Source organism: Eretmochelys imbricata, chromosome 4 (genome assembly GCF_965152235.1).
Source record: "Eretmochelys imbricata isolate rEreImb1 chromosome 4, rEreImb1.hap1, whole genome shotgun sequence".
Taxonomy (NCBI): domain Eukaryota; kingdom Metazoa; phylum Chordata; order Testudines; family Cheloniidae; genus Eretmochelys; species Eretmochelys imbricata.
The window spans coordinates 91,886,243-92,174,600 of NC_135575.1; the positions used below are offsets into that span (position 1 = coordinate 91,886,243).

At 41.4% G+C, this 288,358-nt stretch overlaps 3 protein-coding genes and 1 long non-coding RNA gene across 9 annotated transcripts; 1 reads left to right on the forward strand and 3 right to left on the reverse strand.

Moving 5' to 3' along the window:
• Window positions 1-18,965: 18,965 nt before the first annotated feature.
• Window positions 18,966-124,047, reverse strand: CEP135 (centrosomal protein 135). 3 transcript variants are annotated; one of them, XM_077815608.1, is made up of 26 exons: window positions 123,896-124,047; window positions 115,823-115,987; window positions 113,142-113,332; window positions 109,965-110,132; window positions 93,293-93,434; window positions 91,595-91,679; window positions 86,207-86,335; window positions 83,157-83,372; window positions 82,201-82,266; window positions 80,080-80,230; window positions 79,220-79,413; window positions 77,392-77,535; window positions 75,172-75,315; window positions 61,829-61,906; window positions 61,538-61,689; window positions 55,374-55,489; window positions 55,143-55,297; window positions 54,651-54,706; window positions 44,442-44,610; window positions 42,088-42,198; window positions 35,822-36,007; window positions 32,913-33,122; window positions 31,832-32,034; window positions 29,274-29,378; window positions 26,052-26,198; window positions 18,966-20,473 (listed from the first exon to the last, which is right to left on the reverse strand). In XM_077815608.1, the coding sequence occupies exons 2-26, from the start codon at window positions 115,933-115,935 to the stop codon at window positions 20,452-20,454; spliced, it is 3,453 nt and encodes a 1,150-aa protein (XP_077671734.1). In that variant the 5' UTR covers window positions 115,936-115,987; window positions 123,896-124,047; the 3' UTR covers window positions 18,966-20,451. The 3 variants fall into 3 exon arrangements, with proteins under 3 accessions (XP_077671734.1, XP_077671731.1, XP_077671732.1); XM_077815605.1 differs by having other exon boundaries at window positions 29,274-29,441; XM_077815606.1 differs by lacking the exon at window positions 123,896-124,047 and adding an exon at window positions 119,991-120,011 and having other exon boundaries at window positions 29,274-29,441.
• A 93-nt stretch (window positions 124,048-124,140) lies between these two features.
• On the forward strand, window positions 124,141-129,220 carry LOC144264162 (uncharacterized). The gene is made up of 2 exons (XR_013345963.1): window positions 124,141-124,940; window positions 126,271-129,220. It is a non-coding gene; the product is annotated as an uncharacterized LOC144264162 (long non-coding RNA).
• A 121-nt stretch (window positions 129,221-129,341) lies between these two features.
• On the reverse strand, window positions 129,342-187,368 carry EXOC1 (exocyst complex component 1). 4 transcript variants are annotated; one of them, XM_077815611.1, is made up of 19 exons: window positions 187,230-187,368; window positions 178,840-178,973; window positions 177,443-177,573; window positions 174,457-174,616; window positions 171,493-171,680; window positions 169,772-169,999; window positions 169,472-169,604; window positions 169,186-169,295; window positions 168,060-168,113; window positions 161,370-161,519; window positions 158,229-158,334; window positions 151,173-151,336; window positions 146,809-146,916; window positions 143,791-143,867; window positions 142,916-143,144; window positions 140,785-140,968; window positions 132,358-132,557; window positions 131,062-131,256; window positions 129,342-130,037 (listed from the first exon to the last, which is right to left on the reverse strand). In XM_077815611.1, exons 2-19 carry the CDS (start codon window positions 178,961-178,963, stop codon window positions 129,885-129,887), a joined length of 2,694 nt encoding a protein of 897 aa, XP_077671737.1. In that variant the 5' UTR covers window positions 178,964-178,973; window positions 187,230-187,368; the 3' UTR covers window positions 129,342-129,884. The 4 variants fall into 4 exon arrangements, with proteins under 4 accessions (XP_077671737.1, XP_077671738.1, XP_077671735.1 ...); XM_077815612.1 differs by lacking the exon at window positions 187,230-187,368 and adding an exon at window positions 186,789-187,134; XM_077815609.1 differs by lacking the exon at window positions 187,230-187,368 and adding an exon at window positions 186,686-186,705.
• Window positions 187,369-209,522: 22,154 nt separating this feature from the next.
• Window positions 209,523-222,890, reverse strand: EXOC1L (exocyst complex component 1 like). Its single transcript, XM_077814634.1, has 3 exons — window positions 222,770-222,890; window positions 217,057-217,187; window positions 209,523-209,786 (listed from the first exon to the last, which is right to left on the reverse strand). Exons 1-3 carry the CDS (start codon window positions 222,888-222,890, stop codon window positions 209,523-209,525), a joined length of 516 nt encoding a protein of 171 aa, XP_077670760.1.
• Window positions 222,891-288,358: the final 65,468 nt, after the last annotated feature.

Genomic DNA, 288,358 nt, shown 5'->3' on the forward strand with positions numbered 1-288,358 from the left:
TGTGTTTCCCAGATTAACAGGATTTAGGTGACAAGGTCATGACAGATACAGAGGCAGTAGTGGGAGTGACCCATGTAGTGGAAGACACAATGAAGATGACTGGATGTGGAAGCTGTGGTCTGTATATGATCCTGAAGGGGCTACCTGGTAAGTGTTTTTGTCTGCATGCAATGCCGTCTAATAGAGCTGGTGGAGGAAAAGATCCAAGGATTGGAGATGCAGGTGGAAAGTCTGGCTGAGTTTAGAAGGGGGTTTGAGCAGATTATGGAGCAAAGACATGAGGCAGCTGAAGGGAAAAGCTCAGACTTGCAGACAGAAGCAGGACTGAAGAATTCTGAGGGGAGACTGCTGGGTGAGGAAAGTGGACAGTGTAAGCATGTCACTAAGAGAACCAGGCAGAGGAAAAGACGGGCTAGTGAAGGAGAAATAGAGCTCAAGAATAGGTTTGCAGAGTTGGAAAATGAAGAAGGGGCTCAGCAGGTGGTCACTGAAGGTGTAAGGGCGAGGAAGAAGAGAAGAGCAGCTAGTCCTATAGGAAAAGGGGAAGAGTCAATGGAGACTACACCAAATACGAGTCCCAGGATACAGGATGGGTTGAAGAGGATTACAAGGGAGAATAGGAATAGAACGAACCTGCAGCCAGAGGGAACAGGGGATAGACTGGAGAATAGCACTGTCACCAGGAAAAGGCAGGTCTACGTGATCAGGGACTTTTTACTGAGAAGAACAAACAGGCCTGAAACCAGAGCTGATCCAGAGAATAGAAGGGTGTGCTGTCTTCCAGGTGCTAAGATACGGGATGTACACTTGAGGTTGAAAAGGATCCTAAAGGGAGAGGGAAAGAATCCCCAAATTATCCTTCATGTGGGTACAAATAATACCGGTAGATTCTCACTGGAACATATCAAGGGAGACTATGCTAGGCTGGGGAAGACGCTTAAGGAAAACAAGGCTCAGGTAATCTTTAGTGGGATTCTGCCTGTTCCTAGAGAAGGGCAACAAAGGTGTGACAAGATCATGACTATCAGTAGATGGCTTAGGCAGTGGTGCTATAAGGAGGGCTTTGGGATGTATGGCCACTGGGAGGCGTTCATGGACAGAGGACAGTTCTCTTGGGATGGACTTCATCTGAGTAGGGAAGGAAATAGACTTCTAGGATGGAGGCTGGCACAACTGATTAAGAGAGCTTTAAACTAGGAATTTGGGGGAGATGGTTGGGAGATGTCCAGGTAATCTCCACACCGGATTTTAGCATTGAGAGGGAAGAAAACAAAGTAAGAATGGACATAAGGAGGAAGGGCAGTGTGGATACCAGTCTAATAGGTCCTATTGGCTGTAGAATGACCGTGCCTAATTGGGTACTGTCAAAGTTTGACTCAGACTCACAATTTATCAGACCACTCTGTTTTATTAGCAAAGCTGCTCTGCTAATACATTTAGAAGTGAGCCCCCCGAGTGGGGCTTGTGTCTTTTAATTTATACAGTTTTTTGGAGAACAAGTTACAGCGAAGTTACAGACAAAAGAAGAAAGATTTTAGTCACCACCCTTCGAGATCCCTGAGACCAGTCACGTATCTTCAATTACCTGCCACTCTTAACAATCTCCTTTAACAGCTTCTAGTTAACTTAACTAATTGCCCTTCACACCTTCCATTCTGATGCCTGCTTCTTAGACGTGCTGGCTCTATCTTAATTGCTTCTCCATTCAAAAGCTAACTGTCCCTAGGTGCACTCCCTCAGATACTTTGTAACATGTTTTGGCATGCCCTCTCATATACAATGTATCCAGCATGTCCCCTTATACAACGTTATACTTATACAATGTTATACTTCCACAGTACAGAATGTGAGTGAGGCCAAAAAGCAAAAATTAAGATGGTTGTACACCAATGCGAGAAGCCTAGCTAACAAAATGGAGGAACTAGAGCTACTGGTGCAGGAAGTGAAACCAGATATTATAGGGATAACGGAAACATGGTGGAATAGTAGTCATGACTGGACTACAGGTATTTAAGGGTATGTGCTATTTAGGAAAGACAGAAATAAAGGTAAAGATGGTGGAGTAGCATTGTATACCAGTGATGAGGTAGAATGTAAAGAAATAGGAAGCGATGGAATGGATAAGACAGAGTCCGTCTGGGCAAAAATCACATTGGGGAAGAAAACTCTTAGAGCCTCCCCTGTGATAGTGCTTGGGGTGTGCTATAGACCGCCGGGATCTAATTTGGATATGGATAGAGCCCTGGTTAATGTTTTTAATGAAGTAAGTACTAATGGAAACTGCATGATCATGGGAGACTTTAACTTCCCAGATATAGACTGGAGGAAGAGTGCTAGTAATAATAGGGCTTGGATTTTCCTAGATGCGATAGCTGATGGATTCCTTCATCAAGTAGTTGCTGAACCGAATAGAGGGGATGCCATTTTAGATTTGGTTTTGGTGAGTAGTGAGGACCTCATAGAAGAAATGATTGTAGGGGACAATCTTGGCTCAAGTGATCATGAGCTAATTCAGTTCAAACTGAACGGAAGGACAAACAAAAATAAATCTGGGACTAGGGTTTTTGATTTCAAAAGGGCTGACTTTAAAAAATTAAGGAAATTAGTTAGGGAAGTGGATTGGACTGAAGAACGTATGGATCTAAAGGCAGAGGAGGCCTGGGATTACTTTAAGTCAAAGCTGCAGAAGCTATTGGAAGCCTGCACCCCAAGAAAGGGGAAAAAATTCATAGGCAAGAGTTGTAGACCAAGCTGTATGAGCAAGCATCTCAGAGAGGTGATTAAGAAAAAGCAGAAAGCATACAGGGAGTGGAAGATGGGAGGGATCAGCAAGGAAAGCTACCTTATTGAGGTCAGAACATGTAGGGATAAAGTGAGGCAGACTAAAAGTCAAGTAGAGTTGGACCTTGCAAAGGGAATTAAAACCAATAGTAAAAGATTCTACAGCCATATAAATAAGAAGAAAACAAAGAAAGAAGAAGTGGGACCGCTAAACACTGAGGATGAAGTGGAGGTCAAGGATAATCTAGGCATGGCCCAATATCTAAAAAAATACTTTGCCTCAGCCTTTAATAAGGCTAATAAGGATCTAAGGGATAATGGTAGCATGACAAATGGGAATGAGGATATGGAGGTAGATCTTACCATATCTGAGGTAGAAGCGAAACTCGAACAGCTTAATGGGATTAAATTTGGGGGCCCAGATAATCTTCATCCAAGAATATTAAAGGAATTGGCACATGAAATTGCAAGCCCATTAGCAAGAATTTTTAATGAATCTGTAAACTCAGGGGTTGTACCGTATGATTGGAGAATTGCTAATATAGTTCTTATTTTTAAGAAAGGAAAAAAAGTGATCCGGGTAACTACAGGCCTGTTAGTTTGACATCTGTATTATGCAAGGTCTTGGAAAAAAATTTGAAGGAAAAAGTAGTTAAGGACTTTGAGGTCAGTGGTAAACGGGACAAAATACAACATGGTTTAACAAAAGGTAGACCATGCCAAACCAACTTGATCTCCTTCTTTGAGAAAGTAACAGATTTTTTAGACAAAGGAAATGCAGTGGATCTGATTTACCTAGATTTCAGTAAGGCGTTTGATATTGTGCCACATGGGGAATTATTAGTTAAATTGGAAAAGATGGGGATCAATATGAAAATTGAAAGGTGGATAAAGAATTGGTTAACAGGGAGACTATAGCGGGTCATACTGAAAGGTGAACTGTCAGGCTGGAGGGAGGTTACCAGTGGAGTTCCTCAGGGATCGGTTTTGGGACCAATCTTATTTAAACTTTTTATTACTGACCTCAGCACAAAAAGTGGGAGTGTGCTAATAAAGTTTGCAGATGATACAAAGCTGGGAGATATTGCCAGTTTAGAGAGAGACCGGGATATCATACAGGGAGATCTGGATGACCTTGTAAACTGGAGTAATAGTAATAGAATGAAATTTAATAGGGAGAAATGTAAGGTCATGCATTTAGGGATTAATAACAAGAATTTTAGCTATAAGCTGGGGACGCATCAATTAGAAGTAACGGTGGAGGAGAAGGACCTTGGGGTATTGGTTGATCACAGGATGACTCTGAGCCACCAATGTGATATGGCCGTGAAAAAAGCTAATGCGGTCTTGGGATGCATTAGGCGAGATATTTCCAGTAGAGATAAGGAGGTGTTAGTACCATTATACAAGACACTGGTGAGACCTCACCTGGAATACTGTGTGCAGTTCTGGTCTCCCATGTTTAAGAAGGATGAATTCAAACTGGAACAGGTACAGAGAAGGGTTACTAGGATGGTCCAAGGAATGGAAAACCTGTCTTATGGAAGGAGACTCAAGGAGCTTGGCTTGTTTAGCCTAACCAAAAGAAGGTTGAGGGGAGATATGATTGCTCTCTCTAAATATATCAGAGGGATAAATACCGGAGCGGGTGAGGAATTATTTAAGCTCAGTACCAATGTGGACACAAGAACAAATGGATATAAACTGGTCATCGGGAAGTTTAGACTTGAAATTAGATGACGGTTTCTAACCATCAGAGGAGTGAAGTTTTGGAATAGCCTTCCAAAGGAAGCAGTGGGGGCAAAAGACCTATCTGGCTTTAAGGTTAAACTCAATAAGTTTATGGAGGAGATGGTATGATTTTGGCAATTAACTGATCTTTAAATATTCATAGTAAATAGGCCCAGTGGCCTGATGGGATGTTAGATGGGGTGGGATCTGAGTTACTACAGAGAATTCTTTCCTGAGTATCTGGCTGGTGAACCTTGCCCATATGCTCAGAGTTTAGCTGATTGCCATATTTGGGGTCAGGAAGGAATTTTCCTCCCGGGCAGATTGGAAGAGGCCCTGGAGATTTTTTGCCTTCCTCTGTAGCATGGGGCACGGGTTACTTGCTGGAGGATTCTCTGCACCTTGAAGTCTTTAAACCATGATTTGAGGACTTCAATGGCTCAGACATAGGTGGGAAGTTTATCGCAGGACTAGGTGGGTGAGATTCAGTGGCCTGCATTGTGCAGGAGTTCAGACTAGATGATCATAGTGGTCCCTTCTGACCTTAATATCTATGAATCTATGAAAGAAAGGCAGAATAGGAGCTCTTTAATTAACTGAAAATCAAAAAGGAATCCTACAAAAAGTGGAAATGCAGACACACGGACACATTTGCAAAGGATGATTACAGAAGAATAGCATAAGCACGTGGGAATAATATCAAAAAAGCTATGGAAAATGAGTTAGATCTAGCAAGGGGCATAAAAGACAATAAGAGCTTTTTTAATACATTAGGAGCAAGAGAAAGACAAAGGAAAGTGTAGGTCTTATATTTAGAGGTGAAGGAGAGCCAATAACAGATTAACATCAAAAAGGTTGAGGTGTTTAACGCCTATTTTGCTTCACTCGTCACTAAAATGGTAAATTGTGACCAGATACTCCACACATTTAATATTAACAACAAGAGAAAAGAACACAAGCCAAAAACAGGGAAAGAACAGGTTAAAGAATATTTAGAAGAGTTGGATGTATTCAAGTCTGATGGATTTCTCCTAGGATACTTAAGGAACTACCTGAAGCAATCTCAGAAGCATTAGCAATTATCTTAGAGAACTAATGGAGGAGGGGTGAAGTCCCAGATGATTGAAGAAGGGCAAACATAGCCCCTATCTTTAAAAGGGGGAACAAAGAGGACCCAGGGAATTATAGACCTGTCGGCCTAACTTTGATACCCACAAAGATACTGGAACAAATTATTAAAAATTTGTAAGCACCTAGAGGATAATAGGGTTATAAGGAGTAGCCAACATGGATTTGTCAAGAACAAATCACTCCAAATCAACCTAATTTGCTTCTTTGAAAGGGTTACTGGCCTAGTAAATAGTGGGGAAGCAGCAGACATGATATCTTGATTTTAGTAAAATTCTGACACAGTTCCACATGACATTCTCATAAGCAAACTTGGCAGAGGTATATCTAGTGGGGTTCTGCAGAGGTATATCCTGGGTCCGATACTATTTTATATTTTCATTAATGACTTGGATAATGGCATGGAGAATATGCTTATAAAATCTGCAGATGTCACCAAGCTGGGAGGGGTTGCAAGCACCTGGGAGGACAGGATCAGAATTCAAAACCTTGACAAATTGAAAAATTGGTCTGGAATCAACAAGATGAAATTAAAGAAAGACAAATGCAAAGTACTAAAAACTTAGGAAGGAAAAAAATCAAATGCACTACTACAAAATGGGGAATAACTGGCTAGGCAGTAGTACTGCTGAAAACGTCGGGGTTATAGCAGATCACAAACTGAATACGAGTCAACAATGTGATGCAGTTACAAAAAAGGTGAATATCATTCTGGAGTGTATTAACAGGAATCTCCGATGTAAGACATGGAAGTTAATTGTCTCAGTCTACTCAGCGCTTGTGAGGCCTCAGCTGGAATACTCCTCCAGTTCTGGGTGCCACACTTTAAGAAAGATGTGGATAATTTCTTCTGGTCTCTCTCCAATTTAACAAAAATGATAGGAGGTTTAGAAAACCTGACCTCTGAGGAAAAGTTAAAAAAAACTTGATGTTTAGTCTTGAGAAAAGAAGACAGAGGGGACCTGATAACAGTTCTCATATGTTAAGCCTGTTATAAAGAAAATGGTAATCAATTGTTCTCCATGACTACTGAAGGTAGGACCAGTAGTCATGGACTTAACCTGCAGCAAGGGAGATTTAGGTTAGGTAGTAGGATAACTATAAGGATAGTTAACCACTAGACTAAGGTTTACTATGTCCTACCTCAGAGCAGGAGGTTGGACTATATGACTTCTTGAGGTCCCTTCCAACCCTACATTTCTCTGGTTTGATGACAAATGCAAAAGTGTCATAGGCTTCTTGACACAGAGAGGTGGATTTTGCTCCCTTTTGTTTGTTTATATAAAATATATCTGTGGTAACAAGTCACAATTTGAATAGTTAGTTCTTTTAGAAATGGGAGGAAAACTATGCATGCCCAATAACTAGCTCTTAGCTCTAAGACGTTTATATGAAGTTGTGTTTCCTGAGAAGTCCACCTACCTTGTGTCTGAAGGTTGTCCAAATGGGCTCCCCAAACAAATCTTCCACCAACATCTTTGAAGGCAATAGTGGAGACAATGGTACTTTCCTTGCAGACTTTCAGAGAATCTTTCCACCAATTAAATGACAGGATTTCTGGGGGAACATGCACTGACATCCACATAATGCCTGCTGGGCTGATATAGACTTCAACCACCCTTGCATGCAAAAAAAAATGAAGTCTGGCAATATTGAGTTACATATATGCAGAAGGCCATGTGTCCTATGAATCTGAGACAAGTCCTTTTCAGTGTCTTGGGATGAACTTGCTGGTGGGATGAATGGGTCCAGTATAGTCTGTCATTTTTGTGGCAGACAGGTCATTGACATCTTGCAGTCTAAAACTACTCCTATAAAATCTATTCTTTGAGTTAGAGGTTAGTATTGATTTTTCTTTATTTTTAGACCTAAGGAGGTAAAAAGTTAGAGTCCATTGAATGGAGCTTGTTACTTGTTGATGCAACTTTCCATGAATGAGCCAGTTATCCAGGTATGGATAAACCTGGACTTTTTGTTTCCTGAGGTAAACTGCCTCTACCACTAGGCATTTTATGAATACCCTTTGTGCTGTTGATAGGCTGAATGGTAGCGCCCTGTACTAGTCGTGGGAATTCCTCACTTAATCCCCACTCCTTTTCTGGGATGTGGGCAAGATGAATCTTTATATGGAAATAAGCATCTTGGAGGTGAAGAGCTATATACCCGTCATGTGGATCTAGGGCTGGAATCATCGCAGCCAGAATCCATCCTGAACTTGAGCTTGCCAATAAAGGTGTTCAGCTGTTTCCTGGAAGTTATAAAGCTTGGTGGTAAAAAAAAAGCTTAAAGCTTAGCCTTCCGTCGCCATGAGGCTCCGCCCCACTCTGTGGCCCCATCCTCTGCTCCTCCTCTACCTCCCCCAACACTCCTCCCCCTGAACCCATCAGAGGCCAGAAGCCAGAGCATTGCGCAGCACTGGCTGTTCCCAGGCAGTAAGTGCTGCCTGTCTGGGGGTACCCGGCTCCAGGGCTGGCAAATCCTTGGCAGAGCTTGGAGAGCAGCGACCGCAGGGGGCAGGGCCCAGGAGCCTGGGCTGGAGTGGGTCAGTCTGGGCCACTCTGGGGAGCCCCAGACTCTCCATCTACCCTGGGTGGCATGCCCCAGTGAGTAGGGACATGGGCCAGGGGCTGCTTTCAGACACCCCTGCCCCCTGCTGGGGCTTATTTCTCCGCTGCTGCTGGAGAAGGAGGACTATAAATTGTCCTTAGACTCTGTCCCCAGAAGCTCCTGATTGGTCTCTTCTGCACTGGAGTCATGGCTCTTTGGGGTAGGGCAGGGACCTGCTGTGCCAATCTGACACTGAGCCTGGTGCACTAGCAGTGTAAGCATTGGCCAGCTAGCCACAGGCAGGGCATAATTCCCCAGCTGTAGCGCCTGTAATTTTATGTTGGAGTCACAACTCCTGGGGTGGGGTAGGGTAGGGACCTAACATGCTGGTCTGACTCTGAGCTCTGTACCCTGTGGTGTGAGGGTTGCTGGCTAGCAACAGGCAGAGCATAATTCAACCTTTGAAGAGACGGTAAGTGCTGCCTCAGGGCAGGTCTACACTAGGGGGTTAAGTTAACCTAAATTACGCAACTCTGTCTACGTGAATAATGTAGATGGAATCAATGTAGCTTAGGTGACTTATTGCGGTGTCTACACCGCATTGGGTCGATGGGAGAAACTCTCCTGTCGACTTACTTTAAGCTTCTCATTCTGGTGGCGTACCAGAATTGATGGGAGAGCGATCTGCAGTCAATTTAGCGGGTCTTCACTAGACCCACTAAATTGATCCCCGGTGGATCAATCGCCGCAGTGTCGATCCACAGTAAGTGCAGACATACCCTCAGGGAACACTGCTTACAGTTATGCAGGGGGGTTTCCACAACAGCTCTGCCATATCTGAATGGGGGCAGAGGAGTCCAGCAGGGAGATACTGCAGCAGCAGATCCAGGTGGTTGAAACCACTCTCTGCCAGATGAGGAGGATTATAAATAGCAACCTAAAATTAAAGGTTTTTAAACAAAATTGTTGCGAGAAATTGAACCAACTTTTTCCACTATTGGAGGCGGAAAATCTGGTAGCCTGAGCTCAAAGGTGGACCCTTCCCCTGGAGCCTCCAGCAACAACATTGGATAGTCTCCAAATTCTACAGGTGGGGAGCATTAGACCATGAGTAATGAATGGAGAGAGAAACTGTGCAACAGAGTAAGGCACTGGCCCCCTTTCTTTTTGGAAATCAGAAAGTAATCAGAGTTAAACTCTTACCCCCTGTGTTCTTTTAATGCTTCTTCCATGATCCAAGATTTAGAAGTGATTGCACCTCCCCATGTAACTCACTCTTGTGTGAGAGATCCCTGAAAAGGGATAGGGAAGATGAGGGTTTGGGGGCTGGGAAAGGTCTGTAACTTAATGAAATGTCTACAGCTGCCAGGATGCACTGGTCCACAGTGATAGTGTTCTAGACCCCACAAAGATGAAATAAATGAATCCCAAATGGAGGGAATATAACAGGAAGATCCAACAGAATTTGTATGCTACTCCTCGCTGAGTCAAATCTGCTCCATTAATGAGCAGACTTGGTATTGGACGTGGATGACTTTCCTCTGTGGAAATTTTGGCACTTTCTAGGGGGTTCAGGTTACCTGTCAGGTATAAAAAGATTGCCTCTGCAGTTGAGTCTTAAAGTCCTTCTGCTTTGGTGTCTGAGCATATACCCCTAAGGATCTAAATGTGGCATGTGAGTCCTTCAGAAAGAATAAGACCTCAGTTATTTTAACATTGAAAAGTTTACATTCCTCAAATTGAAGATCCTCAGTTCTTAAGGGATCCCTGCTGACAAACCATAAGGATCTCCGCAGAGCAAGGGAGGCAGCCATATATCTGAAAGCTGTATTTACAGCATCAAGGGCTACTTGGAGGGATTTAATCACCACAAGTTGACCTTTGTCAATCAGTGATTTTAACTCCTTCTTGGTTTACAAATTTAGATAAGGAGTCCCAGTTCAAATAATCATACATTGCCAGCAGGACCTGGTAATTGGCAACTCATTTGGAAACTTGATGCACAATAATTTTTCCAAACACATTAACTTTTTGTCTCTTGCCTTTTAGTGTCCCATTTTGCTGGCTTTGTTTCAACCCTCATTCACATCATTGACAATTAATGACCCCAGTGGTGACTGTCATATAAAATTGCTGGGAGTTCTGGGAAAGCACTTAGGAGTGATGGTCTTCTCTCTTTGATGCTGGTGCCAGAGAAGCAGGCACCTGCCAGAGCAATTTAGCTGGCTCTAAAAGCCCTTTGTTGGTCATTGCAAGACATTCTAGTACTGAAGTGTGCAGGATGTCCAGGAGCTTGTGTGATGTGCAGAATGTCCTGGACCACCTCAGCTGGAATCTCCAACATGTCATCCATTCTGCTTAACAAGTCCACGAATGTCTTGTTTGCCTCATTGGGTATAGGACTGACCTCTGCAAGTTTACTTCGTGGTAAAACTAAAGTGCCTTAATTTCACTGAGTTTTTAATCTTGTGATAGCTCACATGCTACCTGAAGAGGGACATACTCTCCAGAAGGAATGTTTTCAGATGAGACTCCCTAGATCTTTGTGTCTCCGTAATGTGGCTTTTGCCCAGACACATCTGGTGTGCTCATCATGGAAAGGCATTATCACCTCCATGAAAGGCAATTTTTAAAGCCTGGAGATTCATGTTCAGTCATAAAAAGAAAAGGAGTACTAGTGGCACCTTAGAGACTAACCAATTTATTTGAGCATAAGCTTTCATGAGTTACAGCTCACTCCCGAAAGCTTATGCTCAAATAAATTAGTCAGTCTCTAAGGTGCCACTAGTACTCCTTATCTTTTTGCGACTACAGCCGAACACGGCTGCTACCCTGAAACACGTTCAGTCATAATGACTAATCCTGGGGCAAACTCTCAGGCAAACCGAACAATTTTCTCCCTTTAAGGGAGAAAGGAAACAATCAAAAAACCTCTAACAACACTAATGACTAAATATTAAGTACCTAACTATTTACATCACAAAAAATAGGCCACACAGTGAGTGGAGATCAGGCATTGCATGACTTGTAGCCGCAGACAGTGACAAGGAAGTGAGAGGTGGTTAGGGTCATCTTATCCGTTTTCCCCTCCAGTGGAGGTGTGAGAACACTCAGGGCACAGGTGCGGCCCCCAACAGACACTGCTGGCCAAAGGAATCTGAACTCAAGTGTATTGGGTATATGTGCACCAGCAGTGGAATAGATATGGACAAGCACTGAAAGATAAACTATTAATTGTTAAGCTATTCCAGAGTGTAGACCATATGTTCCGAGAAGTGGTTTTATGGAGGACCTCCTCCCATCTCTGACCTCATAAAACCTCTATGGCAACTACAACAGTTACTTACATGGAAAAGAAAAAATAATTTATTTCTACCTATTTTAATGTTATTGAGCAGTTAGAGAAGAAGCCGCCAGCACTATGATCAGCCAGCTCTCTGCAAACCACCATAAAGCCTGTGGACAAGAGGTTGCAACTTAAAATGAAACTAACTAGCTGAATAAGAGTGGTACGAGTTAAATATCGCAGACTGGAAAGAGTGGTCAGCAGTGCTAGGAGTGTGCTGATTTGAAATGGGTTGCAGGCCTCAATACAATTTCTAAAAGGTGAGCCGGGTTGCTGAGAGGTGAACATTTTTAGTACTACATGGGGGAAACACACTGATTCCATTACTTGCCAACCTCCTCCTGGGGTAGAACAAAAAATCAGTGGTACTGCAAGAAGCAGGCAGTGCTCTTCTCCTCTCCCCTCCCCTCAACAACCTAACAGCATTGTCACAGGAGGAGATGGGGGAGAAGGGAGCAGAAAGAGCCCAGCAAAGAGCAGCTATGTTCCCTGCTCCCACTTCCCTTCCTTAAGCAACATGGTTTCTTTGCTCTTCCCCCTCCCTACAACACCCAACTGCGTGGGAGAAAGTGACCCCACTGCAGCCTCTCTCCCACCCCATGCTCCAAGACCTGGGAGAAGAAACCCAGGAGCGGCAGGCATAGCATAGGGGCACAACAGATGTGGAGACGCAGCAGACAGAACTGTTTTGGTGGTTAGCATCAGTGACCAGACAGATACAGGGGTGACAAGACTTTAAGACCCATTAAGTGTTGCTGGTCAGGATCCAGAAAAGTCTTAGTGCTGCTTTACTTTTTATCTATATGCTTCTGTGTAGAGGTTAGATACTGCAGGTTTTCTTGGCTTTTATTAACTTATCACTTAATGAGGGGAGCATTTCTCAGTTTAGGAGGGTCTGAGAAAATTAAAGTTTCAAAATACTTTCTAAAATCCTTTGTTTAAAAGGGCACTGACTTTAGATTAATCATCTAAAATGTCACCGAAGCCAAGAAAGAAGGGAAGGTCAAAACAGCTTAAAGTTTTTAAAAAAATTTACTGTTGATATGTTTAACCCACCAATCCAGACTGATAGCGTTACTGTCTCCCCAGCATCAGCCATCTAGAAAGCAGACTCTTTGTGCTCTCCAGATTTCTCACATCTCTGGCAATCCACTCTAAAAAACACAGAGAGGAAACAATCAAAATAAGTATCCTTTTGCTTTATTTTCTGGAGTCATCAATAGAATCATAGAATACTAGGATTGGAAGAGACCTCAGGAAGTCATCTAGTCCAATCCCCTGCTCAAAGCAGAGCCAACACCAACTAAATCATCCCAGCCAGAGCTTTGTCAAGCTGGGCCTTAAAAACCTCTAAGGATGGAGATTCCACCACCTCCCTAGGTAACCCATTCCAGTGCTTCACCACCATCCTGGTGAAATACTTTTTCTTAATATCCAACCTAGACCTCTCCCACTCCAATAGAGAAGCTAGGGGAAAAAATACCATAAGTCAGGATGAAAGTATTTTGGGTGTCATCCGTCCAGACAGGACTCCACTTAGCTGTCCTGTCCCGATTCTCAACTTACCAGGATAGGAAACTAGAAACCTGTCAAAAAGCTGGGGTGTTCCAGTTTCCTATTCCCCCGCAACTTGGCAAGGTGCAATAAGAAAACAACTCTTCAGGATAGCTGACACTCCAGCAAAGAACAAAACAACCACTACAGTATCCCTGATTGGCTGTAGGTTTGTTTTCAAAGTAGTAGGCCCTTAGAATCAAACATTAAGCAATCAAAATAGTTTACACACATCGTCACACTGAAGTAACTTAAACCTCTCAATTTTTTTCCTGTTTTATACTTACTGAACTAAATTAGAAATTGTTTTAGCTGTGTTGGTCCCAGGTTATGAGAGAGACAAGGTGGGTGAGGTAATATCTGCTATTGGATCTTCTGTTGGTGAAAGAGACAAGCTTTCGCGCTACACAAAGCTCTTCTTCAGGTCTGGGAAAGGTACTCAGAAGCCTGGTCTATACTAGAAAAATAGGCTGGCTTAACTATGTCACTCTGGGGTGTGAAAAATCCATACCCCTGAGTGATGTAGTTAAGCTGTCCTAACTCCCCCTGCAGACAGCACTAGGCCAACAGAAGAATTCTTCCATTGACCTAGTTACTGCCTCCCAGAGAGGTGGATTACCTATGCTAATGAGAGAACCTCTCCTTGTCAGCATAGGTAACGTCTATACTTCAAACGCTACCGTGACACAGCTGCAGCTATTTCAAGTGTAGGCAAGCCCAGAGCATCACAGCTAAATACAAGGTGGAACAGATTGTTTAGCATCGGCACTTATTCTGTGACCATTAAAGGTGAAGTATCCTATTAACAATCATAGGACAAAAATAGGTTAGTGGGTTACAGAGAAGAGGTGATGCGCCGGGGGAGGGGACTGGAGGTTCATGTCCCCCTCCAGATTTGCTCCTTGGCTTGTACTGAGCATGCTCACATGGACTGAGCATGCTCAGTAACACTGCTGAAGCCAGCTGTCCTCACTTGCTCCCCTACTATCTGCAGGCACAGGTAGTCTCTGTTACAGTCTGTTGTTGTAAGCATAAATCCAGTGTGTTTATTAAGACCATGATTGTTAGTGTCTAGCAAAGTTATGAATTTAAGCCCAAAGGTTAGTCTTTGAAGATCTTGTGCATGTTTCCTTTAGGGATGAGGACAGAGGTCATATATGGAGTGATTGTTTTGTGAAAAGTGTTCATCCATGGGTGATATGGCGTTTTTGTCTTATTTTTGTTTGAGTTCATTTGAGAGCATAGCGATTGTCTGGTTTCACCCACACATTTAATGCACTGGATGAGATATTCTACATGTTGTGATAGGCATGTGTAGGACACAGGGGTCTTGAAAGGAGGTATTGATCATCATTGCAGTGGAAATATATATGCAGGTTTTGCATCTGTTGTTCTGGCAGGGTCTGGTGTCACTATAATGGTGTGTCCCGATCTGAGGGGAGCTTGCTTCTGATGATGAGGTTGGAGGGGCTGGGAGGTTGTTAGAAGGCCAGAAGAGTTTTGTGTAAGTTTCTCTCTCAACAGAAGTTAGTCCAAAAAAAGATATTACCTCACATACCTTTTCTCTATAAATTAGAAATTGATATTTTAAATCAGGGGTGGGCAAACTTTTTGGCCCAAGGGCCACATCTGGGTGGGGAAATTGCAGCAGTCATGAATGTAGGGCTGGGGCAGAGGGTTGGTGTGTGGGAAGGGGTGCGGTGTGCAGGAAGGGGTTCAGGGCAAAGGGGTTGGGGGGGAAGGGGCTCAGGGCAGGGGGTTGAGTTGCAGGAGGGGTATGGGGTGCGGCAGGTGGCTCAGGGCAGGGGGTTGGAGTGCAGAAGGTGGCTCAGGGCAGGGGGTTGGAGTGCAGAAGGGGTGCGACAGGTGGCTCAGGTGCAGGAGGGGAGCAGGGTGCGGCAGGAGGTTGGGGTGCAGGCAGGGTGTGGTAGGGGACTCAGGGCAGGGAGTTGGGGTACATGAGGAGTAGGGGGTGCAGCAGGAGTGTGGGGGGGCTCAGGGCAGGCGGTTGAGGTGCGGGCTCCAGCCCTGTGCTGCTTATCTGGAGCGGCTTCTGGAAGCAGCCAGCACCACGTCCCCGTGGCCCCTGAGGGAGGAGGAGCAGAGGGCTCCGCGCACTGCCCTTGCCTGTGGGTACCTCCCACAAAGTTCCCATTATCCGTGGTTCCCCGTTCCCGGCCAATGGGAGCTGCGGGGCAGGGGGCGGTGCCCTCTGCCTCCCTCCCCCAGGGGCTGCAGGGATGTGGTGCCAGCTACTTCTGGGAGTGGCGCGGGCAGTAGTTCACCGAGCTGTTTTAAATCATGAAATGGTATAATTGTTACCTTTGTTTGTACAGCTTACCATAAAACATTCCAAACAAAGGTTTCAGAGTAACAGCCGTGTTAGTCTGTATTCGCAAAAAGAAAAGGAGTACTTGTGGCACCTTAGAGACTAACCAATTTATTCGAGCATGAGCTTTCGTGAGCTACAGCTCACTTCATCAGATACATCAGATACATACCGTGGAAACACGAAAGCTCATGCTCCAATAAATTGGTTAGTCTCTAAGGTGCCACAAGTACTCCTTTTCTTATTCCAAACAAAGTTGTAACAGATGGGAAAAGAACAAAGCTGTAGTCTAGTTTTCAATGATATTTTAAATTCACAAAGCTAGATGGTACAAACTGAACTATTTCAGTATACTGGAGTATTGATATTTTTGGAATGGCAACTGGTAGGTGATCACATATAATAGCATTCAGCTATGTAGAATTAAGAGTTATCTGCAAATAGTGAAATTAGCAAACAATTAACATATTTGTTGAGTTATCTAAATTAAAGATTTCATTATGTAAATATTTACATCTAGCTTTGCAGTTTCTTTTGCCAAGTGAAGAACAGTATCTTCCAAAGAATGGAACACTTGGGCCTAGTCTACACTACAAAGTTAGGTCAATGCAAGGCAGCTTACGTCAACCTAATTATGTCAATGACTACACGACAATGTTTCTGACCTACTCAGTCAACTTAAGTGCTATGCCTCTTGCAGAGGTCAAGTTAAGTCGACATAGGTTGATGCAGTGGCAGTACGGACACTGCGTTACTTAACGTCTACTTTAGTGGCTCTGGTCACTGTTTTGAACTCCGCTGCCCAGTGGCCAAGTACACAGGAATACGCCCCTCCTCTTTTAAAGGCCTGCACATTTTTGAAATTCCATTTCCTATTTGCTCAGTGTGGAGAGTTCACCTAGCTCCTGCCCAGCTAAGCATGCTGGCTACACGCTCCAAATGCACTCCTACCTGCAGTGCACAGGAGGTGGTGGAACTCCTGGTTCTGTGGGGAGAAGAGGTACAGGCAAAACTCCGATCCAGCCATAGAAATATGGACATCTATGAGCAGATCGCTTGAGGCATGAAGGAGAAGGGCTACAAGAGGGACCTGCAACAGTGCTGTGTGAAAGTGAAGGAGCTGCAGCAGGCATACCAAAAGGCAAGGAAGGCAAACAATTACTCCTGGTGTGGTGCAGCAGATATGCTGCTTTTACAGGGAGCTGTTTACAAGAGGTAGTGAAATAACCCGTGGAAGTAGTGTGGCTATCTGCTTCTCATTGCCCAGCACAGTTAGGCAGAGGGGGCTCTGAAAAACATATGTGCACTGAGATATCCTGTGAATCCTCCATAGAGATCTCAAGGAAGCTTTCCTGTAAGTATGTTGCTGAAGGTTTTTGGGAAGGCCTGCCTTATTTCTTCTGCCACAGTAGGACATTTTCCCATGCCACTCAGCAATTAATTGGGTAGGCATCATTGCAGCACACAGGCTAGCAGCATATGGACACGGTCTGTAGCTGAACACGTGTAGCAGCTGTTCCCTTTCCGCTTTCATTACCCTCAGGTATGAGATATCAGCTAAAGTCATCACTGCCTGTGGGAGACGGTGCTAGTATTCAGTTCAATTGCCTGATCTGCAAACACTAGTGCCCGTGTGCCCCCCACACCCCTTGTGCCAGCTCTCTGCCTTCTTCCTTCCAGGGCTGGGACTGCCACCATGGTCTATGAATACCTGGCTGAAATTAAAATGTATGGCTTTAAACTGGGGTGGATTAAAGGGAGTGATTTCCATATGCTTGGAGTATGCACTCACAATAGCACCTTTATGCATTGTATCTTTTGCAGCTGCAAATGTGGCCTTCACCTCCACACCAGCAGAGAGGCTGAGCCAGATGAGGAGGAGAAGAAAGGGAATGCAGGATGACATGTTTCTAGAGATCATGCAAGCCTCTGGAGCGGCAGACACTGAGCAGAGGTAATGGAGGATCACTCTCTGATGAAATGGGCAGGGACACTGAAGACAGGAGAAAAGCTTAGGAGAAGGAGCATGATGCACAGCAGATGATGGTACGCATATTCTTCAGATGCGCTATCTATTGCCCCACCGCAGTTCAGGAACCCCACTGCAGCAAAACCATCCACTATCTCCAGCACACTGCCCAACTCCAAATTGATTCCTGACTGACTAGTAGCAGTCAGGCATTAAAAGCTTCCACACAGCGATCACAACTTGCTTCTCCACTGTCAGGGCAGGTCTCATTTGGGTGTTGCTGTGCAGGAGGGCTGGGACGAGTTCCGCACACAGTTCCAGGAAAGAAGTGGCCTTGTGCATCCAAAAGTTCTGCAGCCACTGCTTGTCACCCCATACCTGCATAATGATGCGAACCCCCATCAGTGCTTGTTTCTCGAGACCAGACCAGGGCTCAGTCATGTTCAGTTGCTCTGTGACTGCCAACAGCAACTGGGAATTGTTTTATTCCACGGCTTCCAGCAAGGCTACTTGAAAGGAATTGTCACATTCTGTGCGGCAGCTCCAGAAATACTGCAGGATCAGGCACATTGTGTTCGCAACGCTCATATACACAGCTTGTATACACTACTGCTTAAGTCGATGTAACTTGCATCACTCTGAGGTGTGAAAAAGCCATCCCCCATGAGTGATGTGAGTTACATTGACTTAAAGCAGTGTCTATAATTACACGACGGAGAAAACTGTATCATGGGACATTCATGCCATTTTCCCAGTCACCGCTGCGTGAATGTTTTTCCCCCTTGCAGCATTGCAAAGCCTACCCAAAACACCCTGCGCTAGATGGCGATGAGTTGCACAGTGGGCTAGCTACTCATGGTGCACTGTTCTCTGCATTGATGCAAGCACTGGTAGTGAGAATGCATAACACTGACACAAGGAGCATAAGTTGGTTGTGTACGTCCACACTAATTACTGTGGCAGCTGACATAACTTAGATTGACTTAATTTTGTAGTGTAAACATACTCTTGCTCTTTTCACTTAGTATTTTATTATTGAAAAAGTTTGACAGTAAAAAGAATATAAATTAAAAGATTTAAAAGCTACTGTGGAGACTATCCAAAGCAGAAACAAAAATTGAATAATGTAAGAACGTACTTTATATAGGTACTGTGAACCTCATCATGCAACACTGATGTCAATGAAAGCTTTGCCGTTAACTTCATTTGGATAGTATCAATCCCTATAGTATTTCTCTTCACCCCATAATGGACAAACCAACAATTCCCTTCACCCCATAATGGACAAACCAACAATCCGTTAAAAATAGAATTGTACTCGTCTTGTATAAGCAATTCGCTTCCATGCCCCCAGAGGTTGGAACTATCCTATTTAAAATATTTACAAGTAATTCTGAATGTGTGTTTTATGTTGCCACTTTCAGTCCTTACAATCTAGTCTCTACATAGATATGATTGTCTAAACTGACACAATATGCCACCCTCATACAAGAATAAAGCTTATATATGGAAGCAACAATATATTTAAGTTAATTACAATGTTTCTATTGAGACCATATTTCCAGATAAAATATATTTTTATTAAGTCACAGTCTTAACAATCTTATTGCAAAATACTGTTGATGGGAGACCAAGTGTAGCAAAGTTCAAAGTTTAATTCTTCCATGTCATTTTATATGTTCTTTATGCCTTATTGGTGTCCATAATGGAATCTGGGAAGTACAGGATTTTCTTCAAAGTTATATGAATGGAATGCTGTAAATCAGTCAGCAGGGATGCATTATAACAGTATAGGTTTCCCCTTTCTAATTTTATACATAACACCAATAAATACTTGTCACATTATCTTTTGAATTACTAGATACTATTAAGCACTATTCAAATTAAACATTTTGAAGGACAACCAAGATGAATCCAAATATACAGTTATCTGACATAGATCAGCTTTAATATGTTATAAAAAATGAATGTAGCAGAGTACATAACCTACTTTGACCTAAACTTTTAATAATTGTCTGTCACATTTATCAGAGTTTTCTTAAAGAGATTAATCCTCACTACACTTACCTAGTAGCTCTGTATCCTAATAAGGCCCTGTGTCACATCTCTTTAAAAACTTGAACTCAACTGTATGAACGATTCCAGATTTTGTTCTAATCTTTTAAAAAAAAAAATTAAAAAAAAATTGAAAAATATCTCCAGATTTAGTTTGGAAATAAGTAAAATAGAACTATTGTGTAATATTTAGTACATTATAATACAGTACAAGTTTAAAATCTCTTATTTCCATTACTTTTCATTAACATTGGCAAAATAAGTTTTAAAAGTATAAATGGTATTCCAGAAGACTAGACTATTTTTATTAGAAATGACATATAAAGTAAATTTATAAAATACAATTATTGATTTGACACTGCTCTTTGTTAAGAAGAAAATTCTACAGTGAGGATAATAATACATTCTGAAAATGAACTGACATTCTGCAAGAAATGGGGTGTATAAAAGCAGTGACATGTAAACAGAAAACACTTGTAAAAAAATCCAAAAACACATGGAAATCCACCAGAAGCATAACAAATATACTGTGCATCAACAAATCTTTAAAAAAGTCCAAACCTGTTTTTGTTCAATATTCGCTCATGCTGTAGTATGTACATATTTCTGAAACCTTATCTGATTTAAGCAAATTTAAATAAGCAGAGAAATCAGAAGTTGTTAAATCAGTTATTCTTACTCAGCTTCCTTCTTTTGTACCATAAATTTATATAGCTATTATACTAGCTTTGCAAAACTGCCATGCAACTTTGTTATAATGCATAAATTTTGTGCATTGACTGGCAATGAAAAGCACCCATAAAAAAAACACCTTGTCAACCCCAGATAAATGGGAGAATAGAATTTTCAAGTCTGATTGTATGACACGAACACACACAAATTCACAAGTTATCACTGATTTGAAGCGAAGTCAGAGGCAGAATTCATGTCAACCTTCATAATTTTCAAAAGTCCTTGAAACAAGTTAATCCTTCTATTACTGGTTTAGTTTTAAGACTATCCCAGGTATGGTTATTCCTTGAAGCTCACATTTCTGGTTGGGGGGAGGAAGAAGAAATTTTAAAAATATAAACATCTGCTTACAGTATTTTTATCAATTCAACCAAGGGTAAAATATATAATAATATTACCTTCTTCATAGTTTATTCCTAAATTACTAGAATCAGCCCATGATATCACCCACAGAATTTATTTTAATATATATTTTATTCTTGACACATTCGCACAAGCACTGGACAAAAGTAAAATGTAAGCCAAGGACAAGTAGAAAGTTATTAGGTTAGACTAAATGGCTTATAAAAAGGGGAAAAATTCCCAGTGCACAGTATAAAACAACACAATTGACAAAACATACTTCCACCGTGGAAAGCTGCAAGGAAGGGATAAATAAGAAGTAAAAGTGATCAGAGAGAGAAAGTGAAAAGTTCATGGGCAGGTCTGATTGCCAAGAAACAATTATGCATTGGACTCAGAGCTGCGATCGGACAAATCTTAAATTTGTGTATGAAATCAGAAATTTCAAGAGTATTTGGATTCAAGCAAAGTCCATGGAAAAAGTACAAATATGAAATGGTATCTCTTCTGTGAACTTTGTGCAATTTCGGGATTCTTGGTTCCTCTCTGATCTAATTAGACAAGTCAGCTGTGGTAGCATACCTGGTTACTAAATACTTTTTGAAAATAAACAGAGCTCAACTCACAATCCTTTCATTTTGACTTTTCACTGAGATGCAACATGTAGCGGCGGGAGAGGTGGGTCACACAAACCTGTAACCAGGTTTGTACCATTGACAGGTCATATCTAAAACAACAATGCTTTGTAAAAATGTAGAGACATATATGAGTGTCCTGCAAATCTCCTGGACAGTAAAAGATGATAGGCTAGCTACAGATTCTGATCTGCCTATGATAGGCTGTGCCTTATCATGACATTGAACGTTCAGACCTTGGCAATCAGAAATGGAAAAGTCCCCAAGATGCATCTTGGGAAGCTGGCAGTTTGTGCTTGAATCTTTCAAAAAAATCAAGGTTTTTTCTGCTTAGTAGCTTGGGCCTTGGCTTCCTGAGACCTCTGCTAATACAGAGGCCCAACACCTTCCAGGTATCCTTCAAACCAACCTAAAATAAAGAACATCATCTTGGCCTGTCCCTTACCTCTCTTGTGGAAGGTAGAGGGTTGGATAATGGATCTCAAGAAACAGAATGTGACCACACTCCTTTTTGCCTTAATGAGATTGTCCTCTGCCCAAATCCCCATTTAGCAAACTTTCAATCAGCTAAACTACCTACTGAAAGCCAAAAATCTCAGGCAGATATCTATGGGTATCAAGTGCATCGGAGGATTTCCACACTCGAAGCTAGGCCATTTCCAATCCCTGATAGACTGAATTCCGTACAAATTTGCAAGGGGAGAGAACTGATAAACTGGTATGACTTTTTCCAAAACTCATACTAGTATTTACCTATGTATCTATGCTATCTACCTTAGTATAAGATTCCTATAACAGTGTATGTGTTGTTAACAGGTAGCTCCGAGTATGGGTTGTTGCTCTTCATTCTTAGAACATCCCAGTGTTAGAATCGTGATTCAGAGGTGCTGAACTATTAGGCTTGTCCTTGACCATCAATAATGTTACCATCAAGTGCTAATGTAAAAGGTAGAAGTAGTCAGTGGCACTCTTTAGCAGCGTGTGCTTGCATTTTGCCACCTTACACATGGCTAGAGTGGTATATGGATGGATTGGATGGGTATGATTTCTGGCTGGGAGCCCATAGTGGTTTTCTGCATGAGTTGGATGACCCTAGCCTCTCTACAAAAATTAGGAGCGTGGCTACTCTGAGGTAGAGACGAAGGACTGAAGGCTGTCTTCTTCAGTACCCCAAATGTCGTGACATAAGAAATTCCTCCAGCTTTCAGGTTATCAACCTGACAAATCATTCTCAACTTTCCATGCAGTAGTTTCAGGTTACTAGATGAGATGATCTGTGTATCAAATGTGGAGCAGCTGTCAACCCTGGTCTTTGTGAGGCCATTAATGCTGAGAATATCAGAGGAAGGTGTGGTGAAGAGAGTGTTTAAGTGAGGTTTACTATAATCTCAGAGTAGCCTCTGTGCTTGGACAATATCTACAGCTGACTGGGCAAGATGCAGGGCATATGTCACCAAAGCTGAAGAAAGGAAACAAATTGATTAGACTGCACAAATACTCAAGCTCCGGCCAGTACAGGACACTGTGGATATGTTTACATAGCAACCAGACACCCGAGGCTGGCCCATGGCAGCCAACTTGGGCTCACAGGGCTCTTTCATTGTTGCGTAGACTTCTGTATTCGGCTGCATCCTGAGCTCTGGGACCCTCTCTCACCTTCCAGGGGACCAGAGCTCAGGCTGCAGCCTGAGCCTGGAAGTATACATAGCAATGAAACAACCCCGCAGCCTGAGTCCTGTGACCCTGAGTCAGCTGGCACTGGCCAGCCATGGGCTTTTCTTAGCTGTGTAGACATACCCTATACAGTAACTCCTCGCTTAATGTTGTAGTTATGTTCCTGTAGTTACATCCCATTCCTCAGACGTTCTTGTTAAACCCTGGATTTATGCTGGAAAATGGCCCACCTTGATTATCATACACATTGTAAGGAGAGTGATCACTTTAGATAAGCTATTACCAACAGGAGAGTGGGGTGGGGGAAGAGAAAACCTTTTGAAGTGATAAACACCCATTTTTTCATGGTCTGTGTGTATAAAAATATCCTCACTGCATTTTCCACTTTTATGCATCCGATGAAGTGAGCTGTAGCTCACGAAAGCTTATGCTCAAATAAATTGGTTAGTCTCTAAGGTGCCACAAGTACTCCTTTTCTTGTTCCTGAAAAATGCGACTTTAAGCGAAACAATGTTAAATGAATCCAATTTCCCCATAAGAATTAATGTAAAGGGGGCGAGGGGATTAGGTTCCAGGGAAATTTTTTTCACCAGACAAAAGACTATATTTTATATATATATACACATACTCACACACACAGACAGTACAAGTTTTAAACAAACAATTTAATAGTGGTACATAGCGATGATGATTGTGAAGCTTGGTTGAGGTGGTGAAGTCAGAGGGTGGGATATTTCCTAGGGAATGCCTTACTGCTAAATGATGAACTAGCAATCAGCTGAGCCCTCAAGGGTTAACCCATTGTTGTTAATGTAGCCTCACACTCTACAAGGCAGCACGAATGGAGGGAGGGGAGACAGCATGGCAGACAGAGACAGAGACGCACACCGGTGTCAGAGAGAGAGAGAGAGAGAAAGAGAGATGCGCATTGCTCCTTTATGTACGCTGACCCCACTCTAAGTACGCTGCCTTTTTAAGTAGATCAAGCTGAGACGGCAGCTGCTGCCAGGAAGGTCTCTCTGTCTTGAGCCCTATCATGTGTCCCCCCTGCTCTATGGAAGATGGGGTAAGCGGGGTGTGGGAGCAGGGGGACACCCTGACATTAGCCCCCTTCTCTCCCGCCCTCCGCGCAGCAAGCAGGAGGCTCCAGGGAGCAGCTCCACGTCAGAGGGCAGGAGCAGCACATGGCAGTGGGGGGAGGGACAGCTGAACTGCCAGCAACTGATAGCTTGCTAGGCGGCTGCCGGACAGGGAACTTAGGGGAACGGGGAGCTGATAGGGGGCTGCCGGTCCACCCTGGTTCCAAGCCCCCACCAGCTAGCTCCAAGGGGCTGCTCTTCCTGCAAGCAGTGGACAAAGCAGGAGGCTGCCAAACGATGTAGTGTCCATCTTTAAAAAAGGGAAGAAGGAGGATCCTGGGAACTACAGGCCAGTCAGCCTCACCTCAGTCCCTGGAAAAGTCATGGAGCAGGTCCTCAAGGAATCAATTCTGAAGCACTTAGAGGAGAGGAAAGTGATCAGGAACAGTCAGCATGGATTCACCAAGGGCAAGTCATGCCTGACTAATCTAATTGCCTTCTATGACAAGATAACTGGTTCTGTGGATGAAGGGAAAGCAGTGGACGTGTTGTTCCTTGACTTTAGCAAAGCTTTTGACACTGTCTCCCACAGTATTCTTGCCAGCAAGTTAAAGAAGTATGGGCTGGATGAATGGACTATAAGGTGGATAGAAAGCTGGCTAGATTGTCGGACTCAACGGCTGGTGATCAATGGCTCCATGTCTAGTTGGCAGCCGGTATCAAGTGGAGTGCCCCAAGGGTCGGTCCTGGGGCTGGTTTTGTTCAATATCTTCATAAATGATCTGGAGGATGGTGTGGATTGCACCCTCAGCAAGTTTGCAGATGACACTAAACTGGGAGGACAGGTAGATACGCTGGAGGGCAGGGATAGGATACAGAGGAACCTAGACAAATTGGAGGACTGGGCCAAAAGAAATCTGATGAGGTTCAACAAGGACAAGTGCAGAGTCCTGCACTTAGGACGGAAGAATCCCATGCACCGCTACAGACTAGGGACTGAATGGCTCGGCAGCAGTTCTGCAGAAAAGGACCTAGGGGTTACAGTGGATGAGAAGCTGGATATGAGTCAACAGTGTGCCCTTGTTGCCAAGAAGGCCAATGGTATTTTGGGATGTATAAGTAGGGGCATTGCCAGCAGATAGAGGGACGTGATCGTTCCCCTCTATTCGACACTGGTGAGGCCTCATCTGGAGTACTGTATCCAGTTTTGGGCCCCACACTACAAGAAGGATGTGGAAAAATTGGAAAGAGTCCAGTGAAGGGCAACAAAAATGATTAGGGGACTGGAACACATGAGTTATGAGGAGAGGCTGAGGCAACTGGGGATGTTTAGTCTACGGAAGAGAAGAACGAGGGGGGATTTGATAGCTACTTTCAACTACCTGAAAGGGGGTTCCAAAGAGGATGGCTCTAGACTGTTCTCAGTGGTAGCAGATGACAGAACAAGGGGGAGATTTAGGTTGGATATTAGGAAAAACTTTTTCACTAGGAGGGTGTGAAACACTGGAATGCATACCTAGGGAGGTGGTGAAATCTCCTTCCTTAGAAGTTTTTAAGGTCAGGCTTGACAAAGCCCTGGCTGGGATGATTTAATTGGGGATCGGTCCTGCTTTGAGCAGGGGGTTGGACTAGATGATCTCCTGAGGTCCCTTCCAACCATGATATTCTATGATTCTATGATGTTATAAGGGAGCATTGTGAAACTTTAAAAGAGCATGTTCCCTAATTGATCAGCAACGTAAGAACGAAACAATGTTAACCGGGAAGACTTTAAGTGAGGAGTTACTGTATCAGCTCAGCGGCACAGACATGCCCCAGCTCCCCCTTACTGGTGAAGAGGTTTAATGGTTTTAGAATTTTAAATCTATGGATGTATATGGCAGTCCTGTTCTATAAGCAAAATCCCAGGAGCAGGAATCCATTGTAATACTTTGCTTTTGGAGAATAACTAGCATTTTATGTTTTCAGTCAATACTATTTATTTTGTTTAAAACACTATAAGAGTGTAACTATCATTTGAGTGTTTAAATATTTCATATGCACCAAAACATAAAATGCTGATTTCCTGCCCCCCATTTCAATCTAAAAACAGCTGTATTTAATTCTTCTGTGAACACTTAATCTTGACAAAAATCAACAAATTACTTACTTTTCTGCTGCTGCTCGATCGGTTGTTCTTACAATTGCATGCTCTGGAGAATGGGAAGGAGATCTCATTGTTGAACTAAGTGGAGATGAGGTATGTACAGAAGATGTGGACAGACCATGTCGACGCATTTCCTGAATTGCGCGCTCTCTACCAAGTAGACAATAATTTTATTAAACACTAATTTGTATGCACTTTTATCTTTATTACCACTATTAGCATTCATATTCCACCACATCATAATATTTCTCTGTAGAAATTATTAGACGATAAAAGAAAATGAAAGGTGATAATTTAATTGGATATCATATACACATTTTAAATAAAAATGTCTCAATTATATTTAAGGGACACAGTTCACTTTTTAAAATTAATTGTTACTTTTAACACTTAAGGATATGATAAAAGGTTAGAAAAAAATTCTCTACTTTTTCAGTTTGTTTACTTTGTGAATTTGACAACACTTCGTGTAGTCAGTCTTGTTCTTCTGTAAACTCCGTATATTTGTTTTTTGTATGGGTCTCCCATACCTCAAGAGGTGAGGAAAAAATTACTTTAAAATGCGACTGTAAATCCACTGGATCTACCAGGAGTTTCAGAACTAGGTATAAAGAACAGGAGTACTTGGTGCACCTTAGAGACTAACACATTTATTTGAGCATAAGCTTTCGTGGGCTACAGGCCACTTCATTGGATGCATAGAATGGAACATATAGTAAGAAGATAAATATACACAGAGAGAGAGAGAGAGAACGAACATGAAAAGGTGGAGTAAGAGGCTAATTAATTAAGATGAGCTATTGTCAGCAGGAGAAAAAATTTTTGTAGCGATAATCAAGATGGCCCATTTAGACAGTTGACAAGAGGGTATGAGGATACTTAACATGGGGAAATAGATTCAATATGTGTAATGACCCAGCCACTCCCAGTCTCTTTCAAACCCAAGTTAATGGTATCTAGTTTGCATATTAATTCAAGCTGAGGAATTTCTCGTTGGAGTCTGTTTTTGAAGCTTTTCTATTCCAAAATTGCCACCTTTAAATCTGTTACTGAGTAGCCAGAGAGGTTGAAATGTACTCCTACCAGTGTTTGAATGTTATGATTCCTGATGTCAGATTTGTTTCTATTTATTCTTTTGCATAGAGACTGTCCAGTTTGGCCAATGTACATGGCAGAGGGGCATTGCTGGCACATGATGCCATATATCACATTGGTAGATGTGCAGGTGAACGAGCTGCTGATGATGTGGCTAATGTGATTAGTTCCTATGATGGTGTCACTTGAATAAATATGTGGACAGAGTTGTCATCGGGCTTTGTTGCAAGGATAGGTTCCTGGGTTAGTGTTTTTGTTGTGTGGTGTTTGGTTGCTGGAGAGTATTTGCTTCAGGTTGGGGGGCTGTCTGTAAGCGAGGACTGGTCTGTCTCCCAAGATCTGTGAGAGTGAGGGATCATTTTTCAGGATAGGTTGTAAATCTTTGATGATGCGCTGGAGAGGTTTTAGTTGGGGGCTGAAGGTGACAGCTAGTGGCGTTCGGCTACTTTCTTTGTTGGGCCTGTCCTGTAGTAGGTGACTTCTGGGTACTCTTCTGGCTCTGTCAATCTGTTTTTTCACTTCAGCAGGTGGATATTGTAGTTTTAAGAATGCTTGATAGAGATCTTGTAGGTGTTTGTGTCTCTGTCTGAGTGATTGGAGCAAATGTGGTTGTATCTTAGAGCTTGGCTATAGACAATGGATTGTGTAGTGTCTCCTGGATGGAAGCTGGAGGCGTGTAGGTAAGAACTAGGTATGGTACCTGAAACTACTTGTAACATTAAAAAAACCCAAACACCCCATCCCCCAACTTTGTAGTTGAGAATGTTCTTTTAGACCTCAGACGGCACTGAAGAGGATAGAAATTGACATCACTTGCGCCAATATCCAAGCTGCAACCATGGTGTGGGAATATAGGCCTACATTGGACCTGGGTGTATTATGATTTTAAATTGAGTTTTGGTGTTAGAACAGGTTAGGCCCAAAGCATGTGACCAAAAAGAATAAGATCATGAGACAGGGATTGTGTTAAACTTGTAGCAACTGTTAAAATATTAGCATGATCTTATTTAAGGTTTGGGTTGTGGTAACAGAAATAAAGAAAGTACAGCTAATTCAGAGGTTTTCAAACTGGGGGGCATGCTCCCTTGGGAGGAAGGCACGGAATGTATTCTGGGGGAGCGTGAGAAGCTTTAGGAAAAAAACAAAAAAACAACTTACTGTGCACATTTTACCCACATCAATGAATAACTAGCACAGCTGATTCCTCCAGACATACCAGGTCCCAGGATGGCACTGTGCCTTTTGACGGATTTCTGTTAAACTTGCATGGCATTATACAAAATTGTTGCCCTCTGTACGTTAATCCGTTTGCTACAACGCAAGTGTGCACATTTAATTGTAAGCATCAAGCACAATTGCAGTTTTGCTTTTGCTGTTATTACAATGGATTGTTGGCTCTGTTTCAATCAATGCCTTGCTGTTTTTAATATTTAGTGAGAGTTGCATGTTGATTTTTTTAAAAATTAGCATATGCACTTGTGTGGCAGGCGGGCGAGGGGCATGTAAACTACTACAGACACAAATAAGAGAACCACTGAGCTAACTGGATACCAGATGCAGGTAACTGTTGATTTGTTTACTTTATTACAAAGAAATGCTTAGTGAGTAGTTAGGGACAAAATGAGGTAAGAAAACCTTGATAAAAGAGGTCCAGCCATTACTCTTGTCTTGACAGGGGCAGACAACAGGGCTCAGCCTTATGCTGTTTCATTTGGCTTTAGCTAAGATCTGATACCCAGCAATAACATCACTTGTTTGTTACAGTATATACAAAAGCAAGGTTTTCTTGGGGTTCTTTGTCAGAGTTTTCACGGGAATCAAAACATGATGGGAAGGTGTTTCCTGGGCTTGATCCAATTGTAAGAATTTTGGCCAATGCTTTATAACTATATTGTTGCTAGGATATAAAATATGAGGGTATATATTCTTGTATTGGTATTCTGAATGTAATCAACACCAAGAGGTCTTTGGACTAACAAGGGAATGCTTGTGTGAAAACTGAGTTATGGTAAACCTTGACAAAATTATTAGGAAAGCTATTTTCAAAACACACGGTATTGCATTAGCAGCTACCTTAATGATGGGAAAGGAGGATCACCCCACTGAAACAAAAACAACACAGGTGCTTACCGTTCAAATCGTTCAGTTGTCAGTTGCCTTTTTAAAACATCATAGTCCGTCTGCAGCTGTGCAACTTTACTTCGAAGCATGGAAACTTCTCTATTATGACTGGTTCTAAAAATATCATGAGAAGTAACAAAGAATTTTCTTAAATTGTTGCACGCTTTCAGCTGGTATCTTAGAGGAATTAGGAAAAACAGAAATGAACAAGGCAAACCAAAAAATGAAGTAAGAGGAGTTGTTACTTCAAATAGCTCAAAATAACAGAGTGAGAATCAGAAGTGTTGGGAAGAATTGAATAAATACAATGACAATTTACTGGATGAAGCTAACCTGGGAAAGACAAAAGTGTGAACTTGGAAGTCCTTCAATAAATTCATACTACAGTGCATCATATTCCTTTATAGATAAAAAAATACAGTAGAACCTCAGAGTTACGAATGCCTCTGAGGTGGTTTCTAACTTTGAAATGTTTGTAACTCTGAACATAATGTTATAGTTGTTCTTTCAAAAGTTTACAACTGAACATTGACTTAATACAGCTTTGAAGCTTTACTATGCAGAAGAAAAATGCTTCTTTCTTTTTTTTTTAAGTAGTTATGTTAGGGCTGTCAAGTGATTAACAACATGATTAATCGTGATTAATTTTTTTAAACAATAGAATACCATTTTTTAAAAATATTTTTTGATGTTTTCTACATTTTCAAATATATTAATTTAAATTACAACATAGAATACAAAGTGAACAGTGCTCACTTTATATTTATTTTGTTACAAATATTTGCACTGTAAAAAACAAAAGAATTGTATTTTTCAATTCACCTCATACAAGTACTGTAGTGCCATCTCTTTATCATGAAATTTGAATTTACACATGTAGAATTATGTACAAAAAAACCTGCACTGAAAAATAAAAATGTAAAATTTTAGAGCATGCAAGTCCACTCAGTCCTACTTCTTGTTCAGCCAATCGCTCAGACAAATAAGATTGGTAACAATTTGCAGGAGATAATGATGCCCTCTTCTTGTTTACAACATCACCTAAAAGTGAGAACAGGTGTTCTCATGGCACTGTTTTAGCCGGTGTTGCAAAATATTTACGTGCCAGATGCCCTAAAGATTCAAACGTCCCTTCATGCTTCAAACACCATTCCAGGGGACATGCATCCATGCTGATGACAGATTCTGCTCAATAACAATCCAAAGTAGTGCGGACCAACGCATGTTCATTTTCATTATCTGAGTCAGATGCCACCAGCAGGTTGATATTCTTTTTTGGTGGTTCAGGTTCTGTAGTTTCCGTATCAGAGTATTGCTCTTTTAAGACTTCTGAAAGCAAGCTCCACAGCTCGTCCCTCTCAGATTTTGGAAGGCACTTCAGATTTTAAACCTTGGGTCGAGTGCTATAGCTATCTTTAGAAATCTCACATTGGTACCTTCTTTGCATTTTGTCAAATCTGTAGTGAAAGTGTTCTTAAAATGAATGACAAGTGCTGGGTCATCATCCGAGACTGCTATAAAAGGAAATATATGGCAGAATTCGGGTAAAACAGAGCAGGGGACATACAATTCTGCCCCAAGGAGTTCAGTCAGAAATTTAATTAATGCTTATTTTTTAACAAGCGTTATCAGCATGAAAGCATGTCCTCTGGAATGGTGGCCGAAGCATGAAGGGGCATACGAATGTTTAGCATATCTGGTATGTAAATACCTTGCAATGCCGGCTACAAAAGTGCCATGCAAATGCCTCTTCTCACTTTCTGATTGCACTGTAAATAAGAAGAGGGCAGCATTATCTCCCTTAAATGTAAACAAACTTGTTTGTGTTAGTGATTGGCTGAACAAGAAGTAGGACTGAGTGGACTTGTAGGCTCTAAAGTTTTACATTGTTTTGTTTTTGAGTGCGGTCATGTAACAACAACAAAAATCTATATTTGTAAGTTGCACTTTCACAACAAAAAGACTGCACTACAGTACTTGTATGAGGTGAATTGAAAAATACCATTTCTTTTGTTTGTGATTTTTACAGTGCAAATATTTGTAAGCAAAAATAATATACACTTTGATTTCATTTATAACACAGAATACAATATATATGAAAATGTAGAAAAACATCCAAATATTTAATAAAATTTCAATTGGTATTCTATTATTTAACAGTGCAATTAAAACTGCGATTAATCGCGATTAATTTTTTTGAGTTAATTGCATGAGTTAACTGTGATTAATCGATAGCCCTAGTATTTTTCCCTAACTTCATTTCCTGAAACAGATAAACCTAATCTGACTGAGAAAGTTTCTTTCCTGTAGCTGAAATGCTTCTTATAATAGTAACTGAGAGGATGGAAGCCCACGTCAAGAGTCCTTGAGAGTTTGGGGCTCTTATGGAAGATTTGAACACACAAACAATGATTCTCTCAGAAACAATCTTTTGACCAAGCGTGGGGGGTTTGATTATGTAAATAAGTTGTTTTATACAGTTTAAAGATTTTTCACAATCAAAATACAAATAAAATAAAAAATGAAAAAATATTGGAAGAAATGTAGTTGTCTGTTTTAGAACTTACAGTTTGCTCTCTGCAAGTGTTAGTTTGTCTTTAAGTAATTGAATTTCTGAATCTTTCTCATGGGATTTTAAATGATTCTGAAACTCTTTGTCTCTGCTAGTAGCCAGCAGCGTTTCAAGATTCTGAATAGTAAGTCGTTCGCTGGACAATTGCTTTTTTAAAAGCTCTGCTTCAGACTTTATATCTTCTAATTCAGCCAGAACCTATGGTATAAAACAATTACTACAGTAAATTTGTTACTAGCCTTACATTTAATGTTCACTATTTATGTAGTATTTTACAAACAGATACACACAGATACGTGTGTGTACAGTTCTCACATTCTCTCTGAAAAAGACTAATTTACAGTTTATAAAATTTTTTTAACAGACAAGAAATTATATTAAAATGGGAGTTAAAATTAAAAATACATATCAATTTTAATGTAAGGGTTTAGAAAAAACACATTACAGGAATGTTTTCATAATCCCTAAAATAAGCCTTAGAAACCCAGGAAATTCAGAATTAAGATTAAATGTATAAGAAATCTAAATGGTTAAGATGGAAACATTCAGTTAAGGCACCCAAACATTCTTGTGCCTTGTAGTGACAATACAAAAAGGAATAAATCTGGACCCACAAACATTAAAATGCCTTAACCATAATGGTATGTTCAACACATGATTATTTTAAACTTAATCTTAACTCTGCTAGTGTCACCATTTTTAACCTGAGGGGTTTTTATTTGTCATGTAACTTCAGAATTAGATACATTATATTAATTATTAAAATTAGTCACTTTAATAGACATAAAAACAAACCATCATGATCTAAATAAAATGTTAATACTCAGTAGAAAATTTAAAGATTGTACAATATATCAAGAATTAGTGGACTAACAGGCATCTGTTTGTTATATGCGTGCGTGCGTGCGCACACACACACTTATTTCCTATTCTAAAGGAGCCCCAGTGAAGCATATGTGCATGTCAGAAATGATTACTAGTAAGGGGGGGAAAAAAGAATTAGAGCTCCCCCAAGTAAGGAAATCAAATTGTGTATCTGTGCTATAACAAGAGCTATATTAGTCGTTGCTTCTTACCCTTTCATAATCCAGGTTTTTGGATGTTAGCTGGCGTGAAAAATGTTCTTTGCTAGACTCAAGTTTCATGCACAGTTCCCTCACAGAAGCCAGGTCAGCTAATACAGAAGACTTTTCTTCTTGTTCGTATTTGAGATCCTCTTCCAATCTGGACATATTTTTTGTAATTGAAGAGAGCTGAGATTCATATGCTTGGTGTGCACTGATATGCTAAATGAAAACAGACAACAGTTAAGAGGTCATGATTTTTTTTCCCCAGTGTTAAAAGTTGCATGACAAAGTTACATACATTTAAGTATCTTTTCCCTGAGCTCTAAACTGAACTTTAGACTACCTTACTTTTTTTTTTTCTTCTAAATCATGGTTTAAAAAAACCAACAACCCTAAAAACCAGGTTTCTCAGAAACTTTTGCAACCATTTGAAGGACTACACAGATATTAAACAAAATGCAGAAGTAGACTATATTGGTGTTTCAGAAGAAAATGAAAACTTAAAAATTGAAGACTGAACTCCATCTGTTACTCAAGTGCCAATCTTGAACTTATCACTCTTGTCAATGAATTAAGAATGTCAGACAGAAACGAGGCCTGTCTCTGCTTGGCTGTTAAAATGTTTTTGATCTTCAGAAAGACTGTTTCTTCAAATATGAAATCCTCATTTGATATAACTGGAATAATCTAATATGCTGTTATAAGAATCAAATGTTTGAACTAATACTTAACTCTGAAAAATATCACAAGAACATTTTGTCCCATGTAGTGAAATGGAATTATTGGAAGATATAGTGGCAATATTTATTCACATCTACTGAGATCATGCAATATCTAGCTCCTCCATCTTGAAGTCTTCATATAAGCTCTACCAAACAGTTCCTCCACAGGAATGTAAACCTGCTCTACTTAACAACAGTTACTCCAAAGGGCAAGATTTTTCACTATGCCATGCAGACATTAATGGCAGAGTTCTACCAGTTACCCATAGAACTCCAAAAACGCAAGGGAGTTTCCTGGGAATAACTGAGGGTAGAATTTTTGCTGAAGGAAAAATTGCTCTGCAGTTCCTTTACTGTTTTTCCTTTCGACTATTTATAGAAGTCCAGGCACCAGAGCTACAAGTATTTTATGGCTTAGCTGTGGCTGGCCCTAAGCTCTGTGTAAGGTGCAGCAATCTGTAGTGCTTTCCAAGGAGTAGACCAGTAAGTACAGTAACTCCTCACTTAACGTCCTAGTTATGTTCTTGAAAAACGCAACTTTAAGCGAAACAATGTTAAGCAAATCCAATTTCCCCAAAAGAATTAATGTAAATAGTGCGGGTTAGGTTCCAGGGAATTTTTTTCTGCCAGACAAAAGACATTATATACATATACAGTATAAGTTTTAAATAATTTTAAACAAACAATTGAATACTGTACTTACCAATGATGATTGTGAAGCTTGGTTGAGGCAGGGACATAGTGGGGTTGTGGCATGGGGGCTTGCTGTGCTCCGCCTGCTGGGCATTCCAGCCACGGAGCACTGGGCTGGCGGAGGGGGGGAGCCAAACAACATTATAAGGGAATGTTGCAAGACTTTAAAGGAGTATGTTCTCTAATAGGTCAGCGACCTAATAACGGAACAACATTAACTGGGACGACTTTAAGTGAGGAGTTACTGTCAGTGGTGACTAAGTGCCACAGTCTGCCTTTCCTATTCCAGAGGGGTGCAGATGTACCCTGGGCCAGAGTTATACCTGTTGCAGCAAATGCCCTCAGGCATACCAGCACAGCTGCACTGGCTGGTACATTAGGTGACTGGAGCCAAGGTTTCACCCATTCCCAAACCTTCCCATCCATATACACTGGGTAGGTGGGGAGAGTGGTGTGAGTAACCTCAGAAAAAGAACAGAGGAAATAAAATGCTACAGACATTTCACCATCAACTAATCACAATTAACCATCAAGGATCTTTCAAATACTTCAAAAAATAGATACACATTGTAGTCTTACTGTTCTTAGTATTGTAGATTTAATAGAATAATCTTGTACATTTGTTTTCTAAAGAACTATGTTTTCTGCTTCCAAAATTGCTGTTCCTATTCAGCCATATCCTGTTGCTGTTTACATGCAAGTATACTTCAGTGCTCTATTTCATATGAAATAGAGGTTGTCCATGCTGCCTTACAACTGCTCAGCTACAAAATCAAACTCTGATTCAGAGGACAAAGGTATTGCCTCATTCAAAACCTCAATCTATTCACTAGATTCCACATCAACTCCAGTCCCTAACCACAACACAAAAACTTCTTCAACTTCTCTGATTTATGCAAAATAAATGGTAATTTCAGACAGGGTCCATTGAGTATGTTCAGAGATTTAAGTAACAATAGTATAGCATTACAGTGTGCTAATACTGGTTTGCATTTCTCTGCAGCATCTTGCACAAAGGGGGCATTGATCTTTGACTTTGGCTACTAGGTACTACTAAGATATCAACACCACCACCACTACTGCCTCTATGATTATCACATGGAGCCTTTCAGTCAAGGAACTCAATGCACTTTGAACAAATAATTAATCACGCCCTTGTGAAATACTGCAGGCAAATATCACACCTATTTTATGGACAGGTAACCTAAAAGGCTCTTACATACAGGCAAACAATCTTTTTTCCCCCCTAACAACTGAAAATCTATCGCTGTGGCATCAGCAGTGAGTTAAGCAGAATAAAAATGATACTACTCTAGCCAGAACTGCAGTTACCATTTCAAATATTCTGTGTCTGCCTTCAAAACATTCAAGGATAGAAGTTAATTTCCATGCAAGCATAGAAAATGTTCCTTATCTTTTATTTAAAAACAAACAAAAAAAGCAATTAAGTATCAACTGTTTTCCTTGATAGGATTCAATTTTATTGGGAGTATTGGTTATTACCTCTTGAATTTCTTTTTCTAAAAGTTCCACTCTCTCTCGAAGATGTCTTCTATCGGTATCTACAGAGAGGAGTTCAAGACGTATTGAGCTGCTTTCTCCCTCAGCTTGATGGGCCTTGACTTCCCAGTCCTCAGCTTGGCTGTGGAGTGTTCGGAACTTCTCTAACAAATCTTGATTTTCTTGTTCCTAGTTGAAATAAAATTAATCACTCTATAATAAACTGTGTGTCACCACAACAAGTGCCTTGTATCTTCCGGTCATTTAACATTCTTTGTGTCTGGAAGTCGCTTCTGTTACACTACTTCGGAGGAAGGGAGTGGCCTTCGCCATATCCCTAACCCTGTAGGCGTTCATCTTTCTCTCTCCCTGGACAGAGTACATAGCTTTATTCCTTTTGCAAGTGCCAAGCAGCAAATGTATCCCAGATCCAGCAGCCCAACTCAGTTTATATTAGAAGTGGGATTTTTAAGCAATTAACAGAATAGACACTTGTTTGATGATACAAACCTGTCAAGGACACCACAAAAATACATTAACAGTATTTTTTACCTCATATTTTACCTCTTAAGGTAGGAATTTCTTGCCATTCTCAATATCAGAGCTATGTCGCTATTATCATTTCTACCAAAGCTGCAGTGTATCTGGCAAGATATCCCTAAAAGACCATCAGCACGGCCTATTAGCTCATTTTATTAGCTCTTCTAGCTTTAAAGTTTTCAGTCACTACAATAAATACTCAAATTTGGATTACTTTATCCTTCTCTCAGTACTCTGTTCTTTTTTTTTTCATCTAAGGGTGCTATCAAAAAGGATCATATTTCTTTCCAATCACCAAGGTCTCTAACAACTTCTTCCTAGCTACATCTCTGGGTTTGTATCCATATTTTTTCTTTGACCTTTCAGCTACTTCAACTACATCCTGCTTATTAAAATTTTATCCTCCCTTGCTTTTCATGACTCTGTTCTCTCCTGATTCCACTCCTACCTCTCTAATCATTCCTTTGGCATTTCTTTCAGCAGATACTCTTCTCTTCTCTCGATGGAAGTTCTATAGAGCTCCATCTTTGGAGCTTCTTCCATTACACTTTCTTGATACTACTATTTTGTATTACAACAGTGCCTAAAGGTTCCAGTCAGGACTGAGGCCCCCTTGTGGTAGGCACAGTACAAGTATATATTTCACATAAAAAATCCCTACTTTTAACAATATTCTTAAGGTTTCAAAGTCCAACATCCAAAAGTCAGGAAATGCTAGAATTAAGGTTGCCTGTGCAACCTTATTCAGCAGCCTTGTGTGTATGCATTTGACATAAAACAGCCTCTGACTATATAATCGCATACAGTTTTTTTCTCCATAGGAAACCTGCCTCATTCAATCCACAAAATGGATGGTGCTTAGTGAGCAGCTATTCAACATTTTGTTTTATCCAGATTGGTCAATACACTCATGCCTTGTTTATTAGGCACTATTTGAAAACTATTATGAAGACAGGATTATTAATTTCTCCTCAGGCATTTCTATGGCACTTATTACTAGAGTATCTAAATACTTGGCAAAATTAATTTATTTTCACAACATACCTGTGAGATAACGGGGTGGTATAATCCATTTTACAGATGGGGAGCTGAATAACAGAGATTAAGTTCAAAAGTGTCCAGTAATTTTGGGTGCCCAATTTGAGATGACTGGGACCTGATTTTTCAGAGAATTTAGTATTATATAGAACTTTGTGTTCAAAGCACAGCGCCTATTGGTTTCAGTTGCAGCTGTGAGTGCTCAGCATTTCTGCTTTTGAGTGCTTGACTAACGTGGTTTCTTTAATTTAGGGTGTTGTGACAGTCTGTACCCTATGTTCACCCTTTTACAAGACCATGTTAAATTTTGTACAAAGCATATTGTGTAAGGTATCATTTGAAAACTCATTATTTGCTGTATTGTCCTTGTAAAATGTGTGCGGCAGGATAGTGAGTTTGTGTGTGTGGTTTTTGGAGGGGGGTGAGGGGGTGAGAGAACCTGGATTTGTGCAGGAAATGGCCACCTTGATTATCATGCACATTGTGAAGAGAGTTGTCACTTTGGATGGGCTATTACCAGCAGGAGAGAGTGAGTTTGTGGGGGAGGGGGGGCGGAGGGTGAGAAAACCTGGATTTGTGCTGGAAATGGCCCAACTTGATGATCACTTTAGATAAGCTATTACCAGCAGGACAGTGGGGTGGGAGGAGGTATTGTTTCATGATCTCTGTGTGTATATAATGTCTGCTGCAGTTTCCACGGTATGCATCTGATGAAGTGAGCTGTAGCTCATGAAAGCTCATGCTCAAATAAATTGGTTAATCTCTAAGGTGCCACAAGTACTCCTTTTCTTTTTGCGGCAACACTGTATGTAAAGATATGAGACTCCATTGTATAATATTATCAAGACATGTTCAAACATGTTCTGGTGGGCAGTCACAACAAAGTTCCACAGAGAAAAAGGCTAGCCAATGCCCTGAGCTAGGTGTCAACGAGATCAAATTTTGACCACCACCTGAATAAGTGGCCAATCTTCAGCAGGAGAGTGGATGTGGGCAAAAGATCTACATTTTGACAAAGAAGCAGCTTAAGGTTCCTGGCAACACCAAATTTCTGTCTTCTGACTATCAGCAAGAGATTATTCTTGTGCAAGAGAAAGGGTTATGAGGGGAGAGGACGGATGCCCCAAATCTTCTCTCCCTTTCTCTCTATCAACAGCATCAACAACACTTGAAGAAAAGATGCCGCACTGGATCGGGGGGAGATCCTGACTGAAGGATTCAGACAGAAAAACTGTTGGAACTTGTATTTCCTTGTAATCAATTCTGACTTATATGCCTCATTACTCGTAGTGACTTAAAAATCTATCTTTCTATAGCTGATACATTTGTTTTATTGTTTTATCTAAACTAAAGTATTGGATTCAAATGTTTGAGAGACTCCATTTGGGATAACAAGATTTGTACATAACATTTTCTATTAATAAATGACAGGCTTTGTATGAGCTTGTATTGTCCAGGAGGGCTCTGGGCAGTACAAGATGCACATTTCTGGGGGAAAGTACAGGAATAGATCTCACTTTTCCCTGTTTGTTGAAGTAAAGGACCATCGTCATATTTTCCAACATTATGAGGACATAGTAACACTGGATAAATGGGAGAAAGGCTTTGAAAGTGTCTTGGACTGCCTGTAATCCCAGAACACTGATGTGCATCCTGGCCTCTCAGGGTGTCCAAGTGCCCTGTGCTGTGTGGCAATCCATGTGGGTTCTCCATCCTAAGAGGGAAGCATCTATAAGATTGTCCTGTATGGTGAAGGGGAAAAGGAAACGAATACCCAAAAATACTTGGTGGCAATTTTCCCACCATAGTACAGATGATGTTAGTTTGTAGAAACTGTTACCATGGTGTTCACAGACTCTCTGCTTGTTGAGTACGCTTGAAGTCATGCTTGCAGGCAACAAAGGTGGAGTCTGGCGAATGGCACGATGTAAGTTCATGAAGTCATATGTTCCAGGTGAGAGAGAAATTCTGATTGGTGTTCAAGGGTTGTTCATGACCTGATCTATGAAATCGTTCCCTGCTTGGAATCTGTTCATCAGCAGATAAGCCCTTACCATGACTGAATTTATGGATGCTCTGATGAAGTCTATAGTTTGTTCTGGAGTGAAAGCAGAACCAGGTTTATGCTGACCCGTAGGGAAGACAGGAACTGAAGCATTGAAGAAGTTGACTCATAGGCTTCTTGACTTATATGGGCAATGAGAAGCCAGTCATTGAGATTGGGAAAATGGTGAAACCACACCTGACATGGGCTGCTACTACCATAAAGACTTGGTAAAGACCCTGGAGTGGTTGCAAGGCCAAAAGGGAGCACTCTGTATTGAAAGCAATTAGGGCCTACTATGAATCTGAGAAAATGTCTCTGAGCGGGGTGAGCATACACATGAAAGTATGTGGCCTTCACATCAAAAGCTGTAAATTAAGTTCCTTTTCTAGGTATGGAATTATAGATGCTAGTGTGAACATGCAAAATTTCAGTTTGCGAATAGAGTGGTTGAGATGGCGGAAATCGAGAATGGGTCTCCAGCCACCGTTTTTTGTTATTGGTGTGTTCTTTTTTTTTTTTTTTTTTGAGTATTAGAAGGAATGATGAGTAAAACCGCTTTCCTTGGTGCTGAAGAGGTACCTGATCTATTGCTCCTTACCGTAGGAGGGATTCAACTTTCTGTTTGAGAATCTCCTCATGAGAATGGCCCATGAAATGGGCAAAGATAGGAGTTTTGGAGGGGATAGGTAAGTAAGTTTGATCGCATAACCAGAATGGATGATGTCTATTACCCACTTGTCTGCTATTATTTCACTCCAGTTGTGGGAAAACAGTGCCATTAAGAAAGGTCAAAGAGTGGTCATGGAGTCCCCCAATAGTATGGGGTACAATTGGTTCCGAGATAGGTGCTGAGGTGGAGGTTGGTTCCATACAGATCCTAGTTTCTTGTCTAAGAAGGTATCTTTCAGAGAAGGAGACACAGGTTCTTCTGGTGGTTCAGTGTCTCCTGAGAAAGAAAAGACCAATTCTGTGTCTACTGGCAGTAAAGTTATGTTGGAAGTAAACAATGGTTGGAAGATGCAAAGGGAGACAGACTCCTTCCATAACTTGCATATACTGGTGGAGTCAGGACCTGATAGAAATGGTCCTGAGAATCAGAGAGAGCAAAAATGTCATCACGTATAGAGTAAGTCTCCACTCTCCCAGGAATGCGAGGGGTCCTGTTCACTCAAACTGATGGACCTGGAGCAGTTTGTGCCATTGTTTGGTGAAGCAGTGCCGGTACCATTAGTGGCTGAGGTTCCTGATGGTTGCCTTTTGCTGGTACCATTGGTTCCTGGTGTTTAAGTTTAGTTGCTATTGGAGGTACTGTTGCCACTGTAGTGTGGTCTGGTACAGACAGAGCTCTGGATTTGTGAGCTTTCTTGTGACAACCCTGAGACTTAGGATATTCCAAGTCCTTTTGGGCTAAGCAAGAAGACTTACTTGACTTAGGGAGGCTCTATCTGACTTCTTTGAAATGGGCTCAGAGGAGGATTTGCTCCAGTGTTTAAGAGAATGCTCCTTGTCTTCCCAACAAGACCCTAACAAGTGATCTGTGGAAGTAGATTCCCTCACTCCTAAGTCAGGCCAATATACAGGAGACGGTCCCCTGACTGGAGCCTCATGGCCAACTGCAGCCTCATGGCTTTCTCCATAAGGTGCTTCCTAAGATGAAGTTCCCACCTCTTTGGGGGAAGAGCAGCAGATTCTGCACTTTGCCATGATGTGAGCATCCCATAGGCTGTACGGGCAGTGTTGATCATTTCTACTGACCAAGAAGGAGTGCAGGAAAGTAGTATAGATTTTGAAGCCCAGAGTTCTGGGCATAGTCCAGTACTGGTAATGAGATATGGGGAGGGAGAGTTCCCCAGGATGGGGAATATAACTAACTAATAAACTTAGCTAAATACTATAGAGTAAAACTCTAAACCATTTACAGACTGAAGAATAAAGAGGGAAAGAGAAAGTTCTGGACAGTGGAGGATCCAACCTAAGCCAAGCAGTGATAAGAAGGAATGGGAGAGGCAATTGGTCTGTTCCATCCATTATCTCCTTGGCTGGAGGCATGAGGAGAGCAAGGGCACATGTGCAGACTAATGGACCCTGCTTTCAAAAATTCTCTGACTCCGGGCCATGGAGAGCACACATACCCACCGTGGAATACACAGAGACCACCACTCGAGGAACATCACTGTATTTTGATTCTAATAATTTCCGAAGCAGAATTTTTTTACTTTGCAAATTTGGAAATATTTTTTCATTGATTTGTGTGTACAGTGAAAATGACATTTAGAGATAAAAATCTAATCCTTCCAAGCCTGATTAAAAATGATCATTAGATCTTGCTTTGTTGCTCATAGCAAGGAAGTAATGCTAGAAATATATCACTATCTATGCTGTAAAACATCCAACCAACCAAACGTGAGGATGCTTCTCCTCACCATTGCTGACAATGTAACTATTATCAATGAAGTCTGCCAGACTGTCTTAAAGCCTGTAATCTAACAGGGTTTTCCATACATACATTACTAGTTTTAAAATAAACTGAAACATTTACATCTACAAATATTAATTTTATTATAGGCTAATTAAAACATGTCATAATTGAAACAACTTTTATTAAAAACACACAAATGCCAATTTACAGACTTTATTTCCTCACCTTCGAAGCCATTAAGCTTTCAAATCTGGAGACTTCAGTTATGTAATTATGAACTCTAGTCTTCATTTCTTCTTTTTCACGTACTGCTTCTTCTAGTTCAGTAGTGACTGTCTAAAGAGATTACATGAAAACTGAATAGTTTATTAAAATAAAATATACTAAAGTACGCATGCCTGTCAAGTGCCCTATATTTTTCTTTATTCTGCTCTGGAGTTGTTCATTCAGTAAATCCGATCTCCATACACCACCCTGTTAAATTCTACATTGATCAGGACATGGAGGTGAATAAACAACAGAGAATGGATTTTAATTGGCAGGCCACAACTTTATTTAACAAAACACTTGGGAAATGGTGTTATGTCCCCGTTTTCACATACCACTTATTTCACTGGATTCAACTTGGAAGAGTTTAAACAGGCAAGGGCGGAGGGGATAAGAGCCAACCAGCTAGCCCATTCTTACATCCCCAGCCAATCGAAAGGCAGTTTGCCCCTGGGGGAGAAGGAGGACAGCCCCCACCCTGTGAACATCCATTAAAGTTCTTTCAAGATCCCTCCCCTTTTGACTATAGGGGAGTGGCATTTTCCCTACTTTCTCAGTTGAGTAATCTGAAGCAGAGAGGGAGGAGTGACCTAAGCAACAGACTCTTATTGTTACTTTCACAAGGTCTCCATTTACACAGTTTTCAAATTAATGCTCATGACTCAAAAATCAGAAGATTAACAAAGTGACTGAAACTTAGACTGAACCACAACCAGAAAGAATTTTTTTGTGAAGCGTCTAAATTAGCATTTGTTATTGTGCTGGTTAATTCAAACTAACTAGGAATCAATTAACTGGAGTTACAACACAACCAAAAGCTTTAGTCAGATAATTTGAGTTCTATTAATATATCCTATGACCCAATGTTTTGCAAGTTAAAAAAAAACAAAAACAAAAATTTGTTTAGAACTTTTTTTTATACTTCAGTAATCCATATCCAGATTTATTTTACAATTAAAAATAATGTTTTTCTTAATGGAGAATGAAGCATTCACAAGGTTTAAAAAAATTCTTAATGGTTTTGAAAAGAACTTTTTGAGCAAACTCAAACACTATGCCATAGAATCATAGAATATCAGGGTTGGAAGGAACCTCAGGAGATCATGTAGTCCAACCCCCTGCTCAAAGCAGGACCAATCCCCAATTTTTGCCCCAGATCCCTAAATGGCCCCCTCAAGGATTGAACTCACAACCCTGGGTTTAGCAGGCCAATGCTCAAACCACTGAGCTAACCCTCCCCCCATCTTTCTTACTGATTTAATTATGACCATCATATTTATGCTTGATGCCTGATGCTTGAACCCCAGGATGCACAAAATTTGAAAGACACTGATGCACCAAAAGGTCAGTCAAACCTGATGAGTTCCTTAAACTGTCTCCATTTTACATGAAGACAGGTGGATTAACATTCTTCTTTAATTCACAAGACCACCTTCTGAAGTGTAATTATTACATGGCATGTCTTAAAAGCCAATGGTGCATTAAGAAAATAAGCATATTCTCAAAGTGTTAGAAGTTAATTCAGTGTGGGTCCTCTGATGGACACAATCAGTCCAACAAGATGGGTTTTCATCTACAGTGCATTTGAAGAGGTACAAGTAACAAATAAAAACTTAAATTTCAGCCTAAAAATACATTTTCAAAGAGTTAGGATTGCCTGAGACAGAAAGAGTTTAGAATGGAAAGTCCATCTCTATTTTAACTATAATGTTTCACGTATGACAATGGTGTAATAAAATAATAATAATGTGCATACTGAAAGCTCACTGCTATACATGTTGGCCTTTTTCTACACACATTGAAGGACACTGCCATGTGATAAGGGGTTTATTCCTATCAAAGGTGTGGGGAAAATTATGAATGTAAATGCCACACATGTCAATGGGAGAACAAACCTTTTGGTACTTGAGAGGAGAATATAAGAATTGAATGCATTTTGATTCCACAGGTGACCAAATAAATGAACAAGTTCTTAAATTTGCAGATATTTAAATTCAGCCTAAATATGTTCATTTCAACTCAACTGTTCTTAATATTCTAGTATTAACAAGAATGCAGAACAGCAAAATATTCAAAATGCATAATAGACTATAGCAGTTTTGGATTTAGTAATACATGCAGACAAAATACAAGTAATCTCTGATGCAGAGATGGTATTATCCCAATGCCCCCTCCCCTAAACACACACTAAAAAAGTGAATGGGGGGCCGGGGGGGGGGCAGGGCTTGAGCTGCTCGGGGCCCTAAGCAATTGCTTACGCCTAACACCAGCTCTGCTTTGGTGTACTTCATTATCAGGCACTACTTTCATACCTGGTTTTCTCTGGTCATTATCGCTAGATCATCTTGTAATCTTCTGTTTTCCTTCAGAGCCATTTCCTTCACTCTTCCTGTTTCTGCAAGCTCTACCTGAGATGCATCAAGCTGGCGACGGAGACTAGCTATCTCCCGATCTCTGTTACTCAGCGCCTCCTTTAGTTGGCTATCAAATGGGTGATTTTGAAAACCTTAAATAAAATTTCCCTTCTTGCATTATAGCATATACTGCTTCAAAATGTTAGATAAGCTCTGAATATACAAAAGCTTTAGGAGCAACTTACTAATTTATTTATTGTTCGGAAGGTAACTATCAACCAGTGATATTCAGACCTCAGTAGTTCAAGAGCCAAATTAGCAATCAACATTACACAAAAGAGCCATGGTAGTGTGAATTTATTGTTTCATTTACTACTTATATATAATATAAAATAATATATTATTCTCACAGCAAAATCACTGACCAAATATTCTACAATTGGTTTATAACATAGTAAAAGGTTTCAGAGTAGCAGCCATGTTAGTCTGTATCCGCAAAAAGAACAGCAGTACTTGTGGCACCTTAGAGACTAACAAATTTATTAGAGCATAAGCTTTCGTGAGCTACAGCTCACTTCATCGGATGCATAGAATGGATTCCATTCTAAAAAATTTGTTAGTCTCTAACATAGTAAAAGCATCTTGACTGGTTAATAATTAACTCGCACAGTGTTTTAATATCATGTGCTGCAAAGAGCCATAGGAGACACATTAAAGAGCCACCTGTGGCTCCCAAACCTCAGTCTGAGTATCACTGTTATAAACAAATTACCACTACATGGATCTTGTGCCCCCATGTGTGATGGATTAAAATTTGCATAGCTCAGAGTAAATTGTTGAACTGCCTACCAGCATAAAGTGCTTAACTGCTTGTTGTGGCTTGGGCAAGTCATCACTGAAGCATGTAGAACTGTTGACGATTGGGCGAAATGTAATTAAAACTGGTGGGTGTAACTGCCGTCCTTCATGTAAGATGGCTGTAAGTAGATCTGGACAGGAATTTTCTAACAGTTTTTCCACTGGAAAATACTGATTCATCTACCCAAAACTTCTCCTTTGAAAGGGGTGGTTTCAACAAAAAAAAAACTTCTGTCAAGAAGGGTTCTCAGGACCAGGATGGAATTCCTGCTCAAAACCAGAGAAAGAGAGAGACTTCCACATGGTCCTCACCTAGGCTGCTGGTGGCATAAGCTAAGAAGATGCAAGTCATTGAATTAGGCACGATGGGGACTTGAACCTAGGTTTCCCACATCCCACTTGAGTGTCCTAATAATTCTCCTGTGAGTCTCTCTCTCTCTCTCCTGTTGGAGTGGTTCAACTTTGTATAAATAATTAAATATTTATTGGGTTAGAAAAAGAAAGATTGACTATAGTCCAGTGATCCGGGCACTTATCTGGTATGTGGGAGACGCAGGTTAAAGTCCCTGGTCCAATGAATATTTATTTATTTATACAAAGTGGAATGGCTCAACAGAAGAGACAGACTCATCTGGAACAGCCAATAATCTGGTAGTTAGGGCACTCACCTGAGATATGGAAGACCTAAGTTCAAGTCCCTGCTCTGCCTGGTTCTCCCATGTCTCTACATCCCAGGTGAGTGACAAAATCACCAAACTATGGGGGACAAAGAGGGGAAATGGATTTCAATTTTTTTTGAAAGGTCAGTTTCATCCCACTATGGAATAGGAAATTTTTCAAAATTGCTGAACTTCTTAGGAAAATTGTTTCCTATTCAGCAATAGCACAAGAAACAGTTAAGTTCCTTTGTAAAACAATAACAGCTTCCATCCCAAACACAGGCATGGCACTGCCCAAAACAAAGGCATACTTAAGGGCATTCAGGAATTTAAATTAAGTGAGTGGAGGGGGCTAGGCTGGGTATTGTTTCTAATAGAGGTTATGTGCATGTATGCGAGAGAGAAGCGGAGAATTGCTCCAATCCCTCAGACAGAAACAAACACCTATAGGATCTCTATCAAGCATTCTTAAAACTACAGTACCCATCTGGTGAAGTTAAGAAACAGACTGACAGAGCCAGAAGGGTACCCAGAACTCACCTACTACAAGACAGGCCCCACAAAGAAAATAACAGAACGCCACTAGCTGTCAACTTCAGCCCCCAACTAAAACCTCTCCAGTGCATCATCAAGGATCTACAACCTATCCTAAAGGATGATTCCCTTACTCTCACAGATCTTGGGAGACAGGCCAGTCCTCGCTTACAGACAGCCGCCCAACCTCAAGCAAATACTCACCAGCAACTACACACCACACAACAAAAACACTAACTCAGGAACCAAACCCTGCAACAAACCCCGGTGCCAACTCTGTTCACATATCTATTCAAGGGACACCATCATAGGACCTAACCACATCAGCCACACTATCAGGGGCTTGTTCATCTGCACATCTACAAATGTGATATATGCCATCATGTGCCAGCAATGCCCCTCTGCGATGTACATTGGCCAAACCAGACAGTCTCTATGCAAAAGAATAAATGGACACAAATCTGACTTCAGGAATTGTAACATTAAAAAACCAGTTGGAGAACACTTCAACCTCCCTGGTCACTCAATAACAGACTTAAAAGTGGCAATTCTTCAACAAAAAAACTTCAGAAACAGACTCCAAAGTGAAACTGCAGAACTGGAATTAATTTGCAAACTGGACACCATCAAATTAGGCCTGAATAAAGACTGGGAGTGGATGGGTCATTACAAAAACTAATTTTACCATAATAATTTCCTCCTACTGTTACTCACACCTTCTTGTCAACTGTTTGAAATGGGTTACCCTCATTAGCACTACAAAAGTGATTTTTCCTGCCTTGGTATTCTACTGTTAATTGAATTGTCTCATTAGACTGACCCCCCACTTGATGGGCAACTCCCATCTTTACATGTACTATGTATATATATACACCTGCTACTGTATTTTCCAAATAAATTTGTTAGTCTCTAAGGTGCCACAAGGACTCCTCGTTGTTTTCAAAGAAACAGAGAAAAAGCAGGAAGCCAGACACAGCCTGAACAAGCACTGACAGCATAGCTGAAAAAAACCTAGAGAAAGCTTTTGGGCTGAGCGCTGGCTGAAAGGGGCCTGGAGCAGTGAGAAAAAAACCACACTAATCTTTTCTAACTGCTGTTCTTCTCGATGCACTCCACATGTCCATTTCACTCTTGGTGTGAGTGTGTCTTGCACACCATTGTTGGAAAGGTTTCCCTCAGTGTTACCCGTTGGGGCAGCTCAAGTGCCCTCTATTACCGCACACCACTATGTGCTGATATAAAAGGCCCAGCTGCCTCAGAGCTCTCTCAGAACCTTCTTGCCAAGTGGGTTGTGGAATAGATATGTGCAACACATCTCAAAGGAGAATAGTCACAAAAGGTCAGTAAACGTTTTTTATTTTGAGTGATTGCACATGTGCATTCCATTCTTGGTGACTCACAAACTGTAATGTAGGAGGAAGGATCAGAGTTCATGTACACAGACTGGAGTGCAACTCATCCAAATTTAGCATTTTCTCTGGCATACTGAATAATGGAATAACGGGATGCAAAGTCGTGAACTGCCGCTCTACAAATGCCGTTCTACAAATGTCCTGGATAGGGACTTGCACAAGGAACACAGTTGAGGCTGCTTACGATTTTGTGGAATGTGCCAATAGTTTGGCAGCCAGGATTACCTGCCAGATCGTAACAAACATGAATGCATGAAGTTATCCAAAATGAAAGTCTCTGGAAAGAGACTGGGAGACTCTTCATTCTGTTTGGTATGACAACGAACAGTTGGGTTGACAAACAAAACTGTTTACTCCTGTCTATGTGGAATGCCAACGTTCTTCTAACATCTCAGGTGTGCAGATGATGTTTCTCTCTATTTTCATGAGATTTTGGGTAAAACATAGGTAAGAAAATTTTCTGATTAATATGAAAATTAGATATCACTTTAAGGACGTAAACAGGATTGTATAAGGCAGTTTGGATGTCAGAGCATCCTGGAAACTGGAATCCCCTCCGCATCCCATCAAAACACCTGTTTAGCATCCCCTGGGGATGTCATGGAGAAAGCATTAATGCAGAAGCAGAAGGAGGGGGAGGTCTACGTATATAACCCCAATTCTTCTTTCTCTGCAGGTCCTGCCAAGGAGCAGCAGCAGAGTAATGGTGGGTCTGCTGTGGGAAGAAGTGCTTTCTGGGTGGGGCTGGAGCATAGAACCCCAGACACTTTAGAGTTGCCCTAAAGTCTTTCAAGCCCTGGAGCTTAGGGTCAGTTTTCCCCAAAAACAGCAAGGATCCTTCAAAGTCTGTTGGACCTCCTATGTAAGCCTTAAGGTTTGCAGCCATGAGCTCTTGCACGTACCCACTGCACAAGCCATGGATCTAGCCGCAAAGTCCACAGCATCCAACACAGCCTGCAGTGAAAATCTAGCTACAGATTTCCCCTCCTCAACTAACGAGAACTCTTGCCTAGTGTCCTCTGGCAGCATGTCTCTAACCTTTAAAATGGAGTCCCAAACATTAAAATCATATTGACCCAATAGCGCTTGCTGGTTGGCAATCCTGAGTTGCAATCTCTCAGTTAAATAAACTTTTCTACCAAATAAATCTTTCTTTTTTTTTTGGCATCATTTGATTTGGGGGTCGCCCTTTGTTGTCCTTGCCATTCCCTTTCACTTGTCGCAGACACCACCAGAGCCCAGAGGAATGAGAATATAAGTATTCAGACCCCTGGGAAGGCACATCGTACTTACATTCGGCCCTTCTTGAGGTAGGGGTAAGGGATAAAGGGATCTGCCAGAGAGCCTTAATAGGGTCCATAATTGCCTCGTTAATAGGTAAGGCCACTCTCGAAGGCCCTGCTCTGGCCAAAATATCAACCAGGCAGTGTGAGGATTCTTTAACCTCCTCCATCTGGATCCCCAGGCTTAAGGCCACCCTCTTTAACAACTCTTGGGGGGATCTTATAGTCATCTGGAGGAGGCCCTCTGAGAAGATTACAGGAAAGCAGGAAGAGGCGGACAGCCCAGGCTGAGGCTACTCTTCCTCCACTAGTTTTCCAGCAAGGTCCTCGTGAACCACCTCTTGCTGCTCAGTACCAGGCTCAGGAACAGGCAATAACTGGTGAGTAACTTGCCCCATGCCTCTCCGAGGACACAGAACACGAATGTCTCACGTATTACCTAGAAACTGGGGGAAACTGAACAGATTCCAATAAGGCCAGTGGACTGGTGGTGGGTAATGAATCTGAATACGAGCTTCCATTAAACACTTGAGTAGTTTGAGTGTGGGTCGCTCATGGGCATTGGCCTAGCGCAAGAGAAGCCAGGCTTGAAGCCGAGTGACCAAGGCATTTCTCAGAACCAAGTAACAGAAAAAAAAAACATCTGTGTTCTAAAAAGAACACTTATGTTATCTACACTATTAACTAAGCAATAACGCTTTAAATCTAGAAAACTAACTATGATTCATTTACAATGAACACACAGATCACTTGCTAAGACAAGACAAGCAATTCTAATGATCATCATGGGCGATAAGAAGGAACTAAAGGAGCTTGGGGGGCGGCTGGGCGCTTTATACCAGTGCACAGTGATGTGCAGCAGCAGACGGTGCTCAAGCTGCCCCGATAGGTACCACTAAGGGAAAAATTTTCAATGACTGAACAGGGAGTACGCACACCAAAAATGGAATACACATGTGCAAATCACTGAAAGAAGCTAAAATAAACTGTCTCCTGTTTGAGTCCTTCTGGGTTCAGGGAAACAGGACTTTGTACATTCTTTGTAAATAAAAAGAATTGCATCAAATTTACCTGACTCCATCATCAATTCCTCCTCCTAATGATAGCCACCTGCAGGACGGTGGACTTCAGCTAAGTGCTCAGGTCACAAGGGGCACCAGGGTTTTCAAATGACGAGTTGCTGCCTCTTTCCAGTTCTTTTTAAAAAATTACACACACGCAGACTGGAAATAAGGTGTAATTTTTTTAAGTGGTGAGAGTAATTAATGATTGGAACTATATATGGAATCATGGTGGATTCTCCATCACTAACAATATTTTAATCGAGGTTTGATGTTTTCCTAAAAAGATATACTCTAGGAAGTATTTTTGGGAAATTCTATGGCCTCTGTTATACAGGAGGTCAGACTAGATGACCATAATGGACTCTTCAGGCTTTGGTATCTATGAGAAAACACACACACAAATCTGAAGATCACAGTGATTGATAATCTGGTAAGCATATATACCCTACCGTCAAGGAACAGGAATTACTCTTATGTATTTGTATTCTGATAGTGGCTACAATAAGTTAGCTACTGCCCACACAGAGGAAGACAATTCCTCTTCCAAACAACTCTCAATCTAAAAAGGCCACAATCAAAGAGTGAAGGACAGGGACAAAACCCACAATAGAAATATACATTATATATTTCTATTGTAACCTATATATACACCTACATAAGCACATACATACATACACATACATATATATATATAGCTTTTCTCCACAGATGTTTCATATACCAATGCACCAGAACTCCAGTTAAGCTGACCTTCAAATAAAAAGTTTAACCTTTAAAAAAAAATGTCAGCAGTTAACTGAAGAAATGTCTGAAAGGTGACAACTAAAAAAGGATCAGCTGAAGCCTATATCAGAAAAAGAAACAAAGAAGGTAGTTTACTTGTCTTTGGAACTCATCTGTAGGGACCTCTTGATGCCAACTGGCAGAGTGCATAGGGGGCTCATAGGGTTTTACAGTGATTCCCTGGGTCAGATGTATGCACAATAATTCACCAAAGGGAGGCATGTAAGATTTCTAGCAAGAGCCAGTAGCCCACTGGTTGACATAATCATCGTGAAATGTGTGTGCGGATAATATTTGAGTTATGTATCTATACAGAAAATTATGGTCTTAAGGCCTTGGAGTTAAGGGAGATCACTAGGAAGTGACATACCTTGGAAAAGTTCCTTTCAGGCAGGAGATAGCAGACACCTATCGCCCTGTCTGGTCATTTGCGTATTTTATGCCTCAGAGTTATGCCTATTTGTGTACTGAGCCACAGGCTAAATCTACAAGACAGGAAGTCTACAAGATGACACAAACAGCAGGGGGTGTCCTGTTTATGAATAAAACAACAGATGGGACTGGTATATCTTCAGGGTGTGGGGAAAGGGCAAAGAAACACACTGAAATCCTTCACCAAGCAGGTAAGCTGACAGTGCATCTGTCTGATGAAAGAAGAGTCATAGCCTAACCTGTCTGTAAAGCGTTGTAGAGTTTGGCTCACCCAAAATCCTTGCAAGACATAAAAGTATCTAGTGAATTAAGTTTAGGATCTAGAATGCATGTTATGATTCTATTTTATATGTAAACAATTGTTTCCAATACTACTACTTGCTATTACTTGAATCTCTATGCTCTGTTAATTAAACTTATACTTGATTTCATTATAAACATACATAAATTCTGTGCGTTAAGCCGAGTGGTGATCTGAGGTAGAACTGGTAACCTGGGGACTACTGTTTCTTTGGAAGCAGCAAATCTGTGAATACTGCAAGTGTCCCATGGATCGGGGTGAGACACTCCAGGATGACACTCAGAGGACTCAAGGATAGGGTATGTCAATCGCTAACCTAGAGGGTGACAGTGGGGCCAGCAAGGCCTAGAGGGGAATGTTTGTGTTGCAAATGGCTGGAGGAGCTGGGGAGCTAACTCATGACAGGCACAAACAAAGCTTCCTCACACTAAAGACAGATGATTGAGAGGTGCCTCACAACCCTGGGAGCCCCCAGGAATTGTCAGACATATATGCCCTGCTGATTGGGGGAGAGTTGCATGGTTTAAAACAGATCTGTAAAACACTAAGGCACTAGATTCAAAATGGTAATCTCTATGCTATTATATTTTGGAGAAAAACATTTTCTATCTGCATTATTACCAGTTTTATAACATATAAGAGCTATTTTGACATTATTTGAGAAGAACAGACTCAGCAAGAGATTTCCTTAAATATGAGAAGATAACAAAGAAGTGAAGAAAAACACAAGGCAATAAATTCTATTAAAGGTTTCTGACAAACAAAGATTGGCAGCCTTTTAATATTTATTTGGACTTCTATTTTCCAGAGGAGGTTATGAATTGTTAGTGAATTGTTAGTGAATTAGACATAATGATGTAATTACAATAGTTCAATATGATTTACATTGTTCCATATTGTTTTATAGTTTTCAATACTTTATATATTTTATCACAATTGCTTGTGGATTTTGTGGACATTAGTTTAAATATGTAAAACTTTACGGACAACAGAAATAAAGAACGAATTTTGAAAATAATAAATTAAATAGCTCAGTAATTTGATTTGTATGAAATGGGGAACATATAGAGGTATTTGCATACATTAGTAATGATTGTTTATTTAAAAGCACTCTAAAGCTTAGGCATCCAGTAAGGTGCCTAAATTATTTTGCAAGTGTTCCATGTATGCTTAAATAGATGGTCATATCCTCAGGTCTCCCTACTAACTATCTGCTTCCATCTAAGCACACTGTACTCTGCATTCTATCAACTAGATGTGCAGTTGTTATGCTCTAATGCTGCAGTTTTACCTTAAAAAGTGACTTTGTAAAAATGGCCTGATGGCTATCTTGAGTAGTTTTAGATAAAGAGAACGTTTCTAACTGATAGCCCCACAAACCCACCCAGTAGGAGTTCAAACCCAATATAATGAAGATAAAAGTCAAAACAAAACTGAGTTAAGTTATGCTCTCTTTATGGAGTACAGGTTTGTGAAGGTTCAAGTAGAACACAGGAGTTTGTTCAGTGCAACAGATCAACCATACGACTAAACATGAGAAGTTTTATTTATGAAGTAGTAAATACAGTGAATGGGGAATAACAGTTTAAGCTGGATCATTCCTCTCCTATGTATCTTCCGTGGCCTAATGGCTGGCAGACTGATCACTCAAGTGCTAATAAGGCCAACATTATCAGTAAACAACAACAACATTTGATATTTCTATCAGATATGGGCCTGAACTGACCCACAGATCAAAATATACTTGATCTATGGGGAAGTTCAGATCTGGTACCAAACTTTGGTACCTCTATAAAGGAACAAACCAAAACCTACATCCAAACATCCCTGTGATTTGGGAAAATCTGGCTCTGGATCCAAGCTTTATGGTTCAGGACCATCACTAATTTCTACAGTAACTTCCATCCAAAAGGATCCCAAATCACTTTACAAACTGTAGATACAGAAATCATTCATCCAACATTGAAATGCAGTCACTACTGGGATAGAACAGATCAACTGTTTAACAGCACACAACACTACATAGCAATTCTATACCAGTAGTAAGGAGGGATATTCAATTTAACTAAAACTGTACAAGTAATTTAGGAAGGCAGAATTAATTACGTCACCAATAATGGAGAGTCTGCAGGCCAAATTATGCCCCCTCGTGATATCTGAACAACACTTACAACTAAGGGGGAATATAGAACAGCACAACCCCATGTTTACAAAGTCACTGTAACTTAGGGCTTGTCTACACTACCACACAGGGTTGATCTAAGATACGCAACTTCAGCTACGTGAAGAGCGTAGTTGAAGTCAACGTACTTAGATCTACTAACCACGGTGTCTTCACTGTGGTAAGTCGACCCCTGACGCTCTCCAGTTGACTCCGCTTGCGCTTCTCATTCTGGTGGAGTACCGGAATCAACGGGAGCGCTCAGCGATAGATTTATCGCGTCTATACTAGACGCGATAAATCGACCCCCGCTGGATCGATCGCTGTCTGCCGATCCAGCGGGTATTGTAGACAAGCCCTTAGAAGTGCAAGTTAAGTGCTACTTATAGAAAAATTAAATGCACAGAAGTTTAATTACCCAGATAAACAATTGCTATTGCCACTTTTAATCCTCACCATCCACTAGCACCACATCTACAGTATTTGAGGGGAAGTGTCTTCTGCAACGAGATATATTTTTTCCACAATGTAAATCATACTGCCCTGTTTGATAACATATATAATTAAGTATATGTCACCAAAAATACAATAAGAGCCTGGCTGCTAGTGCTTTTATTCTGAAGACGACATTGATCTTAGGAAAATAAAACCAACAGAAAATCATCTCAGTGATTACTTACTTTACGGAAGACTCCAGTTCTGACAGAGTTAGTCTGAAATTAGCAATTGTTTTTTCCTATGAAATAAATATGAAATTTATATTACATATTATGCTGCAAAATACCCAGAATAATTCAAACTGGGCATAATTTACTTTAAAGTAGCATTTATAAAAGCTTTAATTTACTATTCAGCAATAGGTAACTGGGTTTTTTAAATGTTCAAATTTCCAAACTTCTTACAATAAAAATGAAACTTAGGACTAATTTGAAGTTTGTAGAAGAAGGATATCTAGCAGTTAAGATAAATGACTGGGAGTCAGTAGATGCAGGTTCTATCACTGGTAGTGCAAGAGCTTAGGTGCCACTTAAATCTTTAAACACAGGGCCTAAGCAATACAAAGGCCTTCTGCATCAGAACAAAATCTTGCCCTAATTTTTGTGTACCGCTGTGAGATCCTCAGATGGAAGTTACTAATCAAGTGCAATACACTAAGTAGTTAGTGTACATACCTTGTTAGCTAAGTTGTCATCTAAACATGCAATTCTTTCTGTCTTTTCATCTACAGTTTCCTGAAGACTGTCCTTTTCCTTATCCAGGACACTAATGGTACTTCTGAGCACATTCACGGTCTCATCCTGTGAAGAGCTCTTATGGTTTAACCTATCTGTAAGAGAAGAAATGGGTGTTTTTGTTGGTTTAAATATAGAAAATCAATGCAAAAAAGAAAATGAAGTGATTACCTATTTTCTCCTCTAGCTTTGCAATTTCCTCTTGAGCTGATTGAAGTTCATCCTTTTTAAGAGAGGATTGGTGCTGAAGATCTTCAAGGGACCGCTGTAGTTGTTCATTTAATAGCCTGAGAAATCAACAGTCAGTGGAAAACACAAGACTTTAATCTTTCAGATACATTCTTTGATCAAACTATCAAAGAATTAGAGAAACTGAAAGGATTATCTAAGAGCATCGCTTTGTGGGATTGTTTTGATCAGCCAAAGTTATTTTCATCATCTTAATAAACCAGAACAAATGCAAATAATAAAACCAAAATGCCAGTTTTGCAAGAGGAAAAAAATAAGTGGCCTGATTTTGAAAGTAGTGCAGCAACTAGAAATCCCACTGACGTCAACAGGAGCTTTTCTTTATTAAAAAAAAAAATAAGTCTATAGTATTTGTTTTGTAGAAAGACATTGCTGTAAGCCAACATTGAGCAGAACAAAATCTTGATTGATGCAGTAATAACTGACACATTTAAATTTGTACTATAGGTTGAAAGATTTACAATATCCGTATTGATCTTACCCTCTCCATAAAAAGCAGTTATACCATTTTAAGTTATAATTATGCGGAATTTATTAAACAAGAATTTTTCACCTCAATGAGGACTTCTCTCACTGTTTTATCTACAAGCACATTTTACTTTCTGAAGATTTTCAAGAAAATTATCTACCAGTACAGGCATTCTCAAAACTTTACCAGTTTAACAGTGACCTGTATACACATCCCTCTCTGTTTGTACCAAGCAACTCTATGCAACTACAGCAGTTGCTTAGATAGAAAACTAGTACTGGGGAAGTATTTAGTGATTTTTAACCATTCTGCTTGTGGCACAATCCTGGAGGGTGGCTCCTGTGTCAAGCAGGAGATATCCTCTTCATTTTCATCTGTTTTTAATGGCATCCAGTCTCCTCTTTGCAATGAGGAGCCACAGATATCTGGAGGAGAAACTGAAAACAAGGCGGTGGGGTCAGCTGTCTGAACCACCACTAAATGCGCTAGGGACCAGTTTCCAAATGGTCATGTTAGTAATACGTCACAGAAGCAAGGTACTGACTTTATAGTTAAAAGCTAGATCGAGTGTTCTATTGTAAGTCTTATTTTCATACACTCCTCTGACCTTTTGATCTGAGTGAGCAATTTGTTTAAAATTTCTCTGCGTAATTCTACATGGAATTTTTTCCCCAGATAATTTCATTTAAAAAAAAGATTACATATTTGTTCAGCAACTGTTGTTCTTCAAGATGTGTTGCATTCCGCTTCAGGTGCCTGCATGCCCAGGAACTGGAGCCAGAAAACTTTTTCCCATAGCAGTACTGGTTAAGGCAGCACATGCACCCTCCACATGCTCATGCTGTTAGCCCAGTGTATAAAGGAGTGGAGATGCCTTGATCCCCACTCAGTTCCTCCACACCAGAAGCCAGTGCTTGCTGTGACTCCAGTGTAGGGGGAAGATGGGAGGAGTATGGAATGGACAAATGCAACACATCTTGAAGAACACAGCAAACAGGTATGTAACCATTTTTTCTTTGAGTGCTTGCACATTTCCATTCCACTTTAGGTGACACACAAACAGTCCCAGATGGAGCAGGGAATCAGAGTTTACCTCAACAAAGACTGCAGCACCACTCTCCCAAATATAGCATCATCCCTCAAGGCCTGGGAGAAAGCATAATGAGCAGTGAGCATACGAACAGATGACAAGTGGCAGCCCTGCAAACACCACTCATGGAAACATAACTCAGGAAAGCAGCTGAATGTGCCTGAGCTTAGAGAGTGCACTAAAGCTCTTTGAGGTAATTAAATGTTGGCAATCTCATAGCACAGACAAATTCAGGAGGAGATCTAGGAAAAGATATTCTGAAATAATGGTTTTTCTTTTCATCCTATCAGCAAAGGATATGAATAACTGAAGAGATGTCCTAAACTCTTTAGTCCCATCCAGGTAGAAAGCCAAAGCCCTGCGAATGTCCAAAGTATAGAGATTTTTCTTATTTTTGTGTGAGGTTTCAGAAAAAATAGTTGGCAAGTATTATAGTCTGATTCAAATAAACATCTGAAACCACTTTAGTGAGAAATTTGGGATGTGGATACAAACCAACTTTGTCCTAGTAAGATACCGTATAACGAGGGTCAGCCTGAAGTTCTGCAACTCTTCCGGTTGAAGTAATAGCTACCAGGAATGCCACCTTCATCCAGAGATGAGACAATGAGCGTGTAGCTATAGGTTTGAAAGAGGGTTCCATTAAAACAGAGAGAACCAAATTTAGATCCCAGGGTGGAGCTGGGTCCCTAACAGGTGGGAAAAGCCTGTTCAAACCCTTCAAAAACCTAATAGTCACAGGGCTGGAGAACAGATCTCCCATCTGTAGAAGAGTGAAATGCAGAGATAACAGTCAGACAAACCCTGAGGGAACTGACTGAGACACTTTTTTCCTGTAAGTGAAGAAGGTAATCCAGAATACACTGAATAGGAGCCAGTGATGGAGAGGTATCTTTCTGCTGGGAACACACAAAAAACCTCTTTTATTCCATGAGATAAGTGTATCAGGTGGAAGGCTTTCTGCTGTTCAGACAAATGCTCTCCACTGCAGCAGAACAGATAAAATACACCTCATTGCTTGGGTGCTCCATTATTGACTCCACAGGAGGCTAAGAGAGTTGGGATACAGAGCCTGGCCTTGTAAAATTATGTCCAGAACCCGGGGAATGGTAATGGGATCTCAAATGGAGAGCTTCAACGTGTCCGAGAACCAGTGCTGAAAAAGCCAGGCTACCGTGATCAAAATTAGAACAGCATGATCTTGTCTGAGTTGGCCCAAGACTCTCAGCAGCATAGGGATTGGGGAAAGCATAAATAAGTTTTCCCTTCTAGGAGACCACAAAGGTGTCCAAAATGGACCCTGGGCTGAGACTTGTCCTTGAATAAAACTAGTGACACTTCCTGTTCAGTCAAGTGTTGAACAGGTCCATTTCTGGTATACCAAAAAAATTGACTTTGCTAAATTGGGTCTGAGGGACCATTCATGATCTCCGCTGAATGACCTGCTGAGATGGTCTGCTGGAAAGTTCTGAGATCCAGGAAGATGAGATGCTTTGAGGGTAATCTTGTTCTCGATGCAAAGGGACAGAGCTTCAGTATTTCTTGCCAAAGGGATTTCCCTGTTTGTTGAGGTAAACCATTGCAACAATGTTGTATGTGAGCACTTGTATAGAACAGCCTGCAATATGGGCAGGAACACTTGACAGGCCAGACAAATAACTCAGAGCTACCTGACGTTGATCTGTAGAAAGAGATCCTGATCAGTCTACAGACCTTGTGTCTGAAAGCTCCCTAGATGTGCTCCCCAACTGAGGAACGAAACATCTGTGACTAAGGTCACACAAGGCAGAATTGGAGCAAATGGAACTCCACTACATACACTGGCAGGGTCCATTCACCAGTCCAGGCAAGACAGAATAGTTGCAGGAACAGTTGAGTCTGCATTTTGAGTAGATGATGAGAGACACACTTCAACAACTTCTGCAGGACTCTGAGGTGAATTGTGCATGTATTATACGCAAGCTGCCATGTGACCTAGAAGTTTCAGGCAGTTCCCTTCTATTGTACAAAGATATAACTTTAATTCTTTGCAAATGTTGAATATTGCTTGAAATTTGGCCTGAGGCAAATAAGCTCTTCCTGATGTCAAGTCAAGAAGAACTCTTATAAATTCAATTCTCTGTATACGGAGAAGAACTGATTTGTCTTTGTTGATCATCAGGCCAAACAAACAAAATAGGGATCAGATCTTCTCGATGGCTTCCTTCACTTGCTGTCTGGAATGACCTAAGACCAACCAATCATCCAGATATGGACAGACCTGGATTTTTGTCTTCCTGTGATGTGCCGCCCCTACCGACTGCACTTTGTGAAGACTCAGGGGGCTGATAATAGACCAAAAGAACGGAGCATAAACTGATAATGCACACTTGCTACTACAAACCTTAAGGACATTTGGTGACTGTGATGAATGACCATGTGGAAATAGGCACCCTTTAACCCAGGGGCAGTGAACCAATAGTTGAGTTTGGGAATAGATAACAAAAGATAGGGTAAACATATGAAACTTTATCTTTCTTATGTACTTTTTGAGATTTGGCAGTCTAAAATAAGTCTGAGGCCTCGCTTTGACTTGGGGATGAGAAAATGAGAGCTTTATAAGTAGGTTGAGAACATTTTACATCATTAATATTTTCATCATTTAAGAAAAGATTTAAGAAAACAAAGATGTTTTTGTAACTTGCAATTTTTCTGCACACATAATAAAGTAGAAAGTTTAACATACTGAGAAAATACAGCCTAATTCAGCACAAGGTGTGGGATGCAAAAGTAATATTTAAATAAACATAAGCTATAACAGGCCCCAAAGAGTCTATTCCTGAGCTTCAGCTGTCTATGTCTCTCCGACTCCCATTCCATCTTCTGGATCCTCCTCCAAATATCCCAACTGCCCTGCCTTCCACATAACATCTTCATTCCCTCCCACATGCCCCGACTACTCCCACAAAGACCATTGCCCAACACACCACATTTTCCTCTTCCACAAAATATCCCCCTTTGCAACATTTAACCTACCCCAGGCCCCTCCTCCCAAGAAAATATCCCAGTTCCACAATTCTACTCAAAACAAGCTCCAGCTCCCCAGTAGTCTCCTTCTGTGCCCGCTGATATACTCCTATTCCCCTCATGGTCCCACATTAACACTTTGTCTACCCCCCACAACCTCTAAGCCCTCCTGTTATTCCAACACAACCTCCAGACACTCAAAGGGAGCTCCCATCCCAGACAAGCCTAAATAGCTCACCATGCTCCTGCTAGCCTCAATAGGCTTAAGGATAGCATGAGGGGACATGAGAAGACTCTGCTCCTGAGCTCCAGATGGCCACAGCTCTAGTATCAGAGGGGTAGCTGTGTTATTCTGTATCCACAAAAACAACAAGGAGTCCGGTGGCACCTTAAAAACTAACAGATTTATTTGGGCATAAGTTTTCGTGGGTAAAAACCCCCACTTCTTACAGGTCTAGTGCTGCTCTCCCAATGCTCAACAACATCCCAGCTGCCTCAGCTTGTCTGGGCTCTGCTCCAATGGTAGCAACATTGAAAGCACTACTGCAAACAGGGCCCGAGGCAGTTAGAGTATTGACTTATCTTATACTCCAGCTAAATCAGTAGTACCTATGGTGGGAGTATGAGTGTAGTCAAAACAATGACATGAGGGAAATTTTAGAACAATAAGCCTAGTCATTTGTCAATATAGACTGGCTCTCTGTGAGATTAGTAAGTAAGGCCAAATTTGTCAAAACTGCATACATAAAATTAGATTTCAGTGAAATCTAAAGAGTTACACCAGTCTGAAAGTGGCATAATCCAGGCCCAATGTTCCAGTCTGTGAGGGCTTTCATCTCCACCCTAAGGAAATGCATGTGCAGCATCTGTTAGAAACTTCATTTTCCTCCATGATCATACCTAGGGAACACAGTTGTTGGGAAAAAATGAAATAATTCTGAGGGCAGGAAAATTTTAAGAGATCAACCCTGACTACTGCCTTGTTTATAGACTTGAGATTGGAACTCCAAAGTACAGGCGGAGTAAAACACGTAGATGGGGGAAATTACCCCATTATAGAAATTTTAAAACTTTTTTTTTAAACTTAACAAATGCGTTTAGTAGCATTTCTTCTCAAATTGCACCTAGCAACCTTCAGTATAACTTAGTGAACTTTTCAGTTTTGGTATTTTCATTACTCCAACTTAGTATAACAAGTGATTGACTCTGTACAAAGATTTTCACAGCTTCAGGAGTTTGTGTCTTTTCGTGTTGGCAATAAGATTATCTTTCATTTGCAATTGGCACTTTAAAAATATTATTATATTTGCTCACTATACAACTACACTGGTAGCCCAAGAAAATCTAGAGCACCTTTTCCTACTAGTGTTTTCTTGTCAGTGCAAGACAAACAATACCAGGATATCTGAAAAACATTTTATGAAAGTGTTACCGTGAGTTATCTACCTCTGTCATGTTAACCTATGACAAAATTGTATGTTAACTGCTATAACTGGACACAAAATTTTAAGCTAAACTTACTGAAGTGAGCATAACTCAGCTTTAAATTGTGAAGAGTTATCAGATGTCTGGGCAAGTTTATAAGACTTTGATTTTAATTCATCTTCCAGAGAGTTTATTCTTTCTTTCAGTACAGAGATTGTACTCTTCAGTTCAAACTGTTGTGTTTCAAACTGTAATTAAAAAAAAAACAAAGAAGTTGTGGAATTACAGTGGAATGATTTTACTTAAAAGAAAATATAAGGGTTTTAAAAAGCCACTTGGGTGAGAAAGAACTTCTGTTAGAAGTTTACTCACTAACATGTTACTTACCCCACAAATCGTGTTTTCCAGTTCTGTGATGTTACGCTCCATCTTTGATTTCTCAAAGGCAGTTGCCTCCTGCTGGACCTGACATGGAAAGAAATACAGAATTACTTGTAACAGTAAGTAATTTTTTAGACTGGAGTATGACTTAAAATGGCGATGCTCTTTGCATAATATAAAGTTCTAAAAGAAAAAAAGCCTTATCTTCATATGTACATGATTGGAGCAAAGCACACAATGAACTCCAGAGCTTCAAGACCTGAACAAACAATAACGTAGGTACAATACAATGTTTCTCATGATTTTGTGAGATGTCTTTAAATCTCTGTATGATTCAACCATTGGAAGAATTTAACAGAAAAAGTAAATTTCCTTTTCCCTTATGAAATAATCTCTGGTGGGTTGCTATAGAGAGATTACAAAACCAAAGCAATGCCAGATATGGTAAGGTAAGACATCAGAATTATAAGCTATTTTCTAAAAGGCATTGTCAAGGTTTAAAGTAATTTTTAAAATCTGTTTTCACTTGTTACAAACACAACCTTGGAAGCTTGAAGCTTAAGGTCTGCTTACAAATCAAACTGATCTTTCCCCGGTTCAGCATTGCACCATTATTTGCTGTTAAAGCACCTTTATCTACCTTCTGATTTCTATATATGAGTATTGTGATTTCATTAGACAAGCTTGTGCACTTCCTCAGAAACCTGTGGATAATGGTTCGTACATTTCTCTTTATCAAGAGAGCAGTGGCTCTGGTCTGATTTCCCTTTCTTCACAGACTTGCTTTGTATAAATGGTATACCCAAACCAGACTCCTTCCATCCCTTGCTGCTGCTGCTTTTCCCATTTTGGGGAAGCCACTTGGAACTAAAGAATTGGAAAACATGCCTTACAGTGATTGTTAAGCAAAGAGATTCAAGGAGCTCAAAGAAGATGAAGGAGAGAGACTTGGTCACAGTCTATAAGTACCTACATGGAGAACAAATATTTGATAATGGACTCTTCAGTCTAGCAGACAAAGGTATAACATGATCCAACAGCTGGAAGTTGTATAAACTGTTCAGGAAGGACAGACAGGGCAGAAAAGGTGGGGGAGTTGCATTGTATGTAAGAGAGCAGTATGACTGCTCAGAGCTCCAGTATGAAACTGCAGAAAAACCTGAGTGTCTCTGGATTAAGTTTAGAAGCATGAGCAACAAGGGTGATGTCGTGGTGGGAGTCTGCTATAGACCACCGGATCAGGGGGATGAGGTGGACGAGGCTTTCTTCCGGCAACTAACGGAAGTTACTAGATCGCAGGCCCTGGTTCTCATGGGAGATTTCAATCATCCTGATATCTGCTGGGAGAGCAATACAGCGGTGCACAATCCAAGAGGTTTTTGGAAAGTGTAGGGGACAATTTCCTGGTGCAAGTGCTGGAGGAACCAACTAGGGGCAGAGCTCTTCTTGACCTGCTGCTCACAAACCAGGAAGAATTAGTAGAGGAAGCAAAAGTGTATGGGAACCTGGGAGGCAGTGACCATGAGATGGTCGAGTTCAGGATCCTGACACAGGGAAGAAAGGAGAGCAGCAGAATACGGACCCTGGACTTCAGAAAAGCAGATTTTGACAACCTCAGGGAATTGATGGGCAGGATCCCCTGGGAGAATAACATGAGGGGGAAAGGAGTCCAGGAGAGCTGGCTGTATTTTAAAGAATCCTTATTGAGGTTACAGGGACAAACCATCCCGATGTGTAGAAAGAATAGTAAATATGGCAGGCGACCAGCTTGGCTTAACAGTGAAATCCTTGCTGATCTTAAACACAAAAAAGCTTACAAGTGGAAGATTGGACAAAAGACCAGGGAAGAGTATAAATATATTGCTCAGGCATGCAGGAGTGAAATCAGGAAGGCCAAATCACACTTGCAGTTGCAGCTAGCAAGAGATGTTAAGAGTAACAAGAAGGGTTTCTTCAGGTATGTTAGCAACAAGAAGAAAGTCAAGGAAGTGTGGGCCCCTTGCTGAATGAGGGAGGCAACCTAGTGACAGAGGATGTGGAAAAAGCTAATGTACTCAATGCTTTTTTTGCCTCTGTCTTCACGAACAAGGTCAGCTCCCAGACTGCTGCACTGGGCAGCACAGCATGGGGAGGAGGTGACCAGCCCTCTGTGAAGAAAGAAGTGGTTTGGGACTATTTAGAAAAGTTGGACGAGCACAAGTCCATGGGGCCAGATGTGCTGCATCCGAGAGTGCTAAAGGAGTTGGCGGATGTGATTGCAGAGCCATTGGCCATTATCTTTGAAAACTCATGGCTATCAGGGGAGGTCCCGGATGACTGGAAAAAGGCTAATGTAGTGCCCATCTTTAAAAAAGGAAAGGAGGAGGATCCTGGAAACTACAGACCAGTCAGCCTCACCTCAGTCCCTGGAAAAGTCATGGAGCAGGTCCTCAAGGAATCAATTCTGAAGCACTTAGAGGAGAGGAAAGTGATCAGGAACAGTCAGCATGGATTCACCAAGGGCAAGTCATGCCTGACTAATCTAATTGCCTTCTAGGACAAGATAAGTGTCTCTGTGGATGAGGGGACAGCAGTGGACGTGTTGTTCCTTGACTTTAGCAAACCTTTTGACATGGTCTCCCACAGTATTCTTGCCAGTAAGTTAAAGAAGTATGGGCTGGATGAATGGACAATAAGGTGGATAGAAAGCTGGCTAGACTGTCGGGCTCAACAGGTAGTGATCAATGGCTCGATGTCCAGCTGGCAGCCGGTATCAAGCGGAGTACCCCAAGGGTCGGTCCTGGGGCCGGTTTTGTTCAAAATCTTCATTAATGATCTGGAGGATGGTGTGGATTGCACCCTCAGCAAGTTTGCAGATGACACTAAACTGGAAGGAGACGTAAATACGCTGGAGGGTAGGGATAGGATACAGGGGGACCTAGACAAATTGGAGGATTGGGCCAAAAGAAATCTGATGAGGTTCAACAAGGACAAGTGCAGAGTCCTGCACTTAGGACGGAAGAATCCCATGCACCGCTACAGACTAGGGACTGAATGGCTCGGCAGCAGTTCTGCAGAAAAGGATCTAGGGGTTACAGTAGACGAGAAGCTGGATATAAGTCAACAGTGTGCCGTTGTTGCCAAGAAGGCCAATGGCATTTTGGGATGTATAATTAGGGGCATTGCCAGCACATCGAGGGACGTGATCGTTCCCCTCTATTCGACATTGGTGAGGCCTCATCTGGAGTACTGTATCCAGTTTTGGGCCCCACACTACAAGAAGGATGTGGAAAAATTGGAAAACGTCCAGCAGAGGGCAACAAAAATGATTAGGGGACTGGAACACATGACTTATGAGGAGAGGCTGAGAGATTGTTTAGTCTGCGGAAGAGAAGAATGAGGGGGGATTTGATAGCTGCTTTCAACTACCTGAAAGGGGTTCCAAAGAGGATGGATCTAGACTGTTCTCAGTGGTAGCAGATGGCAGAACAAGGAACAATGGTCTCAAGTTGCAGTGGGCGAGGTTTAGATTGGATATTAGGAAAAACTTTTTCACTAGGAGGGTGGTGAAGCACTGGAATGCGTTACCTAGGGAGGTGGTGGAATCTCCTTCCTTAGAAGTTTTTAAGGTCAGGCTTGACAAAGCCCTGGCTGGGATGATTTAATTGGGAATTGGTCCTGCTTTGAGCAGGGGGTTGGACTAGATGACCTCCTGAGGTCCCTTCCAACCCTGATATTCTATGATTCTATGAAGCTAGAAAAATTCAGACTAGAGATAAGGTGCACATTTTTAACAGTGAGGGTAATTAATCATTGGAACAATGTAACCCCAGCTTGTGGTGGATTCTCTATCAATGTCAATTTTTAAATCAGGACTAGATGTTTTTCTAAAGGATATGCTCTAGTTCAAACAGGTATTAGTTCAGGGAAGTTCTATGGCCTGTGTTATGAAGGTCAGCCTAAACTATCACAGTGGTCCCTTCTGGCCTTCAAATTTATGGCTACGTCTACACTACGAGCTAGGGGTTTGAGTCCCCTGCTTGTGTACACATACCTGCACTAGCTCTCATCAAGGTAGCATGAGTATATATAGCAGCGTAGCCACACTAGCATGGGTAGCGGTAGTGGAGGCATAGATGAGCCATTCCAAGTACTTACCTACTGGTTTTGGGTGGGTTTGTACTCGGCATGACTCAGCCATGCCTTTCCAGTCACTACCAGTAATGCTGTAACTACACCGCTGTTATCAAGCTAGTGTGAGTATGTGTACACAAGCAGGGGAAATTACACCCCTACTTTGTAGGGTAGACATAACCTATGAATCTAAAGGAGTTGAGGTAAGAGGAGATCTAGCTCCCCCATGCCAGCTGAGGCAGTGCATCACTGTGGTATCATCTGTGACTACATGAATCATCAGGTACTCAATTAGGGGTAGGAAAGCCATATCAGCACAACCCTGAGCTCCAGAATGTTTAAGAGGAGGGTGGTCTCAAGAGACTACCCTCTCTCCTGTACCTTCTATTGATATATGTGGTCTCCAGTTGAGAAGGGATTATGTTAACTTGAACTGGTATATATGATATGATACGTTGTTATAGGATAACTGATGCTAAGTGAATTGTACTGTGGGGTATGTTGTTGGATGAACACCAAAATAACATATGGTGCTGGGTGTATAGACGCTTGGACTTTTGGATGGAAACACCACCTGGTCCGTTTGTTTGTTTGGAACTTTGGGAGTTTTGAATTTGAAGGGTTGTTGGTTAGCTCCTGAGATGGGGAACAGGATCATATAGGGGGTCAGAGAACTATATTGTGATCAGGAAGAGAAGCACTACTGGGCTCTCATAAAATTAGGCTTTCCTTTTAAAAGGCAGAAGTAGAAGGAATACTGAAAGCGGTTGCCGTTTATGATATGGTTACTCTAGTTAAATAAAAGTATACCGGTTTTTCAAACTCAAAGTCCCAGGCATAGTAAATCAGTGGGTGTCTGAAGAGATCTGCAGGGTCCTTGAAACAGAGTTAGGCAAAGCAGCCAGAATTGCCCAATATTCACAGGAAAGTGTTGTGAGAGGAAGCTTAGAGGGATTACTAGTAATCCAGAAACACCGGTTTTGAACAAGGTGTATGCCCAGGAAGGGGAAGGTTGTGACAATTTCCCACCCTAGAATAAAGGCATTCAAGACAAGAGTCTTTGTTGGTGGTGTTTGTGAAAAGGACTTTCTGCTGCATACCTGGGTTGGATCTGTCTGCCAGTTTAAAGAAGAAAGACTTCCAGAGGGACTACAAACACGTACCTCTTCCTGTGTCTGTTTGGCAGATATGCAGATCTCATTCACCCTCAGATAAAGTCTGGCATGCTGGATGACCTACATGCACACTGACATATGCCTCCATAGTTTGAGGCAGGAACTCACTCCTGAGTGCTGGGGTGGGACCAGAGTTGATTGATGAAGTTTATCATAGTCTGAAACCTCTTTTGAGGGAGGTTTGTTCATGCTGACTTTTAATTTAACAGTGCCCTGGGTTGAGGTCAGTGTCTATTTTTACCTGATGACTCTGAGCCCCAGGGTGGGATATCTTCTGAAGTGAATCTGTCATGTGCTGAAGGGGATTTCCCTCGCACCAGCCAGTCATACAGGTAGGGGCATATCTGGATTCTTGGTGATCTTAAATGCGTGGCCACCACAGCTAGGACCTTGGTAAATACTTGTGGTGCTGTGGAGAGGCTGAAAGGTAGAACTCTGTATTGATAATGTGAGGTTCCTACCAGGAGCCACTAATACTTCCTGTGACCTGGATGCATAGAAATGTGGAAGTAGGTTTGGAGGTTCAAGAACTACAAACCAGATCATGGGGCTGAGAGACAGAGCAATGAATGAAGGCACTGAAGATCGAGGATGAGTCTCCACCCTCTGTCCTCTTTGGGAATAGGAAGTAAGTGGAAACAGAATCCCTTGCCCCTTAACTCCTGAGGCACCTCCTCCACTGTTCCCAGTTGTACCATGGAGTTTTGTCTCTTGCTTCAATAGATTCTAATGAGAAGGGTCCCTGAAGAGAGATCAGGAGAAAGGTGTCTTTCTGATGATCTTAGAGATCCACTGGTCTGAGATTATCCCTGACCGCGCCTCCCAGTAAAGGACAGGTGAGTGTCAAAGAAGGGATGGAAAAAGAAGGGTCCACAGATGGTCTGGCACAACTCTCGCCTTGTACATCAAAACTGATGTTTTCTTGAAGCCCTGGATTGTGGGACAATTGAGGAGGAGGCAGAAGGTCATCTGCCACAGAAATGCTGTCTCTTCCCCAGGGGCTACAAGGATTACTATTGCAAGTAATAGTGGGGCTGTTGCCTCTGCCTGTATTGCTGTAGCTATTATCTGGGAAACTTCCTCTTAGGGGGCAGAACTTATAGGCCCAGGAATCTCACTGAATCCCTTGACTATTAAGGTGTGTAGGGTGTTGTCCATGATGATGTTGAGCTCATTGCCCCATAGAGGAGGTCCTCAATAGTAACCTGGACTTCATGTGGAATTCCTGATGCCTGCAACTAAAAAGACCTCCTCACAGCTACAGCAGTGGCTGTTTATCTGAGAGCCATATCAACTGTGTTAATTGCTGCTCACCGTACTGTCAGGGCTGGAAGCTACCATAAGACATTTTATTTTCTCCAGGTGATCTATGAAGAGCTTGTCCATAAAATTACAGGCAGTTTGTCCGACATCATGAAGCTATATTTGGATAGTTGCACCTGGTAATTCACTATTTTCACTTGGAGGATTGGTGAAGAGTAAGCTTTCCTCCCAAAGACGTCAAACCTTTGCCTGGTCTTGCTTGTCTCATGGACTGCCTGAACTACAACAATACCTGGAGAAGACATTGGTAAAAGTACTTGAATCTCTTTTCATGAACCTAATTCCTCCTCTGTCTGTCCCCTTTGATATACTCACAATAGGTTCTGGTGTGTGCCAGATAAACTTAGCTGGCTTTGGCATGGTGAGTTGTCTCAACAAGAAAGGTTGTAGGATATCCAGCAATTTGTGCCGCTTCTCCTGGATGACTGCCAAGGAGATGTTCAATGTCTCTGCCATGTGACAGAGCAAGTCCTAAAAGACCTTCAGCTCTTCTACCAAGGCAGATGACAGAGGGTTGACCACTTCATCTGGCAAGGAGGATGAAATAGCGGGGATGGAGTATTTAAGGAAAGTGCTTGTGCGACTGTATTCCTCCTTTCCCAATACCAATAGGGGTTGAGCTGAAACAGATGGAAGTTGTTTCTTTGGTACGGGGGATCTGGTTCTGAAAGCCGCAGTTTGAGCCAATTTTTTGGAGTATGGATTTACTCTTCAAGGGATCAGTATGCCATGGTTGGCATGAGTAGTGTGGAGGACACACAGGTGGTACCCTACGTGACCCAGATGACCTTCCAATTACCCCGATAGATCCTGTCAGTGCTTCTTCTCCAACTCCCACTGCACCAGCCAATGAGGTGAGGGGTGGCGCTCCTCAGTTGAAGGGGGAGGGATCACTGTACACTGCTCCCCCATCTGCCTAACCCCTGTGCATGCAGACCCCCTCATACCCAGACCCTCCCACCAAGCCTCACACCCCTGCACTTGGACCACCCCAACAAGCCACCCGCATCTGGATCCTCACCCCACTAAGCCCCACTCCCCCAGCATCTGGACCCCCCAACTATGCCCCCCACAACCAGAACCCCCCTTCAAAATTCTATCCCCCCACATCCAGACTCCCCACCCCCAGTTGAGCCCCAACCACCTTCACCTGGACCCTCTGCAGAGTCCCTTACTGTTGCACCCAGAACCCTCCAACAAGCCCCTGTGCATCCAGATCTCCCACTGAGCTGCCTGAACCCAGACTGCCCCACTCAGAATCCTCTCAACCCATACCTGCATCCCCCCATACTAAGCCTCTCCACACTTGGATCCTGCCTTGATAAGCCTGCCTGCCCACACCTGGTGCACCTGGCAAGGAGGGGCAGGGCCCTGGGGTTTTTCTGGAGCAGGCCCAATCCTTGCACTGTCAGGGCTGGGTGCAGCCTTTCTGCTGAGTCCATGTCCCGGGGGGTGGGGGAGAGGTGGCGGGGTGGAGCTGCACAGTGATCTCGCACCTCTGTGAAGCCAGTGACCTGTGCTCCCTAATGCCATGCTGGAAGCTCCACATTTATTTGACAAATAAGATTTGCAGAAGTTTGCAGAATTTTAAAATATTATGTGCAGCATTTTTAATTTTTTGGTTCAGAATACCCCCAGGAGTATCAACATGTACCATGCCTGCAGCTGTGCTTACCCTGCTTCTGCTTCCAAACCTTGGTCCAGCCTGGTTCCAGGCCCTGCTTCTTCCCAGTTCCTGTCCTGCTCCAGCCTTGTTTCTGAACCTGCTCCTGTTCCCCTCCGGCTTCCAACTTCGATCCTCTGCTTCACTTCTGGCTTATGTGTCTAGTTTACCCTCTGGCTCTGACATTTAGCTTCGGTCTCTCTGGTACTGATCCTCGGCTCCCCCTCCAGCTCTGGCATTCGGCTTCTATCCCTCTGACCCTCAGCTTGTTCCTGGACTCTGCTCCCCTGGACCAAGCTCTAACTGATAGGCTGGACTCTTATTTCAACCATTAGTCCTGACTGCCCAGACCCCAGTCGGTTACAGTTTGAACAGCCCAATACATAGATGAGGCCCACCTCACCGACATAGACCCCACTCAGGCCAATTTTTCCCTGGATGGGCCAATGCAAGCACAAGTGTTCACCCTGCAGAAAACAGCCCTACAAGCCCAGGATCCACCCTGGCTCCAGCCTCCCAAGAGCCAAAGGTCCCACTTCCAGACAAGTTTAATGATGATTGTGGTCAGTTTTGAGATTTCCTAAATAATGCCAGCTCCTCCTCTTGCTATGCACCCAATGCACCTCACAGACCAGGCCTGAGTAGGTATCAACATTACTGGGAAAGCCTTGGCCTGGACCTCCCTCTCCGTTGGAATAGTCCAGCCCCCTCCTGGGCTAGGTGAATCAGATCATTCAGGCCATGATGGTTATCTTCAGTGGCCTCCACTGCACTTGAACAGCTGAAACTGTACTGGCTATTTACAGTAGAAGCAGATGCCTCCAACTTTGCACTGGGACAGTCCTCTCCCAAATGGCAGCCTCTGATGGTCCGCTTCACCCTTTAGCCTTTTACTTGCGCAAGCTCACACCAGTGCCACAAAACAATGACATCCTTGATAAAAAGCTACTGGCCAACAAAGCAGCCTTCAAGGAATGGTGGCATCTCCTGGAGAATGTCAGGTTTCCAATCCAAGTCCTCACTGATCACAAGAACCTGGAATTCCTGAAGAAGGCTTGGCACTTAAAACAGTAACAGGCCCACTGGTCCCTCTTCTTTATTTGGTTTGACGGCATGGTGACCTACCGTCACAGAACCAGGAATGCGAAGAAAGGTGTATTATCCCAGAAGGGGGAGTACGGTGCACTTGACCAAGGGGTTCCATCCATGATCCTCAAACCGTCAAATTTCATTTTGAGTACCACTGTCCATAATCTGCTACCCTCCATGCGTTCTCTGCTGCCTATCGATCCCTTCACAATTCAGATCCACGAAGCCCTGGACAATGCTACCACCCAGATTGCCTTTCTGTATCATAAGGGGCACATCTACATACCCAGTGGTTCACCCAGGCTGCAAGTTCTACAAATCAGTCATGATCCTCTTCTGGCAGGTCACTTTGGTCAATTCAACACCCAAGCCCTCAAGGAGTTTCTGGTGGCTGGCCCTGCACACTTCAACAGCAACTTATATCTGGTCCTGTAACCTCTGTGCCCAGACCAAAATCCCACGTGAAACTACTCTTCAGCCCTTTTCCATTCCGCCCCAGTCTTGGGCCATTGTGTTGATGGACTTCATCATGGAACATCCGCCCTCCCAAGGATTCTAGTGGTCATTGATCTCCTGACAAAGATGGCACATTTTATACTGTGTCACAGCCTCCCCACTGCCCACAAAATAGCCCATCTGTTTGAAGACAATACCTTTCACCTTCATGGGTTGCCCACAAGCATAGTATCTGACCCGGGGTCACAGTTTATTGCCTGCTTTTGATGGAAATTTCTGTGCCTCCTGACCATTCAACCTGGTACCTCAACCGTTTACTACCCTAGTACCAACAGTCAGGCAGAGAGAGTCAATCAAGTCCTCGAGCAATACCTAAGCTGCTTCCTAAATTACCACCAGGATGACTGGTTGGCATTCATTCCCCATGTTGAATTCACCTTCAACTCCACCCATACTGCACCTCAGAAGACCCCCACTTAATAAATTATGGGTTCCACCTTTGGCAGCACCCTGAAAATCCCCTTGCCTTACCCTTAACAGCCATCGCTGACCTTACTGTGCACATTAACCAAGTACATCAAGAATTCAGGCACCAGTTAAAAGAGGCTAAGACAGTGTACAAGCACCATGCCATTAGCCAGCTGATACCATCAGCCAACCCCCAATCTCATGAAAGGGGATAGGGTTTGATTGACTGCCCAAAACCTGCAATACAGCCGTCCATCCATGAAGCTGGACCACAAGTACTTGTGGCCATTTGAGAACACAGAACAACTTAACCAAGTAATCTTTCGATTACAGCTGCCAGAATTGCTTCAGATCCACCCCATGTTCTACATCTCCCTCTTGAAACCTTTATCCAGAATTTCTGCCCGCGCTACACTCCTCCTCCTCCGTCAATAATTGAGAAGGGCTAACAGGAACATGTGAACCAGCAGATTCTGGACTCTCACTGAGTCTGCGGAAGACTCCAGTATCTGATTGACTGGGAGGGATAAGTCCTGGAGGAGCAGGCAAGAACCTGTGGAACATGTCCAGATCCCAGACCTCCTGTGTCCCTTCCTGCCTAACCAAAGAAACACAGCCCCAGCATTCCTGGGAAGTGACCCTGAATGAAGGGGGTGCTGTCAGGGGTCAGACCAACCACTGGCCTGCTCCCTGACTAACTTCACTGCTAGGCAACCAATGAGTCTAGCTGCACTGCCTTGGAACTGACAGAGTACCCAAATCACCTGACTGGCTGCTGGTTTAGCAACCCTGCTCATAAGCCTGGCACCCAGAGCAGATCTGCAGTTCCTCAACATGTACTATGCCCACAGCTGCACTTGTCCTGCTCCAGCCTGCTTCCAGGCCCTACTCCAGACTTGTTTCCATATCTACTCCACCTACTACCCACTCTGGCTCCAGCCTCCCTTCCCTCCAACTTCTGACGTCAAACCTCACCTATGGCTCTGGCATTCAGCTTCTGGCTCTCCAGTATCTCGTGGGGCTGGGGGGGCAGGGGAGAGCAACAACAGGCACTCCATGATTCGTGTGTGTGTGTGTGTGTGTGTGTGTGTGTGTGTGTGTGTGTGTGTGTGTGTGTCTGTGTCTGTGTCTGTGTCTGTGTCTGTGTCTGTGTCTGTGTCTGTGTCTGTGTCTGTGTCTGTGTCTGTGTCTGTGTCTGTGTCTGTGTCTGTGTAGATGCTCTCTGGCCGCCAACCAATGCCTTATTTCAGCCCTGGCACCTATTGGCTTGGCAGATCATCCTCTGCAGCCCCCTAGGGGGCTGGGGGTGGGGTGGGGGAGGGAAAGAGGAGCAATGACAGCAGGCATTCTGTGACTCAGGTCAGTTTTCCCAGGTGGGCACAGGAGGGAGGTGCAAGGGTTAGGGGAGCAGAAGAGGGGTGTTCTCCAGTTACCCAGCCAGTGATTAATTTGTGCCGTAACAGGTCAGTTGAAGAGGGAGACAGCTGCTTCTGCAAAGCCAGGAAGCCAGACTGACTTACTTTGCAGAAGCAGCTGCCTCCCTCTCCAATTGACCTGATATGACAATGAAGTTGGGAGAAGTTTCCTACATTGCTTGGCTGCTTAAACTACAGATAGGAGCATAGGGGATTTTCCTGCCTGTCTTGATCTATCCACCTCCCCTTTCTTTGTATACAGGGAGAGGGGGAATATAGGGCTGGAAGGTGGGGAAGCAGCCTCACAGGCTATGAACTACAGACAGCTGCTTCCCTGCCTTTGAGCTCCTGTATTTAGAACCCTGTGCGGATACAAAAAGTTTTATCCGCATCGATCCGCAAACATGGTCCGTGGATATAAAACAGAAATCCACATATTTGCAGGGCTCTACCGGTCATTGCTCTTTATCTGAGATAAATAAAAAGCCAAGAGGCAAAGAAAACCTATCAAAAAGTTTAACCACCAAAAATTGAAAACTTTGCAGACTAACTGGTTTCTTGCTAAGCAAGGAACAAGGATACCATAGGATTCTGTCTTGCAGCAACAGGTGATAAGAAAGAACCAAGCATGGGTTGTAGTCGTACCATCCTTTGTCTCTTCCGCTGTGGGAAGCAGGAGGGTCATGCAAAGTGCAGGCCAACCTCCCAGACACTGCCATTTTAAAGATTCCAGTCTTGCACCAAGATTGGAATCTATATGAACAATTACTCAAAAAAAAACAAACAAAAAACAAAACACAAACCTTAGCTCTAAGTATAATATCAAGTTAGAAATGTTTCCACATAGAAGTGAAATCCTGGTTCTATTTAAGTCAATGGTAAAACTCCTATTGGCGTCAATGAGGCCAAGATTTCACTTTTGGTGTTCATAGTGACAGGTTGCAAGGCAAAACACACAAAGAATATCATATTGAAGTAAACAAAACATTATAATGAACTAACGCTTCAGAATGTTCACAGTGAATCTAAAACACTAGACATTAAATGATTAAATCGGCTCTAATGTTTAGCCCCAAGCTAGCAAATAAAATACCAGAAAGGATATACTTTATTTACATATCTGTGGAGCAGTTTTTAATATCTAGTATTTACAGAGCCCCTTCTGCGACACTGCTTTTGTAGCTGTATTTCCATGTCCAGTGCTTAAAAATAACTTGAGGCTTAACAAAAAAAACAAAAAAAACACCCCAACATTACTGAGCATAGGTTTAATGCTTTTTTTGCACCAATAAAATGAAACATGCAAGAGTAATTGAAACATTATATCCATATATTTATTGCACAGATAAATACTGATCCTATGCATAGTTTCTCCTGACAAATGCATTCTTTGATGTATAAGATGATCATTTTACAAGCGCAATATTTTAAAATGTTGAATTTCCAGAAAGCTCATTAATCCTGCACAGACTATACAAGTGTTCTAGTGGTAGTGTTCAGTAGAGAAGAAAACTGAAGTTGTATGCTCTTAGTTATAATTATGACTGTATAAATAAGCAACAAATTATAAGTCCCTCTCAGAATTCATAAGAGTAGATATTCTCAGATTAACATAAAAGGCATTAATTTACATTAACACATGCTCACCTTTAGTTTCTCCTTTAGACTTTCTTTTTCTGCCATCATTCTTCTGAAGTCAGCTAATGCAATGTCTCTTTCCTCTTCCACATGACTTTGAGAAACTAAAGTATGCTTTGCCTCTCTTCTTAACCTATTTAATTCATCCTGAGACTTTAAAAGAGTACTGCTTAGTAGTAGTCATACATTCAAAATAGTACATTGTATATAATGTTAAGAAAAATGACAAACTGATTTTTAGCATTCTGATTACACTAGATATACTGCATTTCTTTCTAGTTGTTTCCTAGACATCCAGAAAATGCTCCTTAAGTCGTACAAAGGCAAAGAATTCTTGATTTTCCCAACATACACTTAATGCTTTTTCTTTCTTACTTCTTCCTTATGTCCAACCCCCCTTCTATTCTCATTCATTACTTCCTACTCCTTCCTTTCCTGCTTCTATCCTCCCATCCCCTTCTCATGAATTCTACCTCTCCCTTATCTTCCTAACCTTTCTATTTCCAAATTCCAAGTACAGTAAGTACATCTTAACTAATTACTTTTCAAAAGGAAAAGAGTTGTGAATTAGAAGTTACAATATACTATATGTAACTGTAGAAGCATCATTTGAAAGTGTTCTAAAATATATGTCGCTTCAAAAATTTCCTAAAAGGTCATATATTTGAGGGCATAAGATTCTAAAGTTAGCATTCTTTTGAGGATGCTAACCCATAGAGTACCATAGCATAAATATGAGTCAACAGTGTAACACTGTTGCAAAAAAAGCAAACATCATTCTGGGATGTATTAGCACCAGTGTCGTAAGCAAGACATGAGAAGTAATTCTTCCGCTCTACTCCGCGCTGATTAGGCCACAACTGGATTTTTGTGTCCAGTTCTGGGCACCATATTTCAGGAAAGATGTGGACAAATTGGAGAAAGTCCAGAGAAGAGCAACAAAAATGATTAAAGGTCTAGACAACATGACCTATGAGGGAAGATTGAAAAAATTGTGTTTGTTTAGTCTGGAGAAGAGAAGACTGAGAGGGGACATGATAACAGTTTTAAAGTACATAAAAGGTTGTTACAAGGAGGAGGGAGAAGAATTGCTCTTCTTAACCTCTGAGGATAGGACAAGAAGCAATAGGCTTAAATTGCAGCAAGCGAGGTTTAGGTTGGACATTAGGTAAAACTTCCTAACTGTCATTGTGGTTAAGCACCAGAGTAAATTGCCTAGAGAGGTTGTGGAATCTCCATCGTTGGAGATTTTTAAGAGCAAGTTAGACAAATACCTGTCAGGAATGGTCTAGACAATACTTAGTCCTGCCATGAATGCAGGGAACTGGACTAGATGACCTCTCAAGGTCCCTTCCAGTCATATGATTCTATAAAACAGCTAAGGCTGTAAAACTGGATTTAAAATATTAGGTGACTTCAGGCTTGTCTACACTGCCCTGCAGTTTGGACTATACAGGGCATGAACAGCAGTGCGCACCAAAAGTGCTGTGTTCTTATTTCCTCATGTGGACTCAGCCGGCACAAACTAAAAGGTTCCTAATTCATGTTAACATAGTCCTGTTTGAGAACTATGATGCTAAAAAGATTGGGAACCTTTCAGTTTGCTCCCACGGCGCCTACACAGGGAAGTTATAGCACAGAACTTTAGTCCGAACAACAGAGAAGTATAGACATAGCCTTAGTTTACATATTAACTTGTGACACTAATAAAGCAGATTACAATTTTAACTCCTATCTACCTAATTTAAGATTTTCTACAACACTCCTCACTGTAGTCCGAACAACAGAGAAGTATAGACATAGCCTTAGTTTACATATTAACTTGTGACACTAATAAAGCAGATTACAATTTTAACTCCTATCTACCTAATTTAAGATTTTCTACAACACTCCTCACTGTAGTATCTAAGTTAGATATAAATTAGATTTGCACAGCAAATACCCTAACTGAATTCAGGAAGACACAGTAGCCACTACTAGAATTTCTTTGAAGTTACCAATTTATTACAAAGCAATAAAATCAGGAATTACCCAATAAACAAATAATTCTAAATTTGCAATCCTACTACAGTAGTTATAGCTTGGTTGGGCTATGCTCCTAGGCTCCCACCATGTTGAGGCCCCAAATCCCTCAATCCCCGCTTTTTTTTTTTTTTTTTAAATAAACAGTACTATGAAGTGTTAGTCAATGAATTTAATGGCAACTAGACCATGCCCTTAATTTCTTACTTGTTCAAAAAGGACACTTAATTTGTCTCTTTCCGCAGTCAGTAATTTGACATTGGATTGAATTTCTATCATGTGTTTTTCAAATCTATCCAACATAGATTGTAGTTCATCTCTTTCCCTCGTGATCAACTTCACATTTTCACTCTGCAAAGTAAATCAGAAAATACTAAATATATATTTAGTAGATAACATTATTAGTAACATCCGTAAAATATATATTTCTAGGCAAAAGTCAGCAAAATGGAGCCCCAATCCCGATTCGGTTTCTATGCTTTACTGTAAATACCAAACAAGGAACAGTTTTTCCAAAACCTGACAAAACATGTAGGGTATGTCTATACAGAAATTAGACAACTGACTCAGGGTAAGGGGCTCAGGCTAAAGGGCTGTTTAACTGTGGTGTAGACGTTCGGGCTTGGGCTGCAGTCCAAGTCCAAAGTCTACACTGCAATTAGACAGTCCCTTAGCCCAAGCCCAAATCATCTGGCACAGGCCAGCTGTAGATTTTTAATTGTTGTATAGACATACCTACATGTCAGGGTACCTTAGATACTCAGATAGACATACCCTTAGATCTCTCTTGCTTCTTTCCTCTTTAATTTGAAATAAAGATCTTTTTCTACAGATTGAGCAATAATGGAAGACTTAAAAAATGTCAAGAGTAAAAGAAGGAAATTAAGTCTACTATTTCAGAGTGGTAGCTACGTTAGTCTGTATCAGCAAAAATAACAAGGAGTCCTTGTGGCACCTTAGAGACTAACAAATTTATTTGGGCATAAGCTTTTGTGGGCTAAAACCCACTTCATCAGATACACAGAGTGAAAAATACAGTAAACAGTATATATATTACAGCACATGAAAAGATGGGAGTTGCCTTACCAAGTGTGGGGTCAGTGCGAATGAGGCCAATTCAATCAAGGTGGAAGTGGCCTATTCTCAACAGTTGACAAGAAGGGGTGTATATCAACAGAAGGAAAACTACTTTTTGTAGTGATAACGAGGCCAAATCAATCAAGGTGGACGTCCCCCATTCCCAACAGTTGACAAGAAGGTATGAGTATCAACAGAGGGAAAAAAGAAAAGGAGTACTTGTGGCACCTTACAGACTAACCAATTTATTTGAGCATGAGCTTTCGTGAGCTACAGCTCACTTCATCAGATGCATACCGTGGAAACTGCAGCAGACATTATACACACACAAAGATCATGAAACAATACCTCCTTCCACCCCACTGTCCTGCTAGTAATAGCTTATCTAAAGTGATCATCAAGTTGGGCCATTTCCAGCACAAATCCAGGTTTTCTCACGCTCCACCCCGCCACACACAAACTCACTCTCCTGCTGGTAATAGCCCATCCAAAGTGACAACTCTCTTCACAATGTGCATGATAATCAAGGTGGGCCATTTCCAGCACAAATCCAGGTTCTCTCACCCCCCCATCCCCCCATGCACACACAAACTGTATATAATGTATATAATGTCTGCTGCAGTTTCCACGGTATGCATCCGATGAAGTGAGCTGTAGCTCACGAAAGCTCATGCTCAAATAAATTGGTTAGTCTCTAAGGTGCCACAAGTACTCCTTTTCTTTTTGCGAATACAGACTAACACGGCTGTTACTCTGAAACAGAGGGAAAATTACTATAATGGTTCACAGTTACTTATTGTTCATGTTGCGAATATAATTTAAAAAGACAATTAGGGTAAATAATTTTCTGCAGTTAATATTTAGATTATATTTTATCACTTCTTGAATTGAAGTGATATATTTCCAGCAACAGACCTACATTGCTGTTTCCACCATTCATTAATAAAGGGAGCATTACCTTTTCTGGAGATCTGCGGCATGGGCTAGCTCTTCGTTTTATCATCTTTTGAAGATATTCTAGCTCTCTTTTATAGTAATCCCTGTCTTCTTCTAAAGTCTTCACAAATGCATCTAGTCGAGAAGGTGACTTATCTCCAAAAGCTATACCATATTCTAACCTCATTCTCTCTACTTCTAAGACAAGTTCTCGTTCTGCAGAGAAAAGCAACCAAGAAATAACAAAACTAGTGTATATATGAAGAAGAGACTATTTTAAGGAATGCACACTCAAGTTACAACAACAATTACTAAATATTACAAAATAGGATCATGAAGATAGAATACATTTTATTATTGACAAAACTAGAGTTAAATGTATTTGCCTATTATATACGAGTTAGAAGTTTTAGAAGTATTTCTAATATATTACAACTAGAAAGGTATGCAACAAAATCACACACACAGATGCACACACAAAAAATAAAATAAATAGAACAATAGCCACCATCAGTATACTGCAGTTCCATAACAATTTATTTTGCATTAACAATTAGAGTATACTATTCAGGACAGACATGTACCATCTACACGGTTAATAAGATTAGCACAAATAAAGCCTAAAATCACTATCGAACTCTATACACCCCTCATGCAGAAAAAAATGCAGCTGTAGGTAAATTATATCATGCATGCACAGTTTCAGTGCTGGAATATTTTGATGGAAAACCTTAAGCCTTCATACAATTATTTTTATTCCAAATATAAACAGGATCCTGATTTAGTGTTATTACCACTTACAGACAAATATATTTAAGATTTTATTTTTTTAAAAAACAACATAAAAGATATATTTAAGAGAATCAATATTTAAACATTTACCTATAATTTCAAAGTTTTCAACTTTTTCTGAAAGCCTTTGTTTCTCTTGCTCAAGCTGGTTTAACAATAGTTCAAAATTTTGTTTTTCATCTGCTTTTCCAAAGAGTTCATCAGCCAGCCTCTCTTTTTCTCTCCGACACGAACATAACTCCTGACATAAAAATACTGAAAAAGTTAGTACTGTAGGTTCGTAAAAGTACCACTAAGTAAAAATTAAGCAAAGTATTTTAATAACAATTTCAAATTTTATTAACTTTCTAATTATGATCATATGTTGCTACTGTTTAATCAACCCCATGTACAAAATTTTAAATGTTAATGAATATGTATTGTTTTGGTGCCAGTTTTTTACTATAATCAAGTGTAAAGAAAAAATGCATTATGTTATATCCTGCATTCAGAACCCTGCAGTCAGCAATGAAACTAAGGCCTTGTCTACACTACGGGGAGAGATCGATCTAAGTTATGCAACTTCAGCTATGTGAATAACATAGCTGAAGTCAACATACTTACATCTACTTACTGCAGGGTCCACACTACGCAATGTTAACCAGAGACGCTCTCCCGTCAACTCCCCTGGCACTTCTCGTTTAAGTGGAGTACAGGAGTTGACGGGAGAGCAATCGGCAGTCAATTTAGTGGGTCCAGCTAAATTCACGACCGATGCATCAATAGACGAATTGGTAAGTGTAGACAAACCCTAAGAAGAACCAGATCAGTTTCATTCTGCTGCTATATTAAGAGGGAAAAATGATTTAAAAATAAAAAGTGGAGAGGAACCTGCAAAGGAAAGAAGATACGACTAAAGCAAGAGATCTTAGTAAGCAGGTCTGATCAAACAGTATTTCATAAATATAAAATATTTGATTAATTTAATTGGCATTAAATAATTTGTATGACAATATTTTGTTGTATTCAACCAGTTCTATATCTGGTCAAATACTGTTTCGTGCATATTTTTTCTATTATTAGCTCATCCTACTAATTGAATGCTTTTTAAAGAAATATTTTATATAAAGTTGATTTTAACATTTTCATACAATACTTAAACAGTGCCACTACATGATGTAAAAAGAAAAGGAGTACTTGTGGCACCTTAGAGACTAACAAATTTATTTGAGCATGAGCTTTCGTGTAGCTCACGAAAGCTTATGCTCAAATAAATGTGTTAGTCTCTAAGGTGCCACAAGGACTCCTCGTTCTTTTTGCTGATACAGACTAACACAGCTACCACTCTGAAACTACATGATGAGTTGTTTTAAACTACAGGAGACACACTTTAAAGGACATGGGGACGCAGGTATTTTTCATCTGGGCTGTTAAGCTTTGTCTCCAACCTAGCAAGTGCTAGGTAAAACGTTGGAAGTCCTGATTAGGAGATTGAACAGTTTCTATATGCAAAAAATTCTCTGAGATGTCCTGCTTGGGTGTGGTGAAAATAATTATGCCATTACAGATGCTACCGAGGTTACGCAAGACCCAAATTATGCAAATTCGCACTTACGGAAAAAGTTCCATAAGCTAGAAATAGGAGGTTTTTGGGTTTTTTGGCGTAACAGTGAGGTATAAGTTTCCCACTTATGCAAAATTTGAGTTATGCGAGGCGTTCTGGAATGGAACGATTGCGTAACCCGGGGAGCGTCTGTACAAACTAAGGACTATGACATTGGGCAAGGAGAAATTATAACAAGGAAACCTCAAGGAAAAGATTGTACTCTACACAGAAATGTCCTTTGTAATACAATGTGTAGAAACAAATACAAAAAGAAAACTACAATGCTTAACCAAATTGTTTGTCTACAGAATTTTTTTCTTTCGTTTATTCAAATTTACAACATAATCATAGGATGGCTCATTCAGCTTTTTAACTTTGGAATGTACTCTCTAAGCTATTTTATTTAAGTTCTTAGATATTATAGAAAATATTCATGCCTATACACATTTTCTATTTTAAAAGAGCTAACAGATCTTTTCATTCCTGTAAATTTAACAATTTATCTCATAAGGATGAATGCATGTTAAAATATTCTATACAAGATATGATAAACAGAAAAAAAAGAAATCACAACTTAATTGGAGTTACCTGAAGAAACCTCAGTTTGAAAAGGTTGTTTTACTTACTGACTTAAATCTCGTTATTGTTTCTTCAAGATCCTGTATTTCACTATGTTTTCTTTTAATCTCTTTCTATTAATCAAAGTTAACATAATAAAAAATAAGTATTCAAAATTATAATTCCTTTAAAATCAAATATCCTTGATATTGTGTACAATATATTTTTGTGAGACATATACAACTTACTTAGAAAGTGATTTCTACATTGCTAAATTCTAAGTACATATACCCAGTAAAATGCTACATAAGCTGAACTTAATACCTAAGAATTTACTAGTCATCACTTACTTGATTGAGAGCTTGATTTCCATGTTATTTATTGAATAAAGAACAGAAGTACTGGAAAAGTCTAAAATTTGCTGCACACAGACTTATATTCCTCTTAGAACATAGAGATTAATTGCTTGATTCCTCAGATCAGAACCCTCCAAAACCAATCATCATTGTTACAAAGATCTATCTTGTCCCAGGAGTTCTTGGTCTCAGAATTTTTTTTTTTTAAAACAGTCTTCTTCCTTCTAGAAGCTAACTACTCTTTAAATAATTGTCTTGCCTAAAATAGTAAAGTGACAAAATAAGAGAAATAAACCCATTTCCATTAGCATGCTTGCTGGTCTATTTTGTGCATTTTCCTGCTCATTCTAAATAGAACAGAGAAAAAAATCTTAAACCTTAAACACAAAGCACCAAGAGATGAACCCAAACAAAGTTTTATAGAATTTTATAGTACTAGACAAAGCTTTGTGATGCCCTAGTAACAAAAATATATATTTAATCATGGTGTAAGGATAGTCACCTTTCAATGAGAAATTCTATACAACATTCTAAGTACATTTCATAGTGTTTTGATCTGTGGTAGGAAAATAATCCTTGTATCCTTTAAATGCAGATCCAACTCCTCAGACTTGAATGGGAGTTGGATCAGATCCATAACAACATAGCAAATTACAGTATTTGCTTACCTTAGCTTCCCCAATTTCCTTATCTGCAGTCTCAAGCACAATTTCTTTGTGTCTTTCCAATTGCTGTGCCAAATGGTCTATCTCACTCAGTTCTTGGCAAAGTTCTTCATTTTTATTGCTTAAATGAACCACTTCACTAGTGACATTTTGTCTGGTGTCCAAAAGGTCTTGTATGCGATTCTCAAGCTCTCTATTTGTTTGCTGAAGATATTCAACCTAAGATGTATTTATAATTAAAACAGTAATATTAAATACAAAAATGTCAAATATTATTAAAGAAGATAGTAGAATACCTCTTCCACTAATTCTGAATAACTGTACCTGCTTTACACATTAAAAACAAACTACATCTCTCCTTGTAAAAAATTGCAGTTTTTCCTATTCTTAAAATATAATAAAAGTTAACATAAAAAAAATTATTAACATGGAGTTAAGGTTGTAGGCACCAACAGTGCCTTGTGCCTTATGCTCCTTGTGCTTTACCAGAACATGAATTTAATTCCCAGAACCCAAATACTGAGAAACAAAGAAGAGTGGAATTAAGACCCACTATCACCTTTACAAGAAACTTAGGGCTAGTCTACAATAGAAGCGCTACATAGCCAGTGAAGACACTCTATGGTGACAGGAGAGAGCTCTCCCATCAGCATAATAAATCCACTTACATGAGAGATGGTAGCTATGTTGGTGGGAGAAACTCTCCCGCCAACACAGAACTGTCCACACCAGTGCTTAGGTCAGTATAATTTACGTCACTCACACCCCGGAGCCACGTAAGTTATACTGAAGTAAGTGGTAGTGTAGACCTGGCCTTAGTATTGTAATAAAAAACAAACATCAGAAAACTGGGAAGTGTATAGCCAAGCTAAGGGAGCTGGAGTATTGGGGTTGCAAGCCCGCACCATTTCTGAAGGACATTAATGAGTGAGCATCCATGTCTCCACATATTCTCCCCCTACTACAGCCTCGGGGGCATTAATGGATGGAGAATCTATGTCCCTCACAAGTCCGCACTTGCTCTCCTCTCCCCATTCCTACTATGTACCTTGACAACCCCAATACCTCTCCCCCCACCAAAGGCACTGAGGGGATATCACTACCCCCACATTCCTGACCTCCTTGAACTGCCACCCATGACACCTGTAGCGTAGGGAAGGAATTTGCCTACCTGGAGAGGAAGGATGGGCCAGTGGTCAGAGCATTAGCCTGGGACTCTTGAGACCCAGGTTTGATTCACTGCTCTGCCCTTGATTTCCTGTGTGCATGACCGTGGGCAAACCACTTCAGGTATATCTACATTTGGAGACAGGGGTGTGATTCCTAGCTTGAAGAAACATACTTGCGCTAGCCTTCATCAGGCTAGCATACTAAAAACAGAGCGTAGCCAAGGCAACATGAGCTGTGGGAAGGACTAGCTTCCCAAAGTATGTATGTAGGGTCTCCAATGGGCATGTATTCAGGGTGGCTAGCCCATCGTGCTGCCACAGCATTTTTAGCATGCTATCTCAATGAGGATACCATGAGTACATCTCCTCAGGCTGGGAATCACACCCCCATCTCAAAGTTGAAACATACCCTTAGTTTCTCTGTGCCTCAGTTCCACATCTGTAAACTGGGATAATGATACTTCTATTGTCCACGAGGGTGTTGAGAGAATAATTAAAACAAATGTTCTGAGGTGCTCAGATATTACAGTAATGGGGGCCATATAAGCTAACTACATACATAGTTATCAGCAGTGCTCCCTCTAATACGTCCCCGAGGCTCCTTAGACAAGCATTGCTAGTAGCTAGGGAAATGCGTTCCGTGGACCACAGGAGACATGGGGGATGGGGGCAGGAAAGGGGATTGGCAGTACAAAGGGAACAAAGCATGACCCATTGGTTCCCTTTATGTTATGGGGGAACTGGAGTATCAGGGAACACAGCAGAAATGGGGGGAGGGGATTAAATGGGGATATGTATATCCCCATATAGATGCCCTCATTCATTTCCCCAGGCTTAGGGGGCTCCCTCGCTAGAGTCGTCCTATAAAGCAGGAGCTGCAATCTCCACTCCATATTATCTCACTGTGCTATTACATTATGAATAAGGGGAAATAATGCAAGTTAAGACAAAATAAATGCTTCCTTTTAAGAGGTCTACTGCTGTTTTTGTTTTATCCCTCAGTACCATTTTTTAAAATAAGTACAAAGGGTTTATAAAATTGACTTCAGTGAGACAACTCACATGAGCAAAATTACCCACCTTCATGAGTGTCTGCAGGATTGCAGCCTAAATTACTCACTTCATTAATTTTGATCTTCAGTTAAACAATGTAAGCAATTTTTTACTTTTGAAACACATTTATTTTCAATTTCAGAATCTCAATTTTTCAGCATTCTTTAACTATTTAACTATTAATAGTTACTATTTAAAGTTGCTAGGTTTAATTTTAAAATTTTTCTTGAGATACTTATTTCTACTTCCTACTTAGAATTGCCTTTGCAGATTAATACTCCTGCTACACATGCTATGAACATGTGAACGTTTAGGGGGCATTTGTATGACTCAAAGGCACCACTTTTCCAGATTATCTGACCCTATGATGCCAAAGACAATGTGGTATCTACAAAGACAATGTAGTTGAAGAATCAGAGTTAACTGTAAGTAACTTCTCTTTTCAGTGTACAGTTTCAGTCCCTCACACACAGAAAACAAGATAAAGGAACGAACAAAAACTTTACTGTTTTCAAATTAGTCCAAACATCATACAGAAATTTTACAGTTTGAACATAACAAAATGAAAGTTACTAAACACAGATGTCATACCAAAATATTTTAGTCAGAAACCGAGACCTTTGGGCTATAAACTGAAACTATTCTAAACAAACATTAAGTCATTTAAAAATAAACTGGTAACAAAAGACATGATGCAATTTTAAATTAAGCATCTTAAGCTGATTTTGTTTCTAACATAAAACATACTTTTTAAAAAAAGAGGAGCTACAAGTAATTTATAGGTTGCTAGTATTTCTAAACTTGACAAACTAATGTGCATAAATGTGTTACCTGCAAATTTAAATGGGCAATAAGCTTCTCGTTACTTTTACTTCTGGATTCCAAAGATATAACATCATGAGAGCGACCACCATCCAGTGCTAGTACTAGACGTTCTATCTCTCTATCTCTCAGCTCAACCTTCAGGGAGAAAATATTTATTCCTTTTAAGTGCTTATTTATCTCCTGGCCAGTCTTGGAAAACCTCTACTATTTTTGTATACATTAAATAGATTGAATATAAAGTTGCTAGCCTTTTATTTGTCACAATAATAATAAACATACAACTAGATGATATACTGTAAGAGGAAATCTGAAAATTTAAAATCTCCAGAACATTAAAGGCAGTGACCTGGCTGGGAAAATGCCACTGCCTACTTTATTATATTTATCACTTTTAAGTTGAAAATGTTCAATATTTTAAAAGAATATTCTCCGCTCCACCACCTTATCCATCTGCAGCCCAAACCAATAATCCCACTCCCCCATTTATTTATTTATTTTTGGTAACAGTACAAGAAAAACTACAGAGTGGTTTGTGTTCATTTAAAATTAAAAGAAATGAATCTGCGGTAAAAATTAAATTTTAGAAGTTGCTTGAAAAAAATATTCTGATCAAATACATATCTTTAAAAGAGTAAATAATAGGCACAAAAAGGGAATAGAAATCGCATATGCAAAGTACAACAAAGGCACAGATCTCAGAAATTCAAGAACTCAAAATGCAAAATATATAAATGTTTTCAAAATCCAAAGCACGAGTTCAATCATGTCTTCGTTACTAATGGTTATTATGACTGACATGTATAAATTGGCAAAAAAGTGTTTTTCAAGTGTATTCCCAATGGCAAATGTTTTCCACAAGCACATTCTCATTAAAAAAAAAGTAAAAAAACCTTACTAAACAGATTCAAAAGTGAAACATCTAAGTATTGGTATTCCATAATGTGGCTTATTCATGTGCCAACGTGCTTTCTCAGACATACTACCATAGTGCCAGCTAACGCGTACAAAGGGTACCCTTAACCAATACTTTGCATCAAATGTGCTACATCAGTCAACTGTAAGCAGCATTGCTTAAACCAGTAGTTCTCAACTAGGGGTACATATATCTCTGGGGGTAATGCAGCGGTCTTCCACAGGGTACATCAACTCATCTAGATATTTGCACACTTTTACAACAATCTACATAAAAAGCACTAGCAAAGTCAGTAAAAACTAAAATTTCAGGCAGACAATGACTTGCTTATACTGTACTATACACTGAAATGGAAGTACAAAATTTATATTCCAAACTATTTATTTTATAATTATATGGAAAAATGAGAAAGTAAGCAATTTTTTCAGTAATAGTGTGCTCTGACACTTCTGTATTTCTATGGCTGATTTTGTAAGCAAATAGTTTTTAAGTACGGTGAAACTTGGGGTACACAAGAGAAATCAGACTCCTGAAAGGGCCGGGGTACAATAGTCTGGAAAGGTTGAGAGCCACTGGCTTTAACCAAATGAGGAATGTTTTTATGCATGAGTGCAAGTTATCAACATTGCAGCCACACAACAGGCATAAACAGATTGCAGTAACATTATGCTTATTTGGATAATGAAGGATTTTTGTCACCTCTAATATCCTGCACATTCCTTAGGGAAAGAAAAGAGGTTATAATTTGATTATGTCAGGTGGTCGAGTCAATGCTTCAGGCAATGGAGCAAGCTTGCTAAGGTCACTGATGCATTTACTTCTGGTGCTCCTGTAGGTACTGTCCACTTTGTTTTACAGATACCCAGATTTGCTTGTCTCAGAGGAAAATGCATTAAGATCAGAGTTTAGAAATTATTTTAAAACCAGAGAATGTCAAAGGATTTTACTTTGTAAAAGTCAGATTTAACACTGTTCTTTCCGTCCTTCCTTTTACCCAATCTGGTATTGGAAACTGATGTTTCCAAAGCTATTTGGGGAAGAATCTCTGATATCTCAGCTTGGAATAACAGAAGAACAGAGTTTCAATATGAAAAGATTTTAAGATGCCCAGTACTTTGTTCTAAACTAAACTAAATTCAAATTCTAACAAAGAATTTTATACAATCTTACCTGACCAAAAAATAAAGTAAGGGGTAAGATCATTTGAATTACCGACCTTGTCTTGAATATTTTGAAAAGCAAACTAGGAAGGAAGAAAAATGCTGTGGCAAAGGGAAGATGTGACTTTGACATGGGACATTCTCACGTTTGGTGCACTAGTATGAAAAGGTCACAGTTGGTGTGACTGGATGCAATACTCATCTAAAGACTGGAAAAAGACCAGAATTCCTGGTCAGGCCCCTATGCAGGTAGGCAATGTACAAGAAATCCAGAACAAAGACAGCTACATCTCTAACTCTCCAGACAACTAGCCTGGAAGGTAGGAACAGCAAAAGAAAATCAGCTGCTGGGACTCATGCAAGACCAACCAAAAGCACTGGGAAGTACCTGATTATAAGGAGTAGCAAGAAATCCAGGAATATACTCAATAGGAAAAAAGACTGCTTTCAGGGAGATGCCTTTTGAAACAGCCATGAATTGGTGTACCTTTGCACCTGAGGGAAGGGAGTTATTTTATCTGTTTAAGCTGCATCGTGCCCAAAGGAAAGACAATTAAGGGACTGGGTTGGCTGGATCATGGTCTGGGCAGGAGGTGAAGCAAGTGGTTGTAGGAAAGGCAGTGGATATTTCGGTCCCTGGATCTTTGGCCTGCCTTCTTTGTTTACAGCCTAAGGCTAGAGCTCTCAATACAAGGGAGAAAGGAGCTCACCATCACCTCCTTAAGTACTGTTACAGGTGATATTTGTTTGTGACCCACAAGAAAATTCAAATTAAAAACACATGCCTACAAGAATCTCCTAAGAACAAGCAATCATCACCTGTAGATTGAAACTTCTATTCCTCTTTCACTACCTTTAAATCAAAGACAAAGAAGGTCTCTGGAGAAGCTGGATACAGTTTTGCTAGCATTTCACGACAGACTGAAAATACCTCGGTTTCAGCTGGAGATAAACTCCTTTAAGAGTTATTCAGAGTTATCAGGGAAGTTAAATTGGACAAAGTATCAGAAAAAGTGTCAGACTCCAGTGTGATGTTTCTGTCATTTATGACTGTATGCAATGAGAGCCCTTGCATTTTGGGGAGGGCCTGAGAAACAATTTCGCTATTACTCTTCCACCGCAATAATCACATCACATTACTGCACAGGACTGGCATTAGAATTTTGGGAAGGACCATTAGAATGACTTTTGTATCCCTCTCTTCAAATTTTCAGGCTAACACCAAACTTCTCCGCTGTGGTAGAAGTGAAGACCAGATGATTATGATGGATAATGTGCACAGAGAGCATTAAAAACATATATTAAGGGACAATTCTCCATATATTGTAGGGACAGGGGCTGCTAGGGCTCTCGTTCATAAAGAATGGTACATACAGACTAGGTGATTTTCTCTGTCTTTTCTCCAATTTAACTAGAAAACCCCAACTAGTCAACGATATTAATGTAACTTAATCTCTCAAAATCCCATCATTTTCCCTAAAAATTTTCAGTCTCCAGGGAAGCACAATACATAAAATTAATTTAACTTAATATCTGTGCTTTTTTGCTTCTTCCCTTTCCTTATTGGTTCTTTACTTCCATCTCCACACCATTTTGTTCTCATTTCTGTCTTTGATCATTCTCTCTTTGGAAGGCAACATCTATCTATCTTCCTCTTTTTCACATTTGCTCCCATTTTGTTGTCCACTGCCTTATTTCTTCCTGAGTTACACTGTCTCTACCGCCCCCTCAAGTATTCTCTGTCCTACATATTCCACCATGCTATCCACGGTCTCCTCAAGGTCCTCCCTCAGCTCCCTTTCTAGTATTATACATGGCACTTAAGTGGTGCTTTTCAAACTAGTGATAATCACATGACTACCATTGTGGGGAAGGTTAGGATTATTACCTCCATTTTAGAAACAGAGCAACTGAGGCAGAGAGCAAGTCAGTGTGGAATACGAACTTCCCCTGCTCCCAGACCCAAGCACAAATGACTAGATCTAAGTATCTCACACTAATGAGCTACTTCTTGTGGCCTGAGGTCACACTGACTCCTCAACAGAAGAGTTGACTTAACAGCAGACAGCTGAAAGGCAGCTTTCAGCAGCCCTACCACAATCAACAACAGACCTTTCCGTCCCTTCAGAGCTACAAAAATATCTGGGGATCTTCCCCACCCCACTAAAAATTAAAGCAGGCATAGCTGCGGGTTTCATGAATCACAAAAATCAGCTGTGGGTAGCTGTTTGGTGGGCTATGAACAGCACAAGAATTTTTTTGGGTGGAGGAGGGGAATCAGTGACAAACTATCAGCCCTAGCAAGCTATTTTAACTGGTTTACATTCGCAAGGCTTTCTCTGAAAAGAGGCTTTGTGGGGGAGGGAGAGAGAGAGAGAGAGAGAGAGAGGGAATCGAGGCTAGTGGGGGAGGAACAAGGCCACATGTTTTTTCACTGTCAGAGAAAACATGGTGAAGGTAGAACTCCAAGAAAAGATTAAAATTTACCCTAAAAAATTATCAAGAATTCATCAGTTTTAGAAGAAATCCACTTTTGGATGAGAAAACTAAAATCTTAATAACCAAGACTCAGAGTAGTAGATGTTATTAAACTATTTGGTTTCAAAATATTAGTAATTTTAAGTCTGTACATATACCCTGCTCCTGAGATTTTTTTCAAGCATCAGTTCCCCATTAATTTAAACTAAGTCAATATTTTGTCATTTAGTATAATCACCTTTCTTTTTTTATTTACATATGTTTAAAAAGCCAATATTATTTATGTAAAAGATATCCTACCTATCTCTCCACATATGCAGAGTGCAAGTCTAAAAGTTGGTACTTTAGTCCAAAACAGGAATCTAAAAAACCACATATGGACTAAGAAACTGCAAAGATATTTGAATCTGGTTAGGATAAATTTTTTTAAAAATCATTTTCAAATAGATGTATGTAGTCCAAACTTAACAAAAAAATTATCTTTGATGTATTTGTACATCAAAGTGATCCTGGAATGATTTGTGCTTGTATACATACATGAAAACCTCAATTTAAAACGCATTAAGTATATGTTATTTAATGGAATCATTGATCCAAGCAGAACATAAGCAGTAGGAAAACATCTTTAAGAAAAAATCTTTGCATTAGCAATTTCATCCAGAAGTATAAAAGCAACACAGTATAGAATAGGGGTAGAATAATATTACTAATTTATGGAACTCACTCTGACCATATTTAAAGCTTAATGCTTTTCCAGTAATGTAAACATACAAATTATACACAGACTATTCCAGTGTCACTGTGGCAAAACAAAACAAAAAAATCTTGAAGTGTTTATTCTACCTGTTTGCTATAATTTTTCACCCCCCGTTCAGATATCTCCAGCTTTTCTTGCAATTCGGCTACTTCCAACTGAAGTTCATGAATTCTGAAATATATTTACAATATAGTGCATATGTTCAGATTGTGTTGTATTACTAAATGAAGCCAAACATATTCTAGTGAGATAGAGTTTCAACAGTTTTCTATAAATATTTGCTCCTTGCCCCCGCAAGAGATACATTGGACTAAACAGAAGCGTTACAGCCATGCATAATATAAGTACAGAGGCTTCAGTATGAAAAGTAGATGAGCTTTAATAAAAGAAAACCAGGAAGATATCAGAGAAAAAATTGTTTTAAATTACTAGAGCCTCATACAAGTTCAAGTTCCCAGGACAAACAAATATTCTTAATACATAACTGAAAAAGGGGGAAAAAAAATATATATATATATATATAGACAAACACCTAAGATGAGACACCTTCTCCTCAAAACTCTGCCCTCTTGGCTTCAATTCACAGTATTTGAACTAAAATTCATTTAAGGTACCATATTAGAATCTGAAGAGAAATGCTTTAAGACAATAAGCTATTCTTAAATCTCCATTGCTAGTGTGTTATACATTTATAGCATTAATCAGATAAGACAGAAAATATCATATTGCCTCTATATAAATCCATGCTACGCCCACATCTTGAATATTGCGTGCAGACCTTGTTGCCCCATCTCAAAAAAGATATATTAGAATTGTAAAAGGTACAGAAAAGGGCAACAAAAATGATCGGGGGTATGGAATGGCTTCCGTATGAGGAGAGATTAATAAAACTGGGACTTTTCAGCTTGGAAAAGAGATGACGGGGGGGAATAAGATAGAGGTCTATAAAATCATGACTGGTGCGGAGAAAGCAAATAAGGAAGTGTTATTTACTCCTTCTCATAACACAAGAACTAGAGGTCACCAAATTAAATTAATAGGCAGCAGGTTTAAACCTAACAAAATCAAGTATTTCTTCACACAACACACAGTCAACCTGTGGAACTCCTTGCCAGAGGATGTTGTGAAGGCCAAGACTATAAGAGAGTTCAAAAAGAACTAAATAAATTCATGGACGATAGGTCCATCAATGGCTATTAGCCAGGATGAGCGGGAATGGTATCCCTAGCCTCTGTTTGCCAGAAGCTAGGAAAGGGAGACAGGGGATGGATCATTTGATGATTACCTTTTCTGTTCTTTCCCTCTGAAACACCTGGCATTGGCCTCTGTTGGAAGACAGGTCTAGTTGGACCATTGCTCTGATCCAATATTGCCATTCTTATGACATACACAGAAATTAAGAATGACGTAATGTAATCTTTATTCCATATTGAGAGCACTGTCGGTCAATAAAAATGATATTCAGTGTAAAAAATAGACTGTTCTTAAAGAATATGTATTTCTTTTCCGAGAGAAATCACTTGATTGCTCTGGTGTCATTACCACAGAAATACATGAATGACTGAATCTTCACGCACTTAGATGTTCTTCTTGGCAAAAAAATTTAGAAGGGCTATAGAGTAGCAAATCAAGTGAATGTGTGATTGGTGCTGCAAAACTTCTTAGCAATGAGACATGAAATGCTATATCATGTCAAAGATTAAAGAGAGATGAGAAAAATATTGTTACAACAGCAAATATTTATTACCAACATTTCAACATTTTGAAAAAAATCTTTAAGTCACCTGTTATCAGCCACTTGAAGAAGATCTGCAACATAGGGGTCATCTGGCTGAGGAATTGGATAAGTGCTGACTCCTGAAGGAGGGACAGGTTGATCAATCTGCATGAGTTGACGCCTGAATGGAATGTTTCTTTTCCTGCCACCTAAAAATCCACGAATGCTTATTACTTGAAATTGAAGTAAAAGAGGATATTATATGTTATCTGAAGTGAAATATTCAATAGCTTGTGAATTGGTATGTTCCTCCTTTTCGTCACAGAGAACTGCCCATGAATAGAAGTCACACATTCTTGACAACATCCTTAATAAAATTCACATTAATTTTGTCTAATTCCAATTTTAAATAACCAAATATGCAGTCTGATCCAGATAAAGTCCAATGAAAGAAATTTCCCTCCATATGTTTGGCGGCCTATACTTTCTACAACACAAGCTGTAGAACTTGTTACTGTTTCACCAACCCTCACCCTCTCAACTAAGCAGTAGCTACAAGCACAAGAGCTGCTAGTAACAACATTACTGAGAAAATGTTTAAACACTTTAAATAACTTTCAGATTCTGTTATTTCTATTTGTAATATTTTCAAACAGTCTCAATAGTCATCATGTAATGTATGCAGTGTTGTCGTAGCTACGGTCGTCCCAGGATATTAGAGAAACAAGGTCGGTGAGGTAATATCTTTTACTAGAACAACTTCTGTTGGTGGGGGAGATGAGTTTTTGAGCTACACAGAGCTCTTCTTAAAGACAGAAGTTGGTCCAGAAAAGATATTACCCCATCACGTAATAATGCAAACAGAGTTCACTAACATGCAATTCCAAATTTAGTGGCTTTAGCAGAGAATTCAGTGACTGGGTTTAAAAATGCCAGCTTTGCCTTACAAAGAAATGTTAAAGCAAATTAAACCCCCATTCAATAGCGACATCTAAAACTTATATGATAAATTTTCATTAACACAATAAAAATGAATGGAAGCTGCACAACATGCAACATATTGGCCCACATTTTATTCTCTCCTCCTCCCCCTCACTTTCTGCCTTTGCTGTACATTTCAGTGGAACAAATACGGCAATTTCCTGCAACATCTTGGACAAAATGTTATTGAATTAAGTGTAAGTATCTATGGGATCTATCATACTTAACAAAAAAAGGTTATGTATTATTATGGGCTGGGATTGCATGCAACCTCTCTGAGGGATGACTACAAAGTAGAGTCCTGCAACGGACTATTTTTTTAAACCCACATCCATCCTGCTCCGCAATACCCACTCCCACTCACTCCAGTATTGTTTCTTGCATTTTTATCCCGCCTCCACCTGCAAAAACTTAGATCCTGCAAATCCCACAAAAGAGACAGATTCCCCCATGCTACTAAAACAAACAAAATTATGGCTGTCGAATAATTGCAGTTAACTCACACGATTAATTAAAAAAAATTAATCATGATTAATCAGTTTTAATAGCGCTGTTAAACAATAGACTACCGACTGGAATTTATTAAATATTTTGGATTTTTTTTTTACATTTTCATATATAATGTATTCTGTGTTGCAATTGAAATCAAAGTGTATATTAGTTTAGATTACAAATATTTGCACTGAAAAAATGATAAACAGAAGAAATAGTATTTTTCAATTCACCTCATACAAGTACTATAGTGCAAACTCTGTCGTGAAAGTGCAAATTACAAATATAGATTTTTTTGTTACATAACTGCACTCAAAAACAAAACAATGTAAAACTTTAGAGCCTACAAGTCCATGCTGTCCTACTTCTTGCTCAGCCAATTGCTAAGACAAACAAGTTTGCTTACAACCACCATTCCAGAGGACATGCTTCCATGCTAATGAAACTCGTTAAAAAAATAATGCATTAATTTAATTTGCAACTGAACTCCTTGTGGGAGCATTGTATGTCCCCTGCTCTGTTTTACCCGAATTCTGCCATATATTTCATGTTATAGCAGTCTTGGATGATGACCCAGTATGTTGTTCATTTTAAGAACACTTTCACTGAAGATTTCACAAAACGCAAAGAAGGTACCAATGTGAGATTTCTGAAGACAGCTACAGCACTCGATCCAAGGTTTAAGAATCTGAAGTGCCTTCCAAAATATGAGAGGGACGAAGTGTGGAGAATGCTTTCAGAAGTCTTAAAAGAACAACACTCCAACGCGGAAACCCGAACCACCAAAAAAGAAAATCAACCTTCTGCTGGTGGCATCTGACTCAGATAATGAAAATGAACATGCGTCCGTCTGTACTACTTTGGACTGTTATCGAGCAGAACCTGTCATCAGCGTGGATGCATGTCCCCTGGCATGGTGATTGAAGCATGAAGGGACATATGAATCTTTAGTGCATCTGGCATGTAAATATCTTGCAATGCTGGCTACAACAGTGCCATGAGAATGCCTGTTCTCACTTTCAGGTGACATTGTAAACAAGAAGTGGGCAGCATTATCTACTGCAAATGTTAACAAACTTGTTTGTCTGAGCGATTGGCTGAACAAGAAGTGAGTGAACTTGCAGACTCTAAAATTTTACATTGTTTTATTTTTGAATGCAGTTTTTTTGTACATAATGCTACATTTGTAAATTCAACTTTCATGATAAAGAGATTGAGCCACAGCACTTGTATTAGGTGAATTGAAAAATACTATTTCTTTTGGGGTTTTTTTACAGTACAAATAGTTGTAATCAAAAATAAATATAAAGTGAGTACTGTACACTTTGTATCTTGCGTTGTAATTTAAATCAATATTTGGAAATGTAGCAAACACCCAAAAATATTTAAATAAATGGTATTCTATTATTGTTTAACAGTGTGATTAAACATGTGATTAATTTTTTTAATTGCTTGACAGCCATAAAAACAACAATTGGTGAATATAAATATATATATATATATTTAACAAGTTACCATAGTTTGTTTTTTTTGCCCACCCAATTCTGCCTGCAACAAAGTACATTTTACCTGCTCCTGCTATTACGGCAGCAGGTCCTGCAGGATCCCAGTCCCTCTGCAGGGCTCTACTACACACCAATGAAAGCCCAGGCTCAAGCCTGACCCCGTGTGTCCACACACTAATTGTGCTAACCTACGTCTCGAACCAAGGGTCTCAGGTCCCTGCAGGGCTGCAGAGTCTGAGCTCGCAATAAGCTGGACCTAGGGTCCAAGCCCTATTGCTTTTCAGTGTGCAGACAGCCCCAGCTTAACTGAGGTTCTGGAAGTCCTTCGGAAGTATCCCAGAGTTCCTGCTCCCAGAGAAGCAGCGCTGCAGGCAACCAGGGCAGCAACTGGAAGCACCATTACTGCCTGGCTGAGCATACTCCCCCTTCCTGCTCCAACTACAGTGGCATCAGCTCCGGCTCCTCTTCGCTGCTGTGCAGAGCTTGCCTGGAACAAGGAGCAAAGTTGCCAGGTGCAAGGTGGCTCCCAGGATGTTGGGTGTCATCCCTCCCCTTGCTGTGCTGAGCGGGAAGTCCTGCAGTTCCCCCTACCTCCCGCTTGGTCCCCGCTCTGCTCTCTTTCCCCACACCCTCCGCCCATCCTCCCTGGGGCTTCATGTGCAGGGGCACCCAGTCTCTGCGCGCTGTGAGGACAGTGAGAGGGAGCCAGCCCCCAAACCTCTCTGCAGCCTCCCAGGGATCCCTTATCCTTACTTCCCAAGGTGTAGCAGAGGCAGGGATAAGGGATCCACAGGACATACTGCTTTGACGGAAGCAAAAAACGAACCCAGCTTAATGGAGAAAAAAGGAATTAAAAAGATGATGGAATTTTGCTAGCTGGGTAGCAACATCTGGTTAGTATTCAGATGCTTCAGTGGCAGCTAATCCTGCTCTGAGCTGGATTAATTTTTACGTTTAAAATACAGTTGCCATAGTTCACACAGAGCCTGGATTTTGGCACTTGTGAAGCATATGAAAGGAGGAAGCATATAAAAGGAAGTGGAGCTGAGTGACTCAGTTACATGACTTTACCATTCCCACTTGGATCACTGTGGGTTCAATACTTTATTTGAATAAAAACACCAGTTTTTTCTATCCATGCTAAATTTCTATTTGATAAATTTGAACCAACCCTGCCTCTGTCCCCAAGCACGTTGGCCAAGTAATAAGCAGTAAGAATATTGGATGGCAAAAAGTAAAGAAAGAATACTATTTAGAGAAATGCAAGGTTTTCTTTAGCCCAGGAGAGTGAGCTATCGGTGATGTTTCTCAACCCCATAAAGATAATACACATCATCGAATCCTGCTTGCTTTTTCATGCGAGTATTCTTGTTGAAGGAAATAAGAGTTATATCTGGGCAACGACTGAAACCAGGACTCCAGCATTTGGTTCTATAAAAAGATAAGGGATCCCCAGGAGGTGCTGGAGCACACTACACCCCAAGCCCTGGGGATGCACTTCACTGCGCACTGGGGGGGTTATGTATTTTTCCTCTGAAGCTTACATTTTATGTCAAATTTCAAACCAAAACAAAGAACAAAAACACCTTCATTAAGCATCCCATTTTAAAAATTAAGAATTGTAAAGTTCCACTTTAATAGTTTGACAGCCCTGGAGATTGATGTCCTAATTATCCTCAGAACAGGTACACATGGGTATTTTCCTGCCAATGTGACTCACCCTAGAGGTGGAGAGCCCAATTCTCACATTAGATGGTAGTTCAGTATAAAGTCTTGTCAGACTGTAGTCATTCTTCTGAGATAGTCACCAAATAAGCTTATTATACAGGGTATGTACTCATGTACTCCTTATGGGCACCTAAATCCCATCAGTAGCACCATCACAATTAGGAAACAGGGAGGGCAGTAGAGTACTGTGTTCCCACAGTACGACACATTCATAGCACTAGAATGTTGACACTGGGGGCAGATGATGTTAGGCACTCTGGGATAGGGTTACTTTGACTTCGGTTTGAGTACTGCAGTGTGGATGCCAGAGCCCAAGGTTCAAACATGGGTCAGAAAATCCTTAACCTAGAGTTAAAATGCAGTGTAGATGCTCAAGCCCAGGGTTCCCTGACATGGGTCAGCTAGCTTGAGTCCCACTAACCTTAGGCTTACATCGCTGTGTAATGTTAGGGGGAGATGTGATGTGACGCCTGAATGATCAAAGGACTATACTGAACAACATGCCAGACAAGAAGGGACTTTTGGGACAAACCTACAAAGTGAATTTCCTGGGTGTGACAGGCTGGATCACAGAAGACCCCCTGGGAACTGCCAACTGATGTGCTGGGACTACCTCTAAGCCCATTTATCCTGGCATCTTGAGACTTCGGTGCCCTGTCTTGTTTGAGCCAGACACGCTAGCCTGCTGCAAACACAGACCCAGTTCTGAACTACGTCCCCTAAAAGCTGCAGGCTTAACTGAAAACTGCTTAAGAAGTGTTCCGGTCTCCAACACTCAGATGCCCAGCTCCCAGTGGGGTCCAAACCCCAAATAAATCCGTTTTACCCTGTATAAAGCTTATACAGGATAAGCTTGTAAATTGTCCGCCCTCTATAACACTGATAGAGATATATGCACAGCTGTTTGTACCCCCCCACCCAGGTATTAATACATACTCTGGGTTAATTAATAAATAAAAAGTGATTTTATTAAATACAAAAAGTAGGATTTAAGTGGTTCCAAGTAATAACAGACAGAACAAAATAAATCACCAAACAAAATAAAATAAACCACGCAAGTCTATACCTAATACAGTAAGAAAACAATACAGACAAAATCTCACCCTCAGAGATGTTTCAATAAGCTTCTATCACAGACTGGATGCCTTCCTAGTCTGGGCACAATTCTTTCCCCTGGTTCAGTCTTTGTTCCAGCTCAGATGGTAGCTAGGGGATTTCTCGTGACTGCAGCCCCCTTTGTTCTGTTCCACCCCCTTATATTGCTTTGGCACAAGAAGGAAATCTTTTGTCTCTCTGGGTCCCCATCCCTCCTTCTAAATGGAAAAGCACCAAGTTTAAGATGGATTTCAGTACCAGGTGACATGGTCATATGTCCTGTGAGACCCCAAGCCTTCATTCCTCCCAGCCTGACTCAAAGGAAGGCCTGCAAGCAAACAGAGACATCCACAGTCAATTGTCCTGGTTAATGGGAGCCATCAAGATTCCAAACCACTATTAACGGCCCACACTTTGCATAACTACAATAGCACCTCAGAGTTTCATATTTCTAGTTTCAGATACGAGTGTGATACATTTATACAAATAGGATAACCACACTCAGTAATTATAAGCTTTGTAATGATACCTTACGAGAGACCTTTTGCATGAAGCATATTCCAGTTACATTATATTCAAACTCATTAGCATATTTTCATAAAATCAGATAGAGTGCAACATCACTCTGGGAAATGACTAGGGAGAGGTTAATGCAAATTCCTCACCTCCAGTTAGGAAAACACCCAGCCTTTTAGAGCTGCACTGTGAGGAGTAAGTAATTGTCTGCTGATCACCTGTTACATTTGGCCAAGATCAAAGGCCCAAACTGTATAAAGGAAACACTGAACTATTCCTGGTTGTTCTGGTTCTGAATCTAGGGCCATGTCTACAATAGAAAGCTTACAGCGGCACAGCTACACCGATGCAGCTGTGCTGCTGTAAGATTGCTCGTGTGGCTGCTCTATGCCAACGGGAGGGACCTCTCCCGTCAAAATAGTAAAACTACTTCAATGAGCACCAGTAGCTATATTGGTGGGAGAAGGTCTCCCACCGACAAAGCACTGTGCACACTACCACTTATGCTGGCAAAACGTATGTCGCTCAGGGCATAGGCGCTGACTCCATGGTTGCTCCAGGGCTGGAGCACCCACGTGAAAAAAATGCTGGGTGCCCCCTACCAGAACCTCCCTCTCCCCCCAGCGCCTCCTGCCTGCCGGCGGGCCCCACACATCAGCGCCTCCCCCTTCCTCCCAGCGCCTCCCACGGATGAGCTGTTTTGCAGCATCAGGAGGCACTGGGGGGGGGAAGGGAGGAGGAGCAAGGGTGCAGCACACTCAGGGAAGGAACTGGGAGCGGGAGGGGGAGGGGTGGGAAGAAGCAGGGTGGGGGTGGGGCTTTGGGGGAAAGGGTGGAGTGGGGGTGGGGCCTGGACAGAACAGGGAGGAGCACCTCCAGACAGATTAGAAATTCAGTGCCTATCACTCAGGGGCGTGTTTTTTTCACACTTCTGAGCAACATAAGTTTTGCCAATATCAGTGGTAGAGTAGAGATGGCCTAAAACAGTTATGAACTTGTAACCATGGGGAAAAGCCAGTTGTGGCTTTTGAAGGACTGACACTTATCAGAGGCTGAGGGTGGAGTGGGCGTGTCCTCTGGTAAGCTTTTTAGCAGGCATGTAGGTTTGTATAGTTTTTAATACGTTTGCTCTGTAATGCTTTCACCTTAACAATAAGCATGCTTGCTTATAAATAGCTGTGTGCCATTATGCTGTTTATAGCCTTCAAAGAGAAGAAAAAGTGCAGATGATGGGGCTTGCTGCAAATAGCACAGTGTAGGCAAGGAACTGTGCCACCTGGAAAAACATCCTGTCAGGAGGGAGAGAGACATGGCTCTCTATACAAGACACACGATGGCTGAAAAGCTAGAAGCCTAAAAGAAGCTAAGAGAAGCTGGGTGTCCTTAAGGGATCCTGGAGGGGGGACTACAGGTGCAGTTGCCCCGAACCATAACAGTAAACATACCAAAATTATGTGTTTGACATATGCTTTGCCACAGTGAGAAAAATAAAGAGTGCCTGTATGAAAGAATAATTTCCACGGTCGGAATATTGTGGAGCAACAGGAAACCTGGGATTCACAAGCTATCACTTGATCATATAACCATGGAATTGCAGACCAGTGCAAGTTTCCACAGCTACACAAGAGCCATAGAACTCTTATTGCTACAGAAATACACCTTGAGTGATGCTACATTAAAAATGTTAAAGCAGAAAAATAAACCACCAAAAACAAAGCTATGAGATAATGTTTCTGTGGTAAAAAGGTGTTCGGTAAAGGATTGAAGGAACCCTTCTAATAATTCTGAAAGATGAGCAAGAGAATCACACCTGAAAATTTTGTGCAAATTCCCCAGCAGCAAAATTAAAATCAAGAGAATTGACTGGATTTTGACAGCTTCATTCATTATGTCTTTACAAAGCCACTGGAAAGTTTTTCAGAAATGCAGAAGTGAGTCTAAGCCCTGGTCTACACTAGGAGTTGAGGTCGAATTTAGCAGCGTTAAATCGATTTAACCCTGCACCCGTCCACACGACTTAAAGGGCTCTTAAAATCTATTTCTTTACTCCACCCCCAACAAGGGGATTAGCGCTGAAATCGGCCTTGCCGGGTCAAATTTGGGGTAGTGTAGACGCAATTCGGCGGTATTGGCCTCCGGGAGCTATCCCAGAGTGCTCCATTGTGACCGCTCTGGACAGCGCTCTCAACTCAGATGCACTGGCCAGGTAGACAGGAAAAGGCCCGCCAACTTTTGAATCTCATTTCCTGTTTGGCCAGCGTTGCAAGCTGCAGGTGACCATGCAGAGCTCATCAGCAGAGGTGACCATGCAGAGCTCATCAGCAGAGGTGACCATGATGGAGTCCCAGAATCGCAGAAGAGCTCCAGCATGGACCGAACAGGAGGTACGGGATCTAATCCCGTATGGGGAGAGGAATCTGTGCTATCAGAACTCCGTTCCAGTTTTCGAAATGCCAAAACATTTGTCAAAATCTCCCAGGGCATGAAGGACAGAGGCCATAACAGGGACCCGAAGCAGTGCTGCGTGAAACTTAAGGAGCTGAGGCAAGCCTACCAGAAAACCAGAGAGGTGAGTGGCCGCTCCGGGTCAGAGCCCAAAACATGCCGCTTCTATGATAAGCTGCATGCCATTTTAGGGGGTTCAGCCACCATTACTCCAGCCGTGTTGTTTGACTCCTTCAATGGAGATGGAGGCAACACAGAAGCAGGTTTTGGGGACGAGGAAGATGATGATGATGAGGTTGTAGATAGTTCATAGCAAGCAAGTGGAGAAACCGGTTTTCCCAACAGCGAGGAACTGTTTCTCACCCTGGACCGGGAGCCAGTACCCCCCGAACCCACCCAAGGCTACATCCCGGACCTGTCAGGCGGAGAAGGGACCTCTGGTGAATGTACTTTTTGAAATAGTATACATGGTTTAAAAGCAAGCATGTTTAATGATTAATTTGCCCTGGCATTCACGGCCAGTACAGTTCCTGGAAAAGTCTGTTAACATGTCTGGGGATGGAGTGTAAATCCTCCAGGGACATCTCCATAAAGCTCTCCTGGATGTACTCTGAAGCCTTTGCAAAAGTTTCTGGGGAGGGCAGCCTTATTCCATCCACCATGGTAGGACACTTTACCACGCCAGGCCAGTAGCACATAGAACAAAGCATTGCAGTGTATGTTTGCTGGCGTTCAAACAACATCCGTTCTTTATCTCCCGGTGTTATCCTCAGGAGAGTGATATCATTCATGGTTACCTGGTTGAAATAGGGTGCTTTTCTTAAGGGGACATTCAGAGGTGCCCGTTCCTGCTGGGCTGTTTGCCTGTGGCTGAACAGAAATGTTCCCCGCTGTTAGCCACAGCGAGGGGAGAGGGGTTAGCCACACAGTGGGGGGCGGGGGAAGGGAGGCAAAATGCGACCTTGTAATGAAAGCACATGTGCTATGTATGTAATGTTAACAGCAAGGTTTACCATGAAAGAGTATACCCATTGTTCTATAAAATGTGTCTTTTTAAATACCACTGTCCCTTTTTTTCCTTCCACCAGCTGCATGTGTTTCAAGGATCACAGGATCTTCTCCTTCCCAGAGGCTAGCAAAGATTAGAAGGCAAAAAAAACACACTTGTGAATGTTCTCTGACCTCATGCTGTCCTCCCACACTGACAGAGCACAGATGAATGCATGGAGGCAGACAATGTCAGAGTGCAGAAAAGCACAAAATGACCAGGAGGAGAGGTGGCGGGCTGAAGAGAGTAAGTGGCGGGCTGAAGAGAGGGCTGAAGCTGATAGGTGGCGGCAGCGTGATGAGAGGAGGCAGTATTCAATGCTGAGGCTGCTGGAGGATGAAACTAATATGCTCCAGTGTATGGTTAAGCTGCAGGAAAGGCAGCTGGAGCACAGACTGCCGCTACAGCCCCTGTGTAACCAACCGCCCTCCTCCCCAAGTTCCATAGCCTCCTCACCCAGATGCCCAAGAACTCGGTGGGGGGGCCTCCGGCCACCAGGCCACTCCACCCCTGAGGACTGCCCAAGCAACAGAAGGCTGGCATTCAATAAGTTTTAAAGTGCTGTGTCGCCTTGTCCTTCCCTCCTTCACCACCCCTCCCGGGCTACCTTGGCAGTTGTCCCCCTATTTGTGTGATGAATTAATAAAGAATGCATGAATATGAAGTAACAATGACTTTACTGCCTCTGCAAGCGGTGACCAAACGGGAGAGGGGAGGGTGGTTAGCTTACAGGGAAGTAGAGTGAACTAAGGTGGGGAGGGGTTTCATCAAGGAGAAACAAACAGAACTTTCATACCGTAGCCTGGCCATTCCTGAAACTGGTTTTCAAAGCTTCTCTGATGTGCACTGCGCCCTCCTGTGCTCTTCTAACCGCCCTGGTGTCTGGCTGCGCGTTGTGCCTCAACCTCCCACCCCGCCATAAACGTCTCCCCTTTACTCTCCCAGATATTGTGGAGCGCACAGCAAGCAGTAATAACAATGGGAATATTGGTTTCGCTGAGGACTAAGCGAGTTAGTAAACTGCGTCAGCACGCTTTTAAACATCAAAATGCACTTTCTACCACCATTCTGCACTTGCTCAGCTTGTAGTTGAACAGCTCCTGACTACTGTCCAGGCTGCCTGTGTATGGCTTCACGAGTCATGGCATTAAGGGGTAGGCTGGGTCCCCAAGGATAACTATAGGCATTTCAACATCCCCAACAGTTATTTTCTGATCTGGGAAGAAAGTCCTTTCCTGCAGCTTTTGAAACAGACCAGAGTTCCGGAAGATGCTAGTGTCATGTATCTTTCCCGGCCATCCCATGTTGATGTTGGTGAAACGTCCCTTGTGATCCACCAGTGCTTGCAGCACTATTGAAAAGTGCCCCTTGCGGTTTATGTACTCGCCGGTTTGGTGCTCCGGAGCCAAGACAGGGATATGGGTTCTGTCTACGGCCCCACCACAGTTAGGAAATCCTATTGCAGCAAGCCATCCACTAGGACCTGCACATTTCCCAGACTCACTACCCTTGATATCAGCAGATCTTTGATTGCATTGGCTACTTGCATCACAGCAGCCCCCACAGTAGATTTGCCCACTCCAAATTGATTCCTGACTGACCGGTAGCTGTCTGGCGTTGCAAGCTTCCACAGGGCTATCGCCACTCGTTTCTCAACTGTGAAGGCTGCTCTCATTTTGATATTCCAGCGCTTCAGGGCAGGAGACAGCAAGTCACAAAGTTCCATGAAAGTGCCCTTATGCATGCGAAAGTTTCGCAGCCACTGGGAATCATCCCAGACCTGCAACACTATGCGGTCCCACCAGGCTGTGCTTGTTTCCCAGGCCCTGAATCGGCGTTCCATGGCATGAACCTGCCCCATTAGCACCATGATGCCCACATTGCCAGAGCCCATGCTTTGACGTCACCGCTCTGACGTCGCCTACTCGCCCGGTTTCGCTTTGCCAGGTTCTGGTGCTGCATATACTGCTGGATAATGCGCATGGTGTTTAATGTGCTCCTAATTGCCAAAGTGATCTGATCGGGCTCCATGCTTGCCGTGGTATGGCGTCTGCATGGAAAAAAGGCGCGGAACAGTTGTCTGCCGTTGCTCTGACAGAAGGAGGGGCGACTGACGACATGGCTTACAGGGAATTAAAATCAACAAAGGGGGTGGCTTTACATCAAGGAGAAACAAACAATTGTCACAGAGAATGGCCCCCTCAAGGATTGAACTCAAAACCCTGAGTTTAGCAGGCCAATGCTCAACCCACTGAGCTATCCCTCTCCCCAGTATTCCAGGCAGGACTGAATCTCCATTAAACTTTTCAAGGTGCCCCTGACAGACCTCACCGAAATGATTGTCGGCTGTTGATTTCACAGAGGGAGGGAGGGGGGAGCAAATGAATACAAAACAAATCTGGTCTATTTCTTGTTTTGATCCACTCCATCTATCTTTTACATCTTTGGCTGGCAGCAGACGGTGTAGTAGTACTACTAGCCATCCTCATCTCCTGGCTGCTCAGCAGAAGATGGTGCAATAGGACTACTAGCCATCCTTATCTCCTGGCTGCTCGCCAGAAGACAGTGCAATACGACTGCCAGCAGGACTAAAGAGAATGACCTGGTCGAGTCACTCCTATTTTAGTCCCTGCGCCCATGTCTGCCCAGGCAATCCTGACGACCTTTCCGAGGAGGTCAAGAGCACCTCGGACATGATGATGATGGTTATCAGGCCTATTGAACCGTCTGCTGCCACAAGGCAATGAGCTGCTGCTGTGTAGCAATGCAGTACCGCATCTGCCAACACCCAGGAGACATACGGTGACAGTGAGCTGAGTGGGCTCCATGCTTGCCGTGGTATGGCATCTGCACAGGTAACTCAGGAAAAAAGGCGCAAAACGATTGTCTGCCGTTGCTTTCACGGAAGGAGGGAAGGAGGGTATGACGACATGTACCCAGAACCACCCGCGACAATATTTTTGCCCCATTAGGCATTGGGATCTCAACCCAGAATTCCAATGGGCAGCGGAGACTGAGGAACTGTGGGATAGGTAGCCACGGTGTGACGCTCCGGAAGTCGACGCTAGCCTCGGTACTGTGGAAGCACTCCGCCAAGTTAATGCACTTAATGCAATTAGAGCATTTTGTGTGGGGACACGCACAATTGACTACCTAAAAACGATTTCTAAAAAACAGACTTCTATGAATTCGACCTAATCAGGGGGTAGCCATGTTAATCTGTATCCACAAAAACAACAAGGAGTGCGGTGGCACCTTAAAGACTAACAGATTTATTGACACCCCTGATACTTGACACCGTGCAAGGCACTGAAATTAGCCATATGGAGTGGAAATCTGTCAACCTCATCAAAAAACTTGCACAGACACAGACAGACATCATCTTCCTCTCCAAGTGCAAACAGATGGACACCATACTAAATGGACTGAGGGTAAAAAATCCATTGCAATCGACATACTACACTGACTACGGTAAGAGATTGTGCCACAGACTCTCAAAGAAACTGAGGAATCACCTGATCAGCATTCTGTACAGCAGACAGGAGAAGATCAAAAATGAGCTCTCAATACTGGAGACACTCATACAAAACCAACCTTCCACACAAACTTCCACGCGGCTGGACTTTACAAAAATGAGACAAGCCATTTACAATGCATACTTCACTTCTCTACAGAGGAAAGAGGACAGTAAACTCCTATATGCCACAGGGGGCTACAACAGTGGCACCCTTAACTCACCCAACAATATTGTTAATCTATCCAACCACACACTTAGTCCAGTGGAAGAGTCTGTCATATCTCGGGGACACTCTTTCTGCCCCACCACCCCCACGAACATGATACAGTTCTGTGGTGATCTGGAAGCCTACTTTCGCCATCTCCAACTCAAGGAATATTTTCAACGCACCACTGAACAGTGCACTGACCCACAGGAACCCTCCTACCAACACTGCAAGAAGAATTATGGGTAGACTCCTCCTGACGGTCAAAATGACAGACTGGACTTCTACACAGAGTGCTTCTGCAGAAGTGCACAGGCTGAAATTGTGAACAAACAGCATCACTTGCCCCATAACCTCAGCCGTACAGAACGCAACACCATGCACGGCCTCAGAAATAACTGACATCATAATCAAAGGGGCTGACAAAGGAGGTGCTGTAGTCATAATGAACACGTTGGATTATGAACAGGAGGCTGCCAGGCAACTCTCCAACGCCACATTCTACAGGCCACTATCCTCCGATCCTACCGAGGAGTATCAAAAGAAACTACACTCTTACAGTAGGATTATCTGGCTATTTGGACTCTCTCCTCAGACACTACGCTAACAGCACTCCTAGCTATCTTCGAGACACCACTGACTTCCTGAGGAAACTACAATGCATTGGTGATCTTCCTGAAAACGCCATCCTGGCCACCATGGATGTAGAAGCTATTTACACCAATATTCTACATGAGAATAGACTACAAGCTGTCAAGAACAGTATCCCTGATGAGGCCACGACACACCTGGTGGCTGAGCTTTGTGACGTTGTCCTCACCCATAACCATTTCAGATTTGGGGACAACTTAAACCTCACTGCTATGGGTACCCGCATGGCCCCACAGTATGCCAACATTTTTAAACTGACTTAGAACAACGCTTCCTCAGCTCTCGACCCCTAGTGCCCCTCCTCTACTTGCACTACATTGATGACATATTCATCATATGGATGCACGGAAAGGAGGCCCTTGAAGAATTCCACCTAGATTTTAACAAATTTCCACCCCACCATCAACCTCAGCCTGAACCAGTCCACACAAGAGATCCACTTCCTGGACACTACAGTGCAAATAAGTGATGTTCACATAAACACCACCCTATACCGGAAACCTACTGACTGCTATACTTACCTACGTGCCTCCAGCTTCCATCCAGGACATGTCACACGATCCATTGTCTACAGCCAAGCCCTAAGATACAACCGAATTTGCTCCAATCCTCAGACAGAGACAAACACCTACAAAATCTTTATCAAGCATTCTTAAAACTACAATACCCACCTGGGGAAGTGGGGAAACAGACTGAGAGAGTGAGACGGGTGCCCAGAAGTCACCTACTACAGAACAGGCCCAACAAGGAACATAACAGAACACCACTGGCCATCACGTACAGCGCCCAACTAAAACCTCTCCAGCACATCATCAACGATCTACAACCTATCCTGGAAAACGATCCCTCACTCTCACAGACCTTGGGAGACAGGCCAGTCCTCGCTTACAGACAGCCCCCCAACCTGAAGCAAATACTCACCAGCAACTACACACTATACCACAGAAACACTAAACCAGGAACCAATCCCTATAACAAACCGTGTTGCCTACTCTGTCCCCATATCTACACTAGCGACACCATCAGAGGACCCAATCACATCAGCCACACCATCAGGGACTCATTCACCTGCACATCTACTAATGTGATATATGCCATCATGTGCCAGCAATTCCCCTCTGCCATGTACATTGGCCAAAACCAGACAGTCCCTACATAAAAGAAGAAATGGACACAAATTGGACATCGGGAATGGTAACATACAAAAGCCAGTAGGAGAACACTTCAATCTTCCTGGACATTTTATAACAGATTTAAAAGTAGCCATACTTGAACAAAATAACTTCAGAAACAGATTTCAAAGAGAAACTGCAGAACTGAAATTCATTTGCAAATTTAACACTGTTAATTTGGGCTTGAATAGGGACTGGGAGTGGCTGGCTCACTACAAAACAACTTTCCCTCTCCTGGAATTGACACCTCCTCATCAGTTATTGGGAGTGGACTACATCCACCCTGACTGAATTGGCCCTGTCAGCACTGCTTCGTCACTTGTGAGGTAACTCCCTTCTCTTCATGTTTCAGTATAATAATGTCTTCATCTGTAATTTTCATTCCATGCATCTGAAGAAATGGGTTTTTTACCCACAAGAGCTTATGCCCAAATAAATCTGTTAGTCTTTAAGGTGCCACCGGACTCCTGGTTGTTTTAGTGTGGGAAAGGAAGTGAAAGAGAGAAGTTACCCTAACAAGTGAAATTAAACACTAGCACATGTTAATTTAATCAGAGAGATGTGCAGAGAAAGACTACTTTAAATTATTTGTGTTCCCAGAGAGCTAGATCTTTGGTGCACTATGATAGTTTTCCACCCCAATACTAAACAGACTTCAGTTGCAAAAGCCAAGTAAGTGGCTCAGAGAGGATCAACCAGATGCAAGGATGATGATCCTGAAGCTGTACAGCCGAAGTAGGTTCTCATGTTCCACACACCCTTCTTGCTATCCGCATACCAATGAAAGGCAGGGGAGAGGCATGATTACTGAAAACAAAGCGGCTAGCATTTAGAAGCCACTATATTACTCTGATTTTGAACTAGGTTTACAGCCCTTTGTGGCTGTTACAAGACAGCAGCCCTCAAACTCCTAACAGGTTAACTAACGTGATGCTGACCATTACTGTGCAGTCAATATAGACAGGGACAAATCATATTAACCATGACCAACCGCACAATGTTAAAGACAAACTACTGACACATGGGTTTACCCATGACCAGCTGACAGTGTTAAACACGATTTGCAATTGGTAGCAGAGTTACGGTCAAAATTATGTTGGTTAACATGATACCTTAAGGTCATGTTCTAACTATGTGATTTTCCAGAGGCAACTTTGCCCATATCACTCATCATCTTTCTTTGATAACAATATGTTACACAAATCTTTCTTAAACATATGGAAACGTATACTTGCAGAGCAGAGAGACAAAAGTTTAAGAAGATAATCGTGTACTGAAATGCTATACATTTCCTCCCAGCTTCTCATCCTTACCTAGAAAGTAAATCATCACAGTTTGGGAAAAGTAAGATTATCTAGGATTGCTTTATATGCAGTGGTCGTACCTGGAGTTTGTACTACTGCTTGTAGATTCTTCTCCTGAAGTTGCTGAATTTTTTCAGTCTTGGCTTTGTTATCTCGCTCTAATGATCGAATTTTATGTATATATTGATTATTCAGAAACTTCAAGTCGGCTGTCTCATGTTCAACCTTTCTTAATGTGGCCTTCAAGTCTAGAAAAAAATAAAACAATAGCTATTATCAATATTCTAAATCATACAAATATATGCATAAAGGAGTCAAATGTCCTCATTTTCAAAAACATGACAATTATACAGGAGCTCATAATGTTATGTAGTTCTTTAGATTCTTGCAAAGTTTATGCAAATTTTCTCTCATTATTACTAATAGGTTTTTCAGCTGTTAAAGTCTTACTTCATGTAAGTAACATCTGAGTTTTATTTACAGATTAATATTGTTGTTGTTGTTATTTTTATTCAGTATAGACAGACTCCAGTGGAATGAGCTGGAGACTTCTAGTTCTGTCAAACTATAGAGCACAGGTCATGGGGGTGATGTGCAAAAGCTTTGCCTCTGATCTCAGCGATGCTCTGTGCAGGTTCTTCCTCTTGAGTTGTGCTGCACTAATTTATGCCAGGCTGCAACAGACACAAGGGCTCAAACTTCCTGGCCACATCCTTTTTCTTGGCACCTTAAAGACTAACAGATTTATTTGGGCATAAGCTTCCTTTAAGGTGCCATCGGACTCCTTGTTGTTTTTGTGGATACAGATTAACATGGCTACCTCTCTGATCCTCTTTCTTCTAGCTATCAACTATTTATCCTTCTATGCCAGGAATAGTAAGTGGCATAAGTGATTACTATGACTGCTCTGTGCCATCCGAATATCACTCTTACACTGATTTGCTCCTCCTTAGAAAGGGTTAAGATGTCTTTATAGCCAGGACTACGCTGGTGATGCAGCAAAGAAAATGGTCACTGGCTCTTCATTCATAGTGAGAATAGTAATGAAAAAAGAAGAGATAAATATACTGGAATACTGCATTTGCTGATTACATTTGTCATTGTAATGCTATTGCACAAAACAGAACATAGACACTTTAGCTTTCTCTGTCAATATTCAGGATACATTATTATTTTAAAATGTACTAACATCTTGACTCTGCAGTTAATTTTATTAAAGGTGGTTGGTAAAAGTATTATGATAGTAATTTTTACAACACATTTTTACTTTAACTGTGGAAGCTTTAGGAAGACAATGAAAGTCCACTGACAATTGTTTTTTAAATACAGCCCTCAAAGTAACAAACATTTTTCATTTTAAATATATTATACAATTGAAGGGTATATTTTACTCTACTCTATTAATGTACATGGTATTTGTTTTGATAGGTCTTTCTTACTTTAGTTAATAAAGTCTTCCTGAAAATTTCAACACGAGGCTGTCAACTTCTAGACTAGAATGTGCCAGTGGCATATTGTGTGTGTTCAAGACTGGAACAAGATCTATATTTTATATGAGCAGAAGAACTTACTCTGGAATTTACTTATGATAGTCATAGGCTAAAATTAAGACTGACCTCAGAAATCTTCAATTTTAACTCATATAGTGTAATAAAAAAAACAAACTGGACATCTGTGGTCATTATTTCTCACAAGTGTATTGAAAAAGTTTAAAACCTCTTTAGTGTTGAAACACACAAAACAAGATCCAAGTTTTTCTTTCAATTTACAAAATGTTTATCTGCAAATTCTGGAGGGTTCATACTGTAATATTTAGCCCAGATACTTCTAAAATAATAAATAATAAACAATGAAGATCTGACATTATTCTTATTTCCTTTCTGACCATTCATTAGTATGAAAAGCTCACAGATAAAAAAGTAAAGTCATTTATAGGATGAACACTGCTTGTTTAAATAATGAGGACCAATATCACAAATAATGGTATTTTAAGGAAATGATAGCGTGTCATTTATCTTATGGTCCCTGCAAAGCTAAAACAGAATTTCTTCTCCCTCCTTTCCTGTTCTTAGCTGCTAGGACTGGAAGGGATCCAATGGCTTTCGCTCATCTGCTTAGCATGATCTGTGCAACTTTGTGAGAAACCAGTCAGAGAGCAGGATTTCCCATTAGACCATGAGTACCCTTCAATTAAAGAGCACATCAGTTCTGAAAACAGACTGTAATGTGGTTGTTTTTTACATAAGTGTATATTCAGAGTGAACTCTACTTACTATTTTTTTCATTTTAGAAGTGTATAGCTAATACAACTCTGCAATATTGAACTAGATTCTCTTCAGGATTGTTAACTAAATTCCAGTTACAGAATTTTTAAGCACTTTGAATCTATGGATGAAAAGCATTTTTATAAGAGATAAGTATTTGTGATGAGCCAGAAAAAACACTGGCTTCACTGTTAGATTTCAGGGTGAGTTTGTAGTTTGCCAGATGGGTAAAAACCCACAGATTTGAAAAATGAACAAATTTGATTTAGAAGTCACTGAAAGATCATAAAGGTAGAACCACCTAAAGACTTTTCATTCATATTTATACACATAGTCGCTCTTCAAAGTAAAGCCACACTTTAAACAGCAATATTCCTAGTATTTTAATTTTTAAGCAATTTTCCATGTTGCAAAACAGCGATACTCAGACCTCAGTGGTTCAGGAGCCAAATTAGCAATCAACATTACCCAAAAGAGCCACAGTAGTGTGAATTCATTGTTTCATTTACTATTTTTATTTATATAAAAATTGTTCTCACAGCAAAATAACTGACCACTACAACTGGTTAACAACATAGCAAAAGCACCCTGATTGGTTAATAACTTAGACTGGTTAATAAAATCACACAGTATTTTAATAGCATGTGCTGCAAAGAGCCACAGGAAACACATTAAAGAGTCACTTGCAGCTCCTGAGCCTTGGTCTGAGTATCACTGTAGTACAAGTATGTCAGAACAAAATGTAACTTGACATTAAACTTGACAGAATGTTAATGTATTGGAGTTCAGCAGCCTTTAGATTATAGAACAAACATTTGTACATTTATGCCCAAGTCTGTAAACACACTGAAGTAAATGGGACGACACATGGGCTTAAAGTTAAGAACATACAGAAGAATTTCCAGGATCAGGGCCATATGTGCAATCTGAAACAAAATCCAGTTATTTTTGATATTCAGAGAAACTGAAAATTATCTTAATTTTTCATATTACCTTTAACATGACGATCAGATTGTTCTTTCAGTTTCAATATCTCTAAATGTAATTCATTATTTTCTCTCGTGAGTTTAGCATTCTCTGCTTTATAAGGTTCTAGAATAGCATCAAAATTGCTGCATTCTTTTTCAATTTTTCCAGCAGATAACTTTGTACTGCGCAGGCTCTCTGTTGTATGGACAAGGTCACTGAAATCAAAAGACAGCAAATAGTCTAAATTCAGGCAAGAATCCTACCAAATTGAAAGTTATAATCCCAAATGGTTATTTTGTCCTTAAAAAGGCACTCATGTTGTTTGAAACCATTTTTAAATTACTTGTTTAATCTACTAGAGCAGGGGTGGCCAACCTGAGCCTGAGAAGAAGCCAGAATTTACCAATGTACATTGCCAAAGAGCCACAGTAATACGTCAGCAGCCTCCCCATAAGCTCCACCCCCCACCCACACCTCCAGATCAACTGTTTTGTGGCGTGCAGGAGGCTCGGAGGGAAAGGAGTGAAGGCATGGCAGGCTTATGGGAGGGTGCAGGAAGGGGTGGAGTGGGAGCAGGGCCTGTGACAGAGTCAAGGGTTGAGCAGTGAGCCACACCTCCCAGCACATTGGAAAGTTGGCACCTGTAGCTCCAGCCCCGGAGCTGGTGCCTATACAAGGAGCCGCATATTAACTTCTGAAGAGCTGCATGTGACTCCGGAGCCACAGGTTGGCCACCCCAGTACTAGAAAGATTTTAAGACTCCCTCTCCTAGCATTATACACAGGTGCATTCCAAAACATAGATATATAAAGTTAGAATTTTCACTATAGAGATTTGACAGTAATTCAGTGCAAACTTCAAAATATTAATGCAGTATAATGCAATAGACATAAATGTGGCTGATCTTTTCCTTCCGGTTTTAGTCTAGAATTGGTGGTTACAACTTTCTAGATATATAGAAAGGATTCTATGCTTACATAATAATGTTGGCAGAACCACCAAAGGCCACCAATAATTAGTTTCTGTAACATACCAAGTGTCTGTAAACCAAAAATGTGGGATTAACAGATGTATACCTAAAATTACGCCTAACTAATTTTCCCTAAAGAATTCTCTTTGTGAAGAAAAATTCACAGCAGCACAAGTAGTTTTATTGTTTTAAATAGAAATCTTCTTAAATTTTCACTAAGGAAAATGATATCCTATCAAAAAAGCTTCTAGCTTCAATAATCAATTAGGTTATCAATTTTTTCTTATGAAGTATCTTGTCTATGGACACCCTAGACCTGGTTATTCAACCAGAAACTAGGTTGATCTGCTCTCTTTTTAGACAAAATGAGTTGCCTTTAGTTTTGGTTTTTCTTCATTAAAATGTTTTATGTTGCTCTTCAAGGATAAGATGCAACACGACATGAGCTTAAAAATATTGGGTGGACAGATTGGTTTGTCCACTAAGACTGAAAATGAGAACTGTCATAAAATGCATAAAGAATACAATGGTGAATAGTACAGAAAATACTATAGTGCATTTATATAAATCACTGATGCGGATTCATCTGAAATACTGTGTGCATCCCTTCTTAAAAAGGACATTTCCGAACTAGAGGTGTTCAAAGAAAGGCAATGACAATAATCAAGGGCATGGAAAAACTGTCATATGAAGAAAGATTGAAAAGATTGGGATTGTTTATACTAGAAAGGAGATGAAGAAGAAGAGAGATGATAAAAGTATAGATGGTATAGACAAGGCAGATCAAAAACTTTGGTTCTCCCTGCCTCATAACACAAGAGCAAGTGGACATTCAATTATATTAAAGGAAAGGAAATTCAAAATTGATAAACAACATGTAATTAAACTGTGGTAGTCATTGCCACAGGAAGTCACTGAGGCTAAGAATTTAGACATGATTCAAAAAGAGATTGATATCGATATGTATCTCAAGAATATTTAATTACCATAATTAATTATAGCAAACATTAAACCTCATGCCTTAGAGGGCTCAAATCAATCTACTGGTACTCAGAATGAGACCTAAATATGGGGCAAATTATTCCACAACTGCTGATTGTGGGTCCTTACACCTTCCTCCAAAGCATCTGGTGCTGGCCACTATCTGAGAAGGATACTGGACTAGATGGACCTCTGTTCTGATCCAGTATGGCAATTCCTGCATGCGTAACGGCATCAAAGCCATCAAACAGCTGAAGGGTGGATAAGTTGTCCTCCAGACATACTACTTAGATACATTCATTTTCTGCTTTATGTAACCAGTAGCATCCCATTACACATTTCAGTAAATGTGGACACAGCTAATGATATATACACTCTACCCACATAAGAATATTAAGAACCTGAGTCAGGAGGTAAGTTTTCATTTTTAGCCTCACTTTAGACATTTTGAATTTTTAAGTGCAGATCATCAGCCTTTATAGAGGCCAGTAAAAACCCAGTTGTCCCAGGAGTTGGATACTAGAATTTTCTTAACTTGTCAATACTTAGAAAATATCCCAATAAATTCTCATAAAATGTTAAATGTTCACTTTAAACAATTTCTCATTTGACCCTATTTCAATAGAAAATTTTGTTTTTGTTTTTAAAGCAATTTTTTAAAAGAGTAAGACAGTTTACCACAAGTTTTATACTCAAGTAGCATGCACTGCTATGACTAACGTTCTTTTTAAAGATTTCCCTTTTGTTTGGATACCTAAAAAGTTTTTCCACCAGAGGCAAGCTCTCCACTCCTAAGGGTTGTCGATAGCCCAGCTGATCTAGCCTCTTCCTGAGATTAATAAACTTTCGCTCTGCAGCCGTGCTCATTGTGAATATGCTTCAAAAGTGGTTTTATCACTCCCAGCAAAATCAAGGTGACCTGAAAAAGATTATAGAATATATACAGAGTTTCTTTCTTGCCGCTGTACAACATGAATAAGTAAAAGCAATCCTTCCTGGTAAAAAAACAAAAATAAAAAACCCCTAGTATTTTTGTATACGAAATATAGATGTCTATATATGTTCTTGAAACATTTTGTAACTAAAAGCCTTTATTAAAAGACACTGTCCACTTACACTAAGTTTTGTTATAAAGAAATTATTTATCTAGATTTTTATACTACACCTATCTGAGCTCCTCCTATGAGGTATACACATAAAAATCTCTCTCTTTCTCTTTTCCCTCCCATCAGCAAGAACCAGACTTCAGGGAGATATTTTTATGGGAAGACTAAATCAAAGTGGATTCTGCACTTTCTGAATTTTGTGGTCATCTTGATCTCCATGAAGAGTGAGATCCATGTGCCAGTTCTCAAAAAGATTTTTTCCTTCACATACAAAATTTCACTCAAAGTTGACAGTTCCAGTGGATTATTACTCCTGGAGGAATTCTGCACCACTGTGCATGCGCATAATTAATGTGCCGTGCATATTTTTATTTTTATAGAAAATAGCTTCTGCCGGAAAGTTGCTGCACTTCTGCCTTTTGCCCACTAGAGGGTGCTGTGGCGCTAGAACAGAGCAGCCACTCCCAACCAGCTAGGAAGAGAGAGAGAGCCTTAAGTGCCTTCTTCACAGCACCTGTCAGGCCAGGTCAGGAGACAGGGGATATGGGGAGACAGACAGAGTGGGGCTGCTGTGGGGGTCAGACAGGCTCATAAGGGCTAGTGGGGGAGGACAGACTGGGGCAGGGGCTGAATGGGAATGGAGGGTCACAGTGGGGAGGGAGGTGCAGAGCCACATGGGGACGGGGGAGGGAGTGCAAGGCCACATGGGGGAAGGGGGATAGCTGAGTGGAGGAAAAGAGACACATAAGGACAGGGGGAAGAGTGCAGGGACACATAGGGATATGGGGAGGAGGCGGGATGAGGGGGTGCAGGGACACAGGGGGATGGAGGGAATGGGTGTCTCAGTGGGGGTGCAGGGACATATGTGCTTGACTGAAAGGGAGAGGCTAGGGGTCAGCCAGGGTCTGTATGGGGGAAGCTCCCTAACAATTCCTCCCCACCCCACCAAAAAAACCCATTCTATACTTTTCCCACCTATACCCAACAACCCTTCAAGTTAACATCCAGGCTCCTTCCCAGCAATTACTTCCCTCTCCCTCAACTCCTCTGTTACCCCTGACTCCCCCAAGCCTTTCCACTGCTTCTGAGGGGTGCAGGAAATACACTTCTGTATTGTAGTTTAAATGAATTATTACTCAGAGTTCTGTATTAATATGCCTAGTAAGGAATATATTTATCAAAAAACATTTCCTGAATATTTTTTGTTGTCTGTATTGTTACAGACATACTTGCTGATGGTATTTTGAAATGAATTACTAAAATAATTGAAACTGGTATGATTATATTGTATTGGAGAAGTAGCCATCTTAGTCTGTATCCACAAAAACAACAAGGAGTCCAGGGGCACCTTAAAGACTATCAGATTTATTTGGGCATAAGCTTTCGTGGGTTTTTTACCCACAAAAGCTTACGCCCAAATAAATCTGTTAGTCTTTAAGGTGAGACCGTACTCCTCATGATTATATGGTGTTATTTTGACAAATAAAACATGCAGAATTTTGAAGAATTTTAAAATATTGTGCACAGAAATTTTTTTGGTGCAGAATTCTCTCAAGAGTAGATTAACTGTGAGAGGTCATGATCACATCAGATGAAGAAGTTATATAATTTAGGCTAATCCTATGGAGGACTTGGAATATGGACCAAAACCTTGAATTTGACCTGGTACTGAGTGGGGGAAGGAGGGGTCAATGAAGGAAGCAGAGCACTGGAATGGTGTGATCTTGGTGGCCTTCTTTTTTGCGCAGATGACCAGCCGTTCTGTACCAATTGCAGGTTGTTTTTTTTTTTAAATGTTACTTTCATAATTAGTAAATTATAGCAACTCAGACTGGAGATCAAAAATGTGTAAATCATTGTAATTAGATCCCTGAGAGGTTGCAGCCTCAGTATCTCTCTGAATTTCTCACTGCATCTGAATACCCAATAGTCCATCAGTGATAGAGAGGGCATGATTTCTTTTAAATGCTTCCCTCTCCTGATGCTCATTATTTCCGGGATTTAGCTTCAACCAGCAGCTCTGCATCCAGTTGCTGATCTTAGCCAAATGCTTGGTTCACTGGGAGATAAATGGTGCTGCTTGCCTCTGATATGCAGGTGATGTAGAGCTTCACATTATCTGCTCACTTTTTAATCCATGTTTCACAATCTCCCGCCGTGACATCACATAGACTAACAGAACAAGGGAGATGTTAAGAGGCTTCACAGATGAAGGCTTTGAAGGTGGAAAAGCAGGTGTCCACAACAACTGAAGCTACAAACATAAATCCCTGTGACATGTCTGAGGCCAGACAGAAAGATCTCATGGTCCACTATCAAAACTTCTACCATGGAGAGGTTTCTAATTTATAGCAGTATGGCTGCAAGGCCCTGCTCTGTAGCCAAGAGAAGATTATCCATAAAACCACTCAGCACTATCTTTGTACCACGTCCTGGCCTGAATCCTCACTGGAAGGGGACCTAAATACCGGCAATGCCTAGGGAGAGTTCCAGATAAAATTGGCAAGCTTCTCTGTTAGGTTGCTTAGAAATGGAAGGTAAAACATCAGGCTTACTCCTAGAGGAAATTCTGTGCCACTGCACGTGCGCAGAATCAATGTCCCCGCAGAAAAATTACTTTCTGACATAGAAGCAAAGAGAAGCTGCAAGAGCGGTCATGCACCCCACCCTAGCAGCGCAGGTACATCATTCCAGGAACCCGAAGCAGTTGGTGAAGAGGTAAATCACTGGGACACCCCAGCCGGTGGCTTCTACCCTGTGCCCGGATCAGCTGCTAGTCCCGGCTGAACTGGAGGCGGGAGAGGACGGGGCTTCCTCTTCCCCTGCAAGGAGCAGATGGGGCTGTGGCATACCAACCCCCAGAAACCTTCCCCTGGCTGCAGGAAGCTCATCATCCTCCCCTGCTTGCTGTCCCTATCGCTCCTCAGCCATGGGGGGAGGAGTTACTGTACAAGGAGCTTCTCTCCCATCCACCCAACCCCCATGCATCGGACCTCCTATACCCGTCCTCCCCCACTCCAAACCTCACCCTGTATACCCAGACACACACACCCAACCTTCCATACCTGAACTCCACCCCCACCTCAACCCCTATATATGAAGCCACCCTGCAACCAGACCCCCCGCCTCCAGACCCCCACCTCTGCACCCAAACCACCCCCAACTGAGCTCCCTGCACTCAAACTCCCATCCTGACAGGCCCCACCCCAAGCCCCCACATCCAGACCCCCAACTAGCTGCACCCAGACCCCCACTTCCCAAACCCCACTCCCCCAGCACCCAGACCCCCCACTGAGCCTCAACCACCTTTATCTGGAAGCCCCTGTAGAGTCCCATTGCCCCTGCACCTGGAACCCCCACAACGAGCTTCTGTGCATCCAGATCCCCCCACACTTAGACCCGCCACTGAGCTGCCTGCACCCAGATTGTCCCACAAAGAACCTTCTCACCCCACACCTGGATCCCCCCCACACCGAGCCTCTTCACACTTGGATCCTGCCTGGTTGAGCCTGCCTGCCCCACACCTGGTGCACCTGGTACAGAGGGGCAGGGCCCCAGGTTATTTCTGGGGCAGGCCCAGCCCTTGTACTGTGTCAGATGCAGCCTCACCACTGCATCCGTGTCCCACCTTCATGCAGCCAGTGGCCTGTGCTCCCACTGCCATGCTGGAGCCTCCGCATTTATTTACTGACAAGTAAAATATGCAGAATTTTAAAATATTGTGCACAGAATTTACTTTTCCAGCACAGAATGCTCTCAGGAGTAATCAGGTAACTGCAACACCTCAACTGCATGGAGTGACTGTTCTGTACATACTAGCTGGATTGCTTTGTGATGGGTGGTATATTGCTGTCCTCAAAGGAGGTGCTGACAATTTCAATTAGTTGTTCTCCCAAATTATCTCAATTCTCCTTCAGCAGCCAAGAACGATTAGCACTGAAGGTGGTGACTTTGCTTTCCTGCACTTGCTTCTAGGATTTCCTGCTGTACAAATGGGACGAATTTAGGGACAGGAGATATCTTGTTACTGGGCCTGTATCTGGCACATGGTTCCTAGTGTTCCAGAAATTAAGCTTGGATGTGAATTATTTTCTCTGAGAAGTAGGCTGATAGCAATATGGTTGGTTCTGGAGTTGAGCAGAAGTATTCCAGTTTGTTTCTGCCATATACAGCTGATAAAGTTTTCTTTCTTGCTGTTTCTTCTGTCACAGGACATCAGAAAATGATGGTAATCTACTGGGACAAGGAGGAAGAAATGGACAATTTGGTGCCAGAGCATCAAAGTCTGTGATTAACCAGTGGTCATAAAATCTCATTGCATCTTCTATCCTGTGGCCTTTCACATTGGGTAGAGTTACCTGCAGGATGTTTCAGAATTTCACTGGTTCCAACGGGTAAACTATCATGATAACTTTTTCTTGCCTGGAGACTTGAGAGGATTTAGATCTGAGCCTGACAGTGGTGATACTCACTGCAGGACAAAATGATTTTTCCTTGTATTCCCAAGAGCCACAGCCACTCCAGAAATCAGGTTGGGGAGCAACTAGCTTTGCGTATAGGTCCAGAGAGTATCTGAGAGAAGTTTAGGATATAAAGTAAGGAGAAGAGATTTGGGGCCATTGCATGGATGTTGAAGTCCCCAAGGACAGTAAGTCTTGGGAATGTCTTCATCATGTCCAACAGAGACTCAGAGACTCTAGGAAATCTTTGCTTTTCTGCGTGTCTAGAGTGGAAGCACATATTAGATTTCTCTATAAATTAACAAGGCACTTGGCTCCTCTCAAACAACTTTGTCTCCAGGTGGCATTTCTTACATTTGAGACTCAACTACTTACATATCCCTCCTTAGTTGTCTCTTTCCTCAGATGAACAGTCTCAATATTTTTAATCTCTCTTCATATGGAAGCTGTTCCATATCCCTAATTATTTTTGTTGCCCTTTTTGGTAATTTTTCCAATTCTCTTTTTTGAGATGGGCAACCAGAACTGCATGCAGTATTCAAGGTGCGGGCATACCATGGATTTATATAGTGGCATTATGATATTTTCTGTCTTATTATCTATTCCCTTCCTAATGTTTTCTAACATTGTTAGTCCCCCTTCCTTTTTTTCCCTCTCATACTGCCACTGCACACTGAGCAGATGTTTTTACAAAACTAACCACAATGACTCCAAAATCTCTTTCTTGAGTAATAACAGGTAATGTAGGGCCCCTTCATTTTGTATATAGAGTTGGGATGTTTTCCAGTGTGCATTACTTTGCATTTATCAACACTGAATTTCATCTGCCGTTTTGTTCCCCATTCATGCATCTGATGAAGTGGGTTTTAGCGCACAAAAGCTTATGCTGAAATACATCTGTTAGTCTTTAAGGTGCCACAAGGACTCCTCGTTATTTTTGCTGATACAGACTAACACGGCTACCATTCTGAAGATCTCTTTGTAACTTTTCGCAGTCAGCTTTAAATTTAACTTTCTTGAGTAATTTTGTGTCATCTGCAAACTTTGCCACCTCATTGTTTATGCTTTTTTCCACATCATTTATGAATATGTTGAACACCATAGATCCTTGGGGGACCCTTACATTTACCATGCTCTACTGTGAACACTGGACATTTATTCCTACCCTTCATTTCCTATCTTTTAACCCGTTATTGATCCATTAGAGACCTTTCCTCTTGTCCCATGACTGCCTACTCTGCTTACGAGCCTTTGGAGAGGGACCTTGTCAAGGGTTTTCTTAAAGTCCAAGAATACATATAGGAATGCAGATTCCAATTGCAGAAATGAGTCAGCGCCAGTGACAGACTGACACATGGGCCCACAGGGCCTGTGCCCAGGGGCCTCAGTAGTACTGGAACCTGTGTAGATGGGGAGAGGGCCACCAGTGCTGGAACTGTGGCCCTGTCCCTGCTCCTCCTCTTCCCCCTAAGGCCCCACACCTCCTGGCCAAGCCAGAGGCTGGAGCCAGGCATGGTAAGAGATGCCCAGGAAGCCCAGGCCACTGTGGGGCACCCCAGATCCTCCACCTGCCCTGGGTGGGGAGTCAGGGGGCCAAGAGCAGCCCCCAGCCCATGTCCCGGCTCACCCAGGGCAGGTGGAGGGTCCGGGGCTCCACTCAGGGACCAGGCTCTCTGGGTGGTTAAGAACGTAAGAGCGGCCATACTGGATCAGACCAATGGTCCATCTACCCCAGTATCCTGTCTTCCAACAGTGGCCAATGCCAGGTGCCCCAGAGGGAATGAACAGAACAGGTAATCATCAAGTGATCCATCCCCTGTCACCCATTCCCAGCTTCTGAAAAACAGAGGCTAGGGACATCATCCCTGCCCATCCTGGCTGACAGCCATTGATGGATCTATCCTCCATGAATGTATCTAGTTCTTTTTTGAATCCTGTTATAGTCTTGGCTTTCACAATATCCTCTGACAAAGTCTTTCACAGACTGACCGTGTGTTGTCTTTTAGCATCTTAGGGGTAGAGGAAGAGCAGGGGGCAGGGCTCCGTGGTGAGGGCTCCCACCAGGAAGAGGCTGGCTCCACTTACAGGGGCTGCGCTTATCAGCTCCCTCCCTGCAAAGCGCAGCCACTGTCACTCCTGGTTGCTCATGTTAAAAAGTGGGTGGGTATCTCCTACCCACCCCCAGTTTCAGAGCTCACAGGCCCGCAGGGGGCCCAAATGTTTTTTGTGCCCAGTGCCCCAGTAAATCTTAATCCACTTTTGGTCAGCCTAGGGTGTTTGCACAGATTGTAGAGATGGGTCGGGGGGGGGGGGGGTGTGCACGTGGGGGAGCCATGGGGTTGCAAAGGTTAACCGTTACAGGAAGAAGAAAAGGAGTACTTGTGGCACCTTAGAGACTAACCAATTTATTTGAGCATAAGCTTTCGTGAGCTACAGCTCACTTCATCGGATGCAGACAGTATGCATCCGATGAAGTGAGCTGTAGCTCACGAAAGCTCATGCTCAAATAAATTGGTTAGTCTCTAAGGTGCCACAAGTACTCCTTTTCTTTTTGCGAATACAGACTAACACGGCTGTTACTCTGTCGTTACAGGAAGGATATATGTAAGAGGTCAGCATGGAGACATCCCAGGGAGGCCTCGGGGTGGGAGGGTGGCTCGCTGCAGCTGCGGTCTCAGGGAGAGGCCGGGTGGGAGTAGACGCAGATGCGCTAGATACAGAGAGCGGGAAGGATGAGAGCGGGCCGGGCACAGCTCAGATCGGGGGCACAGGTCGCACGGTGGGAACAGGTGGTCGAAGGGCGACGTGGACACAGACGCAGTCACTCCTAGGAGGGGCCGGCTGGGGCAGGCGGGGCGGACACCTCTCAGGAAGGGGCGCACAGAGTTTGGGGAGCGGGCAAGGCGCTGAGGGGGCGCAGGAAGGGGAACTGGGCCCCACCATCGCTGTCCGGGGTAATGCCGGGAGGGTCGGTAACACCCGGCGCCACGGGACCGCCCAGGCCCAGTCCTGCCGCTAAGCGACGCCGAGTCCCTGGAGCCCCGGGCCACCCCTCACCAGACCCGGGCACCGGAACCCCCCGGCCCCGGGAGCTCCCAGCCCTCCCGCAACTGACATCAGTGTCATCAACGTCACCATAGCAACAGACTGCAACCCCCTCCCCCGCAGGACTCGGCCCTTCCTTCCCGGAAAGTGGCGCAAGCGAAGACCCGGGGGCTCCTAACGACCTCGCCCACGATCTCGCGGGCGAGGGACACTCACCGGGGACTCTGGCTCCGCAGGCCTCGGCGCCGGCAGCTGGGCCGAACCAGCGGTTTGAAAATGGCGCGCGGAGGAAGGTCCGCTTCCGCCCCGTCACCCCAGCAACCGGACAAGCGCGAGCTCCACCACGTTCCGCACCAACCGCCGCAGTGCAAAAGTTACAGCCAGCCACCCCTAGCGGCCCCGTGACTCCCAGCAGCCTCCGCGCGGAGCAGGCTCCCAGCAGCCTCTCCTCCGTTGTGCCTGCCTGCCCGCGTCAGCGCGGGGTCTCCCGTGTACCCTAAGAATCCGGGCGGGCTGGAGCTGGAGGCGGGCCCGGCGGCTGCTTCCTCCAGCGGTGCGCAGCCCCAGGGCGGCCAGTGCTGAGAGAGAAACCCTCCGCTCCGGACCGCATTAGGCAGCAAGGCAAGGGCGCAGCCCCTGTAGCCTGTTTTGTCTTTGCAAGTCGTCTTAGCCGTGGAGGCACCGTCCGTCTGCGTCACCTACCTCCAGCACGTCCGCTGCCCCCAAGTGGCACCCGCTGTTCCTGATCAGTTTCGATGCTGGAATGTGAGAGATCAGCGGAAAACCCCTGCCCCAAAGTCAGGGCTCCCGCCTGTTTCTGGAATTGCCCAATTTCTAGTATTTCCAGCCCCAAGTAGTCGAAAGTCATGAGTCAGGCCGCAGAAAATCCTGAGTGGCTTAAAAATCACGGGCCTTTAAAAATAATAGAATAAAAGAACCCAGTGGGTGCTTTTTGTTTTCCTTCTGGTTCTTGATCCTTTGCAAGCAGGTCCCATTTTCAAGATTTTCTCTGCAAGCCCAAGAAGTACTCTTTTATTTAATAAATACAAAAATAAATAACCTGAGATTCTCATGACTTTGGGAGAGGGGACTTTAAGATGATCAGCAAGTATTGCAAGGTCTGTGATAAAATTGTGAAAGTTAGGAACACTAATTTTTCTGATCGCTAGAAATCTTACGAACCAATTGTTTGGCACAGGCGGAAGATGGTAACCAGTACCAACTGACAACTCATATCAACACTGCTCTTATTACTACAAAGGTTAGAAGTGCTGTGGTAATTGTCAGTCTTTTTATGCCTTTAAAGTGCATGCTATGTAAGCTGAAAACAAGCATTATGACTTCAGTTCTGGTAGCTGGCATCAACATTTGTTCACACCATCTCACATAGGGCAAATGGAATCAAACCTACCAAGTAATAATCACTGTTTTGTAGAGCACGAAGCATGCTGTTAGCACTCAGTAAATAATTATTACATTATTAGACAGTGTAAGTGATTGGGTGGGAGAGATAGCTCAGTGGTTTGAGCATTGACCTGCTAAACCCAAGGTTGTGAGTTCAATCCTTGAAGGGGTCATTTAGGGATTTGGGGCAATTTTGGGGATTGGTCCTGCTTTGACCAGGGGGTCAGACTAGATGACCTCCTGAGGTCTCTTCCAACCCTGATAGTCTATGATTCTATGACTTTGTTTTAGGCTAAATTATCATTAGTTTGTTACTTAAATAGAGTTAAAGAAAAGTAACTACAATTGATTAGGGACTTCAGATTGTTTCCTGATCCCATTGTACTTATTTTCTCTCTCATATTCATCAACATCCCAGTGAACTTCATAAAAAAAAACCCTTTAATTTAGGTGACTTTTTGATATTAACAGATAACACTAAACATCCTTCTCTACTAAACCCATTAGATCAGTGAGCCATAAACGGACAGAAGATGTATCTGGTTTAATCCTATGAATTTGCTACAGCTCCGGAAAGAAAAATATTCTTAAAGTGGACAAATGCCTAAATTTAATCATCTCAAAGATTTGGGAAAAAAAATAATTTACTTTTCTTTAGAACACCTGTCTTTACTATACAATCACTTCCATTTTATTACTTCACCTTGAAATTCAAGCAGCACAAGTGATCTTGAATGAGTACGGTAAAACCTGGCTTAGAGACCACCTCTGAAGAGAGACCACATGACAAGCAACTACTTGCACAGGCCACAGAACACCACTGCTTCTCTGGTGTGCAAACCTTTGAAGACAGACCACCTCTTATAGAGACCACTTTTGCTAACTCCCATGAGTTTTACTGTAGTTTGAACCTTTATAAGGACCCAATCTACAGGGCAGTATTGATGGTACTATTTCTAAAATTGAGATTTCAGAAATAAGCAAGAAGTGCAAATTAGTTTTGTGATACAGGACAGGATTAGAGGTGGAGCCTCTATATAACAAAGTTCTAGGGAGCCACAAGGAGGGGTTTGTCAAAAAGTAAAATTAAAACTAAGATGATTAGAATTCTTTAATTCCTGGAGAATAATTATGTCACTGCCTTTTTAAAACTGGATTAACAATTGTTTGGTTCTTCATAATTTCAGGCACCCCTTGCATCTCAGAGAGAAGACTTGTGGCTGAAAAAGATAGTACAGTATATCCACTTTTTCCTCTTGGAAAGAGGAAATATAAAACCTTTTTGAATCTTATATGCTATGTTTCAATGGGAGCAGAAGTTGAGTTAAATATTTTTGAAGACTTATGAATTGAAGATACTGTATTGGGAACTGGGGGGTAAAACTTTCAGAAGTGCCTATGTCCCTTTTGGAAACTTTAACCTGTGTATATGCCTTTCTCACTATTTACATTCCACTAGACTCGCTGAAGTTTGATGGGTAATGTTTTGTTTTTAAGAACGCAGACTAGGCCAAACCCAAGGAAGAGAGAGAAAATCTAAAGAACATGTCTGATGTATGAGATGATTGTACTAAAATACTGCACCTAGCACTGGGTACTTTAGTTCCAGAGACCTGTCGAACTGGATTGGTTTAAAAAAAAAAAATGGGGAAAGATGGTTAGAAGAATAGTGCAATTGGCTTGTAAGAAAAGATTAAATGAGCTAAATATGAGTTTGGCAAAGTTATGAGTAAGGTGGAGACATTCAGTTCAAGCATTTGAAAATTGTAAACTTGAAGGAATGCTTTTTATTGAGGTATTATTAAGTATAGTGGCAAGAAATCAAATAAGTTTAAATTGAGTATCATTGAGCTTTTTCTTAAAAAAAGAAAAAAAGATGCCTTTTGATCCAGAATCAGTAGTTTTAATATGCTTTAATTGCTTTTCCTCAACAGTTTTTTCATGTTTAAACTTTGTTACAGGGCACTCATTCAGCAGTTATGTATATTGCATTTGGAATTTGTCACTTTTTTAATCTTGACTCAGATTAATGTTTTTGAATTCTCTGAATTATAGTAGTTGCAGCCTCAGTAGTTATGGTTGTAAAACAGTTTCCAGTCTATAATCTGTATCTTTTCACATGTGCAGAACGCTCATCTTGCGGGCTAATATTTCCCATGTGTGTTCTTAAAAAAAAAAAAAATCTGCCCTTGGGGCAAATTTTGAAATATGTCCTTTCTTTGTGGTGTTATCCCATTTTCCACATCTACAGTATCACCTTCATGACAACTCTGTCATCTTTAGACGTTTTCCCACAGTTCCTTTTGAAGTTCTGACATCAGTATAATTTATGGGCAGACCCTCTAGTTTCACCCACACAGTAGTTGGGGTGAAACTGGATGCAATATTAAAGTTGTGTGATTTATCTTTGATCAAGAATCCTGAGCAAGCTTATTTGCGGACCATGGTCAGAAAGCAATTTATTATTGGTCCGTTAGAGACATTTTAACACAAGAAATATCTTAGTGAAACCAATGCTCAGAAATTTCAGTAGAAGTTCCTGCCGTGTCTGCATGCAAGTACATGAATTCAAAAATGGAGATCTGTTCAGATGGTTTCTTTGGAGAAGTTTTCCTTGATAAATGGAATAAGTTATTGAAGATTTATTGTTTGTATTTGATACGTACCATTAAATATACAGTTGTGCAATGTGGACAAGGTAGTTGTGACGATTCCTCCCATAAGGCTTTATGGAAATATGCTTATGAATGTATGCTACATATGCCGTGTAACATATCTCTGTATAAGTTATGATCTACTGAATCTATTAATCCTATTTGTATGCATGTATCTTTTTGTATTCAAAAGTTATGAATATTGACTGTGTACTGGCCTGATTTCTAAGTAGCCTTAGTAGAGTATTTGGTCAGCTTCTTGAGAAAGGAATGTGCAAATTAGGTGCCCAATCAAGAAACACTTAAAGGACAATGAATCTTGTAAGGCTTCAATCCACATAAGAAGTCTTTCAAGGAGCGAGGACTTTCAAGAAAGCATGTGAACCAAGGCTGCTACCTGTAAGTTCTGAGTCATGCATGGACATGTGACTTGCCCATGTGACTCCAAAACTCCATCTTGGAGTTGGACTTTGCATAGGAGAGAGGAGGGGGTCTCCACCCCCAAGAGAAAGTTTATTTAAAGCCTGAGGAGACCCCCTCCATTTTGTCTTCAGCTGGCTAAAGAGATAGCCTCTCCACCCCCAAGGATACCGAAAGAAACTGGAACAAAGGACAGTAACTACAGGGGGTGTGATTGATTGCTACACCCAGACTAGAAGGAGACTAGTCTGTAAAAAGAAACTTGGTGAGGTTTTTATCTGTATTCAGTTTTATTACTGTACTAGTCTTAGACTTGTGGGTTTTATTTTATTTTGCTTGGTAATTCACTTTGTTTTGACTGTTACTATGTGGAACCACTTAAATCCTACTTTCTGTATTTAATAAGTAAAAAGTGATTTTATTAATTAACCCAGAGTATGTATTAATACCTAAGGGGAGGGGGGGCAAACAGCTGTGCATATCTCTCTATCAGTGTTATAGAGGGCATCTGAGTGTTAAAGACAGGAGCACTTCTTAAGTTGCTTTCAGTTAAGTCTGCAGCTTTGGGGCACGTAGTTCAGACCCTGGGTCTGTGTTGAAGCAGACTGGCGTGTTTGGCTCAGCAAGACAGGGCGCTGGAGTCCCAAGCTGGCAGGGAAAGCAGGGGTAGAAGTAATCTTGGAACGTGAGTTGGCAACCCCAAGGGGGTTTCTGTGATCCCAACCCGTCATAGTAGTATTACAGTGCAAACAAAGAATTTTCAAAAATAGGTGCCTAATGTTAGCCTTTCAAGTCCATACTTGGGGACCTAAACAAATGGCCTTGTTTTCAAAGTGACTGCCATCCAGAAGCTCCCATTTGGGTACCTAAATACGAACTTGAGAACCTTGCAGTTTTGAAAATCTTTGCCCTTAAGATTTTGGAATTCATGCATTTTAAAAAAAAAGTTTTAGCTGTTTTTATGGTACTGTAGTAGCGCAGACTTTCTGCTTAATGTATGACTGACGTTCAATCATGCTCTAGTAAATACCAATAAAACAGTAAATGTATGCTTAAAGGAAAATTATGTATTGTTTTCTGTCTTGTCTTGGGTACCTCATTTTGGACTTAAGATATTGCTGTTTTTGCGGTGAACAGCTGAAGAATTAATGAATACTCTAGAACAAGAAGTTTATAGGACATCATATTTGAAAGATTATTTTTACTTAAGATCAGAAGAGTTACAGCTACAGACAGTGACATTAATTCTCAAAACATGAATTTAGTTAGTACTTTCATTGACGAACTCCACATCTATATATTACAGCTTGAGGCAGAAAAAACCTAATTCTGTACAATCTTTTTAATGGTTACATAATTACCAGCATGCACAGTAGTAGTGTGAAGTCAGATGACTGTAGTGTCCTTTCAAGGTGCTAAGAATATACAAAGGTAATTGCTGTTAGCAAGAAAGAGTTACAATAGTAAAAAAAACAGGGCACCAGTGGGAGAAAAATTAAATATTAAGTGTTTCATGAATTTAATGCTTTAAAACAGTGCTTCAGCTGGGCAGGAAAGCAACACTGCTATTTAGGCATTTCATTCTGCATTGAAATATATCCCAAGATGGAAATATGACTAGACATGTATAGAACATTTAAGAATACATATGCTTCTTATTCCATCTTCTTAAAGCAAGTAACATTCATACTACTTGATATTTTTCAAACCTTTTCCCCTTGTAGAAGTTAGTGAGACTGTGCAATACTGGAGCAGTAGTCTAAGATGTCCTGGATAGTGAATTCCATGGTAACACCTGATCCAGGATAGCAACGAGCTATCAAGCCTTCAAAGTGTTTGTACTGGCGTATAAACTCATCTTGCATAGAATGCCATACAACCTGCAAAAGGAGGAATACAAACAAAAGTAAGTGACATTTTATTAAGACAAAATTCAGAAAAACAAGATTTTTGTTGCACAGAATTTCTGTAAGTCACCTTCTATGAACATTTATACAACTTCTACCAAGTCAAAATTACGAAGTAAAAGAGAAATTTTTGGGTTGTTTTTAAAAAATAATATTACATTGTGCTTTGTCTGTGCTAAATTGATAAAGATTTAAATACAAAAATCTCGTGTAACTAACTGAGCAGAGAGGGTGAGATTTTACAAAATCCTCAGTACAGTGGCCTAATTCTGCTCCCTCTATAGTCAATGAAAGTTTTACTACTTATTTCAATGGTAACAAAATTAGGCTATCACTGACCACTTTTTTAAATCCCACTCATAGCACTGGAAGAGAATGCACTGAAAGTATTATTCTGCGCCAAAACATATGTATAGGAATAGACACATTTCCAGATCACACAAGTGGTCCATATAGTCTGATATACTATCTCCCACACTGGCCAGCACCAGACGTTTCAAGCTTGCAAGAAACCTAATAATGGACAATTATGGCATACTCTAAGGGAAGTTTCTTCCTAACTCCTGTTAGTGGTTGATTCAGTTTGTCAAAAGGAATAGAGGCAATTGGGGGTGAATACCCCTTTAACAAAACTCAACCCTCAAAACATTCCATTTTGAGGGACTCACGCAGGGCTCCAAAAAAACACTGATTTTCAGAAGAGTCCTGAAGCTCAAGGTGCTTCCCCCAAGTGGGAGTATGCAGAAACAACCCCCCAAAAGAAAGTTATGATGGCAAGGTACTAATTTACTGATGACATACTTCCCAGAATACAGAGCTGTAGTTTACATAGCATTCTTTTGGTGCAAGTGAAGATGCTAATATTCTCTCATTCCCGTGAAGTTTCATTTTAGAGAAGCAGACTAAAGGCTATTCTACAAAGTAGTAGAATGTTTGTACAGGCATTAAAACAATCGGAGATGTCAGATTATTCTTTATACAAATCAGATAGTTTTACCTGAAGTAAGTTTTCTTCTTCACAAAGATGTTTGTCCACCTTCTTATAGAGATTATCCAATCCCTTCTTCACTTCCTTACCAGGATATTCCTTTATAACTTTGCGAAGCTCTTGTTTATTGAAAGCCAGTTGGTAACTTACTTCCTCTTCTCTTATGCCCTGTGCCACACGAGCTTCAACACCCTCAAAGAAATGCTAAAATACAATTATAGTATTAATATAATCATAAATGTAGGGTAGTATATGTAAGTGTCAGAATACTGATCTGATGGCACATCTTGTTTTCACATGACAAAAAACCTGAATCAAAGAAACAATATAAATTCACATTAGCTAAGGATCTGGTTCCACCCCACTAAACAGCAGCGTCCGCCACCACCGCACTAGAGCACTGGTTAAGTATTAACTCAGAAGGAAAAGTGTAACCACTTCTTGTAGCACCAGGGTTTTCCCTTGAAGTCTTCTGTCAAGTGCTGAGCCAGCCTAAAACTAACAAGATCATAGCCTGAAGAGAGATAGCAGTAGAGCCCTGGATGTCTAAAGCACAAAAAATAAAAGGCAATAGTGATGCATATGAACATGAGATCCTAAAATATGTATTCCTGAGAGGAGTGGGCCTACAAAAATGTATGTAGGGAACGTCATAGTTTAACTCACATTAGGTGACAAACAAGCATTTTAGATTTTTTAATATATCTATATATAAAGACATTTTATTAGGAGTAATTTCTCAACCATAAAAATTCATAATTTCCTAAAAAAATATAAAAACTACAATCCTAATTATAGCAAAAACATAATTAACAGTATCAAATACATTTGATATGCACAGCTGATATATCTTACAAGTCTCACTATGTTATCCAATTGAATAGCTCAGCTTAAAGCAAAATGTGCTGCCATATATATGGATCTGGTTCTGGCAATTAAAGGCGTATTAGGGTTTTTTTAAAAAGTAGTTTAGAAACAGGGTGATAATGCTTTTACCATCGGAGTGGGCAACAGCATCCCCAAGCTCCTAATTACTGATGAAAGTTAGTGTTGGAAAAGAATCCCTATCCACACATGAACATTTGGGTAAAAATTCTGCAATATATTAACAGTCAAGGAGATGTTAAAATCATTGTCCTGCGGGGAGATGAGAGCCCTTTGGAAGTCACCTGGGTTGGAAGTTAACAGAACAAGAAATGGCACATCCTCACATGCCTGGAGCTGTAAACTCAAAACGTGCAAATCAGTTTTTGGAGAAAGACAGCTGTATTCTGCATCAGAAATACAAGACCAAAAGATGCTTACATTTAATTTCTCAAGAGGCTGTCCCAATGAGTAGATGACGTAAGACTGGAGATGATCAGTGTATTTCTGTTTAGCTTCTTTTTTTTCAGCCTCAAGACATGAGATTTTCAAACGAGAGAGAGTTGCAAAAATATGGTGGAAGTTCTCCATCATGACCACATCCCTGGGTGTTTTCTGGCTTTCATTTGCTACTTTCTCCACTAAAATCAGAATAGTAAAAAGATTCAACACAAATCTCTTTGATAATTAAAATGTCTAAATTATGGAAAAAAGAGAGCTTGTAAGATGAATGAGAAAGAGCCAATTAAAGGAACAATTCCAGAAAAAGAAAAGGAGTACTTGTGGCACCTTAGAGACTAACCAATTTATTTGAGCATGAGCTTTCGTGAGCTACAGCTCACTTCATCAGATGCATACCGTGGAAACTGCAGCAGACTTTATATATACACAGAGAATATGAAACAATACCTCCTCCCACCCCACTGTCCTGCTGGTAATAGCTTATCTAAAGTAATCTTCAGGTTAGGCCATTCCCAGCACAAATCCAGGTTTTCTCACCCTCCATGGCCTAACCTGAAGATTACTTTAGATAAGCTATTACCAGCAGGACAGTGGGGTGGGAGGAGGTATTGTTTCATATTCTCTGTGTATATATAAAGTCTGCTGCAGTTTCCACGGTATGCATCTGATGAAGTGAGCTGTAGCTCACGAAAGCTCATGCTCAAATAAATTGGTTAGTCTCTAAGGTGCCACAAGTACTCCTTTTCTTTTTGCGAATACAGACTAACACGGCTGTTACTTTTCTGGAATTAGAGTGTCTTTGGCTTTCATGTCAAGAAGAGTCATTTGAAAAAATTTTAGAGCTCTTTAATTTTAGAAAGATCCACAAACTACATTTCTCAAGGCAGATTACCTCCATGGGGAACCATGTGGGATAAAACAAACAAAAGTAAAATTTCCTAGTAAGTTGTATCCTTTTAAGCAGAGATGAGGATTCAAAATGATTACTTTTTTACTTGGCAAGTCTGCCAAAATGATTTCCATTGTTGAATAAGTGAGTACATGAGAATATTCAAAGTAGCACTTCACATTAGTCCTAAGACTACAGAGTTCCACTCCTTACATATAGAGTATAGACAGTAATTTTTACATATTATAAACCGATAGATGATACACTTATTTACATGACTGATCCTTTGTTTAGCAAAAAGTGATTTGTATACTTTGTGGAAGTTTACAAACATAATTTATTGCCCTTTGAAGATATTTATGCATTGTAGCAAAACTTAAAAAAAAATTATACAAAAAAGTATTTATTCTAGGCTCCTTTTGCTGTTATTGAATATTTTTGTATGGTAATATGAGCTCTATTCTGCATATTCCAACTTTTCTTACCATGAACAATTTTTACTTAGGACATCAGTGTCTATTGCCAAAGTTATCTTGTTCTTCCAGTCTCTCTTTTTAAACAGGACTGCCCATAAAGGTGCCAGACTGATAACCTTGATGATGGAAGCACTCATTTGTCCACAGAACAGGCTAATGCTAATGTATATTTCTACATACTGCCCCATCATTGCTCCTCAACCTAGTTCTAGATCACCACTCCAAGTGTAGTAAAGTCTTTATGTCCATTTATCCATTAGCCTTTCCACTGAAACAATGAGGATGACATTTGTGATAGTAATTTTTGTAGCACGAATTCCTGTGCTCTAGAAAATTAACTGAGACCATCAAGTCATTTCAGACACACCACACAATAGTCATTAGGAAAATATCTCGCTGCCAATTTTAGTCTTCCTCTCTTCTATCCAAAGCATGGCAGCTACAGGTATCTTTCTAAGCAGCCTTGACCAACAAAACCCCTTACTGCATTCAGTTCAAACTCCTCACTTTATCTCTGCTGTTATTTTGTCTTAGTATCATCATCCTTCCTATCTCTTTTGTCTCTTTTTCCCCACTTGTAGCTTTGTGCTTTCTTTGAGGCTACTCCCAACTGGTTTGGAGCAGTCTGTGCCCTCTTTTCTGCTAAGTATCCTCTCTCTCTCTCCCCCTCCCTCTCTCAAATACCTTTTTAAAAAAGGACAGTTACCTTTTCCGTAACTGGTGTTCTTCGAGATGTGTTGCTCATGTCCATTTAACTTAAGCATGTATGCTCACCACAGGCACTGGTGCCAGACGTTTTTCCCTCAGAAGTATCCATAGGGACCAGCTCTGTTGCCCCCTGGAGTGGTGCACACATGCCAGGGTATATAAGGCGCCACCGGTTCCCCCAACCCTCAGTTCCTTCTTGCCGGAAACTCTGACAGTGGGAAGGGAGGGCGGGTTGTGGAACGGACACGAACACCACATCTTGAAGAACACCAATTACCGAAAAAGTAATTGTCTTTTCTTCTTCGAGTGATTGTCTTTTCTTCTTCGAGTGATGTCCATTCAACTTAGGTGACTCCCAAGCAGCATCCCCCAGAGGTGGGTAGGAGTTCACAAACATGTAGATTGCAATACAGCTCTGCTGAACCTAGTGTCGTACCTGGCCTGCTGAGTGATGGTGTAGTGGGCCGTGAACATGTGCACCAAGGTCCATGTTGTGGCTTGACAGATGTCCTGGATTGGGGAAGTGTGCCAGGAAGGCTGCCAAAGACGCCTGCGCTCTGCTCAAGTGGGTTCTGATGATCAGTGGTGGAGGGACTCCCACCAACTCGTAGCTGGTCCGAATGCAAGAGACGATCCTGTCAGAAATCCTCTGTGTGGACACTGGGAGGCCCTTTATCCTATCAGCTGTAGAGATGAAAAGCTGAGTCGACTTACAGGAAGTTTTTGTCCCATCTAGGTAGAAAACCAGAGCCCTTCTTACATCCAAAACATGAAGGTGCCTGTGACGCTTTGTACCTCAGGGGTACACCTTACACACCCATGTTGATCTTTATAAAATGATTGTGTGGTATCCAATGCAAAGTTTGTCATGTTGGGTGTCTGAGCATGGTTATTATAGTGATGTTATAATTGTTACAGTAGTGTTATAATAATGTTATAGTTTATCATTTCATGTATGTGGTTATGAGGCTGAAAATGTATCCTCATGGCTTAAAATAAGCCCAGGCAAAAATTCTCCAAGAGCAGAGAGGCAGTTCACACCTCATCAGGGCAGGTATGGGACAAACCCAGCCCAGCCTCACAGGAACAAAGGACGCTGGCCTAGGCAGCAACAAAATAATCTGTTAGACTCTCAAGGGAGTCACTCCCTCCTCCTTTGGTCAGTCTGGAACTGCGATGAGGTAATCCTCATCTGACTCTGAAGGGGGGGGGCAAAGCCAAAAGGAAAGAAAGGACATGATAAAAGGGAAACACATTTGCCCTGGTCTCTCTCTCTCTCTTCCACCTATATCTACAGACACCACACCAAGCAACTGAAGCACTGATTAAAGGGGAGAGCCTGGCTGAAGAGCAACCAGACAGCCTGTGAGAAGCATCTAAGTTTGAAACGGCACTGAAAGTGTTAAGATCAGCTTAGAATGCATTTTGCTTTTATTTCATTTGACCAAATCTGACTTATAATCACTTAAAATCTATCTTTATAGTTAATAAATCTGTTTGGTCTGAAGCATGTCAGAGACTCACCTTGGGATAACAAGCCTCGTACATATCAATTTCTTTGTTAAATTGACGAACTCATATAAGCTTGCAGCATCCAGCGGGCATAACTGGATACTGCAAGATGGAGGTTGCAAGGGTTGTGTCTGGGACCAGGGATATTGGCTAGTGTCATTCAGTTGCACAATCCAAGGAGCAGCTTACATGCCAGAGGCTGTGTGTGAACAGCCCAAGAGTGGGAGTTCTCACAGCAGAGCAGGATAAGGCTGGCTCCCAGAGTCAAGGATTGGAGTGACCTAGCAGATCACCGGTCCAGATAACACCAGAGGGGAATGTCACAGTGCCTTTCTTCACTATCTCATGCGGCTTAGGTCAGAACACCGGAAGGAAGATGTCCTGGCTCACGTGGAAAGCAGACACCACCTTGGGAAGGAAGGCTGGGTGGGGCCAGAGCTGGACCTTGTCCTTGTAGAAGACCATGTACGGCAGTTCTGAGGTCAGGGCTCACAGCTTGGAGACCCGCCTTGCCAACATCACCTCCACCAGGAAAGCTACCTTCCATGATAGGTGAGACAGGGAGCACGAGTCCAAAGGCTCAAAGGAAGGGCCCATGAGCCTGGACAGAACCAAGTGGAGATCCCACTGGGGCCGGGGACCAGACTTGATAAAGAGTCTGTCGAGGCCTCTAAGGAACCTGATCATCACATCATGGGAGAACACCATCTGTCCCTGGATTGGTACATGAAAGGCTGAAACAGCTGCCAGGTACACCCTGACAGAAGAGTGCGCCAGGTCCTGGTTCCTTTAATGAAGCAGGTAGTCCAAGATGGACTGCACCAAAGAATGCGAAGGGGAGATGCCCCGTTCGGCTGCCCAGCGGGAGAACCTCATCCACTTTGCCAGGTAGGTCTGCCTAATCAAGGGCTTTCTACTCTCGAGGAGGACCTTCTGGACCCCTTCCGAACAGGCTCGTACATCTGGGTTTAGCCACGCAACATTCATGCTGTGAGGTGGATGGACACAAGGTTGGGATGCAAGAGTTGGCTGTGATCTTGTGACAGCAGGTGTGGTCGGTTCGGCAGGGACCAGGGAGGGATCGCTGACCAGCTTGATAGTGTCCCAAACCAGTCCTGGCGAGGCCACCCCAGAGTGATCATGGTAACTTGCGCCTTGTCTCTCTTGATTTTTGCTAGGACCTTGCTGATGAGCAGAATCAGAGGGAACGCGTACATCAGGCTTCCTGCCCATGGCAGGAGGAAGGCATCGAAGAGGGAGCCCTTGTCCAGGCCCCATCAGGAGCAAAACCTGTGGCACCTTCTGTTCTGCCTGGTGGCAAACAAATCTACTGGGGGAGTTCCCCATCTCTGGGGAATCATGCCGGCTACTTCCACTCGTGGTAAAAGCACCCACTCGTGGTAAAAGGAGAAGTCCCTGCTTCGGTGATCTGCTAGTGTGTTCCTGGCACCTGGAAGGTGACATGCTTCTAGATGGATTCCATAGTCGATGCTGAAGTCCCAAAGATGGAGTGCCTCTTGGCAGAGGGCCGAGGATTGTGTTCCACCTTGTTTGCTGCTGTAGAACATCGAGGCTGTGTTGTCCCTGAGAACTCTGACCACTCTTCCTGACATGTGAGGTAGGAAGACCATGCACGCTCTGTGCACCACCCTGAACCTCTTTGATGTTTATGTGTAGCGTCGATTCCTCTGGGGACCACATACCTTGGGTCTGGAGGGTGCCAAGGTGCACCCCCCAGCCGAGAGCCGAGGCTTCCAAAACCAACTTGGCTGACTGCGGAGTGCTGACGAAGGGAACTCCTTCCAGAACTTTCCTGGGGTCAGCCCACCAACACAGCGAGGTATCATCGCGGGGATGATGACGACCTTCTTCTTGACTGGGAGTAGACCATCGCCAGCCATTGCTGCAGAGATCACATCCGGAGCCTGGCGTGACACACCACATATGTGCACGCTGCCATGTGACTTAGGAGGCACAGGCAAACCCTGGCTGTAGTAAAGGGAAACTCGGAGACTTCCATGAGATCCATCAGTGCCCTGAATCTCTCCAGCAGCAGGAACGCCCTGGCACAGGTCAAGTCGAGCACCGCTCCGATGAACTTTATCCTCTGTACCGGAACTAACGTGGATTTTTTTGTCGTTCACCAACAGGCCAAGGCAATGGCAAGTGACTAACAGCATCACGACATCTCTTTGGGCCTGGGACCTAGCTCTGCCCTTGACTAGCCAGTCATCGAGGTATGGGTAGATCTAGGCACCCACCACTGACATACACTTGGTAAATATCCATGCTGTTGCTAAGCCAAATGGGAGGACCGCAAACTGATAGTGGTTGGACCTACCATAAACTGGAGGAAGCGTCTGTGTCCCTTGAAGATGGGGATGTGAAAGTACGCATCTTTCAGATCCAGGGCAGCATACCAGTCTCCCGGATCCAGGGAAGGGACAATGGAGGCCAAGGAGACCGTGAAGAACTTCAGCTTTGCTAGGAAGCGATTTGGGTCTCGCAGGTCCAGGATAGGTCGTAGACCGCCTTAGGATTAAAATGTAGCAGGAATAGAACCTCTTGTTCCTGAACTCTGGAGAAACAATCTCCACCACACCTACCTGCAGTAACCCTTCTACCTCCTGCACGAGGAGACTCTCATGAGAAGGATCGCTGAAGAGGGACGGGGAGGGAGGGTGGGAAGGAGGGGTAGAAAGCAACATACAGGCCCAGCGTTTTAAGGGTCGTGCAGGAGTCCTTTAGGCCATGGAGCTTATTGTCCGTCTGTTCCGCAAACAGGGCTTGCCCATCGAAGGGAAGGTTTTGCATTGAGTGCTGAGCTTCCGTGGACAAGCCAAAGAGTAGCAGCCAGGATGCCCAGTGCATGGTGACGGCTAAGGCCATGGTTCGGGCGGCAGCGTCCACTGCATCCGACGCCGCCTGGAGCGTTGCCCTGTCCGCAGTCGTGCCCTCCTCCATAATAGCCCGGAACTCCTTCCTACAAGCCTCAGAAAGAGAGCCCTCAAACTTGGACATGGTTTGCTACATGTTAAAAACACAGCATCCCAGGAGGGCTTGATGGTTGGCCACCCTCAACTGGAGGCTAGAGGACGAATAAAGCTTATGCCCAAACAAATCTAGTCTCTTGGAGTCTTTGTTCTTAGGGGTAACTCCGGGCTGACCTTGTCACTCCCTGTGGTTAACCGCTTCTACCACTAGGGAGTTGGGAGCAGGATGGGTGTACAGGTACTCGTGGCCTTTGGATAGCACGAAGTACATGAGCTCCGCCCTCTTGGAGATAGGTGGCAGTGAGGAGGGAGTTTGGGTCCTCCACAACCATTGGTGGCCCGGTGGCTTGCTCCCCTGGTCCCTCTTGGACCCCCACAGGTTCCATGGGTACCACGCTGCCAACCACTGTGCCTGTGGCCACGGGACCAGTTTTGGTGCAGACAATGTAGCCGGTACCACCAATAACAAAGCTTATCCCGCTGTCAGCAAACCTCACTCTGAACCAGGGCTGGATCCTGAGCGGTCACTCCCAGGTGACCAGGACGGAGCAGACTAGTGGCTCTGTCCCAGCCGTTGCTGGTCATTCCGCCTGGAGTCCGATCTAGAGCGGGGTCCGTAGGGACCAGTGGTGCTCGACAGATCCATGACAGCTTGGAGCCAGCGATCTACATCTTGCACTTGACAAGCAGTACTAGGATGAGAAGCGGGATTGGGAGTCGGAGAGGGCCCAGTGCCGGAAAGCGCCTGCACATAGTGATGCCCTCCTCGGGGATCGGTGACGGTCCAAGGAATGGTACCATTGATCCCTCGACGGGTCCCTGGAGTGGTACTTCTGCCGATTGTGCATGCCTTCAAAGGTCTGCGCCCAGTGGTCAGCGAGCTGCACCTCAAGCCTCTCTGCTCATGTCCAAGGATCAAATAGGGCGGCGCAGCAACGGGGGAATGGTGGAGTGGGAACCGTGGCGGTCCGAATGTGGGTTTACCCTGTGACCGGGGAACCGCAGGAGCCGGTGTGGGCGGCTATGGATACTGCTGAGGGAAAAACTTCCGGCACCGGTGCATGTGGCGAACACACACACCTAAGCTGAATGGACAGCAATCACTCGAAGAAGAATGCACTTCGGTGAATCCTTTCTATCCTGATGATCTCACCAATGTTACCGCCACATCTCAGTATTTAATTGCAGTCTCCAAGCTCCTTCTTTACAGCCTTTAAGAAGGTGAATATTTTTGTTTTTAAAAGCTTTTAGTAGCTTCACTCAGTAACAGAATATATATACAGATATAGAAGTTAAAAATTCATATACAATTTAAGACAAAATATTGAATATTTGTCCCCTACCTCCCATGCAGAACCCTGAACACTGGTCATAGCAGGGAAATTGCTTTTCAAATAGTCTGCTTTAAGCATTAAAAATGTACCTATGTTTTAAGTTCACTTAACACATACTATTATGTTACTGATTTCAGTCATTAACATTTTTTAAAAATGATGATGCCCAAAATTTCAGTCCAGGTTTGGCGTCAAAGGCTTATGACAAGATGTTTTTTTATAGTAGCAAATGCTCTTTTCAAATTTTTGGGACTAAATGCCCAATAGTGCTGGCATCTGGATCTGTCTATGGTGGGAAATATGCTTAATCTGCAGAATAAATATTTTCTACCAAATTGCTGTTCTGCATTCTCCACTGGCCAGTTTATGGAAAGCTGTTAATATTAGTTTCAGGGGGACTATATTTTCTGCCCTTCCAAACAGAGAGAAAAAGTACATCAAGCAGACAAAGAGTGAGTTTGTGGAAGTATGCGGGGCACTGCAATAGACCTTACCATTGATGAAAACACTTCTTATAAGTTTTATGTAAGCTTTATCTAAATCTCCTCGACGCTCTGCATTTTTGAATATAGATTCAGCCAGTGCTGCAAATTCTTCAAATTCAGCAACAAATGTAAGGATCCCAACTTTACTCTTCTTTGATATCTTTACCTCCTCCATCTGTTTTATTTGATTACTCTTAAGTTAAAAACAAAAAGGTTAATTAGTCCACAATATTTTTTCTGAAACTTGGCCTGAGAAAAGAAATGAGAAAAATACTCAAACACATTGAAAAAAATCAGTAAGTTCATTCACACAAGACTTGAATAATTTTCCTTTTACCTTTATGATATGTTTTTAAAGTCTTTTTACCCAAACAAACCTTTAATAAGTCAGAGTGACGCACTAAGAAGGAATTTATGAGTATACCAAATCTTTGCGCTTTTATTTTCCTTCCTTTTGGTTTACCTTTTCAGCTTGGAAAAGAGACGGCTAAGGGGAGATATGACTCAGGTCTATAAAATCATGACTGGTATAGAGAAAGTAGATTAGGAAGTGTTGTTTACTACTTCTCATAACACAAGAACTAGGGGTCACCAAATGAAATCAATAGGCAGCAGGTTTAAAACAAACAAAAGGAAGCATTTCTTCATACAACGCACAGTCAACCTGTGGAACTCCTTGCCAGAGGATGTTGTGAAGGCCAAGACCATAACAGGGTTCAAAAAAGAACTAGCTAAATTCATGGAGGATAGGACCTATTAGCCAGGATGGACAGGAATGGTGTCCTTAGCCTCTGTTTGCCAGAAGCTGGGAATGAGCGACTGAGGATGATGGATCACTTGATGATTACCTGTTCTGTTCCTTTCCTCTGGGGCACCTGGCACTGGCTACTGTCAGAAGACAGGATACTGGGCTAGATGGAACTTTGGTCTGACCCAGTAGGGCCACTCTTTGTTCTTATGTACCTTCTCTAAAGAGGCACATATTCTGATGCCCACTGCTAGCAAATGGCAATTTATACTAGAACATACAAATATCAAGATAGGTTTCAGAGTAGCAGCCGTGTTAGTCTGTATTCGCAAAAAGAAAAGGGAGTACTTGTGGCACCTTAGAGACTAACCAATTTATTTGAGCATAAGCTTTTGTGAGCTACAGCTCACTTCATCGGAATGCATCCGATGAAGTGAGCTGTAGCTCACAAAAGCTTATGCTCAAATAAATTGGTGAGTCTCTAAGGTGCCACAAGTACTCCTTTTCTTTTTGCAAATATCAAGATAGTTGTTTATTACACTAAATTTTCAAATGCAGCTAAGTTAAAAAAATTCTAAGAAAGGAATCAAACATTGTTTTCTTCCTTTATTGAAAGTTGTATTATCAGTAAGTTTTGTCTCCCATCCTCGGCTAGGTCTACACCAGAAACTGTTATCGGTATAATAATGTTGGTTAAGGATGTGTTTGGGGTTTTTCCTGTTTATTTTGTTTTTTTTTTAAAATGACATTTTTAATACAGGCAAAAGTCATAGTTAGATGCAGTTATACTGGCAAAAAAAACTCCGATTGCGGATATAGCTTATTTTAGTCATGGAACTGTTTTCGCTAGTAGAAGCTGTGTTTAAATTAAGTAAGTTTGCCAGTATAGCTATACTGGCAAACCTTTTCTGTTGTAGACTAGACATCTTTCTTCTTCACACATATATTTTTTTATTCCGATAGGCTCATAAAAAATGTCTTTATTAACCAACCAAATTTTGTTCAGCAAGTCAGGTGACCTGAGGGCTAAAGTCTGCTTGCCTTGCTCATGCCTTGTAGTTTCAATGAGATCACTGGTGAGAGAAAAGTAGGCAGAATTTGGCACTGGAATACTAAGAATCTGAGTTCTCATAAGTGACTACACTTTTCCAGTTCCTTCTTGAATGTTCATTAAACAGAGCTAACCACCAATTATTTATACATTTTTGCAACTCCATCCAAGTTATTTTGTGTTTATTTAAAAATCAATACATAGTGGTAAGATTTTTTTCCCCACCTTTAAATTAACTCCAAAGACATTTAAGATTTAGGGTTCTCTTACATTTAAAACTTGCTAGCAGTTGGCTGCCTTTAATAATATGATTAGTTTAATCTAAGTAATTAAGAACTTACAATGCATTTGTCAAAGTTTCTTTTGACAGTCACCAAAACATTTCCAAGTGTTGTGCTGAGGAAGGAAGCTGGGTCCACATTTTGTGCTGTCCATACATGGTGACTCATCTTAACTAACATATAAAGGGAATTAAAGCTATCAATCTTGTCCCCCAGAGCTATAAGGTTATTCAGCTCTGGCTCAATAGAGCGAAATATTTTTATCATCATCTGTCGGATCATGTCTTTCCTGTTAAAAAAAAATAAAATAAAAATAACAAATCTGACAATTTACTGGGCTACTATACATTTTCTTTCATATATATTTTAAGAAAAATGTACAGATATTTAACAGTCTCATTTTTACTTAACCTTAATGAGCATGAAGGTTTTCAGGGGATGGGGCTAAAGGAAGAATAAAATAATTTTTGCCAAGTCTTAATTGGACATTGCCAAGGTCAAAAAATTACAGTTTAACTACATTTAAAAATGTTTTCTTCACAATGCCTGCTAGATCATAGAAAATCTGTCTTCCACATGCTTAAAGTTCAAACTACTCTCCTGGGTATTTTTACAAAACTAACAAAGAGATGGGTGGGTTTCCTTGTAGATTTTGTAAGCAGGTGGGGTATTGAGTTGTTACATTGTTTTATTAGAACATAGCCATCCAGGCACATTTAACTGCAATAAATTTAAAATTAAGTATAAATTATGCAAGTTAACTATTCAATGTTTACTGAAAAATGTAGAAGTCATTAATTTTAACTGCAGGAAACAAAAGTAACTGTCCATGTATCACTATGGGTAAAAAAAAACAAAAACAAAGATTTGTACTTCATTACAGAAAATAAATCTCTAGCCTCAAGAATGAACAATGATGAAACATCAACACGTACTCAGATGATATAGCTTGTGGAACACCAGAATTATGAGGCCGGGATAAAGTTCCTCCATCCATTTCCTCTACTTCATTCTGCAAGAATTATGCAGGTGTTTTACATAAATAAGAATCTTAAAAGCAAGGAGTTAACTCAGTTATATCCCTATCTAACTAAAATTCTGTATTAAACTGGTAGGTATGTCTAAGAAAAACAGTTACCAGCAGCAATCATTATTTGAAGGTGATATTTACAAATAGATACACACATTCATTCTCTGTTACAAGACAAGATACCTGGGCGCACTCCATGGCATAACATTCTGAACCATTAACATCACCCTCTCATCTCGACGTAAACAGAGTGGTCACCACTAAATAGCCAACATTTTCTATTCAAGGTTTTGTCATTGCCGTAAGCTCTGCAAAACATTGTCCCACCCTATGATCTTCCCTTAATAGGAGATAAGGCAAGGCAAAAACTGTTAGCATTCATAAGCTAGTGCAGTAAACTATATCAAATACTGCCGACAGAACAGCATGAACACTTTATCTTTAAATATCCATAGAAAGAGATCACCCACTAAAGCCACAAGTGCAGCCTCTGCCATATCCAGATCTGTATTCACATTGACACGATCTGAGGCAGTGATGTACTCAGAGATATCTCACCGATGTGTTCTCAAGAAATGGGAAGATGGAAGATTAAATATTGGCAATATTTGGCCAGATTCAAACAAATATCCACTTGATGCTGACAGCTACGGCCACACAACAGCTTCCTTAAGTGAAGCTAAACAACTTACCACCTGAAGGGAGGTGTTGACAATCTCCACCCAGTTCTCTACAGGCCTTCCAAGCATAGACTGTAATACTTACCTGTTCTCAACACTGTTGTAACACCACAGTAAAAACTGAAGTACAGTACATCAATGAGCTACTGGACTAAACTCAAGCAGAGAAGACTATGGGTGAAATCCCGGCCCCATTACGGCAATGGCAAATCTACCAATGACTTCAATAGGGCCAGCATTTCACCCTTAGCGTTTGTGCAGTCTGCATGCAAAGAAGCAGACTGTTTAATCACAATCAGCTAGACTTTCTCTGCAAAGTAACATGACGTTTCTTTTTGACAAGGACTCATATCAAGACAGGAGCAAGAACAGCCTCTACAAATCAGGTTGCCTTCTGGGGTGGGAGGGATAGCTCAGTGGTTTCAGCACTGGCCTGCTAAACCCAGGGTTGTGAGTTCAATCCTTGAGGGGGCCATTTAGGGATCTGGGGCAAAAGTGGGGGATTGGTCCTGCTTTGAGCAGGGGGTTGGACTAGATGACCTCCTGAGGTCCCTTCCAACCCTGATATTCTATGATTCAGTTTTCTATTCAGTTGTCCAGCTGTTTGTATGTACAACTCCCAAATTTGTATTAACAATCATGATAGGTGTACATGCAAATTTAATAACCTAGGCTAATATCAGTCTCTAAACTCAGACTAAATAACTTAGCCTCATTTGCACAGGTCAGCCAAACTCTGTTAGACAGTTTTAGTTTCGACAGCTTAAAATAGTTAAATGATTGTTCCTTAATTTAGTTTGAAACCCAGTTTATATGTGGACAAAGAGATAGCCGTTATAGTTTTCTGTGGCAGACATCTTCCAGGCACAGCTGAAACATCCCTTGAAGCAACTAAGCTGTTTTAAGTAAGTATAGACATTTTCTCAAAAAGCACGTAAGAACTATCATCTCATATGAAAGCTTAAGAAAACTGAAAATCCAACCGTCTTAGAAGAAGACACAGTAAGAGATAAAATACTTAAAAGGGTGAAAACAATTACTTTCTTCTGAGGGAAAAAAAAGAAAAATGATGCATCATTAGAAAGAGAATCTCACTAATAATCATTATAAAATACCAACAGTTGTAGAGTTGTGCGCTGAGGAACATTCCCAGAAAATAATGTACTATGAAGGTCTACCTTTATTTCCCACACATAGCTATAAAGCAAGGGTGGGCAAACTTTTTGGCCCGAGGGCCACATCGGGGTGCAAAACTGTATGGAGGGCTGGGTAGGGAAGGCTGTGCCCCCCGAACAGCGTGGCCCCTGCCCCCTCTTCACCCCCTCCCACTTCCCCACCCCTGACTGCCCCCCTCCTGGATGGGGGTGGGATCCAACCCCCCCCGTACCCTGACTGCCCTGACCTAGCCACACACCCGCTCTCTGACAGGCCCCCCGGGTCTCCGATGCCCTATCCAACCCCCCCTGTTCCCTGACTGCCCCAGAATCTCCGCACCATCCAACTGCCCCCTGCTCCCTGTCCCCTGACTGCCCCCGGGACCCCCTACCCAACTCCCACACCGCTGCACCCGCCGACACACCCTTAACATGCTGCTCAGAGCAGCAGGAGCTTGCAGCCCCGCTGCCCGTGCAGCGGCATAGCTACGTGGGAGGGGGAACAGCAGGGGAGGGGCCAGGGACTAGCCTCTCAGGCCAGGAGCTCAGGGGCCGGGCAGGATGGTCCCGCGGGCCAGATGTGGCCCGCGGGCAGTGGTTTGCCCTCCTCTGCTATAAAGGTTTTCTACATTCTAGATTTTCCCCCTTTTATTTGCCACCATTATGCCAAATACCATGTTTCTTAGCACTTCAACAATATATTTAGAGTGAAAATAATTCAAAATAAAAGAAAGGGTCTAATTTACTACAACTTTTTCTTCTTCCACTGTTTAATTGTAAAGTAAATTCAGATTTCCCTTTACGAGGGAAAATGGATTTGAGACATTCTGGTTAAAATACATTATGCACTCTAGACTTCTTTGATATTCACTTGCAAACTAAAAAAATTCTGCTTGCAAACACATATGCATTTGAACAACTTTATTCATATGAGCAGCTCCACTGACTTTAGTGGGAGTTATCATGTGTATTTGTAGCAACTGGGCCTTCATCGCCACAATATTATTTCAACACCTAATACAACAATTTTGTAGTTAAAGACCATTCATAGATTATATATCATTTTAGCTAAATTGAAATAAGTCATACCATTGTTGTTCCCATGCTTTGATGCTGCTGTAGCTTGAAGAATTTGCTAATAAAGTCCTGTTCTGCTAGACACAGGGGCTCCAGTTCACTTAGAACTTGCTCAAAGATCTAAAGTAAACCAAAATAATTTGATTAAACACACCCATACACACACCCCTCAATGCACTATAGCCAATTATAACAATATTCTTTGTTTTAATTTATTTTCCATTGCTTGTGTGATCCTAAGAACCACTGGATGTCAGCTGACAAAGGGTTCACTGTTCTGTAACAACAACTCCTAACAGGCCTAACAAATTAGCTACACCTAGCACACTGCATTCATAGTATATATCCATAAAGAATATCATGTTAGGTCTTCAATAAAAGCTGGGTTCACACTGGTCATTAATATCATTGTGAAATGTTCGTGCAATTAGCATGCAAGAGGTTACGATGGACAGATATATGTCAGTGGCACCAGAATAGGAGGAGCCGGGGGTCATGGCCTATCCACTTTACTCCTCTTCCCCCTGAGGTTCCCCCGGCCAGGCCAGCAGCTGGAGCCCGTCCGGGGAGCCCAGGCAGTTGCGGGGTGCCGTGCCGTGGATGGCAAGGCACCCCCACAGACCCTCCCGGGCAGATGGAGGGTCTGCAGCATGGTGCCCCACAGCTCTTACCATGGCCGAGCTGCAGCCCCCTGGCCAGAGCCAAGTCCAGGTAAGAGCTGTGTGTGGACAGCTGTGGGTAGCCGTGGACCCTGGCCCTGGGCACGGACACAAGCCGGGGGCTGCTCTGGACCTCCTCTCCTAGCAGGTGGAAGGTCCATGGCTCCCAGCCTCCTCCAGCTTCCGGTTTGGCAGGGGCAGGGCCTTGGATGGAAGGGGAGGGGCAGGGAGCCCTGGTCCCGGCCCCTGGCCTCTCCACTTTTGGGCAGACTCTGCCATCCTTGATAGACACACAATAAAAATATATTCTTAAAAAGTCTGACTCAAGGCAGGGTTGATAAACAGGTTTCTGCCAAAGGATGTATATCCACCTGTCTGCCTCAGTTTATTTGTAAATTAAGTATACTAAGCCAACACAATGGAAACTCCATTTGCATACAAGTCAACATGGTGTTGGCATGCCAGAGAATAGACCACCAGGGTCATCCTGACTCTGGGAACAAACAATGAATTTTGGAGGATGGAGAAGGCAAAATGACACCTCTTTATCCTGCACCTGAAGAAGTAACTGAGCAGCGTTATGAAAACATGTTCCCAATCAGTCTAGGTTAGAAATGACGCAAGAAAGCTTTCAGAGAATATAAAGTCTGCTTTTAGACAGATGGTTAGTCTGGTAAAGTTTAGTCTCTAGAAAGCTTGTATTGATTTTGTTTTGTATGTAATCTTTCTGTCTTTATTATCCTTACTCACTATCCATTAAACCTTAGCCTTTGATAATAAAATTATGATTGTTTTCACAATCAATCTCTCTCACTGCTGTGATGTTACATAACAGCTGATCCTCAGTTGAATCAAACAGGCTGGTGTGTACGTCTGCTTAAGGATAGCAAACCTGCTAATTTCAGCAAGTGTCCAGTGGTTAGGGGCTGGCCATTACAGGGGAGTGCTTCACAGGGGCTCTGCGATTGAGGTATGCCTATTGTTAACATACAAGCCAAAGTAAGGGCTGGCATAGCCCTGATGAGATTGAGTTCCTACTAGGCCAGAGGTGTCAGAGAGCTGACACTCAATTAAGCACTAGCAAGTCTCTCTCACTGGAGGCAAGGGGATTACAAGGTAACTCGCAGTCCTAGGTACCCCAAGAAGCATCAGAGCTTGTTCCATACAATACCTTCTGCACTCAAACTCTAAAGCTAGATTTCTACCTGAACATATATAAAAGCAATAGAATGAAAAGCATTATGATTTCCAAAAGTTCTAACAGTAAAACAGTCATATTTTTAAAAGGTAGATTTATATAAAGTTTTACGACCATGTGAAACATAATTCTTTGTTATTCACTTTAAATAGGAGAGGAAGGGGGAGAAAGGAAAATTGAATGCTCCCCATCTCTCCCATCCCTTCCCCCCGCCCCAACGAGTTTGCCAACTGAATTCTAAGACTACAGGATGAAGTATTTACTAATTCAAAAGCCATTAAATATCTGGCCACATGAGAGCTTGTAACAGCGTTGTTACAACCTTTTTCAAATAAGGTTATAACCAAACAAATTGCATCCATACCTGGTACAGTTATAGACTGTTAAGCAATCATACCACATATGTAGCTGCAGGGAACAAGAAAATAGGAAGTAGTTCACAGAAGTCTTTCTATCCACAGTAGATGAAGCTATGCGAGCTGCTATTCTTATATTGGGAAAAAATTTCAAATACTATGCTGCAGTTTCATATTATTAGTTGTGGACATTTGGTGCAGCGGTGTGTTCTGTTGGCACATGGTAGCTTGGTAAAGGGGTGTGTGCAGAAGCACAGATTGAGTGGGGCACAGCAAAAGACTTTGGTGCATGATCTGCAGCAAATACTGTAGTTGTGGAACTGGTAAGGTGGGTGCCTGTGAGTGGATGAACAGAGGGTATGTTAAGTGGCTTAACTTACCATTTCTTTATGGGTTTGTGTCAGGTATGTTCTGTATGTGCCAACCCTAACTGCTTCACAGTAAAGTTTGTGTGTATTAAGTACTAGCATCTGGTGAAATTGGTAAATAAGTTTTTGTATTTACTTTTGGAATAGAGGGTGATCTTGAGTTATTTTGAAATAAAATCGAATTAAACAATGAAGCTACTTTTTGGCAAACTTTTTAATTTATTAAAATTATTTGTCAACCACCAATCCATAAAGACTCTTTCAAAGACATTTCTAGTCTACTGTGTCACCCTCATACAGTAAACTAAATCAGTTTCTTTGCAAGTATTTAGGAACTAAATGCATGGTAACTGTTAAAGCTTACCACACTACTAAGATTAAGCAGTAAATCCAATCACTAGAAACTAATTAGGGAAAGATTTATCCAAAAAAGTTATTGGGCAAGCACAACAAATTACATAACTCTGTGTATACATTTCTTCACCACACGCAAGATTACATGTAGAAATAAAGGACGGAGGACTTTTTAAAATAATTAAAAGATGAAAACAAAAACCAAACCATTTGAAGGGATTATATCTATTTTTGTTGACTTGTAACAGAATATCAGAATTCTTACAAAATTACTAATTTTCACAGACAGGACCAGGATTTTTATTCAGTTTCATAGAAAAACACCTGTTATGACTGCAAGTGTATGTCAGTAACTTAGAGGTAAAAATCCTTACAGGTAAACTGCAGTTACCCAAAAAACAACAATTAAAACAGGAAAAGTTAGCAAGGATTGGTGGTGCCAGGCAACAACACCACACACAAACAAGGTATTCATCTCCTCAATTAAAATAATCCTATAAAAAACTTAATTTTAATTGTTTCCCCACTTTCCATTTTCACCATAGCACTTGGCAAAAAAGTATTAGAAGACTATAATTGGTTCCCCTCTTCCTTTTTAAAAATATATCTTAATTTACAATATTTTGCAAGACTAAATACAGTTTTGGTAGGAAAATTTTCCCTTATCCATTGAGAATCCTCCCTAAGTACTGGTTTACATTTTTAGGTCTATTTCTGCAATGGACAGGGCTACAGACTTAGCCTCCATTTAAAAAAAAAAAAGTGAGGACTCCAGCAATCATTTGGTGCCATAGTTTAAGGCAGCCAAAGTAAATGTGCAAGTGACATTTAAATGGTTAATTTTAGAAATTGGTGTTTATTTAAATTATTCTTTTGTCTTCTGTACTAGATCTCTACTGGATGGTCTAGTGAATGAGATTCTCTTTCCTTCTTTCCAATTTGCCAACAAATTTACAAAACGCATCACAATACTTTCTGAACTCCTCTCTTATGAAGGTGTCATAATTCAGGTATCTCATGATCAATTCGCTTCATCTTTGGTAAAAAAAAATATAAGTTGGTCCCAGACTTAACCCACCAATTTTTTGGCCAACATTCCTTTGTTTGGGAACTTTTGAGGAGGGTCAGCAAAACTGGGCTTATAATGAAAACAACTGCAATCTTAACTATGGTTAAAGTTAGCGTCTGCATAACTAAATCTGTTACAGAGTCTTAAGCAAATGCACAATGCATATCATATTTAAGTGTTGACATATATGTATTCATTCTAAATGAATTTAAAACATTATTACATTAGAGAGAGAGACAGAGACACACACACACACACACACACACTCCTGGGCATGAACGAACATTTTCAGACAGTAAACAAAATGTGGATTCATGACTATCTAAAGTTCAAAACTAAGGAGAAATATTACATTACATTTTTTTGTTTTACCTTATCAAATTTAGTTCTATCAGCCACATCAAGGTCAGAGGCAGACATGTTTCCCATATCCAACAGTGAGGATGACTGAGACCTGCGATTTCCTGAACTCTGAACGGAGAGTTTATTTAGGCTAGAGGTAGACCCAGTCAATTTTCCAGAACTTCCATGAAGACCTATGAAATAATGAAACTATGAAAGATGGTAGCCTACGTGGAATAAAATACATTTGAAAAGAAAAATATAGGTATATCCAAAACAGCACTCCTAGTCCCCATAGAGATGGTCAATATTCTTTCTACTGAATAGTTTGTACCTTATCTAAGTGGTTTTGTTGTATACACGTTTCTTCATTACAAGCCTAACTGGAATATTTAAGTGTTTTTCAGAGTTAATTACAAAGCAGCTACCTAAGTCTGCATTGTAGAATAACAAAGGAAAACTGACATCAGGAGCCACTTTGGACATTTTGCACCTGGGACCAGCAAGTATAGCAAATATGCTGGGGCAGGTACTCTCCTTTCTGAAAGGAAAGCTGGATGGGAACTCCAGTTGTGATACTTTAAGAGCATCTTCCAGCAGCACACAGAGCAAAGAGAGCCGGTGGGGAAATTATTCTGAAAGGAAAACAGTAGAGCAAACACTTGAGTATCTGAAGATACTCTCCATATTCTCTTGGACTTGTTTTTTCCATAGTTCACACTCTTTTGGTTAATGACAGTTGGGAATAAAGTGCGGCAGGGGGAGAAGAGGACTTAAGGAAGAGCTCTTGCTATGATGAGACACCTCAGTTCAAAAATAAAGTAAAGAGAAACATCTCCTGTTATATTCAAACTGCAAGTAAAATGCTGTCGTAAATCTTCATAAATCTCAAAATCACAGAGAAACCGATTATTAATTTTCATTCTGTATGTTCCATCTAATATAATTGCCAACTATGTTCAACATCTCTTGGATGTGTTTTGCTTACAAATACTTATTGCACCCTGAACAGTTAGCTTTAGGGTTAATGGGTTTTCCATTATATATAACTACACCTATACATAGACACACATGCATTGACAATACATACTAATGCACTAATCATACTCACTCTCTGTTTCCTGTTTGACAGCGCTTTCTTTTCGAGGCAGTGTAGCTGGCATGGATTAGGTTGCAAGCATCAAAGACAAAGACAAGTTAAAAATGCAGTTTGCACAAACCATGCACAAGATGCAAGTTAAGCACTAGCTGGAAAGAAACATGCAGAGAACTATAAGCAGCAAGTAACTATAGTTGCAAACACATATAGTTGGGGAGTTACTGTTCTAGAAATTCAGTCTCTAACTACATGGAAAACACAGTATACGTTTCAAAATATTAAACTTTCATTTTTCTTAAAACAAAACACGGAGGAAAACTCTGACTTGTTAAACATTTATACATCAAATTCTCCTTAACACAGAAAAGACCACCAAAATACTGAGTCTTATTTGCAAAGATTGATATTGGATGAGATTTGCAGTTTACCGGAACAGTGTGCAAATAAACTGTAAATCATATTGATACCAAACAAAGAGAAATGCAAACAGATTAATCCTGTGCAGACTTGTACTGAATCAGGGCTACCTGCATTATCTTCCAGCTCTTTAACTAAAAATCTATTAAGACTGCAGAAGTCCTTTCAATAATATTCTTTTCTACAATAAGACCAGCCAGCCTATTGTATATTGCTGTTGCTGACAACTCAGTTTTGCTTTTCACAGTGAGAAGTAGTGTGTTTTTCATTCAGGTTGCATTAACAATTTTCCAGTTTGCAGATGTTGCCAGGCTAAGAAAAAAAGTCACTACCAATAACAACATTTACATAAACATTACATTACATACATTTACCTCATTTTTAAAAGGTTTATCCCCTGAATATCCTGCTGGTCTGAAAAATAAAATAAGCAGTTTCCTCAAGCAAAAAACTGCATTTTAGTAAGCAGTTTAGAGTACCCTGTGACAGGGTAATATTTCCCTGTGTTTGTGATACAGGATTCTAAGTTCACCAGTGGAAAGCACTTGCACACATGCTCTAGAAGCAAAAAAGTTAGTAGGATTCAACAATTCTTGGCGAGCATGAATTTTTCAAGTTACAGACGCAAAAACACCAAATGGTTACTTATCTGTACAGTAACTATTGTTCTTTGAGTTGTGTTGTGCATACACATTCCATTTGAGGTGAATGGGTGCTTACTGCACTCGAGTTGGAGACTTCTGCCAATACTACCACTAGGTGGTGCATATGCTCCTGCTCACCTCATGCTCTCAGGTGACAGCATAAAACAGGCATGTCTGCCGCCTATCTCTCCATTCCTTCGCACCACTTTAAGTAAAGTCCGAAGTAGCAGGGAAGGTGGGAGGTACATGTTCACAACATACCTCAAAGAATAATAGTTACTGTACAGATAAATAACCCTTTTTCTCCTTTGAGTGATTGTGCACATACACATTCCACTGGAGGTGATTCCTCAGACATTCCCTTACAGGGAGGAGGACTTTGGATCATCTACATAGGGATTGTACCAACTTGCAAAGCTGGCATCATCTCAAGAGGTTTGAATCATGGTGTAATGAGTGGGAAAAGTATGCACAGACGACCATGTTGCTGCCTTGCATAAACCAGCTATTGGAAGATTGCTCAGGAATGGTGATGTGGTGGACTGAGCCCTAGTGGAGTGAGATGTTATTCTCAATGGAGGAGAGACTTTATCAAGATCGTAGCAGAGCTTCATACAGTCAGAAACCCAGCATGAGATTCAAGGAGATGACACTGATTGACCTTGAATTCTTTCAACATAGCTTACAAAGAGCCTGGAGTAAGAACTGAAAGACCTAGTGTGGTCCAAGTAAAACGCCAGTGCTCTACAAACATCCAAAGTATGGAATGCTTTTTCAGCCTTAAATTAACATGTCAGGAAAAATACAAAAAGATTGTTTGGTTTAAATGGAAGACTGACACTACCTTAGGTATAAACTTAGGGTGAGGCCTAAGAGATACTTTGTCCTTATGGAATACCATGAAAGGAGGGTCAGCCAAGAGAGCAAGTTCTGAAATCCTCCTTGCAGAAATGACTGCCACCAAGAACCACTTTCTTTAGAGAAAATAAAGATAATGAAATTGTAGCCATTGGCTCAGAATGGGGTCCTATCAGTTTGGAGAGGGTGAAGTATTTCTTCGGGACCAGGAAGACAGTGGACAAGCCCCTTTTATGCCCTCTCCTGAGATCACATGTTGAGCAGGAGCCTGTGCACCACCTAGAAGTACTGCTGGCAAAAGTCTCTGACTTGAATGCACTGGACACATATAAAACAAAAAGTGAAATGTGTATGTGTACAATCCCGCAAAGAACCACCCCATCAGAGTGGAGCTGGCAAGCTGGTCCTATTCTAAGAGGACAGATATTTACTTTCAATTGTACAAATATGGATGTGCAAATGCTCTTCAACACAGATTTCTCAACTAGGCATCAACGCAGACGGTTTTAGGATGTCAGACTCAAATTTAATTCCAGCTTAATTTTTATCTGCACTATTTTATATTTTACCACAGTACTGCATATTTGGTATTGGTTTCTTCATAGATTCCCTGATCCCTAACCCCATCGACTGGCACTGCAGAACAAAGAAATATAGCCAAGGACCACCCTTGAACAAAGTATCATCTGGTAGGTAAGACATACTGTTGTCACATGGTACATTATGTATTAGCATTAGAAAGACTGTACTCAGAGAGGTTTGTTGTCAAATTGGGAGGGCATGACTAGTAAAGATCCAAAGGGGTCAGTCCTGGGTCTGGTACTAGTCAATATTTTCATTAATGACTTGGATAATGGAGTAGAGAGTATGCTTATAAAATCTGCAGATGACATCAAGCTAGGACAGGTTGCAAGCACTTTGGAGGACAGGTTGAAAAATCAAAATGACCTTCACAAATTGGCGAATTAGTCTGAATTCAACAAGATGGAATTTAATAAAGACAAGTGCACATGTACTTCACTTAGGAAGGAAAAATCAAATTCACAACTACAAAATGGGGAATAACTGTCAAGGCGGTAGTACTGCTGAAAAGGATCTGGGGGTTATGGTGAACCACAAACTGAATATGATTCATCAATGTGATGCAGCTGCAAAAAAGATTAATATTCTGGGATGTATTAACAGGATTGCTGTATGTAAGATACAGGAGGTAATTGTCCTTCTCTGCTTGGCACTGGTGAGGCCCCCACTTGAGTACTGCATCCAGCTCTGGGCACCACAATTTAGAAAGGATGTGGACAAACTGGAGAGTCCAGAGTAGAGCAACAAAGGATAAAAGGGTTAGAAAACCTATGAGGAAAGGTTGAGAAAAAGGGCCATGTTTAGTCTTGAGAAAAGAAGACTGATTTGGGGACCTGATAATCTTCCAACATGCTAAGGACTGTTATAAAGAGAAAGGTGATCAATTGTTCTCCAGCTCCACTAAGGTTAGGGCAAGTAGTAATGGGCTTAATCTGCAGCAAGGGAGACTTAAGGCAGATATTAGGAAAAGCTATTTAACTGTAATGGGAGTTAAGCTCTGGAATAGGCTTCCAAAGGAGGTTGTGGAGTCTCCATCACTGATATCCTTTAAAAACTTGGACAAACATCTGTCAGGGAAGGTCTACGTTTACTTGGTCCTACCACAGCGCAGGGGGGTCGACTTGATGACTTCTTGAAGTCCCTTCCAGCCCTACATTTCTAAGATTCTAGGAGTCTTTCAGCTCATTGTATTTAAATGCACTGAAGATAACAAGATTCTAGCTTTAACAGAGGAAGAAAAATACATCCCGTTAAGGCAAGGAAGAATTTATCCCAGAAGTTTACTGCTCTCTTTTTTGTGTCACTGTCTTCCAAAAAAGGAGCCTTCTGCTAGTACAGAGCACCAAAAGAATTCTCCCAGCAGACTCTGCGTTGAAGATGCTCAAATTGAAGCTTCATTCCAGAAATTGCAAAGCAGCAAAAGGCAAGAAAACACCAACACAGCTCAAAGACTGCCAGTGTCTGATATCCCACAACCTACTCTGTAAAAAGTCTCTGTCTGTTCCTTACACAGTAATTTTTTCATTATTAAAGAAATGCACATTAATTCAACAAAACATCTTTTAGGAATATGCACTAACTTCCTCAAATGCACAAAGTCTTTTTAATTCGGCATTGTTAAACAGGTTTTCACATTCATTTAAAAAAAAATCAGCTGACATTTAAAAGGCAAAATGAAATACTATTTATCTGTAGAGATCTGAGATGCTTCTCCTCCCCCCTTTGCACAACGGATAACATTAAGAACATGAATAGTGCAGAGCAGTGTATTTTCCTATACTACCACTATGGTCTAATTCAGGTTGAATTTGTTTGTGGACTTCACAGACAATCCATGATTCTGGGATATGAATCCATGAAAGCTGCTCATTAATTCCTGGGTTGGGTAGCAAGGAACTTCCTCCATGGATGCAACTGCAGAATGCCAGTTCTGTTTCTGTGCAAAGACTGAAGCCTACTCACTCCTTGAGAAAGAGATTCTGCTCAGTCTCTGCATGAATACTGGAGGACATATCTCAGAATGTTCTAGGAGAAGGAAGTTCTTCCCTGGCTTACTGAAGGTCTGAGAAAGCAACAGTTTGGCTTGCTACATGACAAACTATAAAAGAATATGTCTATGTTTAAGTAGAACTGTTACAAAAGTAATTAATCTTACACTAGATAAATTTATAGAAAATTTCTCCAAGCTCTTGCTAGACTGAAAAGATTGCTAGGCTTTAAAAAAATGTAGTCGAAGTTTACACAAATATGAATCTTAATAGAAATTCTCTTGGCTCTTTTAAATTCACATATGTGAATAATCTCTTTTCTCTAAAACAGAGATCTGTTATCCACAGTTCACAATAATGTGTCATAAGTCCAGAACATGATTACTATGGATAACGTGGTTTCCTCCCGAAGTGGATCACAAGGGAATAGTAAAAAAATAATGGAAAAAAATATAGGGTTATTTTAAGAGGCGGGGAGGAGGCGGGGATTATTTATTTATTTTTTAAACTTTGACCAATAAGGTAAGTTAACATTTCAAGATTCAGGACTTCTTCTGCCCCAAGTTGTTCTTCTGAAAACCTTAGGGAACCATTTGTGCTCCATGTTCAATCATCTGCTATGGCAAATTTAGGCATATTAACAAATAGACTATATCATCAGAAAAAGTGCATCAAAGATTTACTCACTGTATTAAAAAAGGCAAAGCAGAATTAATTGCATTCTTTCATTTCAATAGTAAAATGATCAGAGATTAAAGGCCATATGTCTATACCAAACATTAAAATACATACAAATCCATCTACCTTTCACATGTTTTTCTTTATTATTTGCTGCTAGACAGCATTATTATTTTGGGTACAGATTCCCTTTCATACGCATGAGTGAACTCCTTTTCCCAAAAGGGGATACATGCACCCATCAAAAGGGAAACTAAATACAATTTCCAACCTCAGATGCATGTACATAGCTCCCTTTGAAACTCATGTATGTACATCCCCATGGGCAGAATTAGTGTTTAAGTTAGCTTCCTCAAAATCTCTCATAAGTATTTATTAAAATACAAATCTCTTAGTAGCACAAGTAACACTAAAACACTGCCAAATAGTTTTCTTTGGATAAAATGTTTGTTTTCAAATTTGCTTCAGTGTTAAAATCCCAATAAGTTTTTAAACAATAATGTGTTGTTAGGTCTCAAACAATGATCTGCACTCACAGTGACATATATAGTGTCATGCCTCATTCTTCAAGTTATCTCATTCTACTCCCTTTTAATTTACTACAAGTGTCACACTGAGGGCTTTTGCAGTGTACCTAATACATTTTTGATGATCCCATATTTATCCTCTGACTTTCACCATGTCTGCCAAATGTAGCATCTTTCCAGTTCAGGCACAAAACAGTCATTTACAAAGTTGGCTCTGAATGATTTGCCATAACTGTTTATTACAACACAAACAAAAAACTAAAAGCAAAGGTATGTGTCTCTTGGGAGCTTACCAAACTTTTTTCCTTCTTTGGTTGTGCCCGTCATCTTAATCTTGGCAACCTCAAAGAAATCTTTAATTTCTCTTTCATATAGCCGTGATAAATAATCCATGTAATTCTTAAGTGAAAAACAAAAACAGTTTAGCATAAGTACTGTAATCTGAACAAATGCAATAACCCAGAATTATAAATGGCAACCTGCAAATAAAATGAACAAGCTAATGCTCTTGGTGCCTTGCATCTAAAGATTTGGACTATATAAAACCTTAGTAGTCTATGCTACCAGAAGAAGCTTTGAAGCAACAAATCCACTGGGGTAGGTTGTAACCTCCCCACCACAGGGGGAATATAAATGGCCAGCACAGCCCACGGTTATTGGGGGTGGCCAGAGTGGCAGGGGGACATGATAATTCAATTAATCCCCTTTACAGCCTTTGCTACTGGGCTCTACTGAGCCTCTAGCAGCAAATAAAAAGATATGCTCCCCAGGCAAAAACCCTGAAAGTTTGCCTCCCACAGGATGAATCCCTGCTGAGAAACAGAAGGCAAAGCTAGCTCAAGATGTTATAAATTCCACTTCCCTGACACCAGATTCAGTGATACTGGTCCTTTATTTGTTGTATGTATCTTCTTTACTGTAAGCTACAAAAGAAGCTTTAATTTTGGCTCGCATTGTTGCTAAAAAAGCTTAAATTTCAAAAAGCAAAAAACTTCTCACAACTAAAGTATAAATTATTTGACTGTCTGACTGCTTGATTTATAACTTGAATTCGCTATATAAAACAATCTCTTAGTCAGCACCACAAATGGAAGTGCCCTCTGTAGGTATTTGTTTTCATATTTTCCTCAAATGTTAATCACTTGACATAACGAGTCCATAAATCCCTCCATAAATTGCTAATCCATTCCTAACTATCAGTGCAAAAATGTAACAAGAACCTATTGGAAGAATATTTCCCTATTAAACCATATGTGCATGTGTGTAAGCTCACGTGACAAGGAGGGCAAGCAAATGCCTATCTTTAGGGTTGTACGTGTGCGCACACATAAGCACATACTACACACACATCTCATTACCCTCTATTTTGCCTACCTCAAGGAATAGTAGTAGGAACTCAGCCCTTCCCCAAAGTTGCTAAACCGTTATCACCACTTTTACATACAACGGTAACTACTTCTACTTTCCACAATGGTGTTCAGTCCATTATTTTTACTATTATTTCTCAGAAAGTAAGTAAAACAAATTGAAAAATTATTTAGTTTGCTTAATGATCTAATAGCCACAACCCTGTGCTAGTGGGGAAATCTAGTTTCAGTTCTTGGAAGTTACTGCATTTTATTATTTCTATCAAAAAACATTACAAGCACAAAATAAGTCCTCTTGGCAGTCACAAGGTTACTTACTTTCATTATCAGGGGAAACAAACTAAATAATTCATTACATTTTAAGTTACATCACTAATAATCATTGAGCTCACAGTTAGAAAGTGTTATTGATTTATTTGCTCATTTGAATATTATATTATTCAAAAGTACTACTTTAACTACAAAGCTGCAAAAGAAAAAATTCCAGTAAAAGGACTGTTGTTTTCTGAGTATATCCCTAACTTTAGCTTACAGCCCAATTCAAACAAATCAAAAGAACGAGGAAAAATTAGAACAGGATACCAAAGAAGACTATCAAATATAGTTTGCGTACACTTGAAAGGTATGAAAATGTTCTAGAAATTTACCAGTCTCTGTACAAATACTCTCTAACAGGACACATACCTAATTTACATGAATGCTGACTAAAATGGGGAACAAATTACTTTCTTTGTAAAAAAGGTAATTAAAGAGACTGTAAGACGTCAGTCTTCTACTGGGCATTTAACCAACTTCTGCTTATATGACATGAAAGAAGACACAACTAGTTGAATATTTCAGGATCATTTTTAGGAGTCTGCTTTAAAACTCTAATACTTAAGACTGACTGAATTTACAATGGATGACACTCATTAGCAACCTCTCAGTTCCTAGCAGAAAGTTGCTAATAACCAAAAGTTGCCAATAGGCAAAAAACCCACGCCCAGGACAGCAGCACAGAGCAGCCCTGCAGCTAGGTACCCACTACCAATACAGAAGAAAACGCAGGAGGTACTGGGGAGTGGGAAGGGAAGCTGGGAGGGTGGGCGGTATGAAGGGAAGCAGCAGGGCTGTAGCCTGAATGCTGGGGCTTTCTACAGGAAGCAGAGGCACTGAGCACCTGCAGGGCTGCACAGCCCCTCTCCATGCACTGTCCAGACTGCTCCAGGAGCCCAGGATTAGCATAATCAAGTGCTTCCCTCCCTAGCAGCAGCCATGCAAACCTGCCTGCATCTGGGACTTTCCACAGGAAGTGAGTACCTGTGGGGTTGTACGGCAAAAACAATGGTTAGTAAATGGCATGACAGTTGCTAATAGCCAAATGCCATTAACATTCAAATCAATCGGATTGGGTTGGTTCCTAGCAAAAAGTTGCTCATAACAGAAAATTGTCAGTATCAGGATTGCTAATAATTGTCATCCATTGTATCAGTCTTAAAAATAGTGTGTTTAATAAGAGCAAAAAAACCTCACTATTAAGGGCCAAATGTTGCCTTCAGTTACACCCGAACAATTACTGTACAATCTGTGGTTAATTTTTCACTTCATGGTATTTTTGAAAAACCTGTACAAACAACTTACAAAACAAAACTTTTAAAAATAACTAAAATTGAGATTTTTTCTATTCTATTTAAAGTAGCCTCTAAAAATGGATTAACAATGAGTTCTGTGGAACTAAGAAGATCATTTATACCAGAGTTATTTTCCAGAATTATTTTTTTAATTATGTATGCTGTTAGTGCACACAATGGAAAAATGTGTATTTAAAAGGTATCACATATTTATTAAGTGCCATAACTTTGTACAGATATTAAAAACACCTATCTCTAGAGGAGTTTATAGTGTATATCACGGTAAATGACGATAATACCAAGAAAGAAGTAGGGAAAGAAGGATCAGGGATTAAAGCATCTGAGCTGTGATTTTTTTAATCACAATTTAACATTCAAATTGAGAATAAGACACTTATCCAAAAATAATGGAACACATAGCACTAGAGAGAATTTATCCAATATCTGAGTCTCATACCTTTGTTAACCCTTCATATTTTCCATAATCTGTACTTTTTAGCCACTCCATCAATTTGGCATATCGAAGCAAGTCTCTGTGAAAGGGATGGTGATTGGGTAATGTCAGCTCAATAGAGTGCTGGGCAAGCGTGGAACTTTGGTCATGACCCTTGATAAAAGAAAACATTAAAACAAACATAGAAGCAATGTGTGTAAACATACCACTACAAATGCTATCTAATTAGCCTAAAAATTATCACAGTCAGATAAACAAAAGAAAACAGAAAAGTGAAACTGAAAATTACTTCTTTCACATCTGCAGTTAATAGCTTAAATGATATCCTGCGTTGGCCTAGTGACTAGGACATTGGACTACGACTTGATAGATCTGGGTTCCATTCCTAACTCTGCCACTGGCCTGCTGGGTGATCTTTGGCAAGTCACTGCCCCTCTGTGCCTCAGTTAGCCCATCTGTAAAACGGTGATGATACCAACCTCCTTTGTAAAATGTTTTGTAATCCACTGATTAAAAGAGCTGGATTACATCGGGGACCTGATTTCAGATGGGACCTTTGGGGACTGTTATAATACAAACAACAATACAGAGACATTACTATACCATACTCAGGGCTGGTAGCATTGCCTATTGAAGTTGCCCAATATTTCCCATTAGAAGGCCTGATTTTCAGTTGCTTATAACTATGACATACTTTAACCATTGGGGCTGAAATTTTCTATGACAGGTGTCTGCCTCAAAACCGATTTTTATTTATTTATTTTTTTTAATTTCAACCAAAACCATTTACCCATTCAGAAAAAATACTATGTTATTTTGCTTGTGTTAAAAAATTCTGATGACTTTAACTGAGATGTTCTAGTGTCCCCATGTTGTAGAGCTTGGACCTGAAATTTGGCAGGGTGGGAGAATGGGGGTGACCTTTATATCATGGGTTTGTCTTTTGGTGTTCCTGTGAATATCAGACCAAATTTGGCCAAGTTATAAGCATCTGAAAAATTATAATTTGCACATACGCAGCAGAGTCTTGATTGAATTTAGCATCTAAACTCACTGAAGATTCCCATCTGTATTGAGCAACTGAGCAAGCTCCAGCCCTGGGCTACAGGAGGTAACAAGACTTTCTCTGCAATTGCTGCTGCAGGCCAGACTGGGTCTGGACCAGAAATGAAAAGCAAAAAACTGTCCCTCTTCTGGTCTCAAATGTTCCTCCTGCTGAAGCCCAGGAAGCATAGAGGAAGCTATCTGATTTGAAAGCAGAGGGGATAAGAGTCAGATTGGGGGTGTGCGATAATTAGATTGAGACGAGGAGCAGGGGCAGGGAAGAGAGACTGGCAGGGAAAGGAGACTGAATAGATTAGACAAGGAAGGCAATGGAGGAAGGACTCAATATGAAACGAAGAGCTACATGGGAAGACAGGAACTGTTTGAGCAAGGAAACTGGGACTGAGAACTAGTGAGGTGGGGAAGGAATGAAGTATGGGAACTGGGGAAACAGATTTGATGAAAAGCCAAGGTGCGAGCAGAGAACTGGACTGGCAAGGCAAAGAGGAGTAGGGGCGAGGCAACCACTGAGATTGGATGAAGAGTCTGGTGATGGAAACAGGGACTGGACGCCAGTGAGGGCATGAAATGCGGGAGGAGGAGAAGGAGGACCAGAGGCAGAGAATGTGGAGAGAGGCAGATTGGATGAGGAGCGGGGAAGGGGAGCTGGCATTGACTGGACAAGGAGCTGAGGGACTGGGACTAGGGGGACTGGGACTAGGATGAGAAGTCTAACTCAGCCTTCTGCAAACAGACCCTCAGGGTCTCAAGTCAAGCACCCAGAGAAAATGAGGAACACAGTAACCACCTGTGAAAAGACTAGTTTAAGTGACTGTCCAGGATCACACAGGAAACCTGGGGCAGGGGCAGGGATAGAATTCAGTTTCCAAGAGCAACATTCAGCTGCCTTAATCATCCACTCTTCCTGCAATCCACTGCCTCATTCACTTCACGCTTTTTAACTTCTGCAAGAAATGAAACAGACAACTGCCTCCTTCACTATAAAACCCTGATTTATCCCTAGAGCATAGTCCATCTTGTACAGTAACTGACAGAGGGCCTGTGGAAAAAAAATAGTATGCAATCATGTAATTAAAACTGTATCTTAATGCACATGAACAAGGGGACTGAATTAAGGTGGTACAGAGAACCTTAATTCTGGTATTTCCTAATTTTTGAGTGCATGTCTTTGCAACCTTAATAATGTTCTTTTAAAGTAAGGGTTTTTGTGTGTTTAATACAGTGGTCACCAACCAGTCAATTGCAATCGACTGGTCAATCCTGGAGCCTCTCCCACTCAATCACAACCACTGGCTAAAAGTCCGGCAGCACAGCAGAGCTACCACTAAGGCAGGCTCCCTGCCTGCCCCAGTCCCAGGCCACTCCCAGAAGCCGCCGGCACACCCCTCCAGCCCCAGGGGAGGGGCCTCCCTCTACATACACACAGGAACTGTGGCCGACAGAAGCTGTGGGGGCGATGCCTGCAGAGGAGGGCAGGGGCGCACTGGCCTCTTCCGGGAGCCCTGCCCCAACCCGACCCCCCCCCCCCGAGCCAGCAACCCATACCCCCTCCTGCACTCCAACACTCTGCCCCAGCCCAGAACCTACACCCCCTCCCAAACCCCTGCCCAGTGAAAGTGAGTGGGGCGGAGGCCTTCAGGGAAGGGGCGGGATAGATCCTGGATTGCACTTAAATTCAAAAAGTGATCTTGTGCGTAAAAAGGTTGGAGACCACTAGTTTAATACAAGTTGAGATGACAAATCACTCTGGAGACATAGTAGACTGTATGATTATTAGCTCAATTCAAGGTTATATTTCACAGATTTCATTTTTAAATTTTTTTTAAGTCACTATATACTTTGTTGCACTATGTAGGAGGAAAATTTTCCTCTGGTTCACAACTAATCTATGGACCAGATCTTGGCCCTCACATCTATAACTTTTGTGCTTTTCTGGTAGTGTAAAGGGCACACAAACTGCCCTGATTAGGCAGCCAGTGATTCCTGTGACATAACAGAATTTTCAAGTAGTGTAAAGTCAGCTTAAACCACTGTCAGCCACTCTCTCCAGATAGAGGGGCATTCTTGAGCAGGTCAGAAGTGGCATGGGGGTGACCATTTGGCAGGGTGGCCCTAAGATTATTTTAGTTTGTGTAGTTTAGAGCAGCCATTAGGCTGCTTTAAGTTACATGGATGCCAGTTTGGTACCTAGAACACAGAAACAAAAAAAGATGACTTAGGGCCATCTTCCTCCATAGCCCTTTCCCACTGTACCAAGTACATACCAAGTACAGTTCAGACAGACTTGGGAATTAGGTCCAATGTCTGTAAAAGAAGTGTGTAGAACTCAAAATCTTTGTAGTTTTCAACTGTGATATAGTCATGGACATCTAATTTAAATTAAGAGACTTAAACCTGGACATTCCATATACACATTAACTGAAAAGTAACCTTAACTAAACACTGCAATCCAAACAATTCAGTGTATTTAAAATGCTTTAGACAAACTAGTCAAACTATGATTTTTTTATTATTATTATTATTATTACAACCTCCTTTCGCAGAATCAGAATGATAAAGAAAACTACATCCAATTTGGGATACAGCATGAGGTAGCAGATTACATTAAAATGATTCCTAGATTGAGATGACTTTTCTTATTTGTCCCAGCAAAGAGTAAGTTCACACATTCAGATAAATTATTTTTCTCTAAAACCCAGCTGAAATCTTGAAACTAGTGACGTTGAGAGTTGCAGGAGGCAGGCCACACCTTGGTATATGCACAGATGGGCACAGGCCACACTTGAGTCACCCCTGCTGAATGAGGAGAAACTGTGATCTTTGTAGTCATATTAAGTATTGTTTGTCTTTACTGTTGCATATTTATTTAAAACAAAACAATTAAAAAACCAGGGATCAGCTGGGCTTAAACAAACAAGAGTAAGTAATATATTATATCAACAGCAGCAATTATCTTCCCATTTGTTAGGGAGTTAACACTGTTAAAAGGTTGTATATTAGTTCAGTAATAGCAAAATATTCTTAATTGCTCTTTGATGCCCCCCACCCTTTTTAAGGTAGGGTTTTCATAGAAATTCAATGCAGAAAACCTCTTAGTCATCTATTTCATCCTCCTACTATGCAGCATTGTTTCCTACAATATATATTTCAGTTGTTTTTGTTTAGTCCAGACTCAACTGTTGGAGCTTCCATCACATCTCTTGCGAGACTGCTGTACAATTTACTTGATGTTATTGTTAGGACATTCTCAGATATTCAGCCAAAATTTCCTTTGCTTATTTCATCCCATAATTCCGATTCATGCCCCTCTTGTACCAGATCAAAGAATTTCCCTCTCTGCTTGGTATTAGCATTCTTCACATAGTTACAGTTGATCGTGTTCACCCTTTAGCCATGGTCTATCAAAGTTAACTTCGTTCTCCTTATTTCTCCTTCCAAGTCAATCCCTCCATCTTCATATTTTCTGTTGCTCTGCTCCAAATGACATCCAGTTTGTTTAAATTCTAGTATCTAGGGGCCCAGAACTAATATGTGTTTTTCCTCCAAAAACGCCACATAAAAAGGAGTACCACCTCTGGTTCAGTGTACTACCACCTAGATACATACACAGCACAAAATTACACAGTTTTTTTAATCACGTTGCACTGCAAGCTTTTATCAAGTTTGCTGTCCACTGTTCCAAAAGAAGAAAGCCCAGCTGATTTATGTTTTCCTTACTAATAGAACCTGATAACATCCTAAAGTTACAGATGTATTTTATTAAATAAAATACAAGTTTAGAAAACAAGATAAGATTAGAACACAGACAAGTAAATGTTTAACTATATCAACTGCTGAATGTTAGCAATAGTAACTGCAGACTTTTTTTTTGCAAATGCAATGAGCTCTAATCTGGAGTTGCATTTTTCTGTTTAAAATGTCAACAGATTTCTAGAATTTCTTGTATTAATCTTTTAAAATAAAAATATATGTGAATGCACTGGTACCTAAACTCTGTTTTTAAAATGAAACAAGCTGCATTATAGTTTCAAGGTTAAGATATCTAAGCTTAGATAAATCCATTGGAGTTTATTCTCTCTTTATCATGTCTAAATAAATCCAGCTGACAATATAAATTGATTGTATATATGAGCAGAAGACTGAACTGCTTCATGTTTTCACATTGCCTTTTCTGGTTTAGGACTGCTTCTTAATGAAACAAGAAAAGTGCTTACATGAGGAATTCAAATAAATCACGCAAGTAATTCTAAACAAAAAGTGCAACTCTCAACAAGATGTTAAAGACAAGAGAAAATGCGCCAGTTAGAGACGTTTGTCATATACATTTAAATGGGCAACCTCTGCACTGAATTCATCCAACTGCCCAGTAAGACAGTATGCCATCTTATAAACCAATACCTTTGACACAACAGATGGGCCACTGTCCAACATGCTAAATTTAAAGTATAATTTGTTGTTGTTCCTGCTACATTGGAAGATGAGAATTTAAACAAGGGCATATTCCTTCCCAGTCCATCAGCTTTTCCTACTTGAACCTGTAGCGAAATCACTCAGATCTGCTGAATGGGTTTTGAATTTGCACCCTCACAATGTGTTCACTGAAGGATTAAGCAAAAGAAGAAACTGGACTTGTGTCAGCACTTATCCAGGCATAAAGATTAGAAATCTTTGCAAAGGTAACACAGAATATATGACTGGCTGAGTAAGTTTACTGTTTATTTATATGTCCTCCCTCTGAAGTTTCCTCCAGTATAAAAACAACAGTATGGTTTAGCTAAGTGATAGATCAGATGAACGCAACCAATATATTACGTGTAGTAAGTAGAGCTAACTCTCTCTAAACTTTTATAAAAAAGCACTATCAGGAGCATAAAATTAGAAAAGCAAGTTCTCAATAAATCTGCCCTTAAATGCACAACCATCCTCTTACCGCACTGTCCAGCAAATCCAACACTCCAGCCTCTCTAATGAGAACCATTTACATAGGACTTGAACACTATTGTCTCTACCTGTTCATTTAGACACATTGATAGATGAAGAAGTGGGATGCCACAGATTTGGGGTTTTTTTTAAATGTAAGGGAGGATAAAAAAATTAGAAAGAGCAGAAGCTAACAATGACAATTCCTAAGCAGATCCAGCAAGTTATTATTTTACAGAGTAGAGAAATACTTGCCATTATAGGGAGGACCTGCACTGCCAAATGCAATGTCATGTGCACATGGGATTATCCTGCATTACTCTATTTGGAAAAACTTCATTTTCTGCAATACCTAGAAAAACTACTAGTTAGCATCTCAGCCAGCTTTTTTTGTTTGGTGCTGTTTGTATTGGTTATGCACAAACATTTTCATTTTGTGGCAAATGTAATAATAGTTTTCTTCATGCAACTTGTCACTTCACTACCTTAGTTATGCCTCAGAGGCCATGTGAATGTTGTCTGTCCACTAACAGACACACAAAGCTTGAGTGCGGATACGAACATTGGAGGAGGAGCCCTTATACCCTGCAATCAGTAAAGGCAAGTTTCCTATTTATGAAGCCAAAGCTGCAACTACTAGTTAGATTTAGCAAGCTTTTAAAAACAAAATAAAATTAGAGAAGCTTGAATCAAACCTGATGTACTCACAGAAACCGAAAGATAGTAGGACCTGTTATAGAGCTGAAGAAGGGTCTGAGCAAACTAATTGGAGATAAAATACAGGAATAATTATAAAAAAAAAAAAAAAAAAAGTTGAAAATTGAAAGGTGCTAGAAAATCCCACAACCCCACACAGAAAACAAGTTCAGCACAATATGAATTTGAAATAATTTAAAACAACTATCAAAACCACAGCAAGACAATTCTACTTGCTGCAAGGTCCATACAAAAAAAACCCCACAGAATTGCAGAAGCAAGAGTTTTTTTAGTCTCCTCTGCTTGAAACCAGCCCTGTAAACACTTTAATCCAACACCTTCTACAAGTCCTCAGTTCAAACCTCCTCCACCCATATTGTAAGATTTTAAAAAGTTACTTCACTTACGATTTTAGAACAATTCAACTACAGAACTGGGAGTATGCCACTTGCTCCACTACAAGAAATATCTAGATCAAAGTCCTACTAAATTGTGTAGGACTCATCCCTGCTACAAATACAATCATATCAGGCAGCCTATTTACCTTATGTCCAAATCCATGCTTATATCATAATTCCAATTTGTTGCATAGACTGAAATTCAGCCATGTTTTGTAACCAAGCTACATGAAGAACTGGAACAGTGGCATAACCATAGATTTGCAAATAGTCATAATACAATTTCCTTGATGCAATTATATCTGTAGTGGAGATGGGCCCTTCTGTGGTAGGGAAGGGTCCATCTTTTAATACTCAGTCTGGCTCTGACTATTGCTCTTTGTTGTTTTAGCTATCGAACTTTAAGGCTAAAATAAATGACTATGGTTATATCACAAAACTGAACCTTAAGGTACATGTCAAATTTAATATAGATCATTTTGTGCAACAACGTATAGATGGTCATTTCTGTGGGGTCTAGTTGTTAGAAACCATTAGAAATCTCTCTACTTGAATTTAGTATTCTACACAATTAGACTATTGTAAATAAATGTGTCAAAGTCAGGTAAGTTATTATGTGGATCAGAAAACGTACTTGGATTTCAGTTAATCACATCAAACTTTACAATGGTTTGTTTTCAAAGTTTTCAAAAAGGCCATCTAGCTGCAAACATCCAGATTAAAGAAGCCAAGTAAGTTACCTGCTGAACGAACACATTGTTCAGATGACTGGCAAGTCTCCTTGCAAATTGTTCACGTAGGTCACTGAACCGCTGTTTTTGTTGTTTGACTGCATAAAGCATATCATGTCCTAAAAATCACAACAGAAAATATTTTAAGACTTATGGTTTTTTGTTAGGAGTGGAAGAAGCTACAGAGCAAGATTCCCTATGTGTGGAAAAACTATCCAAAAACCTGAAAGGAGAGGTACTACTGTAACAATGAGAGTATTACATTTTCCCTTATTTTATTTAATAAAAGTGTTACCTGGTCGAAGAGCTACATTCATACACTGCAAAAGGGCATCAGCTGCATTAGTGCAGGCTTCAATGCCTCGAGAAGACGCCAGATCCCCCTCCTGGAGGGCCTTTATGTGACCTTTTGCCAAATCCATATGATTCTAAAAGATAACATACAAGTACAGTATATAAGCAAAGCACTGGCTCAGAGTTTAGTTTCATGCTATTCTATTAGAAGAAGACAGCTATTATAAGACACTTCTAAAAATAAATAGTTACTTCCCAATACAAAAGGTTTCAGATTTCAGGCCATAATTAACATGCTTACAACTAGGAATTCTATCTCCGACAGCAGCTTCACATTATTCGTGTTGCTGAGATGAATTAGGTGGTTGCTTTCTGAGATCTGATCCATTTGCTCTTTTACACTCTGTAGCATTTCCTCATAACTGCTCAGCTTCAGCTCAATTTGATCTACTTCCTTCAGAGCCTCATCCAGCAGCGTCATCAGAATGTTCACTTGTTTCTCAGAGGCCATGATTGACTGGATGTTTGCCTGCAGAGCAAATAGTTTGTGAGTAACAATTTTATACTTTTTTTACATGGCACCCTCATGACTATCAAATACTGTACCTCCCAAAATGTTAGGTTGTTCTGGCTCTCTCAATTTCAATTATGTTAAAATATTAAGATTTTAAGTATTACTGACCACAGAGTAGGTTCCTTAGGCCATGGCAGAGTGTGGAATCCTCTTCTTATGAAAAATCAGTAAGAATAAAGTTTTGTTCTAGTTTTCTCAGTATTCTAATATTAGTCTGCATGCAAAGGCTATAGTCACAGAATAGTTTTAACACTTTGGTCCCTGTGATTAATATTTTATGGTTTTGCCCTATGGAAAGCTGGAGTTAGGGAAACTGTTTAATTGGTAATACAACCATGTTTCTACATAAATCAACCCCATCCAGGAAAAAACAACTTGCAAGCGTAAGGCAAAAATATAGTTTAGATAGTTAAAAGCTGTCTGTTCTGCATTTTGGAATCACCGAGTCAGCCCCACTTTCATTAAGTTCACTATGTGACAAAGCACTGGCAGTTTGTTTTGTTTTTTTTAAATAAGCTACTGTCTAAGATCAGTCAGTCCAATTCTGCAATACTGTTGCATTAATCCAAATCTCCTAGCTGACACTGCTTGTCACCCTATCCTAAGGTGAGCGGAATATTCTTTTAAAAGTTAACACCTCTGTTATTGTCTCAATTTATTTTATAGTGTTCTCATTGTATAGAGTGGACTCATCACAATTTGCTTATCTTTTTATTAGTCGATTTACATATTTCATAGTTGGTTTACTAAACATATATTTATGGATCACAATTTTCCTTCATTTGTTTTTTGGAAGAAGAAAACCTCTTCTAGAATGCTTTCCTTTTCCTTCTCTATTCTTCACCTGATGTCCATTCGGCTCATTTTAGAAGGCCTGGAAATGGCTTTAAAGTTCTTTAATTTAGGTACTAGTGAACATGCAATTCTTCTGTACAAAGATAGCAATACATGTATCCAGTTAACTGTAATATGCAAGATACTCTTTCTTTAGCGTCTACTTTAAAATGCACTGTACATGTTCAGACAAATATAAAATGTAATAAATGCACAAAGCAGAAGTCCATATATTAAGATTCCACGATTGTGTCTCTGTGTGTCACTCTGAAGCCAAGAATGTCTGTTGAATCAACATGATGAGATGGAAGCAGCTACAAGAATTGTTGAGAGCTCTTTTTGTTTAGAATATGAACAGGTTCAATTACCACTGGGATTCGTGGTTTCATACCATACAATTTAAGTTCTCAGCCATTTTTGGCCTATTTTAAAAACAAAAAGAACCACCACCACATTTTTTATGAATTACACCTGTGCAATAGCTCCAGCTTTCAGTTACTAGTTAAATTATACTGTCGTGGGCAAAAATGCACTAAACTGAATTTAACAAGGTATGCTAATTCATTATAACACTTAAAAAAAAAAAAAAAAAAAAAAAACCAAGAAATCCTTACCCCATCTAAGACCTGCAGCTCTCTGGATAACTTTTCTGCAAAGGCTTCAGCATTAGAAATGGCATATTCACAACCTTCCATCATTATTTCAATGTCCTGTTCCTCTCTTGCATTTAATTCTTGATACTCATCCACAGCTTCTTCATCTCCTCCTGTTACACTCTGATTTTCTCCACTTGGAACAGATTCTTATAAGGGGAAGGGGGGGAAAGCCACAATGAATTCATTTTTGTAATAAAAAAATACAGAAAAAAGTGCTACCATTTTAAATGGAGATAGATAATTCAACCTCCTTTAAACAAAAGTAATTAGATTAGACTTAAAGACAAGGCCACATCAAATAGAGGAAAGGAAACACACACAATACAATACAATACAAAAACAAACAAGCATGCATGTGGGCTAAGCCCTATATTTACTTCAAAATCTTTTGTAGGGTATAACAGCCAAAGTTAAACCTTCACACCAAGAAAGTTTGGAGAATTTCAGTAACACATCACAAGACATTCCCAGTTCATTCCTACCCAATTCCACAAGCAAGCCAAGAAAGCCTCATGGTCACTGCTACTGAAGACTGCTCATACAGTTAGCAGACTCAGCCAGGATATTACCTATGTAGACTGCTAGGAGAAGATCACCAACTACAGATGATATCTCCATCTTTATACTAAAACAAATTAGTAGAATTGGAGGCCACTTATGAGTTCAAGAAGCAAGGGGACTTACTCTATTACCCACGATGGAAAGTTAGATAAAGGGTAGCAATTGGCAAGATAGTTAATGTCAAGAGATTGTTTCTTTGGCAGGGCCACATCCTACTTTCACAATCCTGAATAATAGGTCTCAAACCTCCCACACTGGCCTTTCCAGCCATTAGGTGCCAAGGTTCAGCTCACAGGTAGATGTAAACAATTTTCCACAACACATCTCACTGAGTTAAATCCAGTGGAGCCCACAAAGGCAGTTTACTAATTCCAAAATGGTAGCCGCTAACACAAAACCAAATGAGCCCTAATTGGCTGATCTTTTTGAATGAGCAGGGAGAAAATGCACAGATGCGTCCAAATATTTTTCATTAATTTCATGATTTTTAAGCAAATCTCATAGTTTTGGAGCCTGAGTAATGATTTTTGAATGCATGCGGTTGGCAGTGCTGTTTATTGGTAATTACTTTAAATTGAAAGTGCTAACATTTGTCACTCTTGGTAGCAATAATGATTGGAAATTTGTAGAAATGCCGATAGAAAAATTATGACACCCAAATTCTAACTTGATATGCAGATTAATTAGCGCTGCATTAATCCTGAGCTTGAGAATACTTTATGAGCAAGGTTTTCTTTTACAAAATGCCTGAAGTTAAACACCTAAATAAGTGGCCTGATTTTCCAGGGTACTAAGCACCCAACAAATTCCACTGAAGTTGGTGAAAGATGCTGGGTTCTTAGCACTGCCTTTCCACCACCCAAAAATCAAGCCACTTATTTAGTATTTAGGAGCCAAACCTTAGGCACTCATTTTTGTAAATCTTTCCCTCTGCCTCTAAAATATACTAAGAGTAATTCACAGAAGAAAAAATTGTTCTATAAATAGAAACTGAATTCACTGAGTAAGAGTAAAATTGATGCTCAACAGAAATTTCCCCACAGGAACAGGAAACAATGAAGGAAATGAGGATTACACCTAAAGACATTGATTAAAATAATCCAAACAAATATTAGCTGAAATCTGCCACAGGTTTCAGTGTTCTTTTGCTGTCACAGTAGTAAGCTTATGGAAACAGTTTGAAGACAGTGATCAAAAAAGCATACAAGACATTAATATAGTCCCATACACTTTCTATCACACACCTGAAACTTGCTTTCTCTAGCAATTTGAAAAGATATTCAATGAATTATTTCAAGAGAACAAAAGCAACTTAATTACCAAAAAAATCATTACACAAAAGAATAAAGGAAAAGGTGTTACGCACCTTCTGCAACTTTAGGTAGTTCTGGAGAATAAAAAGGTGTGAAAAAAGCAGAGGAAAGGAAGCAAAGATTATTAGCTGGGCAGAGTATGAACATTGTGTGTGTTTTTTTAAATGGCAACAAGGTTGAATGTTACAACATCACAAGTTTTGAAAAATTTGAGTTCAACATTAAAAAAGTAGGTTCCCAAGGAGTTTTTCACCTGTAAATACCACTTGAGTCTAATGGCTTGAACTCAAGCGTATCTACACAAGTCCTTTTAATTGTTTAATACGAGCATATGACTTTTGCCATTTCTGATTAAGTCAATCCATGAAGTGTCATCATTTCACTGCAATTTATACCAGATTCTAGCCATCTAAATGTTTTAGCCTTTTACAGTTTTACTTATATTATGATGATACAGAATAAGTTTACCCTGTTACATCAAAGACTGCTCAAATAAAATGGATTAGTCACTACATGCAATTAAATCCTACAAAGGTATTCCAAGATTTATATAAAAAAAGAGTATTAGATTACCCTGGAATAATCCTAAACGAATGCAAAAAATGAAGTTTACACACATTTGTATAACATAGTAAGATTTATACAACTGCACAAAGTTCTCCTCCTCTTAGATTTACTATGTAAAACCTTATACATTATCTTTATTGTTTTAGGGAATTAGTGAATATTTCAATATTCATAAATTATTCTGTGTCTCCAGCATACAGACTGTTTCATTTGTAGAAAATGTCTTGTTCTATTTGTTAGAATAGTGAACCTGCTTTCCCCACAATACATACTTGTTCATTTGAAGCTACCTTTACCAATAGTGTAGTAAATGTGGAGAGATATAGTTCCTAGTATTTAAGTCGACCAATTGAATTGGTTAGTATTCCAAAACGAGACCTTGCATTTGCTTTTTATACACTTTAGTGAATATCTTTTACCACGATGGTGTAAAATGGTAAGTTTTGTTTGTTTTAAAATAAACACCATTATTGAATGTTACCTTCCAAAAGCTGGGCACTAACATTTATGAAGTCAATTTTCTTTCTAAGATATCTCTGGTTCAGTTTCCAGATACATGAAATGAAAGTGTTCTTTTCTGCTGTGCTGCTGGCAACCCATTTGTACACTTTGTCGAAATGCAAGTCAAATTCAGGATTTTCCTGCAAAAGACAAGAGAAAACTCATCAGGCTCAATTGGTTTTCCAAATAGTGGAATTACAGTTTCTAGTTTTTAAAAAAGTGGTCTGATGGTGGGACAGATGGAAGCTTTACTGCTGTCAATTAGTGGGTGTTGTGCTGAGATAGCAGACATACAAGTGTACTTTGATCATGGAGAGGCTCAGGGACTTCAGGTAAATATTCCAATATATATACATTCCAAAATATACTGTATGGTGGGAAAAGCATAATTCAAACCTTGAGGTAAAGAGATTACAGATTTGCATGAAGAACAAAACCATTTTCTTGAACTAGATCTGGTGACATTCTCACAGGATATGAAGACTCCTGTGACAGATCTTGGAGATTCATTTACCAGTACTATTTGCCCAACATGGTGCAACCAAAATGACCTACGCCTTGTCCTGTCTTATCTTTCTGACCACCAGAAGCAGCAATGGAACCAACAGGAAGGCATACAGTTGATCTTTGCCCCAATACAATCGGAACGCATCTGTTACTGCATCTTGAGCAGAACTATGGACTTTTTCTGCATTTTAGAGCTTTGTAGTTGCTCCCATCACTGTAGGATTTGAGCACTGGTGGACAGAGAACCAATGAGCTGCATTTATAAAATATTGCAAGATAGGGTTTTAGTTTTTGATGTAATAAGTCACTTACAAAAAGTAAACAATTTCAATTTTATTATTACATTTATCTTGTTGCACCCACCAATGAGAACGCTGCCTTGATTACACTGGATTAAAAGCTTCCTTTCATTAGCCACTTATATATCCAGCATCAACTGTACTGAACATAGCCTGATTTAAACTCCATAGCCTAAGCACTTTAGAATACCCACCTTTCCTCCAGTGAAAGTTTCACATCCTCTTAACGCTATACATTCTTGCAAATTAGACTAGCATTTACTGCGACACATTACTTGTATTGCTGCTAATGTTTCTCCTACAAGCAATTGGCACATGAAACTGGACATGATGGGAAATGAAATCTTCATTAGGACTATTTCCCACAAAGCACTATAAAAGAATCTCAGTTGCCTCGTCAGTATCAGCTGCTAAGTGTGATGATTAATGATACATTATAAAAAGTGTGCACGCATACACAATTTTATGGGTGGTGTGCATTATAGATGATGTGCGATGTGAAAGGCAAGGGTCCTGTGAAAAAAATAGTGTGTGATCCTGTAATTAAAACTATTGTAATAATGCATTCTCACAAGGGAGCTGAATTAAATTAAAGGTGCACAGGCAATGTTAATTCTGGCTTTTCTTAACTTTTGAGTGCTTGACTTTGCAACCATAGTTTTTATAAGCTATTTATAAATAGCTTAAAAATAGGACATACATAGAGAACACACACACTTCAGAGACATATTAGCTTCCACGGAGTAAAGTCACTTGCTCTGAAAGTAAAGCCTTGATAGAAACAATACTTTTAGAGGAACCCTGACCCATAAGGAAGTTATTTCCCTAAATTAAATGTAGATTTTCTTTTTAATTGTACTCTTCTTAAAAGTTACAACCAACGTGTGTGTTAAACATATATTACAGGAGTAATAAAGTTAAGTGTATTCACCCTACTCTTGATGGAAATCTTCTACAAGCCGGTAAATCTAAATAACTTTTTTGATTATTCATATATAATGCCAATAGGCAGAACATTAAAGGGAAGAAAGAACGAGTAACGTGTGGGCTGGTCTACACTACCACTTCAGTCGATGTAATTTACATCGCTCAGGGGTGTGAAAAAAGACAACCCTTGAGCGACGGAAGTTACGTTGACTTAAGCGCTGTCCACACCGGCACTACGTTGGCAGGAGGCATTCTCCCATCAACATAGCTTCCGCCTTTTGCGGAGGTGGAGTAATTATGCCAACGGAAGAGCGCTGTCCTGTCAGCAGAGCGCATCTTCACCAGACGCACCACAGCGGTGCAGCTGTGCCAATGTAGTGCTCTAATGTAGACCTGCCCTGCGTTTTGTCCCCACCACTCCCATCTCCAGTTACACACCAAGTTCTGAGGTATGAAATACTTAACAAAAAGAAGGAAAAGTTACCTTCTACAGAACAGAGATGATTTTCCAGGGCCAAAACCAAGTTACTGTTGTGGGCATGCATAATCTAGGATTTATGAAGAGGTAAAATACCTCAGGGCCATATACTTTTCAACAGATGGGTTAATGTTCTCATTTCTTGGGGATGGTTTACAAAAACGTATCTTATTACCATGTACATTTGTTTTAGACAGCTCTATCTAGGTTCTTATATATTGCTCATCACCACGGTTTCAAAGTGCCTTCTGGTACAAGCATTACTTAAAATCTAGCATGAATTATATATCAGCAGTAATGCTTTCATTCTACAAAGGTAGTCCATTTCAAGGGGACCTGAATTTGGAGGAGTAAAGATTTTATACAGCACTCAAACTGGGGAAAACAAGTAGTATTCTCTCACAAGTTCTTGCACACAAGCCAAGCTCTATCTACCTGAGATGTCTCTGACAGACTATGTAGAATAGATATTGAGAATACTATCACATGTGTCTTATGGCTCCTCAGGCTTAGCTCCCTCTCACTGGAGTTCAGATTTGGGCAAGGCAGATTAGGGCACACGCAAAATGGACAGATGGCTGCCGTCCCAGTTCCCAACCCTCATGTGACGTTAGAATCTAAACTTTGTGTAGCTCACAGTTAAGTAGTTAACTTGGACTCGACAGAGCTCTGAATGAAAAAAACTTTTAAAGTCTCTATATAGTTAGGGAGACACATTCTAAACACAGGTCACACAAGCGTGAATAAATACATACTTTAACAGCATCTTTGGCATCAACAACAGCAAGATCTCGAAGTGCCCAGGCTGTCTGTCTTTTGTAGAAATCGCCCTTATCAGATTTCTTCACCTTGACCACATTTACTTGCACTGGACGTTCTGTTGTCACTGTTAAGTACAGAATTACTTTCAGCAAAGAGTAGGGGCTATTTTAACCAGTAGTAATGTCAACTTCTTGTCTACATTTGCATCTGTGATTCTGAACAGATTTTCCCCTTCAGACAGTTAGCTTAAAGTCTCTATGTGTTGTAAAGGGATTCCTTCAGATACAGGCATGTATCACTGCATAACTTCTAAAATCAGCTACAGTGCAATGTAGGCATTTGTTTTCTTATAGTAGCCCTAAAATAAAGTGATGAGTTTAAAGAGCAAAGCTGCATCTATAATGTAAAACAGAACCAAGGACTGACGCAACCAAAATTAAACCCCCCACAAATATGGGCCTGACATAATATATTATTATTAATTATTAATTTGTATTATCATAGCACCTATGAGCCCCAGTTATGGACCAGGACCTCATTGCACTATGTGCTCTACAAACACAGACCAAAAAGATAGTCCCTGCCCTAAAGAGCTTACAACATAGGTAGCCCAATCAGTATCCACGGTTACATTATCGCAGGATTGGGGTGGAACAGTTAAAAAATAAATAAATCACTGAAGAATCAGGTTTGAATATAAAATTGCCCTCTCTGGTTAGGGTTATTATATGGTGGGGTTGGTTTGGTTTTTGTTTGCAAGGGTTCTGGGTTAGGCCAAATTGACACTAATTTGCCAGAAGCTTCTACTACTTGGAAGGCCTGCAACTAAACTCAGATACAAAGGACCAAAAGTATAAAGCACAACAAGATAGCACTCACATTTCCCCAGAGCTCCCTGCCCCAGCTTCTAATCAGTACACTCCAGCCCCTCTCCCTTTCCTTTGAAAGTAACCAGCATTATTTAAGGTGTTGAGCCTAAACAGCTATGCTGAACTTAAATCATTCCCAGCCAGTAATGCTATTCTTACCTGCCTCTAAACTAGGGATTTAGGGAATTAAATCCTAAACCCTCAGGTCACTGGCTGGCTTCACAAGCTCTCCTTCTAAGAAGATGCCTGGAGCAGGGTCCAGCAGGGCTTTAATACTAAAGCTTTTTTTGTTATGAAAACATGACTAATTTATTTTCACACTAAACCCTAACTGATTCCATCCATTTATAATAAATGGAAGTACATGTTCTCTATACAGGAAAGGAACAGGCTGAGCATGAAAAGCAGTTGCCACTTAAAGAAATTAAATATAACTATTCATTTTACTATACTTAAAGTGAAAAATACTCAAAGACAATGAAAAGAAATACTCTGCTGTGTCTCTCAATCAACATGCATACCTGTGGCACACAAAAAGCAGTTTCTCTTCTTTTTGCCTGCTTTGCACACATTCACAATGCTCAATAAACGTTCATCATTTGGAGTGAAAATATCCCTCTGTAAGGCATGCTTGATTGCAGTCATTTTCTCCCAGCTGAAAAACAGGTTTAAAAAAGTCATTCCAAGTACAAGATAACGTTTAAGCACATTTATGAACTGGTTAAATACTGAGAACAGCAGTTATTTTCTTGATAGTAACTGTGGTTCTTCAAGAGGTTGTCATCTATGTGGATCCTCTCTATGTGTGCAAGTGCCTCATCAGAATCTTTGAACAGTGCTGCCCACTGAGCCATGTCTGCACTATGCATGTCCTTGTGCCCCCACCTACGAAGGGTATAAAGGCAGAGCTGCCTCAACTGTCCCTCAGTTCCCTCACTAATTCAGAATCCCAGGTACAGTGGGTGCCAAAAAAAAGTGGGGATGGAGGATGACTCATTAGATCCATATGAATGAAAAGATCTCAAAGAACAGTAGCCATTATAAAAGGTAAGTAACCATTCTCTCTCTGAGTATTTATCTTGAAAGTAATAAACAGTGCCCCATTTGAAAGGTGAGATTGAAGAGATTCCTAACCACTACTAAACAGTGACTGTAAATATACCCCTACCACATTTGGCATCTTATCTTACAGCCAGGTCAAGGGCATAGGATTTAACAAAAGGGGATTACTCCACATAGTCTTGCTGATCTCTGATATGGGGAATATTTCTAAAGCATGCAGAGGAGGCAGCCTGTGATCTTTGATTGCTGGTACACCTCTCCCTACAAACACATGATTGAAATACACTGCATAATACATTTAGGTATTCTCTTGGAAAAAATGGCCTGCCCCTTTGAAATGCTACTTATGGCAGCAGAATGTCTGTCTAAAGGGCTTTGTTCTATCAAAACATAACAAGTCCCTTGAAACTTCCAAAGTGTGGACGGTTTTTTTTCCATGGAGAAGAATGAGATTTTGGAAAGAAAAAAGAGATTAATAGATTATTCCTAAAATTGTGTCAGATTTGGGATGAGGTCTCAACACCACCTTATCTCTGTGAAACATTGTGTGAGGGTTAGTGATGACAGCTTGTTAGTTTGCTGAGCCTTCTAGAGAATAAAATGCACCACTACAGACTAGGGGCCGAATGGCTAGGCAGCAGTTCTGCGGAAAAGGACCTAGGGGTGACAGTGGATGAGAAGCTGGATATGAGTCAGCAGTGTGCCCTTGTTGCCAAGAAGGCCAATGGCATTTTGGGATGTATAAGTAGGGGCATAGCGAGCAGATCGATGGACGTGATCATTCCCCTCTATTCGACATTGGTGAGGCCTCATCTGGAGTACTGTGTCCAGTTTTGGGCCCCACACTACAAGAAGGATGTGGATAAATTGGAGAGAGTCCGGCGAAGGGCAACAAAAATGATTAGGGGTCTATGACACATGACTTATGAGGAGAGGCTGAGGGAGTTGGGATTGTTTAGTCTGCAGAAGAGAAGAATGAGGGGGGATTTGATAGCTGCTTTCAACTGCCTGAAAGGGGGTTCCAAAGAGGATGGCTCTAGACTGTTCTCAATGGTAGCAGATGACAGAACGAGGAGTAATGGTCTCAAGTTGCAGTGGGGGAGGTTTAGATTGGATATTAGGAAAAACTTTTTCACTATGAGGGTGGTGAAACACTGGAATGCGTTACCTAGGGAGGTGGTAGAATCTCCTTCCTTAGAGGTTTTTAAGGTCAGGCTTGACAAAGCCCTGGCTGGGATGATTTAACTGGGAATTGGTCCTGCTTCGAGCAGGGGGTTGGACTAGATGACCTTCTGGGGTCCCTTCCAACCCTGATATTCTATGATTCTATGAAATGGTGTAAAGAATTGAGAGAGGCTCAAAGACGGGGCTCCATGAGTTTGTAAGGAAAATAAAGTAACCCCTTTAAAAATCTGGATACAATGGAGAGAAAACTATGTTTGAATCAGCTACGTGCGGGGTAGGCACGCCAAATGCACTGCAAGGTATACCTTAATGGAATTAAATGCAGAATATAATCAAGGATTATAGATATAGAGACCTTCAATGTGTCAAGGTTGCACTTAGCTGCCCAAACTGAAAATCTTTTCTATTTAGAGAAATAAGTTTTCCTCATGGAGAGCTTCCTGCTTTTCAGTAGGATTTCTTGAACTTGTAGCAAACTGTCAGTAGCATTCAACCAGCCAACATCCAGTCTGTCAGATGCAACAATTTTGGTTCCGGGTGAAGTATCTGACCTTGGGTTTGAGATACTAGTCTGGAGGTGCTATTAGAGACTAAATAGAGATCCCAAGGAGATCTAGTAAACAGAATTATCTTAACCAATATGGAGCTATCAGGATCAGCATGGCTGCATCCTCTCTGATTTGCCATACTGGCCTGGGTATCAGGGCAAATGGCAGAAATCCATACAAGACCTTGATGCCATGGTACAAAGAAGGATCCTGGGCTCATGCCTCCCTTGGACAAGCCTAGACAGTGCGTGTTCTCTTTTGTGGCAAACAGGTATATAATGGGACTTCCCCCACTGGTGAAATACTGATATGATAGTGGAGCTCTTCAGAGACCACATATGGTTGGTAACAGATTGTCTACTTAGAAAGTCTGCTTGATAGTTGCTGACACCTGGAAGATGCAGAGCAGCTAAGGGTTATCCCATTTTGTCAGTACCACATTCATAACTTGATTACTCCTTTGCCAGGAGGCAATCAATAGGCAACTCCTTGATTTTTAACACATCTGTAATGTATTACATAGTCTGAAACCCTACATGGTGAAATTCTTTGGAACAGGTAGGAATGCTATGCAAGTTTGATTGCTCATAATTCTAGAAGGTTTAATATGTTTATTCACGTCCTTTTGGGACCAAATTCCTTGTATCTAAAAAGTGATCAATGTCTTTGTAGGACATCAATTCCCTTTAAGGAATTACGTTTGTTTTATCGATTGTTCGAAAAGGGACAACTTCAACCGAGTACCCCTGGATTTTCTTCTCCTGGTCCAAAGAGAACGGCACACTGAGCAGTGGGTGTGACACCCAGCTGTCACCAAGACAAAAACAGCAGCAGCTAAGACAACATGTAAGCAGACCGAGTTTGTTCAGGATGGGCATACTTTGAAGTCCATGGGCTTTGAATCTCCATTTTAGGCTTGAAGCACTGGCGGAAAGAACAAGGCAAAAACAGATTTAAAAAAAATTTTTTTTGAGGGGGGAATAAAATAAAATTAAAAAGGGAAGTTGTTGGTAATTAACACTAGCTAACTGGAAGAGAGAGAATTCTGTTAAGGGTTAGTGGGTGGTCACTGCTTGTTCCATCTTGCTGCCACAGGTGGTACATGGAACTGAGGGAGGATTTCAGCCACTCTGCCCTGTACGATCTCAGATGATGGGGCATGAGGGCATACACAGTGCAGGCCTGGCTCAAGGTACATCCCTTTTCAAAAATTCCAATTTTGCACACATGAGATGCATGCACACTTAGATAAGGATCCACAAGGACACCTACTCAAAGAATACTTTACTTTTCTGTCTAATTCTCCTGACCAAGGAAAGGACTTTAGTTTCCCAGTGACCAGAGAAACCAGAGATACACCCATTTGAAACAATTTTTAATGGTTCAACTCACATTACTGTGAGGGAGCATATGGGTGAGTGGAAGAAGAATTATGATAAAAACCTTTATATAATATATATATATATATATATATAGCCATTCTGTACTATTAAACATCTTACTGCTGAAAACAAGTTTGCTTCTCATTAATTTCTTTATTTTAAAACCACACAAATACTAATAGCATTTATTGTTGAATGTTCAAGGAGACCAGCATATTGCTTTTGTTGGTGATGCCACTAGACAATTGAGTAGTGTATTAAAAGAAAAACAGTATTTTTACTTCCAGTGCTTGTTATGGGCTTTGACCCAGAATTCAAATGATCCCAGAATAGATAGATATTCTTTCAAATAGTTCATCGGAGTCTTTGAACCGGTCCAACCAGACGTCTCATATCAAACAGGATGTTGCTTTTGGACCTCAGCGAGAGTTTAAGTTAGTGCCTAATGCCAAACTGAAGGTAATCTTCCTTATAGTCCCAGCCACTGCCTTCACTCCAAAATTCAGCCTGCGCTCTGCTACCACATTTATGCAGTGCACCTTGATATTATATGATGTTTATAGAGGTCAATTAAATGCTGGATATCTTCATGGTACTGCAAGATGTGAGTTCCCCTTCAAGAATAAAATATCCCATCAGATACTTTGTGAAACACCTAAAAACAAATTCCTGCATTTAGAGAGAATTTGAAAAACTAACTGTTGTGCCTGAGGAGAGGAGCTGTGAACCAGCCATTATATGCCTTGAAGATTGATTGCCTGGAACCTGACTCAGTATTCAATGGGAAGCCACTGTAGACAGCAGAGTAAAGATACAATATTCATTCTACTTGACCTCTCTGTAATTTTTGATGTAGTTCACTATGAAGTGTGGTTAATCCAACATAGCTAAAGGAGACAATGCAGCACCGCAATGTCGACAACGTTACTCCTCTTTACATCCCACCCCTGGCTCCCCCTCCTCTAGCATACCCAACAAATGGCTCATTTCTACTTTCAAGCCCCTTCACAGTCAATCTTCACCCTGTCTGTCTTTCATTTGCTATCAATGCTCACCTCCAATTGGCCCATGATGCCAGCTGGCCTCCATAACTCATTTGTTAAGTTTTCAAATAAGCACCTTTGTGCTTTCTCGCATAACTCCCCGTCATGCTTAGGAAGAGCTCACCATAAACATTCACAAAGCTACCCCATTATCTTCCTTCAAATCCCTCCTCAGAACTCTCCCTTGCTGTGATGCCTACAAAAAAAACCCCCAACAACCCTTGACAACAGGGTGCTTGTGTGTTGTAACCACCGCTTATGACCAATATTGTCTTCTTGTACTCCATCTGTCTACATCCATATGTTGTCTCATCTTGTATTTAGACTGTAAGCTCCTTGGGCCAAGGATTGTCTTTTTGTACTGTGTTTGCACAGCACCTAGCACAATGGGGTCCTCGTCCATGACTCGGACTCATAGGGGTCAATAATAATCATTCCTCTCTAATGGCATGTAGCGTAGCAATCAGCAACTGTTTCTCTTCCATAATCATCTTGCCTAAAAAAAGTCTTCTTAGGAGCTGCCCTTCTTCTCTCCTCCAATACGTATGTGAGATCACATCAATGTCTAGCAAGATGCTATAGACTCCACTGCTAACACAACCCAGATTAAATCCAGCTCTACATTGTCATTTTCCTCAGACGCAACCAATGCTACCAGAAGGATGCCTACACATGCTCCTGAATAAAAGAAAGATGACAAACTCAACTCAAGCAAAACCAAAGTAACACTGATCAGAAGAGGGGAACTGCTTTGAAGGAATAACTGAGAGTCTGGCCCTGCCCCTGCTTTCTTTACTTCAAGTGGTGCAAAATCTTGAGTCCTGCTAGACTCTTCACTAAATCTAGATTCCCAGTGGCAAAATAATCCACATTCATCAAGCTAAGAAATGGGAGCCTTTCCTTCTGGACAAGGATTTGACTACAAGAATCCACATGTTTAATCACCTCCAGAATGATTGAAATTCTGCATCACTGCATGTGTGCAGAATTCACATCCCCTGCAGATTTCTTTACTTCCCTGCAGAAAAATGACTTCTGATTGGAAAGCCTTGAGAGTGGTCATGTGCCCTTCCCCAGCAGCACAGGCAGATCAGTTTGGGTGCCTGGAGAAGCCAGTAGAGACATAAATCACCGCCAGGGAGGTTGGGCAGTCATGTGTGTGACAGAGAAAGACACACTGTCCCTCTTACACACACTCGGCATGGAGGGGCAAGGCTTTGGGTTGTTTTTGAGGAGGTAGGCATGGGGCAGTCTTGGTCCTCTCAGGCAGAGCAGAATGTAGCAGCCTGTCTATTTAGTGACTTATTCTTAGTGAACTGTTCCTGTTATCTTTGTGAATCCCGCAGGGGTATAAAACAGGTGTAAAAGTTTTAAGGCTCCTTTACATTGCCAGAATGGGGTAAAGGAGTCTTATTTTAAGGGACAGTATGGCTTATAAATGCTTATGGTATTTTAGTGATTAGACTAAATTTTTGGACTGAAAACATTTCCTACCAAAATATGCTCCATGAACTGTTTGCTACTGACTTTTCTGGAGATGGTCAGTAGCCAATTTAAATTGTAAGTTTGATTCCTCAGCCCTCACTTGCTCAGTGTTACATCTTAGGCAACTGAAGAGCATATGATTGCATATATTTGTTGACTAATAACTAGAAATAAAGGGTCAAATTACTATTAGACTATTAGTAATAGCTACATTACTATTAGACAAAGGGGATTTCCTCCAATGCTCCCCACTCCCATTCTCCATCCATCGTACAGTAATATAAATAACCAAAATAACTGACATCAGCATGATTATATTGTGTTATTATTACAAATAAAATATGCAGATTTTTTAATTTTTTTGGAGCAGAATTCCCCCAGAAGTAAATTATTAATGCCACTCTGTATCTGGGGCTAGAAATGGAAGTAACAGACTCTCCAACTTGTGCAGAATGTCATAGCCTCTTTCTCTTCAGTCAGATAGAAGAGTGGCAAGCACATCAACTCTGTGCACCAATCTTTCCACAGGCTTTACAGTCCACCTTCTGGTACCAGTTCAAGGCCTTGGTCCCAATCTTCAAAGACGTCAGTGGGCCAGGAGGACCCAGCTACATCAGAGATCTCATCTCCATATATATACCAACAAGACAGATGTGCTTTTCTGAGACAGTGCATCTGACAAAGCCTAAAATGAAGTATGAGAGAACTGTAGATAAAGCTTTTTTGGCTCAGTAACAAGCTTTGAGAGGAGCTAGGAATATAGGACTCCCGAGGCATTGAATCCAGTTCTCTGCTATCAGAGGCAACCCCATCATATACTCCCATTCATAAATTTGTCAAGCTCCATCTTAAAACTAGTTAGGCTGTTTGCCCCCATTACTCCTATTGGGAGGCTGTTCCAGAACCTCACTCCTCTAATGGTTAGAAACTTTATTCTACTTTCCAAACTAAATTTATCCATGGCCAGGTTATACCTATATGTCCTTGCTCCATCATGGTCCCTTAGCTTAAATAGCTCTTCTCCTACCTGATGTCTCCCAGGATATATTTAGACAGAACAGTCATATCCCCACTCAGCCTTCATTTTGCTACATTAAACAAGCCAAGCTTTTTAAATCTCCTCTCATAAGATTCTTCTGAAACTGAGACCAATCCAGAGTCTGAAAAAGCCAGTTTCCATTCAGAGCCTCCCTATGATGAAAAGAGGAAGAGCAGATGATGCCCTACTTGTCTTCATGTAATCACCTCACAGATCTAATTTACCTGCGAAGCACTTCGATATCACAACAACAAAAACTACAAGGAAGACCTTCAATAAGCAGAGAGTGTGTCAGGCAAGTCTATTTACTGAGCCCTGCCAGTATGCACACACTAGAAGAAACAGACCCTGCCCTGAGAAAGTTACAAATAGCCTATTGAACTGGAATGCCTTCCAAGGAACAAGGAATCTCTTCTGCGATATATGCAAAAGCGTGTATGCAACGTATAATTAACAGCCTGGCTTTTAACTTATGCCCTGCCATGACAACGACATATGCTGAACTCCCACAGCGAATGTCCTGTAGCTGGCACTGCCCTATCCCAGCGCAGACCGAGTCCCCTCCCGAGACTGCAACACGAGTAGTAACGTCCTGCCTCCCGTTAACTGGGAAATCCACTCACAGAAACACGGACAACAGTAAATCCGGTCCACTTAAGACAGACAGAACCACGTCAGGTAGGCTGCGAGCCCCGGGCCCCGCTGGCTTTACCACCATTTCCTTACATCGTTTTTCCTTGTTGGTGTGGGAAGGTGCGAGGCGGACTGCGCAGAGCGCTGTCAGACTGGCCCGGCGGGGACCGCGGCCCTCAACCCCCGCGCGGTGTCAGGGGACACCTGTTACAGCCGCGACGCGCCCGCAGGCAGCGCCGGCCTCTGCTCGCGGGGCGCGGCCGGGATCAGTGCCGGTCACCGCCGTGACTGCACGGGGCGCGGGGGACGAAACGCCGCTGGTGGCCGGGCGCCTGGCGGTCAGGGAGAGCGGAGCCCTGGCGCGGTCACTACACCGGGGCCGCCCCCCCAGACCAGAGAGACGGGCGCGGCGCCGCCGCGGCGGGGACCGGGCACTGACACACGGGGCGGGGGCTGTTCGGAGCTACAGCCGCAGGGGGCGGTGCTGCCCGGTCTCTGCGCGGAGCGGGGTTACCGGGGCCAACTCCCCCTTACCGCGGGGCCCGGGCAAGCGTGCGCAAAGACAGGGGCGTGTCTCCTCCTTAGGGCGCAGCGGCTCCGCCTCCGGCCCATTTAACGCCGCAGCCGCCGCTCGCAAAGACCCGGCCGCTGCCGCGCAACAGGGAACCGCGGCGGCTTCCTCTTCCTGTCACGTGACTAGGGCGGCCCGGAAACACCGCAGCCTACTGAGGGAGGCTCTCGCTGGACAGGGCGACGCCTCTCGGTGGGCCGGAGCAACCGCCCAATCACTGCTGTCCTCGCCGGCTCGGCAAGGAAGTGGGGAGGGCGATGGAGCGAGCAAATAGGAGCCCAGGCAGGCGGCAGGGGGCGTGGCTCCTCTTGGGTCACCGTGGGGGAGGGGGGAATGAAGGGGAAGGGTGGCACGGCTGCTCTGGGACTGTGGGAGGCAGGGGGAGAGGTCCTGAGTCCGGCGTGGGGAGGGGGACTAAACTAGGGCAACAGGATCACCAGGCCCGAGCCAGGCCCCCAGGGCACCTGTCAGCAGCACCATTGCTTTTTACAGAATTTATATGTTAAAAATTAACTTTCTAGCCCTTTTGCTGACTAGAAGCCCTTTGGCAGGTGATACTGGAGTGCCTGCCATCTCCTGAGCCTGCGTGCAGCCTGACACCATCATCACCCTAAGAAGGGAGAACTGCCCCCTTCATCTCACTGGCGGGTTAACTCTGAGTCATAATGGCAAGTGAAATATTATAAACAAAAGTAATTTTCTCTCTGTTGATATTCACCCCTTCTTGTCAACTGTTGAGAATAGGCTACTTCCACCTTAATTGAATTGGTCTTCCTAACACTGACCCCAATCCCCACCCCCTTGGTAAGGCAACTCCCATCTTTTCATGTGCTGTAATATGTATACTCCTTACTGTATTTTTCACTCCATGCATCTAATGAAGTGGGTTTTAGCCCAAGAAAGCTTATGCCCAAATAAATGTGTTAGTCTCTAAGGTGCCACAAGAACTCCTCATTGTTTTTGCAGATACAGACTAACACGGCTACCACTGTCATTAAATCTGTCATTATTAACCTTGTTCTTTATGCAGCACTATCAGTGTAGTAGCTGCTTTACCTGCAAATATGAAGACAAAGTCCCTGCCCCAAAGAGTTTGCAACCAAGCAGACAAGAGAGAGATGTAATGTAGGATGCAACAAAAGCAAAGTTGATTGCATATTGAAGTGTATGATGTTTGTGTATCATCAGCTGGCTTCATGACAGGGACAGCTAAGAGCTTTTATGCTGGACACTTGAGTAAAACATCCAGCTAAGCTGGTATTGTAAGTGAAATTCGGGAGTACGACAAGGCTTGAGTATCACTTCTCTAACACTCTCTTGGTGAAGGTTTCCTCAGAAGCAAGGTGAAAGTTTGAACAACTAAACTTAAATACAATTGTTAAATGGTGAAATGTAAAACTAAACAACACAGAGTGGTTAAAAACAGCAGTATCTGATCAACTCTGGATCCTTTTCCACTGATCTACAGCCACTGACCTTTTGACACAGTTTTAAGTGCAGCATGTACTACTTCTGCCACTTCTTTTAAAACGAATTAGTCTGTGCTGTTATAAAATAGTGTTAAGTAAGTTGCATGTGAAAGACATATTGCACAACTTCTCTGTAGAGTTGCTCTGAAAATTGGGTTACTACAATCCTTATAATGTACAGAAGGACATAGGTTTTTAACTTGAAAATTGCCACGAAACACAAAGTAAATAATGCACTTCTATCATTTTTCACATAAGGATCTCAAATCACTTTATAGCCCCACAACCCCAGTTTCAGATAGGCAAGGGGCACAAGGTTCACATTACACATAACGGAAAAGCAGATTATCATGTGGGGTTGAAAGCAGAAGTTATTTAACAGTACTTTGCAACTCTACACAACAGTTCAGGATAAGAAGCGAAGAAGTCCATATCCCATTAAAACTGCAAGGGAATTACCTGATTTGGAATTTGTTCAGTACTTCAGAATTAAAACCCCCTTGTTTGCAAAGAATACCATAGAAACTTTAACCATAAGTGTTCAGGACTTTGGCTTTACGTCTAATCAGAAAGCATCTTCAGCAGCTCAGAGTCCTCTAGCATCAGTACTAATTCAGGGGGAAATGTGATACAGAATCACTCACACCAGCAACGTCTAGGATTTGGATTTTGTCCCTTCAAAGACAGACTCAACGCAAGCATGTATAGCTAATTAGATCTGATAGGATCACAGTAATACAATGAAAAATTATGTCCAAATTAGGGATATAAATAACATATAAAAACAGTAACCCTGTAACGGTTAAACGTTTACCTGGGAAACTAGGGGTGTGGAGGGGTATAGAGGGGTGTTATGTTTTAGGTGGGGCTCCGCTGCTGTTGCCATGCCCAGAGATCCCTGCTGCTGCCCCCGCATCTGGGGCCCTGCCGCTGCCCAACATACCAGCATGCCCAGGGTCCCGGCAGCCGGGACGGACCCCAGCCAGGGGCTGGCAGCCCAGAGGGACCCCGGGCATGCCGGGATGCCGGGCGGCAGCAGGGTGGCAGCCGGGCCCCAGCCATGGAGCTGATAGCCAGGCCAGACCCCGGCAGCCGGGACCCCATCTGGGACGGACCCAGGTGCACTGGGATGCAGGGCAGCAGCCAGGACCTCGGGCGTGGGGCTGGCAGCCCAGAGGAATCCTGGGCAAGCGGGGCGGCAGCCGGGACCCTGGGTAGAGTTTAACCATAAACAGAAACTGATAAGCATCAAGCTTATCAGTTAACTGGTTAAACCCTTACATCCTTAGTCCAAATTCTGCCTCAGACTTTTGTATACAACTCCTATCACCTTTGATGAGGTGATTGCAGTTTGGTCTGTACTGTGAGTGAGCATCTCTTTGTGGTCAATAAACCTCATTCATATTTAGCATTGGTTGCATAAATTCTCATAGAATCATAAAAATATAGGGCTGGAAGGGACCTCAAGAGGTCATTAAGTCCAGCCCCCTGCACTGAGGCAGGGCCACATAAACCTAAAACATCCCTGACAGGTGTTTGTCCAGCCTGTTCTTAAAAACCTCCAGTGACAGGGGATTCCACAACCTCCCCTGGAAGCTTCCACAACCTTCCCTCTCTGGAAGCTTAATCCAGAGTTTAACTACCCTGAGAGTGAGAGTTAGAAAATTTTTCCTTATATCTAACTTGAGTCTCCCTTGCTGCAGATTAAGCCCATTATTTCTTGTCCTACCTCCAGTGGAAATAGAATCATATTCTCATAGCTCTGCAAGTCTCTCATTCATGAAGAGCTGAGATATGACTGAAATTCTTCCAAGTTACTGGCAGTGAATAGTTAAATAATCCATTACTTCTGTCATTGCACAAAAGGTCCAGCTACAGTGATACATGATGAGACTATGACACATAAACATTTTGTGCTAAGCTTTGATAAGTACCTCGAGACTTATTCTTATGATGGTCTAATTGTCAATACATGTGGACTTTAACTTAAAAATCTACATTGTAAAACTACAGCGTCATCCTTCGTACACTGTTTTGTTAATTGACCGAAACAGTTGAAGCAGTATCAAGGGATATGCTTCTAGGTGGATATATCTTGTGTTTGTAACTCATAAAACAATATACTGTGTACATCTTCTATAATGTATCATTCATGAGGGGCAAGGTTAAAAGAAAATTTACAATCTGATAATTTCTCACACTAACCACAAAATATAACTGTCTCTGGTAGGATCTGCAACAGACTGGACAAAGTGCCTGTAAAAGATTGCATAGAATTTGCATGCAGCTTCAGCAGTATATTAGTCATATAATCATTTTTTTAAATTCCCAGTTTTTCTAACTTCAGACTCTTAATTCTATTGCCACAAAAACAAAACAACAACCTCTAGAATGAGTTAATCCACAGGGTTACATATTTTAACACAAAAACATTATGGGAGTCTCTTTTAAGGCATGAACAACACTTTTACCTCTCTACCCATGCTCTCATTCTATAGGTGGGCTGAGGGACCCTTACATCTTGCTATACCAATTTTAACTTTGCCCTTGTGACACTGTGTTCTTTAATGACACAGTACAACCTTCAGTTAATGTTGGGAGAAGATATGAGGAGGTCTTTAATTTATATTGTGAAAATGTATAGAGTTGGAGTATCCATATGACAGGAAGAAGAGTAGTAAGGGGAGAGCTCTGGGCCATACTGGGAGGGTAAGTGGGATGACATAAATCTATTCTCATGTGCAACGCGAACAAGGACCTGAAATAAGATTGGTGAGGGCAACTTGGACTCTTCCATTGTCCGATTCACTTCAAATGTGGTAGAAATATTGTACCTCAGTCCAAGACACACACTATCAGATTTTAGCATACTATTCCTTTATGGATATTAGAGTGGAGAATGGCAATATCAGGCTTACCATGGAAATTCAGTGGCAACCTGAACTATGGAATAGCTGGTGCAACCCCATATTAGTTTAATTTCACAATCAAAAACAGTTTAGTTACCAGAGAGGAAAAAATACAAATGTTTTGAGTGCGAAAGGAATACCTCACCTAATTGTTTTTCTGTCTTTAAGTTAAATGATAACTTAGTTCCCTTCAAAATTTCTAGGAATATCCTTCTACTGAGTTTATGAAAATTTTCATCCTAAAAACATTTTATATAAAAAATAAGGAGTTGAAATTATAACCTCTGCTATAATTTTTCCTGCACAGACTGTAGAATCACTAGCGTCATGCTGACAGGTTTCAGAGTAGCAGCCGTGTTAGTCTGTATTCGCAAAAAGAAAAGGAGGACTTGTGGCACCTTAGAGACTAACAAATTTATTTGAGCATAAGTTTTCGTGAGCTACAGCTCACTTCATCAGATGCATTCAGTGGAAAATACAGTGGGGAGATATATATACATAGAGGACATGAAACAATGGGTGTTACCATACACACTGTAATGAGAGTGATCACTTAAGGGGAGCTATTACCAGCAGGAGAGCGGGGGGAGAGGGGGGAACCTTTTGTAGCGATAATCAAGGTGGGCCATTTCCAGCAGTTGACAAGAACGTCTGAGGAACAGTGGGGGGTTAAGGGGGGGAATAAACATGGGGAAATAGTTTTACTTTGTGTCATGACCCATCCACTCCCAGTCTCTATTCAAGCCCAAGTTAATTGCATCCAGTTTGCAAATTAATTCCAATTCAGCAGTCTCTCATTGGAGTCTGTGTTTGAAGTTTTTTTGTTGAAGAATTGCAACTTTTAGGTCTGTAATCGAGTGACCAAAGAGATTGAAGTGTTCTCCGACTGGTTTTTGAATGTTATAATTCTTGACGTCTGATTTGTGTCCATTTATTCTTTTACGTAAAGACTGCCCAGTTTGACCAATGTACACGGCAGAGGGGCATTGCTGACACATGATGGCATATATCACATTGGTGGATGTGCAGGTGAACGAGCCTCTGATAGTGTGGCTGTTGGGATTAGGCCCTATGATGGTGTCCCCTGAATAGATATGTGGACACAGTTGGCAACGGGCTTTGTTGCAAGGATAGGTTCCTGGGTTAGTGGTTCTGTTGTGTGGTGTGTGGTTGCTGGTGAGTATTTGCTTCAGGTTGAGGGGCTGTCTGTAGGCAAGGACTGGCCTGTCTCCCAAGATCTGTGAGAGTGATGGGTCGTCCTTCAGGATAGGTTGTAGATCCTTGATGATGCTGAAGAGGTTAGAGAGGTTTTAGTTGGGGGCTGAAGGTGATGGCTAGTGGCGTTCTGTTATTTTCTTTGTTGGGCCTGTCCTATAGTAGGTGACTTCTGGGTACTCTTCTGACTCTGTCAGTCATGCTATAACACATTTGAAAAGTTAATGGGAAGAGAGGGAATTAAAACTTTAAACACATTGGTTTATGCATTTATTTTCAATGTCTTATCTAACTGACATTATCCTGTACTGCCATTACTGAACAATAAACACACAAGGAGAATGGGTGGGAATTATTCCATGTTCATAGGTCAGATTGCATTCTGGAAGGGAAGGAGTATAGGAGGAGCCATGACGTTCACCTTTGGAGGTTTCCTACAAATCTTTTTCTCAAGGACTAAAGGGGAAGGGAACCCCAAATTCCATGAAGAAAAGGAGTACTTGTGGCACCTTAGAGACTAACCAATTTATTTGAGCATGAGCTTTCGTGAGCTACAGCTCACTTCATCAGATACATACCGTGGAAACTGCAGCAGACTTTATATATACACAGAGAATATGAAACAATACCTCCTCCCACCCCACTGTCCTGCTGGTAATAGCTTATCTAAAGTAATCGTCAGGTTAGGCCATTTCCAGCACAAATCCAGGTTTTCTCACCCTCCACCCCCCCACACAAATTCACTCTCCTGCTGGTGATAGCCCATCCAAAGTGACAACTCTTTACACAATGTGCATGATAATGAAGTTAGGCCATTTCCTGCACAAATCCAGGTTCTCTCACTCCCTCACCCCCCTCCAAAAACCCACCCCCATACACACACAGACTCACTCTCCTGCTGGTAATAGCTCGTCCAAACTGACCACTCTCCAAGTTTAAATCCAAGTTAAACCAGAACATCTGGGGGGGGGGGGGAGGAAAAAACAAGAGGAAATAGGCTACCTTGCATAATGACTTAGCCACTCCCAGTCTCTATTTAAGCCTAAATTAATAGTATCCAATTTGCAAATGAATTCCAATTCAGCAGTTTCTCGCTGGAGTCTGGACTTGAAGTTTTTTTGTTTTAAGATAGCGACCTTCATGTCTGTGATTGCGTGACCAGAGAGATTGAAGTGTTCTCCGACTGGTTTATGAATGTTATAATTCTTGACATCTGATTTGTGTCCATTTATTCTTTTACGTAGAGACTGTCCAGTTTGACCAATGTACATTGGTCAATGTACATTGGTCAAACTGGACAGTCTCTACGTAAAAGAATAAATGGACACAAATCAGATGTCAAGAATTATAACATTCATAAACCAGTCGGAGAACACTTCAATCTCTCTGGTCACGCAATCACAGACATGAAGGTCGCTATCTTAAAACAAAAAAACTTCAAGTCCAGACTCCAGCGAGAAACTGCTGAATTGGAATTCATTTGCAAATTGGATACTATTAATTTAGGCTTAAATAGAGACTGGGAGTGGCTAAGTCATTATGCAAGGTAGCCTATTTCCTCTTGTTTTTTCCTCCCCCCCCCCCCCAGATGTTCTGGTTTAACTTGGATTTAAACTTGGAGAGTGGTCAGTTTGGACGAGCTATTACCAGCAGGAGAGTGAGTCTGTGTGTGTATGGGGGTGGGTTTTTGGAGGGGGGTGAGGGAGTGAGAGAACCTGGATTTGTGCAGGAAATGGCCTAACTTCATTATCATGCACATTGTGTAAAGAGTTGTCACTTTGGATGGGCTATCACCAGCAGGAGAGTGAATTTGTGTGGGGGGGTGGAGGGTGAGAAAACCTGGATTTGTGCTGGAAATGGCCTAACCTGACGATTACTTTAGATAAGCTATTACCAGCAGGACAGTGGGGTGGGAGGAGGTATTGTTTCATATTCTCTGTGTATATATAAAGTCTGCTGCAGTTTCCACGGTATGTATCTGATGAAGTGAGCTGTAGCTCACGAAAGCTCATGCTCAAATAAATTGGTTAGTCTCTAAGGTGCCACAAGTACTCCTTTTCTTTTTGCGAATACAGACTAACACGGCTGTTACTCTGAAACCAAATTCCATGGACACTTGACCCCTCCACACTGCTTCTCTATCATCCCCTTTTCCCTGGCAGTACAGTTCCCATAGGTATAATATTGCAACTGGCCAGACCACACCATTGCAACCATCCACTCCCTTCTGGTCCGCCCCCACAGATATTCCCTAGGACGGGAGCCCTGAAATCCTGAGGAGTCCAATCCTCAAGGAGAATCCACATCTGGTCTTCTGTGTGGCTAGCCAAAGGGGAAAAGGGGACTTTGTTAGGCAATGCCCCAGCATGAGCTGTGGCATCCTTTTCACTCACCAAAGCTGAGGAGAGGATTTTCTCCAAAGGGAATGAATTCTGTTGATTTACATAATGGTGAAGTTACTTTGGCAATTCCAATGCCAGTCTGAAATCATTATGATTTTCATTGTGTTGACACGTAGTACTTTGACCACTCTATCTGTAGTGTTTCAGCAATACAGAGACCACCTCCTCTCCCATTTGCAATTCCATAAGATCCCTGCTATAGCTAGAGCAGTTTCTCATGTGGAGCGATGCTGCTTAAGTATATGGGATGCAAAGAGGTATATACATACTGAAAATAGACAATACATTAGCACTTTTTATGCCGGTATTTTCAGTATGTAATTAAAGAGATAAATTAATTGAGGTTTTAAGACCCTAAATATGACCATAAAGTCAGATGGAAAAAGTCTTCTCGACCCTAAATATGTAGTTTTGTTTGCTTGTCTTTTATAGGTGCCACTCTATTGCTTGGACATGAAAGGAAAAACACAATAGCCTCTAATTATATTAGACCTACCAAAATAAGTTGCATCCATGTTACTGGGAGCAGAATTTGGCCCAGTAATTTGTATTGTCTTTACTGGCTTTACAGCACTCAAATCTGTTTTAGTACACCACGTTATTTTTGTACTTAATGTACTTTAAATGCCTGGGTTTTGTTTCATGAAAATAATACAGTCAGGCAGGCACGCACAGAATGGAAATCAATATTTGCTGAATGGAAAAGGACTAAATTGGTAGTGGGAAATGTTTTTTCTAGTCCCTAAAATGTATTATAAACTGTGTCAAATTTAAAACAAACACGTGGAGCCCCATCCTGTTTTCACAGAAATGAGGGGCAAAACTTTTACTTGACAGTGTCCCTTATGATAACCCTTTTTAAAATATAGTAAGAAGATTCTTACATGGTGTCAATTAGCATAGTGCCACTGGCTTCAATGGAACTAAACCAATTTATATCATTTTAAGATCTGGCCCAATATAAGCTTCTTGTTGATATTTAAAGTTTATATGTGACAAGATGAATAGGAAATCTATGTATAATGCATGGACAGACAGAGGAGAGATAAAATGTGATATAAATGAATGTTACATTTTTTTAAAGTGTGCCAAAGTCCTCCTGTCTTGTGTAGGCAAGCATTCCCATGTAGTCTCAGTTCTAATATTAGTTTAAACATTAAAAAAGAACATTTCTCATGACAAAAAATAAATTTAAAAAAAAACATTTTATGGCAGAATACTTTCTTCCTCTTTACCTCCCAGGCATCTGAGTGAACCTCTCTTGCCCACTGTCTCTTGTTTTACACCTTCCTGCTACTGTGGAATTCTTATATTTTCCTCTAAAGCAGCTGGTACTAGTGTCAAAGACTGGACATGATGGATCTTGGGTATGGCAATTCCTATGTTCAAAGGGTTGCTCAGATGGGATCCAAGGCACTAACTCTCTTCTCATTTTGGGAAGCAATGTTTTTCTTCTTTAAACTCCTTTCTATCCTCTCTCACCACTAAAAGCCTTTTGTAAGAATGATACAAATGCATTTCTGTAGATCAGTGACTCTGAGAGATTCCTACTGCAAGTGTCTGTCACTGCTGTTTCTCTGCCTATTAGATTTTGGAATAGTCTCACTAGGAATTAGTGGAAGCCCCAGCTGTCACATTTTAAACTACATTGTATGTCTAGAGCACGAGAAAATGTACTCTAGGGAACAGTTCTGCATTAGTAGAGAAGTGGGATAGATGATCTGTCAGGTCTTTTCCATTTATAATTTATCTGATTCTGTATCTCCATGGCATAATTGTATTCCACTAACCAGAGAGTGATAGTCTCCTGTATCTCAGAACACGAATTTTCACAGTGCCACCATATCAGCGTGACAATACAGAGTGTCCTGTTATTTGGGGCCTCATCTAAAGCCCAATGAAATAAATAGGGGTCTTTCCACTGATTTAAATGAGCCTCAGATCAGGCCCCCACGCATTTTTTATCATTGTTAATTTTGAAGGAATTTAAATGGAAACTTCTCATTTGTCTCACCTTTCCTCCCTTTTGATCTGATCATACACTTAGGGATGGATTATACTCTTATCAAACAAATTACATGTCAAACCGGTTTTAATTGCATTATTTCACATACAATACAAGATTATTTATTTTCATATAGTCATAGTGATAGATATAACAGTACAATGATTGAAAGATATGAACAGTTCATCCAAGTGCATTAAATATCTTTGAGCATTATATAGAAATTTAGCTAGAGTTACATCTAATCAGTTTCCAGTACAACGCAGAAAATCATTGGTCAGAAATTCAGCTACTCATACATATCTTCAAAAGGAAAGGCCTGGAGTATTTATTATTAAGTGTTTAATCCTTTTTGATTGACTACAGTCTTAATGATGGGAATTTGCCCACCCAGACCACATGTCCTTCTGCTTATAAAGTACAGAGTTTGTGAGTATTCTAGAAAATATTATGACCTATACAATAATAGACAGTCCAAAAAAGTCTTGACTTAAATCACATGTAACAACTGCCCTAGCTAGTGGCTATTAGAGAGGATTTAGTACAGCTTGAGTGGCAGGCAAATTAGCTCATAAAGGTATGAGACATACAATACTTTGTTTAGATTATCCCAATGGATAGATTATCCCAAAGTATCAACATAGTTTTATAAATTGTATTTATAAAAACAGTGTTCCTTCTCTATAAAGATGCATACAGCTAGATAGCTAATATAAGGGGAAAGCTTGTAATGGATTTCAGTGGATCTCATATGATCAGATTGACTTAGAGAACTTTCAAGGGTAGCCTTATAACGAAGATTTATGTTAAAAGGAGCCTTGTATATAACATACATCTTAGACCCTAGAATTAACTGTGTACTTAGCATATAGTCAAAGGGCAGAACTTCATATCAGTCAGGAAGGTGGGAAGCATTTAAACAAGTAAAGTAAAAAGCTGTACATTTTATACAATCTGTTATAAATAATTATTCTTTTATTTGATTTTGTTCCACTTGAATTAAAAATGCACATATATAGGTTCCTTCAATCCAGGGATCTCAAAGTGCTTAAAGATATTAATGAAGTAAGCCTTACAATATCCCTGTATTACTATCCCCATTTTCCAGATAGGATATACTGAAGCTCAGAGAAGTTAATTGACTTGTCACACACAAAGTTAATGTCAGAACTGTGTATTAGAACCCAGATCTCAGTTCCCAGTTCTGTGCCTTAACTTCAGAGTCATCCTTCCTCTATTTTAGGGGTCAGTCATGGGCCCACATGTGCACCCGTGCAGGAGGGTAAGGGAGCATAAGGAGCCTCCTTATGCCTTGCATGAGCTACCTCCATCACCAGAGCCTTCACAGGCAGTAGAGAAGAGAGGCCACTGTCAGACAGCTACTCCCCATCCCACAGAGTTTATGGGACTGAGTAGGGAAGACTGGGAATTGACTCCATCCCCACCAGTGCACTGGCTCGTGCACCAGATTCATCACAGAAAGGGAAATAATTTGGGCTAGCAACAGACTGACCAAGTTTCTTATCATGTCAAGGAATGTCCCATTTATAACCAAAAAACTCCTGACTCGTGATTTAATAATGTTATCTCCTGCAGTGCAGGAGAAGAAGTTGAAAGCAATTTGGGGTGAAATTGGTCATTAAATGATAGATTGCATGATTCTGAGGAAAGGAAGGAGTGAGAGCAGCAGAATAAGGACAATGGGCAACAAAAAAGCAAACTTTAACAAACTCAGAGAACTAGTAGGTAAGTTCCAGGGGAACAAAATCTAAGGGAAAAGGGAGTTCAGGAGAACTGGCAGTTTCTCAAGGAGACAATATTAAATGCACAACTACCAACTATTCTGATATGAAGGAAAGATAGGAAGAATAGTAAAAAGCCAATAAAGCTCCATCAGGAACTCTTTAATGACCTGAAAATCAAAAAGGAATTGTACAAAAAGTGGAAACATGGACTAATTTTTTATTTCAGAAGGCGGAGAAAGCTACTAGGGTAGAGGCTGTTCTAGATTTAATTTTGACAGATAGGGAGGAATTGGTTGGGAATTTGAAAGTGGAAGGCAGCTTAGGTGAAAGTGATCATGAAATGGTAGAGTTCATGATGTTAAGCATTGGCGGATTAGCAACTGGGCCAATGGGGCCCGTACCCAGAGACCCCGACCAAGTGGGGCACCACCACGCCCCAACCCACTCTGTGCGACCGATGTGCCTGCCGGGGAGCAGAATTGGGGCATGGGGGCTTGCCTCACTCCACATTCCCAGTGCTCCTGCCGCTCCCTGCACCATGACCCGGCTCCCCGGATTGAGCATCGGGCGGGAAGAGCGGGACAAGCCCGGTGCCCCGACCCCATTTCCCCAGCAGGAGTGCCGGAGGGAGGGGGAAGGGGGGGCTGCAGGTGGAAGGGGTGGGGAGTGGTCCCCACTTGTTCTGGTCCAGGGGCCCCACAAAACTCTAATTCACCCCTGATTCTAAGGAATGGTAGGAGGGAAAACAGCACAATAAAGATAATGGATTTCAAGAAGGCAAACTTTAGCAAACTCAGGGAGTTGGTAGGTAAGATCACATGGAAAGGAAGTCTAAGGGGACTGAGAGTTGGCAGTTTTTCAGAGACATGATTAAGGGCAGAAGAACAAACTATCCCACTGCATGGGAAAGGTAGGATGTATGGCAAGAGACCACCCTGGCTTAACCAGGAGACCTTCAATGATCTGAAACTCAAAAAAGAGTCCTACAAAAAGTGGAAACTATGTCAAATTACAAAGGATGAATATAAACAAATAACACACGTATATAGGGACAACATTAGAAAGGCCAAGGCACAAAATGAGATTAAACTAGTTAAAAACATAAAAGGTAACAAGAAAACATTCTACAAATACATTAGAAGCAAGAGGAAGACCAAGGACAGGGTAGGTCTGTTACACAATGAGAAGGGAAAAACAAAAACTGCAAATGTAGAAATGGCAGAAGTGCTAAATGACTTTTTTGTTTCGGTTTTCACCAAAAAGGTTAGTAGCAATTGGACATCTAACATAGTGAAAATGAGGTATGGTCAGAGGCTAAAATAGGGAAAGAACAAGTTAAAATTACTTAGACAAATTAGTATCAGAGGGTAGCTGTGTTAGTCTGTATCCACAAAAACAACAAGGAGTCCGGTGGCACCTTAAAGACTAACAGATTTATTTGGGCATAAGCTTTCGTGGGTAAAACCCACTTCTTCAGATGCATGGAGTGAAAATTACAGATGCATTTCTCTTTGAAGTCTGTTTCTGAAGTTTTTTTGTTCAAGTATGGCTACTTTTAAATCTGTTATAGAATGTCCAGGAAGATTGAAGCGTTCTCCTACTGGCTTTTGTATGTTATCATTCCTGATGTCTGATTTGTGTCCATTTATTCTTTTACGTAGAGACTTCAAAGAGAAACTGCAGAACTAAAATTCATTTGCAAATTTAACACCATTAGTTTGGGCTTGAATAGGGACTGGGAGTGGCTGGTTCACTACAAAAGCAACTTTGCCTCTCCTGGAATTGACACCTCCTCATCAATTATTGGGAGTTAACTACATCCACCCTGATTGTATTGGCCCTGTCAACACTGGTTCTCCACTTATGAGGTAACTCCCTTCTCTTCATGTGTCAGTATAATAATGCCTGCATCTGTAATTTTCACTCCACGCATCTGAAGAAGTGGGTTTTACCCACGAAAGCTTATGCCCAAATAAATCTGTTAGTCTTTAAGGTGCCACCAGACTCCTTGTTGTTAGACAAATTAGATGTCAAGTCACCAGAGCCTGATGAAATACTTCCTAGAATACTCAAGCAGCTGACTGAGGCAATATCTGAGCCATTAGCAACTATCTTCGAAAGGTCATGGAAGAAGGAAGAGATTCCAGAGGACTGGAAAAGGGCAAATATAGTACCAATCTATAAAAAGGGAAATAAGGACATCTCAGGGAATTACAAACCAGTCATCTTAACTTCAGTACCCAGAAAGATAATGGAGCAAATAATTAAGCAATCAATTTGCAAACATCTAGAAGATAATAAGGTGATAAGTAACAGTCACCATGGATTTGTCAAGAACAAATCATGTTAAACCAACGTAACAGCTTTCTTTGACAGTGTAACAAGCCTTGCAGATAGAGGGGAAGTGGTAGATGTGGTATATCTTGTGTTTAGTAAGGCTTTTGATACAACCTAGATAGAGCTACTTCAAGGTGAGTGCATAACTGATTGGAAAACCATTCCCAAAGAGTAGTTATCAGTGGTTCACGGTCAAGCTGACATCATTCTGGGATGTATTAGCAAGAGTGTGGTAATTCTTCTGCTCTGTTTCGTGTTGATTAGGCCTCAGCTGGAGTATTGTGTCTAGTTCTGGGCAACACATTTCAGGAAAGATATGGACAAATTGGAGAAAGTCCAGAGAAGAGCAACAAAAATTATTAAAGGTCCAGAAAAAATGACCTATGAGGGAAGACTGAAAAAACTAGGTTTGTTTAGTCTGGAGACGAGAAGACTGAGAGGGAACATGATAACAGTTTTCAAGTACGTAAAAGGTTGTTATAAGGAGGAGAGAGAAAAATTGTTGTTCCAAACCACTGAGGATAGGACAAGAATCAAGGGGCTTAAATTCCAGCAAAAGCAGTTTAGGTTGGACATTAGGAAAAAACTTCCTAACTGTCAGGGTGGTTAAGCACTGGAATAAATTGCCTAGGGAAGTTGTGGAATCTGCATCATTGGAGATTTTTAAGAGATTAACACCTGTCGGGGTGCTCTAGATAATACTTAGTCCTGCCATGAGTGCAGGGGACAGGACTAGATGACCTCTTGAGGTCCCTTCCAGTCCTACAATTCTATGATTCTGTAATGGCTAAAGAAGAGTACAGAAGAATAGCACAAGCATGTAGGGACAAAATCAAGAAGACCAAGGCACAAAATGAGTTACATCTAGCAAGGGATATAAAAGGCAATAATAACAGGTTCTTTGAATATGTTATGAGAAAGAAAGAAAGAAAGAAAGAAAGAAAGAAAGAAAGAAAGAAAGAAAGAAAGAAAGAAAGAAAGAAAGAAAGAAAGAAAGAAAGAAAGACGAAGTCCTCCACTTGGTGGGACAGGAGAGCTGTGACAGGGTTTACAGATCCCACACTAAGGCTAAGGGCATGATGGAGCAGAACTGGGCCAATGAGGCCCTGCCCCTCAGCAGCTGCAGAGTATGCTATAAATGGAGAACCTGCTTTAAAGGGGACTCTGACAGTCAGGTGTGGGGAGTGAAGGACAAGTTGTCTGTAGAAAAAAGGCTAATTTGTAGCTCCTGAGACAGAGTGATCTACAGGAGATGGCTTTGTACTGTGGGTAAGACCTTTCCAGAAGGCCAGGGGCCTGTTCCTTTTTCTTTCCCCTTCTCCTTGACAAGGAGGAACAAATGGACACTGAGAAGTGACCTGAGAAGCCCCATTAACTATCTGAACTGTTGAGGCTGTTTGAACAATCCTTGCTGGGAGGGAAGAACGGTGCTGGGACCATGCCCCTAACTGAAGAGAGAACAGGGCAGGCTGCTGTGGTGGATCAGCAAGAGAGGACTGAGACACTCCTCACCTCTGGTTCCTGGGCTGAGACCTGGTGGAAACGGAGGGCCTGACTCCCCTTCCCCTTCTCCCTGACAAGGAGAACTCTGGGGATTATGGACTGTAACTTGGCTTGCCAGGCCCTCAGATTGCCCAGCAAGGCCATTCCAGGACTTTGGTGACTGTTGAGCCATGTCTTGCCCACTAGGCATGCTTGTGAAGTGAAGCACACTGCAAGAGTTAATAACAAGAAGGCTGAGGTGTTTAATGCCTATTTTGCTTCAGTCTTCACTAAAAAGGTTAATGGTGATCAGAGACTCAATACAATTAATATTAACATCAAAGGGGCAGGAACGCAAGCCGAAATAAGGAAAGAACATGTTAAAAAATAATTAGATCAGTTAGATGTATTCAGGTTGGCAGGACCTTATGAATAGAGCCCTGCATGGATACAAAAATGTGGATCTGCATCTGATCTGCATCCGCCAGGATCAACCCACAATTCGACCCACGATCTGCTAGCCCAGGGGTGGGCAAACATTTTTGGCCCGAGTGCCACATCTGGGAATAGAAATTGGGGTTGGGGTGTGGGTGGGAGTGAGGGCTCTGGTTGGGGGTGCAGGCTCTGAGGTGGGGCCAGAAATGATGAGTTCAGAGTGTGGGAGGGGGCTCCAGGCTAGGGTGTACGGGGCGGAAGGGGGGAGTGGGGTGTGTGGGGGGGTGAGGGCTCTGGGGTGGGACTGGGGATGAGGGGTTTGGAGTGCAGGAAGGTGCTCTGGGCTGGGATCGAGGGGTTTGGAGGGCAGGAGGGGGATCAGGGCTGGGACAGAGGGTTGGTGTATGGGGAGAGGCTCAGGGGTGCAGGATCGGGGTGCAGACTCCAAGCAGCACTTACCTCAAGCGGCTCCCAGAAACAACGGCATGTCCCTTTTCCGGCTCCTATGTGGAGGTGCGGCCCTGTCCGCAGGCACTGCCCCTGCAGCTCCCATTGGATTGCCAGAGGGGGCCATTGGAGCAGGGCCATTGGAGCGCGTAGGAGCCGGAGGGGGGCCATGCCACTGCTTCTGAGAGCTGCGTGGAGCGGCCCAACCCTGCGCCCTGGCTGGAGTGCTGGAGCAGGGCAAGCCCCAGACCCCACTCCCCAGTGGGAGCTCAAGGGCTGGCTTAAAATGGCTTGTGGCTTAAAACCGCAGGCTGTAGTTTGCCCACCCCTGTGCTAGCCATCTTTTACCTGTATCCACATCTGCAAGCCGTCTCACATGGGCTAGCAACGGGGCGAGGGAAGGGAAGGAGTGGGTGGCAGAGTTTTGCAGCGAAAAGGCAGCACAAAGGAGATGCTGGGGGGAAGGGGCTTCGCGTCACATGCTGCTCCCGGGGGCTCACGAGGGACGGCACACAGCAGCAGCAGTGCGTGTTGCATCACAGTGGGGCGGAGGGGTGGGGCATCAGGGCCCCAGCCACTCCAATCCCCATGGCCAGGGATGGGCCCTGCTGCCCAGGAGCCGTCGGGCCGGGCCCAGGACTGGGAGCACAATCTATGCTGCCGGACCGGGCCATGATGGGGACATTGTCACTGCCTGAGGGGCCTGAGCTTCTGGACAGGAAGCAGCGTGGCGAGCGGGTGCTGGACAGCCCTGAGTCCAACCTGCCACCCAGTCCCAGCCACTGGCTGCTGCTGCCGGCCCCAAGCACACTGCACCCCCTGGGCTGCCTGAGCTGGAAGCCGGTGAGTAGAGCCCTGCACGGTTGTATCCACATCCAATCCACTATCCACAAAAATGGTCTGTGGATATGAAGCAGATATCCACAGATTTGCAGAGCTCTACTTAGGAAATTCGTTGTCAGATACTTAAGGAACTAGCTGAAGCAATCTTGAAACTGACAGCAATTATCTTAGAGAATTCATGGAGAATGGATGAGGTCCTAGAGGGCTGGAGAAGGGCAACATAGTACATATCTTTAAAAAGAAGAACAAAGAAGACCTGGGAAACTATAGTCCAGTCAGCCTAACTTCAATACCTGGAAAGACACTGGAACAAATGATTGAAGAATCAGTTTGTAAGCATGTAGTGGATAGTAAGATTATAAGGAGTAACAAGCATAGATTTGTCAAGAACAAAATGTGCCAAACCAACCTAATTGCTTCTTTGAAAGGTTCACTGGTCTAGGGCTTAGGTGGAAAGCAGTGCCAATAGCCGTGCTATATCTTGATTTTTAGTAGGGTTTTTAACGCACTCCCACATGACATTTTCATAAGCAAACTAGGGAAATGAAGTCTAGATGATATTGCTATAAAGTGGGTGCCCAAATGGTTGAAAGAGTAGTTATCATTGGTTTGCTGTCAAACTGGCGGCAGGGGTGGGGGGCGGGATGTATTGTGGGACTCTGCAGAGCTCAGCCCTGGGTCTGGTACTATTCAATGTTTTCATTAATAACTTGGATAATGGCCTGGAGAATATGCTTATAAAATTTGTGGATGACATCAAACTGTGAGGAGTTGGTAGCAATTGAATTCAAAACAACCATGACAAATTGTAGAGTCGGCCTGAAATCAACAAGATGCAATTCAATAAAGACAAGTGCAAAATATGACGCTTGGGCAGGAGAAGAATCAGATGCACAACTAGAAAATAAGAACTAACTGGCTATATCATAGTACTGCTGAAAAGGGACTGGGATTATAATGGATCACAAATTGAATATGAGTCTACATTGTAGGAAAGATGTAGACAAATTGGAGAGTGTCCCAAGGTGAGCAACAAAAATGATAAAGGTTTACTAAACCTGGCCTATGAGGAAAGTTTGAACAAAAGGGCTTGTTTAGTCTTGAGAAAAGAAGACTGAGTTGCGGGGACTTGATAACAGTCTTCAGATATGTTTAGGGCTGTTATTAAGAGGAAAATGGTCAATTGTTCTTCATGTTCAGCTAAAGTAGAACAAGAAGCAATGGGCTTAATCTGCTGCAAGAGAGATCTAGATTAGATATTCAGAAAACCCTTCTAACTGCAAGGGTAATTAAAATCTGGAATAGGTTTCTAAGGGAGTCTGGAATCTCCATCACTGAGGTTTTGAAGAAGAGTTTGGACAAATGAGGTTTACTTGGTCCTTCATCAGTGCAGGGGGCTGGACTTGATGACCTCTTGAGGTTTGGGGGATTCTGTAACAGGTTTGGGGGATTTCCTCTATTGTCAAGTCCCTCTTCCCCACTCCAGATTTCAAACCAGAAATTCTCCGAGGGTTCTGATGCTCTCAGAAAAGAGCCAGTTTTCATAGTCCTCCCCATCCAGACCCCAAAACCTGTGCGCTTTGTAATGAAAGTTTAACATAAAGATTTCCCCCAATATGTTTGCAAAAACACCATTAGAGTAATAGTAAAGGATTAAAATAAATTGAAATTAACAACCATATATATATATAATTTTGTAAAACTTTAGCTCTTAGTTGGTGGGAAGAATCAGTGCATCCAGAGTGTAATTATTTTTACAAAACACAGATTTAATGTAGTAGCCAAAGTTAGATTAAAGATCCCACCTTATCTATTGGCAATAATATTTCTAAAGATGTGTATGATTAGTAGAAAAGTATACAGTGGCATTCAGGGGACTCCAACTCTGGGAGCCAAAACCCTTCCCCAGGGCCTCCCACCCCATATTTCTCTGAAATTAATTTGAAAATGTTGGTCAGTAGGGCTAGCAAAAAGACTGCTGCAGATTACTTCTCCTGGAAAAAAGGGGAAGCAGAAACCTGATTGTGACTCTGCTTCTGTGACTTTGCTCCTGGGGCAACACAGCTATGAACTATCCTTTACTGATGCTGAATTGTAGGGTTACAATCCAGTTCTTAATATTTACTATGAGAAAGCACTCAGTGGGAGCAATTAAGCCAGTGCTGAACTCAATGGTAAAACAACTGACTTCAGTGGAAGCAGACGCAGACCAATGCTGAACACTTTTTGAAAAGCTATCCAATTATTTAAATTGTTAAATGCATATTAAGTAATGCCTTTGATTAAATGTAAGTAACATACTGAAAATATGCTGAGAAATTGTTAGAATCTGGGGAAAATTGTCCTCTGAATTCTAACTAAATATATGTTAAACATCTCACTCTCCTACAAAGAAACTGTAAACAATAGCCAAGGTTTATATAGGATCTACTGTTCACAGACTTTAACCAAGAAGGAACCATCATGATAATCTAGTCTGACCTCCTGCACATTGCAAGCCACAAAACCTCACTCACCCACTCCTGTAATATACCCATAATTTTTGGCTGAATTACTGAAGTCCTCTTTAAAGACTTAAAGTTACAGAGAATTCATCATTTATTCCAGTTAAAACCTCCAAGTGACCTGTGCCCCATATAGCAGAGGAAGGCGAAAAATCCCCAAGGTCTCTGCCAATCTGACCCAGGGGAAAATTCTTTCCTGACCCCAAACATGATGGTCATTTGGACCCAGAGCATTTCAGCAAGACAGTCAAACAGTCAAATACCTGAAAAATAATACTCTGTAGTAACTCAGAGCTCTTCCCATCTAGCATCACTGTTGCTCCAGAGCTGAAGAAAGTGGGGATGTTAACAAACTCTGTTCCCAAAACTAGGCTAGCATCACAGTTGATTCACAAAAAATGATGTGAACAAAAATAAAGTACTTGTGTTCATTTGTGCTAAAAAAAAAAAAAAAAGCGGGGCTACCCCAACAAGTTTGCCAAATAGAAAGAGGCAAAATGAATCGGGAAATATTAACTTTAAATTTTTAAGAGGGTACCACAAGCGATGGAAGATAAAAATGAAAAAGTATTTGACACTCTGTAAAAAATTAATTATAGACACATGTATGACTCCACAGTGACACTGCACCCCATATTCTTCATAGCGATATTACTATGATATGGTGGTAGCATAATTATGACGCATTTTATGCAAGATAAATCATGAGAGGTATCATTGGAAAAGTTATGATTTGCTGAATATGATTATCCTATTTGTATACATGTATCATTTTTATCTGAAGTTATGAATACTGACTATGTATCTGTATTTCAAATGTAGTTACACCTGGATAACACCCACTAGACAAGATGCTTTCAGTCTAGACAGTGGGTGGGGAAGGGCCTGTTCATGGCAATGGGTCATTAGGAAAGAACAACAGGCCTTAGGAGAAGCTTATCTCCCACCTGGGAAACCTTTCTGAGAATGCTCAGACAATGCTCAGACAATACATAGAATGCTCAAGTAATGGCTGCTATGACTCTCTACAAGGACATGTGACCAGACCACGTCTTTGGACTCCATCTTGGGATGTCAGTATTTTTCCACAGACTGGTTTGGGAACCAAGCTTTGGGAACAAAGGCTTCCTGCCATATGCAAAAGCTATATAAGGCAGGGAGTGACATCATCTGTGGTTCTTCACTTCCCATACAAGAAGACTCCTGGTAACACCTGAGGAACAAAGACTGAACTGGGGGAAGTGCTGGACCCAGGCTAAAGGGATTTTTAGCCTGTGAATGAAATTCCTGGGGATTCCAAGCTGTAAAGCAAGTGCAGCTTGCCCCTTAAGAACCTGCTTGTATAATCTCTTACGGTGAGAATCTGCTAATTCATATCCAATCTATCTAGTATATTAGGCTTAGTTTGTGTTTTTTGTTTATTTGCTAGGTAATCTGCTTTGATCTGTTTGCTATCCCTTATAATCACTTAAATCTATCTTTTGTAGTTAATAAACTTGTTTTTGCTTTATTTAAACCAGTGAGTTGGAGTAAAGTATGTGGGAATTTTAGCTCAAGGTGCAAAGGCTGTTGCATATTCCTCTCCACATTGAGGGAGGGGGCGAGCTTTATGAGCTTACGCTGTACACTTTCCTGTGCAGCACAAGATGATATAATTTTCAGTTTACACTCCAGAGGGGGTGTGTGCCTGGGGAGTTGGGAGTTGCCTTAGCTGTAGCCTTTCCGTTGTTGGTTCACTGCAGGGACTGGACAGAGAGCCTGCATGTAACTGCAGCTGGTGTGGCACTACCTGTATGAAAGCTGGTAAAAGTGCAGGCTGGAGGGCTTTGCAGCTTGTCACAGCAATACAGTGTGTGAGGGAGCCCAGGCTGGTGGGTCAGGGGGATCAGTGGTACTCTGGGGAAAACCCGTCACACCCATGTTGGCATCAATGAAGCCAGAATTTTCCCCAGTGGCTAAACTCCCATTGACTTCAATACAGCCAGGATTTCAGCTTCTGTATTTATCTAGATATGATCTTTTTAAAAGAATCCAATATTTTAACATATTTAGAAATTGAATTTTGCATTGCTTAACTACACAAACTCCCCCACACACACACCTTCTTTGAAGACACAAATTAGCTGGCAATATTAATTTTAAAATATTTTTGTCATTAATGTATACTAATTTGGGCCCCTACAAACACTTGTGTATGTGCTAAACTTTACTCACATGAGTAGTCCCATGGAACTCAGTTATTACTATTGTGTTGAAAGCTAAGCAGGTGTGTAAGAGTTTGCAGGATTGGGATCTTACTGAAAGAAACAGTTCATTGTTTATATAAAAATGAGGTTTCTGGTTTTGGCTGATATGTAAAATTAAATAGCAAATACTGCATATCACTTAACTTTTATATCAGACGATTTGTTGGAATCTGGCACTGGAAGTCAGCTAGTCCCCTTACTGTTATAAAATCCATCTTTATGGCATAGGACACAGGGACAGACACAGAAGGTTGAAAGCATAGAAGCATATCTTCATAAGAACTAAACAGTCCCCATTGTTGGATGACCAGAGTGAATCATCATTTATGTAGGTTATATCAAAGTTCACAATCTTCAAGTCCTTGTTAAGGTACATGTAATTCAATTTGTTTAACGTTCGAGCAAAGGCATATTTAGAGGCACAGCTATGTGCTTCCCAACTGTAGACCTTCTCAAAGTGCATATCAAAATATGGATTATCCTAAAAATGAAGAGAGAATGAAATTACTAGCTTTACAAGCACTAGAACAGCAACATTTATTGTTTTATGCTTAGCCACCTTGTAATCGCTGTCTCACTGTAATGGATTCATACAATATTAGCACTGGACTTCAGAAATATTTCCACAATCCATAGACAGTCCTACAGGGGTGGTTCTTTTAAATTTTTACCAAGAATGGCCCTAAAACAGTAGTTCTTAATCAGGTATAACTCTCGATGTGAGCAGGGGCTTCAGGATTTGGCCAAATGAGCACACTACAACTTACGACAATTATAAGACACAACTTTAAAATGTACAAGGACTGTAGTATTGTCCAAAATGTACTGTATGAAGAGCACTTATCTCCTATTATAAATAAATTCCCCTATCAAATTAAGATTATTGATTGCCTTCTTTGCTTATATTGCAGATCTCTATGTTTACAGGCTCCTCTGCTTGCCTAATGCTAACAATGGCTTTAAAATGAAACCTGTTAAATTAAACTTTGTGAATGTCATTAGCTGTAGTTTATTATGACCATTTATACTAATGTTAATGACTTTATGATTAAATGTTTTTTCATCAGAAATAAGACAAGCCTTGATCATACGCTCTTATGAAAAAAATCTGTGGGAGGAGGTTCTGGAATAGGAAATCTCTGGGAGGATTCCCTCAGGGGATAGCTCCATCACATCATTGCATTATGGGAGTGGAGTTCATTGTAGCCATGCTATGAGCAAGTCCTTCTGGCTGACATGGCTGTGGGAGCTCTGGGATGTGAAAAGTTCCAGAGGAAAGATAAATCAGCCCTAAACTGTTACTTTTTTGGCCTAAGCTGCATGGAGCCAGGAGGGGCTGGGAGTGGTTGGACATATCCTCCACCCCCAAGCCTCATTCACCCAGATTTACCATAAACACAGAGAGTGTATAAAGTACTCAAAGTATGGGAAGAGGAATGGGACTGACTCTACCCCCTCGTGGGCATGAGGAGAGAATCATGTTCTTGTACCAGACATGGATGAGCTACAGAGCTTGCATATACGCACCAGATGTGTTCATCATAAAATCCTTTCAGGCTTTGCCAGGTATGGCTGAGATTTGTTTAAATAAGGTATTTTACACACAGATCTAGTGACTGAACAGTAAAATACAGTTTAGCATTCCATTACATCTCCCCCTTCAAGTTCTAACATTCCCACCATTTACAATATATACACTTTCACACTCTTTGATGTTCAGTACGGATCAGTCTGTTAAGTCTCTGAATTGTGCTGGTTTTCTAATTACATGACCTGAACACATAACAATTTGGTCATTAGTTGCAGTGACTATCTCTGGTCGGTTTGGAATCTGAGTGTTTGTCTTCACGTTCTGCATTGGCCATTTGTAGAGTTTGTTCAGCTCTTTGTTCTTTCTGAGGAACCAACTGTAGATGTTGACAGTTTTTGTTGAACTCTCCACTGTTGGTCTCGATCACATATGATCGTGGCGCTGAATTTTTTCTTTACAACAGCTGGAGTTGTCCATCCCTTTTCTCCATCCAATTTGACAAAACATGGTTGCCAGGTTCTAGATCTGGCAGTTCTCTAACCAAGTGACATCTGTTGTAAAAGTGTTCATAAGATTTTTTAGCCTTTTTATCCTATTGGGCTACTTTTTTCATGTTTGGCCACGTTGGAGATAGATCTACTGCTCAAGCTTTGGAAAAGAACTTGAGTTGTCTTCCCATCAGGAGTTTTGCTGGACTGTATCCAGTAGCTGCTATTGGTGTTGATCTGTTACTCAGAAGAGCAAGAAATGGATCTTCCTGCTGTAGGATTTTCTTGGCTGTCTGTACAGCTTTCTCAGCATCTCCTTTTGCTTGTGGGTAATGTGGGCTGCTAATAATATGATCAAAATCATATTTCATTCGGAATGACTTACATTCTGCTGCAGTGAATTGTGGTCTGCTGTCTGTCATTAGTTTTTCTGGAATACAGAAGTGATCAAAAGATCATTTCAATTTCTCAGTAACACTATGACACGTTATGTCTTTCAAGTACATTATTTCTATATACCTGGAAAAACAGTCCACTATGACCAGATAATGATGTCCTCTGAATTTGCATAAATCGGCAGCTAGTCTCTTCCAAGGTCTCTTTGGTAGGTATGTTTGTATACTGTATGGTTCAACATTGTCTTCTAAGTTGATTTGTACTGGATCTCCTTTCAGAAGTCCCCTATCATCATATCTACCATCAGTTTCTTCCAATTTCTTTCACTAGCCCATAATGGTTGCCGTATTGCAGCTGAGAAGGTTGTTGGTCTTTGATCCTAGGCACTCTGAACAATTGGAAAAAGGCAAATATAGTTCCCATCTTTAAAAAAGGGAAGAAGGAGAATCCAGGGAACTACAGACTGGTCAGCCTCACCTCAGTCCCTGGAAAAATCATGGAGCGGGTCCTCAAATAATCCATTTTGAAGCACTTGGAGGAGAGGAAGGTGATCAGGAACAGTCAACATGGATTCACCAAGGGCAAGTCATGCCTGACCAACCCGATTGCCTTCTGTGATGAGATAACTGGCTCTGTGGATATGGGGAAAGCGGTGGATGTGATATACCTTGACTTTAGCAAAGCTTTTGATACTGTCTCCCACAGTATTCTTGCCAGCAAGTTAAAGAAGTATGGATTGGATGAATGGACTATAAGGTAGATAGAAAGCTGGCAAGATCATCGGGCTCGACAGGTAGTGATCAATGGCTCGATGTCTAGTTGGCAGCTGGTATCAAGCAGAGTACCCCAAGGGTCAGTCCTGGGGCCGGTTTTGTTCAATATCTTTATTAATGATCTGGAGGATGGCATGGATTGCACCCTCAGCAAGTTCACGGATGACACTAAGCTGCGGGGAGAGATAGATACGCTGGAGGGTAGGGATAGGGTCCAGAGTGACCTAGACAAATTGGAAGATTGGGCCAAAAGAAATCTGATGAGGTTCAACAAGGACAAGTGCAGAATCCCATGCACTGCTACAGGCTGGGAACCGACTGGCTAAGCAGCAGTTCTGCAGAAAAGGACCTGGGGATTACAGTGGACAAGAACCTGGATATGAGTCAACAGTGTGCCCTTGTTGCCAAGAAGCCCAGTGGCATATTGGGCTGCATTAGTAGGAGCATTGCCAGCAGATCGAGGGAAGTGATTATTCCTCTCTATTCAGCACTGGTGAGGCTACATCTGCAGTAATGTGTCCAGTTTTGGGCCCCCCACTGCAGAAAGGCTGTGGACAAATTGGAGAGAGTCCAGCAGAGGGCAACAAAAATGAATAGGGGGCACATGACTTACGAGGAGAGGCTGAGGCTGAGAGATTACTGAGAAATTTAGTCTGCAGAAGAGAAGAGTGAGGGGGGATTTGATAGAAGCCTTCAGCTATCTGAAGGGGGGTTCCAGAGAGGATGGAGCTAGGCTGTTCTCAGTGGTGGCAGATGGCAGAACAAGGAACAGTGGTCTCAAGTTTCAGTGCGGGAGGTCTAGGTTGGATATTAGGAAAAACTATTTCACTAGGAGGGTAGTGAAGCACTGGAATGGGTTACCTAGGGAGGTAGTGGAATCTCCATCCTTAGGGTTTTAAAGGGCTGGCTTCACAAAGCCCTGGCAGGGATGATTTAGTTGGGGTTGCTCCTGCTTTGAGTAAGGTGATGGACTAGATGCCCTCCTAAGGTCTCTTCCAACCCTAATCTTCTATGATTCTATGATTTTCTATGAATGCATAGATTTTATCTTTGTAAACTGTTTCTGTGATGAACTGGTCCATGCAGTTCAGAGTACCTCCAGGGCTACTCAGAGCTGTGTCTGGTGACTTAAGCTCTGGGAGGGGTTCAAGTGATTGTACATCCCTTCTGAGATGACCGTGACATCAGCTCCTGAGTCAGTTTTAAAGTGAATAGTCTTGCCGTGAATATTCAGTTTCACTCTCCAGGCAGGCTCTATGTCATCACAAGTGACAGATTCCAGAAACAATTACTTTTGATTATCTATAATATGAATCAACTCCCTGACTGCTTTGGTGCAGCAAACAGATGCAAAATGTCCGTATATTGTACAATTATTACACCATGTGCCTCGGCTGGACATACATCATCTCTTGGGATATGACTTTTTCCATCCTGTGATGGGGTGTTCACCCCACACTTGCCCTGAAAAGGTTAATGAAGGCTGGGGCATTGGAGATGCCAGACAGACAGCAGGTTTGGAAAGGCTATGAATTCCCTGGAAGGTGAGGATCTTAGTGACCTGGCTGGAGGCTGAGTCATGATGAGGCTGCCATGGTTCCTGGAGTGAGGTGGGTCTGCAGAAGGAGAGGACAATGGGAGAGGCACCACCTGAAGAGAGTGCACCATCTGGCAGAACTAATCCCGAGGATGGCCAGCAGGAGGTGCCACTGTGTGAGTAGACCCTGTGACACATACCTTGTGCATGTAGGCTGGAATTTATTCTTCTTAGACTGGGAGTTCTCTCTCCTTGCCCACAGCGGTTTTATTATGATGACTTTTAACACTCAAGTATCTGTTATAGCGTCTAAGCTAGTTTCAGGCTTTTCAAGTTGCTCCTGCCTTTTGTTCTGTTTGACTAATTCTGACTGTTTTGCTATCTGTCTAGCTGTGGCTAGGATTAAATTTCTCAGCAGTTGTAGCTGCTGTGGCAGGTTTTTATCTGTTAACCCAATTACCAGTCTGTCTCTGATGTCATTTTCATGTCTTGCCTTCCCTAAAATCAGTTTTCAGCCAATGTACACAGAGCTCTTATAAAACATTCAACATTTTCCCCTGGTTCTTGAATTCCCTGGTGAAAACATGCTCTTTCATAAACCACATTTCTATGAGGTATAGAGTATGCATCAAACATAGGCAGAACCCTTTCATAGTTATCTTTATGACTATTTTCAGTAAAGTCAAAGGACTTAAAGATATGCTCCGCTTGCTTCCGCATAGCATAAATTAAAGACAATAGCTGTATATCTCCAGTTTCTTTGTTCAGCTTGGTTGCCATGCAAAATCTTGCAAAATATTATTTCCAGTCTGTCCACTCTGAAGGTTTGTCGAAGCTGAAGTTCTCTGGGGCATTGAAGAGTGGCATGTTGATGAGATCCTGCAACCTTTGTTGCTTTGTTTCTTCTGTTTGCAACCTTTGTTGCCTTTTTCCTTCTGTTTCTATTCTTAGTTTACTCATGATACCATGTCATGTTGTTCTGTATCAGATATGGACTGGCTATAGAGCTTGCCTTTAAACACAAGATATATTCATCATAAGATCCTTTAATGCTCTGCCAGGTATGGCTGAGGTTTTTTTAAACGAAGTACTGTATTTCACACACAGAGCCATCTAGTGGCTGAACAGTAAAATACAATTTAGCATTCCATTGAAGGGAAATAGGTGTGAAGAGGGACAATCTTTTTGGATTCCACTGAATGCATCCGATGAAGTGAGCTGTAGCTAACAAAAGCTTATGCTCAAATAAATTGGTTAGTCTCTAAGGTGCCACAAGTACTCCTTTTCTTTTTGCGAATACAGACTAACACGGCTGCTACTCTGAAACCAATCTTTTTGGGGTGAATGATTCAGACCAAGGTTTGTTTTTCTTGGAAGAAAATTGCACTGAGTTTTCCTTGAGAACTCTGGATGAAATCATTGTTATGTAGAATTTATTCCTGTATTTCTACTTGGATTATATTCATTTGGCTGAATGTCTTTTAAAATCTTGTATTGTAAATGCAATAAGGTATTTTCCTCAATGCACCTTCATCTTCCATAAAATTTAATTTAATTCTATCTCTGGGGTTGTTCTTATGTCTGTTTTTAGTGTCAATTTTTCCCCTTCCATAGTTACACTTGAATTACTACTCTGACCTGAATCCGTTAGCCACAGGGTAACATTAGGGTACTAGGTTAGGACTTTGAAATTAAACCTGGGTCTCCCTAGTCTGCCACACGCTTTGTGTGTGACCTTGGGCAAGTCACTTAGCTTCTCTGTGCCTCAGTTCTGTATCTTAAAATGGAGATAATAGTACTTCCCCAACTTACTGGGGTGTTGTGAGGATAAATACATTAAAAGATTGGCAGGTGCTCAGATTAGTAATGAGGGCCGTATAAGTAACAAAGATATATAAATCGTGCTTACTTTACTCATGAAAAAAATTCAGAGGAACCAAGTAATGTGAGCAAGATTTGGTCCCAAATATTTCAAGATTGCTGTTCATGGGAATGCAGTTGCTAGCTCCATGTTTTTGGATCCACCTCTTTTTCATTATATTTGTGGGGGTTTTCATGGGAAAGCTCCAGTGTAATAAAATAGTGTATGGTCACTACATCTATTTAAAAAGAGTACATCACTAAAAGGTAAGTGTCTTAGGCCTTGTCTAGATGCACATGGACTTAACCTTTTAAAACTGATTTAGTTAAACCAGTGTGTTTGTATATAAACACTATTTTAGTTTTTTAATTTTTAAAAAGCAAGATTAAATCAACAGATTTGTTAGTTAAAGGTCCATGTTCCCACTCCATATCTATAGGTGCAGGCTCCCTTCTGTGCACATACATTTGTGCCACTTATTCCTCCACTCTGCAACACTTGGGAATGTTCAGGGACTAGGCATGGTCTGGGGATTCCCTGGCAGCACAGCAGTAGGCTGATGCTCTTGCATCCTGAAGAGCTGCTGAGGACCATGTGTACCTCAGAATTTGTGAGCTAAGGGGGCAAAATCCCCAGGTGCTGCTTCCACTGATAGGAATAATTTTGTTCCCACATTCTGCAGAATTTATATAAAGTTCTGCAACTTGAAACTCTGGAATTTTCCTCATCTTTACTCAGGAAATTCCAAGTTCAAATATCCTGCCCTCAGTTATACGTAAGCAACTCAACGGAAGACATTGAGTTAAATTTTCCTTTTAGTTACACCAATGTTAATCTACTGAATTACTCCAGATTTACACTGGTGGAGTTGAAGTCAAAAAGTGACTTGGATAATCTCTATTACTGCAATGACATACAAGCAAGAAATAGGCCATCTTGACTCTCATATCTAAGGTGAGTTTACAGAACTGCCAAAAAAAATATTGTAAGCACAGCAAATGTGATCTGGAGTCTCTGGCAAATGATAAATCTGTATCCCCATTATGCCATCTTTTTTTTTACAGAATCTCTTTTCTTAGTAGAACTGCACCTCATCTGTTACGTCACAAATTGTAACATAAATGCATTGTGTTAATAGAAACTTACAATAAAATACACCACTTACAGTGTCTGCTTCTTTTCCATCAATCATCTCCAGATCTTTCAAAAACCACTTTTCAGCCATTTCATATTTCTCATCCAGATCTATTCTGAAGTGTTTCACCATAGATATTTCTACTTCTCCATCTTTAGTCACTGCAAGACAAAAAAATAGTTTACACAAACAGATAATTGCTTTCCAAAATATCTGAAAATGAAATAGTTCATCAAGCTGCATTTTAAACAATAGTTTAAAAACTAGAGCTATATGAAACTTGATGGGTTTGTTTGCACAGCGAGCAGAATTTAGCCCAATGTTTGCAGCCTATAAAGTCTATTTGCTTTTAATAGATTCTTTTTTTTAACCCTAACCCATCCTGTAAAGGCGAATCTTGTTTGTGGGAAAGCTTTGTTGTTGGGTTTACTAAAGAATACATGCATTAAGGCCCTGATCCTGCCTTTAGATCTGTGCAAGTAGACGCCCATGGGTCTGGAATCCTAGTTATTTCAGTTGTGCACCATGCACATGCAAGGGTCCACTGAGTTGTTGGACTGTGACCAAAATCAGTTCTAAGTCTGTGCATTTACATTAATGTTTGTATACTTCCCGTGAATGGAAGATCTGTGTTTTCCTATAAAATATTAATATAATACATAACAAAAATAACATGTAGTATTTAAGAAACACTACTTGAAGTTCCAACTTATCTGTGGTTATCTCTAGGTTTCATAGATTCATAGATATTTAGGTCAGAAGGGACCATTATGATCATCTAGTCTGACCTCCTGCACAATGCAGGCCACAGAATTTCACCCACCACTTTCTTTCATGGAAGTTATCATTTTCCTGCTAATGGGAAGCAAGTGAAAGAAGAATAGAAAAACTCTTCATAATCCTCATCAATATTAGTTAATTGCATTAAGCATGGAAAAGGAGATCAGTATTATGGAATATACATGCTAATTAGTGGGGAAAGCACTGGAATTTGAACACCTATATTAGGTAGGTTTATTTTATTTTCTTTTTTAATTGTCAGCTGGTGTCTATGGCTTCACACAGAGATTTGTAACTCTTGCACCCTCCTGAGAAGTGGTACACCTCTGACCTAACAGCCTGCTTCTTCAGCCTAGTACTCCTAAACCATTCTTTCCCTGCGACTGCAGCCTGACCTCATCACTGGACATCATCACATACCCTCTGGGAGAGTGGTCTGGTCCGAGAGTAGAGGGCTGTAGAAAAAGGGTGAAGATCAGGTACCAGAGGCACAGCATACTTCAGGGGCACAGTATGTTTTTTAAATGGAATTCCTAGACATCACCTAGCAATAACTTCTTCTTATCCAAATTTCTTTTGCCTTGCCTTGTTGGCAAGAAATTGGTAGTCCTCATGGAGGAAGTTTTACCCTTTTTGTCAATCATTTTACTGTACTTTAAAAAAATAATAGAAACAGATTTAAAAAAAACAAAAAACACGTGTAGGGCCTGATCTTGCAAACCCTAGCTGAGGCACATAACTCCATTTACACAAGAGGGATTACTCCTATAAAAATTACTTCCATGCGCAAGGGTTTACTGCGTCAAGCCCATATTTCATCCTGAAATACAGAGGCAAACAAACCCAAAACAACAAATACACTGGATACAGATTTTCCAGCAAATGCACAGTAAAAACTGTGTGGCTTGCTTTTTTTTTCTTCCTGGTCCTGTCTGTTGGGAAACCCAACTAATTAGTGCTTCTTCTAGTGCTAGGCTCTAGACTCCATCTAGGAGTTGAAATCGTATGACATCTGAGAAGAACATGTGTTAAGAAACAGTCCTAGAAATAGTGAAGTCCTAGCTCATCTAAAATATGTCCTCACTTCTTTGGTAGTTTAGGTTATCCAAGTTCCTATTCCTCATACTCCCTTGACAAAAATTGTATAACATCAGCATTTCTCAGATTTCCCATTTAATTTAGGTTTGAAATTTCTTCTTGGGGGAGAGGAGAGACATTATAGTGCCTTGGATTGTTTAAATTGTTCCCTGGGGTGTTTTATAGAAGAAAAATAAATGCAGTTTGGGGATGCTTGTATTTTCCAATGGACTATATTAAGATGTCATTGCAATCCCTCCTAACCACATCAAAACACAGTTGCTAAAATTGGCTAGACATCTCTGCATTTCAGTTTTGCCACCAATTCGGTTGATTAGTGATTCAATGTAGGGGAGTACTAATGGGCAGTAATTTTCTCATTCCAGACTTTTACCATTTGCCCCTATGAAAGTGAAGAGAGACAATATTGGGAATATGGCATGGAAATAGCAGCATTTATCTACCCACATTGTGGTTTTATTGTAGTATAGCTTTAAATGGGACAGGCTCTAAAGGATTCTGTTTGCATCTATGCAAATATTGGTTATTTACAATATTTTTCTCTTTCTTACAAGCTATTGACAGGCATAATACAAGTTAACCAGTAAGAATAAATTGAGACTACATTGCAAGGATAAGATTTTAGTTAGACTGTTTTGATCTTACACTAATTATGCTGCTAGAATATATACTTGCCACTTGTGAAGAATTAGGAAACATTTGGCTGTATTTAAATTATATTAAAACAGTAACAATTTTGTTTTAAAGGTTTTATGCCTGATATTTGTACATCTTCTAAATGCACAAAAATACCAACCTGTTTTCAGGGTTCACAGAATTTGTTAAAATAGAAAACTCAGTCAAAAGTAAAACAAGTTTGGGCTCCTTTCCTCCTAATCCCTTATTGATACTGCACAAAGCTGTCACCCATTCTGACGTTATCTGATATAACTGGTAGACTCTATTCAAGAAACTTCCAGGATTAGAAAGGGCTATTTAGATCAGGATTAAGGACTATATCCTGCAAGGTGCTGAGCAACTTGAACTGCCAGTGACTGCAGTAAGAATTGGAGGATGCTCACCAGCTTTCAGGATCAGATTTACTCTGTGCCCACCGCTTACCCAACTATGCTAGAGTGGGTTTTTTTTCTCTCTCACACACCACACTCACACACATGCACACACACGCTCACTCTCCATTCTTAATTTTCAGTATATTTTCCACTATGTCTGCAGAGATTCTCCATTAGGTTAATTTGTTTAGATGATTTCTTCACTGGTTTGTTCTTTCTATTCTGTGGAAACAACACTCAAATATTTCAGAAGGTACTTTTGCTCCCTTTTCCCTTTGAATGTTCTATAACAGAGCTTTAGTCTGATTTTAAAACAAATATTTTTATATTTGTCATCGTTGCACAAACTATCAACCTTCACAAAAATTCCTGAAGTCCATATGTAGCACATGGTTTGAACCTCAAGGACAAAAAGGGACTGGAAAGTAATGTTCACTTCTACCTACTAATCATAATATTTATAAATTCCCTAATTTTGAACAGCTTTCAGTGGTATAAAAACAATACAACTTCATGGATTTCTAAACGTATTTTACTAGATGATATTTGTCAATGCCTATTTAATAAAGTTATATAGCAGACGCATCTGAAATGATTTTTTTGGTAAATATTCAAGTAATAAGGTTGTGCCACCCTGAACGATCTTACTTTATTATAGTAATAAACATTCACAATCCCTTATCTTAAAGATGTACTTCAGGCAGTGAATAACAAGAAACTATGCTTCAACACATTGAGGGGATGGGGACTGCAAACACTTAAAAAAAGACAAAGAGAACAAATGTTTACTGAAAAATGTTATGGTTATTATAAAAATGCAATTCGCATAAAATAGCATCAGTCTTTTAAAGGCAAATTAGCTACACAAAATATGCTTGCAAATTGTGAATAGTTTTCTAACATTTTGTATTGACGATCTCGTTTCTTTGTGTATTATAAACAGCTATGTATCTGGTGCCTGTCAGAACTGTTCTGAAGTAGGAGGAAATGCATGCTCTTTTCCAACCGTATTTTCAAAATCCTAAATATGTTGCCTACAACTTTTCAAAAGTTCTGGGATTCTCAGCAATGCAGTAGGTTTCATGCTGTAGACAAGGAAATGCCCCGAACTAGATACAAATGAGAAACACAGAGACACTTAAGACAAGGCTAATGGTTTCAGGCTCCTCTTGCTTTATGTATGTCCACATTTGAAGACCGCAAAGGAACTGCTTGATTGAGACTGACAGCAGAGACAGCAATCTGGCAACATACTCGCCTGTCCCAAAAGATTCCAACCCATTTAATGCCATTAACTACAGCGACAGAAAGTGTTGCAGTTTAGTTGCTCGCCACTTATTTCAAATACAATCTCGCATTATAGGCTCCGCTACCTTTTATTCAGGCAACATTCCCATTGAAGTCAATGGGAGTTATGCCCGCATTTGATCGTGCGGGATCAAAAAGCCCTATATCATAGAACCAAATTCTTCACTGATTTGCCCTTTTCTTGTTCAAACCATTGATTTCGGTGGCGATGCCCTGTTATAACGAGGGTCAAATTTTACTCTCCCCCTCTTCTCCCCGCTCTGTGAACAGATTATACCCAATCTCAGCGATGCACTTGGAAAATGCACGTGGCTAAGGGGCTATCCAGTTACTGTTCTACACTGTCACTCGCTTTATTACCACACTTACTAAACACAACAGCATGACAGTGTGCTCATAGGCTATTCCTAAACATCCTCATGTGGAAATCTCGGCTCTTTCTTACTGTGCAATTATAATCTGTTGCACATGCTGTGTGAATTCATGAAAGTGACGCTTTAAATCTTCCATTTAACAAAGGAAGATCCTCCAGACAATGGACAGCGGCGCAGACACGATCGTCAAACGTGGGCTAGATTCGTGTCAACAGCCATTCATAAAGGAACGAGGCCCCAGACACCCCTCTCCTCGGGTTTAAGGTTAGGAGTCTGGCACGCAGCGGAGCAAAGGTAGCTGTCAGCTACACTTCAGCAAGAAGAGAGCCACACACAAGGTCTCGCGCAGGAGGCTTCTGTGCCATCTTCTTTACTTGCGTCTACACTTGGTTTAATATCAAAACTATTTTTCGTTCCATCTTAGCCCCTGAGACACACAGCCCTGGGGAAGTGCGCCGCTTTTGTTTCAATTACACTAGGCCAAAAGGCTAAGCTGAACGCAGGATCATTCGTTAAAAACCTTTCTGAGAGGCACCGGCGCCCCCCGCCTCGCGAAGGGGGGACAGAGCCTGCATTAAAGCCCTTTGAATACAACTGCAAAATAACAGGTTTCAGAGTAGCAGCTGTGTTAGTCTGTATTCGCAAAAAGAAAAGGAGGACTTGTGGCACCTTAGAGACTAACCAATTTTTTTGAGCATAAGCTTTGGTGAGCTACAGCTCACTTCATCGGATGCATTATAACTCTTCATCAGACTAGTACCCATGCACATTCCACACGCAAGTAGCCCAGGATCCGCGAAACGGGAAGGTGCAAGGTCAGGTGCCAGGCCAGCGCGCTGTGGGAAGACTCCCCTGAGTCACAAAACTAGGGCAAACATTCCCCTCCAGCGCCTGGCACCGTTGCCGTTAATGTAAGAGCCCGATGTGCAATGCAGATGTTGGAATGCGCCTAGTGACCAACGCAAATCAGAGCCCGAGCGGGGCCAGCAGCGGGACCCAGCATCGCTCTCAGGCTCGCTAGAAGCCCGCAGCCCGGAAGCGCGTGGGCTAGGGCGAGCCCGCCGCTTGCTCGCAGAGCCCGGGGCTCCTTCCTAGAGACGGATACACCTGCCCCCGCCGCCCCTGCCTTACCTGCGGCACAGAGGTAAAACCTGTCGTGCGCGGAGCACTCGATCTCTATGAACTCCCGCAGGCTCTGCCCCAGGGGGTAAAACAGCTTCTTTTGCAAGTCCTCCTTCACCAGCGAGGACATGTCCTTCGCGGCAGGCGAGGCTGATGGTCTCTCTCTCTGGGTCCCCTGCTGCCCCGTTTCGCGGCTCTCGAGCAGGTGCCCGGGGGTCTTGGTCTCTGCAGACACCCCGATCAGGCCTCAGACAAACCTCCAACTTCCCAGCCTCCTGACACGAGCAGCCGCCTGCCGCCACTCTTCAGCGCCCAGCACTGACTCTCTGAGGCTTGTCCGGAGTGTGTGTGAGTGGGGGGGGGGGGGGCATATTCGTGCATATGGGTGTTGCAGACGTATATAGCCCCCGGGCTGTTACCCTGCACAGGCATTTTTAATATCAAATCTTCAATAAAGCCCCACGACCTCGGTTTGATTCCATTATATATCCATCAGTTAACAGCTGACTGGAGGTATCGATTGTGATCATCTTCCATTAAGAATATTACCGCTGGCAAGAGGAAAGGCAGAAGCAGGGCTATCTACCCACCCTTCCGCTCCTACAGCAGCGCGGCTGCTGAACACTTCATTTTCCCCACAGGTCCGTGTGCATTGCTTCAGCGCAAAGTGCCAGCCAGCTCTTGGCTCCAGCCCAAAACGTAGCTTCAGCATTAGCCCAAGTCCAGATTTTCACCAGGGTGAATCTAGCCTGTTGGTTGGAAATCTGATCTTCCAAACTGACCCCTTCCTTATCACACAAGGTGTTTGCAGCAATCACTGCTGTGACTTGTGAGACACCTTTTCAAGTTCTCACACCCATCTCCTCCTAGGATGAACATTCCCTTCCCTTGTCTTCAAAATTAAATCAGATCTCATGTCCAACTAAAGGTGTGACAAATCTGTCATTATCAACCTCTGTTCGCAGGGGTTATAAACGTCTTTGTAGGCTAATTTCAGCTGAAAGGTGTCATGGATTTTTAATAGCAATTTGAGTAGATGGTTTTGCTCCGATGTGATGCTTTTCTGATCTAGCAATGAAAAAAAAAATCTACTTTTTAACGAACTAACGGCTCTACTGACCCGTCAGTAATATGCACGTGTGAAACTCTCATTTAATGGTACAACTTATATGAAGCTGTCCAGTCATTACTTTTGCACAGCATGGTAAGTGGCATGCAGAAACTTGTGGCTGGGAAGACACTACAAAGTCTTTTTTATTTGGAAGCAGAGAGTTTTACTTGATATTTACAAAGCTCTGAAGGCATATTGTAAACTGATCAGGTCTGCCCTATCCTGTTGACCTTGAGAACAGCGGGAGTCGGGGGGGGACAACTGAACAAACTAAAAGGTAGGCCATTACAATCAAACAAAAGCTACAGTTCTTTATACAGCCATGGCAACCTGTACAATGAACCTTCTTCAGGAGGCTATCAAGTCAAATAGTTAACAAGACCTTTTAAAGAGATTGGATGGTTTTATGATCAGTAATAATATCTGCCATTATGGGATAGTTATACCTCATGCTTCTATAAACTGATTACCTGCTTGAGCTGGGAAAGAATCTGCCTGTCCTCATGTAACACTATTCAGGATTGGCCAGATGCAGTTTTGGGGAAAAGAGGAAGCCATTCTCTGAAGTGTTAAATACCCTGTTGGAAGCAGAATACATAACAGGTATGGCTATGCTTATGACCTATGGTTAACTGTGCTTGTCACCCAGCAGATGTTTCCATAAGGTTCCTCAGCAGTACAGTATCCCTTAATTTCAAAACCTGCAATAGAATGTTCCAACCTTTGATTTTCTCCCATTCTTAGATGCCTGTAGCAGCTGGCTGTTGCAATTATTTCTATTTTCATATCACATCCATCAACATGGTATTTAAGCGCTTCATTTATTTTTCATTTCTTGTATTCTCACCCGAATCACTACTTACAGCCAATTTCTATCTCACTGCCTTAGTAGATACTTTCCTTACAAAGGACCCCTCCCCCCCACTTCTTCCCTGTACATAGATTGTACCTATGTATGTTAATTTAATATTTTTCAACTTTGAAAACTCAATGGCAACATTTTCATTCACTTCTTTTCTTAAATGAAGTCCGCTCTTTAGCTGCCATATTTCTGGATCACATTTAAACTTTTAACTTGCCAAGTGACTGTCCTCTTTCACTGTCTGGATCATGTTGGTGCTGCTTCTTGTCAACACATCTTTGTTGCCTGGTGGGAGATGCTTAGCTCTTCTTCCCTGTGCACTGAGGCTTTAATTTTAGTTTGTAAAATAATGTTGATTGCAACAGCTTCTCTCTTCTGCAGGGATTGTTGTGTTTCTAATGTCACTAACTGTTGCAAGGAAAAATGATACCAGAGTATGATCTCAATTAGTATGATACAAATCTGTAGTAACGCCACTGATTTTTGCCTCTGGCCTATGGACTCCTGCAATGAGGATCGTGCAGGTGAGTTATGAATCTGAAGAATATTTTTTCAAAAATAGTTTTGTTTTCGTTACTAATATTCTGTAGCATCATTGATAAAGTTGGTGGTTCACTGACATGAAATAAGATGTGGTTACTGACTTATAGGCTTTTACATTCTCAGAGCCTAATTCTGCTCTTGCTTCCTCTGGTGTAAATTGGGAGTAACTCCAATGAAGTTATGCTAGTGTAAAACTAGTGTGCTTTAACAATAAACTGCCTAAGTATGGGGTAAGAAGAAAGGATACTACAAACAACCAAAACATTTGAATTGTTTAGGTTTGATCTGCATTTTGTTTGTTCCACATTTTTGAAAATATATTTGAGAGTCTTAAGTCTACAGATATATTTCTGCGATGTCAGGAATAAGGTCCAGCAGCTGCACCTGCTCAGTCTTCTGATGCCCTAACAAGCTGGGCCATATTAGCTAGGCTGGCTGACAGACTGCCCCTCCTGATTGGCTGAGGAAGCTAGCAGGCCTGTTCTTAAACCCTGCAGTAGCTTGCTGGTTGTTCAATGTACCTGCTGTGGAATCTCTGTTTCCTGGTGCTTGCCTTGCTTCTGCCCTGTACCTAGCATTGACCCTGACTGTTAGGATATAGATATTCAGGCCTGTCTGCAAAGGCCTGTACTTTAAGAATTTAGGTGTATTCTTATCACTTGGCTAGTTCCAGAGGTATAAAAGAAAGAATCAAAATCACTGTCTGCTGGTGTAAGGGCCTTCTCTTACTGTGACAGTCTGAGGCCCTGTTCTTAGGCTAAGGCCTTTGGCTAAGCAGCAGAGGCAGCCATAAGCCGGGAAGCAAACAGTCACATCCTCACATTCCAAACTAGTCACACTGAAATAAGGTGCTATTCGGCTGTTAGGAATACAATCCTGTCCTGATAGTTCCTATCACCTCCAGAGAAAGGGAAGTGCCTAGAAAATGTAAAAGGAAACTTAGTTTGATAGCATCCTGTCTGGCAAGAACTCACTTATCAATAGCTGGGATGTGAAATCCTCACTTCTGTGTTGTCTTGTCATTGTAGTTCCCACTTTGCTATTGTTTGTCTGTATAATCTCTGTCTGGTTTTGTGATTGTTCCTGTCTGTTGTATAATTAATTTTGCTGGGTGTAAACTAATTAAGGTGGTGGGATATAATTGGTTACATAATCATGTTACAATATGTTAGGATTGGTTAGTTAAATTTCAGGAAAATGATTGGTTAAGGTATAGCTAAGCAGAACTCAAGTTTTACTATATAATCTGTAGTCAATGAGGAAGTGACTGGGTGTGGGTGGGGGTGGGCATGTGGGTGTATGAAATGGGAGCAGGGAATGGGGCTAAGAAAATTGGAATCATGTTTTGCTAAAGGGGGAAATGGGAACAGGGAATGGGAGTAAGGAAGTTGGAATCATGTTTGGCTAAGGGTAGGAATGGGAACAGGGACACAGGTGTAAGGCTTTGTGGTGTCAGAGCTGGGAAGGAGGATACTAAGGAAGGAAACTGGAATCATGCTTGCTGGAAGTTCACCCCAATAAACATCGAATCGTTTGCACCTTTGGACTTCGGGTATTGTTGCTCTCTGTTCATGCGAGAAGGACCAGGGAAGTAAGTGGGTGAAGGAATAAGCCCCCTAACACTGACCTCCACCTGGCCTTGTTCTAGTCCTCCTGTTCCAGCCTCAGAACTAGCCCTGCTCCTGTCCTCCCGGACTCCAGATAATCTGGTTCTGATCTTTTGTTCTGATTCCTGGTTGCTCTGACTCTGCTTTGACCCTTGGCTCTGGCATTTGGACTCTCACTCTGGGTCTGACCCTGCTCTGACCACTAGGCCAGATCACCCATGACCTGGTCTCCTGATATGCGACTGATTTGAAACATTAAACTCGATTAATTTTGAAAAAAACAATTCTTACACCCAGATCCTCGGTTACAGCTGAGGAAAGCACAGCATAGTTTAGGAGGCGTGCGAAGGTGGTGGCTTTTATGCCACCCTGATCCTAGGCCAGACCCTGACATAACTTAGAAATGCCTATGGCTGGTATGAGCAATTGGGAATAAGCAAGGCATAAGGGTGCTCAGTTCTTTGGCCATAACTCCTCTGCTGGGATGGGTTGGTGTAAGAGAGCCATGAATACTTGATCTTGATTATCTGAGGATGCCCCTACACTGGAATAATCCTCATGTGATTGGTATGCCAGTTCTATGCCCAAACTCTGCCAGGTTAATGCTTAGACTGTAACCTCCTCTTTGTAAGGGAGTCTATGTCTATGTCTTTCTATGTATTTACACAGAATTAACACAAAGTGGCTCCTGCCATAATGTGAACACTATGAGATTATGATATAATAATAATAATTAATAACTTACAATTGAAATTCCCTTAGCTATGTTGCTTTCAGAAATAATTGCACTGACTTGACCTGACTTCAGTGGAGTTACTTTATTCTCACCACTGTTAGAAGGGACTCAAGTCCACTTATTTCACTGGCAGTCTTTTCTGCATAAAGACTGCAGAAGGTCTGGATAGTAAGATTAATAAACACATTGCTTTTGTTTCAAAATATTAAAAGGCCTTAGCTTAAAAAAAATCTGTGTTTTAGTTTAGATCTTGTCAAGAGTTTCAAAAATGTTCGACGCTATACAAATAATGAAGCTGTTTATAGATTTTTTTAAAAATGCTTTGAGATGACAATTTACACAGTTTTGTTCTCAGCCAGGCAGAATTTCAAATATCTGAGATATTAATTAAGCCATCAGATATGGGGCTTGCAAATGCATAATAAATATGCAATATTGTACAGTGAGATTTTGTCAATACACTTTCTTGCATACTGACAAAATTATTCTAACAGATTTGCATGGTGAAACTTTACATTGATTGTCTGTTCTCTTTGCATGCACAGAACTCCCCTAGCATATAGGCCAAACAGAATATCAGTCACAGTCCACTGTGTGGATTCCTCAAGAGCCCTTAGATAGGCTGTTTACATGCTCACTGCGTGGACCAGGGCAATACTTTCTTTCCCATAACTTCAGGAAAAGTTTAAAAAATAATTGGCTCTGCAGATGTACCTATTATCCCTTTTCTGGCTGTTCCCATGTTTTGGATTGGACTTTTTTTAAATCTGCAAATTCAGAGGTATTGTAGAGTGCAACTGTGATGTGGAAAAACAGCTTGCAATCTTCCCACTCTTACTGCCCAGCCTTTGTATCCATCTATCTGTCAAGAACTTGTTGAAGCTTCTGCTGCCTCAGACTTCAGTTCATCACCATCAGTATTTATAGTGTCATGATGAGAGGTTTCAGTGGTTCATAGTCAGTGTCAGAGTCCTCATTAAGAAACTATACAGTACATGGTGCACACTCCGTGCCATGTGCCTGCAATATTTTTGTGACACTTTTTTAAACCATGGGCTTATAGGTACAAACTACCTTTTAAAAACATGTATGGCTCTTTCAAAAAAAGCTTCAAATATATATAAAATCTTCATTTATTTATTATACCCAGGTTCACTGCCAAGGCATTCATGGTGCTGAACAGTTAAAATACAACTCCATAAAAACAAAATAATTAAATATTAAAAAGCAATCTGAACAGCTCTATTATTAGAGCCGTGCTAAACTCATAAGCTTCTGGAAGGAGGCACAGCAAACTTCCTTTTAGTTTCAGATTGCCTGGATTTGTGCCCTCTCTATTTCACTTTCAGTTTTCAGGTAGAATGAAAACCATTGTGGCTGTGGCTGACTTGTTCCTTTAAGCTTCACTTGAGCAAAACTCAATGAAAATTTGAAAAAAATTCTTGGTTTTGGGTCAAAGCCACACATTTCTCATGGGCCCCTTTAGGGAGCAACAGAGCTAAGCATATAATATGGATTTCCAGCAGTATCCTTCCTCCCCTGGCATCTCAGGCAAAACTTTATTTTATTAAATCATTTAATGTCTTGGTGCCTTAGTTTCTCCAACTGTAAAATGAGAGCAGTAATACCTACCTCACAGTTGTGTTGTGAGATTTAATGTAGTGATATTTTGAAGCACATTGTGTTCTTGGGGTGGAAAGTATTATTTTGGTTCTTAAATATCATGGCAATAGACTTTTTAGAAAAGCCTAGTTAGATAAGGCCCTGAGCCTGCAACTCACTGTAAGTGCAGACCACTGCTGGTCGGCTCATGCAATTCAGTGAAGGATCCAGGCCTAAACTTGGAAATGTCAGTGAACTTGAGCCAAATTTCAGGCTCCGTACAAAATATTAATCAGTTCTGTGTTATTTCACGCTTACTGAAACCTCTCAGGCACATTTACTACATTGAAATATAAATTACAGTTTTCTGTATTTTGAAATTCTTTTGGGAAGGAGAACCATTTCAAGAGGGAGAAAGTGCTTAACACTAGCATACAATTTTTCTGTCTGAAGGGTGGGAAAACATTGAAACAATTTTCATGAAACTTTTTTTTTATGTATTTACAGTACTTCTGAGCAGTGGTGAAAAGCAATATGCCATCTCAGTCCCAGTTCACAAGACCCCATTCTGTTATAAGAAAAGGAGTATTTGTGGCACCTTAGAGACTAACAAATTTATTTGAGCATAAGCTTTCGTGAGCTACAGTTCACTTCATCGGATGCATCCGATGAAGTGAGCTGTACCTCACGAAAGCTTATGCACAAATAAATTTGTTAGTCTCTAAGGTGCCACAAGTACTCCTTTTCTTTTTGAGAATACAGATTAACACGGCTGCTACTCTGAAACCTGTCATTCTGTTATACTACTGAGTAGTTTCTTTGCAACTCATCTTCAATCAAAAATCAGCATAGGGATTAAATTACTTCTGTGACATTGTGACAGGGCAGAATGGCCCCGTACTGGTACTGCCGGGGTTAACCCTTCCCTCCTTGCAGAGGAAGCCATGCCCCGGAAGCTCTGCTGGGCATGCTCCAACTGGAGAACAGGTATAAAAGCCTGCAGAGCTGCTCAGTCAGGGCTGATTACTGGAGGGGAAGGAAGTGTGCTGCTGGCTCTTGAGGGGAGACTGCCTGTACTCCTGGATCCAGTGGCCAGCCAAGCTGGGATGTACCCTGAAGCCCAGATGGAGGACCCCCTGAAGTAGAGAACCTGGTGGTTCTGGTAAAAAGTGTCCCAGGGGAACTCTAGAGACAAATGGTGTTGGAGCTGCAAGGATGCTTGGTGTGTTGTGGGTGGATCCCTGCTGAGCTGGGGCAAGGGAAAACCCAGCATTAGTGGGATCTGGTGGAGAGGGTGGGCCTGGGTCCCCCTACTAACCCCCCTGTGACTTGGGCTGTGTTATATGGACTCTGGCTGTTGGGCCATGCTGCCCTGACCAAGGGATGAGTGTGGGGAGACTGACCATTAGGCCACATCAGGATGCCCTTAAAGGAGTGGGTGTGGGAACTCGAGAGTGGCATGGTACCAACACCTCACCCACCCCTGCCACAAAGGGGTGCTGCTGTGCCAGACCCGTCACAGACCTGCTCTTATGAATTCTTAAATGCTGCATTAAGCACACTACCTTGACAATATTAACAAGCTTATGGAGTGGATTTTTATATATGATGTTTTATTAAGAGACAGCTAGTATTCTTGCCCACTGAATTTTGCTCTCTTGCTTAGGATTGATCTCAAAGCCAGCCTCAGCATATGGAGCTATGCCTACAAAACAGGGTTTTTTTGGCCTCCCCCTTCTACTTAATAGACTTTTGTCCATCATAATCACATTGCTATGGACAAAATAGGATTTAGGGAATGGTCAGTAAAATTATTTTCTTCCCCTCCAGCTTAACTGACTCTTTATATAAAACAGGAAGGGCTGGGTGACTCACTGCTGTAGAGGTGGAGCCTAGCTGCTTATGATGGGATCTATGCATAGTTGTCAACATATTAAAAAGAAAAAAGTCAATTGAAAATTTTTAGTACAGTTAGTGTCTAGGGACTACACAGCATAGTAAGCCTGAGTCTGTGTGACCCATGCCTGCAGACTGTTTCCAAGCCCATGGTTGAGCATCCACCCTGCACTGGAAACATGGGCCTCACAACCGTGTTAGTGCATCCATACTGCATGGACGCGAGTCAGAACTTCAGTTTCTATGGGCATATACCATCACATACCAGGGATCCTAGAACCTTATCCAGTTGCAGACTCTCTAGGGTTTTGTTCCCAGTGGCTTGTGATAGAACTTGTCTGTCAACTTCTGCAGAATTGAAAGGGTTGTTGGGTGGTTTTAGACTGTGAATGCATCCAGCCAAGCCATTTGTACCTGCATGCTCCCAGCAGCTGGAGCCATCCACATGGATCCTAAACTGGTGGATGAATTTCTCTACCTCATGCTCTGTCCTATTTTGGGAATCAGGCAGAGCATCTGCAAGATGCTGGTGGACATTTCAGTGGCACTTTTTGACCTCTTAAAGGCACTTCTCAGAGGGGTGTGCAAACCAGCTGATGCCACTCATGCCTGTTGCCTTAGCTGCAGATTCTCCCTATGCAGGCCAGTGCTTCTGAAGCAGGGCCACAGCAGAGACTGATGGGATCACATGGACCTAGGAAAACTAGTAGTGGATCCAGACTTTTCACGTGAAGAAGCAGACGTTCCTGGAGGTTTGTGTTCAGCTTTCTCCAGCCCCACAACATCCACTTGAGGAAGGCCATGCCGATCCAGAAATGGGTAACTATAAGGTAAGAACAGCCATACTGAGTCAGACCAATGGTCCATCCAGCCAAGTGTTCTCTCTCTGTCAGTGACCAATGCCAGATGCTTTAGAGGGAATGAACTGAACAGGGCAATTATCAAGTCACCCATCCCCTGTTGTTCAGGCCCAGATTTTGGCAGTTGAAGGCTTAGGGACACCCAGACAATGGGGTTGCAACCCTGACAATCCTTGGCTAATATCCACTGATGGAAATATCCTCTATGAACTCATCTAATTTTTTTAACCCAGTTATACTTTTGATCTTCACAACGTCCCGTGGCAATGAGTTCTGCTGGTTGACTGTGTGAAGTACTTCCTCTTGTGTTTTTTTTTAACCTTCTATCTTCATTTAAACCTTCATTGGGTGACCTGTGGTTCTTGTGTCATGTGAAGGGGTAAACAATATCTCCTCATTCACTTCCCCACATCATTCATGATTTTATAGAGCTCTGTAATATCCTCCCCTTAATTGTCCTTTCCAAGCTGAACAGTCTCAATCTTTTTAATTTCTTCTCATATGGACAGTATTCCATGACCCTGTAGCTAAAACCATACTTAATTTGTGATATTGAAGATCCTGCAATATTAGGCTTCCACTACAATTGTCAGCTGGAGGGGCTGACAGCAGGAGGCCTGCCATGCACAGGGCTGGTGGCTGGGGCTCCTGCTGTGAGCCCCATGCACTAATGACTATAATAGAGTTGCAGCAAAATTGTCTAGTTATCAAAAAATTGCAGGCATAACATAATACTTGAGTTTATATTGTTGCAGAATTTTTTTCTTAAATAGGTCTTCTCTGGCTTTTCCAAATTACCACAATTAATAAAAGACCATTACTACTTTTCTGTGATTTTTTTTTTCTCAATGTCTTGCCTGCAACTCAGTTGACAATCATCATTGTCATTGACAATCATCATTGTCATCATTATTTGACAATCATCCCACGATTCAAGTAGGGCTTTACCTATAGCCATTTGCAGCTGGCTACCGCAGACTGCTACAGGTTTCTGGCTAACCAGTGTGCAATTGGTAAAGCAACTATTGGGCACTGTTGTGGCAGAGGTTGGTGAGGCAATCAGGATTGTGATGCACCCAAGGTGATAGCATTACAAATATTTCTGACACAGTTGCTGGCATTGAGAGAATGGACTTTACAAAATGCCATGGCCATTGATGGGATTCATGTGCCAACAGTTTGCCTGCTGCAAGGAGCACATGAGGACGTAAACTTCAAAAGATACTACTATATTGTTATGCAGGCCCTCGTTGACCACAAGGGCCGATTCATAGACACTAACGTGGGATGCACTAACAGGATGCATCATGCCAGGGTGCTCAGGAGATTGAGACTACATTCATGGACAAACTGGGACATATTCCCAGCAACTGAACTTGTTATAAACTGAGTTACTGTTTCCTTTTGTCATTACTAGGGACCTACCAAATTCACGGCCGTGAAAAAGTGTCAGATGTTCAAATCAGACCTCTCCCATGAAATCTAGAATATTGGCAGGGAGGGGTAGGGCTAGGGGTGCCCCAGCTTTTTTTGGGAGGGGAGGGGGTCCTACTGTTCTCCCTGTCTCCAGCTGCTAGTCCTCTCCAGGCTGGAGAGGGACAGGACTTCCTCTTCCCCTGCACATCTGTTTTGAGGGGCCAGGAGGGGGGAGAGGTCAGACCTATTTCCAGGTACCTTCCCCAGCTGCAGGTAGTTCTGGGGCTGGACAGCAGCCCTGGAGCTTTCTGCAGCCACAGGAGGTCCCTGAAGGGGCAGAATGGGGGAGGGACTCCAGGCTTGGAGCTCCCTCCAACCAGGGCAGAGAGCTTCGTTGCAGTCCCAGCCCCAGCCAAGGCTGAGAGCTTAACCCCACCTGGGGCCCAGCTCTCATCCTCTTCTCCCCCTGCCTTGGCTGGGGCCACAGAGGGCTGAGAGCAGCGAGCGGGGGTGGGTCCTCAGCTGGAAGAGCTGGGGCATGGGGCTAGCCTCCCCCAAGCAAAGCTTCACCTGCTGCCCATGTCTGTCTGCCCCCCTCACTTCCTGCCCCCATTGCTCCACAGCCATGGGGAGAGGAGTCAGTGTACAGGGAGCTGCCCCCCGCCTTTCCAGATGCAATTATTAGCTTGTTTAAATAAAAATAAAAAGAGGTCAAGAACTTGACAGGAGTTTTTGATCGACACCTTACAGCAGCAAATAACATTCAGGGCTCAACTCACTGATTGGTAGATATGGACATTGGGGTAGTTTTGTAGCATAATGATATAAACTGGCAGCCTACTCAAAGACAAGTAAAATGACTTTAAAATTAGCGTCCAAAGGAAATCCCAAACCTTTACAATCATTGCTGCTGCGGATCATGTGAAAACTTGGAAGTCAAATTCTGCATGCCGATGGTGACAAACTGTTTTGTACAAGCGGCCATGTTTGTTAGATCACACATTTGGGACAATGGTTCAGTCCCACTTGCACTCAGAAACCCATTGAAGCAGAAAGAGGGCTGTGGATAGCGCATTGCTGGGAAACGAAAAGTTTTTAAAAAACAAATAATAATTTCATCTCCTTTTAAAAAGACAATAGAGATTTGAGACCTGTCATTTAGCTAGACTGGAACCTGTGGATGCATTTGCAAGTGCTAATATACCATTGGAAGAACTTTATCCTGCAAAGCTACATGAATTCATTCCATGGAATGTACAAAATGTCGGTCGCTTACCAAGTGCGAATAAGTTACAACAGCTTTAACTTGCAAAAGTGTGTACTATGCATTTTGAGACTATGAAGTCTCAAATTAACTTGTGAGTCTTTTGGAATTATTTTGGATGAGTCGACAGATGAGCAAGACAATACATATTGCATGTTTTGTTTGGTTTTTATTTCTGACAATGCCAAAGATGTACAGACAGGAAAGCTAACAGTGCTTGCTGACAGCATTTACTTTGATGCTGTTAACTACACTACAGTTTCTCAAGAGATAATTAAAACCATTTCAAAATACGGTGCAGACTTTGACAGAGTATATGGTTTCATAAGCGACAATGGAACTTACATGACTAAATCTTTGAAATCTGTTCTCTAAGGTCTAATGCCAAATGCTGTCCATATTACATGTAATGCATATATAATTTCTCTTGTCAGTGATTTGTGGAGATGCAAGTTTTTGGTAAAGTTGATAAACTGGTCAGCTACATTACAAAGAACTTTAAACACTGCCCTAGCTGCCAACTTCAAAACAGGCAGCATATTGCAAGCACGACTGAAAATAGGGAACAAAAAATTGTACTCCCTTCAGAGCCAGTAATTACTCATTGGAATTTTGGTTTTGGACTGTACAATACCATGCAGCTCACCTGAAGTACTACTGAGTTCATCTCAGAAGAGCTGACAGAGACCAAAACCACAGGATTTAACAGAACTTTCAATCCTTCTAAACCGTGCTCAGCTGAATGAGGAAGTTCAGTTCGTTGCCAAGAATACCACAGAACTGATGGACTTAATCACTTGGTTTGAATCTTAACAAGTCACAATCCACCAAACTTACAATAAAGTAATGGTTGTACTGTTCTGGGCTGAAGCACAGTCAAACAAAAATCACCCTGACCATGCAGAGTTAAATGCCAGTGCTCAGCAGGTGTTTTCTTGCATGGACAAATGCATGAAGGTTAAGTCCATTGATGGCTATTAGTCAGGATGGGTAAGGAATGGTGGCCCTAGCCTCTGTTTGTCAGGGGTTGAAGATGGATGGCAGGAGAGAGATCACTGGATCATTACCTGCTAGGTTCACTCCCTCTGGGGCACCTGGCATTTGGCCACTGTCGGTAGACAGGATACTGGGCTGGATGGACCTTTGGTCTGACCCAGTATGGCCATTCTTATGTTCTTAGTGGAAGGCAGAATCCCACACCTAGCATGGCTATCTGAGTGCTATTTGACAGTTCCAATGAACTCCATGGATGCAGAGAGAGCTCTGTCTAAACACTGAGAAGTGTTTTCAATGCAGAGACAGGGAATGAAGAAAGACAGTCGCTGGATCCTCTATGCTGACATTCAATTAATGATATTTGAAACCAGAACCTTTTTCCCCCATTTGCTTTTGTTAACTTAAGGCAGTGGCTCTCAAGTTTGAGGCTACCAATTGAGATCAGATCACTACCCTACAAAACCACCTTGGATGCCTATATCTACTAATCAGGGAGTTAAGCCGTGAGTGTTTGCTGCTGTAAAGCGTCAATCAATAAATCCTGTTAAGTTCACATGACTTTTCTTTATTTTATTGAAACAAGCTAATAATTGCATCTGGAAGGGGGGACATTCCCCATATAGTGACCCCTCCTCCTGTAGCTGCAGAGGGATGCAGGCAGGAAGCAAGTGTGTGGGGGAGTGTACAGGGCTTTCTGCAGCCAGAAGAGGTACCTGAGAGCAGCTGTGCAGGGGAAGAGGAAGTCTTGTCCTTGCCCAGCCCAGCCAGGACTAGCAACTAGGAGCCCCTGGGTGGGGCACTGTCAGCAGCATGGGAGAGATCGAACCCAACTCCACCTCCAGGAGCCTCCTCTGGCTGCAGGAAGCTCCATGGCTGTTGCCTTCAGAGCCCAGCTCTGAATGCAACACAAGTGAGGGTGGCAATCCCGCAACCACCCCCCCACTACAGCTTTGTGCCCCCTCCAGAACCTCTATTTGGGTAAGGACCTCCACAGTTACAACACCCTAAAATTTCAGATGTAAACAGCTGAAAATGTGAAACTGACTCATTTTAAAATCCTATTGCCATGAAATTGACCAGAAAGAACCATGAATTTGGTAGGGCCCTAGTTATTACATATCATTAAACTTGCAATTATAGTCTAGTCACTAGTTCTAGTTTTTAAATCCTTTCAGGCAGGGCAACCTGTGGAGAACATTGTTGTTTTGGAGATCCGCAAATGGAAGTGTGATCTTCTGCTCCAGAGCAGTGGAAGACAGCCATCTGTATACTAAGAAGATATTTAGATATCTAGTGACTGACCAGCACATCTTGGAATGGAGAGTGGTTGTGAGTTACAGAGGTGGCCCGAATAAGTATGCCCTGCTCCAGAATATAACCAACTCTCTGGACTTCCTACTTCCGTGCAAAGTTCACTTTCATCACCAGCTAGCAGAAAACTTATAGTAAAATCAACAATCCCATTTACTGTGCTTTACTTAGTCTGGTTACTAAACATGAGGGAAACCGAGGATGAGAATGTTAAATCCCGTGGTCAAGTATTTACTACTACTATTGTCTTTTCTTGCCTTATTTTTTCCTTGCAAACCTTATCTGACTTTGTGTGTATATATTAATTATGCTCAGCAAAACTCCCATTAACTTGAGCAGGAGCAAGCCCCAAAAGAATAAACCATTGTTTCTAGTACTAAGCTTTTATGGTTTCTCAGATGCAATGTTCTGGGAAAAAGCAATTCATCAGCTTTAGAAAAGATATTTATGATGTGTCCATATAGCTTTTTTGGACTTACTAATGTCCATTAGTATATACATTTAACTGATTACTTGGATCCTGATCCAAAGACCATTAAGCCAATAAAAAGACTTCCATTGACTTCAATGGTTTTGGATCAAGCCCTAATGGAGCAGCAAAATTATGCTGTGAATAAGAATGTTTGTTTCATTCTGAGCTAAAGAAAAACAGATTTTTCTAATGCTTATTGTAATTACTTTTAATATATACATTAAAAGTCTAGTAATTTAAACAAATAGCTTTGAAACAAACATTGGCCTAAGCCAATATTCTAGAGTGATTATTCAGTGCTGGTAGGGAGGAGTTCTACAATCAGTTCTTTGTCCCTGAATTGGACCGGGACAGAGAGAGCACACAGCTCAAGCCTGGATGGAGTGCCTCTGTTGCTCAATATTAAATCCTACATATATAGGACCTGATCCTGCTCTCATTGAAGGCAATGGAAAAACTCCCCTTGATTTAATGGAAGAAATTCTAGGTTCTTAGAAAGCAGTGTTGAATGAGACTGAAGATTTCTGTCTGTCTTTCCTTACTTGGAAAGATAGTGCTATTGGGGGTAAAGGAAGGAATTAAAACTGTGAAATTCTTAAGAATCTGTCTAAGCTATGAAGGATCCCTAGATACTGAAAGGGGGGGGGAATAACTATCATTTTAGGGTATGTCTACACTAACCACAGGATCGGTGGGCAGCGATCGATCCAGCGGGGGTCGATTTATTGTGTCTAGACTAGATGCAATAAATCAACTTCTGAGTGCTCTCCTGTACTCCCAGCTCGGCGAGAGGCACAGGCAGAGTCTATGGAGAAGCGGCAGCAGTCGACTCACCGTGGTGAAGACACCACAGTAAGCCTGTCCAAGTATGTTGACTTCAGCTACATTATTGCGTAACTTAGATTACCCCCCACCAGTGTAGACCAGGCCTTAAGTGATCTTCATTAGGCTTTACCTCTCTCACAGTTATTGGTTTCAGGCTGTCTGCAGATGCAGTCAGACATCACTGCATCAGTTTACACTATGAAAGTTTTCTTCACAGCTGTAAGGGCTAGAGACCTACTTTTAACTAAAAGGCTTGTTTTTGGAGCACAAGATGGAAATCTTTACTTTAAAAAAACTGATTAGCTGTGCTGCCGTGAGCTGACTCAATTCAGCCCTCCAAACAAATTTTAAGAGGACTTTACTAAACTAGTCATTTAATTTAATCTTTTCCATTCTCATTTATTCATGGATTCATTTTCAGTCATGACTTTCCCCACTATTTCTAAAAGCCCTTTACCCGTTATATGGCTACTTAATGGTAAGTGGTTAGTATCTGAATTAATAATAGCTGTAGTTTAGATGTATTGAAGTCTAAAATAAAAAGTAAAACTGTTTCATGCTTCAATAGTGAAATCACAATTAAACAGGGTAATTTTTAACTTGTTTCATGCATTGCTGAAGTAGAAATATGGGAACACTTTATAGAGGAGATATCAACTGGTTAAGAGTGTTTTCAGCTATCTGCATTAGTACAGCATGTCATTTGAGATTTTGTTAAAAGTTGGAAAAGAGTTAAGAGATGGAAAAATAACGAGGTTTATGGATGCAGAAATGCTGTCTCACTTAGGAACTCACCAATCCTGGTAAAGCAGAACACTTTAAAAGACAACATGATGGGCTTCTATATTATGATGTAACATCTGAGTTTGATTTTTTTTTTTTAATCTTGTTATCCTTTTTATAGAGGTATTTCGTGGGGTGTGTGCATAGATGTCTCTATTCAAGTTTTATATGAGAATTTATGGTATATTTTGAGGAAAAATATAATTTATTACATCTGAAGAAATATATCACTGTGACACTACCATGTTGAAAAGCCTTCCACTCTGCTTCCCACATTTTTAGAAAATAATCCAGATGGTGGCAAGTATATGGAATCTATTAGAGTAGAGCATAACTTAGGCCTCACTTCTGCAAAGATTTACAAATGTGCTTAATTTTAAACATGAGTAATCCCATTGAACTCAAATTGAGCCAATTATGCATGCAAGTCTTTTCAGAATTGGGGGGCCTTATGGAGTAAATCAAGTTAGTAATTTAGGTCCCAGTTCAGCAAAACACTTTAACACAAGCTTAAGTACTTTGCTGAATTGGGCTGCTTTGCTGAATTGCAGCCTTTATATAATTACCAGGATCAAATAGTGGTATGGTCAGCTCAGCTCTCTGTCCTTTTAAAGTAGATAAATGTAGTTCTGCACGGGGGTCTTTCTAAAGACAGATTTTAAAAATATGTGTGCCTAAAGCTAGGCTCTAAGTCCTGTGTCTATATTTAGGCACTGAAGTGAGTGGTGATCTACTGGCAGTTGGAAATCTAGGTTCAGTCACCCACTTTAATAAATAAATTAAATAAAAATCTTGGATCAGAGTCCCCACTGCTGTGTGTAAACTGCAAATTCTATGACTCTTTTCATTAGAGTAAAGAAAAAGACCAATAATATTATGTTAAATAAACAAAGCAGATTAGAATTGTTTATGAAATTAACTAAAACTTCCCTTTTGTTTTTTCCCTTTGCTTACATTTTTCTTTGGGTAAATATAGGTTGTTGGATTTTTTTGTTTTTTGCAGTTACCATGGGTCACATTATTAGAAATTCAGTAGCAAGTCTCTAATTTTTAATTTTTATTTACAGCCCTACAGTAAAGATGTTCATGTATCTCAGGCCAGGAACCATTTTATTCCCTCATGAAAAGTGAAGATTATTAATGGAAAATAGTTAGTAACTTCAGATTAATATGCATGAGTTATGTTTAAAATCAATACATGAATGTGGGGCAAAGCACTCTTAAAACAGTAAGATTGTATTGGACATCCAATACATTTTTTTTAAAGTTCCATAAGGAATCAGGAAACCATAAACTGAGGTAATGTGAATGTGTTATACTATATTGTATATGGGAGATCAATACACTTCTTCTGCCTTAAAATACACTTTATTCTATACAGTAATTCACAGGTTTATCATGCCTTTCTGGATTATATACTTTAGCCAAACACCAGTTATTGGGCTCAATAGCGGGTATACAGGTGAAATGTAATGGGCTGTGATATACAGTATTCCGACTAGATGAGCTAGTGGTCCCTTTTGACCTTAACACTCTCCGAATCTATGCATGGTGCAATTTCAAAATGTTGTAAGTGTCAGTTACCAGGTGAACAGGACTTCTAACCCCTCCAGATCTCTCTGAGAACACCTTTCCTCAGGTCTCAAGCTGTTACCTGGCTCTGAGTAGAATCATGTGATTCTCCCACTCCAACTTATGGCCTAATCTGTCCTCTTGTATTAACCATGTTTACCTCAGTTGGTCTGACTTGGGCTCAGCCCTTGCAGTTCTGTTCCCTCTGAGAGCAATGACAGTAAGCAGTGACCAAACAATTTCCTTAAAGCAAAGTATCATTTATTTAGCACCAAAACATTTCAGAGAAAACTATCTTAAACAATAGAAACAGAATGTACACATATGTTGCCTTTCCCCGAAGGTTTACCATTCTCTGGATCTAGGAAAGACCAACTTCTTTAGACTCCCTCCCAAAGGCTCTGTCAGCCTGTCAGTTTAGACAGCTACTGGCTTTTTAGTCCAGACTCCTCGCTTTGGCAAAACAAGGCTTGAGCAAGGAGTCAGGATTCATGAAGCAACAGCTCTCCCTAAATATATTTCAAGTTTGTGCTTATTTTGCTCTATTGTGTGGCTTTCCTGTTTACTCTTCCCACAGCCAGAGGTGAAAGTAAGCCAATACAGTGTACTGGCAAGAGCTGGTGCACCGTACCAGGACCGGCTTTCTCAGATGGCAATTTAAAGCCCTGGGGTAGTGGCAGCAGGGCTCCGGCGGGAATTTAAAGGACCCTGGAACTCCAGCCACCGCTTTCGCCCCGGCCCTTTAAATCCCTGCCTGAGCCCTGCTGCCGAAGCCCTGGGGTAGCGGCGGTGGGGCTCTGGCAGGGATTTAAAGGGCCCCAGGGCTCCAGCCTCCGCTGTGGCCCCGGGGCCCTCTAAATTGCCACTGGAGCCCCGCTACCCTAGGGCTCGGGCAGCAGGGCTCAGGCGGGGATTTAAAGGGCTCAGGGCTCCAACAGCCACTACCACAGCAGAGCCCCGGGCCCTTTAAAGCTCTGCCAGAGCCCTGGGGTAGCGGTAGCAGCCAGGAGTCCCCAGGGCTCCTCAGTGATTAAAAGGGCCCGGGGCTCCGCTGCAGTAGCGGCAGCTGGAGCCTTGGGCCCTTTAAATCGCCCCCGGGCTTACCAGCCACCACTGCAGCTGGTAACTCAGGGGTGATTTAAAGGGCCTGGGGCTCCCAGCCACCACTATTGCAGCTGGAGCCCAGGGCCCTTTAAATCAAGATTTAAAGGGCCCAGGGATTTAAGGCCCTGCCTCTTCTGGTTGAGGCTATGCCCCCCCCACTCAGGACTCTGGTGTACCGGTAAGTCCTTTAACTTACTTTCACTGCTGCCCACAGCCATCTATTCAGTTTGATTAGTACAGTCATGCATGGAATTTTAATAACCTGCCATAGTTATGCAATAACTGTACCTCACTGCCTTACAATATTCATAGGGATGATCATCAGGTGGCCGTTAATTATGCATCTCTTGGTGTGTCTCCCTAGCACACAGGCCCACTGACCCCTTTTTATTATAGGATATACTGATATACACTCTGCATTATAAACATGCAGAGAGATTGTCATGTCTTTCCCATATTTGTACTTCAACACACCACAAATTTTGGTGTCCCAATTTTCATAGGTTCTATCAATTCCTCTCTTACTCATTAACACCTGTCAATTAATCACGATAGCAGCTTGTGGTTAATATATTGCTGACATCTTATTTCAATGAAAATCCCCAGTATATTTCAACTGGTCGTAATTGGTATCTTGCAGTTATTTTATTTCCCTAATCATCAATGCTTAACAAGGTTATATAGTGGTTAATTTGTCAACTTCTTTTATGCCAAAAGCCTTATTTGGCTAAACGAATATCTCACAGGTCTGAGGCCTGTAGGTCTTGTGTTTCAGCCCTATTTAATCTCAATATTTTATCTATATGCTACATTAATACATCCCTGTCAGTTCTACCCCCCTGTACTGGTTTCCCACTTATTTCTTACCTATTATTCCCCCTATTACTAATAAATCCCCCACACACACACACCCAACTCCTAAATCACATATTACCAAATGCAAGCTAATTGGCTACAACTCATAAAATGGGGACAATACTGTCATGGTTCTGGAGTTAACTGCACCTTTGCTTCCTTTATGGTCTCCTCAAAGATACCTGCTTAGATTTCAGGCCTCTAGCTATCACCTGTTTGTGTGTGGGAACCCTCATTCCTTTCCCTGCAGACCAGAGTTTTAGGGTTGCAGTTCCCTGGCAATTCATTGTTCTTACCCCAGCAGGTCTGACCTAAGTCCAGCACCAGCTGTTTGGATGCCTAACATGGGCCAAGACAGGGTTTACCATTGACCAGCCAGCCTCCAGAACATAGTAGATTTATTTAGGACAAAATCATTCAGAAAAAAACATAATATCAAAACAATAGTCTACACCCACACTAACCTTACCACATGTCACTCATAATCTGATGAGGTTCAACAAGGACAAGTGCAGAGCCCTGCACTTAGGATGGAAGAATCCAATGCACCGCTACAGACTAGAGACCAAATGGCTAGGCAGCAGTTCTGCAGAAAAGGACCTAGGGGTTACAGTGGACGAGAAGCTTGATATGGGTCAACAGTGTGCCCTTTTTGCCAAGAAGGCCAATGGCATTTTGGGCTGTATAAGTAGGGGCATTGCCAGCAGATCAAGGGATGTGATCGTTCCCCTCTATTTGACACTGGTGAGGCCTCACCTGGAGTACTGTGTCCAGTTTTGGGCCCCACACTACAAGAAGGATGTGGAAAAATTGGAAAGAGTCCAATGGAGGGCAACAAAAATGATTAGGAGACTGGAACACATGAGTTATGAGGAGAGGCTGAGGGAGCTGGGGATGTTTAGTCTACGGAAGAGAAGAATGAGGGGGGATTTGATAGCTGCTTTCAACTACCTGAAAGGGTGTTCCAAGGAGGGTGGCTCTAGACTGTTCTCAGTGGTAGCAGATGACTGAACAAGGAGTAATGGTCTCAAGTTGCTGTGGGGGAGATTTAAGTTGGATATTAGGAAAAACTTTTTCACTAGGAGGGTGGTGAAACACTGGAATGCGTTACCTAGGGAGGTGGTGGAATCTCCTTCCTTAGAAGTTTTTAAGGTCAGGCTTGATAAAGTCCTGGCTCGGCTGATTTAATTGGGGATCGGTCCTGCTTTGAGCAGGGGGTTGGACTAGATGACCTCTTGAGGTCCCTTCCAACCCTGATATTCTATGATTCCATATGGTTAAAATCTCATACCCGTTTGAGGGACCTGAGTCATTTCAGGATCACTCTTTACACAGATTGGGGGACTTTGTTCTCCCAAGCCTCCTGAAACAGGTGAAACCAGACAATGCCCCTTTCCCCAGAAGGCTAAGCTTCAAAGGACTACTCACATAAGTAAGGCAAATGGGGGTATATTGCTCTTTAAATTTAAAGAATTTCTTAGTGTATGAGACTGCATTAAACACCACTAGTGATTCCAAATTCCACAGGAAATGCATCCAGTAAAACAGAATATATAGATACATAAATACTTATTGATGCAAAGGATATTTTGTGTGGCCATAGTGCTCCACATATCATACAGTATAGTAGTCTTTGAAGATTTCCATGCCTCCAAAGTTGTACATCTCTTACAGATACTACATACATCACAAAAGAAGTATGAGGCTTGATTAATGTTTATAAAATGCATTTAAATCCTCAGATGAGAAATGCTCCTAAGTGTAAAGTTAGTATTTTCCTGTATGTGTGTTTTCTCTTCCTTTTCTTTCTAAAGGTGCGTAAAATAGCATCAACTGTTTTTCTTTCAATCATCATCGCAAAGCTGGGTGAAAGATATGGGGCCTGATTCTCCACTATTTTGTACTTTGTGAAATTATTTACATCTCTGTGCAAAGTGAATATAAAATGCAATCAGATCAAAAAGATAGTTTTTACACCGACTGTGCACATCTGTAGATGACAACATAAGGTGCAAGGCAGTGTGGAGAATCTGGCTGGATAGACAGAAGTAGACTCCCTGAGCTTTGTGTAGAGCCATGCATGTTTATGGTGTTATACAAATAAGAATCAAACTCTCTAATATTTGACTCCAATCCAACTCCTGTTGAAGTTTATAGGAATCTTTCCCCTGCACCTGCCAAAGGGAGCTACCTCTGCATAAGGATGACAGCTTCTAATTAGGCCTTGATTATATGTCCTCCTGTAAACCTAAACACTTCTTCACTTTGGCAGTTTGTCTTGATCCTGCAAACTCATCTGTGCAGTGGGCCCCCATGGTCAGGCCCAGCATGGCTTATATGACTACATGATCCAAACCAAACCAAACCATGACAGCTGGGGCAGCACAGGGGCTGAGACTGAGGGCAACAAGCCAGGCTGGCTAGGTTCCGTTCCCGGCTCTGCGCTGAGTCGCTGGGGAGCTTGGGTAGGTACCTGCTCTGTGCCTCAGTTTCCCGGGTGTAAGAGCGGGATATTAAAGTGCCAGGGAGGGGCGGGGAAGGCGAGGGGCAAGCTTGCGGGCTGCTGGGAGTGGCTCCCTAGCACAGCCGCTGTGTGACGCGGCCGAGGTGCTTGTGATGAATTAAGAGACGGGCAGAGCGTTTCCCAGGTGCTAACCCGACGCCCGCAGCGAACCCAGCCCGGACGGGACGGGGGCAGCCACAGCGTGGCCGGGCACCGTGAGAGGCAGCTGCTGCCCGGACCCTGAGCGCGCCGTGACCGCGGCCCCGAGCCCGCCCAGACCCCGGCACGGCAGCGGCGCTCATGGCCTCCGGGCCGGGCCAGGGAGGCGCTGCCCGTGAGCGGCGCGGGGCGGCTGGGCTCAGCGGTGCCTGGCGCCCCCAGGGAGCGGGCGAGCCGCGGCGGCGCTTCCGCAGGGCGGCCCGAGCCCTGGCGCATCTCTGCGGACTGAGCTTGTGGCGGAAAAGGTGCGTGGGCCGGGCGGCGGGTCCCGCGGCGGGGACAGGGCTCGCAGGCGCTCCCGGTCCCATCGGCCGACCCGGCCACCACAGAGCGGGCCCCGCTCGCCCCAGAGCAGCTCAGCCAACTCCCCCCGGCGGCCGGAGCGAGGGGCGGCGGCGGCAGCAGCAGCAGCTCCCCGATGTAGGCTCAGCCCTGCCCCGCGAAGCGCAAAGGGGTGCTGGCCGTTGACGTCAGTGGGCGCAGGACTGGCCCCAGAGCGGGAAAGGGGCTGCAGGGCGAGGGCAGGAGGCGGCCAGGAGCGGCCGGGCCTGTCTCAGTCATTAGCAGCCACTGTACGCAGGCAGACGTTGCTGGCGTTTAATTAGTAATAGCCGTAGCTAGAGTCGCTGGGGTGATGTGATCGTGTCTGTCAGCATAACAAAAATCATTGCCGCTGTTGTCAGGTTCTGCCCCACCACCAATTTTAAAATCAGTTTCCCCTAAAAATCGCAGCACTCTGCTGCTGAGACATTCACCAAGATACTGAGATTTAGGAAGAGATTCTCCACTGTGACCATATCCAGGACCTCAGACTCAGGACTAAACTACTTGGCCGTGTCTTTTAAAACTTACAGCTATAGATACTCTTGAGGGCATTTCTGTGCCGAAAAAAATTAAAAATTCTGCACACAATATTTTAAAATTCTGCAAATTTTATTTGTCAAATAAATGTGGAAGCTCCACCTTGGCATTGGGGCGCACAGGCCACTGGCTGCACAGAGGTGGGACTTGGGGGTTCACCGTGCAGCTCCTCCCTGGGATATGGACTCAGCGGCGAGGTTGCACCTAACCCTGACACAGCACAAGGACCGGACCTGCCACAGAAACACCCCAAAGCCCTGCCCCTCTGTGCCAGGTGCGGGCAGGCAGGCTTAGCAAGGCAGGATCCAAGTGTGAAGGGGCTTAGTGTGGGGGGGATCCAGGTGTGGGTTGAGAGGGTTCTGTGTGGGGCATTCTGGGTGCGGGTGGCTCAGTGGAGGATCTGGGTGCAGGGGGAGATCTGGATGCACAGGGGCTTGTTGGGGAGTTCTGGGTGCAACAGTAATGGGACTCTGTAGGGAGATCCAGGTGAAGGTGGTGGGGGTTCAGCAGGGGGGGGTGTCTCGGTGTGTGTGGGGGGGATAGAGCTTGGCTGGGGGCTCTGGGTGTGGAGAACTCAGTGGGAGGTTCCAGATGCTGGGGGAGTGGGGCTCAGTAGGGTGGGGATCCATGTGCAGCTGGTTGGGGCACAGTAGGGTAGGGTTCTGGGTGTGTGTGGCTTGGGATGATCCGGGTGAGGGCTCGTCCGGGGGTGGTGGTGGTTCTGGGTGCGGGTGAAGCTTGTCAGGAGGATCTGAGTATGGGGGGGTCTGGATGCACAGGGGTTGGGGGTATGGGGGAGCAGCTCCCTGTACAGGGATCCCTCCTCCTGCAGCTGAGGAGTGACAGGTGTAGGAAGCATGGGGCGGGGGAGAGTTTACAGAGCTTTCTACAGCCAGGGGAGAAATCTGGGGGTGGGTCTGACACAGCCCCAGATACTGTGCAGGGGAAGAGGAAGTCCTGTCCTCTCCAGCCCAGCTGGGACTAGCAGCTGAGCCCAGCGCAACGTAAGAGCCACCAGCCGGGTCTTCTTCAGTCCTGCCCCATACCCCACAGCAATTTACCTCTCTGCCAGCTGCCATGGGCACCCAAAACATACTGCTGGGGAGGGTCGTATGACTGCTCTGGTGGCTTCCCTTTGCTTTCCCCATCAGAAAGTCATTTTTCTGTGGGGAAGCAAAAAAATATGTGGGAGACATAAATCCTGCACATGCGCAGTGGTGCAGAATTCCCCCAGAAGTATATAGAGACTTCAGCAGGTATCCAACAGCTCTGTATTAGCATCTCTGTTAATTATTCTGTAATTACTTTTCTTCCATGAAAACAAACATTGCAGTGTTAAGTATTTTCTCATTTTGTTTAGCAGACCCACAGTTGCACCCTGTTTTCTGTTTTTGAGCTACCTCATTGTCCTCCTTCAAATCCGTCCTTATAATTCTCTCCTTTTTCTGATGCTTACACAAAATGTAGAGATAGAAGGTGGGTGAAACCAACTTCTGTTCATGAAAGAGACAGGCTTTTGAGCTTACACAGAGCTCTTCAGGTCTAAAGAAGACCCAAAGAAAAGTTTTATGTAAGCTTGACACCTTGTCTCTTTCACCACCAAAAGTTGGCCCCATAAAAGATATTATCTCACCAACCTTGTCTCTTTAATATCCTGGGGCCAACTTCACACAACAACACTGCATACAAAACACTTAACAGGCAGCTAGCAAGCTGAGATCACTGCCTGTCATGCTGACCAATATTGTCTCATTGTTTCCTTGTACTCCCTCTTCTTTGTCTGCATCAGTTTGTTGCTGCTTGTCTTAAATTTAGGCTGTAAGCTCTTTAGGGCAGGGAGTGTCTTTTTGTTCTTTGTTTGTACAGTGCCTAGCACAATGGAGTCCTGGTCCTTTTATTAAGGACCCCAGGCACTATGGTAATACACATAAATAAAAATAATAATGATTATTTGCTCAGTGGCAGCCCAAACTTCAAATTTGGTTATTGGAGCTGTGAGCCTTTTTGCTCAAGAAAATTAAAATGTTGTTTTACTGTTGCTGCCTAGGGTGGTCAAGGGACATTTCTCTGCATTCTGCTTGTTCTAGTTTGGATGATTGTGCCAGGGTTTCTAACTTTCATTCTCTTGGGTGCATCCGACTCTCACTTAATTTTATAGGTTGAGTTTTAATATAAACTAAAATGTCATTTCTATCACTAATCTGGGAATGTGAGACCAAATAACTTATTTTAAATTCAAAATACTAAGATGTAAATAATATTGTGGACAGTGCCCGTCCATCTGGTTTAAAATCTCGATCTGATCATGTAGAGTGGAATTAGTCTAATCCTTCACTAGTGCTGCCTGTTGATGTTCAGCAATAACTATGGCTTTGCCCATGAATATGTTTTTCCTTGGTTCCTGCTCTTCAAGTCATTAGAGAATGTGGAGCTGGAAAGGCTGTACACTTGGGCCATTTGCTCATATATGCATAGAGTCCGGGAATGCCTTTTGGGCATATATATCCATAGGCTTGCTTTGATTACATTGGTTGGGGGAAACATAGCACTGCAGAAGTTGAGACAGTGAGAACAATATTTCCATCAAAGCAATACATTCTGAAGGTCAGGTGGCCTGGTCATAAAAAACTTTGTTAAACATGCTTGTGCACTGTCTTGTGTTAATTTGTTGGTATTTAAATGTGATTTCAGAGGGAAATTACTGATGCAGGTCACCTTCCTTTTCCTACTCTCTCAGTATCTGTGTAAAGTGATTTTACCAATATGTCAATTGTATATTGTAATGAATGGACAATATATTTTTTTATTACTAGGTCACAGTGTAAAGACAAAACATTGAAACAATGTGAATGCTTGATGCGGTAGCCTTATGAGTCTGGCATCCATGTGTAGCTTCAAGCATATAGATCTAATTTTTCTACTGGTTTTCCTCTAGAGATCCAGAAGTGTTTAAATTTGTCACCTTTATATTTGCCTGTTCCTAAGGATAATTGGCTAGACGGGCCATATCTGTTTTTCATTCTAGCATAGCACTTTATAGCTTTTGCAAAACCTCAGACAACAAGAGATCATCTTCCAAAGTAAAACACATCACGTATAATGATGCTCAAGTCCATCATGAAATACTTGTCCCCAAATGTGTCAGTTTTGACCTCCTTAAGAATGCCCCTAACCTGCGCCAGTGCAGCCCTTCACTCAGTTTTTGCAATATATTCCAAATGGATGACAGCCAAGTAATGATAATTAAAAAACAAATAAATTATTTCAGTGCTCTGGCTAGACTAACAACCCAGCATATATGGTGAAATGTTCTTTGAAGGTATTCAAGTATATTGCAACAGGTTGGAGAGTAGGGTGACCGGATGTTCCAATTTTATAGGGACAGTTCCGATATTTGGGGCTTTTTTTTATATAGGTGTCAATTACTGCCCCACAATTTTTCACTCTTCCTATCTGGTCACCCTAATGGGGAGCTCTCACCACACCAGCCAAAAGCAAAAACATTTTAGAAAAATTCACAGAAAATTCTTGTTGGCATAAATTATACATGTAGGTATTGTAGAGTGTCTATAACTGTTCTAGGAATGTACATGTAATGTCAAACATGGGCTCTTTCTTCCTTGATCTTTTAGGGCCCTAGCAAGCTGCTTAACCTTTTAACCAAATGAATAGTCCAATCAAAATAACAGAATGTTTAAACTTAAGCAGATTCGTAAATGATCAAGGCCTTAGAATGATTTTCTTCATTTATTTAAGAAACCTTTTGAATACTCTGCTTTCTGTCTAGATATGTTGGAAAGAGTCCAGTAATACAGTGGGCAATATTTCACCTGAAGAGGCAGACACGTCTTGGAAGTGATCTCTTATTCAACATCAACAATTATTCTACAACTAATCTTGTTGGTATTTTTGATATTTGTGCTATAACTCTGCCATAATTGGTACCTGTGGTCCCAATCCTGCGTTTAGATATGCCCATGGACCTGTGTGTCCATGAAGAGCCTCATTGACTTCACTGGATTCTGCACAGGTGTAAGGACCTGCCTGTGCAGATCAAATTGCAGGTTTGGTGCCTATGCATTTTTGTGGCAAAAATTCCTATTAATTTCTGCAGGACATCTGGGTATGCAAGGATCAGGTTTTATGCAATTATTAATCTAGTTCTAATGAGGGATTGTTAAGCTTTTTTCCTGTGTATCTTTTGTCTAACAAAAATTAGATATTTGTTCCTGTATAATCTTAAAATGTATCTGAGTATAGTAAAACTTCTCATTTAAGATAACTGAAAATATAAAAAGAAAAGGAGGACTTGTGGCATAAGCTTTCATGAGCATTCCGATGAAGTGAGCTTATGCTCAAATAAATTTGTTAGTCTCTAAGGTGCCACAAGTCCTCCTTTTTCTTTTTGCGGATACAGACTAACACGGCTGCTACTCTGAAACCTGAAAATATAATATTTATCATAAGTATTTTAAAATAGATTATGATTACCTCAAAAAGATGGGGAAAAGAAGAATGTTGTCAACATGTTCAAACACTTCCCACTCCCCCCCCCCCCCGCCCCAAGTCATTCAGTCGGAGTGGAACATACTTGTAACAAAGTCACAATGAAGTAGGTTGAAACTCCCAGCCAAATCCTTCACAGAACAATCTAGTTATTGCTAGAATTGTTTGCATATTTCAGTGCATTCAAATAAAATGATTTCCTTATAAGAGTTTTACAGTATGTATGAATTATGTTAATTAATGAATGCGTGTCTTGGAAATGTTAGCCTGCATTTGTGGAACAAAAATAAAACCAAAATAAACACACCACTCAAACAGATACCCATGACTACTGTAGAAACCTTTATTCTATTTAAAGTACACTCAGTGTCCATAGGGACAAGTAGAATACAGTAAACAGGAATACATGTACTAATGTTTACATTTTTACTTTTGTTTTAGAGGGGAGATTTTGAAAAGCTGAAGCGTCTGTTGTATATTTGCCCTAAAGAGAGAAGTCAGCAAGATCTCAGGGAGGTAAGGAAAATAAAGCACTTTATTTGATAAATAATTAATCCAATGATACTAGGGCACAGTGATGATTTTCTTATGTCATTTTATTTTTGTAGATAACCATTTAACTTATGCAAACATAATTTAGAAAGAAAAAAACTGTGCTAATACAGCATGCAAAATTAGTGATTGCACTGAATGTTTAGACTGCTTCATCTGAAACTGATTACTACTCCCATCTGTTCAGACATGAGTATTTGAAGACTATTCTGTCTGATCTCAGTTTCCAGATTTTGAGGGAACTCCATCCAACTATTTCTACTGTGGTGTTAAGGGATAGCAGATCACAGGCCTCCAATGTAGACACACTAACATTAGCAGTGTATGTGGGTGGCCCTGGAGAAACTTGACCTATATGGGTATACTTGATTATGCAAAAATTCTATACTATTAAGCTTATGAATGTAAATTCAGATACTCAACTCCACTTCATACTTCAAAAGTAATAAAGTAGGTTGGGTGATTGGTATCAAATAAGGGGAGGGAAGAAAAAAGCAAAAAAAAGAACAAAAAAATAAAGGGAGGAAAAAGAAAGGAGTGGAGGAGAAAGGAGAGCGACATCTCATTTTCCATCCGCTAGGAATCAAAGATTTCTAAAATGTCAGATCAAATCTTTTCAAGTCCACTTCTCCAAAAATTTATGCACGCTTTAGCTGCCGGGTCATCCAAGCCTCTGTGCCAGTCTTCTATCCCTAGAGGCAGTCTGTTCTTCAATCTGAGCTCTTTGGCTACAAGCACTGCTCTAGAGATCCAAGCTTTCTGTGAGTTTCAGAATTTCCAAGGTGATGGGATGGATCACAGCTCTGGGAAGTCATTTTTAAGGAAGTATCCATGATCATATTAATCCTCCTGCCTACTTCTAGCCAAAAGGACTGTATCCTGGGACAGTCTCAAAACATGTGAGCCAGGGTGGGTTCGGGAGCCCCCTATCTCAAGCAGTACTCCATTTTGGTAAGGCCCAGGCACTCAAACCTATGTGAGGACCAGAATGAATGAAATAATGTTTTCTGCTGGATCAGCCTTAATCATGGATCAGTAGAAGAGGTTTCTAATTTTTTGCAAGGCACTTCCCCATGGGCTAGGGTTCAAGTATGTATGCCAATCTTTGTTCCAGGCCTGGCACAGGCAATCTAAGTTAGGGAGTGTCTTTTGGACCAGGAAGTCATAACAGGCTACAGATGGTTGGGTGAACCTCTGGCGCTCTCTCCATATCAACACCTATTCAGGAGTTTCTGGTGCTCCCAGCGCATCAGGACCAAATATGTCCTTCAAGAGATGCTTAAGCTGCTGGTAATGCCAGGCAGCTACATCAGGTAGGTTGTATTGGTTTTGGAGTGCTTGGAATGGGAGAAACTGATCCACAATTAAGAGACCCAAGCTATCCCCTTATCCATCCACTCTCTCTGCATTAATATTTTCTTGATCATTTTCAGCATATACTTGCCCCAAAGTATAGCATCAGTGAATGAGAAGGGGTGGAATTTACATTTTTTAGCCAAACTGGCCCATGTTTGTCTGGTAGTCAATATTGTAGGGGACATTTTACAATCAAAATGTTAGTAGGCTGAACCTAAAATTCCTGCCAATGGAAGGTGATGGATCAACTCCTGTTCCACCAGCAGCCCAGGGAGTGATCTTTTCTGTTATGTTCTGGAGTGACAGGGCTGCCTGCCTGCAGATAAGTCCGTATGATAATGCTGCAAATTGGAAGCCTCCCAATGAGATTGAGAGTTGCAGTTTAAACGAAGCCAGTCTTGTCCTCCCGCCCACTGGAATAGAAACTGGGAGACCTTTCAGGATACACCATGTTCAGGGAAGGACACATTCATTTTGATGACATTAATTTTGCCCCAAAGGCTAAGAGCATGGGATCTCCATATGCCCCAATCTCTCGCTACCTGAGCTAAAATGGACTCTAAATTAATTTTGACCAGATTCTCCATCTCACTGGGGATGATTTTCCCTAAATATTTAATCCGTTGGGTTGCGCTTAATATTCCAATTATCATAGATTCCCCTATGAGCTTGTTTACTTATACCCAGAATTTCCAGTTTTTTCCAATTGTTTTTACATCCCTAGAGGTTTCCAAATGCATTAATTAAATTTAATAGGCTAGGAACAAAATCTTCAAGTTTAGATACAAGAACAAAAGCATCATCCGCATAAAGCATGATCTTGTGCTCCATTTGGCCTATCCTGATGCCATGTATATATTGACTTGTATAGTTAGCAGTAGCTAAAGGTTCTAGGGCTAGGTCAAACAGCAAAGGTGAAAGGGGAATGGTTTTAAAGTAATGCCCTGGGTGACAGCCCTGGAAGAGGGATTCATACGAAGAAGTTTAATGTAGGAGATAAATTTGGCAGTCAGTTTAGCAAGCATGTAAAAGTAATCCATGTGTAAAAGGTGTTCTCTGCATCCAAGAAGACTGCAGTTTTGATGCATCAAAGGAGCCTCTATCTGCTATGATGTCAATCAGTTGACACAAATTGTCAGCTCATCTGTTTAACTTGTTGACTTATCTGTTAAAAATACTTAACACTTACCACACTAATGCAAACTCCAAAAAGCATCAGGCCTGCATTTTCAAACTAGGATGCCTAAAGCTAGGTGTCTAATAATATGGATTTAGCTACCACACCATAGTTATCACTGTGTGAAAACACTGCCCATCAGATTTTACCAGATCTAATTGAAGTGCTGTGCTACATTGTTGGGGGAGTGAGGCAACTGCCCTGCATGGTGTCCATTCCCTTTCACTTGTCCCCAAAGTGCTTCTTGCTCACTGGGACATGGAACCACATCAGTTCTGCTACAGGGGAACTCTTCACTGCCATGAATAAGGGGGTAGAATTTGCTCCTTAGGGAGTATTCCATATTCCTATTTATACTGATGTTGTGTGATCTTGCGAGTCACAGAACTATCCAGGGTAAATAAAGAACAAACTGTGTTTGTGTTTCTCTTTACCCACATATCTCAATGAACAATAAAGAGAAGAGTATGACTTCATTATGAATAATTTTGAAATCTTGCAGTGGATCTTTACATATATACCAAATATATAGGGTAAAGTAATTAGTTAAAGATCTGTGAAAACTGTTTAGATACTATGGTGATGAATGTCCACATTAGACCAAATTCTTTTCTGAAAATGTAGTTGTTTAGACTTTGATCATACTTCAGAGACCAAGTATAGGATTTTAGCCTTTTCTCCCCCCTTAGAAACTGGGTGGGGACAAGGGAAGGGTCATATTTTTATGCACTTTAAATTTTAATATCCCTAAGTAAATTGGGTAATCATCTCTCAAGTACTAATGGACAAAGAAACTTACATTTCATTTTGTTAACTATGACCTTTTAGAGGTCAGATTTTTGTTTAATTTTTCCAGTATAAAAAGCTTTTATGTAAACACAAGGCTCATTCTAAAGCATCTGACAAATATTGACAAAAGTTGTTCCCCTTTTGAAAGACTGCATCATGTGAGTTGTGTGGAGGTGACTGAGAAGCTAGGAGTCCTTTCACATAACACACTTCAGATCTGAGTCATTGCCAGTCACTTGTTACCCATAGTATAATAAAAATAAATCATTTTTCTAAATTTGATAAATCTGCTAATGATTTAAACTCCATTAACTCATTGACCATGGATCTGTAGTGTCTTCCAGTTGATTGTGTGGAATTTTAGCAGCCCCAAGAGTTTGCCCCGTGGAGGCGGCACAACTCAATGCTAGGCTCTTAGTACTCTCACCTAATGGCCAGGCTTTAGAGCCAAAACGGCTGAGGTTCTTTAATTGTGTTGGCTGCTTTACAGTAAACCAGAGAAAACAAGTCAGGCTTATGCATAAATGGTTACCAAAATTTATTAAGCTAGATTCTAATCATGTGGTTACAAAATTACTAGTGCCTACTTATTTAAATGTAGAGATGTTACACACACAAACAAGTTACAAAACTGAAGCCACAATCCCAAAGAAAGAAAACAAAGTATAGAGCTCTATTTCAAAATATGTGTACACTAAAGATAGGCGATCCGGTGTGGGTGCTTCTTACCCTCCTTGCATCTCTCGATTCCAGCGGTGCCAAGCCAGGATCGGTCACTCAATTCCGCGGAAAGACGAATAAGGGACAAGGCGTAGGGACCCTCTTAGCTGCAGAAGCCTTGGGAGGCTGTCACTTATCTGACCAGCAGATAGATAGTGAAAAGCACTCAAAAATCATGGTGCTGTAGGTCCCCTACTTATACCTCTGTACTCCTTTATTCTCTTTCTCCTTTCTTATGCCAAATTGAGGCTGGTCTGTCTGGGTGACGCCAGCTTTCGCAAGAGTAGTTTACACTTGCAAGGGAGAGAAACAATAAGTGTCGACTACTGGACATTTCTTTTATCAGGGTAAATATTTTCCCAACTAGGATGTTGGTGTGTGTGCATCACGCTATTTAGTAGGGGCTAAGAGCCATGTCTGTCACAGGGCCTCTGCCTGCTGTGAGCTTAATCGTTGTATCTGTTCCCAGAGGCACATTGTAGCAGCACACCTGTGCTTTCACAGCTTCAAAGGCTGTGCTGGAATATATGTTAAGTGCCCTGTTCCGGCTTTCTCCTGTGTTTCCAGCAATGCGGGTCTGAGGGGGGGGCGGGGGCTGTCTGTCTGGCTACACTACCCTACAACCTGTAAGGAGAGAAAATCATCCACTCTCCTGTATACTGGCAGGTGTGGAAAATGGGGCAGGGCCATGGAAGCCAACAGCATACTAGTCTTGCCGAGCTCAAGCACTGCTGTTGTGCCTGGGTCCTACATGAGGGCCAAGGAAATGGAAGATTCTTCCACCCTCTTCCTCTGCCTGGGCACACACGCAGGGGCTCAACTTGACCACAGTGTAGTTTACAATTTCTCTGGTGTGTTATCTGAGCCTGTTATTAAATTGAAGTGTGCTGTCTTTTTTTTCCAAGATACAAACATGTCTGAAGAAGAACAGAACATTTCAGTGTTTACCTCATAAAACACAGCTCCAACTTTGCCATGCTGTAGTCTACCAAGAGTAAGTAAGAGACAAGAATGCTACTGTTTCCTTCAGAAACCGAGGTCAGAACATGCACATTTTTCAACAAAACTGTAACTCTTTGAATTAAATATTAATCATACTTCAGAAACACTCACCCCATTAAAATAAAATATTGACAAGCAGAGTGTGACAGGGTTGGGGGAAACCCCGTCCTGTGCAGGGCGAGTGTGCCCGTTTCTCTTAGGGAATATTGGGGGGAGGGGGGGCATATGTACCTTACTTCTATGTCCCTCCCAACCCGAGTCCAGACACTCATCCTTATCAGCAGGGTGGTGCAGCCTAGTGGCCAGAGTACATAAATTCACCATTGTCAGCTGGGCAGTAAGGCCTAGTGGCTAATGTCAGTCAATCCGCCCCTTTTTGCAGGGCAGTAAGGCGCCTAGTGGCCCAAGTCAATAACTTCATCCCTTTTTGCAGAACAATAAGGCCTAGTGGCCAGGGTCAATAAATTCGCCATTGTGAGCGGAGCAGTAAGGTCTAGCGGGCACAGGGGGAGGGGTTGCACCCTCAGCAGAGGGGTCCAGGCCCTCCCTCTCCACCGGACCCCAGCCCAAGGCCCTGTTAGTGGCTATAGCGTGGGCCACTGAGTCAGCGGGGAAAGGCTCCGACAAAAACACACTGACTCAAGGCTTTGGCTCACTCACCTGTCCGCTGTCTGATTCCCCTGGGCTGCTTCCTGCCATCGTCCCTGCTGCTGTGGTCTGGGCATCCCTGTTACCTTTAGGTTCTCCGGTCTGCCCTTTCTCAAGCATCTCCATACCCAGCATGGCCTTTGGGGTTGCCTTGGAGTCTGCCTGGGCTGCGGCATCCCCAGCTCCTACAGTCCCGGGCTTCCACTGAGCCCTGGTTGGAGTGGCTGGCATGCATCCTTCTTCCACAGCAGTCCACCCCAACTGAGGTGAACTGCTCCCTTTTATACCAGTGCACCTGGAGCATTCCCAGTAGAGTAATGTGGACATGTCTTCCTCAACCCACAATGTAGGGTTAACCCTTCCCCGTCCAGTGCAAGGTGAGTGCACCCCGTCACCCAGAGCTATATAATACTTCTCTGGTATTTGGTGATTTGGACCGCAGTCCTGAAATGGAGAGCTTCCATACCTGAGATCTAAAAATCCAGTTGGAATGCAAGATCATCAGTGTGCTAATACAAAAGGCTTCTCCCAAGAAAATACAAAAATAAAGACATAACTATTTAAATTAAAAGATCTCTCCAGGATCCAAGCAATTTAACCACTTCCTGCAGTAAGTCCTGGCTCCCACCTGCCTGACCCCCCAGAAAACCACGTTACCTTTCAATGTCTTGGCCCTCTTGTATCCTGTAATGAACTCGACATCACACTGATGTGTGGATATAGCTGGCTTTTGGGAAAGGCAAGTTCTTGCAGTGCAGAAACTGGACCTTTTGGTGTGAAATATACCATGGAACAGTGAAACATGGACTCAGAGATATCTTAAGACCTCTTTTATGCTTGCCCCACCCCCGAGACAATATTAATCCTGGCTATGAAATCTACTCTTTTGTTTGAGCAGCATTAAAATTTGAGAACAAATCCCTCTACCCATGCAACTTCAGCAAGTACATTTTCAGATTATAAATATGGTCTTCTTACATGCTGTCCTGTATCAGAAACGTTGTGGGAGCATGATGTTTTGTTCAAAAGGAATATGCATAATTAGCAAACAACCTCTACATTTAGTGACAGTTAAGACTGTGGCAGAGCATACCCCACCCACCCACAATCTTAAAAATGTGGAAATAAGCTAAGCATTGTGACTTGTGCACTTCTTTCCACCTTCCTGTGGCCTACAACTCTGTTGATTAACACATTTCCAGCACTCCATAAGGCTTTTACTTCCATCTCCAACAGATACACAACAGCTTCATCAAATTTGCACTCTACCTCAGAGCCTTAACAGTGATCTCAGCTGTGATAAAGCTCAATAACTTCCCACTTGCATGGAATGTGTGACATCCAGATGAACTCCTGTTGATAAAATCGATATAAAAGAGGGTTGAGGTTTTGCATTACAGATCCAAATTTAATAAAGTTGGCATAGAAATAGCTTTGCTATAGCCTGTAGCAACAACATGTTACACCAGTAGATCTGCCTATTGCTCTCCCTCTTTCCTGCCACTATGAAGCAAACCTTTCAACTAGGGCTGTCAAGCAATTAAAAAAAGTAATCACAATTAATTGCGTGATTAAAAAAATTAATCATGATGTTAAACAATAATAGAATAGCATTTATTCTGGGGCTCTCAAGTGATTAAAAAAATTAATTGCGATTAATCGCGTGATGAAAAAAATTAATCATAATTAATCACACTATTAAACAATAATAGAATACCACTTCAGATTCTTAAACCTTGGGTCGACTGCTGTATTTATCCTTAGAAATCTCACATTGGTGCCTTCTTTGAGTTTTGTCAAATCTGCAGTGAAAGTGTTCTTAAAATGAACAACATGTGTTGGGTCATCATCCGAAACTGCTATAACATGAAATATATGGCAGAATGCAGGTAAAACAGAACAGGAGACATACAATTCTCCCCCAAGGAGTCACAAATTTAATTGCAGCAAAGAGTCCTGTGGCACCTTATAGACTAACAGACATATTGGAGCATGAGCTTTCGTTGTCACATGCATTCGACGAAGTGGGTATTCACCCATGAAAGCTCATGCTCCAATATGTCTGTCAGTCTATAAGGTGCCGCAGGACTCTTTGCCGCTTTTACAAATCCGGACTAACACGGCTACCCCTCTGAAGCTTCACAAATTTAATTAACACATTATTTGTTTAACGAGCATTATCAGCATAGAAACATGACCTCTGGAACGATGGCCAAAGCATGAAAAGGCATATAAATCCTTAGCGCATCTGGCATGTAAATATCTTGCAATGCCAGCTACAGCGGTGCCATGCGAACCCCTGTTCTCACTTTCAGGTGACATTGTAATTAAGAAGTGGGCAGCATTATCTCCAGTAAATGTAAACAAACTTGTTTCTCGTAGCAATCAGCTGAACAAGAAGTAGGACTGAGTGGACTTGTAGGCTCTAAAGTTTTATGTGTTGTTTTTGAGTGCAGTTATGTAACAAAAAACCCCTATATTTGTAAGTTGCACTTTCATAATAAAGAGATTGCACTACAGTACTTATATGAGGTGAATCGAAAAATACTGTTCCTTTTATCATTTTTACCATGCAAATACTTGTAATCAAAAGTAATATAAAGTGAGCACTGTCAAGTTGTATTCTGTGTTATAATTGAAATCAATATATTTGAAAATGCAGAAAAACATTCAAAAATATTTAATAAATTTCAATTGGTATTCTATTGTTTAATAGTGCGATTAATTACAATAAGTTTTTTAAATTGCGATTAATTTTTTTGAGTTAATCGCGTGAGTTAATTGTGATTAATCAACAGTCCTACTTTCAACCTTTAAATATACCAACAAGGGACACCTGCAGATCTGATAGCTGACATCTTGGCCAACATCAGGGATTGAAATGATAAACCCCAGAGCTAAAAGCATAAGTTTTTATAGTATGCTAAGGATTGAGGCTCACAAGTAGAGAGCTGTCACAGATTTACATCCATTATGAATTGGGCACAGCGGGACATATACACACACTGACTAGTGGGTTCCAAAAGTAAAATGTTTAGCAAATGACTGAAATGTGAATGTGTATTCTGGTGATTAACGCCATAATTTAAGATATCATAGTTAAAGTGCAAAATCTGTTTCAAAGTGGTTTTTTTCAATTTGTGAAACTCTCATAAACATTCCCTCACCCCACATAAATCCTATTGCTGATCTGAATCTCTTGATCTTCAGATCCCTAATGTAGGCTCTTACTATTTGAGCTGTAGGCATAACTCTAGATGAACCCCTGGAGAGGTCTTGAAACATGTTTTCTTAATTATTTACTTGTCAGAAGTAAAATATTAGTTTATTAGGAATCTTGGATTCTATACCTAGCTCTTGGAAGGGAGTGTGGGTTTACAGTGGTTAGAGATAGGATAGTTGGATTTACTCCCTTTAAAATGCAGTGTCATGTACTGGATAAGATTGTGGTTTCTCATGTTAGAGTTTTGGGCCTATAGTGATCTTGTATAAACTCTTTGCTAATTTATTTTAAAAATGTGGGCGAGTGTTTAGCTCTTCCTTAACTGTCTTTTAGACTGAGGTTTGGGATTGTAATCAATAATCAGGGTAGTAAAATGCATGGGAATTTAAACAACACTTATAAGAGGTGGGTTTTGAACACCTGGTCTCCTCTTTGCCAGCTCAAGAAACTTTTCCTTAGGCTTCAAGTGTATTTGGGGTGTGTCTTTCTCTCTCATTTGCCCGCAGCAGATTTGTTGTCAAATTAAATATTGGTGGGTTTGCCTCAGTGCACATATTTTCCATTATGACTAAAAAGGTATATAACACTCTATAGATAAACACTATCCATGTATAACATACTCCATGATTCAGCACACAAGAAGCCACAATGATGCCAAAGGACAAGTCCCAGAGTGTCTTAAAGTGCAAAGGGGGTACAAAGAAAGTGAGACAATCAATGACCAAAAAAATCACCAGAAGAGGTGATTTGGAACTGCTCTTATTTGTTCTGTGTCAATTCATTTTTCATCAAACCACCATGAAAAAATCCAGATAGAACTCAGTTTATATTCTATGTGTTATTTTTTTTTTGCCATTTCAATGAGATTTTTACAAAATAATGTAAAGCTTCTGTTAAAATTGAGCTTTGTAAGGCAGCCTTACCTATGGCATACCTACCATTGCATCATAATAAGTGATATATTGTGCTTATATAGCACTTTCCAACCTAACATCCCAAAGTGCCTTATTAACATTAATGGGCCTTATTCTCATTTCACTAAGGCTATTTTATGCTGCTGTGCCAATGTAAAGGGGCCTTAAACAGTACACCCACTTTAAGGCCACTTTACATGGTGGGGATGGTTTAAAGTTGCCTTAGCATCATGCATTTAGCCTCACCACAAGTCTATGTAGTGGGTAACTAATGTCTCCATTGGACAGATGAGAAAATTAGGGCAAAAACAGGTGAAGTGATTCACCTCATTTCACATAGAAAAAGTCTGCTACAGCTGGGAATAGAATTCAGTTTTCCTGACTCCCTGACTGCTTTCAGGTCTCTGTTAGTGAAGCAGATGTTTTGACAAAGTAGGCTGGCGAGTAGCTTTGTTCCACTGTGTTATTTTGTTATTGGTGACATCAGCTCAGATTCTGGGTTTAGTTATGTTTTTGTCCAGTGAACTAGGATGGAAGCTCTTCACAGCTGAATACATTAGGCAGTGGTTCTCCACCTGCGGCCCAATCAGCACACAGCTGCAGCCCATGTGACATTCTTGGGGCCATACAGGTAGTATTGGAAGCGGCCCACAATGGTAAATAGGTTGGGAACCACTGCATTAGAGTCTGAGCTTTGGTGATAGTAGTCTGAAAAGTTAGGTAGTTGACGGTAAAGAGTAGCTGTCCTGATAATTATTTAGTGGATTCTGTGGTTCAGGAGAAGGACCTTCTGATTTCCTTCATGTATGTAATATATTATAGTCATTACTGTTTGGTACTTGGCACTTAAATAGCACTTTTCATGCACAGAGATTTAAGCATTTTATAGTGACAGGTAACTACCATGGGTGTGCAAGAACACCACCTTATGTTGTAACTGTGTCATCTTTTAGGAATTCCACTCTCTGTTTTGCAGATTGATCCTTATTGTATCCTGAAACTTAAACAAATCAACCATTAATTAATGGTTGATGTTACATTTCACATATCATGGAAAACATGTAATATTTAAAATTAATGTACCAATAAGCTGTATATCTAATACTAGAAGGATCCTTTTTACAAAATAAATACATGGTGAGATTTCTGAAGGGGAAAACTTTAAATTGGATGGGTCTCAACACAGGCTAAATCATGTGTTGTAACTACTCTGATAGAATTCCTCTAAGGTTTAGCAGGGATCCTTGCTGATAAGTATGTTGGCATCAAAGGCTTAGACTTTTAGAATGCTGTGTGCACAGTTTATGTGCAAAAGTATATACCATTTCTGTGTTTAATTTACATGCATGACTGATGCACTTAGGAATGCAGTTGCAGGAAAAGTGCACTCAAATTTGCATTTCAGTACTTGCACACTCATGATATTTATGCAGTCATGGTAATAGCAGGTGCAGATTAAGTGTATGTACCAGCTGTGGTTCTACAGCTTTGTTCTCCTCCTGACATAATATCAAGTTAGTCTGTTATTAGCAGTTATACTTTTTTCAGTGTGTCATGTTAATTATGGTATAATTTTCATCCAGTCTACTAGGATACGTTCTGATGTCTGTATCTTTCTGTTTACATTTTGCATATTGTAGTCATTGTTTATTGTCAACATTACATAACTTTTACCTTTTGGGATTTTAATTCTCTTTCTAGGTGTGAAGCTGGAACCATAGTTATAAGGCAAGGACATGTTCCAAGTGAATGTTACTTAATACTATCTGGAAAACTAAAAGTCATAGGGGGTGATGCAAATTTCAAAGACCAAACTTTCACCTCTGAAATATTATGTGAAGCTGAAGAAGGAGACTTCGTAGGGGTAAATATTTTCATTTAAAATTTTAATATTATTTGAATGAAAATATGCTTTAAAATGTTTAAAGGGGATATTTCCAAAGACACAAAAGGAAAGTCAGTAGAACCTGGATACCTAATTATCTTAGTCTCTTTTGTTAAGTTTTTAATAACATTTACGAAATTAAAAATAATGTGGTAAAAATTCCTCCTAAGGTGAAGTGTTCCATGAATCCTGTGATCTGTGCAGGAAAAAGGGGCAAGTTGGAGCAGATGTGGGGCATGGACGAGGAGGTGGGCAGAAGAGAGAACTTGGCTCCAGGTCCTATGATCTTTCTGTGACTGTACACCACAGTACATGCCAATTGATCCAGGCGTTCATGTTTTGTTTGTTTCTATGGGGTAGAGGGAAGGGAGACATGCTGTTTCTGGTCTCCAGTGACAGCCTGTAGGAATGTTTGGAAGAAATCTTATATAGATTACCTTCCTTCTCTTTAGCCTCTTCCTTCAGTAAGGGACAATCAGGCCCTTAGACATTTGTTAATAAAAAATTAATTTGATGGGCCCAATAGATTGTCTAGTAGCAATGCAACATGCTGCTATGAGAGAATTCTTGTCTCATACTTCCTGCCTAACGGGATTAAAGGAAAATGAACCTGTGTGATTAAATCTATTTTCATTTTAAAGGTGTTTGTTCCTCATACAATACAAATGGTGGTAACTCTCTTTAGTTTTGCACCCTAAAAATATTAGGCTGGATTTTGCCCCAAAGTACAAGTGTGCATCTTCCACAGAAGGCAGCATTTGGCCCTTTGAAATTAGATGCCCATTTAGAAGGTAGTTTACATTTAGAAAGCCCTCTGATTTCTTTATCTGCAATAATTTTATTTTCCCAACATTTACTTTAGAATTTTCAAGCTTTTTAAAATGTGTCCTTGAGCAGAGTGCGTTTGATATTAATTGCAAGGGGCAGTTAGGATAAAGCAATATACTACAGTCAATGGAAGTAGATAGAACTTAGTTCCTTGTAGGACTGGGTGCTTACCCAGTGTACTATTATTAATTTATCTTTATACCTTTAATTAAAAGTTGTACAATCCTCTATGCAATCTTAAGTGTTTTATTGTAAAAGTAAACTGTACAGCTGAAAGAAGAATTATGCTTCTTGTTTTTGTTTTGCAGGAAATCTGTCTTCTGACTAATACAAACCGATCTACTTCCATTATATGTAAATCCGATGTGGAACTTCTAGTGATAAACAAAGAGGTACTTGGGGAAAAAAAATGAATGGCAAAATAAGTGGTTTCTTTAATTGAATGTATTCTCTCCTAAAATACTTTTTAATACATTTCACATCTTTGAAGACAAAAATGGCCATTTAAAAATTAATCTCTGAACAATTAATGTTCTGATATTTAATTTCATTAGTAAATTGTTGTGCAAATTCTTTACAAGGAATGAACTGTGAATGTATAATCAACAGTATTAGGGTAGTTTAAAATGATACCGTTAGATGTTAAAAATAATGCAGATACAGCGTTCCAGGAGCCAAAGTATTGTGATGAAGAAAAAAGGCACCTGAGGTATGCTGCTACAAAGTATTATTTTTTAGGAAATATATAGTGTGGCTTGTTACAGTGGTTTCTTTATATTTTCTGTTAGAACCCCTCTGAGACTCATATCTACAATACGATGTAGTGGTGCATGAACTGCTAATGTTACAGCAGAAAAACCATCTGATCACATTTGTATTGGCAGCTGTATCACAATTTGGCATATAAGTCTCTAGGGCCGAAACTTAAGTTTTTCAGTGTTTTTGGGAGATGAATTATAAATAAAGAACAATTTTTATTGCTGGTTCTGGGTCTCTTTTTATTTTAAAAATATTGACAAGGTAAATCTCATGAGGCAAAAAGAAAAGGAGTACTTATGGCACCTTAGAGACTAACCAATTTATTTGAGCATAAGCTTTCGTGAGCTACAGCTCACTTCATCTAAGGTGCCACAAGTACTCCTTTTCTTTTTGCGAATACAGACTAACACGGCTGTTGCTCTGAAACCTCTCATGAGGCAGTAAGTCTTAATGCGCAGGGTGATCGCCTAATGCTAGAAGTCTCTTCGTGGCTTTCTAAAGCTGTTTAGGCCATGAATTCCTGATGTAATGATGACAATAGTTTATCTATCTTGATGTGCCAGGTTGTAGAGTTTATTGCTTAGTCCCTCTCTAGGGAACTTTGAGTAACAGCCTTGATTTGCCTCTGCTGAGGGTGGGGGAATAGGGGAACTCATTGGCTGTTCTGGAACATTATAAATTATCTGTAGGAAGCTTTGTGGCATTAGACTCTAGCCCAAAAGTGCTTTTGGGTGTTGGTGTGGTTACCAGCATGGCCTGGAAAAAGAGCAGAGAGAAAAGAGAGACCATGATGTGGTGGTTTACTCTAATGGAAGCAAATAATGGTTCTGGATGTGTGTAAAAAGGTTAGATTTTTTTTTTCCAGACACCTTTGTCAATACTTATTATGTAAAAATCCGTACTTGATATTTGCCAAGATAAATCAGGCTGATATTCTCCTGCGCCTAATAATAGTAGAGCTATGCAAGTGTGATGCATTTCAATTTGAAAATGTTAGAAGAAATATCCTGACTGTTTTAGCACTCTAAGATCTTATTAGTTTAATGTGATCATTTTTATTTTTTAAAAACTCAACAGAAGCCCTAGGAATCTGATTACCTGCAACAATTGTGAGAATGGTTAATGTAATAAAATAGTATTGCGATACTGCAAAAATACACCATAAATAAAATCATGCCCTGGATGTGGTTTTCTCTTTTTGAATATCATATTCATTGTATTATTTGTAAAATAGAAAAGGAAAGAGAGAGCTCTATTAATCCAATGACCTTTTTTTACAAAGAATGATAACTGTGTGCTAATGGAAACATTCAAACAGTAGGTTATGTATGTTATGTATATGTAGTGCCCCAAACAGTGTTGTTACATGCTCATCAGTGAAGATTTTCAATTAGTTTTAGCAGCATTTTACAGGCACAATGATTTAGTTTCCTATATGAAAAAAAAATTGTTCATATTTTTGCATCTGGAAGGCTTCCTCCTTTCCCCAATGTTAGCTTTTATACCATTTGTTTATGTCAATACAACAGTATTTCTTTTGCTAGCACTTTTCATTTTATTCATGAAGGGAATTAGCATTTTATCCACTGCTGTTGTTTGTTCACTTCGAAGCAGAACAATTGTTGTTTTCCACTGCCACTAGTTTCATTCTCTTTTTAGAAATGTGCTTCAGTATGATAGGGCTGCTTTTGAAAATGGATATTTTGTTGTTCTGGAAGACAGTCATCACCAGCCTGCTGGAACAATTTGTATAGTGGGGGTGCTGGGAGCCATTGAACCAATCCGTAAACCCTGTCTATAATGAAATCCACTTCAAGCTAGGGGGTGCTGCAGCTTTAATTTGCAGTGTCTAATCTGTATCCACAGTCTCTCTTTGGAGTTTCATACAAACCCCAGTTTTCCATATATCTGTTTTGTACTTGCTGGGTTAAACTGCTCTTAAAGCTTTCAAGAAGGTGTGTTACCTTTGCTCATCTGGAGTGAGGTCAGACAAGTCCTGTGTCTCTGGAGCATGAGAGACAGGATGTTCAAATAAGTGTTGTTCTCTCCCCATGGTCTACTAAAATAGGTTTCATTGCACAGCCACACAAGGATAAGCACACAAATTATGACCTCCTCACAAACACATAACACAAACTGCATACTTTACCTGCGTACATATGTTGGCAGTGAATATTTGCTTATGTCACTGAGGTTGTAATTATAGAGTTTTTTGTTACTCTGTGAAGGAAATTAATATGTAACTTGCCTGTTTGGAGGCAGAAGGGAGCTCCTTGTGAAATTGCATGTCTGTCACTGTCAGTTGAAATACACTGTGTGAGCATTAAGGAATGGGTAAGAAATGTCCTACAACTTGGCATTTCCTTGCTTTGAATTTGTTTTTTGGGGATATCATACTTATTTAGCCCAAATTACTTAGCCCCAAGCTGTCAAGGAGCTGGACTGCTACTGGTTCAAAGGGGGAAGTACCCATCTCCCAGGAGAAGTTACATGCTTCTGTTGGGTGACCAGATAGTAAGTGTGAAAAATCAGGATGGGGATGGGGGGTAATTAGCACCTATGTAAGAAAAAGCCCCAAATATCGGGCCTGTCCCTATAAAATCGGGACATCTGGTCACCCTAACCACTGTACTAGTTCAGGCATTTCCCAGCCATTTGAGACTGCTCCATTCACAGGAGTAAAAATGTCCACCCAGACTGATCATTGTAAATAGCAATTGGGGTAATGGGAATGAATGCAAATGATCCTCCCTCCCATGTCCTTAAGGTAGAAAGGGTGAGTTGTTTCTGGGTTGTCTGGCTAAATGTTAGTTAGAAAGTCTCCGTGGCCCAGAGATTCCTCTTCCCCACTCTGAAAATAGTGGGGCGTACACGATGCCACTGAGAACACCTTACGCTGAGGGTAGACAGTTCATTTCCCTATCTCTCTGGATCTCCACCCTACACTTAAAAAAACTTCTGAAATAGCCCATTATTCCCGTCTTGGGGTTGAAGAAACTTGTGTGCTGCATACTCCAGTTGGGATGATGATCATTTCTCCCAAGCCACTGAGCTCTTTTTCAAGCTACTCTGCAATTCCTCACCATGGAGACATAGTTTTAAAGTTATAAGAGGAGTTTATACACCATTTTTTGTAATGGAAACACATTAACTGGTGTCTTCATTTGTACCAGCCCCACAAGAAAAGCTATTTCAGAGTTTATAGAGGCTACAGTGTGATCACTGAAAATATGGTAATATGATGATGTAATAAAGTTTATTAAAGAACCTAATTTAACAAAAGATGAGAGTGCTTTGTACTAAAGTCAGAGGTGGAATGGCCTGGGTACAGCATATTTTTTTTTGCCAGGGAAATGCCATCTGGGATTTTATAATAATGTGTTTATCACTTTTGCACTATGACTAATATGTCTATAAATTCATGTCCGTCAACAATAGTCTAGCCATTTAAAAAGAATGTTTCTCTCTCTCTTCACCTTATGTGAAGTCATTTATGCATATTTTGACTTTGCAGGTTCCTTTCAAAACAGTGTGTCTGCCAGTCACATACAGAAATATAGAGCTGCCCATCTACCTTTTTTATGTATTATTAATATCTTTGACTCAGCAGTGCTTCTGATTCTCTGTTTGTTTTATATTGCAAGAGGTTGAAGATTAAACTCCATAAGAATCAGTCTACCTAGGGGAATTGAATAATGGAATAAAGAAATAAAAAGATACTTTAAAAGCCTTGTCAGCTCTTGGGACTTAGAGAGGCAAAGTGAGGGAGGCTCTTCTTAAATGCTTTCATTTTATCACCTCTGGAACTGCAAATAAACAGTAGAGCGGAAACAGAAACCATAGACTTCTCCAGTACTTTAGCAATGGTGATCATGTAGTCAACAGGCCTTATTGTATACTGTAAATCTAAAAACAATTGCATTGATGCTGGACTTTCCCACTCCAAATATTCCACCAGAGTGTGGTGATCAGTGCTGTGGGCCAACCTCCAGACTGCTAAGAATTCTCTTGTCCATATGGGTCATATGGCACTAACTCCATGTGGAGAAGTTCAAGTATGTCTGATCATCCAAAGATTTCTCAGCCAGTAACTCAGTCCAGACAGCTATAAATAGTATTCCAACTTTGGTTAGAACTGGCTTCAAGTCTTGCCTCTGTTCTTCATTTTGTCAACATAAAGATATGACTACCTTCTCATATGTAGCCACCTTTTTTCCCATATACCACCTCAGATTGATTTGTGTACAATTGTTGCTGTTTCAGTTGCCTAGAAGGCAAGTGAAAAACAAAAGCAAGAGGATGCAGCAAACATAGCTGATGTACCATTAGGCTGGAGGAAATGCTGTAGTATGCAACACAGTCATGTTTGTTGAAAATGGGTCAGATGAACATGTCAGAATCTAGTTAAATAAATATGGAGTGTGGACGGGGGTGAGGGAGTGGGTATTTTTTTCTTGTTTTGTCTTGTTTTCATTTTGTTCTGTTTTAGGTTTAATGTAATTTGACTGTGCAATATATGTGATTTTTAGTAGTAATAATATGTTGTAGATGATTGTCCTGAAGCCCCCCGCCCCATTGAAATAGATGGGACCCTTTTCCCCCTAACTTTAATGGAAGTTGGATCTGTCCCAAAGTGTGTATGAAAAATAGCTCCACTGTAGTTAAGTAATGTACTACAGCCCATAGATAATATATCAGACAATTCTGTTATTTGAATGATAGCAGAATCATAGAACTATTTATGTCAATATTATGTATTTTTTTCCTGGCTACTATGCAGTTTAGGTACCACTGTGTGGAACAGTGGCTAGAGCACTGGCTTGGGACTCTCAAGGGTTGGGTTTTATTCCCCGGTCTGACACTCACCTGCTGTGTGACCATGGCAGAGTCAATTCACCTCTGCCTGACTCAGTTTCCCCATCTGTAAAATAGGGTTAATCTTACTGATCTCCTTTGTAAAGTGCTGTGCAACCTAATGATGCAAAGCACTTTGTAAAGAGTTATGGTATTGTTATTTTGCATCTTTAGGTACCTATATACCTTTGAAAATCTGGCCTCAAGTGCCTAAGTGGGACATGAAAGTGGGACTTATGCTTCTTAATCATGCAGGTGCTTTAGAAAATATTACCCTTAATTTATAGTGCAGTTGCATCTGTTCCTGTGTGAAAGAGGGATTTTACACTGTTTAGTGTACTTGAACATTTTGCTTAGATTTCCATGACTAGAAATAAATTCAGAGGATTTCATCCTGTATTTTAGCTGTAACTGCTGTGTAGCTAATGTATATGATTTTGTGGTATTTACATTTATCAAAACTGTCATTTCAGTTTAGTGTTCCAAATGAAACATGAGCCCAGTAATTCTTTAAACAGTCTGAATTTCAATGTTTAAAAGGATTTGAAATGAGGCAAAAATTAATTGCATCCCTAATTGAGACAGTGAACAAAGATGCCAATTAGTGTAGTTATAACTTTGTGATTGTTGATATTGTCGACTAATAAATGGACTGTGTTCACCAACTCATTTCACATAGGTCACCTGTGATGGGCCGGATAGGCCCCACACTGGCATCAAGGGGTTGAAGAGAACTTGTGAGCCCAGCTGACCCCACCCCACCACTACTTGCAAAAAATGTCCAGGAAGGAGAGCAGAGCTCCGCTACTTGCTTGACAAGGGAAGCCTTGATTCCAGCCAAGAGCCTGAGGTGTCCCAGAGCCCGGGCTCCAGCCTGAGCCTGAATGTCTAAAGTACAATTAAACAGCCCCTTACCCTGAGCTCCGGGAGCCTGAGTCAGCTGACATGGGTTTTTAATTGCAATGTAGACATGTCCTAAGACACCTTGCTACGTAGATGAGCCATTTGGTGGATGGGACAGCTAGGCCCAGGAAGACGGACAAGAAGGGACTAGCTGCATGGAGACCATGCAGCTCCCCAGCCTTACACCCCAGAGCTGTACCATCTTACCCTGGTCAGAAGCCTGACCAGTGTAAGTTTATTACCCAGTCCACCCCTCCCCCAGTGTGGAGAGAACATACACTAGCCTTTTTTTGTAACCTGAGCTGAGATTTCCCAAGCACTTCAAGGAAAATACACCCTTTTAGGTAAAATATAAAACAGATTTATTAACTACAGAAAGATAGATTTTAAGTGATTATAAGTGGTAGGCATAAAAGGTCAGAGATAGACATTAAAAGAAAAAAGATACGCGCACAATCTAAATCTTATGTCTTATGTGACAGGACAAGGCCAGATGGCTATAGAAAAGTAGTGGGAGATATATTAGCTCCAGGCTAAACAAATCCCTGGTACCAGGTTAAGTGAAATGGAAGCTGCTCCAGGTCAATTAAGACACCTGGGGCCAATTAAGAACTTTCCAGAAGGCAGGGAGAATGCTATGTTGATTGGGACACCTGAAGCCAATCAGGGGCTGGCTGAAACTAGTAAAAGCCTCCCAGTTAGTCAGGTGGGTGTGCATGTCAGGAGCTGTGGGAGGAAGTTGTGCTGTTGGAGAGGCTGAGTAGTACACACCATATCAGGCACAAGGAAGGAGGCCCTGAGGTAAGGGTGAAGTGGAGCTTGAGGAAGTGAGGGCTGCTGTGGGGGAAGTAGCCCAGGGAATTGTACATGTCATGTTTCTAAAAGGTCAGCTACCATAGCTGATACTATTAGGGTCCCTGGGCTGGAGCCCGGAGTAGAGGGTGGGCCCAGGCTCCCTCCACCCCCGACCTTTGCCCCCTGATTAATCACTGAGACTGAGAGACAACAGAGACTGTGCAAGGAAGGATAACTTCTCCTCACCTCCCTCGCTGGCTTATGATGAAAATGGCTCAGTAGACTGTGACCCTTGTCTCTAGAGAAAGAAGGGTTACGTGCAGGGTCACAGTGAGCCTCTGAGGCAAGCGAAATCTGCCAGGAAATGCGGGACCCACAGAGGCAAGGACAGAGCTTTGTCACACTTATTACACTAGACAGTATTTAGATCAAGCAATTTTCTCAGCCCACTGGATATTATAGTTCTTAATACACAGGCTTCTCCCTTAGCCTGGACCAGTCTCCTCAATTGAAGTTTTCTGTTTTCCCAGCATTCTTGTTGCTTCTAGCCTAGGTAGGGGAGGAGAAAGGAAAAAGCATGATGCCACTGTCCCCTATATTATATCCTTAGTCCGTATGCCTAGAAAACACTAGCCCAGGCATGTCTTGGTGAGCTTTGCTTAGTCACAGGGTTGAACAATCCCCCTGGTGTGATCTTGTGCAACTGAATCATAGAGTTCAGTAGTCCCTGTTGTGTGGTGCTTGGGCAGTTCTCATTGAATTGCAAATCCCTTGATTACAACTCTCCTGCTGATTAATGGTCGTTGAGCACTCTCCTGGGAGTTGTTTGCCTTCATTGTATGTCACTAGCAAACTTATAACATATTTCAGTAACAACCATACAGCAAAATCTCATAACTTCACACACACTAATGATGATATACATATTTGTACAGAACAACAGGTTTCAGCAGATTGTGACCTTTCATACGATATCTTACATGGCATGCTTTCTATGAAATATCACAACCATATATGAATGATGAACATGGGGATTATAGGGTGCTATTTTGAGGTACATGTCTCAGCTAAGAGTAGTAAACAATAAAAAAAAATTATTTTTGCCAATAATCAGGTGTTGCATGATTATATAATGGGACCAGTACTATAAGATAAGAAGGTGTCATTGTTATAAAGCCACTTTTCTGACTGTAACCACACTTTAAATAGTTCCCTTCTTTGCTGGAAGTGTTGTGGTAAGGTACTTGGATCCAAAGACTGAGTTATGGTAAACATAATTTTATTAAAATTACTTAACATTAAGTGGGGTGCAAGGCTTTTGCTGTGGTTACCAAAAGAATGAATGGTTGTGCACAATATAGGCATATGACTTTAATTATGTTATTAGCTGTAAGAAGAGTTGTTTGTATGGTTTTATAAAAGTGGGAGTGCTCGCAGAAGAGAAATTTCCCTCCTGCACCTCATTTTGGGCCTGATCCTATGAGGCATTGAATACCCTCACTGAGATATTCAGCACCTTTAACTCATTACTTTTGATGGGGATTGAGAGTGCTCAGCACTTGCAGGCAGGTTCACTCAGTGACTCTCAGGCTTGGGCCTTTTATTTGTTTTTTTGGAGAATCTTTTTTTTTAAGTATAGAGAATAACACATGGTATACAGCAGGGATCAGCAACCTGTGGCATGGGGCCCATCAGGAAAATCCGCTGGCGGGCCAGGATGGTTTGTTTACCTGCAGCGTCCGCACGTTTGGACTGTCACAGCTCTCACTGGCTGTGGTTCGCTGTTCCAGGCCAATGGGGGCTGCGGGAAGTGGCGTGGGCTGAGGGATGTGCTGGCTGCTGCTTCCCACAGCCCCCATTGGCCTTGAATGGTGAACCGCAGTCAGTGGGAGCTATGATTGGCCAAACCTGTGGATGCTACAGTAAACAAACCGTCTCAGCCCGCCAGCGGATTTCCCTGATGGGCAACATGCCACAAGGTGCTGATCCCTGGTATACAGTGTACATAAGAACAGCCATACTGGGTCAGACCAATGGTCCATCGAGCCCAGTATCCTGTCTTCCGACAGTGGTCAATGCTAGGTTCCCCAGAGGGAGTGAACAGAACATGTAATTACCAGGTAATCCATCCCCTGTCGCTCATTCCCAGCTTCTGGCAAACAGAGGCTAGGGACACCATCCCTGTCCATCCTGGCTAATAGCCATCGATGGACCTATCATCCATGAACTTATCTCATTCTTTTTTGAACCCCTGTTATACACATGACCAAGACTCATATTATTTAAAATATCTTGACAACCTCTGAGTCATAGATGTATTAACAAAGGGATAATACTTGTATTGCATTAAATACCCATCTTTGTGGCAATTCTGTCATAGGAGAGACAAAGACAAATGTCAGCTGTCATCAGAGGAAAAAAGCTATAACCAATAGGATCAGGGCTAATAAAAGATTTGTTATGAGACATCTGAGGTGAGAAGTGGTCTGAAGGTTTGGGACAATAATTGCAATGTATAAACTGACAGCATGTTTGAGAGAGTTTTCAAAATGTATTCGTTTTCAAAACAAAAAAAACCTGGGTCCTTTTAAACCTTGGTAGCAGTGATTAAGTATGGCACAGATTTTCAAAACTTAAAGTCTTGGCCTATTATGTAACCTATACAGACCAGTTACATGAAAGGATTAATTTCCGGATATTTTTTCCTCTAAGAAGTCAACTTAAAACAAGATATAAATTAATGAAATCTAAAAAAATCAAAGCAAAATCCCTACCCCAAGCAGAGTTTTATCCTGAAAAAGGAGAAGTGCCAGACACACTATGGAGTTGACTAGAGTTTTTGCAATTACTATTGATTTTAGGTGGAAAGTACTCGGATACTGCTAAAATCCTAAAATAGAGTCAAGTCACAGAGCTGCCTCTGCCAGCTTTTTGTGCCTATGAAGATTCCTCCTTTAAAGGGGAATTCTTCAGTGCAGATCCCTTGCCACATTTAGTTCAGTTTGGTCTGCATAAGACTGAATTTAGCAGACTGAAGACTCTGGTTCAAAATGTTTCAAATTAAAGGAGAAAGATGAAGATGATCTATACAGTCAAGTCCAGCACTTCTTAATCAGTGTAACAATTGATGCCATAGCGCAAACTTCGCATTAACTATATTTCATGCCTTGGAAAGTGGGAGAGTCCTATAATACGTTTTTAAGACAGTAATTTGTTTAATCTCCAGAGGCAGCACAATAATCTTGGTTATTTTAAGTAAAAAATGCCTGAGGGGAGAGAATCTCTATCAGTACCACCTGGGTCAGAATGAACATTTAAGGAAGTAGTGTGTTAATACTTAATAGAATTTATTCATACATATTTTATAACTTCTAGCTTTTGTAGCTGAATATAATGAATGGCGCTCTAAGAGGTTGAGTCATCATGCTGGTAGCTGGTGCCAGTTTCCAGGCATTAACTTTAATTATTTATGCTTTCTCTAAGAGAATTTGTGGCACATTTTAAAAGTAAAGAATTCTGTCTTACCAAAGGCATGCCTTAGTACCTGGCACACAGACTGAGGTTGGCAGAAGTAAAAATTTAGTTTCCACTTTGACTTAAGTCAAAGATTTATTTTTGGGTTTTGTTTAATTACAGTGTATAGTATTTTCACCTCTAGGACTGGTGGTTGTTTTTGCAAAAGGAGCTGTCAAGGTTCCTTCCCCACTCTGAACTCTAGGGTACAGATGAGAGGACCTGCATGAAAAACCCCTCTAAGCTTATTTTTACCAGCTTAGGTTAAAACTTCCCCAAGGTACAAACTATTTTACCTTTTTGTCCCTGGACTTTATTGCTGCCACCACCAAGCGTCTAACAAAATATAACTGGGAAAGAGCCCACTTGGAAACATCTTTCCCCGCAAAATCCCCCCAAGCCCTACACCCCCTTTCCTGGGGAAGGCTTGATAAAAATCCTCACCAATTTGCATAGGTGAACACAGACCCAAACCCTTGGATCTTAAGAATAATGAAAAAGCAATCAGGTTCTTAAAAGAAGAATTTTAATTGAAGAAAAAGTAAAAGAATCCCCTCTGTAAAATCAGGATGCTAAATACCTTACAGGGTAATCAGATTCAAAACGTAGAGAATCCCTCTATGCAAAACCTGAAGTTACAAAAAGACACAAAAACAGTAATATACATTCCATTCAGCACAACTTATTTTATCAGCCATTTAAACAAAACAGAATCTAACGCATATCTAACTAGATTGCTCACTGATTTTTTACAGGGGTTCTGACCTGCATTCCTGCTCTGGTCCCGGCAAAAGCAACACAGACAGAGAGAACCCTTTGTTCCCTCCCTCCCTCCAGCTTTAAAAGTATCTTTTCTCCTCATTGGTCATTTTGGTCAGGTGCCAGCGAGGTTCTCTTTAGCTTCTTAACCCTTTACAGGTGAAAGTGTATTTTCCTCTGGCCAGGAGGGATTTAAACGTGGTTAGCCTTCCCTTTATATTTATGACAGGAGTGAATTAGTGAATGGAAGAACAAGCCAAATGGATGGTTGGCCACAACTTACAATGTGACATAATGCTGCATTTTGTGGCCTTGTTGGATTATGGAGTCTGAATATACAGACTCATGCATCTGTCCTAAATATAATGCCAATATTTTGTACTAATGTAGCATTTTTCATTTTCAATGCATTTTACATAAACTAAGTAATTTTCACAATACCCTTTTGGCAGGTAATTATTATCTCCATTGTACAGATGGAGAAGCTGAGACAAAGATGAAATGCCCAAGGTTATAGAGAAAACTAGAGTCAGAGTCAGATTCTGAGTTTAGGCATTCCTAGCATGGAGGGCTAGTATATGCACAATTTGGAACCAAATCATGTTTTAATTCACACCTTCAGTTATAAGAAAAGGAGGACTTGTGGCACCTTAGAGACTAACAAATTTATTTGAGCATAAGCTCTCGTGAGCTACAGCTCACTTCACTGGATGCATTTCTGCATCCGATGAAGTGAGCTGTAGCTCACGAGAGCTTATGCTCAAATAAATTTGTTAGTCTCTAAGGTGCCACAAGTCCTCCTTTTCTTTTTGCGGATACAGACTAACATGGCTGCTACTCTGAAACCTTCAGTAATGTTGGTGCAAGTCTGTGTGTGGACAGCCATATTCCAGAATAAAATTTACAAAAATGACATAATGTAAATTGAAAAGGGTGATCTTATTCCAGAATAAGTGTGTCCACACACACACTTGAACTGACATAAATAAATTTGTTAATTAAAACCATTTTAGTTGTTTGGGATCCCCTTTGTATGTAGATGAACCTTTATTCTTTTGCATAGACCACATTTCTCATTTAAATGTATTTGATACAAAGGATATTAAGGGAAATGTTGTCAATCTAACTATTTGTGGGTTTCCTTTGTGTTATGCTAGTCAGGGCTCAGTGCAACTGTATGTTAAAGATAAAAGCTTGCACAGGATTGCTGTTATGAATGAAGCGGTAATGAGAAGCAGCTTTTTTCTTGTGGACCAAGCAAGGGGCAGGGAGCCAAATTCTAGCCATGGCCCTAACGCTGATTTCCTGTTTCTTAGACAAATCACTTAACCTCTCTGTGCCCATTTCATCATCTGTAAAATGGAAATAATACTTCCCTACTTCATTAAGGTTGGAGGATGAATTAGTTAAGATCCAATGCTCCTGTCTCTCTATGTAAGCAAAGGTGAATTTGACCGGGTGCAATAGTGGGGCTGTTAGCTCCGTAACATGCTCTCTTTCTCACAACCCCATGTAAGCCATTTAGCAGAATGTAGGCTCTGTGGGTGGGGGATGAAATAGGAGGGAGCAAGTTTTGGAGGTGGTTGTCATGCACAACTGCATTGTGCCACCTTCAAACACATGGATGGGCAAACTAGCACAAGTAATGCTGATTCAATCAGCATTATCTTCCGTAGGTTCCCCATCCACATTCTAATCCTCTCAACACCTGAAAGAGAGGTAAGGAGTCATACTTTGGGCTCTGTCAAACAGCAACATCGGATTTATGCTGTCAGTGGGTTACAGGTAACCAAGAGCCAGGGCATCTAAGGAGATGACAGAGTCCTCTGGAGGCTCTCTCGAGATCTCATTAGATGTGTGGACCACTCCCTTTGTCGTTTCTGCAGAAGTGCAACCTCCCATGGCCCCAGTAGAAGAATGAAGAGAAAAGTTTGAGTGCAGACTCATGTCATTTCCAGACCCTTGGATTTAGGGGAGTCTGGGGATCTTAATGTTTATACAGCATTTGAAAATGTAAAGCATCATATAAGAACTGTATGTTACAATAATGCATTTTTTCATTCTACCACAGGTAATTGACTCTCTGCATTCCATAGGATTTAAAAAAAATATGTACACTTAACAAATGTGGTTCTAAGAGGTTTTACTGAGATTTCCTTTGCTGTATTATTTATATTGTTTGTTATTGTTAAGCACTGACTGCTGAACAAGAGACAATTCTTCCTGAGGAATGTTTAATCTAAATGGACATATAATGCAAAATGCACCATGAGATGCACAGAAAGGTCAAATATATATCTTCACTTATGTATGACCCTATGTATTATGCAGCTGCAGAACACATGTGTTGGCTACCTTTTTCAGCAGACTTGTGGTTAAAAATCCCCTAAGTTTTCATTTGTTTTCAAAAACTTTCTAGCACCTTGAAAATGTGAAGTGTGTAAACTGAATCAATACTGTATTTGTGAATCTGAAGACAGTCTACAATAAAAGCCTAAGAGGTGTGAACTGCCCCATTCATCTCAATGGTTGAATTCTGGAACAAAATAATTATATTTAAATGTCAGTTTTGTCTGTCTGTTTGTAGCAATGAGTGTTGCAACTGTGATGGTCCCAGGATATGAAAGAGACAAGGTGGGTGTGGTAATTCTTTTGTTGGACCAACTTCTGTTGGTGAAAGGTGCAAGCTTTCAAGCTACACAGAGCTCTGCTTCTCTGTGTAGCTCGAAAGATTGTACCTTCTACCAACAGAAGTTGGTCCAATACAAGATATTATCTCTATCTACCTAGTCTCTCTCATATTGTGTTTCACTTCCAGTGATTTAAACAGAAATATACATCTAATGTAATTATCCCACAATCCCATATTGCCTTTCATTTCCCCCCAGATGCTAAAAGTCCCAGCAGTCTCTTACTGAGTTGCCTAAATCTTCAGCTTCCTTTTGTCACCATTCATGATGCAATTATGCATTGTCAATAAAAAAAAGTCTTCAGCATACTGAAAACTGGCAATGTAGGTACAGCATAAAAAAGCGTATGTCTTATCTTGTCCTTATGGTGTGTGCTCTGGCTTTTTAGATTGATCGTGCTAAGATTTAGGCATATGATTATTTTTGTCCACTCTGAATAGTACTGTTGAAGTTGGGATGTTAACCATGTGCCTCGGCCAGATTTTTTAAGGTATTTAGGTGCCTAAAAATGCAGATAGGTGATTTTGAAAATCCCGTTAGGACTCCTGTTAGTCTTTAGGGTGCCACCAGACTTCTTGTTCTTTTTAACTACATCTTTAGGTGCCTAAACACTGTTGCCCTTTTTCAACCCAAGTGGCTAGTATATTTTGGGGCCTTGGGGATGTTCTAGTTGGGAGTAGAAATTAGTGATAGGTATTTCTGGAATGCAGTTTTGTTTGTTTACCAAAAAAGTACAAACTCCTGTGTTTCTGAACACAGAAGGAACCAAGAACAAAAGGAGACTTTTTTTGTTTACAGCCCCAAACCCCTTTAGCCAACAGAAAAACTCTCCTCACTTTTTCCAGGGACATACTATGCTTACAGGCTGCTGTTTGGCTTTCTCACTTTTTGCCTGTACCTCTGTCTCTGTTTTTGTCTGTCCTCACCTAAGTTTTTGTGTGCTCTCCCATACGCCCACCCACCTAGTCGAAATAACCAGTTAGACCCTCCGCCCACCTGGAGCTAGTTTCTGGCGGACTCTATTAGGCTTTGTTTTAGGTATAGCCCCTTAACTGTATCTCACAACTATCTTAAATAGAAAAGGAGGACTTGTGGCACCTCAGAGACTAACAAATTTATTAGAGAATGGCGACCACGTGGCTGCTATTCTGAAAACTATCTTAAATGAGGATCATATTCACGTCACTATGAACAAGATCTTAACTCAACCTATAACAAGGTTTCACACAGCTCATAACTGTATTTTTAAAATTCTTGCCCTACAGCTAGGTGTACACTACAGACATCAGTCAGCACAGCGGTGTTGGTCAGGGATGCCGAGAGGTGATCCCAGACTGACATAGCTGTGCTGGCAGAAGTCTGTAGTATTGATGCATTTAGGCCAAATTGTGCTTTTACTGGTACACAGTGTGTGTTGCATGTGTGTGGGATGGTTCTATTATATTGGTGCAAAATACAGCTTTGCCTGTAGAGCTATGTCCACAATAGGAGGCTTTGCTGGTGAAGTATACTGGTGTTCCTATACTGGTAAAGCACTCCCCTTGTATAGACATAACCTTTGGCAAAATCAAGATCTTCAAACAAGAAAATTATTTGTTAATTAAGACTTTCCAAAACTTGTCATCAGTTTGTATCTAGTTTAACGGATACTGATACTTTGTTTCCAATTGTAGCTTGTGTTCAGATGCACATTTCTCTCTCTTTTATTGTAGGATTTTGATTGTATTCTTGCAGATTTACTACATGAACAATACCGCGCAACGTGTAACTTTCTAAGGTAAAATTTCTTTCCCTAAATGTTGGATATTGGAGATAAAGTAGTGGGGATGTCTGGAATTCAGTTGTATCTGACTCAGTTCGACTTTGTCATGAGAGTTTCATAAAATACTCATGTATTTTAGCTTTTCTTTTCTTTTCTTTTTTTAACCTGTTGACATTTATATGAATTGAGTCTGATCTAAAGTGCATTGGAGTTAATTTGAGTCTTTCCGCTGACTCTCGTGGGCTTTGGACCAGGCCTTAAATGACAGACAGGAGGGTGCTGATAGATTTTCTTATGGATCCATCATCCATCCATATATTGAGATAAATTTATCTCTGGGGTAAGCTGGCACCACTCCCATGGAAGTGTCTGGATATCCCACGGAAGAGTCTGGGATAAATTGATTGGTGACTCAAGTTACATGTAGAGTGTAAGTGGGCTGGAAAATGGCTGTAACTTAGTGATGATATAATGTAACCTGCACCAATTTGGTATTCAGTGGATATGTAAAATGAATATATTTTACACATCAGAAGCACAAAGAGGGATCTAGCGGGAAAATCAGCTAGAAGGGGTATGTAAAAATGGACTATTTTATCTTGCATCTTCCTGTTAGCTGCTTTTCCTGTTATACCTATTTCTTGCTATACTCATTCTACTACTCCCTTTTGATCCTTTTATCATTTATCTATTTTATTTGCACTTTCTAGGTCAGAGTTTGAGGTCAATTATGCCAGTATAAATGGAAAGAAGGCAAGAAAGGCATGCGATTGATGCCTATTCCATGAGACATAGAACTAGATTCATGGATGATTTAAACTGAGGTACATGTGGATCAAGAAAGAAGTGTTAGCTTCAAAAACACAAGTTGCATCAGTTTAATTAAGTTGGATTATACTTGATTTAGTTAAATTTGTACAAACCCCTGTGTAGTTACACGTATATTGGTTTTTAGCTGATTATTTGGTTTAGCTTGTGCCTGTAAATTTGTCAACGCAAGCTAAACCAATATAAGCAAGTTGTAAATTGAATTAAGAATGTTCAGACATGCTTTTTCATTAGGTTAACTAAATCACCTTAATATCACATCTTTAGTTTGACAGATGCAATTTTCTATGTAGACCTGGCCTTAATGGGCTTAAATGATAAAGCAATTTATCCTGCACTAATCGGGTATTCACTGAGTGTGCAAAATTGGCCATATTTGAATATCAGTTGCTCCTACCCATGCCTGCTTTCTGACCCACTTCCACCCATGTGTGTAACTTAAACTACTGTTTTGAATCACCATTTACTTTGGCTAATTGCATGAGGGACTATGCATTAGCAACATCATTTGTCTGCCTTCTTTTCATATTGTCATTACTAGGCCCCTGCTAGAACCTGCAATATAGTCTTGCTTGTATAGAGGCAAGCTATTAGTATTGTACGCTTTGAGAAGTTGTATGACAAATGCTGGTTTGGCAACACAGAGCAGTTTCAACTCATTTGACTGAATATAAAATGCTGGCTCCAAACTGAAATTCTGGAAGGCTTTATTCAACCCCTCCATTGTTCGAAAACATTTGTTTTTAATTTCTTTCCAGAATAAACATTATCTTTTGGCTTTGTCTATTGCAGTGGTTCCCAAACTTTTTTTTCACAGACCACTTGAAAATTGCTGAGGGTCTCAGCGGACCACTTAATTAGCTTTCCAAATGTTGTTTGTCCCGTTAGCTAATTATTATAAAGCACTTTGGATAAAAGCACTATATAAAAAAAAACTTAATAAAAATAAACATTTTTTGTTCTATAAATAAAAGCACACAACTCATATTTTAATATCAGTTGTTTTACCTTTCTAACGCGATGGATGTGCCCTCTCTCCCCCACTGTGGCAGCCCCCGAGCTGGGGCTGGGAAGGAGCTGGGGGGGTCTCTCCCTTTCTCCCCTACTGCAGCAGCCTTCGAGCTGGGGCTGGGAAGGAGCGCTGTCTCTCTTGGCAGCCGGAGCCCTGGAGCTGGGGAAAGTCACCTCTTTCTCTGGCTGCCGGAGCCCTGCATGTCCCAAATTCCCCCCCATCCCCTCTTCTCACCCCACTTCCCCCTCCCACCTACCCTCTATTCCCCCCAAGGCCACCACCTCACCTTACATGCGCATCTTCTCCAGGGTCCAGGCACCTAATTAGTGGAGCTACCCATGCGCGGCTCCACTAATTAGGTGGTGGCCCTTCATTTTCTGATGTGCGGCCGCCCAGGTGTGCACCTTAGAGGGAACTATCCACGGAACACCTGAATAGAGCAGTGGTCCGTGGAACACAGTTTGAGAACCTCTGGTTTATTGCTTTGAATGTATTTTTGGTAATATGAGCTAATTTACCTGTCAGATGCTCATTTTGTAGGCAGTGGTATGTGACCAGTCTTTCCAAAATGTTTGTTTTAGGACATTGCTGTTTTATTTTCCAAATTTTTCCAGATTAAATTATGCTTTTTCTATTTGTTCTCCCCCTCTCCTTGTATTGTTCTTCTTCAAGTAATGTCCCTATAGGTGCTCCATTTTGGGTGCGCATATACTCCATGTGCCTTTGATTGGAAACGTTTGGTAACAATGCCCATTCAGTCTACACATGCACCCTAGCTATCCTTGTGCCCTGTACCAAGGATATACAGAGCCATGTGGGACAAACTGCCATCAGTTCGTTTTCAACAGCCTTGGCCTGAGACGGAGTGTTTTGCAGTGCCCTCTTCTTAGCTAGTTTACCTTAGGGAATAGCTGTTCTTGTTTAACTATTGTTGGTTTTAGGTTTTACCTTTTAGCTCTCTCTACGTTTTTTTTATCCATATTAGCAGGTTTTTTTGAGGGGGGACTTCTTTGGGAGACTCCCCCGATGTTTCTCCTTCCTTTGAAGGAGGCTATCTTGGGTTATGCCTAAATACCTGGATTTGTACCTTGCCTTACTTGCTGGGATCCTATCCCAGTTAGTGCAGTCACTCTCACTTTATCCACTGCTTAAGGGATACCTATGTCCCATCTAAGTGTACAATTTTGCTCAGGGTTTATGAGTGGGTCTAGAAAGAACAGGGCTTGGGCTTGGGCTTCTCATTATGGTACACTCCCTTTGACCTGCCTCTGACCCAGGCCCTGATACCCCCCTATACAGCAGTTTTCCAGTGAACACAATACCTCTGCAGCCAGCTCACCCATTAGATCTTTGCAGGAGAGAACCATGGGAGATAGTACCAAGACTTCCAGAAAGAGGAGCTCCAGATACCATCAGAGAGAAACAGTTGCCTAGGTTACCACAGAGACCTGCGGCTCCAGAGAGCTCACATCCCAAAAAGGGTACTGCTGAGGCTCAAAGCTCTCCTGGTACTGAGGGTCCCTCCTCATCTAAGGCTTCAGGTACTTCTAAGTCCCATTGTACTCAACATCGCTTGATACTGAAGCCAGCCCTGGTACCAGCCAGCTAGGATCGTGGTGCTAGGATCTCTAAGGACTCTGTGTTGAAGAAGCTGGTACTGGCTGCAGCCTCTGCTTCTTCCATGTTATCTACCATACCCAAGCTGAAATCACAAACTGATTGACCGGTGCCATTGGAGCCAAAGTCACCATCAATATCACTAGTTCTCACTGCCAGGCCTCTCCAGGTTGCTGCACAGATTCACCTGGTACCACGGAAGTTTAGATTATCCAGGGACTTGTTTGTTTTTGATGAATCTGAGTCCTCTCTGCTATGGGTGCAAAAGACTCTTTGTATTGGAGCTTCATCTGTCACCATTATCACATCATTCTCCGGTACAGCCTTGCTCCCCAGTACCCACTAGAAAGGACAGACAACTTGCCTAAAAACCACCTCTGACTGTCCCTCCCATGGGCTATGAGGAGCATAACTTCTCTGACGATTTCCATTTGAGGCTCATGTGATCACCAACCTAGAGTTACCTCTGCTGAGGTCTTTTCTGAGAGAGAAACTCCAAAACACAGGCAGACTCTAGTCATACCAGGAGGAATAAAGAGGGACGCATCTTGGGTACCTCCTTTTCCTTATGGCCCCCCTCAGTTGCCATATTGGGGGGACCTGTGGGCTGCTTATCGGCAACAGTTTTCCAGAGCACTTTGCTATACCCTGGGGAGTGCCAGAGGCAGCAATTATCTGCTCTTCATGTCCCTCCACATCTCTGTCACAGGAGGAATCTTTAGAGGAGCAGGGGAAAAGGGCTGCTGAGGACGCTACATCACAGACATCTCCTCCTCTTCACCCAATGAGGTGGTGATCCCTCCCTCCCCCTCATATGTGGATGATTTTAAGCAGTTCCAGGAGCTTATGAAGAGGATCACTGACTCCCTCCAAATCCCCCTGGAGGAGGTCCATGAGACTCAGCATAAACTCTTGAACATTCTCCATGCTGCCACCTCTGGTCAGGTAAGCACATAAATGAGGCTTTACTTGAACCTGCCAAAACAATCCAGCAACCCTGGTCACCAGGCCTCCAAGTTGTAAAAGGGTAGATAAAAAGTATTATGTTCCTGCCAAAAGTGCAGAATTTTTGTTCATACACCCAGCACCCAATTCCTTCATGGTTGATGCTGTGAACAAACTTAATAGGTGTGACGGGGTTCAGTGGGCAATCCAGACCAGTAAGGGATTGTGTCACCTCTTACTGTGTACCCCTGGTTGCCTCACAATGCCTTTCTACTTTAATTCCCTGCCTGGGATGCCTATAGCCTGCCAAGAAGCATGCAGGTATCTGCATATAGCTGCAGCCCTGGTCCAGCAGACTCTGATCCCAACAGACAGCCAGCAACACTCCAGATATACTCTGGCTTCCACAAACCTTGGTTATTACTTGTAGAGTGACCCCAGCTCGCTCCCAGTCCCAAATTTTCCCCAAACCATGTGCTCTGTAATGTCCAGCCCTATCCTGGACAGTTCAGAGAAATAATTAGGGTGGTTTGTTCTTGTAAAGACAGAAAAGCACATCACAGCTTATTAACTTAACTAGGTTAAATACATCCTTTCATTTAAGCACCACACTGAGTTGGTTTATAGTAAAAATAAAACAAATTTATTAAGAATAGGACATAGTTTAAATGATGGTAAGTAACAGGAATAAAGTTAGAAAGGATTAAAAGCAAATAAAAGTGAAAACATGCTTCTAAAAATCTAAAACTTAATCTAGCAAGATACAGGCTTTGTTCAAGATGGTTTCTCTCACCAGGCATTCTTTTCCCAGCCAGGACTGACTTTCCCTCAGTCAGTACCTTGCACAAAAGTACAAAGTACTGGCTTCCCTTGTCTTTCTAGGTGAAAGACCTTTACCTACACAGGTTTCTTACCTATATTCAGTTCCACAGACTTCTACCCCTCCTTGGTTGAAGGACCCATCTTTCTCAACTCTGTCCTTTTGTCTGTCTAATGATGGATGCCAAAGTTCAATGACTTTGTTTCAAGAGGCAGGATGACCTCATGCTGTTCTTCCCTTCTTGTGGGCTTCCCATCTCTCTGTATGATTTCTATGTAAATGGGGCTTCCGTTGTTTCTGATTCTACCATTCTTAACTTACATGGAAGGCAATTAGAGAGCTGTGACATTCCCTCCTGCCTGGGCAGACTACAGCCTAGTATCAATGAGGATCCATAATTCCTTATGTAGTATTAATACATACATTTCACAATGATATTAATCACCAGTGTGTCATTAGTTTTCAGAAAGATATCTCTATACACTTTTATAATACAGTAATGTAGTATACTTTCAGTTGCTTAGCACTTGAGGTTCAGTCCTTCCTGTCTTTATAGACCAGTAAACCTTTCCAGTGTATTCTTTGAAAAGTAAAACCCAGACCAAGCTTCTCTATCCTGTTCGGTGTGGACACCAAGCTATCCTTTCCCCCACTTGTTAGTGTAAGGTTTGCCTCCACCCTTTGTTAGCTGGATGGGTTTGTTTACCCAATATGTAAATAAATTCCCACTGTCTTTCAAAATACTTTGGATGTAACTCCCAGGTGGGGAAAACACATTCCTTTGTCTAGTGCAGACCTGTTTACCAGCTCCTGCTGGCAAGTCTGGTTTACATACACTTTAGTCATATTTATAGCATCTATCCATAACTTTGAATATCCATGACATACATACACCATACAAGAATATTAATGATCAGTGAAAAGAAAAGGAGTACTTGTGGCACCTTAGAGACTAACAAATTTATTTGAGCATAAGCTTTTGTGAGCTACAGCTGAGTTATTAGTTTTCAAATGATACCTCACAAGGGATATTTTGTACAAAGGTTTTTACAGTAGTGTGTGGGGTGGGAATACAGGGGTGCTTAGTGTCATAATAGGTAACACCATTCTAAAGCCACCCCACACAATAAAGACCAAAGACACCTGAGCCTATTTGGTTGCAGGAGTCACTCATCTTCATTAGTGGACACAATGACTGTCAGCACCACACTGGGCCATTTGAGAAATCACATCGGACTTTTACCAATGGCAAAGAAACAAGATATTGTCCACAAAAAATATTTTTCTACATGAAAGCGAATGGTGAGAAATACACTCGAGAATAGCTACTGTGTTCACCATCAACAGGGTCTGTGTACTGTTTTGTTTGCAAACTTTTTGCATATAAACCTTCAACATCCCGGTTTGCTGCAGATGGATTTAGGGACTGGCAGAATACTGTTTTAATTGAACGACATGAAAATAGCACGACTCACAGAGATTCAATGTTGACATATTTAAATTGAAGACAGGGCTTTGGATTGACACAAAAATTGGAAAAACAAATTAAAGGGGAGCATGAATACTGGCAACATGTCTTGTAGCATGTTATAGCTGTTGTTCAAACATTAGCTGAATGTGGTCTGCCTTTCCGGGAATCAAATGACACATTTGGATCATTGCAGAATGGAAATTTCTTGGGATTGTTGGAGCTTGTGGCTCAGTTTGACCCATTTTTAGCAGGTCATATCTCAAAATATGGGAATGCTGGCAAAGGTAACACATCACAATTATCCAAGACAATATGTGATGAACTCATTGGTCTGATGAGTGACAAAGTTCATTCGGCTATTGTGGATGAAATAAGTACTGCTGGGTACTTCAGTTAATCTGTCAACTCTACACCTGATCTTTCACATATTGATCAATTGAGTATTGTACTAAGATATGTGCCTCCCACAGATGGAAAACCAGTTGAATGATTTATAACATTCCTCAATTTGAAAAGTCACACTGGTGAAGAAATGGCAAATCAAGTACTGCATTATCTGTGCCAAGTTTGCAAAATAGATGTCTCAAAGTGCAGAGGTCAATCTTATGACAACGCTGCCAACATGTCAGGGCGTTATCAAGGAACGCAGACGAAGCTTTTAGAATAGAACAAATATGCCATATTCATACCATGTGCTGCACACTCTCTGTCTTGTTATCCGCAGTGCTGTTGATTGATGTCCGGTGGCAGTAAGTTTTTTTTCTCAACAGTCCAGTTACTTTATACATTTTTCTCTGCCTCAACACACCGATGGGCAGTTCTTAAAACATATTTGGGCAATGATAATGTGTTGAAATCTCTTTCTAATACTTGCTGAGAGGTATATGCAGTGGCAACAAGTGCAATTCTGGAGTCCTACTCAAAGATTGTGGATGCGTTAGAAAGTATAGCTGAAGACCAATCACAAAAGGGAGAAACTACACAAGAGGCAGAAAACATTGCAAACAAGACACAAGAACTAGAGTTTGTATTCATGTTGACCATGTGGAATTAAATTTTACAACACTTTTTTACCACACAAGTCAAGCTCTCCAAGAAAAACAATTGGATTTGAAAACATGTGCAGACCTCTGTCAATCATTAGCAGACCTCTTACACACTTTGAGGAATGATTTCAAAAGATTTGAAGACATATCAAAAGATATCTTGCCTGATACTAACTACAAAGAAGCCCAGTCCCGCAAGTGAAACGATAGCAGTGCAACAGAAACAGCATTGAATCCTAGAGACACATTTCATGTATATATTTACTACGCTATAATTGATACACTTGAAGCTCATATGGAGAGGAGAGATGAAGTGTACAAAGAAGTATCAAGTAGATTTTCTTTTCTAAATGATATGGACTTATCTGACAAACAATATTCACAAGGTTCCTAAAAACTAGTTGACTCATACCCTGTTGACTTGAACGTGAATCTCTGTGGAGAAGTATGGCAGTTCCACTGTTGTATGTGCGCAAAATTTAATGAAACAGGAAAAATGAAATTCAGTCACATTGATCTTCATGGCACAATATTGAAAGATGGAATACAGTGTGTATTTCCAAATGTAGAGATCGCATTATGTATTTTTCTAACATTGATGATTACTAACTGCTCTGCAGAACTCTCTTTCTCAGCTGAAAAGAATAAAAAACACTCAGAGAACAGCAATGTGTCAGGATAGACTTGATTCACTTTCCCTGTCGTGTATGGAAGCAGACATGCTTCATCGAGTCAGCTTCGATGAACATATCCAGAATTTTGCAATCAGAAAATCTAGAAAGAAGCTATTTTAATTTCAGCATACATGTAAGTTTTGTGTCATTTA

Bases quoted from the DNA above. Each gene is read 5' to 3' on its own strand.
- EXOC1L (XM_077814634.1), bottom strand. From the start codon at position 222,890: ATGTCCTCGCTGGTGAAGGAGGACTTGCAAAAGAAGCTGTTTTACCCC. The intron at 217,188-222,769 runs GTAAGGCAGGGG...TTTGTCTTGCAG, and splicing joins GTTTTACCTCTGTGCCGCAG to TGACTAAAGATGGAGAAGTA. The intron at 209,787-217,056 runs GTAAGTGGTGTA...CTTCATTTTTAG, and splicing joins ATGGAAAAGAAGCAGACACT to GATAATCCATATTTTGATAT.
- CEP135 (XM_077815605.1), bottom strand. From the start codon at position 115,935: ATGAGCACGGCTGCAGAGCGAAAGTTTATTAATCTCAGGAAGAGGCTA. The intron at 110,133-113,141 runs GTAATATGAAAA...ATTTTTTTCTAG, and splicing joins ATCTGATCGTCATGTTAAAG to ACTTGAAGGCCACATTAAGA. The intron at 29,442-31,831 runs GTAAGTTCTAAA...AATTCCTCTAAG, and splicing joins ACACTTGCAGAGAGCAAACT to ATACCAGCTGAAAGCGTGCA.
- EXOC1 (XM_077815610.1), bottom strand. From the start codon at position 186,780: ATGGTGGTAAAGCCAGCGGGGCCCGGGGCTCGCAGCCTACCTGACGTG. The intron at 174,617-177,442 runs GTATGTATTTAT...TGTCTTTTGCAG, and splicing joins ATGCCAAAGATGCTGTTAAA to GAAAATCCTGAATTTGACTT. The intron at 132,558-140,784 runs GTAAGGTCTATT...TTCTGATTTTAG, and splicing joins AAGAAGTGTTTTCATCAATG to TGGAGAAAGTAGCAAATGAA.